This window comes from Podarcis cretensis (assembly GCF_951804945.1).
Source record: "Podarcis cretensis genome assembly, chromosome: 13".
Taxonomy (NCBI): domain Eukaryota; kingdom Metazoa; phylum Chordata; class Lepidosauria; order Squamata; family Lacertidae; genus Podarcis; species Podarcis cretensis.
Window position 1 is genome coordinate 22,464,909 of NC_137182.1, and position 201,981 is coordinate 22,666,889.

Sequence of the window (201,981 nt, forward strand, 5' to 3'; positions counted from 1 at the left end):
TAACGAGACCATTGATCCATAAAATAAAAGCAATACTATAAAATAAATAAGACAGCACTGTAGATGATAAAAATTAAAATTAATTGATTTTTCTTACCTGCACTGACGATAGTCATTGTTTGGATGGGGGGCTTTTATCCATTTCTGCAGTCACACAAGCAGTCAATCAGTAGCTGAACTGGGTTCCACACAGTCACAAAAACAAATGAACCGAAAAAGCCTCAAAAACAAAAACGCAAAATTAATAGCAAAAACAGAAGCGCCAAGAAGTCCGGTTGACTTCCGAAATGTTCGAAAACCAAGGCGCAGCTTCTGATTGGTGCAGGCGCCCCCGGAAACAATAGCCGACAACCACGACATTCGACTCCCGAAAAACGTTTGAAAACCGGAACACTTACTTCCTGGTTTTGGCATTTGGGAACCAAGGTGTTTGGGAGCCAAGGCACCACTGTAGTTCAACAATAATGTGGAGCCCAGACACCTCTCCTTTGAAAAACTAAGCACTCCAGTGAAAAGAAAGGCAGTCACCATTGATAGCCCTCAATCAATCATTCTTATTCTGGATAGGTGAGTGTATTATGCCCTCCGAAGATGCATTGTCAGCAGATTTCCTCTGTCTCTCTCTCTCTGCTCAATAATATACCTCTGCTCCTAGAAATGTTGCTTGCTCAGCAGTGTCTTGGAGGAAAGAAAGGCAATTTTGTGCCTTTTCCCCACATTTTTAATGGAAGATTAAAAAGAAGAAGTAATGACCTATTGCTCTGATTCTGCTTAGTTAGTACTTTAATGGGGTTCGATGCCACAGTCAGCGGGGAAAACAGCCAAGGAGAACGCCAGGCTGAACAAAAGGGGAAGGAAATGTGGTCAGAGGCTCAACGTCTTCCTTTGTGGGCTGTTTGGACAGGCAGGTCCGTGGCATTCTGTCCATGCTCAGAGTTCCTTTTCTGCTTGATCACTACAGGAAATTTTCCACTGCTGCTGAGCCCTGACTTTGAAAACCAAATCTGGGATTCAGGCCTGTCTTAAAGGAAGCCCCTTTCACCTGCAACACATCACCTGCGTCAGAGCGTTTTCTTTTGCCATGTGTTCGTGGACCGTACCCAAACTTGTGCCCTCCAGATGTTTCAGATGACAACTCCCATCATCCCTGACTATTGGCCGTGCTGGCTGGCTAGGGCTGGTGGGAGTTGGGCTCCCAAACATCTGTAGGGCACCAGGTTCTGGAAAGCTACCCTAAACATATTGCTAAGAATTCAAGTTGTATTAATATAACCTGATGGATACAAGAGACGCTGTTACTAAGTTATGGGAAACAGCGCCACCTACTGTTGGAACAACAGCATTACAGTTAAGATTCTGCATTGCATCACCTCCTTGGAAGTACAGTGGTACCTTGCATTACATACACTTCAGGTTACATACACTTCAGGTTACAGACTCCGCTAACCCAGAAATAGTACCTTGGGTTAAGAACTTTGCTTCAGGATGAGAACACAAATCGTGCTCTGGTGGCGCGGCGGCAGCAGGAGGCCCCATTAGCTAAAGTGGTGCTTCAGGTTAAGGACAGTTTCAGGTTAAGAACAGACCTCCGGAACGAATTAAGTTCTTAACGTGAGGTACCACTGTAATAGGGGGCCTCTGCGAAGCAAAGGGAAGGGAGGTCCCTTTCCCACATCAGTACTGGTGGCAACTTCAGAGATGGTAGGAGGCTGCCAGTAACTTTAATGATTGACAATGACATGGGTGTGTTTGGTTGCTCTCTTCTAATAGCAGAAAAGTACTACAATGGCTCCACGTCATTGGCTGCATCGGCCTGGGTTTGTAGGTTGCCCATCTATTAACCCTAGTTCAAGTCCACGCCGGTTGGCTGCAGACCCCTGGAGACCCCCACACATAGCTGTCAATGTATCCCTTTTTTTAAGGGAAATTCCCTTATTCCGAATAGGATTCCTTGCAAGAAAAGGGAAAAGTTGACAGCTATGCCCCCACAGGGCAGCCCCCACCATTTCCTCGCTAGGGGAGGGGAGAGACCAGCAGTCTTCCTATTCACCAAAAGGCTGCTGTAGAGGCAGCATTGGGCAGAGGCAACAGATCTTTCGTAGTTATCGGATCTGTTCTGTTCTTGTTTGTGTTCTCCTTTTGTATTGTTATGCTGCGAACCGACCTGTGATCTTCAGGTGAAGGGGGTCACGAAGAGTCGGACACAACTAAACGACTAAACAACAACATAATGATGATAGTTGGGTGTGGGTTTTTTCTGAAGAATGGAAGTCCTTTTCAGACTATTTAAGAAAATATTATATAGTTTGATGTGCTTGCGAGCAGGATTTGAATTATGATCAAGAAGAAGGAATTAGAGTATGGATGTGTTGGTATAAGAAAGGGAATGCAATGAGCAGCAGAGGGGAAGAAACTTCAAAAACAGTGGAAAATGGGGCGGGAAGTTGAGCAAGTACATAATTGGGTGATAAATGAAAAGATAAGTGTGATAAGTGAAAAGAAAAAAACGATATCGATATCGCCGGTGACGATAACGATATTTACGATAACGGTATCGATATCGATAACGTAATGCTGATGATAATATGAGAATAATATGAGAATGACACGTGTCCAGCAATGGGTGGGGTGGCGAAGAAGCTCCATATTTGGGAGCTTGTTTCCCCTCCCGCACTGGCACCGCTGCCTCCTGCCCTTGGTGCTTACAGGTGGGAACGAGAACCAAATACGGCGGACAACAACTCCCAGGATCCCCTTGCGCTGCCCCAAAGGCGAAAGAAGGAGGCGCTGGTGCCGCGGTGCCCTTCGGGATCTGTAGTTCTCACGCCTTCCAAGGGAAGGCCCCGACGTTAAGCGCCCTGCGAACGGCGCAGCGGGTGGGCTGGGGAACTACCGATCCCGTCAGGCTTCGCCGCCCTTTTAGGCGGGAGCCAATCGCGGGACGCTCCGCGGTCGCGCGGGTTTTACGTCATGCCTCGAGCGACAAGGACCAGGTGGCTCGGCTGGGCATTCACGCGGAGGTCAGCACTGCGCTGCGAGGTGAGAGTCGAGCGAGGGAGGCGAAGGGCCTTGGCTGCTGCGCCCTTCGCGCCCCGGAGCCCCGGGAGGGTTGGCAAACGGTGCTTTGCACGCCAGCGGCTGCAGAAAAGGAAGAGGAAGGGGAGGGGAAGATAGGGAAACGGAGCTGGGAGAGCGCGGAGGTTAATTAGTGACATAAAGTAACGAGGTAAAGTAGGAAAGGGAGAAAGGTGCTGAGAATATTATTATTATTATTATTATTATTATTATTATTTTATATCTATACTGCCCTTCACCCGAAGATCACAGGGCGGTTTACAATAGAAAACAAGAATATATATAGCATAATTTTAATAATAATAATAATAATAATAATAATAATAATAATAATAATAATTCACACACACCCTACCCAAACAAACACAGTTAAAAAGGCCCTTGGTTGTTCCTAGGCTTGGGAGAAGAGGAATGCTTTTGCCTAAAGTTAAGTGGAAGGCGGCGATTCCCCTGCCCTCCAGATTTTTGGGGTTTTGAGCAGGAAAAGGATGTGCAGTATCTGTCATAGAATTGTAGAGCTTCATTCATTCCAACCCCTGCTGTGCAGGAACCTTTTGCCCAACGCTGGTCTCGAACCCACAACCCTGAGATTAAGGAGTCTCATGCTGCAGCAGCCGAGCTCTCATGATTGGTAAAATTAAAAAGTAAGCAGCGGTAGAATATAGTGATGGTGAGAGAGGGTGGGGGTTGGGGGGAGAAGGAGGCAGATAATGCAAGGCTGGGAAAGGCAGTGGTCCCTGAGAAGGGGGAAATATGGGGTTGAGATGAGAGACGGGTGTAGAAAAAGCACAGGAAGCTTCTATTCAAACTGTGTTCCAGATGCCTTGGAGTGCATTGCAAGCTGGGGGGGCTGGGGGGCTTAGAATCCTAGGATTGGAGAGATGGAAGGTACCCTGGTGGTCAAGTCCAACGCCCTGCAATGGTATCTTTTAGGAAGTTGTTTCACTGACTGAGTTGTCTAATGCTGCTGCATCTTTCCTTTATGTTTAAGTAGGTGTGACTTTTTCCGGCAACACAGGAGGTGGATTTGAGCTGACACCGATGGCTACCAAGATCTTTGAGACAATCGGCAAACTTGGCCTGGGGCTGGCAGTTGCCGGCGGAGTCGTCAACTCTGCTCTTTATAACGGTGAGGAGGCCTTTCCTTCCATAACACTGAGCTGTTGCATGACTATTTTTGTTTACCTGGAATTCTTCAGCCCAAAACAAACCACACCCTCTCATGATTTTCCTGTGGAATAAGATGGGAGTCTACAGGATCCTATCCTTTCCCACAGGCTATGTAGCAGTGATTTTTATAGAAAATACGAGGGTCTGGATCCTCACCTCTATAGGTGCTGCAGGCGGAAAATAAAAACAAGGTACAGCAGTGAATATACAGATACGGTATTTCTCCTGAATATGGTCTACAGCTGTGGTAGCTAAAATGGTGCCCTCCAGTTATTGTTGGATTCTGGCTCCCGTCAGCCCCAACCAACAGAGGGAATGGCCAGGGCTGATGGAGTTGTAGTCCAGAAAGATCTAGAAAGGAACCACCACGTTGGCTACCCCTGGTCTACTGGTGCTATAGGAGACAGTCCCAAATGCTTTGGCTGCAACAAGCCTAATTCCCTATCTTTCTTATAGATCACTTGCACTTTGGTAGCCGTTGAGTTCATCCAACTTAGGGCAGTGCTGTTGGCTTCACCTGGTTCTGTAATTTTGTAGTGGGGAGAAGGAGGAATGTGCTTATTTAGTCCTATTTATGGGCAAACTCGTTCTCTGAGCACCAGCCCTTATATTGCCAAAGTGGCACGTTCCACACACAAGAAGGGTGGCTTGGACAAACGCCAAGGCCTGCAGAAGTACAAAAATATATTTGGGGACTGAGCGTGCTCAATGTGCATAGAACATTGATGGCTTGGTGAATGGAATGACATACCTTGGAAAGGGGCATGGCTGGTGGAACTCTAAATCAGGGTGGATAAAAATCAATGATTTTTTTTGAAAATTATTTTTTTTAAAAAATAGATCTGATTTTTTTTATTTATTTAAATCGGATTTTTAAAATATAATGCTTTTGGAGGAAAAATCTTTCTAAAGATAGTTTTCTATTTAAGTTACATTATAGTCCAAAGGGTATTCATCAGGAAATAAGGATCTGTTTTAAGTTTTTCATGTGTGCTAAAACTCAGTCTAAGGTTGTTGCATGGATACGTATGCTACATTGTTATTGTTTTAGTTAAATAAATTGTTTAAATTGTTATTAATGATTATTTTTCTCTTTCCAATAAAGTACAGCAGAAAATTTGTCCATATATAAACAGTTAACTTATTAAACCTCACAATAATTTCATAATTATCTGTCTATGTATTTCTAATAGTATAACCAAGTCAGTAATTTTTGACATAAATGTAAAGACTACTCTGAAAATTTATTATTCCAAAAATGAAACCTTAATCTGGTTGTAAATATTAAGATTATACCAGCAAGAATGAGTCTGTTAAAAAAAATGATTTAAATCAAGTCTTACAGACTAGTGATTTAAATCGTGATTTACATCAATTTTATTTAAATCAAATCCCTGCTCTAAATCAAGCACTCCACAAAACAACTTGTTGCAGGACCTGTTTGCCCATTTGTAATGTTTGTGTGTGTATTTTTATTAAATTTCTGAAATTGTACACATAAATTTTTAAAAAATCTTTAAAAAAGAAATTTCTTTTCTATTTTTGACTTCCCAACCCGTTTTCCATGATGTTTTCCTTTTCACCCCCTTTGCTGCACCCTATCTGCACTCTCTTTATCATATTCCTCCTAGCACAATAGCTTCTAATCCTTTCTTTTGCTCATAACTCAAAACCTGTTCGCGGATTCTTCATGTTGTAAAATTTCTTCAAATAATCCGAAAAGGGCTTCCATTCTTCAGGCCCATTTCTATTCTTTAATACAGTGTCCCTTTAAGAATGCAGCGGTGAGGTGGAAGAAAAAGAAAGGCCAGTCCATGAAGGGAGTAGGATAAATGGGGGATAGGGCGATGTATTGGTAAGTGTTCAGGGGTTTGAACATGTGCTGTTCAACTGATTTTTCTTAATGGTTTTTAAAAATGGTTTTTCAGGAGTGTGGATGGCGCAAATGTAAAATTTACGTTTCTTGATCTTTTGCCTCTGGCCCCACTCATCTTTGTCATGTGCCCCCCCCCCAAAAAAAAAAGTTGTCCAGAAGAACATGTAAATGATCCAGGTTTACCTAGAATCTGGGATCGTCACATAATTATTCAATATTTCTTCTTTGTGTTTTGAGTGCAATGTTGCTGAGCTGTTTCTCTCTTCTCTAGTTGACGCAGGCCACAGGGCTGTCATCTTTGACCGATTCCGAGGCGTCCAGGACATAGTGGTGGGAGAAGGGACCCATTTTCTCATTCCCTGGGTGCAGAAGCCGATCATCTTCGACTGCCGCTCACGCCCACGTAACGTTCCTGTAATCACTGGCAGCAAAGGTGAGCAGTGGGTGGATGCAGTTTTTTATCCTCTGGACTCGGGAGTCGGAAGTTGGGTCTGGGTAACGGGAAGCTAAACACAAAGGCAAGCCGCCCTAACTACATACCAGCTTCTGACCCCCAAATGCATCATTTTTTTAGCAGCAGCTATAAAGGCTGCTTTAAAATTGAGAAAGAAGCACATCCATTTGAATGTGTCCTTTTTCATAATGTTGCATGTAGTCATAGCAAGGGGTGTGTGGAAGAGGAGGGGTATTACCTCTGGTGGGAGCTTCTGCCAACCTAGCAGTTCAAAAGCACGTCAGAGTGCAAGTAAATAAATAGGTACCGCTCCGGCAGGAAGGTAAACGGCGTTTCCGTGCGCCGCTCTGGTTCGCCAGAAGCAGCTTAGTCATGCTGGCCACATGACCCGGAAGCTGTATGCCAGCTCCCTCGGCCAGTAAAGCGAGATGAGCGCCGCAACCCCCAAGTCGCCCACGACTAGACCTAATGGTCAGGAGTCCCTTTACCTTTTCCTCTGGTAGGGGACATGTCATATTCCTCCTGGGGTGGTTTGTCGACCTTTGGTCCCCTCCTTGCACCCAGCTCTCACCCAGGACTCCTAGAAGATCCCAACATGCAATAGCAGCCACACCCCGAGAATGGCTTTGACTGGCTAGCTGAACCAGGTGAGGGTGGTCGGTGGGTCTCAAACCCTTGGGGAGCTAGGCACTTCCCCTGCATGCGAAGACAAGCTCCGGCAGATTGAGTGAACAAAACCAATACAGTGGTACCTCAAGTACTTAATTCGTTCCGGAGGTCTGTTCTTAACCTGAAACTGTTCTTAACCTAAAGCACCACTTTAGCTAATGGGGCCTCCTGCTGCTGCCGTGCCGCCGGAGCACGATTTCTGTTCTCATCCTGAAGCAAAGTTCTTAACCTGAAGCACTATTTCTGGGTTAGCGGAGTCTGTAACCTGAAGCGTATGTAACCTGGGGTACCACTGTAGTGGATCCAACAATCAAGAAGGGAGTTTCTGCACATGCTGTAGAAGGAAGTGAGGGACAGATGGGGCATATCAACCTGGGTGGGCAGCCCATCTAGGAAAAGGAAAACTTTGATCTTAAACCACCGCTGCCTTTGAGGGACATCTTCAGGAGAAAAAAAAGCCTAAGGAGTAAACCCTATACAAATTTGGAGTCCCTAAGATGGTTGAAGGGACGCAGGTGGCGCTGTGGGTTAAAGCCTCAGCGCCTAGGGCTTGCCGATCGAAAGGTCGGCGGTTCGAATCCCTGCGGCGGGGTGCGCTCCCGCTGCTCGGTCCCAGCGCCTGCCAACCTAGCAGTTCGAAAGCACCTCCGGGTGCAAGTAGATAAATAGGGACCGCTTACCAGCGGGAAGGTAAACGGCGTTTCCGTGTGCGGCTCTGGCTCTGGCTCTGGCTCTGGCCAGAGCAGCGATGTCACGCTGGCCACGTGACCCGGAAGTGTCTCCGGACAGCGCTGGCCCCTGGCCTCTTAAGTGAGATGGGCGCACAACCCCAGAGTCTGTCAAGACTGGCCCGTACGGGCAGGGTTACCTTTACCTTTACCTTTAAGATGGTTGAATGGCACCTTGTAATGCTCCTTCCGGCAGAAACTGCAGCCAAGCTGGTGCCAAACATATTGTTCTGCTTTCCTTTGGACCACATCAGCGAGGCGTCTGGGCAGCCCAGGAACTCTGTACGCAATGCCCTGGCTTGTACACCAGGGAGCTCACTTTGGTGCTGCTGACACAGCTGTTCGACTTTACCCACCAGAGGCATGCTCCATTGTCTCTTAAGACGGACGGATGCCGACAACAACAGTCATAGCCATCTCAGTGCTGCTGCTTATGTATCGAAAGTGGGGGTGGCATTAGCAAGTTTGTGGGGAGCCCCAAGGTTTGCAGAAGTACATAAAACCTTTAGAATCCTCTCTTCCCAAGAGCTCACTGAGTAGTGAGTGTTCTGAGCAGGATATTGGACTCTGACCAGCTGTTGCTTTTGGGAGGGGGCAGGAACTGAGAACTGGGAGTGGGGGACGGAGTTTGGAATCCTCGATGCCAGCAACATTATGTTGCGGGTCCCACCTGCAAACCCCTAAAGTAGTAGTGGTGGAATTTGTGTCGCCACCGCCAATCTAACTTAACATTTTAACCTTTAGCACTTGCTGAGACTCGTTCCTGCTCTGACCCTCTCCCTGCTCCCTCCCCCGGTAGATCTACAGAATGTGAACATCACACTAAGGATCTTGTTTAGGCCGGTGACCATGCAGCTTCCCCGGATTTTCACCACAATTGGCGAGGATTACGATGAGCGGGTGCTGCCTTCCATCACAACTGAGATCCTCAAATCTGTGGTGGTAAGGGCCAAGGAACAGCTGGTGATATTCCTCTTTTCATTGGAAGCCATTAATACTGGAGCCCTAAATGGCAGGGGTGGGGAACCTTGGACTGCAGCTTCCATCATCCTTAACTGTTGATTATGCTGGCAGGGGCTTATGGGAGTTGGAGTCCCACAACAGCTGGAGGGCTTCAGCTGCCCCTCCCCTATCTTTGGGCCTTGCATTCCTCTTTTCTCATCCTCTGAAGGAAGGAAAAGGGGAGCAGTTGTAGTACAAAGCCAAAGGAGAGATCTTAAGGGGTACATGGAGACCAGCAGCACACCTTGGGTCACAGAGTTTTCTATTAGGATTGATCCTTTTGAATACTAACCAAGGGCCAAGCTAGATGTGAGAGGGTTAAACTGCCCAGCTATAGGCAGTATATAAATTCTAATAATAATAATTAAAATAATAAATGGTAGGTGTGGCTGGCCTGATCCAGACCCTGATGTGGGCAGAGGGGCTTTTACCCTGTGCCACTGCTACAGTTCTGATCTAGATCACCTCTTCCCACTGCTTTTCTTTTTAATAATTTTCAATAGCATAAACAGTGTCATGTCTAGCTCAGTGCTAACTAAAGTGGTAAAGGGATGCGGGTGGCGCTGCGGTCTAAACCGCTGAGTCTCTTGGGCTTGCCTATCAGAAGGTCAGTGGTTCAAATCCCTGTGGCAGAGTGAGCTCCCATTGCGCTGTCCCAGCTCCTGCCAACCTAGCAGTTCGAAAGCATGCCAGTGCAAGTAGATCAATAGGTACCACTGTGGCGGGAAAGTAAACGGTGTTTCCGTGCGCTCTGGCTTCCCTCAGGGTGTCACGTTGAGCCAGAAGCTGTTTAGTCATGCTGGCTACATGACCCGGAAAGCTGTCTGTGGATAAACGCCGGCCCCCTCGGCCTGAAAGCGAGATGAGCACTGCAACACCAGAGTCTGGACTTAACCACCCAGGGGTCCTTTACTTTTTTTTTACTTTTTTTTTTTTACCTTAACTAAAGTGGTATTGGATAATGTCTCAGAGTAATGGAGGGAAAGAGCAGGGAAGGTGTGTTCATGCATTTGCCTGGATCAGAGGATGCTGACTTGGCAATCCACATCCAGCAGCGTCCCTTGCAGGCTCCTTAGGGTTATGTTTTAACAAGGGCTCGCAGCTTTAACAAAAGCTCTTTGGTTTACGTCCGCATTTATCATTGCTTGTCTCCTTTTTAGGCTCGCTTTGATGCTGGCGAGTTGATCACGCAGAGAGAACTCGTTTCCAGGCAAGTGAGCGAAGACCTCACGGAAAGAGCAGCAACTTTTGGCCTCATTCTAGATGACGTTTCCTTGGTAAGAGCTACCTTCTAGTTTGGTTTACAGCAGGGAAAGGAAGCTTGTGGCCCTCTAGACCTCGCTGAATTCCAGCTCCTATCATCCCCAGCCAGCATGGCCAGTAGTCCCTGGTTGTACTCCAGCAAATTCTGGAGCAGGCATAGGCAAACTCGGCCCTCTAGATGTTTTGGGACTACAACTCCCATCATCCCTAGCTAACAGGACCAGTGGCCAGGGATGATGGGAGTTGTAGTCCCAAAACATCTGGAGGGCCGAGTTTGCCTATGCCTGTTCTGGAGGATCACAGGTTTCCCACTCTTTAGGGACTGGACCCTTCAAATTCCATTCTCTGCACCACAAAATCTGCAGTGATAAAACGTTCAGGGTAGAGCAAGCAGAAGATTTGGATCGGGGGAATATTTACTGCTGTAAAAAATATGTGTTTATTCAGAAGCTGTTAGGTTTGTGTCTTATTTTCTCCAGAGTTAAATAGGTTAGTGATTTTGTTTTTCACCTGCCGGACATGCAAACCTTAAGGCCATGGTTTGCCCTTCCAATACCGCAAACCAATAGTAAGGTCTTGATTGCGAATTTGGTCAGCTACTGCAGCCGGTTTGCATAATTCAGGCTGAGGTTGTGTTTTGATCCTTAAAGTGGGCCTATCAGCCTTCAGATGTTGTTGGACTGCAATTCCCATCATACCCAACCATTTGTAGTGTTGCTAGGGGCTGATGGGAGTAGGAGTCTTAACTATCTGACAGGTCACGGGTTCCCCATCAAAGGGATGCTCAAAGTACAATTGGGAGAAGTGAGGAAGCTTGGGGGCTGGATGCAGTGAGAGGTTTGGGAGGCTATCGAGGTTCCAACAAAAGCAACACAAAATTCTCAAACCCCTCGGTGGCGTCTCTGTCAGAACTCCAAAGCTGTTACCACCAAATGCTTAGGAACCTTGACAATTGAGAGCCAGGGTGTGTGTGTGTGTGTGTGTGTGTGTTTTCCATCTCTGCTTCCAGCAATGTGGAGGAAGGCCAACATTTCACCAGTAGTTCTTAGAAGTCTAGATTCTAGAACAGAGCTTTCAAAACTGTGTCGCAACACATTGGTGTGTCAGCTGCGGTGTGTAGGTGTGTCACGCGAATGCACCCTATGCTCCTCCTGGGGCTGGAAAGGTTTAACCTCTTGTTTGCTAGTAAAACTGAATTACTATGTCACGAAACGATGCATGTCTAAAAAGTGTGCCACCAACATGAAAAGTTTGGAAAGCTCTGTTCTAGAATATGGTATACTCTATTTCTCTGGCTTTGCAGTGCTGTTTGTCTGTAAGAATGCAAGAACTCAGCTAGCCACCAATAACAGAGATGCGGTAGTCCTATGATTCCAAGAAAAGGAGAAGAGGGAAAAGTTGTGAATAACGTACTGAAGAGCTTTTCAATAAATTTTTATTTTATTTGTATGCCACTTTCCCACTAAAATATAATGCTCAAAACCACTTACAACAAAGAAACAGGTGTGCTGTCTAACAAATGCAAAAAAAATCAGTTTTTTGCAAAGCAAAAAAAAGAAGTAACAAATTTCATAATAGCACAGCAAAACAAAAATATAACAACATACAAACCCCCACCCCCGTATTTCAATACTATAAATTTAACAAGATTGCTTAAACAACATGCAACATCCTATAGCAAGTAGAGCAGGGAGAAACACACACAGAATCCAACAGGAAAAAATGCTCGATTGAACTGAATTTTGAGTTTTGGCTTTGCATCGCAGTCATTGATAAGGCTGATGAAGTTGATGGGTCCAGCAACACCTAGATTGCCCATTCCTACTTTGGAACAGCCTCCTAATCCCAGTACCCTAATATAGCTAACTGAAAGTGCATAGAACTGAAATAATCACATATTCTTCCCCTAATTTACTTCCCTACCCCCCTTCATCACCCCACCTTCCTCTGTTGTTTTCCTTATGTTGTTTGCCTCTGTGTTTTTTTCATTCTTTTCTAGACTGTAAGTCCTTTGGGGCAGCAGAGACCTGTCAAACCTGTTTGTAAAGTACCAAGTCTGTAGATGTTGCTAACCTAATCAATTAAAAAAACCAGCAGCCAATGCAGTACACATGTTAAGCCAGTGGTGCTTAAATGAAACCTGCATATAAGCTGTGGACCTTACCTCCTTTTGGGACTGATCATGTTTCTCCAGATTTGGTGCCTACTTTACCATCTTTTCAGCACCGGGTTAAGGCATATTTTTATTTACCCAGTCATTTTTAATTTCTATAATCCCTTGGCCGTCTTTGTAATTACTTTGTGTTATATTATGTTTCAATTAAGCCTCTGTCCTCTTGTACATCTCCTGCCCTGGGAATCTGGAAGTAAGACAATAAAGAAATGTTTTTTTGAGCACGTGCGTTTATTCTTCCCTCTTAGACACATCTGACATTCGGAAAGGAGTTCACGGAGGCAGTAGAAATGAAGCAAGTCGCACAGCAAGAAGCAGAGCGAGCCAGATTCATCGTGGAAAAGGTGAGGACGTTGAGCTTGCCAGCTGGCCTCAACATCTGTCGTTGTTTCTTGCCAATGCAACAACCGAGGTGGGGTTTTTTCACCTCATTCAGTGTTCCACTTGCTTCATGTTCTGCAGAACCCATCCCTTCCAATGCACTGTTTCTTGTGCTGCAAATGCTTTAGAGCAGCTTTGAGGAATCTGTGGCCCTCCAGATGTTGTTGGACTACAAATGCCATCAAGCCTGGCCATTGTCTGGAGCTGATGAGAGTTGGGAGTGAAAAAAGGATTTGGAGGGCCACAGGTTCCCCACCCTGCATAAGAGACATCAGAATCCTCTGGGATCAGACCAGAGGCATCCTATTTTCTGCAGTACCAGCCAGATGTTCTCTGGGAAACCTACAAGCAGGAGAAGAAAGCAACAGCCAGGGAGAAAGGTTGTTTTCTGCTGCTCCAGAGAAGCGGACACGGAGCAATGGATCCAAACTACAAGAAAGAAGATTCCGGGGGGCCACTAGGTGGCGCATCGGAAGATGGCTGACAATAACATGTCTCCGACCCACACGAGGTAATTTGGAGGCTATGATGGGGGTAATTAGCCTCCTTAAACCCCCCCCCAGGATTATGGGGGGGGACGGCCCTTTCCTGCTGTGCCCTATACCACCCCCGAATTTGTGGGGGTGGGGGCACTAGGCACAAAGCCCTCCTGTGGGATTTTCGGCACTCCTCGACGCCATCCCCGATTCGCGCCGCTGGTTGCAATGATCTTTAAAAGAAATAATTTGGACATGATTAATTGCACATACATCAAGGAAAAAGGGGAGTAAATACTGCTGACAGAAGAGATCTCTGATAACAAGACAACAATAAAATACGAGAAGAACGTCAAGATACGGTAATGACTGAGGGGGGAGGGGGGGAAAAACCTGCCTCTACCTTTTTATGTGATTTAACAAGAATCCCCCTCCCCTAATGAGTCAGAAATTAAGGACTTAAGCTGTGGATTTAAGGCTGTGTGGAGATAAACTTTCGATCCAAAGCAATGTTTCAAGATGAAGCTGGAAAGCTAAGAGTTTTGGAGTGACGCAGTCAGGAAAAAATGCCGTTCGCCATTTTGTGAGGCATTGTGGGAGCTCTTGGGTCTGGGAGGAAAAAGAGAGAAATAGAGTTGTTTACATATCATGAATCAACTCCTCGGTGGGACTTAAGAGCGACAAATGCCAAAATTTACGATGGATAAAGTGATGTTATCTACGAAGAAGATATATGGAAACCATCTGGACTTAGTGGAGGAACGGGAAATCCACACAGGATTATTACACTTGCTATCGGCTTAAGGAGACTAACAGAAGAGATCGTAAAGGAAAAAGAGAAATTATACGAACAAGATATGATGTGGCAACACCAAGATAAAACTGGATAGAATTATGAACTTTGTTTGGACTGATTGGGACTGATCTGGACATTAACGCAGTAATAAGATGATCTGAATTCCCCTTTGGATCTTGAAGTATGGGTTCCCCCAACAAAATTTAAAAATTTGGCTTTGTAATTCGGAATTTATATGATGTGATTTAATTTGATGTGATTGGCCAGTTAATAAAAATTATTTAAAAAAAAAAATACAAGAAAGAAGATTCCACCTAAACATTAGGAAGAACTTCCTGACAGTAAGAGCTGTTCGACAGTGGAATTTGCTGCCAAGGAGTGTGGTGGAGTCTCCTCCTTTGGAGGTCTTTAAGCAGAGGCTTGACAACCATATGTCAGGAGTGCTCTGAAGGTGTTTCCTGCTTGGCAGGGGGTTGGACTCGATGGCCCTTGTGGTCTCTTCCAACTCTATGATTCTATGATCCTGTTTTTGCTCCTCAGCGAGTGGAACTGCCTCTTGAAATCTGGAGGTTGCTTGTACTTGGCATGACCCATAGCCACTGTAACAGACTTACAGTGCGATCCTAAGCATGTTTACTCAAAACTAAGTCCTACTGAACTCAGTTGGGCTCGGATTGAAGCCTTGGAAGACTCGATGAATTTGTCTTTTTTGAAGCCACCTAAACTGGCCCTTTTCATTTATCTCATTGACAGAGACGTGGGTGGCGCTGTGGGTTAAACCACAGAGCCTAGGACTTGCTGATCAGAAGGTTGGTGGTTCGAATCCCCGCAACGGGGTGAGCTCCCGTTGCTCTGTGCCAGCTCCTGCCAACCTAGCAGTTTGAAAGCACGTCAAAGTGCAAGTAGATAAATAGGTACTGCTCTGACGGGAAGATAAACAGTGTTTCCGTGCGCTGCTCTGGTTCGCCAGAAGCGGCTTAGTTATGCTGGCCACATGACCCGGAAGCTGTACGCCGGCTCCCTCGGCCAATAAAGCGAGATGAGCACCGCAACCCCAGAGTCAGCCATGACTGGACCTAATAGTCAGGGGTCCCCTTTACCTTTAAACTGGCCCTTTTCATTTATCTCATTGACTGTCCTGTAAAATAGGCTGGGCTGTGAAAGATGGTGACTTGCTTGACGCTGCCTAGCCTAGGTCAGCAATTGGAGCCTGGTCTCTCTTTCTGACGCTCCTATGTCTACTGAGCATGCTGAGCCATCACTGAGTGTATCTGCGCATGCAAGTCTGCAGATAACTGCTGCTACTCTCGTTTTCTCGGGTGCCTGTCTTTGGTTGCAGTTCTGTCGGCATGCACCACCTGAGTTCATTATTATTGGGGGCACATGACCTGTTTATCAGCACTACCTTTGACCAAAGTTCACTGTCTGTATCTTCTCTCTCTCTCCCCCCCCCACCCCCGTCCCCTTCACAGGCAGAGCAGCAGAAGAAAGCCGCTATAATCTCAGCTGAGGGGGATTCGAAGGCAGCTGAGCTCATCGCCACGTCACTGTCTTCAGTGGGCGACGGCCTCATTGAGCTGCGCAAACTTGAGGCAGCCGAAGACATCGCTTACCAACTCTCGCGCTCCCGCAACATCACCTACCTGCCCTCAGGACAGTCAGTGTTGCTCCAGCTACCACAATGAGTGTTCTGACTTTCCCCATCCCCATGTTTTTTTTTCTACTACTCCCTTGAAACTTAACAGATGAGTCAAAAGTATATAATCACTGAGATTTCCCCATTTGGGGGTTGACAGATAGCAGGAAATCAAATGGATTTAAAATCCCTCGATCTAATTAAGGCAATCTCCCTTTCCCACTCTAGAATATAATTTTTAGCAGATCAGTGCTTGGAATAAAAGTTGTAAAGGAGGGGGGTGTTTGTTTTTGTCCGCTGGGAAAGCCTTTTGTTTTGGTAAGACCTTGCCATAGCAACCTGTGGTCTGTGTAATCAGAACTAGGCCAACTTTGGTTTGCTGCTGTTTATGGAAAAGAGGTGTGTGTTTTTTCTTGCCCCACCTTTTTCCCCGCCAGATCTAGTGTCATACAGGTAGCATATCAGCTCCTCTTCTTGGTTATCTTCTAACGTATGTTCAATGTCTGGTTCTACAGTAATGCTTCAGACTGCAACAGCACAGATCTAAAACACCTGATATAGTTTCAGTTCTGTATAGATCTGAGATTATAATATTCCCATATGTGGAATTACATTTCCTGGGGACAGCTCTCTCTCTTCTCTGTAGCTTGTATCTGACCTTGTGCAGAAAAAGGCTGACTTTTCAGGCAGCAAGCATCTATTCCACATGTCTCAAGGCCCAGCTTTAAGAGGGGTACTTATTCCACTGATAGGCTGCATTCATGGGTGTGTTATTGGAGCTCTTTTAATTGAAAGATGTTCACTTTAACAGTGAAACTGCAAAATATGAAATTGTACTAACCAACCTTCAATAAATGAACAAATAAAATGACCCTTCTTAACTGCGTGGTTTGTATTTAGCAGGTTGACAGTGTTACCAAAATTTATGGTTGTGTTTGCTTTTCACAATTTGCATTTTCCATCAGAGGTGGGGAGGAAAATCTAGTGAAAAAATGTTGTGTGTGGATGGCAGATTGGGACTACAACTCCCATTAACCCTCAGCCAGGATGGTCAGTGATTGGGGATGGTGGCAGTTGTAGTCCAACAACATTTGGAAGGTGCCGTGTTGACTGTCTTGCACTCAAGTAGTCCCAGGAAAGCCTCTAAAATCTTACAGCTGGTTCTGCCAGTGTTTAAGGTGAGCAAAAAACCAGGATTGCTACCCCACCCACCCCCCGCTGCCCAGTTACTGAATTTAGTGTTCATTTGAATGTTAAAGGGCAGGACCTGCATTTGAACTGTGTGACTGACACATGCCTGGAACATAGCGAATCAGATTCTGGGAAAGATGCCTATCAAATTAATGCTTCGTTTCTAAATGTGTTTCGTTCATGGGCCTCATATTTCCACAGAAGCAGGTTTCTTTAAATTATATCCAACTACGTTCTCCTCAGAGTAAACCCCTTGAAATATTTGGGCCTACGTTAGTGCTCTTCATTTCAGTGAGTCTACTCTGAGGAGAACTAAAATTGGATGCATATGTTAAGACCACTGGAAGAAAAAGACGTCCTGCCCAATGTTTTTTGAGACATAGTTAGGCAATAAATTGAGAAGCTTGTATTAAGAACAAGGGCAGTAAGGTAATTGAAGCTAGGTGCTGTTCACTGGCAGAGTCAACAGATGATTCCTGCCACAGGCCAATGTTGCATTCTGGGCTGGCACTCAGAGCAGTACATAGCAGCTGGATCTAGCCACTCTTTAAATTCCCCACAATGCCCTGGGCCTAGCATTGTTCTGGGGCATTGTAGGAAATTAATGTGATGGCTAGAGTTAGCTGTCCAGCCCTGCTTTGGCACCACAGGCAGGGCTCACTGACGGAAGAGATGACTCACCAAAACACACTTTGCCCGATGCCCCCCTCAAATCTGCCTTGTAAGTGGAAACGTACGTTCAAAGTGTTGCATGGTCAATTTTGCAGTGCCTGTTTTCACAAGGCTGTTTTTGGCTGCCTACAGTGCCCCCACCTTTGATCTCCATTTTCACATGAAAGGACATGTCACCTGGGCAGAGAAAGAAAGGAAACTGCATAACAAACCCACACCTGTTCGCATACTGCAGCCATTTGCCAACACACAGAGCGACACGCCTGCTCAGCTGCAGATCTTAATCGGGACCGTGATTTCCCTGTTGGCACTGGAGGCTGAAGATGCCTAATCTGCTTTCCACATAGATGCTCCCTAGCCTTCGGAATATTTCTCATGGCATTTTTCTCCCCAGGCATCCTGGCTGCAATCCCAACAGATAATCTCCCTTCCATATCCTCCCTGCGGTTTCACTTGGCAGATGCTCCAAGCTTCAGTTCTTGCCGTACGTTGCCGCATATACTTGTCTTCCGAGAAGCAACGATCCCACTCTCATGCCAATGCGCAGGTGGTGTGAGAGTGTTTCTTCACCTGCAAATGTAGAAGCTGCAAGGCAGTTTGGAATGTGCTTTTGGATGCAGCGGGTGGAGAACGTCTGCGTACCAACCTCACCATGATCTGCTCTCTGGGGAACACAGCAGTCGTATACCAGGTCAGATATTCTTTTACCATCTAGTCTAGTGTTGTCCAGGCATAGCCAACTTGTTGCTCTCCAGGGGTATTGGTTTACAACTCCCACCAGTCCCATCCAGAATGGCCTATGGCAGGCATGTCCAGAGCCCGCTTCAGGGGCCTAATCCGGCCCGCTGGTCGGTTTAATCCAGCCCCTGTGGCAGTTTATTTCCTGGGGCAAAATCGTAAAAAACCCCAACAGCTTCAATCCTAAAAGAAGCTCAAAGAAGCTCAACAACTCTACCCCTAAAAAACCTTTAAAAAGTTCAACAACTTCAATCTTTAAAAAAGCCCAATAACTTTGGGGTAAAATCATAGAAAAAGCTCAACAACTTTCCAATCCTAAAAAAAGTCAACAACTTTGGTTGGTCCTTTGGTCAGCCCCCATGGCCCTTCACTTCATCAAATCTGGCCCTCTTTGAAAAAAGTTTGGACACCACTGGCCTATGGTCAGGGTAGATGGGAGTCATATTTCAACAAAATCCCGAGGGCTACCCCTGATCTACTCTATATGGCACTGGCTCTCCAGAGTTTGTGGCAGGTATCCCAAGTAAGAATAAAAAAAGATAGTACTTAATTATTGTTGACAGTATTCAATACCAATATGGGGGCCAGGAGAGAGCAAAGGGGATTATATGAGAGGTAAACATTTCCAAAATATTTTTGCTGTATTGTTTACATTCCACTTTTCCTCCAAGGAGCTCAAGGTGGTACATGTGGTTCTTCCCTCTCCACTTTATCTTCTTAACAACCAGTGCTATTTTTCTAGAAGAAAAAAAGGTGCCAGAACTCGCCATGAATGCCTCCCTTCCACCTGGAAGGTGCTGGAACTGAGTTCTGGCAAGTTCTGGCTGAAGAAAAGCCCTGTGAGATAATTCAGTCAATGTTGATTGGCTCAAAGTTACCCAAAGAGCTTCATGAATGAAAGGGGATTTGTACACCAATCTCTTAAATCCTAATCGTACACACTAACCACGACACCATACTGACTATGAATACATCCATCAATGCTGGGGAACGGACAGCACAACCCCGTTTCCCACAGCCTGCCCTGACCCATTTGTCTTTTTTATATTTATGTTATTAGTCACTGAAGTTTGTTCACTAAAAAGATGAAGCTGGCGATGATAATGATTATATAAAATCCTGCTTAAATATCAAACAAGTATATACAAATATCTTTGTTATGCCATATGTAGGTCAACACTAAGTCTACTCAGTCAAAAGGTTTCCACATATGGAATTCAGCCAGCAAGGGTTGTGCACATGCATAATCTGCCACTGAAGATACCTTAAATCAAAGTTGTAATGATGGTTCCTGATGTCATGGAACAGTTTTTGTTTATTGTTGGATGCCCCTGTACCTGTTGGTTCCTGAGGATGCTTTGGTCTACATTTGAGGACTCAGACTTTTTTAAAAAATGCACTGATTTGGGTAACACTTTGGCATGATGGTTCTTGAGTCACACCCAGTCACTGTTCATGGAAAGAATAATAAAAAGGGGGAGAGTAAAAGACAAACTAGAAAAACGCCAACCACCACCCAACTACCTTCAATAAAGCATCATTCATATGCTGCATACATTTCTACCTTCTATTTTTCAAAGCTGCTTTTCCCTTGGTTTCTAGGTCCACTAAGCCTATCAATCCTGGTATTTATGTTAGGATAGACTAAAACAGGCATAGGCACACTCGGCCCTCCAGATGTTTTGGGACTACAACTCCCACCATCCCTGACCACTGGTCTTGTTAGTAGGGATGATGGGAGTTGTAGTCCCCAAACATCTGGAGGGCCGATGTTTTGAATGACAAGAATACCCACTGGAAACAACGGCAGCTTGCTCTTATAGGAGCTTAGGATGCTGCCTTGCACTGAGTAGAAGATAGTGGTCTATCTAGCTAACAGTCATCTATGCTCACCCGCAGTGATTATTCAGAATTGCAGACAGGATTATTTCCCTAGTTACCCGGCAGTGCTGGAGACTGAACCTGGGGTTTTTTTCTGCACACAAACGAAGCGCTCTACTTCCGTGGAGCAGTCATATAAGAAAGGTCATTTGGAGAGCTCATTATTTCCTAAGGGCCTTCGGATAGCTCCCATTGTTTCCAGTGGCAATGGGCATTCTCGCCATTAATTTCCAAACTGTAAATTGGATTTGTTTTCCCCTCACGGGTAGCAACCACTGCTGCTTTTCTGGCTTCATTTTGATATAAGTAAAAAAACTGCTCCTTTTCCCTTATGGGGTACCCAAGAGCTCATATAGAGTCCTTTTGTAGCTTCTCTCTTGGTAGGAGAAAATAACAGACACCAACCAGAGAATATTGAGAACCAAAGCAGCTAGTAAGCCTGATCTTTATTGACTGTTGCAACAGGGTGCTCTCCCACATGTAGGAGAGAGGAAAACCACCTTGAACAATGGCATGCAAGGTCTTATATAGCCATTTTGAAATTCCCTGCCCTGGAGCGCAAGACCACCCCTCCATACATCATACATACGTCACAGAAAGGGTGTAGCCCAAGACCACCCCCCACAAACATAATACCTACATCACAGAAAAGGCAGTCTACAACAGAAATTTGAATGTTGTTTTTCCTGTTTGCCAGATTATCGGATAATGCCTTATTTGATTGCCTTTTCTGGTAGTCTGGCCATTCCTTTGGTAATTACTTAATTCCTGAGACAATGGGAAGGTTTTTTCACCTCCTGGCAGAGAAACACTTGTTCAGCTTGGGAGTCAAAATGGTTTCAGGACTGTCCCCCTGCGCTGCTCCAGACACATGGTTCACACACTCATTTACGTGCCTGCTTGGCACATTTATGAATATTTATTATATATCTAAGACCTTAAAGTTCTTATAACAACTGTGTATATTTCAAATAGCTGGACTTTATCTCTAATTCTGAAATGTAAGGGACTTTAATGGACAAGAGAGAGAGAGTACTTTAACTCATCTCAACGTTTAATTATTGTTGTTGTTTTGATTATTCCCCCCTCCTGCTTTTAGCTGTTTTTATGTTTATCTGTAAGCCGTCTTGAGTGCTGTCAGGGAAAACAGCGGGGAATAAATAAATAAATAAATTTTATTAACAAAATTCCTAAAACATTGACCCACCTTTGCAAAAATTAACTAAAGAGCGTGCATTCTCAGAGCAGACTCTGAAGTACCTCCGTGCCTTCCCACACTTTCCAACAACCACCAGCAGCTGTAGCATTTATTAAAACCTTCCACAGAAATACGGGTTTTTTAATTTTTTTAATAAAAAAATTAATAAAAATAAAAAACCCGGATCGGTCTGAATGCACACAAACAGAAAGACAGACACACACACACAGAGAGAGAGAGAGAGAGAGAGAGAGACGAAGGATAAACATGGAAATGGCGGGATATTATGTTTGCTATTAACATATATATTTCAGTGAAACTAGAAGGATTTGGTAGCAGCCGCTAGTCACGCATGCGCGGATGGCTCCCTCCTTCCCTCCCGCACCGTTTTGTTTTGTTGGCCCTCGGCCCCGCCCCTTCCTCCCGTCTCACCTGAGGCGGTGAGAGCAGCAGAGCGCGCGAGCGCGGAGACGTTGATTCCTACCACGCACGCGCCGCCGTCCAAGCCAGCCAGCCAGCCAGCCAGCCAGCGTTCGAGGGTGGAGGGAAAGGAACGGAACTGCCGCGCTTCAGAAAGCGGCGCTCGCGCCTATTGCGCGCGCAGGTTACGAGCTGGGCGAGGGGCGGGGCGGCGAACGGAGTAAAGGGGGAGGGGGGGAAGTGGGAAGCTGCCGCGCGTTCTCGCGCGAAGTCCTCCTCAGGCGACGACAACGACGACGCAAGCGCATTAGCTGTCTTCCTTTACGACGAGCCAGCCAGCCAGTCAAGCCAGCCAGCGACGCTGAAGGAAAAGCGAAGAGAGAGAGAGCGCGCGCGGGGCGGAGGAGGAGGGGGGGAGGGTGTTGCGAGTGGAGCGGGCGGTGCAGTCGCGAGGCTGAGTGTCTGACTGACTTTGGTTGGCTACGGCGGCGGCCACGTAGCGCTGCGGCGGCGGCGGCCGCCGAGGGGAGGGCGAGCGACAGGGAGAGCGCCAGTGGGAGCAGCCGCTGAAGCGGCGGGGCCTAGGCCTGGTCCTGAGGCGGCGGCGGCGGACGAGGAGGGGGCTCGAGCCCAGGGGGAGGGCAGGAAGGAAAGAGGGCCCTGGCCGCCCCTACCTTCCCCCCTCCCCTGCCTAGGCATGGACCGCGGCGGCGGCGGAGGAGGAGGCGGAGCGGCGACGGAGGAGCAGCGCCGGTGGCAGCCCCGGAGAGTCCCGGCCTGGGTGAGTCCGTGCAGGAAAAGAGGCCCTCCGGCTGGGGAAAGGGCAGGCCGAGCTCCTCCTGCTCAGCTCCACAGCCGCCTCCTTTTTTGCTTAGTTGTTCTTAACGTGCCTCCCGCTTCGAAGTGCCAACGAGGCCCGGCTGTGGAGCGTCAGGGAGGGGCGAGCGTGCACCTGAGCATGTGCAGAGTGCTCTTGCTTGCTTGGGATCTGGACAGTTGCGATAGTGTCTTGGGGTCGGGGGGTTTGGCTGCGGGAGCGTTTCTTCCTTGAAACTGGCAACCTTTTTGGACCACGGAGGAGAAAGGGGGAGAGATTTCGTGGGCCGAGTTTTTTTTGGGGGGGTGGGGAGCTCAGTTGGTCGAAGAGTCGAAAGTTGAAGGGTGTGTGTGGGTTTTGGAAAGTTGAGGTGGAAGGTGCTTCTTCAGCAGAGACGTTGGCATAGAGGTGGAACATTTAGTTTGGCATCACTTTAAAGGTTTGGCGTGGCTGGAGGAGGAAGTTGTGCCGCCTCCTGAGACAACTCTGATGCTGGGAATATCTCCGTTTAATGCGGATCTTGGGAATTGGGGGAAGGGAAGCAGTGTTAAGAGACTCCTTGCACCCTCGGGTGTTCTGTTACATTAGGTCCGCGAAATAGTAGAAAAGTTAAAAAAAAGAAAAAGTACTGAAGTAGAAATGTTATCACAGTGTTCCTTCTCTTCCAAACCACTGCTATTTGAAGTTTGATATTTGATATGATTAAAATCAGGGCTGTAAAAATCCCAGATTTCCGATGACCAAACTCCTCATCTGCAAATACGCTACAGGTGTCTAATGTTTGTAAATTGACTTAACTTCAACCTGTGCATGGTTGGAGCAGGCAGATCAATGTGTTATGTCACACTATTTTCATAAAAACTTACCTGGGAGTATATCTTTGGATGATGTATCTCCATGCAACCTGAATCTAACTCCTAGAAAGTCTGAAAATTAATTGGTTCAGTCCTATTTAAAATCTCATTTTGTAGAAAAAGAAAGTTACACATTTGTTTCAAACATCATTGTTTAAATACTCCCTACTCTTAAAATGCTCCTCTGGTGATAGATTGGAGAATTGTTAGGCTGCTATACAGCAGACTTTTGGAGAGTGTTACTATTGCTCTTTCTCACAAGGATACCAATGGGAGAACTCAGGTGATTTGTGGTGGAGAGCACCATGATGGTTCCTGGAGTAAAGCAGGAGAGACAAATGGGATAGTTTTGTTCAGGTGAAATAGGATTCATAAGAAAATAGATGCAAATCTACTGTCCTTCAAATTGTGCGTGATGTGAGAATTAGGTATGTTCATGTAAGCTAGTCTCTGGGTGTCAGTAGTGGTTGCTGAACTTGGGTGGTGGAGTTATTCTGTACTCCAGATAGAAGTTTGTGCAACTAGAAAAACAATTGGAGCTATTTGCATGACGGATGGGGTTTACAGCTTTTGGGATGATGAAGATGGAGAAAGGATCTACTCAAAACCTTCTCCAGTGATGCAGTTAAATGTATGCCCTGCAGAGATTGTTGCACCAACTGAAACTAGGAAGAGATGTGATCAAAATCTGAACCCCTTCTTCTTGTGCCCCCTCCACATGGCTTCCTGTTCGTGGAATGCTGTCACCGGGGAGGCTTGCCTGGCCTTTTTATTACATATCTTTAGGCGCCAGGCAAAAGTATTTCTTTATAATCAGGTTTTTGGCTGATTGAACATTCTATGTAGCCTTTTAAATTGGTTTGTGTTAGTTTTTGTTCAGTATTTTATGTTATCATTTTGTATTTGTATGTTGTGAACCACCCTGTGATCTTCAGATGAAGTGAAGTATACAAATAATAATAATAATAATAATAATAATAATAATAATTAATAATGGTGGTGGTGATGGTGATGTTGCTCCTAAACAAGTTGTGGGCCATATCATAGAACTGAATCATAGAATTGTAGTGTTGGAAGGGACCTAGTACAACTCCCTGCAGTGCAGGAATATGCAGCTGCCTCATGTGGGGATTGAACCTGTAACCTTGTCATTTTCAGCACCACACTATTCAGGCTAGATATATATTGGGAAGCCTTAGCATCAAGTTTGTTTTGCTAGATGTAACTGGCTAATGGTAGCAGCTGGCAACAAAGGTTAATGAGGGAAAGAGGAGGGTGGAGAGTTGTGCATGTGCATACAGGGTTGCATGACAACCCGACTCATGTGGGCACGCTCTTACTGCCCTTTACCCCCTACTCTTAATGCAGTATATGGATCACCTAGCAGATAGAATCTATTATGCTATCCCAGTTCAGATCCTTCAACTAAACATCCATTTTACAACACTTTAAATGTATGGAAAAAATCAGTACAACTTAACAGGAAGGTACAGGGATCACTGGATCTTGACTGTTTTCACACACGAATACCGCATCCTGTAGAATTCTATCAGTTATATTTTATCTGCACAATCAAATGAATTTCAGGAACAAAATGCTTTTTCTGTGCAGCTTGAGCAGAAGCAGTGCTATAGTTAATAGTTGCCGCTTGTATTCACTTACCCCCCTGCCCACTCCCGTGCTCACAGTTGTGATTAATATTCTTCTGTTATGAATGGTCTGTGTCACCATTAAGGAAAAAATGGTAGGAAGAGTCCAGCATATATGTAGACTGTCCCTGGATCAAGGGACTTTTCTTAAGTTCTCAAAGCTTGTAACCTTGCTCAAGGTTGTCATTTGAACTAGCTAGATGCTTAACTGAGAATCAATCACAGACTTTAGAGCTATCTTGCCCCGAAACGGCAAGTAGATATTCAGTTTAAGGAATGTCTCCTTAAACCTTGGTTTAAGGAATGTCTCCTTAAACTCTCATATATAAGCTAGGTTCCAAATGACTCCTTAAACTTTGGTTTAAGGAGTCATTTGAAACCAAGCTTATATATGAGAGTTTGTAACACTGGTAGGTAATATGCTGCCTTGGGAGAAAAGGAAGTACAGTGGTACCTCTGGTTACAAACACTTCAGGTTACAGACTCCACTAACCCGAAAGTAGTACCTTGGGTTAAGAAATTTACCTCAGGATGAGAACAGAAATCGCGCTGAGGCGGCAGCGAGAAGCCCCATTAGCTAAAGTGGTACCTCAGGTTAAGAACAGTTTCAGGTTAAGAACGGACCTCCAGAACGAATTAAGTTCTTAACCAGAGGTACCACTGTAAAATAAAAGTCTTTGGGGTAGCAGCTGTTTTCTGTGTCATGGATGTATGGGGGGGAGCAATGATAGGGGGATAATCAAGAATTAGCAGAAAATTATGCTAGCATCTGGATGTTGGCACTGGATATTTCAGCTGCTGCACCTGTGGTAAATGCTTATTTCCTAGCATACTGGCCCAGGGAATGATTGTACTGACTGCATTGTAGCTGCTTCAGTTTGAGCAATGAGAGGGGAAGAAAGGCTGCACTTGCTGTAATACCTTGTGATCTAAAATAATCGTTCCGAAAGTTTGAGTGTACATTGGTTCTTTGAGGGTGACTTGTATTTACTGAAATGCCTTCTGTAAAGGCGTGTGGGGTTTAAAAATAATAGCCTAATTTGCCTAGGAATTTTTTGCAAATTTGTGTCACAAATAGAATTTTCTATTTTAGCCTTTTTTTATTAAAAAAACAACAACACTTTGAGGAAACAAAGCTACATCTTTGAAACAGCCACGCTTGCCTAATATTGTATTTGCAGTTGGTATCCATTCACTGATACTAATCAACTTATGAAATGGAAACTTTTCCACCAAAAAATAAAGTGCTAGAAAGATTTCCTCTCCATATAACTGCTGCCTTAGCAGAAGCATTCATGAGCTGGGGTGAAATAGGATTGTACTTGGTAGATGTGGCTACTTCAATCAGGACAGGTAGGGATGGGATGAAAAACTGTTTTTTCTAGTGTTTCTTCTAGATCTGGAATACGATGGGATTTCTTGATGGTGCAAGTGCTGGGAGGCTGTGTATGTGCTTGTGTTATTAGGCATGCTGATAACACTCAGATACTCCTAGGGTAACAGATAGTACAGTGTGTATGCCCGGGGTTGTTTTCTCTTCTCTTCTCTTCTCTTCTCTTCTCTTCTCTTCTCTTCTCTCCTCCCTCCCTAGGGTGTCCTTAATTGTTCCAGGACTGGCTGTGGTGTATATGTGATTATTTCAAGAATTGAATAGCAGCTTGTGTTGATTTGTGACTGGCCTGTCAGTTGACGTGTCCTCTGCATTCACTCTGGCAATACTATTTACAGCCAACATTATGCTAGCGTTTGTTGGCTCCTGTGCAAAATTAATGTGCACTACATTATGATGAGTTCATCTTGATAGCATGCGACGGAATTGTAGAAGTCAATGTAGCTTATAAAAGCAATGGATACGCTGCAGCATGCAGTTATATGCATGCAGATTTTATTGACTTTAACCGTGCATTGTTTTGCATCTCATGTCTCTAACCTAGAAAAACATTGGATCAGCAGAAGGCACAGAATAGTTACTATTCTTATTTATTTATTAAGAATATCTATATCCCACCTTTCCAACTGAATATTGCTCAAGGTGCCTAACATTCAAAATAAAAATGATGATAGCTACAATTCTGTGATTCTGTGTTGCTGTTGAGTTAATGCGTCCCTTGTCTTCTTTTCTGCAGCAGACCCAAGGTTTACATGATTAGTAAAAGAGACAAGGATCTTGTGAACTGGCTCAAAATCATGCTAGCACCTTGAGGAATCTCATTCTCTATTCCATTAGTCCTTATTAGTCCTTCCTTTCATTATTTACTGGTGCCAGTTAAGACGGTCCTTTTTAACTTACAGGTAGGGACGCAGGTGGCGCTGTGGGTTAAAGCCTCAGCGCCTAGGGCTTGCCGATCGAAAGGTCGACGGTTCGAATCCCTGCGGCGGGGTGCGCTCCCGCTGCTCGGTCCCAGCGCCTGCCAACCTAGCAGTTCGAAAGCACCTCCGGGTGCAAGTAGATAAATAGGGACCGCTTACCAGCGGGAAGGTAAACGGCGTTTCCGTGTGCGGCTCGGGCTCGGGCTCGGGCTCTGGCCAGAGCAGCGATGTCACGCTGGCCACGTGACCCGGAAGTGTCTCCGGACAGCGCTGGCCCCTGGCCTCTTAAGTGAGATGGGCGCACAACCCCAGAGTCTGTCAAGACTGGCCCGTACGGGCAGGGGTACCTTTACCTTTACCTTTAGGGTGATAATGATACTTCACAAACTTTTTAAAACTCCAGTTGTCATAGGGCTGAAGCTTATCAATTATTTTACTGTGCAATCACTTCTAGATGTTTTATGGAAAGTGATTCATAAACAGAACCAAAATGTAGTTTATTTGCAGCTGACATAAATACTATAAATTATTGATAGTGTGTATTTTTTTAGTTTGGAGATTAAACAACTAGGGACTTCCCCTCTTTCTCCCTAGGGACAACTCGTACCTACGGGACCGCCTCTCCTGGTATGCCCCACAGAGGAACTTACGATCTTCAAATAAAAACACCTTGAGGGTCCCAGGCCTCAGAGAGGTTAGGCTGGCCTCAACTAGAGCCAGGGCTTTTTCGGCTGCGGCTCCAACCTGGTGGAACGCTCTGTCACAAGAGACAAGGGCCCTGCAGGACTTGACATCCTTCCGCAGGGCCTGCAAGACAGAGCTGTTCCACCTGGCATTTGGTCAGGGCGCAGCCTGACCCCCTCCTCTGGCAATCTTTACAAAGCTTTAGTTTATGGTTGCCATCAATTTTGATTTTAATTCATTTTTATAATGTTTATAATGTCACACTGTTTTAATGTTGTTAGCCGCCCTGAGCCCGGCTTCGGCTGGGGAGGGCGGGATATAAATAAAATTTATTATTATTATTATTATTATTATTATTATTATTAGTGTGCAGATTCTAGTGTGCTCAACAACTGCAATCCTTAAAAAAGCTCAACAACTTTGATCGGCCCTCACACACATTCTCTTCATCAAATCTGGCCCTCATTGAAAAAAATCTGGGCACTCCTGTCCTATGCGATCCACACATTCATAAGCTTATATCAGGATGGATTAAAAATAGATTTTTGTTAATAATAATAATAATAATATCAATGGTAGTTTTGTAACAATCAAATAGTGGCAAATTAAAGTGAAATCTCAACTGTTTACAAGCAAATGCTTAAGTCTATACAGTAGTTTATATTTTATTTATTTAATCATGACTGCTAACAGATTAAATGAAACCAGTTTTCTGTGCATAAAAAGAACTCTGAGGAAAGAGATCTCATTTCTGAGGTTGATCATTATATATAGCACCCTAAATAATACGTTACCTGTTATTGTTGTATTTGTGTTGGGTCCAAGTTATTGCTAAGCATTAGGCTCCATGAGGTGCCCATGGTATAAGCTACCTGGTTTGCCTTCAAAGCCCATATGGGCAGCCTGGTACTCCTGTAGTATTTCAGTGTTTGTAATCCTTGTATGACCACACTTAAAATACTGTGAATAGTTTGGGTGCCCAGTCTTCATGAGGATATTGTAGAGCTGAAAGGTTTCAAGAAAGGGAAATCGAAATTATCAATTGGCTGAAACATCGTCTCGATGAAGGAAGGATACATCTGCAGGGCATGAAAAGAGGTTTATAGAATTTTGTGTGATCTGAAGAAAAGTTTGTAACTGTCTCATTACCAGAACTTGAATGGTCATGATATTCAAGGAAATTAATTGATAAAGTTTGCTGCCACTAGATGTGTTAACAGCCACTAGCTTAAGTAACTTTTAGAGGAGATAATGGAGGATACGACTAATAGTCATGACGGCTTTAAGTTTAAAATACTTTACTACAGATCTTTACAAACTTTTCATGTTGGTGACACACTTTTTAGACATGCATCATTTTGCAACACAGTCATTCAGTTTTACTAGCAAACCAGAGGTTAAACTAACCACTTTCCAGTCCTGGGAGGAGCGCAGGGAGCATTCACACAACACACCTAAACACTGCAGCCGACACACTAACGTGTCATGACACACAGTTTGGAAAGCTCTGCTTTACTAGATGGTTTGTTCCTATGATCATGTAAAGGCTCTTACATACGATCAGAGCTCCTCATTGTGTAAGGTTCTGTTGAATTTTAGGCTGTCTTTTAGCTGGTATAGTAATCAGTTGTTGGTATCCATGCTTGTTTGGAAAATCTGTGCATTTGAAAATGAGAAACATGCTCTTGATGATTTAAACAACCCATCATTTGTTGTGCACTCAAGCACATTCACCTTTCATTTCAACTCCTATCAGCCTTTCAGTTTTGCCTGGCATCTCCACCCTGTTCTGACCATTAGGTCCAGTCGTGGCCGACTCTGGGGTTGCGGCGCTCCTCTCGCTTTATTGGCCGAGGGAGCTGGCGTACAGCTTCCGGGTCATGTGGCCAGCATGACTAAGCCGCTTCTGGCGAACCAGAGCAGCACATGGAAACGCCATTTACCTTCCCACCGGAGCGGTACCTATTTATCTACTTGCACTTTGACGTGCTTTCGAACTGCTAGGTTGGCAGGAGCAGAGACCGAGCAACGGGAGCTCACCCCGTCGCGGGGATTCGAACAGCCAACCTTCTGATTGGCAAGTCCTAGGGTTAAACCACAGAGCCACCCGCGTCCCTTTACATGTATGGTTATGACCCTATTATTTTCCAGGTATGCATTCTCTCACTGCATTTGTGTGCACGCAGCCATTCATGTTATACTTAGATGGGGCAGAAGAATCAATTCATTTCTCAGTTGGGGTGAAAACAAATAGTCATCCTAGCAGCTGTCAGTTAAGTGTTGAATTAATTGTTGAAGTGCTGACACTTATTTTTGAAACGCACACAACTTATTTTCAACACAAAAAAGTAACTTCCCCTCTTCCCAGTTTACAAATAGACTGTAAGTAGAAATTTATGGTTCCTTGGGAAAATCACCTGAAAAAATAATAACTTTGAAATTGCTTGATTTGTCTGGTATTGTGTTACAAATTTTTATCAAACTATGCATTTTTAGAAATGGGAGAAAAATCAATAGAATATTATATGACATTAGGAAAAAGCTGGACTCTGCAGCCTGTTCAAATTATACATACACAGCAATTATTATTTTCCATAATTTTCTTTCTGTTAGCCATGGAGAGGTAAAAAGGTGAAACCCCACATCCAGCCACTAGAAACCTCATTCAGCCATCCTTCTGGCTTCTACAATGTCAGCCATATTTCAAGCATATTTATGCAACCCCAAGGGCTCAGAACTTGTTTTTTCCATGAAAGATGAGAGTCTCAAGAAACTGAACTCTTATGCTTGGAGAGATGGTTCATGGAAACATGATAGCAGCTTAGTAAAATGTTCTGTGTGCTAACAATTCTTTTAAGGTTCAGACTGAAGCCTCTCAGGCTTTCCTGCTCAGTATGGGAAAGTTAGGCGTGGAGCAGGCAAGAATGGATTGGAGGGGAACTTGCCACTCCCCCTTACACATGTCATCCCTGTACATGTTCATTTCAATGCACGGATAGGATTTCAGGTTTCTGTGTTATTTTGGTCTATTTATTCATCACTGTAGATGGATTTTCATCTTTTTGAACTTTAGTTCAAAACTGACTTACTGAAATTCGTCATGTCTTCAATACATTCAGATTCATATACTACCTTTTTCATCTATTATTCCAGTGTGGCATTCCATGCTTTTATAGTGAGGAACACAGTGCTATTAGGGTAGAAGATTGAAAGCTTTCACTTTTGGTTTTGAATAAATCAGTTTCCTGATACACAAGATTTCATTTTTCTTCCTTCATGTGTGGAAAAGGGAGAGAGAGAGAGCACATGTGGCAGATCAACACAGCTCATTCTTATAACACTGAACGATTAATTAATGAACAGTGGCTGAGATTTGTTTCCTTTAATTTCCTTTAATGTATACTTGGGCTGTGTACACACCATACATTTGAAGCACACTCAGAGCACATTCCCACCCCCACCCTCCATGCTAAAAAAATATCCTAGAAGTTTGGTCTTCATGGAGCTACAGTTCCTCAGCACCTGCAAAACTACAGTTCCCATGGTTCTTTGAGTGAGTGTGCTCTAAAGGCATGGTGTATATGCAGCCTTGGTCAAGAATGTCAGTCTTTGTCTTAAGGTGTTTTGTTAATTAAAAAAAAGTCAGTAAGCATTGTTTCTTCGCAACCTGTTTTCTGTCCCTGTTCTACTCTAATCTTTTGTATAAAGCATTTGCTGAGGTCTGGTTTAAATGTTTTATCACCCGCCTGATAGATTTTTATTAGGATATTGTGGGTCCTTCATGGAACAGTATATTAGACTTGTTTTAAATATTCCTTTTCTATACAGTTGCTTTAATATGACTGTCATTGCACCCTCCATTTTAGCAGGAAAATCACAGGCCTGCTCTGCTTGGCACAGCTGTAGAACATTCAAATGCATTAGGGGGAATATATTAAAACTGGTTTTTTAAATGATTGTATCACTTTGAGCTATATGGGACGCAGGTGGCGCTGTGGGTTAAAGCCTCAGCGCCTAGGGCTTGCCGATCGAAAGGTCGGCGGTTCGAATCCCTGCGGCGGGGTGCGCTCCCGCTGCTCGGTCCCAGCGCCTGCCAACCTAGCAGTTCGAAAGCACCTCCGGGTGCAAGTAGATAAATAGGGACCGCTTACCAGCGGGAAGGTAAACGGCGTTTCCGTGTGCGGCTCGGGCTCGGGCTCGGGCCAGAGCAGCGATGTCACGCTGGCCACGTGACCCGGAAGTGTCTCCGGACAGCGCTGGCCCCTGGCCTCTTAAGTGAGATGGGCGCACAACCCCAGAGTCTGTCAAGACTGGCCCGTACGGGCAGGGGTACCTTTACCTTTATCACTTTGAGCTACAGTGGTGCCTCGCAAGACGAAATTAATTCGTTCCACGAGTTGCTTCGTCTTGCGATTTTTTCGTCTTGCGGAGCGCGGATTCCCCGAGTATTAATGGCTTTAAGAAAAACGAAGCAAACTCGCAAGACGTTTTTGTCTTGTGAAGCAAGCCCATAGGGAAATTCGTCTTGCGAAGCACCTCGAAAAACGGAAAACCCTTTCGTCTAGCGAGTTTTTCGTCTTGCGAGGCATTCGTCTTGTGGGGCACCACTGTATTTCATGTGTTAGATCTGTAATTCATTCTTTAAAAATATTTTGATGCGTGACTGGAAATGAATTTGTAAAATGGTGGAACTGGGTTTGGTTTGGTGTGACATGAGCTTAGCTTACATAGATTCTTCATCTTATATTTTTCATGAGGTATACACAACTTGACTGCAAAAAGAATGGAAAGGAGACCATACTGATGAGCAGTACCTGGGTGATGACTTGGTCCCATCTGCCCATCTCATCCAGTTTTGCCTCATCTTCTGTTTTCTTTGTTGCCTTCATCCTGCCTTTCACTGTTCCTTGTTCTCTGTTCTCTTATCTTAGGAGTCTGACTCTTTCTGCTTTTCTCTTCAGTTGACTTCTGCTATTACTTTCTTCAAGGAACAGGGGGAGTGGTATTCTTGTGACACTGGTTGCTATTGTACCAATTCTTACCATTGTTTGAGACCTCAGTGCCCCTTTATTTGCATACATTGTTTTTCTAGGCATGCAAGGAGTTGATAGTTGGGAACTGGTGCAATGGCTGACAATTGTTACAATCATTTTCCCTTTTCTTCGAAAGCAGAGTACTGTACTGTTTTATTCCTTTCTGCAGTTCTCAGAGTGAAGGGTACTTGGGGAGCTTCCAAATGAAAGGATGGTGGTTCCCCAAACACCTTTTATTACCTTCCCTGCCACTTAACTTCAACTTGGATTTGCTCCTGCCCATCAGATGGCAGGGAATGTGTATGGAAATGTGGCCAAATATGTGGAAGAAGCAGCTATTTTGGGGTAAGTGAGAGCCCCAATAACCTTCGCAGCTGACTTTCCTAGAGACTTATTTCTGGCTTCTAGCCCCTGCTTTTCCCCCCTCTCATCTGTCAGGCACCTCCTCTATACCTTTACATCAGGCCCTTGCCTCCTTTCTGTTTTACCCTATTCAGGTGTAACTGTTCCTTGTAGCTACATTAGCAATGCACCCTTGAAATGTGCATTGAAATACAGTGGTACCTTGGTTCTCAAATTTAATCTGTTCCGGGAGTCCATTCCAAAACCAAGGCGTGCTTTCCCATAGAAAGTAATGCAAAACGGATTAATCTGTTCCAGGCTGTTGAAAAACTACCCCTAAAACACTTCTCTCCCCCCCCCCAATCAGCGCAATCTTTTGATCTCGATCTCTCTCTCTCGTCAAAGCAGCTGGGCTGTAGAGCGCTGCCGGGAGACTTCTCCTCACCTCCCCAATCAGTGCAATCTCTCTAGAAACAGAAGCGCAACACTAAAAACAGAAGCTCAGGACACATTTGACTTCCAAAAAAATTTCGAGAACCAGAACACTCACTTCTGGTTTTCCTATGTTCGGGTTCTAACTTGTTCGTGAACTAGGCTGTTCGAGAACCAAAGTACCACTGTATAGCTGAGAGAGACTGCATCTGCGTGAGGAGAGACTGCATCTGCATGAGTGAATGTTGGTCTCAGCTTCCTTTCCCTTTGCTTCAACTTCTTTTAAGTCTCTGCTTCCTACAGGTTCATCACTTTTCCCCCCTGAAATATATCCTAGGTCAGGAGTGGGGAACCTCCAGTCTGAAGATCAAAAGTTGCCTTTCAGGTTTCTCTGTCTAGCCCTTGGGACTCCACTTAGGCCTAGCCATACTCTTCACCATCCATGAGTGCTTCTGGTCCTTTCCACCACTAGCATGTAGTCCCATAAGATTGCTCACAATGTGATATTGGCACTGAAAATAATCTGCACCCAGTCCTAGGCATTTCAAACACACACACACACACACACACACACACACACACACACACACACACACACCATGGTTCTAATTGCAACTTTTAGTTGTTGAACCTTCAGGGTTTTGGATAAGCAAACGAAGCATGTTCTGTTGACTAGTGGCATCACAACCTCCCTTCTTTTTGCCTTAAAAGATTGTTTCTTACTCGTATTCTGCAGGAAGTATTTGGAGTTCAGCAGACATTCACCCAAGCACAAACAGGTTCTCCAAATGCTGTGGCACTATTTAATGTGTCATCTGTTTTATGCTTATCTTCACAACAGTCATGTGAAATAAACCGTTGTTCAAGTTTTTCTTGTGAGAGACCGTGGACCAAAGTATGCACAGTGTTAAATTCATGTTCACAGTTAATGTATCTGTATTTTTTTGTTAAATAGTAGTGATGTGTGTATATTCAGGGTCAGCTGCTATTGCACATCAGAAACCTGGGAGAGGCCATTTTCATTGGGAACTTAATGTGAAGGGAAAGTTGTATCCAGCAGTCCTGATCTCTCCCTCCTTAGTCCTCTCCCTACAGCTCCTTGTGTGGCTGTTATTGAACCCTAAAGCAACCCAGATATGTTAAATGTGATCACAGGATGTTCTTGGTGGTCATATGCTAGTTGTGGAGTACTTTCCCCAGAGAGATTTGTCTGGCACCTATATTATTGTCCACTGGGCACCAGGCTAAGACTTTTGTTTATTTTCCCAAGCTTTTTAGATTCATTTTGAATCCTTTTAATCCTCCTTTACTGTTTTACGCTACTTTTATGATTTTGTGACTTTTTGCTGATTGTACTGTGTTAGAAACTGAGATATGAAAGTTAGGAGCTAAATGGCATCTTAAACCTAGGTTATGGGTGCCACAACGGAATGTTGAGGCACACTTTTTTAATAATAAGAATACAAAGTTGGAAATGAATGAACTGCCCCTAAAATGTTATGTTCATTTTTCACATGGTCTAGTCCTCATCTGAAGACTGCAAAAAATAAAGCCATGCTTTCCCTGCCCTCCCCTCAAAACACTGCCTTTCTGTGAGGCCAGCTTCGAGGCAGAACCTATCAGCTTGCCTGACGCTGCAGTGATTTCTTGAAAGTCAAGCAAGCAGGAATTTCTCCTCCCATGCCGTCAGCAGCGGCAGTTTTAATCTGAAATCTTAGTCACAGTACTGTGCCCAGAGCTCAGAAATTGCTCAAGCTAATGAAATTCCCAGTGGCAAAATGCACCTAGAACAATGGGAGTTTCGAACGCTGTTATTGTATGTTTGTGTTTCTCTTTTCAGTTGTTTTGTTCTTTTCTGTAAGCCATCCTGGAATATAATTGAAAGGTGGTATAAAAATGTTTTATTTTTATATAGTTGGAACAGGGTAAAGAGAATGTTGAAAATGTAACAGTTGACTTTAGGAATTTGTTTGCTGTTAGATCCATTCAGCAGTCCTCCTCTTTCCCCCTCCCCCTACCCCAGTCTAATGCTGCAGTTTTAGGGCAACAGGCAGTCGCTTGGTTGTCTTGCTAAACCAGTTTCTTTAGGGGGGAAACTCACAAATGGAAACTGCTGGTAGAACATAGTTTCTAGACCATGGGTAGGCAAACTAAGCCCTGCAGGCCAGATCCGACCCAATCGCCTTCTAAATCCGGCCCGTGGACAGTACTGGAATCAGCGTGTTTTTACATGAGTAGAATGTGTTCTTTTATTTAAAATGCATCTCTGGCTTATTTGTGGGGCATAGGAATTTGTTCAGTTTCCCCCCACAAAGTCTGAGGGACAGTGGACCGGCCCCCTGCTGAAAAAGTTTGCTGACCCCTGACATAATGTATGCCTATGCTATTTGCATAATTAATCTATGGGTTTTTATTTGGACACACAAAGTACATGCAACTATGAAGCTGTGTGGAAACTGACCTGGAAGGGAGCAATTGATCACAGTATCTTGTAGTACGGTTTGCTGTCAAAAGGCAAAAACCTAAACTGTTTGTACATTTACATGCTGTCAAGAAAGTTACTTGGTATGTAAGAGTCTTTTTAATGTTTCAGCTTTTGAAGGGAAGGCATGGCAGTAGCAAACTGGAGCTGTTTCTTTTGGTGCGCACTGGCCAGAACACCCCCCCCCCCCGGCAGGTGGACAGTTCTTTTTTATTGATTCTGCCATTTGAGTTCTTGCTTTGCTGTGCTTCCCTACAGCATGGAAAAAGTGACTGCACCTAAAAGACACTGTAGGAGGCATGTCCTTAGGGACTATATGTATTCTGAAAACTATGTAGCAAATGTGCATCTTCGACTTTGGAATAGTTATGTAACTGCTGAAAGCAGATCAGTCCAACATGTGCCTGGTATATATGCCTTATTCCACAGTTATAAATCCACTGTGATAGACACCTTGCTACATAAAAAAACTACTACTTTTCATCAAACCCAGGCAAGACACCCTAGTTCTAGAATACATGTGTGTGATCAGTGGTGGATTAAATGCAGATGTAAGAATTTAAACTAAATTCAGATAAGATAGCTGATGATAACTCAGTAGACTGGTTGAAGAAATACCTTTTTTGAATAGGGTCAACTTTGCTGTAAAAACCAAGTTTGTAACTTAGGTTTGTTGCTGGACTCAGTGTTGCTCCTTAATTCCTAGCTGATGGCTACGACCTGGAGTGCCTTTTATCGGCTTTGGCTGATATACTGACTAAGCCTGTTGCTGGAAAATAGAAACCTGACCATGGTTATCCATACATTGGTTGCCTCCAATATAGAGTATTGTGTTCTACATGTGGCTGCCTTTGACAATGACTTGAAAACTTCTAGTGCAGAATGCAGAAGCCTCTATGTGTGGTCTGATATTGACCCGTTTTGAAGTATCCTTTCATTCCAGGTTCAGTTCAGAAGAGCTTATTCTTGCTGTTAAAGCCCTAAACAGATTGGTCCTAACTATCTTAGGAAATGTGTTGCGCAGCAGGGTTTCTTCCATAGCAGCCTTGATGCTGTGCAGCTCACTCCCAAGAGATGGTTGTACAATTACCTCCCTGTTGGCTTTTCAAAGGCAGGCAAAACTGTTAGCCTTTGAAAACTGACGGCTCCTCCCCCCCCCCCCCCCCCCCCGTTTTCCTGCCCTTGGTTGTTTCTGGGTTTTTGATTGTTTGATTTTATAGTGTTTGGTTGATTTTTTTAAGAAAAACAAAACAGGAAAAAACCCTATAAGCAACATTGTTGATTTTTGTAAGTGGCAGTCTTAGTTGTTTTGGGGGAACTTTGGAAAGGTAGCAGAAAATCTTTTAAATAAGAAAATCCAAATATTGAAGCCTGAATAAATTGTGTAAATCAAGGAAGTGTGTGTACATTTATCTGACCTCCTAGCAGAATAGGAAAGGAGCTATATAGAGCATATGACAGCCCGGACACTGAGGTCCAGCTCCGAGAAGTGAAGCTACAGGCAACCATGCAGAGGGCCTTCTTGGTAGTGGCACCCACCCTGTGAAATGCCCTCCCATCAGATGTCAAGGAAATAAGCAACTATCTGACTTTTAGAAAACATCTGAAGGCAGCCCTGTTTAGGGAAGTTTTTAATGTTTGATGTTTTATCACTTTTTTATTATCATTAATATTCTGTTGGGAGCCGCACAGAGTGGTTGGGGAAACCCAGCTAGATGGGCGGGGTATAAATGATGATGATGAAATACCCCACCCCTGAAATTCCTATCCTCTCTGGCTTCTGAGTTAGACTGTACCTCAGTGGTTGAGCACATGTTCCGCGTGCAAAAGGCCCCAGGTTCATTTCCTGGCATCTCTAGTAAAGAGGATTGAGTGGAGAAGACCTGTGTCCAAGACTGCTTGGAGCTGCTGCTAGTCAGAGTAGACAGTATTGTGCTATAGACAGGTAACCAGTCCTGATGTGAACTAGGAACACGAGAAGCTTTTTCACTAGGCACTTCCCATGAGTTTTTAAGCTGCATGTCACAGCTGTAGGGTCTAGAACAGGGGTCGGCAAAGTTTTTGTGCCTTGGGCCAGTTCACAGTCCCGCAGACGCCACGGGCGGGCTGGAGTGTGCACGCACGCATGAGCAAACACTATTTCCGGCACAGAGGAGGCGTGTGCAGCTTCCCATTGGCTGCAGGAGCTTCCAGCAGCCAGTGGGAAGCTGTCCAGCTTTGCAGAAGGCGGTCCCTACTCCCCTCCATGCCGGTTTAGCATGGTGCACGGGAGCTGGCCGAGTGGGCGATGGAGGGCCATGGACCTTAGGTTGCTGACCCTTGGTCTAGAATCATCTAAAAAAATAAAAGCCAAGGACAGGGAATACCAAGTTCCATGCTACATTACAATCTTTGTCTTTTGAATGTGTACCTGTAGACACATAGGAACCATACACCTTAGTTGGATACCTGGGGGGCTCATAATTTGTTTCTGGCAAAACTGATGGGTGGGCGGACTAGTGTGTGCAAGAGTTTTCAATTGTGTGTGAATAAATGTGTAATTATTATTATTTTTAATTAAATCTGATAAGTATTTTACTGTACCAATTCAATGAAGTTTAATTGTGCAGCACATTAATTCTGTTGTAGTGTTGAACATAAGAATAGGGAAGAATGTTAATAATGATGTTAAATGGATGAATGCCAGTGCTGGTGACTGACCTTGGATAAACTATTTTTTGTTATGTGCCATCTTTCAATTAGATGAGGCCATTTATTTGGAACTGTGTTTCAGGACCTTCCTCTGCTCTGAGGATCAGATGAAAGCCGCATATTTTCCAGCAGTAGAATTAATTCCCTGCCCCAACCCCCAGCAATAAGATGAATAAGCCATTATTAATAAGAATGTTTAACAACTTGTGTGGCAAATCCTGTACTCTGTTTAGGTTAGGCAGCCAATGATTTCACAGGGATAAGTTCTTTTAGTTATGTTTAAGCCACTGACTTAATTTTCTCCTTCTTTTCTAGACAAGATGTTCAGCTGTTGAGCGGCAGCTTTCTTCCTGTGAACTGCTGCCGATTTCCTCGTGCTGTAAAGCCAGGGTTCCATGACCTGCACGGGGTGCTTTGGTGCTCTGTTTCCCCAAGGCAGTCATGTGTTAGTTCTCTCCGACAATTCATCTTGCTCCAGAGGAGTGACTTCCTTGGTATTCTGGAATACAAGGTGCTCAATGAATCGGGAGCCCCCATGAATGAAACAGCCAGCTCTTGCCAGCAGATGGCTAAAAACTGCAGCACACATGTAGCAGGGATGGCGCAAGAGGACAGAGCTCAAGTGCCACCCACTTTCTACCATGGTGCCAGCCAGGAACTTGATTTGTCCACCAAAGTCTACAAAAGGGAGTCTGGGAGTCCTTACTCCGTATTGGTGGACCCAAAAGCAAGTAAACCACATCTCCATGAAAGAGAGGAACAGCCATATTTCAAGGAGGACAGAACAGTAGGAGAGGTCCGAGCCGTGAAAGAAGACAGGGAGAACTCTGACGACTTGCAGGAGGACGAGGAGGAAGATGAAGTGACTTACAAAAGGGAGCAGATAATAGTAGAGGTAAACCTTAACAACCAAACATTAAATGTTTCAAAAGGGGAGAAGGGGGTCCCCTCCCAATCCAAAGAAACTGCTGTTCTTAAGACCAGCAGTGAGGAAGAGGAGGGTGACAGTGGGGAGGAAGAGGCCACTGAAGACAGTAATGATGAGGAGAATGAGAGGCAGAAGAAAAAAGAGCAAAGAGAGGAGAAAGATAGTGTTGCACAAAGGAGGACAAGGAGAGCTGCATCTGCTGCAGCCGCCACAACTTCCCCTACTTCCAGAACTACAAGGGGCCGTAGAAAGAGCGTTGAGCCCCCCAAGCGTAAGAAGAAAGCTGCAAAGGAGCCCAAGGCACCTGTGCAGAAATCAAAGTGTGAAGAAAAGGAGACTTTGACCTGTGAGAAGTGCCCCAGGGTGTTTAACACACGCTGGTATCTGGAGAAGCACATGAACGTCACTCACAGGCGCATGCAGATCTGCGACAAGTGTGGGAAGAAATTTGTTCTAGAAAGTGAGCTCTCCCTCCACCAGCAAACAGACTGTGAAAAAAACATCCAGGTAGGTTCTCTTGCCTGCTTGCAAGATTTCCCTGCCTTCTGCTGTCCCCTGGACACTTCGAAAGGGGGGAAATCCTTTGAGGAGAACAAGGTCCCAAGCCTTTCTGCTTCTGTCGGCATTTCCTGTTGCGCACCTAAGGAAACTAACCTGTATGAATGTGGGGTGGGAAAGGGAGGGAGTAAGAAGTGGCTTTTAGGGTTTTTCTACACAACATTACAGGTGAGGTGAAATATAAGGTGCTTGAAAATAGGGCTTAATGCACTCTGTGCTGGTTAGTATGAGCAGACGTTTATCTCCAACAATCATGAACATGAAGCTGAGTTTGCTGTGCTCTAGGCAATTCAGGTTCTAAGGACAGGCTGAATTTAAAACTTGTATTTATTTATTTTAGTAATTCTTCTTTTAGAATGTGTGGTGTCACATGCTTTGATAAGGAAGGAGGGAAAACTTGAATTGATGGGCATGCAAATACAAGGATGGATCCATATGCTGTTTCATGCAAGACTGTTTTCCTACCTCGATAGTATTTCCATGTAGGAAAACTGTAAACACTAATGTGCAACAAATGGACAGGAGTCTGAGTATACTATATGGCTTATTGCAACTTATTGCTCATGTCTGCTTGTGAAATAGATATTTGTACACACATTAAAGAACTATGTATGGAATGATCTTGTGTGAAACTGTTCTAGGTGCCACACGGGGGAGAGAGACTACTGCTACCACAAAGAGATGAAGTAGGGATTGTGAAGCTGTAGGTTTTATGAAGAGTCCTATAGAAACTGCATACAATCACCACAAATCCTGATCAGGGTTCTCTCCTCATCACAAACTTTATTTATTCAGAGTCCTTGCATTTTATTTTATTTAGAAAATCCTATGGACTGCTTAATAATAATTTTAAAAATCCTACACGGTGTACATAATAAAACAATTATCAACAAAACACAAATAAAAGCAACAAAACTTTTATAAAACATTACCTAATTAAATTATATGTCTGGGTAGACCTACTAAATTAAAAATAGTTCCCAGGCATCTAAAGTAATACAGCATTGGTGTCTGCTATATTTACTTCAATGGAAGTAAAACTGCATTGACATCCAGATTCTGTGTAGCGCAAGTACTTATGAAGAAACCCTCAAAGCACACCGTCTTAGGATGCTTGCTGACATTCTCAGCCTTGAATTTTCTCCATCTCCGAAAACCAGGGCCATCAAATTCTTAAAGGGCGGATACAGATAAATTGGTTGCTTTGCTAGGATGAGAACGAAAGCAGGGACAAACATGTGAATCGTTGGATCATGCTAGTGGGATGACTTGGTTACATTAGATAATGTTAAAGAGCATGTTAAAGGGGGTATTAAAAATACAAAAGCAACCCTGCTACATCAGACCAAATGATCCTGTTTGTATTGAATCACCTTCTAGTAAGTTTCATTGGATGCCCTTGAATTTTAGTACTATATGAGAGAGAGAGACTGACTGACTGACTTTTCTGTCTGTTTTTCTCTACACTGCATAATTTTATAAACTTTTCTGAAACTGCCCCTTATTCACCTTTTTTACTTAACAAATAAGTCTCACGTGTAGCTACGGCGGGACAAAGTCTCCTTTCTCACCTTACATAATTTGTGTCCATTGGTGAAGGTGGGGAAGAGAATATCAGGGACTTCCAAGTGAAGAGGGAAAGTGCTTTGCTTTCAGATAAAGACTTTCCTGCTTACATAAAATGGGGACAATTTTAGTGTTTCCTTGAGTACTTTTAAAAAACCAAGTTGCAGCTCAAAGCTTTGTTGATAAATAATCAGCGTTACAGCTTTGAAAAATGAACTGTATGGCAAAGAAGTGAGAAGGGAACCATAAAGCTGATCTCTCAGCCCAGACACAACAGCAGCATAACTTTTTAAGTATATAAAAGGAAAAACTACTCCAGGCATCTCATAGCCAGAAGCAGTGAATTTCTTCTCTCTTTCCCCCCCCCCCCAACAAAAAAATGTGTCACCCAAAATGTTTACCCTCCAAACTCGCTCATTCTCCTAAGGTGCCCCACAACCCTCCATAAACATGCCAAAAACATGGTTGTGAATTTGTTCCCATGGCCTGGTTTGCATTGTTAAACTATTATTTAAATTTGACAGTACATGTTGCTGAAATTGTGGTTGCAGTGTTCATCTCCTGCTTTTGGCTTAGCATTATGTCTTGTGTATGGTTGTCTGGAACTGCACCAGCCGTTTGACTTCACCCCCAAAGGCACACGCCTTCATTGTCTCCCAAGGCAGACAACGCCAACCATCAGGCCTGTTGATCAGTGATGCTATTATTATTATTATTATTATTATTATTATTATTATTATTTATTATTATTATTTATACCCTGCACATCTGGCTGGGTTTCCCCAGCCACTCTGGGTGGCTTCCAACAAAATATTAAAATACAATACAGCGGTACCTTGGGTTAAATACTTAATCCGTTCCGGAGGTCTGTTCTTAACCTGAAACTGTTCTTAACCTAAAGCACCACTTTTGCTAATGGGGCCTCCTGCTGCCACCATGCCATCGGAGCACGATTTCTGTTCTCACCCTGAAGCAAAGTTCTTAACCCAAGGTACTATTTCTGGGTTAGCAGAGTCTGTACCCTGAAGCGTATGTAACCGAGATACCACTGTAGTCTGTCAAACATTAAAAGCTTCCCTAAACAGGGCTGCCTTCAGATGTCTTCTAAAAGTTTGGTAGTTGTTTTTCTCTTTGACATCTGGTGGGAGGGTGTTCCACAGGGCAGGTGCCACTACCGAGAAGGCCCACTGCCTGGTTCCCTGTAACTTGGCTTCTCACAGCTAGGGAACCACCAGAAGGCCCTTGGTGCTGGACCTCAGTGTCCGGGCAGAACAATGGGGATGGAGACGCTCCTTCAGGTATACTGGGCCGAGGCTGTTAGGGCTTTAAACGTCAGCACCAACACTTTGAATTGTGCCCGGAAACGTACTTGGAGCCAATGTAGGTCTTTCAAGTCTGATGTTATGTGGTCTCGGCAGCCACTCCCAGTCACCAGTCTAGCTGCCGCTTTCTGGATTAGTTGTAGTTTCTGGGTCACCTTCAAAGGTAGCCCCACGTAGAGTGCATTTCAGTAGTCCAAGCAAGAGATAACTAGAGCATGCACCACTCTGGCGAGACAGTCCTCGGGCAGATAGGGTCTCAGCCTGCATTCCAGATGGAGCTGGTAAACGGCTGCCCTGGACACAGAATTGACCTGCACCTCCATGGACAGCTGCGAGTCCAAAATGACTCCCAGGCTGCATTGAACTCCTGGTGACCATCACCTGATGGCACTGTGATGTTGTGCAAACAGCCCTGCCCCCCCATCAACTTTGGCCCACAAGGATTTGACCCATGTTCCCCACCCCTGGTTTTGAAGTGACATGTGGATCAGGCCATTGACAGACAGAAGCTGCCTCATTCTGAGCCAGATCATTGATTTGTCTAACCCAGTATTGTGTTGGGAGTGGCTCTCCAATATTTCAGACAAGAATCTCCCATGCCTATTGGAGATACCAGATATTAAACGTGTGACCTTTTCAATGCAAAGCATGTGCCCTCATATTGCTGTTTAAATCTGAAGGTAAATTGTCACAAAGAAGACAGTCGAACAACTGTCATTGCCCATTTGACAAAAGTTTTCATTACCATTTATCCTTATTACATTGGCTTGCTAATGTGGAGCAATTAAACCAGCAATCCTGATGGTTAAGTCCTGTTGAATTTGGGCTTATGAGTAAATCTGAATCAAATAGGTCTGTAAATGTAGTCGTTAACTATTTGAAGTTACTCGTAAACTCATCAACATATTTGAGGCTTAGGCTTCTAGAATGGGGTTGCCAACCTTTTTGAACCAGTGGAAGTGTTTCAATTTTTGAGAGAGTGCTAAGGGCACCAATGGCAAAATGGCTGTCATGGGGACATGTTGCATAACACAAAATGGATGTCACTAGACTTGGCATAATACAAAATAGCTGTCATGGGGAATGACGTAACATAAAATTAGCCAGACAACCATACACATACATTCAAATGTTGCTGTTTTAAGAACAGTACCAGGAAAAATATACAAGATGGCCACATCACGCTCACTCGTTTCACAGAAATCACTTAGAAGATTCCTGCACATTTTGCCCCATAACCTCCTTTCTAGGGGGGGCTAGTGACTTGCTTTAAAAAGGGGGGGAGCTGAGAATCTGGGGTACTAGCCCAGGGTGAATCCTGTGCTGGATCTTGAAGTGATTGTATAAATCTAAAACCTTCTGGATAAAAGCATTCAGTATATTGATGCGTATTTTCTGTGGTTGCAGGGCCTGTAAATGGTGGGGTTGATGTCAGAGACTATTACCCTAAGTAGTCCAGGAATGAATATGAAAATGGGATCCTTGTGGGAGCAAATGTTTGATGAATGAGTTGGCAGAACTTTGTGCTAGCAACTGCTAGCTCTCTTCCTTAGGGTTCCTGTACTCAGAAGCCAGCTATTCTGATTGTGTTAACATTTATCATTTGTAGCAAAGGACTAAGGGAACTAATAGGCAAACCTTCCGAAGCTCCTACTATGGGCCGCCTTTTAAGCTATTGCCTGTTTGGGTGGTGACATACCTGCATCTGGTGGCTAAGAAGTGGAAAACTTGCAGAGCTGTCATTCCTCAGACACTGGAGCTAAGTACCATGGCTAAAGAACTGGATCTTGCTTTGGATCAGGGAAACCTCATGTGTTCAATAGATTTGTAATTGCTGTATTCCAAGTGCTTGATATTATTGCTCGGATCCGGTTGTTTTCATTCATCCCTCCAAGAAGTCCTCTGCTATTCCAGGTTCCAGTTTTTGTACCTGGGTATGATTTTGGTACACGGAAGCACAGAAGCTGCTGCTGCTTCACTTCACTAGTTCCAACTCCTCATTCTGCTACCACTGTCTCAGCTAGGACAATCCTCCTGCCATGTTCATTTGGAACTGGAATCCAGTTAACTTCTGTCTCCATATCTATCTCCCTGAATCCTACAAGTAAATTAGAGAAGAGTCACAACCTGAAGCCCCTAAGGGTGGACTGTGGAGTGGGCTAAGTAGTTCGAAGGATGCCAGGGGTTGAGTTCGAAACCTTCAAAGTTCTTTAAAGTGTTAGGAGAAAGTATTAAGTATTTCTCTTTAAAACGCTGTTTAACTTTTATCAACTGCCTTTGTTGATACATTTAGCATAATTTATACAGGGGGGGGGGCAAAATCCAGCTTTTCTTGGTATAGATTTTCAGTTTTTAAGCTCACAGTACACACAGCCATGTGCATAACTGGGTCATTGGGGGTTGTGTTAAGGTTTGTGCCGATATACATTCCTAGCTCATAATCATGTTGTCTAGTACTTGATGTAAATTGTGTTACAGGGTGTTTTATATGCTGTGTTGATCCAATTTTTACTTTTCTAAGCCATTTTGGAGTTGTGTTTGGAGAAAATGGAGACATTAGTTATTAAAACAACAAAAATTATTTTGACTACTAATTGATAAATTCAAATTTGTCTCACTTTGCAACCAAGGGTCATTACTTCCAACTTACATTAACTTGTTTAGATGTGATGAATTGGTCATAAATCCCTGGTAGAAGGAAAACATTTGGATGTTATGTTCTACTCCTTCCTTCCAGTCTCAGTTACTGTCCAAACTCTCGCAATTCCTAGACTCTGGATAAGAAAGGCAAATATGCTTCACTTTAGATTTACTCTGTTTGCGTAATATAGGGCTTTCTAGGCTTCACAAGTTCCAGTCACTGTGTACAAATGAAAACCTGCTATTTATCTGAGTTAGAATATCACAGTCTTTAAACCAGCTAAAATAAATGAAAAAATTGTCCAGTAGCGCCTTTGAGACCAACTAAGTTTGTTCTGGGTATAAGCTTTCATGTGCATGCATACTTCTAAACCAGCTAGTACAAGTTATATATTAGCCTCTGAATAGGGTTTGTAATAGTGTAATCCTAATCTTTCTTTCCCATCCACACCAATCTTGGATTGGTTTTACTCCCATCACAGCCACCAGGTTTTTAATCTAGATGTAGCTGCTGTTCTGAAGCAGCAGGTGGCGATGTAAGTCCAAGAACAACCCACTCATTCTTTAATCGGACATTTAGCTTTTGAGCTCTGTCGGCGCAGCAGAATTACAGTGAAGTGGGTGGCATTTCAGCAGTTGCCACAAAATAATGTATCTAGGGTTGTGGTTTCCTTCCCTGTTTCACTGCATTTCGGTTACAGCTGGCTTGTCCCATCTGAAATGAGCTCTGTGTGAATTGCACTTCTTTGTCCCGTCCATCCTCAGTGTGTTTCCTGTAATAAATCGTTCAAGAAGCTATGGTCCCTCCATGAGCATATCAAGATTGTCCATGGGTATGCAGAGAAAAAGTTCTCCTGTGAGATATGCGAGAAGAAGTTCTACACAATGGCTCACGTGCGAAAGCACATGGTTGGTGAGTTTTTGCTGCCCATATTGTGGTTCCTTATCTCTTTGCTGCTTGTTTCTGAGAACGTTCAAAGTACTTTCCTTATACTGTTGCCAGTGCCTCCTGGGTTATAAATAGACAAATGATCCGTCTATGTCTCCTCTCCAGTACTATAACCTTATTCATTCTCATCAGCCGTTGCCAACTCTTATTTGCAGCTGAGGCCAAAATGTGGAGGGAAATGCCCTTATCAACAGAATGTTCACATGGGGAAAAACATTGTAGAGTTCGAAGGAACCCTGAGGGTCATCTAGTCCAACCCCCTGCAACGCAGGAATATGCAGCTGTCCCTTAATGGGGATTGAACCAGCAAGCTTGGCATTGCTAGCACCATGCTGTAACCAGCTGAGCTATTGGTGAGATCAGTACTGTTACCTGCACCAGCAAAGCTACCTTTTCTCTGAAATTCAAATTCTGTTCTTCTATTTTGCAAAATTTATATACCATCCGATGGTGAAAACAACAGAGCTGTCAACAGAACAAAAACCAAACATTCAGATTCTCGATTAAAAGAAACAACAATTTCAAACATAATTACTAAAATCATAACAAAGAGATACAAATCAACTTCTACATGGTCTGCTTCGGTTTTGCCTAAACAAAAATGTTTTAAGAAGGGAGTTCTGAAGTGTGGGTCCTGTGGTTAAAGTTAACGCCTTGAACTTGGCCCGGTAGATCTCTGAGCTGAGGTGTTCCATGCAGACAGGGCCTGTCAGCAACCAGTTTGCAGCATTCTGCACTAACTGCAGCTTCTGCATGAAACACAAGGAAAGTCCCAGCGAAAGTGCATTGCAGTAATCCAGCCTTGAAGTCACCAGTGCCTGAACTACTGTGGCCAAGCTCTCGCGGTCCAGGCACAGCTGTCCCAGTTGCAAATCCAATCCATGCACAAGAATGCAAACACATCTGCACGTGGGCCTCACAACAACCCTATAAGGTAGGAGAGAGGGAGAGAGACTGGCTCTCTCGGTGAGCTTCATTCCCTCAAGGGGGAATCTGAACTCAAGTATTATCAGGTCTGAAGTCTGACACTATTTCTTTCCAACCAGGTTCTTACTTAGTAAACATTTTCTTTGACAAAGATGACTTATAGCAGAATTTGCCCAAGACACAAAGGTTACAACAGCATCCTTCTAAGAACTCTGGCTCAGTAATGAATAACTTGTTTAACCAACAAACCGAGAAGATCATACCAGATCTTATATTCCAACTTGACATTTCTAAAGCCAGACTACCTTATTATTCAGTTGTTTTGTTAAATCTGCCCAGTGCAGGAGCACCAAGTGCTGACTTTGATGTGTGTTATTTTACCCAATAATACACCTGGGCAGTTTAAGCTTACTGGTGTGATGTTGAGCAGGGTAGGCATGATAGTAAAAGGCTGCTTCCTTCCTTGATATTAAGTCTTATGTAGGTAGCTTTTTTTTTTACTATTATCCTCAGGGTCTTATAAAGATTTTCAGCAGAAGGAGGTTTTTCTCATAGTCTGATTATTAGCCTTCTTTTTCTCAATTAATAAGGCTCTATGGACATATCTGATGTGTTCTTTGGGTCCCACTCCTCTGGGGCTGTTGTGTGCAGCGATGGGCTTTTTATGGTTAAAGTGTCACCTGCCATTTTTAATTGCTGGTTCTTATTGTGATTAGAGATGGGAAGGCCTGGAAAAAAGCCAGAAAAAATGGGGGGGGCTGATTCCCCCCCCCCCAGGGGAAAAACGGATTTGGAAAATCTAATTGTGATATTGTATTATTTCGTTTATATTGTAATTATTTTCTTATAAACCATCCTGGGAAGCATTCTGGCTGAAGGGCACTATAAAAATAAAATAAACATCAGTTATGGATATTAGTACGTTGGTTTGAAGAGTCCTTTCTCAGTATATGAGATTGGACTCAGCGGCTTTTTGACCCTTTCCAACCTCTTTTTTTTTGCCCATCACAGCAGAGTGGAATTTTGGATAGAACTTAGCATTGTTTTCACCACTTACTGTTCTCCTCTCTAAATACTTGTTCCCTAATTTGTCTTTTCAGCACACACTAAGGACATGCCATTTACATGTGAAACCTGTGGAAAATCCTTCAAACGCAGTATGTCACTCAAAGTTCATTCCCTGCAGCATTCGGGAGAGAAGCCTTTCCGGTGTGAGGTATGCACTCTTGCTAATTCAGGGTGCAGTTAGAGTTGGGAATTACTTTGAATTTGAAAAACATGCACAATGGAGAACAAACATCTAGACCGGATATTGGCGACTGTTCGTTGCTTGTCTGCTGCCTGACTGTGAGATTAATTGTGCCATATCATCACAGTGTGAAGTAGCAGGGACACTGTAAAATACACTTCACTATATGGTAAGGCACTACAGCTGACTGGCTGACCATGTTCTTGCCATCATACAGCAAATTCTGACTATTTTATCTTAGCGTAGGCAGCAGAAGAATAAAACTGAGTATGAGTGTAGATTTAGAGATGCGGAAAATGGGATTGTCAAAGGTGAAAGCGAGAAAGAAATAGTCTTATAGAAAAGCAAATTGAAGCTTTTGCCTTCCCCCCAAAATGTTATCTGCAAAAATTGGGTAGGGGAAGAAGTTCCATTGTGCAGGCAGATGTTCTTGTGTGAATGGAATGACTTTGTTGGACCCAATCCAGTATGTTCATCAGTATTGCGACTTACTTTGATTCTTACATTTCGAAAGCTTGATTCTTGGGTGTTTCGACTTGGAAATGAAATAGAACAAAGTTCTCCCATTTCATTTCCTGCTCTCTACATATACCACTACAAATTTTCCACCTTGCCCTTAAGAAACAGTCCATAAATCTGAAAGAATATTTTTGTTTCGTTTCTCCCAACGCAATAAACTGATCAAGTCTTTACGGTGTAATTTTTGAAATAGTATAGAAACTATCCTGGGAACTTATTAGCACAACAGGATTTTATTGCAATTATTTTTATGATAGCCTTAGCAGCCTTGTAACTGTGCGTGGTAAGGCATAATGAAAGCTAAATCAGAATGAGAGCCTTTTGGGTCTCTTCACAATGGGATACATTGCTGCTGCATTATAGTTTATTTTACCCTGATTCTTGCAAATGAAAGACTTGTACCCTCTTGTTTATTGTAGAACTGTGATGAAAGGTTTCAGTACAAGTACCAGCTCCGTTCCCACATGAGCATCCACATTGGACACAAGCAGTTTATGTGTCAGTGGTGTGGTAAAGACTTCAACATGAAGCAGTACTTCGATGAGCACATGAAAACCCACACTGGTAAAGATGTACTTTTTTTATTATATAATGTGAAAGTACACTGGACAGGGTTTCCCAAACTTGGGTTTCCAGCTGTTTTAGGACTACACTTCCCACCATCCTGTGACGACTGGTCCTTCTAGCTAGGGATGATGGGAGTTGTAGTCCAAAAACAGCTGGAGACCCAAGTTTGGGAACCACTGCACTAGACCAAAAAAGGTCATATGCCGTCCACAAAAAAGAGATTCACTAGCATGTACCCCTCGGTTTTATTCATAACAATAATGCAGAACATGAAAAGAAAAAGACATGTTCTTGCCCAGTCTAAAAATTTTGAAGTACAGTGGAGGAAAGTCAAGGGTAAAAAACAACCAAACATAAGGAAACAGAATTGCACGTGGGGAAAATGCAAAGGGTTAATATCCAGGTTTCCCAGAAAATACGGGTTTAGAGGAGACTTTGTGTGCTCTGGGAGAAGTTATGGCCTTAAAGAGCAGCATCTAGTATAGAAGGTTATGGGAGCTGGAGAGCTTTAAGCATGTGTTTGTGCTGGAAACAGAAGGAGATGGGGAAAGAACGTAGGGATTTGGGACGAGGTGTTGCATCGTCTGAATGATAGAGGTGAATGAGTTGTTAGCTAAACAGGAAAGAACTGAGGATAGTAAATGGGAGGCCGAAGTGAAAGTTGCAGTGACACATGGACGCTTTCAGGGGGAAAGACAGGCTCTGGAACCTTGGAGGGCTGCTGCCAGCCAGAGTGTGCTGGACCAGATGGTCTGCCTACTTATAAAGCAGGTTACATTGAGTGCAGAAAGCAGGAGCCAGTTGTGGTAGGTTGAGAGAAGAGATGGATAAGACAGCAAGAATAGAGTCCGTATTCCGGGAATTTGGAGGAAAGATCTAAAAGAAAAAATGTGACCATAGATAAAAGGGTGGAATAGGTCAAAAGAGGACTTTTTGTCTTGCTGATTCATTTGAACACAATACAGAAGGAGCTGGAGAATAGGCTGATTATATTCTGCTGAAAAGGAAGAATAATTGGGGAGATGGCAAACTGAAATTGGAAGGGGTAGGATCTCTGGGCACATGGTTGTCTCTGCAAGCAAGACTGCGGAGGAGAAGGTTTAGGGCTGTGTTGAAGGATGAGGGGTGGAAAGAGTGTTTGGATAGCTCCCATTTTATATTGAGAGTCAAGGAACTGGAGAAGTGCAGCCTCGGGGCATGAAAAGTAGAGAAGCATCAAGGATGTAAACCAAGTTGGCATCATAAGCATTGCTTAGCTAAGATCATTTTTGTGTGATTTTAAGTCTTGAGTCCTTTAACATAGCACCTAATATATTCCTCAGCCTTTGAAAAGTTTTTGATTGTAGATCTGTTTTTTCCTACGGTTAATGAATATCTGATTGAGGTAGGTGGAGAATGAATTTCCACCTTCAATTTTCCAACAGGAGAGAAGCCTTTTATCTGTGAAATCTGTGGCAAAAGCTTCACCAGCCGCCCCAACATGAAGAGACACCGCAGAACTCACACAGGGGAGAAGCCATATCCATGCGACGTGTGCGGCCAGCGGTTCCGCTTTTCCAACATGCTCAAGGCACACAAGGAGAAGTGCTTCCGCGTTACCAGTCCTGTTAACGTGCCACCAGCTGCCCAGATCACACTAGCCACAAGCTCTCCTGCCACCACTGTACCTTCCATTGCGAACACACAGAACGTCCCTGCTCCTACTCCACCAATCAATATGAACCCAGTGAGCACGCTTCCACCCCGCCCCATAGCCCACCCATATTCTCACCTGCACCTCCACCCCCACCATCCACATCACCTCCCTGTCCCTGTGCCCCCCGTCCCTCATTTACCCCCACCTCCTGCTCTGTTTAAGAGTGAGCCTTTAAATCATAGGGGCCAAGGCGAAGACAGTTTTCTACGACACCTAGCGGAGAAAAACAGTTCAGTACAGCACCACTAACTGCTTTTGTCTTCTGCCTGCCGTTCAGTTGGTCTTGAGAACCTGGATGTGTGCTCCCTTCTCAAGAAATCTCACGGTGGCTTCTGCAGCCCCAAGGGAAAGAACTTCACATGCATCTTGACTGTTCTGCAAAGTGGTCATCAAGCCCAGGGGAACCAATAGGACAGAAGCCCAACTCGGCTTGCACGTTTTACTGTTGACTTTTTTAGATTTCAAAATGACTGAGACTTGTGAAATTTTTTATAATTTCATATCAGCTGATGAGGTATGCTTGCTTTTATATCCCGGACTTTCTCCTCAAAGAGGGGATGAGCCTGGTTTCCTTTGTACTAATCAGAGACTGTGAGACTAAATCCCAGAGCATTAATTATCACTGTGTATTTGTTAATTTCTTTTCAGCTTTTTTTTTTTTTTGGTGTGTGTGCGTGTGTGGTTGTGTGTGTGTGTGTGGTTGTGTGTATGTGTGTGCTGGTTATGGAGTGAGCCAGCCACATGATCGCAGAATATCAAGCATTATAGGAAAAAGACGGTAAACAAAACTTAATCCCATTTGAGTAGTTCTCCTAACACACTCTTTATTTTAATACGGAAAAATTATTTTAGAGTTTTTGTATAGACCTATTTAGTAGCCTGTTTCTAAAATGAAATGTATTTCAAATAAGCGGTGTAATTTTTTTCAGTGTAGCTGGACCTATGTTGTTACAATAGATAATTTTTTATAATCATTCAAATGTGATTCTTTAAGAAAAAAAAAGATGCAAATAGCTTATAATAGGGAAAAAATATTCTTACATCTGTACTACTCTTTAAAAGGTGCTTTGAAAGGGAGAGGAAGGAACCCAATAAGTCTCTGGTAAGGCTGCCTCAGAAGTGGAGATGATTTCAGAACTTTATATAACTTATTTGTAGGGTGTTGTTTTTTTTCTAAACGTGACGGTTACCTTCTTTTAATGTCACTCAAGGGTTGCTAGACAAGAACATTAAACTACTGTATTCCCACAAACATTTTTCACTTGCCTCTGCTGGACTGAAGTGTGGAACGTTTCAGAAAGGATAGACTCTCTCATTGGGGGGGAAATTGGGGGTATGAAGATGCAAGGAAGAACTCAACCAGAAGTGACACATTTGGAATTTGTATGCTGTTGTTTCTTTAGCATACATTAGGACCTAGTTCATTTTATAGATATGTGTTTAAGCTATGACTTAATCTGGGAATCATACTTGATGCTGCTTTTGCTTCCCCCCTCCTCGAAAGATTAAAGAGTTCATTAGGATACAAGTGGGAAACCACAAATAAGGTGCTGTTTGGTTTGGTTTGTAAAAACAACAACCTTGAATTAGCAGGAAAGCAGTTGTTATGTTGCCTGAAATGTTTACCCACAGAGTATGTGCACGCAGTGAAGCAGTGTCTGGTATAGAAAAGAGGTGCATATTATATAGGATAGCTTCTTTCAGATTTGACCAGGTTTCACAGGTATGTGGCAAAGAAATGTTTGAATGTTAAGCAAGTTGCTAGTTGTGTTTTCTCAAAGTCTCCAGTGGCACTAAATTGTGGCAAACTAGTTTGAATGCAGAGAGTCATGGTTCTTATTCAGATGTAGTTTACGGAATTTGAAATACAGCACCGTTTTAAGCAGCTGAAATAGCTGTTGGCTCATTGAGGAGAAGGCACAGTGATACACTCATGATTAAAAGAGGTGAAATTTCCTTAAGCTTCATTTCACGCCCCCCCCCCAAAGACCATCATGCTGATCCCTAGCATGCCATTCTCTCTTTAAAAATGGCTTTTAAATCTTAGGTGAGGGATTACATCTGATCAAAAAGAATGCCCTCTCTATTGCACCTCAAGGTTGCTAATTGTGTTTTTACCATCTCTATTAACTTTGATTTTTGCATAAAAAAATAGTGTTAGACCTTTTGCATACCTATTCATATTTGAATAAAAACCTCTAAATCTCCTCCTTTTTTCTGGAAAAATAAGTATTTTTTAAAAAAATGTGATAACATCTGTTCCTTCTCTTTTGTAGGTAGTAAAGCTAGCTATAAAAGTGAATAATTGATACATAACAGTTTGTCATCTTCAACTACCCTGAATGGTTTTATACATTCCATGTCATGTTTGCAAACCTACAGTTCTGTGTAGATACGCCACAGGTCAACAAACTGGCTTGTTAAATCTACTTTTATAGGAAGAAAGAAAGAAAAAAACCATTGTGGTTAAATCAGTTGTAATCCACTTTTGCAAAAAAAATGGCTTTCTCAATAAATTTACAGTATTTGGCTGCTATTTATGAATCCTACTACTTGAGACGGGTGTGTTATTTTCCCCCAAACAGCAGCTGAGCTGGCTGATTCTACACACTTCAGAGTTGTATTAATATATATATATATATATATATATATATATATATATATATATATATATATATGGGTAAACCTGGCAAGTGGCAAGATGGGGGCAGCTGCAGTTCTACTCACATTATCTATCTGCCTTCCTACCTATGGATGGATTTGCAGCCGCTGTGTTGCAGTAGCCAAGCCAAGTTCCTGATTGTATAGAGGTTCTAAGTGTGTTCGGAAGAACACATGAAGAGCCTCCATCAGCACAAAGAGGTCGGGGGGTGGAATTGAAAGGCATGAGGATATTGTGGAGAACTGACAAATGCAGCCCCTTGCCCATTTATTTCTCCATGTGTCCTTTGGAAGCCGGAATTAGAACTAAACCTGTTCCTGGATATACTAAGGTAAAGGTAAAGGGACCCCTGACCATTAGGTCCAGTCATGACTGACTCTGGGGTTGCGGCGCTCATCTTGCTTTATTGTCAGGGAAGCCAGCGTACAGCTTCCGGGTCATGTGGCCAGCATGACTAAGCCGCTTCTGGCGAACCAGAGCAGCACACGGAAACGCCATTTACCTTCCTGCCAGAGTGGTACCTATTTATCTACTTGCACTTTGACGTGCTTTCGAACTGCTAGATTGGCAGGAGCAGGTACCGAGCTACGGGAGCTTGCCCCGTCGCAGGGATTCGAACCGCCGACCTTTTGATCGGCAAGCCCTAGGCTCTGTGGTTTAACCCACAGCGCCACCCGCGTACTCATGGATATACTACTAATTTCAACATTTTTGTCCTAAAAGCGAATGGTTTCAGAACATGCAGCTCTGTGGGAGGGGGTCTAACTTGTTCTCAGTATTGGGGATATTGATGTGTACGTGCTAATCTCTTCCTGAACCTGGGAAAAGTGGGACAGGCATTGGTTACATGGATTTTGTGTGCGTCCCTCACGCCATAAGACTTTGCATATTGCACCTTCTCGTTTCCTAGTAGTGGCATTTACACTTGGATTTTAGTACTTTAGCTTGGGAAACCTTGGAGTCCATTTCCTTCAAAGATACCCGAGATGCTGCAGAAAGCATGATTGCCCTGACCCTTGCAAATCAGAATGTTGTAAGAATCCAGTTTGTTGCATCTCATTCCAAATATTTTCAGGTGGCAATGCAACCCAACTTTGCTTAAACGGAATATTTAATTTCTTCTTCGTGCTCCTAACTAGTGCAGTACTGGCTCTGATGTCAGAAAGGACAGTCTATCCCTTTGAGTTACGAGTAGCTTCAAACTTTAAAAGAGGCACTAACAATTTGCCACCACAGTATGTCTGCATAATTAAGACTGATCTTTGCATCAATGTATTGTTCCAAGCTGAACTTCTTACAGAATCAGTGATTCTGACATATTGAAAGTTAGGAAGCATCCATGGCTAAGGTGAGGGGACTGAAATGGCAGGTTGCCATTTTCAAAGGTCTGCCAGTTTTGCTGGCTGGTTTGAGAGCAAGGAGGGATTTTACCTTTGTCCTCTTTATTTATTTTTGCCCAGGCAATTCTCTGTTCTATTTTTTTAAAATCCACCCATTGAAACCTAGAGGGAAGGGAGGAATTAGCTCTGCCAGCTTCAAATTCACCCTAGAGCTTCTCGGAGGAATCAAAGACTTTGGATCCAGCAGATCCAGAACCACTTCCAACTCGCCCCTCGAATGCCCCATTTCAGAGCGTCTCACTGATGAAACCACCAGCAGCCTAGATCTATGACCATAGAGATTTTTGCAGATGTGGGAGGGGCCTCTGTAGCAGACTCCTGGCAGCAAATCACCTGTGCCCCATCATTATGTCCTCTCATCTGGGTTTTAGGATCACTGTTCCTTCTGAAATTCCCAGAACTGATTAAAACTCAATACAGTGGTACCTCGGGTTACGTACGCTTCAGGTTACAGACTCCGCTAACCCAGAAATATTACCTCAGGTTAAGAACTTTGCTTCAGGATGAGAACAGAAATTGTGCTCTGGTGAGGGGGCAGCAGCAGGAGGCCCCATTAGCTAAAGTGGTGCTTCAGGTTAAGAACAGTTTCAGGTTAAGAACGGACCTCCGGAACGAATTAAGTACTTAACCCGAGGTACCACTGTACATTTTCCCCCCAGCACAAGTGCTTGAGCAGTGGGTATGGCAAACTACTTGGGATTTGTTTTGCCAAGGTTGCTGAACAGCAGGGTGCAGTTCCTTGCCACCAAAATTACTCCATGTAGACTTAAGAACTAGCTTATCTTGGTTTTACTGAATTGAAAGTTGAGTTACTTTCCTCATTTAAAAATCACTGGGCTCCAATTCTCAAGAGTACTGGAGTGGAGCAAACAAGTTTTAAAAAGCCTACAGAAAGTGGGTGTTTTGAAAGACTAGTTGGATATTACTAATGCCATCACACACAGAAAAAGAGCGTCTATAATATTGATTTGGCATCTGTATCTCTTGTTTGAATTGCAAAGGCTTTTTGAATAAGCTTCTGAGTTTTAAGTCTATTCCTGCAGTTTGCTTTCAGGATTACAGCAGGTGGCACCATAGTAAGATTGGCTAATAGATGGAACGCGCAAGTTGACAATAGCATATTATACTTCTTTCAGCATGTTGCAGTAAAAATAAGATGCGTGTTGCAAACCAGAAATACGCCACCCTCAATTTATTTATTGCATTATGTGCAGACATGGATGCAGTTTGGAATAAATGCTGGAGCTATCGTGCATTAGCTGGCACATTAGCTGGCACTCAAAGCAAACTTGCAAAATTAGTAGCTTGTGGAAGTTGCTGCTTATAGAAGAGACTCCATGTTCCCTTTTCTAACAAGCAACCTCTTTGGCAGGTCCGCTGTGTACTGTGAATAAAAACACTGTCCATTCCTGTCGCCCATATTTATATACTTACATATTTTTTTAAAAAATTAATCTTAGACACTGAGAACAGAAAACCTTCCTTGTGGCATTGTTGCAAAATGACTTTTCTGTTGTGCTCTGTAGCATGTCTTATTAACAACCTTATCTCCCATCTGTACTCACCTTTCAACAGGGAAAGAAATTTTATATACAGAAACTGTTCTTGAGGAAAAGGGACACCCTCGAGGTAATGAGTAGTTGGGTATTGGCAGCTAGGGCAACATCTTAAAATCTCCATGATTAAATACTTCTACAGTCAACTCCCTAAAACATACTTTTAAATATAATTCAATGTTAATGGCATTTGTATTAAACTGTCAGAGCAGCAGGCTGTTGGCATTTCTTTGCTTAAGGTTTTGCTTTTCATTTTAATTGGTTTTCTGATGATTGGGGCATAATTTTGCTTTGCTATACTGGGGCTCAGTGCTGCTAAGTACCAGGCTACCAGTCTGCCAACCAACTGCATTAAAAAGAGAACTGCCTTCAGGTTGCTCTGAAGGGAACTGATGGTGTGGAGCGACCTGCTTTTGGGCTCAGGGCTGCAGTGCTTGAACACGGTTGCCCATTTTTGTTCTTGTGCTTGAGTTTATTCTCCTTAACCTAACAAAACGGTTAATTTGTGTTAAGCTTTGCTCTGGTCCTACCATTGGGCGTGTGGGACATGTGTGTTGGGTGCCCACCAATTCCCAGAGCGCTTGTGGAGGCAGTGCATGCCCTTCAGGCAACCCAATGGACTGTGTCCATGTGGAGTGGTCCTCTGCAACATGGCAGGTGCTGCTAAATCCTTAAGCAAAATGAGCAACATTCTGTCCCCCTTAAGTCAAGATTGCATCGCTTCTGCACAGCATCTGTTTCCACTAATTTCTATGCAAATTAAAATGCTAAATTGCATTGTTTATCAGTAGTAACTGAGGGTGCATAATTATAACACAACAGTAGAAGGAAAATGAGGAAACTCTGTGTATCCCCTCTGCGTATGTGAGCTTGAAACGAACATGGAATTTTGGATAATGCTGTCCTAGGACAAAGGGTGTGTCGCTTCTGTGTTGCATAATTCCTACTGACCGCCCACTTATTCCAAGGTTCCTCTTAACGTTTTCTCCCAGTCTGCCTCCTTCCCTGCCCTTCTAACGCCAGTGTTCTTGCAAAAATACAGTATTGCAAATGCTACAGAAGCCCATGCGTGGGGCTGGAAGTATTTATGCTAAATTACATGAATCATACCCATTTGTTATCATGTGAGGAACCGCTAGCACAATTCACAATTGGGATGTGGGTGTTCTTTAAGCAACAGCTAGGACACTTCTTACAGAACCTGTCCAGATAATTGCTGAGAATCTTGCTGCATAAAGAGGTTGCAGATATGTGCAGTTTTTAATCTGTCGGTCAGTTTGAAAACAGCTGCAAGCCTGTTTTCTCCAGCAGACTTGAAGGGATGGCCGTGGTGATGTCAGGACCTATCATTGTTGTGTCTGTGTCATAACTGAAGCAAAGTTCCTTTCCATTTAAAACAGTCCAAATTTCTTGATGGTTATTGAATTGCTGCTGACACAACTGTTGCAAGTTGATGTAACATTTCCTGTGCTATGCTTGGAGCAGCTGACTTTCTGTACAAAGGCTCTTTTTTGTTTTCTTGTGAAACTTTACAGGAGCAAGCTGGGCTGAAGCAAGCCAGTCTGCTATCTGCATATCCGACTGCAAGGAAATGCAAGGTTAGAGCTGTAGCAAGCACTTGAGAAAGAGATAAGCTGGCTATTTATTGTATTGTTCCTTTCAACCACTGTCCTTTCGCTAGTTTTATGCAAATTAAAACGCTAAATTGCATTACAGTCTGCCTTCTTCCCTTGTTGTCCAAAGTGCGGTCAGTTTTGATAGATAAAAATATGTAATTGCAGCTCTTAAATTCCTGTATTTATTTATTTTTAAGATAGCATTGCATGGCACTTCTTGGTATAGTTCCTTGGTACCGTAAATGTTTATCGGGGAGGAGTGCATCAGTAGGGATTGTTTTATGATTGGCTTTGTGTAATTGTGGACACAAATAACCTTGTTAGTTTATCTCTGTGGAATGAAATAGGATGAGTAGCTGAGGGATGGGGTACTCTAGCTTCTTTCTGCCTTTGCTCTCTCTGTAGCATATATCCCAAGCCACAGCTGGACACTCTTATCCAGGCAACCTAAGGCCCAGGGGCCGGATACGGCCCAATCGCCTTCTAAATCCAGCCCACTGACAGTCCGGGAATCAGCGTGTTTGTACATGAGTAGAATGTGTCCTTTTATTTAAAATGCATCTCTGGGTTATTTGTGGGGCATAGGAATTTGTTCATTTTTTTTTTTTTTTTTTCAAAATATAGTCCAGCCCACCACACGGTCTGAGGGACGGTAGACTGGCCCACTGCTGAAAAAGGGTTTCTGCCCCCTGCTCTTATCTTTAGGCATTTAACCTGCATTGTCTTGCGCTGATCAAATGCAGCTTGCAGGGCAGCTTGAGAAAAGGGATAAATCAATTGTGTCTGAAACTTCAGTGTATAGTATTCACCAGAATGACTGGTGAGGGAAGCTGCACTTATCAATGCACCCATACCGTCATGAATGGATACAAACCCATCACTGTACATAAGCCCTCAAAAGGTTATGAAGTGTTATAAGTGGCTAACACTATGCATTTCTGTGCTACCTGCAGAAGAAGGTAAGGCCCACCCCCTACTTACTGAGCAAGACTGAAATGCTGGTTGCTAGATGATGGACAGGCTAGTAAAAAATAGGGAGCGAAATTCTGGCAGAGAAGGGACAGAATGTCCCGTCTCTCCACCAGAGCTTGGCTTTCGTGCTGGTTGCAGAAGGAGGGACAGAGGACCAATCCCTCTCACACCAGCCTGCTTGCCTGAATGGAATGCTTGGTCCCAAGTTGTGAAACAAAAATTTATGTTTTAATAATGATGATGATGATATATTATAATCCACCTTGTGAGGAAATCCTTCACAAAGCGCTTACAGTATTTTAAATTACAGGTTCATTTAATAAAACCTTTTTAAAGCACATAGTGGGCAATAATAACACTAAAACTACCAACATAAAACAGTAACCTAGCCCACACCCCAGTTAACTGCCTTCATCCATGCACTCCATCAAAAACTTACGGAAGCATTTTAAAGCCACCTTTAAATGCAGGAGGTGGGACCTGCTTAATGTCTAACTTTTAATATGGAGTTGTGGAGCCACAACCAAGAAGGCCCAGTTATGCATTCTCATCTGTGTCTCCAAAATTTTTTACACAATTTTTACACATTTTTACACATTTACTTGGGAAGACAGGTGAACTAATTCCCCCACTGGAAAGACGTGTGGATCCAGAATTGGCCTCCACAGTCACTTACGGACTCAACTGTTAAGACTGTGTTTATGGAAGACAATCTTACTCGGCTACAAGTGATCGCCAAAGAAGAAGAATTATATCTGTAAACACTTGTGTGTTTCGCACTGGCCCCTTAATTTTGTGTTGCTTTTGTGACTCCCTTGTTCAAGGCAATTGCAGTTAACAGTTTGCAAACATGGCCAAAAGGTGGTGTTTCCTATTTTCCCCTCCCCCCAAAAAATCACCCTAGGTAATTCAAGTGAAAAAGAAAAAGAATTAAACAGAACTTGTGAGAACACGGGGATGAAAACTCATTGAGTTTGAAAAATGGTAGGGGGTCAGGTTTGTCACAGTTGCATGATCAGTTTAATAGTGAGTTGCATTTCCTACTGGCCTGCCCTGGTATGGGTAATTGGTGCCATTATGCCAGTGTGGAGACTTCTTAAATATAGGGAGACCTCAGGAATTCTTTGGTAGTTGGTAGAGACAACATCTGCAGCTTTCTGGTAGGCTAAAATAGTCCTTGCAAGGACCGCACCCTGTGCTTTAATGACTCGTTTCCCTTATCTCTCTCAAACATGTGGTATTGAATTAGAAGGTTCTGCAAAACCAAAGATGCTTTAGGTGAGCTGTCCACAGTATTTTAGGGTGGTGGTAGGGTTGTTTAACATGCCACCCATTGCTTAGAACCCTGTAATCTAATGTTCTCTGTGGCACAGTTTGAAATCTATAGTTAGCCAGGAGCAGGGTGAGGTTTTCCAGCCATGGCAACTTTATTTTTAAACATGTCTATTTTTGTTTCTTTTGCTGAGTAGTGAACTGGGGGCTGGCAATATGGTACAGGTGCTGAATCTGGCTTTTTAAAATCACATTTGTTTGAAGGGTGTGTGTGAGGACATTGGGGAACTCTCTAGTTCTTCTTTTGCCAGCCTCTTAATGGGAAATTGAATAATAGGACACATATGTTATGAACTAAACTCTTCCAGAATGAAAGGGTGAAAAACCTTAACACTTGTTGGTGATACACGTGCCCTTGGCTGCTTGGTTAATAATGATTTTATTTTTTATAATTTCAATAATTTTAGTTTTAATGTTTAAACATTCATAAGGGTAGGAGTTACTAGGGTCATGGAATATAGTTGTCTTCTCTTTAATATAAGGGAAATCATAGGGGCCCCCCATCTAGAGTGGTAGAAGTGGGCAGAGATATGTTGGAAAAATCAGAGAACTTGCTTAGAAAAGGGTGACTTTTAAACATGACCCAGTTAATTAATGCTCGTAATGATAAGTCCCCATGAGATCCCTTGTCAATTTAAGTGGTATGTTTCATTTGCATGACCAAATCGTTTTTCATAAACTGAAATCTGCAGGCTGGCCTGACTTCTGCCAAAACACTGATCTGCATCCAACTTCTGATCTGACTCAGATCAGGCCCATTGAGGTTGATGTAGTGAAGTCAGCTGTGCCCATTCATTTCAGTGGGTCTTCTCTTGAGTATGACGAGCATCGGACACAACCCTCTGTCTCTAGCAAACGCTGCCTTTGCCACTTTTGCAAGTCGCCTCTGGCTTTTATGAAACAGGTGACGCTGCAAATTTTATGGACTGAGAACGGGGGCAGGGATGATTTGGGGAGGGGAAGGATGCCAACTTGGGAGTGAACTTAGGAATGCAGTTCTCAGGGTTCTCTGGAAGGAGAAGGTGGTTTCTTAAACCAATGTCTGTCTTGTAGTTTTGATATGCCCTCTGATCATAGCAGGAGCATAGCAAATCCATATCAGATTTAGGCCAGTGACCTGAAGAAACCTAGAGAAGTTTTTTACCGTGTGGTTTTTGTACTGTGGTCTGAATAGCAGGAGTTGGGCTGCGGTGGGTGAGTTGGTCACATTGCAGCATAAGGCTTGACTTGATGTTCTTTCTCTGCCTTTTCAGCGTCATCTAGGGGTGCACAATTACGTAATTCTACTGCATGTACCGCAGTGGTAGAGAGTTTTCATTTTTTAATACTTTCTAGCTTTGCCTACTGGGCAATATTTTTTTCCATTTTTGAATACTTTCTAGCTTTGTCTAATGGGACAGGGGCTGTGCATGACACCAGAGCCTTGTTCTGCACCAGTGTGGCGCTTGAGCTTCCGATTCCGCAGGGCTTATGTCTTCACACGCTTTCAAGTGTGCTGTTGTGAGACTGAGTTCTAGAAACTTGTTTGGAAAGCCGGATGCTGTGGCTTTTTCCTTGTTCCGAGGCAGAATTCCAGCAGTTGTTCTGCGGGGAAAGGTTGTTTTGCATTTCACCTGACCAGATAGAGAGGCGGCGCCCTAATAATGCGGAAGGAGATAATTATCAGAAACATCTCCCTTCACCCTGGGGGTGATTTCTGCTGGGAATGCGTGGCGTCGCCTTGTGCAGCTACCGCTGAGAATATAGGGCTGGCTCAGGGCAGGTGACGATGACTCGATTAGAGCACTTTTTGCACTCTGGTCCTACCCATTGCATGTGGCTTTTACCCTCAGGATGGCACAGGTACAGGTAGGTGGTCTTCTGCTTCCCTCTTCCCCCTTTAAAACACGTTTGCTGGCACTTTCCTTTGGGAGGCATTAGGCTCCAAGCACCATCTTGGCCTCTTGAACCGGTTGTGGCGCTTAAGTTAAAAAGCGTAATTGCCAAAAAAAAAAAAAAAACGTGGGAGGGGCAGCTGCCCCACACTTAAATCAAGCAAATACATAAAAATACTTAGCTAAAAGTAGAGATTGTAGAACGGTTTTGACAGATTTTTCTGAGCACTTGGGGTCAAAAGAAATGAATTTTAAGCAACTGTTGTTGAGACATTTCATTCTGAATCTGCTAGACCAGTAGTTCCCAAAGTAGTTACTGCCTCCGGGGTGTGTGGATTACGTGGAGGCACTAGGCACCGGGGGGTGCCGCTGGGGGTCGTGTAAATGACTATCAGGCTTTGAAAAGCTGGCATCAGTGGATCAAGTTTTGTTGACTCAAAACAGTTTTTACTGGATTTTGAATGAATGCGCTATGAATCGTTGCCGTTTCGAGTTTTCTTGCGCTATCATTAGCTTCCTCGGTGGCTCGTGCAAACTGCCGTTTCGGATGCTTTCTGTGCGCCACAGGGGATGAGTTTATGGAACCAAGGGGGCAGTGGGCTGAGAAAAGTTTGGGGACCACTGGATAGAGGATGGTGACAGGTGGGTGTCCTGCCAGCCCTCATCTCCTCCCCTTGCCAACATAAATGCTGGCTGCACCCATGCAACGGGGACCAGGGCGCAAACTTTACGGGGATTATTCCCCCCGCCCCCCTGCTTGGCCGAAGTGTCTCCCCTCGGCGTGGAGGAGGGCGCGCGCGCGCTCCGGGATGCACTTTCTCCGTTGCGGCGTCTCCTCTTTTGATCTCTGCCCAGTAGCCGCTGCCATTGGCTGCCTCTCTTGTGACGTGCGGGGACTGCGGTTGTCCTATGTAGCAAGCGCCGGGCTTAGTTTCCGTCTCTTTCCAGAGCCCCGGGATTCTCTGCTGGGTTGGTGCGGGTGGGGAGGGAGAAGCAAAAGGAGGAACCCGGGGGCCGCTTTCTCCCCCCCAACCCCTCCACCCCAACCCTCCTTTAAAAAAAAAAAATAGGAGGGGAGGGGTGGAATGATCAGCTCTCCGCCGGCCCTCGGCGTTCAAAAGGAAGCTGGCCAGGGAGAGAGAAGGGGAAAGCTGTTTTTTTCCCCCATGGAGAGCGATGCAGGGAGCAAAGTTGGAAGTGTGAAGCGAAACTAGGGATCTGCCGCTTGACGGCTGGGATCCGGTCCAAGAGCGCACGTGAGTCTGCCGCACTTGGGGTGACGGGGAGAGGAAGAGAGAGCAGAGTTGAGCTGAGATCTGGCCAAGGGCAAAAGGGACACAAGAGAAAGTGGATGGGGCCCGGGACCCTGGGGGTGGCGGGCAGGAGGGTGCTGATGGGGAGGCGGAATCCGAGTAGCGTTGAGTGGCAGAGGAGATCTTGGAAGCAGTAGACTTGGGGCGAGGGGGGCAGCAGTTTTGCAGAAGTTTGGGGATAGGTAGGGATGGGGAGGCTTATAGATGATAAGTGTAGCTGTGAGATGTCATGTGGATAAGTAAGCGATGAAGAGTTAATTTGGGGGGGGGCGTTGATCCCAGCTCTTTGATGGGATCAGAGGAAGGAGAGGTTATATATAACCTTAGCCATTAAAGATCTGTGGTCCATTTATGTTGTTCTGCCTTTAAAACAGCAGCCCATTGCACTTAGGAAGAATTTCCCCCTCCAGATGCTGATTACTGGAGTGTTAGACGAAAGGAGGGTTGTGGGAAGAGAGGTGGCGATGATCCAGGGAGGTCATTTAAGGATGTAAAGGTGTGCATTGTGCCCAAGGCAAGGGCACAGGTATGCCTAGAAAAGTTGCCTTCCCTTCACACCGTCCTATTCCAAAAACCACCTGGCATCCAAGCACCCACCACTTGTTTTGGTGGGGAGGAAGTGACTTTTCCTTGTAGTAGGTTTTTGATTTACAGTGGTACCTCAGGTTATGTACTTAATTCGTTCCGGAGGTCTGTTCTTAACCTGAAACTGTTCTTAACCTGAAGCACCACTTTAGCTAATGGGGCCTCCTGCTGCTGCCGCACCGCCAGAGCACGATTTCTGTTCTCATCCTGAAGCACAGTTCTTAACCTGAGGTACTATTTCTGGGTTAGCAGAGTCTGTAACCTGAAGCATACGTAACCCGAGGTACCACTGTATTTATTTTTTAATGCTGTTCTTGTTTTGCATTCTGTGTGTACATGAAAGCTGCCGCCTCTTTGATTCCACTGTCCCATTTGGGGTGGGGCGAGCGCATTATGCAGGATCTCAGAGATGGGGAAGGACTAGCCAAGTTGTCTTACCTAATAGGGGCAGCTTAGGAGCGAACTCCTAAAATATTTGAGCGGGCTGCCACCGCCTCCACCACTGCCCCAAGTTGATGGGCATTGCCATTCAAATTGTGTCTGTGCACCACGTCATGTGATCGATGGCGGGGCTTACCCCCCCCCCCCAATATTTTATTCCAGGGCAGGAAGGGTCCCTGCGACTGCCAGCATTAGAATGGGAGGCCAGAAGTTGCTTATCGCCCCAGGACATCGTCTGGAGGCTCATGACACAGCAGCCTTGCCAAAGATCTGGCTTGTCTGTGTTTGGTTGGAAGGCTGCCTGGGGACCCAACCTGGGCATAGGCTGATTTTTTCCCCTATAGGAACAAAGACAGGATGTAACTGCAACAAATACACAGAAGATAGAGTGGAGTAATGATCTAGGCACTGAGATCTTTGCGGGCTCCAAAGATGCAAATAGGCTTTGGGGGTTTTACTCCAAGAGAGCCAGGGTAGAAAGTTGTTTGAGGGGGGGGGGCAAGGAGACAACATTGCTGCTAGTGCCAGTTTGAAGTGCCAGTCCGCGGGCTGTACTAGGGCAAGCAGATCCAGGAAGCTTCATACTTAATCCAAGGGACTTGGATGGGTCTGGGATTTGAAGGAGTCTTTGAGATACTGAGCTGGAGGTCTGGCTCTCGGAATGCTTTTAAGGAAGCAAAGCAATGCCTTTTGATGTGACAGGCAGCTGAGGGTACTTTGCACGGATTGTACTGAGTTCAGTGGTTGAACATCTGTAGGCCAAAGTTTCAGCTTCAATCTCCAGGTAGGAGTGACTCATGTCTGAAATACAGTGGTACTTAATTCATTCCGGAGGTCCATTCATAACCTGAAACTGTTCTTAACCTGAGGTACCACTTTAGCTAATGGGGCCTCCCGCTGCCACTGCGGCGCGATTTCTGTTCTCGTCCTGAAGCAAAGTTCTTACCCGAGGTACTATTTCTGGGTTAGCGGAGTCTGTAACCTGAAGCGTCTGTAACCCGAGGTACGACTGTACTGGAGAATCCCTCGCAGTCAGAGCAGGCAAGTCATGCATTAGATGGACACAATGATCTAACTTGGTACAAGGCAGTGTAAAATGCTCCTGCAAGGCAGATGGCTTGCATGCAGTTTACAATATAACCGTACCTTGGTTCTCGAACGGAATCCGTTCTGGAAGTCCATTCGACTTCCGAAAACCAAGGCGTGGCTTCCTGCACTCAACTGGAAGCCACGTTGGACGTTCGGCTTCCAAAAAAAGTTTGCAAACCGGAATACTTGCTTCTGGGTTTGCGGCGTTCAGGAGACAAAATGTTCGAGTCACAAGGCATTTGAGAACCAAGGTACGACTGTATGTTACAAGCCTTGCCTGTCTCAGAAATGTGCTACACGGGACTATTATTCCCATTCTACAGAGGCAGAACTGAGGCAAAGAGGAGTGGCTTGAACCCAACACCCTCCCAGGGCCTCTGCCAATTCTTTTAGGGCCAGCAGCACTGGAGAGCAATTTTGTCGTGCCCCTGAAATTGTAAATGCAAGGCCTAACCTTAGCAATTCCAGGGGGAAGGGGGACATCTTCAAGGTCATGTTTGTCTCGTGGTAACTGCAAGTAGAAGCAGATTTCCAGCTTGGTCCTTGTGCCATGAGCAGGATTGTGTGTGCTCTGCCTTCTTCCCTCAGTATATGGTGGGGGTCCTCTCATGCAAATTGTGTACTCTAGTTTCTTGGACGCGGTGGTGCTGTGGGTTAAACCACAGAGCCAAGGGCTTGCCGATCAGAAGGTCAGCGGTTCGAATCCCCGCAAGGGGGTGAGCTCCCGTTGCTTGGTCCCTGCTCCTGCCAACCTAGCAGTTTGAAAGCACGTCAAAGTGCAAGTAGATAAATAGGTACCGCTCCGGCGGGAAGGTAAACGGCATTTCCGTGCGCTGCTCTGGTTCGCCAGAAGTGACTTAGTGCTGGCCACATGACCCGGAAGCTGTACGCCGGCTCCCTCAGCCAATAAAGCAAGATGAGCGCTGCAACCCCAGAGTCGGCCATGACTGGACCTAATGGTCAGGGGTCCCTTTACCTTTACCTTTTACTCTGGTTTACATTAGTCTTTCTTGAGGCAGGATCTAAAGCCGATATAGGGAACCTGTGGCCCTCCAGGTAATGGCCAGGGATGATTAAAGCTGCAGTGCGGCAACATCTGGAGGGCCAGATGTTCCCCAGCCCTAAAATTATACAAGGCACTGAAACCTAGGCTATTGGAAACCCTGCTCAGCACCCCCTGCCCTCATTTAAAAATTCACCAATCATTGCCTCTGCATCTTCAGATCGTTCCCATTTTGAAAGCTTAGAAACTTGGGTTCTCAAAAATCAAAGTAACTGCAAGCAGAGTTAAGGAGGCGAGATTATAGGCTGTTGCATCAAAAGAGTTGTACCTCTTGGCAAAAGTCCCTGTCTTATCTTGAGCGCTCTTCCTCATTCCCGAATGCACATGGACACAGCTGCTTTGCTCAAACCCTTCGCTGAAACGTTTGTCCACATGTACACACCCACACCACCCTAAAATGCTGTGTGTTCCTCATACCTCTTGCCCCTGCATACCGATAAAAGATTGCACTCATCTTTCTGGTATCCCGGCTTTGACTTCCCCATTCGTCAGTTGCTCTTAAGCTTCTCGCCCAATTACCTTCCCCATTTTCCTGCCCTTCCCTTCTTCCTTCCCATGCAAAGTTCTCAACACCCACATTCTCTGAGCCTTCTGTTGCAAGGAGAGAGTAACTCCGAATGTAGGGCATGTTTGGAAATCGTGGTTTAGACGCCTTCAAATATAGCAATCCCGGAGATCCTCTCCAAACAAGCGTCCTGTTTTATTTGCTGGATGTAGAGCCTTCCAATACAAATAAGAGGTTTCTCCATACAGAGTTTTATTTCATTCCCTATTAATTTTCTTTTTTGTTTATCCTTCTTGGCCTTCTCTCTTCCATCCCCCCCCCCAACCTCCTGGTCAGATGTTTTTCCTTTCTGGGGGGACTCCTACAGACCAGCTGCCATTAGGCAAGCAATATGTTTATCCTGTCAGTGTGGAAAAGAAGGGATTTTACAACAGACCAGCTTCTTCAAAGAAAAGCAGAGAAGGCTAAATTTAGAATCTACCTAAATGCCTCTCCTCTAAATTAAAGGCATTCTGTTTAAAATAAAGCCTCTCCAAAGCTCAGTGCAGTTCTCCTTAACATGGAGGAATGCCTGAATTTTTTTGTTGTAACTGGATGGACGTGGCAACTCCGGTTGAGGATTGCGGGTGACACGGTGCAGAAGTGATTGCCTTTTTTGTCCTACCTCACAGGGTTATTGAGAACGATAAATTGGGCAACGATTGTAAGTTGCTTTATACGCAGAGAGGGGCTGTGCAGAAAGAAAAGACATTTAGCTATCGGGCCAGTTTTCGGTGTGTCATTACTCTGGTACGACAGGCAGTTTTCTGACCATTTCTGGCACGAATTGGATGGATACTCCGCCGTACGCAAGTATTCCCTCCACATAGGAAGCTAGCACGGCAGAGAGGAAGTCTGGGAGTCCTGAAATGCTCATTTTCTGCATGGAGGGAATGTTTTTATATTGGGGGACAGCCATTCATACAAACCCCCTTGTTCAGGGATGGTATGTCACCGAGTAACAGTTGCTGAGGATAAACATTGTGTCTCGTCTCCGTGCAGGTCATAGAGTTGGAAGGGACCCTGTTAGGTCCTATCTGACCTAACTTAGCCATCGTTGTTGTACATTATTATTATTATTATTATTATTATTATTATTATTATTATTATTATTTTATACCCCTCCCATCTGGCTGGGTTTCCCCAGCCACTCTGGGCAGCTTCCAACCAAATAATAAAAACAATAGAGCATCAGACATTAAAAACTTCCCTAAACAGGGCTGCCTTCAGTTGTCTTTTAAAAGTAAAATAGTTGTTTATTGCCTTGACTTCTGCTGGGAGGGCGTTCCACAGGGCAGGTGCCACTACCAAGAAGGCCCTCTGCCTGGTTCCCTGTAACCTCACTTCTCGCAGCGAGGAAACCGCCAAAAGCCAGAACGATGGGGGTGGAGATGCTTCTTCAGGTATACTGGGCTGAGGCCATTTAGGGCTTTAAAGGTCAGCACCAACACTTTGAATTGTGCTCGGAAACGTACTGGGAGCCAATGAAGATCTTTCAGGACTGGTGTTATATGGTCTTGGTGGCCACTCCCAATCACCAGTCCTTAACCTGAAGCACTATTTCTGGGTGAGCGGAGTCTGTAACCTGAAGCGTATGTAACCTGAAGCATATGTAACCTGAAGCATATGTAACCCAAGGTACCACTGTATAAGCTTTCGAAAGCTTATACCCAAAACAAATTTAGTTGGTCTCTAAGGTGCTACTGGACATTTATTTATTTTGACTGTTTCCCAAAGTTTACTTAATATATTGCATTTATATCTCACCTCTCCTCCAAGGTAGCATGCGCATTTCTCCTCCTCCCCATTTTGTCCTCACAACAACAACAACCCTGCAAGGTAGATTTAGGCAGAAAGTGAGTGACTGGCCCCAATATCAACCTAGTTGAGCTTAATCGCTGAGTGGGGATTTGAACCCTTCTCTTCCCCAGACCCTGATCCAACTCTCTATAACCACTAGACCGCACTGCTCACATCAGTCACCATAATAATAATAATAAAGTGAGAAGCAGGCCTCTGCCCTGAGATCTACAAACTTAAATAGATGAGCGATAAAGGGAAGAGGAGAAGTGGAGGCCAAAGGTGGAGGGAGATCAGTCTGACAATGTCAAGAGCAAAGGTGCGAGCTGTAAAACAGACGGTTGGCACCTGGTTGGAGCCAGGCTGCTCTTAAACTCCCTGGACGCTTTGCTTGGGTGGAAGCGACCCAGCAGCCTTGGCTCTTTCTAACCCAGGGGTGGGGAAGCATTGTTTTCTGACCACAGGCTGCATTCCCTGCTGGGCCGCTGGAAAAAATGGGCAGACCAATAAAAGTACATGTATGTCGCGGCTGGTTTCCACACCCTCGCCGTGCCTTCTTTATCCTCCACCCACGACAGAGGCATCATTATCCTCCTTCGAGGACGCGCACAAGGCAAACAAAAAAGGGCTTGGCTTTGGGAGCAGGGCTGGTGAGGGGTGAGACCTTGGGAGAGTTCTGAGGGCCACACAGAGGCCTGGGGTGAGCCCCACATTTGGCCTGGGGTTCCCCACCTCTGCTCTGATTGGCAAAGGCCAGCACCTGCTTCCCTCTACCGGCTCTGCGGTCCCTAAGGACAGGGATGGAGATGTTGTTGAGCTGCCAACCCTTGGCCATACTGGCTGGGGCTGATGGGAACTGGAGTCGGCAGACCCTCCAAGCGTCCCTGTTTTCCAGGGACAGTCCTGGATTTACAGGAGCCGTCCGGTTAATATTCTGAATATATATTCTGTAAGCCACCCAGAGTAGCTGGGGAAACCTAGCCAGATGGGCGGGGTATAAATAATAAAATTTTATTGTTGTTGTTAACTAGACCCCGGAATGTCCCACTTTTCCTTAGGACGTCCCTGTTTTCATTGGGGAATTGCTGGAGGGTATGGTAGAACGTTAAGTCCCTATTTTCATTGGAGGGTATGGAGTTAAGCGACACACGCATACACCCCCCCGAGCCAAGGTGATAAGTGACTATAGAACCTTTAGAAGACATCTGAAGGCAGCCCTGCATGGGGGAGTTTTTAAATGTTTTCTTGTGTTTGTATATATGTTGGAAGCCAACCAGAGTGGCTGGGGCAACCCAGTCAGATGGGTGGGCTAATAAATAAGGAATAAAAAGGTAAAGGACCCCTGACAGTTAAGTCCAGTCGCAATCGTTTCTGGGGTTGCTGCACTCATCTCGCTTTACAGGCCAAGGGAGCCAACGTTTGTCCGCAGACAGTTTTTCCGGGTCATGTGGCCAGCATGACTAAGCCGCTTCTGGCGAAACCAGAGCAGCACATGGAAACGCCGTTTACCTTCCTGCCAGAGTGGTACCTATTTATCTACTTGCACTTTGATGTGCTTTCGAACTGCTAGGTTGGCAGAAGCAGGGACCGAGCAACGGAAGCTCACCCCGTCGCAGGGATTTGAACCGCCAACCTTCTGATCAGCAAGCCCTAGGCTCAGTGGTTTAGACCACAGCGCCACCCGCGTCCCTAAATAGGAATAGGAATCGAAAGCACCTCCGGGTGCAAGTAGATAAATAGGGACCGCTTACCAGCGGGAAGGTAAACGGCGTTTCCGTGTGCGGCTCTGGCTCGCCAGAGCAGCGATGTCACGCTGGCCACGTGACCCGGAAGTGTCTCCGGACAGCGCTGGCCCCTGGCCTCTTAAGTGAGATGGGCGCACAACCCCAGAGTCTGTCAAGACTGGCCCGTACGGGCAGGGGTACCTTTACCTTTACCTTTATGAGTTGGGGGCAGGGGCAGAGGTTCCCCATCGCTGCCCCAGGCTAGCTGAGAATTGGAACAGAGTGTTTGTCCTGGCTCGTGTTTAGATATCCCCCCTTTCCTTTCCTTCCCATGCCCAGGGAATCGTTGATTCATTCTCTGGAAAACTCTGTTGTGATGTCTTATCTCCCTTCCCCCAGCCCCAGTGCTGCTGCTGCTGGATGTGCCAAATATTAGCATGACTCAGCTGTGCTCCAGAGAACAGTTCTCCGATGTTTAGGCTGTGCTTGGAGTTTCTCAGCAGGGAGGTTAAGCAGGGACACAAACATTGTATTCCTCTCCAGCCTTTCGCCAGTTACAGAGGTAGGGAAGTCGCAAATGCCTCTTTGGGGAGGAAGGTATTTTGAAATGTTCTGAGTGCTTTTGGCGGCATTGCCCAAGGAGAGGCATGCTTGTGTTATTTGCACACCGAATGGCCCTTTCCTTCTGCAAATCAATAAGACCTCGGTGCAGAGGCATGTGGAGGAATCCCAAGGAAGGAAGGCTGCTTTAGGGAAGAAGCTGTCCCTGAGCTGCCTTTGCCCTGGCTGGAAAGTTCAGATTCCACCCTTGCAAGTCCAAAAGAAGACGGAGCTATTGCAGCTTTGGATCAGGGTCATGGGAGACCTGTGTTCAAGGGCCGCCTCCACCGTAGCCTTTGCTCTAAGACCATGGGAGCATCGCACACCCTCTGCCCAAACTTCCTGCATCTACAGAGTTGGGAGGGTGTTTGATTTTACTTCCCTTTTGGGTGTGTTGGCAGGGAACATAGTGTGCCATACACTTGGCCTACTTTCATTGCAACCCTCACTACACCAGCTAGTGAACCTGTGGTCTTCTAGATCAGGGCTGTCCAACCTCTTAGACCAAGTGAGCCGCAAGAATGCTTTGACGCAGAACCCCGGGGCCACACAGCGTAATGACCCAGAATGCAACCTCTGTGCAAATGGGGAGTTGCCTGTATTTGGTTTTTAATGTGTTGTAAACCGCTGTGAGGTGTTTTTCTTCAAAATACAAAGCGGTACAGAAATGAAAATAAAGAAATAAATTAAATAAATAATAATAATCTGATCCCAAAAAAGGCACCTAGACATTCCGTTGCAGTGACTGTAACTTAGGCTTAAGATGCCACTTCACAATTAGCCAAATACAGTGGTACCTCAGGTTACGTACGCTTCAGGTTACGTACGCTTCAGGTTACAGACTCCGCTAACCCAGAAATAGTACCTCAGGTTAAGAACTTTGCTTCAGGATGAGAACAGAAATCGCGCAGCAGCAGCAGCGGGAGGCCCCATTAGCTAAAGTGGTACCTCAGGTTAAGAACAGTTTCAGGTTAAGAAAGGACCTCTGGAACAAATTAAGTTCTTAACCCGAGGTACCACTGTACTTTGGGTGTGACTAGAACCCAGAGATCCACCCACTTGCAAAAGGTGTACACTTTTAGAATGAAAGAATTGTGCTTCTGAGCATCTGCTGAACACAGGGATTTGTTTTGAGTGTGGCAACTGTGACCTGAGTTTACCCAAATCTGTTCCTAGAAACCGTCAGCTGCCTCCGCTCCCACACCCCCACTACAATCGTTTGATGGAGGGGGGAAGAGTAATGTTGTCATAGCTATGGCTGAACAACAAGGAGTCAGAAATCCCCATCAATCAACTGCAAACTGCTCAGAAATCTGCTAGTAGATCCTGGTTGTTCTGCTCATTCCTCCACAGAAGTGCCCCAGTGCAGTGCATGAGGGATGTTATAGAACAGGCTTCCTCAACCTCGACCCTCTAGATGTTTTTGGCCTACAACTCCCATGATCCCTAGCTACCCAGACCAGTGGTCAGGGATGATGGGAATTGTAGTCTCAGAACATCTGGAGGGCCGAGGTTGAGGAAGCCTATTATAGAATCATAGAATTGTAGAGACCTGAGGATCATCGAGTGCAACTCTGTGCAATGCAGGAATACGCAGCTGTCCCAGGTGGGAATCGGACCTGCAGCCTTGGTGTTACCAGCACCACACTTTAACCGACGGGGCTTTGGGTCAGGTTGGATAATCGTGCAATGTTATCCTCAAAGGCACCCCTTTAAAATTTTATTCCATATAAGCAAATGACTGCTATTCAGAAGCACTGCACTTGGGGGTGGGCGAGAGCAGTATTAACACTGGTCCACCTTCCCTTACTGCAGGGGTCTCCAAACTTTTTTCAAAGAGGGCCAGATTTGATGAAGTGAGGGCCGACCAAAGTTGTTGGCCTTTTTTTTAGGATTGAAGTTGTTGGGCTTTTTTACAATTTTACCCCAGGACATATACTGCCATCTAGCTCAGTAAAGGTACTCCTGACCGTTAGGTCCAGTCGCGGACGACTCTGGGGTTGTGCGCTCATCTCGCTCTATAGGCCGAGGGAGCCGGCGTTTGTCCGCAGACAGCTTCCGGGTCATGTGGCCAGCATGACTAAGCCGCTTCTGGCGAATCAGAGCAGCACACGGAAACGCCGTTTACCTTCCCTCTAGAGCGGTACCTATTTATCTACTTGCACTGGCGTGCTTTCAAACTGCTAGGTTGGCAGGAGCTGGGACCGAGCAACGGGAGCTCACCCCGTCACAGGGATTCAAACCGCTGACCTTCTGATCAGCAAGCCCAAGAGGCTCAGTGGTTTAGACCAGTGTTTCCCAATCTTGGGCCTCCAGCTGTTTTTGGACTACAACTCCCATCATCCCTAGCTAGCAAGACCAGTGGTCAGGGATGATGGGAATTGTAGTTCAAAAACAGCTGGAGGCCCAAGGTTGGGAAACACTGGTTTAGACCACAGCGCCACCCGCATCCCTTTTAGGATTGAAGTTTACCCCAAAGTTCTTGAGCTTTTTTAAGGATTGAAGTGGTTGAGCTTTTTAACAATTTTACCCCAGGACATATACTGCCACGGATTGTGTCCCCGAAATGTACTTTTGGACATACCTACCTTACTGGCATCCTATGGGGCTGTGCAATATGGGCACCCACACCCAAAGATGTCCCGCATCGGGCCATTTGCTAGTTCTCTGAATTCTGCCTTCTGTTGCAGCAAGGTATAAATGGATCTGCACACAGACGGCTGCCTGCCTGTGGCATAGCCCAGTCCCAAGAATCTGACCAGCTTAGGTTGTCCCCAAAAATAAATTTTAAAAACAAAACACCAATCATGAACCATCGCTTGAGAGGTGCCACGTCTCGCTGTGCTTAATTGGTAGCATGTGGCACTGCTGACTCGGCACATCCCACATGTTCCGCACCGCGCTTGCCAAGCCGGGGGCAGCCTAGGACAGGGAACATCCTGTGAAAAGGAAAGTGCTCTCCGGCCCAGAGCAGCGCTAGGACTTTGCCATCTGCTGGAGCAGAGATTCGCCGTCTGTGTGTCCCAGCAGTGGGATTTAAGCTAGCAATTTTTCAGAGGCTTCTGTGTGTTTGGGGTTTTGAACCGTAGCTTTGAGGGATGTGGCAGAAAAGCAGGGGACTGGGGACAAATGGATCACATTCATTCATTCATTCATTCATTCATTCATTCATTCATTCATAGAATTCAGCCCTCCTCACTCCAAACAGGCATTGCTTCTTAGACTGTGCCGGAGCATAAGTTTACATTGCAGTGACCAGCAAAGCCTTTAACCTCTCCGGACTACCTGTTGCAAGTCTTTACCTGAAGAAGCGTCAGCCAGGATGCTGAGCTCCAGCATCGTTCAGCCAGGATGCTGAGCTCCAGCTCCACCTCCAAGGTCCTCAGTGTCCCTCAGACACCGAGAATTGAGGTTACAGGGAACCAGGCAGAGGGCCTTCTCGGTAGTGGCACCCGCCCTGTGGAACCCCCTCCCATCAGATGTCAAGGAAATAAACAACTACCTGACTTTCAGAAGACCTCTGAAGGCAGCCCTGTTTAGAGAAGTTTTTAATGTTTGATGTTTTATCATGTTTTTCATATTCTTTTGTGAGCCGCCCAAAATATTATTTCTTTCATTCATTCATTCATTCATTCATTCATTCATTCATTCATTTATTTATTTATTTATTTATTTATTTATTTATTTATTTATTTATTTCAGATGAGAGCAGAGTCAGTTTCAGGTCTGCTCCAGACTACAAATTGGGCACAACATATCTGTTAATCTGCTTGATGAGTTAATAGCATATGAATTTGAGGATTAAAAAATTAATCATCCACTTCAGTTTTTCCTGCACAAATCTGGCGTCCTCAGTATGTTTATTTTGCTTATTAAATTAGCATTCTGCCCTTTCCAAGGAGCCCCCAAAGCATCTGTGATTAAAAAAAATACAATGAAGAGAAAACACGGCCTAATGGCATTTCCGTGTGCTGCTCTGGTTTGCCAGAAGCAGCTTAGTCATGCTGGCCACATGACCTGGAAGCTGTACGCCGGCTCCCTCGGCCAATAAAGCGAGATGAGCACCGCAACCCCAGAGTCGGTCATGACTGGACTTAATGGTCAGGGGTCCCTTTACCTACCTAGGGCTTTTTTAAAAAAACACAATGAAAACAGGCAGGCTGCTTTGCAGGGGACAGACTGACAACAACCAGCATTAAAACTGTTGTTCTGTACATCTGCCTCCCTGCTATTTTTATAAGTATGCTTGAGTGCTCTCAGTGGATTACGTTCCACGAGTTATCAAGCATTTTCTTAGAATTTCGCTCTTTTACCTTTTCTGGCCACATGATGGCAGCGGAGCGAAAGAAGATGACGCTTTTCTCTTCTGCCAATTGTGCCCATCTCTTAAGAAAGAGTTCATGGCTGAAACAAACCAGCAGCCCATGCAGGTTTATATAGAATCTTAGCTGCCCAATGTGATTGTGAGGCAATATATTATGTGAGGCTACAATGGGATGGGAGGCTGCTCTGGAGGGTAGGACTCGAACCCAATGCCTTCAATGTGCAAGAAAGGAGATTCCGATTTCCGACTGAACCTCGGGAAGAACTTCCTGACGGTAAGAGCTGCTCGGCAGCGGAGGTTTCTTAAGCAGAAGTTGGGTGGCCATCTGTCATGGATGCTTTAGCTGGGATTCCTGAGTTGCAGGGGGTTGGACTAGATGACCCTCGAGGGTCCCTTCTGACTCTACAATTCTGATTCCAGGCCTTATTCCATGTCCTCTCTGAGTGCCATTGCCTAGCCGGGATGTATCTTATGATGATACCGTGATTGACGGGTGTAGAGAGGTGTGAATGACTATTATTTTGAATATGAATATTATTGATTTGTGTAGCCAAAGCCAGTACAGTGGTACCTCGGGTTACAGACGCTTCAGGTTACAGACTCCACTAACCCAGAAATAGTACCTCGGGTTAAGAACCTTACCTCAGGATGAGAACAGAAATTGCATGGCAGCAGCGGGAGGCCCCATTAGCTAAAGTGGTACCTCAGGTTAAGAACAGTTTCAGGTTAAGAACGGACGTCCAGAACGAATTAAGTTCTTAACCTGAGGTACCACTGTAATAGGGTTGGGTGGGTGTAGAGACCCCTCTGGCTTCTGCATGTTTTAAATGTATCCTAATACAGAGAGCTGGCAACTTCATTGATTGCTTCACCCCGTATCCTAAAGGTAGCCCACCCGTGACGGAAGTGCGGTTCTGGGACTGCAAAATAAAAATAAAAAATGCCCTTGCAGTAGTCTCCGATGGCTACCAGGAATCAGTAGGGAGTGGGAAGTGTTTTGCAATGTGGGAGAAAGAGTTGAGGGCGGACCACTACTTCCTTACCTTGAAAGAAGTCACTTCCTCTCGTCCAAAATGGCTTTGCCAGGCGCAAGGGAGCCACTTTTCTAAAGAGATCCACAGAAGGCAGACTTTCTCCAGGATTTCTCAGTGATGGAGAAGCCAGACCTTCTCTGCATCCTGAGCTCCCATGCGCTTCAATTTGCACCAGATTTATGGCACATACATGCCGTAGATTGAAGGCACATGACTCCCCAACCAAGAATCCTGGGAACCGCAGTTTGTTAAAGGTGCTGTATCGGGGGGGGGGGGACTACAGTTCCCAGAATTATTCTGAGGAAGCCGTGTGCTTTCCATGTGTGATGTGCATGGAGCCTTATTTATTGATTGGACTGAAACAGAGATGTCGAAAGCAAGGCTGTCTTTTAAAGAAATAACTGGAGCTTATTCACAAGAAATAACAGGACAGGCATGGGCCCTCGCAAAAATGGCAGTGTGTGGTTTCTCTGGCAGCAAAGAGACCTTTCTGTGGAAAGAGAGAGAGGCAGAGAGAGAGATAACCCCGGTTGATGCAGCGTGTTGGCTACTAAGGAACTGAAGATGAGAAGGTGCTTCGAAAGTGTCGGGCTGCAATGCTTTCTTAAGGTGAGCACGAATCTCCAGAAATGCGCTGCTTCTGCTGCAGGGAACCAGGATCTCAAAAGCCTGGATGTCGCCATCGCACGGAGGGCCGCAAGCCAACCTGTGCCTCCGATGCTGGAAGGCAGGGCGAAGCGAGCTCCTTTCTCCAGGGTTGGCCCTGGTAGCAGCAGGGCCTCTGGAGGTGTGTGTGTGTTTGTGTGGAGGGGGGGTAGCTTGGACTTCAGCGGCAAAAACGCCTTGGTCCGACTCTGGTTGAAGATGCCTCTGTCTATTAGCTTAACCACTTTGCCTCTACTGCCCGCAACCTCTAGGCCACGCCTCCGTCTCTTCATTGGCTGGCATTCCTCATTTCTGATTGGCGGGCAGGATCTATATAAAGTAGTGCGATGGCAGAGCAAAGCGCACAGGTAAGTCGATGAGGTAGGAGAAGTGAGGCTGGAGAGATGGTGTGGGAGGGGGGCAATCAGTTAGGTGGGGCTCAGACACCAGGAAAGATTTGCTGACTCTGCTAGGGGTTTCAAAGCTCTGTGGGGACTAAAACCCTACCATCGTCATTTATTTGATTTTCACTGAGTTCTAAAAACTCAGTGAAAATCCAAATGGTGATAACTCCTACTGAATTCCAGGAAATCCAGTATCGAGCTGCCTCACCCCAACACAAAGATCCCCACACAGATTCAAGCCATCTTTCCACCCACCTCAAGTGTATTCATTCTCCAGTTTCCCAGCCTCACATCAGCTGTCCTTTTGTGGCACTGGCATGCAGGTTTCAAGGGCAAGTAATCGTCTTGCTCACTAAGGAGCGCGGCCTGGATTAAGATGGATGCAAACCTCTGATCCCCTTTACTTGCAGGCTAAGCCTCTTAACGGTCAGAGTTGAAGATAACATGAGGGAAAAGATTATGGCTGGGAAGATATGCTCAAAGAGGCAACCGGGCTGTAGCGATTTTGTCTAAGTAGCTGACTCGGCAGACCTGTTTTCTTCCCCGCTCAAATTTTTAGGCTTTTTCCATACCAGAGTTTCCACTGGGAAATGAAAGGCGGCTCGCTGGTAGTCGGAGACATTGAATGTACAAGGCAGGGGGAGATTTTAAAAACCCTGCCCATGGCTGGGGTTTGCCGCTGGGTACTTAAGACTCAGTGGAACCAGTGTTCGAAATTAGCTAGGCGCCAGGCACATTTTGCACCTGGCTTTTGAGCACTTGTGACCAAGTGAAGGCGCCCGGGCACCAGGATAGCATCTGACATCTCCACCCTCTGGGGATCATTGGTTCTAGACTGTTTTCACACACTTAATATCCCATCCCGTAGAATGCGATCAGTTATATCGCACAATCAGAATGAATTTCAGGAACCAAAATGCTTTTTCTGTGCAGCCTGAGCAAGAGCAGTCGCCATTAAGGAAAAGAGGTCGGAATAGGCCAATCTATGTTTTAGACTGTCCCTGTACTCCGGTGACTTTTGTTCTTGTAACTTCTCCAAGTTCTTAACCTAACTCAAGGTTGTCATCTGAACTAGCCAGGGGTTTAACTGATAATTAGTCACAGTCAGCCCTTCCTTTGAAAAATAAAGATTTTAGAGCCATATTGCCCCAAAATGGCAACCAGACTTTCTGTTTTGGCGACTGCAACCTTGGTTTAGGAGCCATTTGGCACCTAGATTACATATCTGAGTTTCTAACATTGAGTAGAACACCCCCCCTCAGGTGGGGGGATGCTCCTTTCTTGGAGGTGCTTTGAACGTACAACTGTGTCCGTTTGCAGTAACAAATGAAAGCCACACCCAAATAGGACTCCGCTTAATGGATCTCGCCTCTGTTCTTGCTGCAGGATAGGGCTATGGCCGTAACGCAGGGCCAGAAATACCTCCTCATCTTCGACTTCGACGAGACCATCGTGAACGAAAACAGCGACGAGTCCATCCTCCAGGCCGCTCCGGGGAAGCAGCTCCCGGAGTCGATCCGCAGCACGTACCGTGAGGGTTTCTACAACGAGTACATGCAGCGGGTCCTGCAGTACATGTGCGACCAGGGGGTCAAGATGGCCGACTTCAAAGCGGCCTACGAAAGGATCCCGCTCTCCCCCGGCATGGCCGACCTCTTCCAGCTCCTCTCCAAGCAGCAGGAGCACTTCGAGATCATCCTCATCTCCGACGCCAACATGTTTGGCATCGAGTGCGCCTTGAAGGCGGCCGGGGCCTACCCCCTCTTCCGTAAGATCTTCAGCAACCCCTCGAGCTTTGACAAGAGAGGCTACTTCACCTTGGGCCCTTACCACTCGCACAACTGCAAGCGTTGCCCAGCCAACATGTGTAAGCACAAGATCCTGACAGAATACCTGGCAGAGAGGGCACAGGAAGGGGCCAGATTCGACCGTGTCTTCTACGTAGGGGACGGAGCCAATGACTTCTGCCCTTCCACCGCGCTGAAGTCGAGTGACGTCGCCTTCCCTAGGAAAGGCTACCCCATGCACCAGCTCATCCAGGAGACTGTGAAAAGCCAGCCTGGGACTTACCAGGCCACTGTCGTCCCCTGGGACTCTGCCGTAGAGATTTCTTGTCACCTTCAAGAAGTTCTCAAGAAGAAATGTTGAGGGCGGGGGAGACCTTTGGCGGGAGGAAACAGCTGCTCTCGTTTGGAAAGATCTGAACGATTATAGCATCACAGCTCTCTCACGCTTGGCTTAAGGCTCTCTCTCTCTCCCTGGGCTTTCTTCACCTCAAAATCTCTTGTCTCTGGGTCTCCCCTTCCTTCAGCCTAGAGATAAGGGCTCACTATGCAGTTAGGAAATCTATTGAAGGAAGGGTGGGTGGATGACAGGACACTTTAAATATTTTTGATTGCCTTTTTGGAAAGCAAAAGCAAAATACTTTTGCATTTGCTAAACCCACGCATCTCGTTTCGCTCGGGCTGGTTCTCAGTAGCGCTCTTAGTGCATGGGGAAATTCTGTCGCTACCAAAGCATTTTGACTGCTCACGGGTGTTGAATATAGCTCTTCTCCCCTTCCCTTAACAAACACCCTTTTTTAAAAAATTACATTTCCAGATCCTACTCCATCTAACAGGATGTCAGAATTGTCTTTAATTGTTTATCTAAATTGGGGGGGCTGGGGCTGTGGTCCAACAACAACCGAAGGACTATAGCTCCATCCCCACTCCCTGACTTTGGCTGAGCACATCAGGAACAAAAAGGGAAAGCACTTTTGCTGCAGCAGCCTATGAATGGTGTTTTCTACTCTCCCCTTCCTTCCCTGGCAAGACAACCTCTTCAAGGAGTACAGTATTCCTGCTGCTCAGAAAAGGCTGGTGTCTATAATGAATGGGGAACGAACAGGATCGGAAGGCCTGTAGGTTGCAATGAATAGCAAAACAAGCAAAGAGTCTCCAGAACTGAATGGGTTGGAAGAAGAAGCCAGTCGGGGCAGTGTGCACTTGAGTTACAGAGTGGGCAAATGAGAACAAGCAAAGATATATTTGAGGCGCCATTTTTCTCTAAGGGTGCATCATCCTGGTAAAGCACCCAAGTTGTGCTCCCGTTGCACGTTTTGGCTCTTGCTGGCCTGGGTTTCACCTTTGGGCATTTTCCCATTCCTGCACAGCTCTTTTCCTTGCAGATTCAGGCTGGGTTTTTCTATTCCCCATATGCTGAATTTGTCAGTTTGCAGCAGTCACGTCCTCCCAAATGAATGGCGGATTGGGGGCAGGGTTGCGGAGTAGAAACGGATTGTTTGGCAAGGTGGGAAATCCACGTGAAGTTGGGTCTTGTGCTACAAATGCATCATTTTAAAGAAAAAGGTGGCCCTTTCTGCTACATCTATATGATGTTTTTTGTACCCACTTACCCCCTAATGCGTCGGCTCCCTCAGCCAATAAAGCGAGATGAGTGCCGCAACCCCAGAGTCAGCCACGACTGGACCTAATGGTCAGGGGTCCCTTTACTTTTTTACCCACTAATGACTTCCCACAAAGAACCCTGGGCATGGTAATTTGATAAGGGTGTTGAGCATTCTCTCTTCAATATCCATGGATGCCTTTGCAGAACTGCAGTCCCCTAGGAACATGAGCATTTATGGAGAGTGGGGGATGTTCCTCCCACAGATGAACCATAATCTCCCATTCTCTAGCCTTCATTTTTTTAAAAAAGAGCAAGTATTTAGCATTTGTAGAACCTGGGATATAGGACAAAAATGCACATCTACCATTCTTACTTTTTTGGTGAGAACTGAACCTGCTTCTTCCACCCCTGGAAAAATGGCTTGAGAACCCTATGCCTGGAAAGAAATCACGTCTATTCAATCAATAGCTACAAAGACTTTAGCAATGGGGGAAACAGGTACCCGACAAAGTTTGGGAAAAGGGACCGTGCAAAACATTTAATCTGAACAAAGCTTGTATCTTTCTAAGTGAGATACATGCTGCTGCCGCAGAAATCCCAAGGGTGTACTTAACGTAAACAATAAGTGATGGTCCATGAGATCATACATGGGTCATATGGCCCTATGTGGATTGTGTGTCCTGCCCTTGTGTGCAATGATCATCAACAGATTGCTTCGAGAGACGCTTCTGTGAGTGCAACCCAACACCTGCCAGATTCTCTATTATATTTCTATTGCAGCCTTAAATTTCCCTCTCCCATGCTGCTTTCTCTGAAACCAGCAAGATGTTCCTGTCCTTACACTTGCCGCCTGCTCATCCACCGCAGATTGCACAACCAACCCATTTGTCAGTCTGTCTTGCTTTGCCTTCGCCTGCTCCTTAATTCTGTTTCCTCTGCAAACCTGCTTTGTTGTCAACAACTCCCTCCCTTTCTCCACTGGTCTGTCAATGCTTGTTGGAACTTAAAAGCCATGGAAACTCTTTTTGTAAGCGTGCAAAAAAAGAAAGAAACAATTAGCAAACAAATTTCAATTTATTTTGTCTTGTGTACACTTCAACAATAGCTGCATGCTCTGTGACTACATTTCCAAGTGTCCAAAACGCCCTGTAGCCTGTTAATTTTGTTTTTTGTTTTGTCCTGCAATGTTGAATGTATGAATCTCTCTACTTGAGACCCTGGCAAGCATATTGAGGAGAAGGGGATATCCTTCCCTCCTGGGGAGTTGCCCTTTCTGTCCTAAACCAATCTCCCTATACAGTGGAACCTTGGTTCTCAAACGGCTTAGTTGATGAACAAATTGGCTCCTGAACGCCGAAACCCTTGGTAGTAAGTGTTCTGGTTTTTAAAATGTTTTTCAGAAGCCAAAAGTCCGACGCAGCTTCCGCTTGAGTGCAGGAAGCTCCTGCAGCCAACTGGAAGCCATGCCTTGGTTTTCAAACATTTCGGGTGTTGAACAGATTTCCAGAACGGATTAAGTTTGAGAACCAAGATACCACAGTATCCGTTGGCCTGTGGGGTGAAGCCACTTCTAGTTTGCGATGCATGGTTTTATAAGCCATCTTTTCGACTGTGTAAAAGGTAAAGGTAAAGGTACCCCTGCCCGTACGGGCCAGTCTTGACAGACTCTGGGGTTGTGCGCCCATCTCACTTAAGAGGCCAGGGGCCAGCGCTGTCCGGAGACACTTCCGGGTCACGTGGCCAGCGTGACATCGCTGCTCTGGCCAGAGCCAGAGCCAGAGCCAGAGCCGCACACGGAAACGCCGTTTACCTTCCCGCCGGTAAGCGGTCCCTATTTATCTACTTGCACCCGGAGGTGCTTTCGAACTGCTAGGTTGGCAGGCGCTGGGACCGAGCAGCGGGAGCACACCCCACCGCAGGGATTCGAACCGCCGACCTTTCGATCGGCAAGCCCTAGGCGCTGAGGCTTTAACCCACAGCGCCACCTGCGTCCCCTTTCGACTGTGTACCTCCCTCTTAATGTGCTTCCCTCCCTTCTCCAAGAAGAACTGAAGACCAGAGAAAATGGAACCATTCTCAGGCAGCCACCAACCATCCTTGCCAGGACTGCAACTCCCAACAGTCCTCATCACCTTGGCTGCGTTGCCTGAAGCTGATGGTACCTGGAGCCCAACATCACTTGTCTTAGCCCGGCACACATTACTGTTTACTCTGGCTCCAGTGTGTTCCCACTGCTAGTGTACACATGATGTTAGCCACACAGGTCACCTGTATGCTGTAGTTTCTTGAGAAATGCTGCTGTTTGGTGGCATTTCCCCTCAAACTGGTTCACATCCCATTTGAAAACATAAGCACTGTCCACTTCACCGTGAAGCTGAGGTGTGTACATTTGGGACTGCCCTTGCACATGCTCAGACGTCAAGATTCATGAATAGAGAGTTGTTTGGGGGTGGGGGTTGCATGGGGAAAACAAACAGGTAACGTGCAGCTAGTGAAGACCATCGACACCCCACCCCCCGGCTGCGTACACACAATGTGCAAATATAGCTTGAGATGGGGAGGAGGAGGAAGAAACAACCTCACTGTGTTTGAAGCCACTGATGCGCACATAACCTTAACCAGCATCTTAAGCCACTTCTATATTTCCAGCCCTTCAGTTCCTCTCTTCATTCTCAGGCCCACAGCTTCCTTTTAATGGCATTGGTGGTTAAGTCATACATATTTTTGTCTCGTCACGTCGACAGATATTCATCCCTGTCCACAACACCTTTTTAACCACAGCGCATGCAAAAAGCACATTTGCTAGGCCCTTCACAGCCCAGACCCTTAGAACCAGCTTCCCCTCCTCCTGTGTAGGCCTAGGACTACACAACATGGTACCCTTCAGAAGTTGCTCAACTGCATCTCCCAGCATCCTTGCCCCAGAACCTGGCCCACCCACGAGGCAAGCTGAAGCAGCTGCCTCAGGCAGCGGAAGCCTCAAAGGCAATACCCGCATTGCCTCCACCACACAACCCAGGGAAGGGAGGCTGAGGTGGGGGAGGACAGCACTTCTCATTTTGGCAAAAGGGGGCAAACTGCTTCTGCCTTGCTCCCGCTGACTCTGGGGCTGATGGGAGTTGGAGTTCCAACATCTGCAGTGCCCTTAGTTCTCTGTCTCTGCATTAATGGGTGTCACGAGTGATGGGCAAACCGCTCTGATGATCCATGAGGTGCAGTCAACATGGACTCTGTCAGGGAGCTGACAGGCAGAGCAGGTCATTTGCAGGTCTCAGAGAGAGAGAGAGAGAGAGACGCTTGGTGAATGTGCAGTTAGTTTCTTCATTGAGGAAAGGAAAGCAAAGAAAGCAGAGATTTCTAAAGGTTGTTCCTGTCTTAATGAAGCAGTTGTTCAGATGGGCTTGTAGCCCCATCTTCACTCCCTAGCCCGCTGTCAGGCCCCTCTCGCTGTGATCTTTGGCTACGGTGAGCTCCAATGGACTCCCTCTGTGTCTGCCTGGCTCGCCGCTTGCTTGGCAACTTGCAATAAACCAGGTATAGACAAACTCAGCCCTCCAGATGTTTTGGGACTTACAACTCCCATGATCCCTAGCTAACAGGACCAGTGGTCAGGAATGATGGGAATTGTAGTCCCAAAACATCTGGAGAGCCAAATTTTACTATGCCTGCAATAAACATCTTGTTCTAGGGTGGGGGCGGGGTTGAAAACTTTCAGCAAAGAAGCTGTCCGAGTGGCCCCAAGAGAGAACTGCAAGGTCCGCCTCCCCTCTGTCATAGCTGTTGGTGCCTACATCCAAACTGGAAAACTCCTCGCCCTTTCCGGTCTCTTCGCTGTCCCTCAAGCACCCTGTTTCTAGCACTTCCCAGCTCGTCCCCTCCTCAGAGGTGTGTCCCGTGTCCCACCACCAGGCCCAGGTTCAAAACCCTCTTCCTCTGCGCCTTCCCTGGGGAGCTCTTGGTTGGGCAGATTCCGCCATTCTTCCTCATCCAGCCAGTCCCTGACAGATATTTGCGTGCACAAAAGCCACCCAACACCTCAAAGGGGAATGACAGAAATCCCATGTACACTAATGGAAGTGAACAGTTCTTTTGCGAGTGCCTAGTCAAGTAGCTTCCACTTTCCCCCTAGAGCAGCCTTTCTCAACCTGTGGGTCCCCAGATGTTGTTGGACTACAACTCCCATCATCCCTGAGCTCTGGCCTTGCTAGCTAGGGGTGACGGGAGTTGTAGTTCAACAACATCTGGGGACCCACAGGTTGAAAAAGGCTGCTCTAGAGTCTAGACCAGGGGTCAGCAACCTAAGGTCCAAGCAGCCCATGGGGGTCATTTAACCGGCCCACAAGCCGCCCCTGAACCGAGCCGTCCACTCAGCAAGTCCCTGCGCACTGTGCTAAACTGGCACAGCACAGCACAGCACAGCACAGGGACTTGCTTTTGCGGCGCCGGAAATCACATCTGCGCAGACACAGACACCGGAAATCACGCAATCTGGCCCACAGAGCGCTGGAGTGAACCGGCCCAGGCAAGGTAAACCTTGCTGACTCCTGGTCTAGACCATGAAATCCAAAGAGCGCCACCAGCTGGCAGGAGCAAGGCAGCGCAACATACCTAGCCTCCTCCAAAGCACTTTGCAGATGCTTTTCTCAATGTAGGGAGCTAAGCTTTCATTTATTTATGCTGTATTCCGCCCCCCCCCCCGGCCCAACCTTTCCGTTGCACATATATTACAGAACTGGCTTTAAAATCAATTAACAGCAGTATAACAATGACGCTATGGAAATATAAGAGTATCCACACAAGGGATACTCAGGGCAGGCAGAGCAGATGCATCACTGTGTTGCACTAAAACTGAGACGGTGTAAAGTGATGGTGTTGATGACGATGAGGCAATCGTTGCTTCGGAAACAGCTGCTGCGGGTTGCAATCCTGTACGTGCCAAATCGGAACTCGGCCCCTTGGCGTTCAGCGGGACAATCTCCCACTTAAGTGTGTATAGGATTGCACACACTTAGACATTCACAGCTGTTGCACAGACTTTGTAGAGGAGGAGGAGAGAGGGGAACCACAGCAGATATTTAACCCTACATCTCTGCATTCCAATCAATTGAGGTGATGGGGATGCTCTGATATTCTTAAATGCCTCCCTCCAAGCTATTGTTTCAGCCTGGCTAGCACAAAGTGGGGTGGGAGGGAAATATGGCTGTTGATATGCCAACACACCAACTTCCACCCAAGTTTCCTTCTACGAGGCCAAGAACAGAGTAGTCAGTCTTCTGTACACAGTTCACCAGATCTCACATTTTAAGTATCTGCATTTTTTTAAAAAAAGTAAAAATCTCCAGCATCCATTCTGCTTCCTTCATGGCAAAGGCTCCGCATAGTTCCCTGGGAACAATCCCTTTGCTTCACTTGTCACCCCCTCACACCAGCCATCTGAGTATCTTCGTGTCACGTAAATAACAGTCCCCTCTGCGAACGAGAGTTCTTGTTCCTGCTGCTGAGTATAAGGGTAGAGGGTCACCACTGAAGGCAAAGGGGAAGAGAAGGGGGAAAGGAGGTCAGCAATGAAAAGTAAAAACAAAAACAAAAAAACCCACCAGTCCCGAAACGTATTTACGGAAGGAAGGGAACCTGGGAATGGCAATTTGGGGATCATCCGGTCAATAGGATACATGTCATCCATGGCATTCACTGAGTGGCATAAACAGCAGAGGCTTGGTGCTGTTGAGGATGGTGGGTGGAAAGTAGAAGGCCAGTCCACTGGGATGTTCTGCCATGGCCTTGTGCAAATTAACAGGAGCTCCACGATAAAACTAATCAGATAGATGGATAGGTATTTCTCCATGGGGCTCAGGCATAAGAGCTTCCCAGCAGACTGGTTAGTACAGTCGTACCTTGGAAGTCAAACGGAATCCATTCCAGAAGTCTGTTCAACTTCCGAAACGTTCAGAAACCAAAGCCATCAGATGTTCAGCTTCCAAAAGAACGTTTGAAAACCGGAACACTCACTTCCAGTTTACGATCGTTTGGGAGCCGGAATGTTAGACTCCCAAGGTATTCAGGAGCTGAGGTAGAACTATATATACAAGTTGGATTTTAAACCTCGGGGACTCAAATGTCTTTGTACAGCCCCAGTATAAAGTTAAAGGTAAAGGACCCCTGACAGTTAGGTCCAGTTGCAAACGGCTCTGGGGTTGCAGCACTCATCTCGCTTTATTGTCCATTTACCTTCCCGCCGGAGTGGTACCTATTTATCTACTTGCACTTTGATGTGCTTTTGAACTGCTAGGTTGGCAGGAGCAGGGACCAAACAACGGGAGCTCACCCTGTCACAGGGATTCGAACCGCCAACCTTCCGATCGGCAAGTCCTAGGCTCAGTGGCTTAGACTACAGCACCACCTGCGTCCCCTATTTAGAAAGCCCCAATATAAGGCTTTCTAAACAGAAATGCAGATTGAAAAGGAACAGAGGAGAAATCCACTGCAGTGGTAAGCAAAGAAGCACAACATTTGTGCAGAGCAGAGAAAATGCAGGCAAATAAAGAATCCTGCAGAATTGCATAGTCCTCATTGCAAAACAGGGCTGGGCGATATATCAACACATGGTCCAAAACCAGTTTGAAGTCCATATTATGATATCAGTTTCATAGTTTTAGACCTGGCAATATATTGCAAATCATGATCTGTGTGGTATGCAACAAATCACAATGCGGGGGAAACCATGATGCCAGCCAATGCCTCTACACAGTTCCATCCTTATTTCAGATATTGTGATATATCAGTATATCACAATGTTTAGCTGGTGATAATGAGGAAAACCAGATATTGCCCAGCCCTACTGCTGAATAGGTCAAAGGTCAGTCAAACACCTGGGATTACAGGTAAGTGTGTGCACAGCAGATGGTTTCAGGTGGTTTAGAGCCCCAAGCATATCACTGCTCATTGTCAGAATGCAAACCAAATGCCCTGGTATCCGACTCCAGGAGTTTTCTTATCTTTAGCAAGGTACCTTTTTCCAGATAGGTGTCAGGGGCCCATGGCAATTTCTCTGGGGGTGGTGGAGGGGGAAGGAGCGGAGGCACCAGCTGCTCCAAATTAGAGGCATCCAGCGGTGGAGGGGTCATTGGGAAATCAAGGTCTGCAATCAAACACACACACACATGCTACTGACTCTTTCACAAACAAAGAAAATCAAAAATGCGTTCCTGTGCGCTTGGCCTTCCATGCCTGCTTGCCATAATGGGGAGAGAAGTGCATTGAAACAGCATCACGCTCACTCAGAGGAATATGCTTAGTGAAGTGTAGGTGGGTTCCCACGAGGCAAGAAAGCGATAACGGCAAGAACCTTTTATTGAACTACATAACTGGGAAACAGGGGCAAAGCAACTGCTTATATACATTCCTCAAAGCCTGGGCCACTCCCACTCCCAATGCGATTGGCTATCTAAACTTCCAAGCTGCAAATCACGACTCAAGAGTTCAAGGGCCAATGGCAGAGGCCCAAATCCTGAAATGTTCTTTGATTGGACATCATGTATCGAATCAGAACACAGGAGCTCAGAATCCTTAGTCCAGACTCAAGCTCAGGCAAACACAGATCACTGAATACATAACATTTAGCATTTCAGGTCACACCGTGACCAACCAAAGGACTCTGGGAAGCAGAACAGGGATGCAATCGGACTCCCCTATACATTCCCCCTGGCAACTACTGCCTCTGCCTGAACTCAGGATGTCCTGGAAAGTGTACTCAGCTATGTAGGTTCTGAAGCCAATTCCACAGTCCTGCACTTGTGGGGTATATAAAGCCAGGCATGCAATTACCCCAGCTAATTTTGAGTTCCGTTTTGTTCTGGCTTTGAAAAAGAAGGAGGAGGTAGCCTTACCTAGGGTGACATCGCTGACTGCAAAAGGTGGTGGCGGTGGCAATAGATCTTCTGGAAGAGGAGGAGGAGGAACATCACTTGCCTCTGCTGGTGGAGGAAAAGGCGAGAGCGTAGGCGGTGGAGGTGGTTCAGTAGATGCGATCATACCAGTCTTCTCCATAGCTTCTGTGGGGCTGCAGTGACATTCAAAGGAGGAAGGTTTAGGTGAATGCAAGGGACACTGCCCCTGGGCAGGGATGGGGAACCTGCTGGCCTTGTGGATGTTGTTGGACTACAGTTCCCATCATCATTGATCATTTCCCATGCTGGTTGGAGCTGATGGGAGTTGTAGTCCAACAACATCTAGAAGCCCCAGGTCCTTTCCTAGTGGAGGGTCGGCACAGAAGAAGCCTGAGCTGATGATACAAGAAGGAAAGACCATTTATTGACACTAGAGTGGGGAGGCTGAGCTAGATGCTTTCACTCTGCTGGGCTCAGGTGGATTTTTTACTTTTCGTTGCTGCACTGTAGATGTTGCAAAGGGGAATGTTTCAAAATGGCACCCCCATCCCAGCAGTCTCAGATGGTTCAGCTGCAGGCTTCCATTGCCTTATGTTGTGGAGCAGGATTAAGAGCATCATTTTGTGGAACCCAAACAAAGCTAAGAAGGTCTGTGTCAGAGCTGCCTCCAGGTCCCAGCTCACAGAGGACCAACGCTAGGCTGTAATTATGTACAAAAGTCTTTATTGAGATTCAGTTTCCATTTTAAAGCCGCAGCGTGCAGCTCTACGTCTCGACCTTAGACCGGCGAAGTCCCGTCTGAGTCTCCTCCCCTTCCACACCAGTTTAACACTCTCGCTTTGCTCCACCTCTTCCTAAGTTCCTTTCTCCTCTGGGCCCTCCTGCCCGCTAGGGTTTCATCCTTCCTGGACTCCTCTGACGCTGACCCTGATGATTCTTGCCCCTCCTTCCGGCGGGCTTTAGGACCTGGTTCCCTATCCGGGCTACCTTCTGTGCCGCTCGCCTGTACCTTTGAACTTGGCGCGCGCGCCCAGCCTGCAACTTTCCTCTTGACCGTTAACTCGCTCTCCGATGGAGGCGTGGCCAACCCTGACTCATCTTCTCTCGCTGGTGGTGCATATGTGGGCTCTGATACCTGGGACTCCTCCCCCCCACTACGCTCTGGTGGGGAAGCTGGTCCTGATTTCCAACTGCTGCTCTGGGAGTCCCCGCTGGCCCCTTGCTTCTGGGGTGTCCCCCTTGGGTCCCCCCTTGCCCTGCCCATCGGCGCCCCCTTCTGTGAATCTTCCGATTCGCTGGAGAGGCTCATGGAATCTATCGGGCTGCTGTCCTCTTCTCCTACGCTGCCCTCGGATTGCTCCCCCTCGCTCTCCATCTCCTCTCCTCCCTGCGCTCCCGCTGAGTCCCTGACAGTCTGAGATGCAAGTCATTTCACCATCTGTTGTCTGGAGCTGTGGCTGAGTGGTAGAGCATCGTGCTTTGCACACCAAAGGTCCCTGGTTCAATCCCCAGGCAGGACTCCCAGTTTAAAAACCTAGAAAGCTGCAACCAGGCAGTGTAGACAAATACTAAGCTCGGTGGGCCAGTGGTGCAGCTAGGTATAAGACAGCTTGCTTGCCTTGCAAGGAAACGAATTTGAGAAGCCCAAATCTGCAGCTGCCCTCCCCTGAGCAGAGAGGAGCAGGTTGGAATAGGAGCTAGGTTCCAAGTTCCCAGCTCTGAACTTCATAGAACCTGTAGAGATGGAAGGGACAGCGAGGGCCATCTAGTCCAACCCCCTAAAATGCAGGAATCCTGCCCACACCCGTTCCTGTGTGGGGTCAAACCACAACCTTCTAGGTCACAGCCACACACTGGCCAGGGTTAGGGTGCTCACTTGGGCATCACCCCAAAATAGAGAGAGCATAACATTTGCTAATTTATATGCTTTTAGAGAAACAGTTTGTTTAAAATACAGTGGTACCTCGGGTTAAGTACTTAATTCGTTCCGGAGGTCCGTTCTTAACTTGAAACTGTTCTTAACCTGAAGCACCACTTTAGCTAATGGGGCCTCCTGCTGCTGCTGCGCCGCCGGAGCCCGATTTCTGTTCTCATCCTGAAGCAAAGTTCTTAACCTGAAGCACTATTTCTGGGTTAGCAGAGTGTGTAACCTGAAGCATCTGTAACCCGAAGTGTATGTAACCCCGAGGTACCACTGTAGAAAGGCAACAGATCTCGCCGAAGACCCCTTGGAACAGAAACTTATCTTTATTTTCCATAGAAAAGTAGCCACCAGTTTTCTCCCTGGTTTTGGCTTTGCCACCCACACCCTGTCTCCTTTTGTGCCATGCTGGGAAATCCCACAAATGGTACCTCAGTGATGACAAAGATGAAGCAGATGAGGAGGGTTTGCCATCTGGGACAACTGGTGGCCGTATTGGCTCTGGAATCCGTTGACTTCTCCTAAAAAAACCCAAAAAAAGTTTGAGTTGAATGTTTATCTTGATCTTCCTCCCTTATCTACTTTGCTTTTGCTTATGAAACATGTTGTCCAATCAGTGGACCACCTCCTCTGCCAGTAGACAGGTTAGGATTGCAGACAAAACCAGCCTTTCCTAGCCTGGCACACTTTAGATCAGGCTTCCTCACCCTCGGCCCTCCAGATGTTTTGAGACTACAGTTCCCATGATCCCTGACCACTGGTCCTGCTAGCTAGGGGTCATGGGAGTTGTAGGCCAAAAACATCCAGAGGGCTGAGGTCGAGGAAGCCTGCTTTAGATGTTTTGGACTACAAGTCCCATCAGCCCCAGCCGACTGATTGGGGTTGATGGGAGTTGCAGTCCAAAACAGCTGGACTGCAAAACACCTAATGGAAAGAGTTTCGGTTCCAGTTGTGTTGGGAAGAGGAGGAAGGCAATAGCGAAGGTGTTATGTACTAAGCTTGGATCCTAGAACAATAGGCAAGTAGGATCCTAGAATGCTACAACTGATTGGCCTGCAGGAAAAGACCAATCAGGCTCCAGGAGGAAATTAATCAGCCTATTAGGCTGGTAAAAGGTACCCCTGCCCGTACAGGCCAGTCGTGTCCGACTCTAGGGTTGTGCGCCCATCTCACTTAAGAGGCCAGGGGCCAGTGCTGTCCAGAGACACTTCCGGGTCACGTGGCCAGCGTGACGAAGCTGCTCTGGCGAGCCAGCACCAGCGCAGCACACGTAAACGCCGTTTACCTTCCCACTATAAAGCAGTACCTATTTATCTACTTGCACTTAAGGGTGCTTTTGAACTGCTAGGTGGGCAGGAGCTGGGACCGAAAGACGGGAGCTCACCCCGCCGCGGGGATTCGAACCGCCGACCATGCGATCGGCAAGCCCTAGGCGCTGAGGTTTTACCCACAGCGCAACCCGTGTCCCTATTAGGCTGGTAGGATCGTAGAATGCAACAACTGATTGGCCTGCAGGAAAAGACCAATCAGGCTCCAGGAGGGAAGCAGAATCAGCCAATCAGACGGGACTCATTGTGTAAATAATGTATATAAAAGCCTGAGGTTTGGGGGAGCAATTCAATCACTGTTTTACAAGCTGCAATAAAGAGCATGAAATCCCTACAGGACTCTGAGTATATTTCAGAAGGGCAATCTTTGAGAAGAAATCTTGGCTGCGCTAGAAGGCAAACTAGGACTTCATGCCTCTACTTGATGCAATCTCACCTAAGGCTCCCAGATGACTGCCCTGATGATGTCGCATTTCCTCGCCGGCAGAGGGTCCCTGTTTTGGCCAACTGTGTGCCATGATCCTAAGAGAGAGAGAGATCAGAAGGGAAAGAGGTGTGTGAAAGAGAGAAAACCCATACTAGTATTCTTCAAGGCAGTGCTGCTTTTTCAGCAGAGGATTAACCTGTTGTCAGTCACCTTCTCCTCTAGCCACTGACTTCGGCAGTAGCTGCAGCTTCTGAACCACTTTACAAGGACAGTCCCACATAAAGCATGTTAACAGTAGTCAAGGCCGCTTTAGGTTACCAACACATGCAAAGGCATAACAATTTGGCAGCTGATGCTCGAGCGCTGCTGCAACGTTCTAATCAATAGAGCTAAAGATTTACGTCCGTTCTAAAAGCGTCTCTCCACTGAATTCGAAAAATGCTCTCGCTGTAGCAAAAGTTCCTCAGGTGTGGAAGCAGCCTCAGTTCACTGCCTGTGTGTGAATTTGCTCTGTTGATGTACATAGGAAGTTGAATTATACTTAGTCAAACCATTGATCCATCTAGCTCAGTAAAGGACCCCTGGACAGTTAAGTCCAGTCAAAGGCGACTATGAGGTTGCAGCACTCATCTCGCTTTCAGGCCGAGGGAGCCAGCGTTTGTCCACAGACAGCTTTCCGGGTCATGTGGCCAGCATGACAAAACTGCTTCTGGCGCAACGGAACACCATGATGGAAACCAGAGTGCACGGAAACGCCGTTTACCTTCCCGCCACAGTGGTACCTATTTATCTACTTGCGCTGGTTATAAATCTAGTGCTGGTTATAAATCATGGCTAGAAACTATCCCAAGCTGTTGTCTTGCTTCACATCTTGCTGCCTGCCATAAAGGTAAAGGAAAACGACACGTGGACAGTTAGGTCCAGTCAAAGGCGACTATGGGGTTGAGGTGGTCATCTCGCTTTCAGGCCGAGGGAGCCGGTGTTTGTCCACAGACAGCTTTCCGGGTCATGTGGCCAGCATGGCTAAACCACTTCTGGCGCAAGGGACACAGTGATGGAAACGAGAGTGCACGGAAACACCATTTACCTTCCCGCTGCAGCAGTATCTATTTATCTACTTGCACTAGTGTGCTTTCGAACTGCTAGGTTGGCAGGAGCTAGGACTGAGCAACAGGAGCTCACTCTGTTGTGGGGATTCGAACCGCTAACCTTCTGATCGGCCAGCCCAAAAGGCTCAGTGGCTTAGACCACAGCACCACCTGCTCCTCAGTATTGTGCACCGACTGACAGCAGTCGCTCTCCAGGTTGTCGGACAGGGATGCTCCCACCCATAACTGGGGATGCTGGCGATTGAACCCAAGACCTTCTGCCTGGGAAGCAGAGGCTCTCCCCCTGAGCTACAGCCCTCGCTTGCCCCATCCTCTAACCGAAGCTCATGCTCCAGACCTACTTAGGCCTCTCGCTGTCATCTGACATGTGAAATAAAAATGTTAAAGTCTTATATTTTAATAAATGTTCATAAAATGTACCAACCAAGCATGTTCATAGATATGTGGACCACATGTCTGGAGCAGCACAGGAAGACCGCCCTGAAACCATTTTGACTCCCAAACTGAACAAATGTTTTCTCTGCAAGGAGGGAGGGGGTGAGGGAACCTTCCCATTGTCTCAGGAATTAGGTAGTCACCATCTCAAAGAAATGGCCAGACTACCAGGAAAGGCAATCAGATACGGCATTATCAGACAACCTGGCAAACAGGAAAAACAACAGCATTCAAATTTCTGTTGTAGACCACCTTTTCTGTGATGTATGTATGATGTATGGAGGGGTGGTCTGGAGCTCCAGTGCAGGGAATTTAAAATGTCTATATAAGGGCAGGCACACCTGGGTTCTGGGTCCTCCGCCTTTTCTGCATGTGAGGCGAGCACCCTGTTGCAACAGTTCAATAAAGATCAGGCTTACTAGCTGTTTTGCTTCTCAAAATTCTCTGGTTGGCCTCTGTTATTTTCTCCTACCGATGGAGAACCTACAACGGACTCTATAAGGGCTCTTGTGTCCCCCATAAGGGAATAAGGGCAGATTTTGTTTATGACACATGTTTCTGCTGGGCTTCTGCACCTGTTTTTAGAGAGAGGGAGGGCTTTTCCTTTCCAGTCTTCCAGACTTAGCATCAAAAGGCCAAGCCTGAAAGCCTCCCTTCCACAGGAGCGCACCTTTTCGTGAAACTGGGTCATGCGTCTTGGGGGGCCCCTCAGTCACTGAGCCAAATCTGCGTGCCAACAAAGGGCAGCAGCCAAAGTGGCACAAGGCCCCTGCTGTGGCAGCAGCCCCAGCTGCGGAGAGAACGCCGCTGGGGAAGCAGACGCCAGTGTGGGAACCGAGAGCCCGGCAAATCTTTGCCTCATCAGTTTTAGGCCCTTGTGGTTGAGATCGGTCTCGATGGCTGGCCGCAGCTGACAGCACAATTCTCCTTTTTCTCTTCACGAGAGAGCGCCCAGCGGGGAAGGAAAAGAGAAGCGCTTAAATGTAACTCGCAGGCGTCCTTATGTAGCTGCAACTTCTCCGTTTGCTGCAGGCTGAATTCAGAATGGTATTATTGCTCCAGGGTGGTGTGGAGAGAAGTGTATGAGACACGTGAAAGTGTCGTCCCCTTTCTTAAATTAAAGAAAGGTCCTTTATTTGGCAATACGGCATCTGGGTCATATCCCCACAGCATACGGTTAAAGCAGTACCATACCACTTGAAACCGTCATGGCTTCCCCCAAAGGATTCTGGGAAAGACAGTTCATTAAGGGTGCTGGGGGGGTTTAGGAGACCCTCCACAATTCCCAGCATTCTGTTTAGGGAAACTTTTAACGTTTGATGCACTATTGTATTTTAATATTTTGTTGGAAGCCACCCAGAGTGGGTGGGGAAACCCAGCCAGATAGGCAGGGTATTATTATTATTATTATTATTATTATTAGGGAGAAGCCATAGCTCTTCAAGTAGGATAAGAGTACTTTGAATGTGTGCTGTGGATGTAACCTGTAATCCTTTTTTTTTAAAAAAGGGATCCCTTCCTTAAAATAAATAGCAGATGATAAGTGCAGGTGGAAACTCCATTCTAAGACTCAGTTTCTCCTCCTTCAGAAGTTGCCATCTGCATATATATTTTTTCTTTTTAAAACTTTAAAATTTTTATTTTGAGCTTAAAAGTCACATTTTGTCACTCAGCAGTTATATCCAATTCTACCACGTTTTTCAATATTTTCTTTTCTTTTTTTTAAAAAAAAAAAATTGTGTAGGGGAAAGCGCGAACGCAGTCCCCCACTACCACAAATTATGCAGTCGAATTTCCCGCATTTGGGGAAATCGCAGGGGTCAGCACACCCGAAGTGCAATGGATGAGCCTCACCCTGGGAAAACCACCTTTGTGATCATGGTATCTCCCCTGCCAGGTAAGTATCGTTTTTCAATATTTTCTCAGCCATCATGAGGGTTAGAAACTTGTGTTCAGGAAGTCGACGTCATGCAGAACTCACATGAGCCGTGAGTACAGTTACATTAATTAAGTCTCACTGAAAGTGATACTAGTTACTTGAGACTATTCTATCTGCCATTAATTTCGATATAACCTTTTGTGATTAAATTTCTTTGGATTTGGGACGTTGCTTTGTTTTGTTTTGTTTTTTTACTAAAGATATTGCTGTCTGAGTGCTCTCTAATCTTTTTTTTTTTAAAAAAAAGGAAGAAAGCAATTGCTCGGTGGTTCATCAAAAGACGTACATTTTCCACAGAGGAAGTGCTTGGAGACTCACTGTCTGTTGCTGAGTTTCGGTCTCTAGATAAGTCATCAAATCTTCTGGGTTAAGCCACATCACCTCTCGTTTTGAGTCCGAAGCAAACCGCACACTGTGCAGCAAGTATTACCACAGCCAGACTTATGAATAAAACTAATGATATACTTATTTGCTTGTTTGCTTCCTTCTGCAGTTGAGGCTGCTCAGTAATTCTAGTGGCGATGTGATCTCCCAGGATGCCCATCTCTGATGCTCAGGAATTCTCTGGCTCTGTGATAAGTCCAGAGAACGACAGCATTCCCCATCCACCTTTACTTTTAGAGGTTTTTGCATTATGTTAACAGGAGTGATGGCACATATATTTTCTCCACATTTTGCCTCAGGATATACCAACTGACTTATATGCCTGGTATGCGGACGCAAGTGGCACTGTGGTCTAAACCACTGAGACTCTCTTGAGCTTGCCAATCAGAAGGCTGGAGGTTCAAATCCCCACAATGGAGTGAGCTCCCGTTGCTCTGTCCCAGCTCCTGCCAACCTAGCAGTTCGAAAGCACACCAGTGCAAGTAGATAAATAGGTACCGCTACGGCGGGAAGGTAGACGGCGTTTCCGTGCGCTCTGGTTTCCGTCACAGTGTTTTGTTGTGCCAGAAGCGGCTTAGTCATGCTGGCCACATGACCCGGAAAGCTGTCTGTGGACAAGCGCGGCTCCCTCGGCCTGAAAGCGAGATGAGCACCACAACCCCATAGTCACCTTTGACTGGACTTAACCGTCCAGGGGTCCTTTACCGTTACCTTTATAGCAGGCAGCAAGACATTGGCTTGGGATAGTTTCTATCCACAATTTAGAACCAGTGCTAGATTTTGGTAGTTTGCTATTTTAATTCTCAAGGTATTTATATTCTCTGGTGTTTAGTTATTCTAAATGCGCGCACACACACACACACACACACACGGTGTTAAAGCCAGTGTGGTGTGGTAGCTTGTGTGTTGGTCTGGGACCTGGGAAACCCAGGGTCCAATCCTCACTGACTGGGAGAGCCAGTCAGGCTAGCCCACTTCACAGGATTGTTGTGAGAATAAAATGATGAGCGGGTGGAACCACATACACCACCTTGAGCTCCCTGGAATAAAAGCAGGATAGAAGTGTAATAACAATAGAGCAACAACTGTCTTTATCAGATGTATGATCGGAAGTATGCAAAAGGATTTGGTTGTTTGTTGAATTTATATCATGCCCTTTATCTCAAAGGAGCCATTTATATTCCCTCTGTCAAGATAGGATCTAGCCTGGAAGTGCTCCTGTGATCACAGGCAGAAATTCAATAGGTGTGGCTCTCCCCCCCCCCCCCACATTCCATAGCAGTACAAAATCCAGCACCATTTCCGCATAAGATTCAACAGCATGTGCTCCTTTTCTTCTCTGGGTGGCGCTGTGGGTTAAACCACAGAGCCTAGGGCTTCCTGATCAGAAGGTCGGCGGTTCGAATCCCCATGACGGGGTGAGCTCCCATTGCTCGGTCCCTGCTCCTTGCCCACCTAGCAGTTTGAAAGCACGTCAAAGTGCAAGTAGATAAATAGGTACCGCTCCGGCGGGAAGGTAAACGGTGTTTCTGTGCGCTGCTCTGGTTCGCCAGAAGCAGCTTAGTCATCCTGGCCACATGACCTGGAAGCTGTCTGCAGACAAACGCCGGCTCCCTCGGCCTATAGTGCGAGATGAGCACCGCAACCCCAGAATCGGCCACGACTGGACCTAATGGTCAGGGGTCCCTTTACCTTATGGCTTGTCAGCATGGAAGATGACTACAGCTAGGGGAGCAAAGGAGGCCATGCTCAGCTCTTACCTTTATCCCGTGCCCAATATCGTCCAAACTGTTGAAGTTCAGCGGTTTCCTGTAATACGCCTCCAGGGGCTCCACGTGGCTTGGGGGGATGATTTTCTGTTGGTGCGGAAATCTCTTGCAAACAGAAAGGGCCCCGATCTCTCGGCGGGACACTTTCTCCATGTGCATCTCCACCACCTGAGGCAGAAAGACACGGTGAGGGAAGGAGGGCATAGCTGGGTCAGGAACCATTTGCAGGAGCTGGTTTAATTGTATTTCTAGTCAACACACAAACTGGCAGCACCCTACCTTTTTGCGGGGGACAGGTAGCAAAGCCCACTCCCCAGGGAAGCCATTTTTGGCTCCTCCTCTCTCACAATTGACTCCTCATTGGCCCTCTCTGCTGGTCATGGTATCCTGCATATTCGTGGTGTACACAGTTCTGTCTGATCCCTGCCCTTCAGTATCTGTCGCCTGAGGCAGCCACCTCACTCTGTCAAATAGTCCAGCTGGCTTCAGTCATCTGGGTTTTCTACCCTCAAGCACCTAAATATGGGCTTGGAGTGTGGGGTTTGCAGGTATATTCCCCAACATGGCACTGAGGCAGAAGTAATGCATTGTGGTGGATTTATAATAATAATAATAAATAATAATAAATTTTATTTTTACCCCGCCCTCCCCAGCCAAGACCGGGCTCAGGGCGGCTAACAACCAATAATAAAAACAAGTTGATTAAAATACAATTTAAAAAACAAGATTAAAATACAACATTAAAACATTAAGATGCAGCCTCTTCACAGGAGGAGAAAGGAAAAAGAAAGAGGGGATCATATGACTCTAAGCCATTTATAATGACCATCCACACTTCATTCTGCTTTATTAGCTGTTCTACGAAGGTTCGCCAACGTTATTGCATTATGGCCATCTGGAGGGACACTCTCGGGCTACGATGCGACAAAAAAACCCCACAACCCTGAATATTTGTGATATAAAAAAATTGCAGGATTACTGCAGGAAGCCAGAGGGCATGCACCAAATGGTTACAAAGCAGTATATCTCCCCCCCCCCCCCAAAAAAAACCCCTTTGCAGGTGCAGGCCATATTGAAAGCAGGATTGCATAGGACCACCCCAATGGCTTCAGGAGCCCAAATGTTCACAGATGCATAAGAAAAAGGACATTTGAGGACTGTTTGCTGGTAAGGCCGCACTGGAAGAATGGCACTGAATTCTGTGCATGATGGCCCCAAGAAGATATGGGGAAAGATTCAGAAGAGGAAGCCAAAGCCATAATGAGGAGAACACTGAAAGAGAGACTTGTCCTGGCCAGAGCTTTGTAAATACTGCAGTTGCATGACTGCACAGCTGTGTACATGGCCATATACTTAAAGCGAGGGAGGAGACTGAGAGGGGGATGTGACAGCCATCTTCAAATATCTCAAGGGCTCTCACATGGAAGATGGAGCAACCTTGTTTTCTCCTGCTCCAGAGGGTAGGATTCGAACCAATGGATTCAAGTTTGCAAGAAATTATTGTTCAGTTATTATTATTTGTTAATTTAGTTTGAATACCGCCATATACCCGAAGGTCTCAGGGCGGTTCACAGATTCTGACTAAACATCAGCCTTCCATGGAGGTTTATAAGCTGGGGGGAACTTAAGGTGAGGCTTCAAACTAGGTCAGGGGCTTTTGCTGAGATTCCTGCACTGCAGGGGGTCGGGTTATATGACCCTTCAAATTCTACAGTTCTATTATTCTACTCTCCCCCCCCAAAGAATCCTGGGAATCCTGTAGTTTACACAGTTACCAAGATTCTTAGGGGGTAGTCACAGCACTGTGAGTTAAACCACAGAGCCTACGGCTTGCCGATCAGAAGGTCAGTGGTTCGAATCCGTGCGACGGGGTGAGCTCCCCTTGCTCAGTCCCTGCTCCTGCCAAACTAGCAGTTCGAAAACACAAAGTGCAAGTAGATAAATAGGTAACACTCCAGTGTTCACGACTGGACCTAATGGTCAGGGGTCCCTTTGCCTTTACCTTATTTCCCACCCCAAAGAATCCTGGGAACTGTAGTTTACACCAAACTACAGTTCCCAAGATTCTTAGGGGTTAGTCATGCACTTTAAATGTATGGGGTGTATATCTGCAGCATACCACCAGGGCAGCTGGTAGTAAGGAAGTACCCCCACCTCAATGGCACATTTATTCATTCATAAAGAGCGGCAAATAAATTCAGTTTGCATCTCCCAGTCCTTGGTCAGGTTCAGTTGGAAGTTTATTCCCACTGAGTTTGATTAGAGTTGTTAGCTTGCGACTACGGGTGCGAGCTGTAAACAAGGGCGCTTCCACTTCAAACCGGACATAAACTCATAAACTCTCTTGCTGTCTTGGCCTCCGCTCTTCCCCAAACAGCGTATGGCACTTGTCAACGAGAAGACAGACAGCGTGCCTTGCTGTGAAGAAATGCATCAGGCAAGGCAAGCAGATGGAGATGTTGTTTAACAGGCAATTCCCAAGGTGTTTGCATCAAAATATACTGCGCAAGGGGAAGCCGCAATGAAACTGCACAGCAGTTATAAGTGGGCACAGCATTGCATTCCTTCCTAAAAGCCCCTTTTGCAGAACGGCTGTGTCTCCTTGCTTAATTTCCAGCGACATTTCAGGGAACTTAAGGTGAGGCTTCAAACTAGTTCAGGGGCTGAGCCTTGGTTCAGATTAACCTTTTGCCCTAGTGAAGCAGGACATCCGATCTAAAGCAAGGGTGGCTGTTGCCCGTTAATCTCTTCTTGGCATAAAGCGATGAGGAAAGACTCAGTAACCTCTTAGAACAACATCCAGAGAGCTAGTCATGAGTCTGTTGCAGAAGACAACAGCAGACAGGTCTCTGGCAGAAGACCTGTTTATCGAGCACCTGTCCTTATTTGCAGGGAAATCTGACGACATTGGCTATCTGATGAGCCTTCATTCCTATTTGTTTGCGGGAAGTTTGGATGATCATGAAGTCAAAGTAAGGGTTGTGCCAAACTTTCCACTGCATTTCACCATCCCTATCCTTATTGCCGGGATGCAGGTGGCACTGTGGGTTAAACCACAGAGCCTAGGACTTGCTGATCAGAAGGTCGGCGGTTCGAATCCCCGCGATGGGGTGAGCTCCTGTTGCTCAGTCCCTGCTCCTGCCAACCTAGCAGTTCAAAAGCACATCAAAGTGCAAGTAGATAAACAGGTACCGCTCTGGCGGGAAGGTAAAAGACGTTTCCGTGCGCTGCTCTGGTTCTCCAGAAGCGGCTTAGTCATGCTGGCCACATGACCCGGAAGCTGTACGCCGGCTCCCTCGGCCAGTAAAGCGAGATGAGCGCCGCAACCCCAGAGTCGGCCACAACTGGACCTAATGTCAGGGGTCCCTTTACCTTTACCTTTCCTTATTGCCAGAAGTCAGATATTTGGGGGAAGCAGGTTTGTTGCGGTCAATTGCACAACATGCAATTTGTTGGGATGTGATTGAGTCCCATCTGAGAACAGCAACAGCCTGAAAGCACCCAGAAGCCTTTAAGGCAGGTGAGGGGCAGAATGCAGATTAGAATCTACTGGTAGATCTCTGGATTATCTTCGGTAGATCAGCAAGGGTTTCTGATTCCAGTTATTCAACAAGAAGGTTACTTTCCCCACCTTAATGAAATGAAGAAATGAGAAATGAAGAAAGCTAACCAGGGGTAGACTTTTATGTGAAAGGCTTGTGAGCCCAGTTGAGTTTGGGTGCTAAAAACAGTCTCCTAACTTCACACAGTTCCAAGAGACCTGGTTCTTTAATTGTAAACATTGGAAACTGCCATTGAACCAGACCATTGGCCCATCAGTCTCAGACACGGTTTTCTCCCAACCCTGCCAGGAATTGAACCCAAGACCTTCCTCATACCAAGCAGATGATCTACCACTGAGCTACAGCCCTTCCCTCATTATATCTGCTATCAGGGCCGGCCCACTCATGTGGCAAGGTGAGGCAAGTGCCTCAGGTGACAGGATCCACAGGGAACAATTCCACTGAAGAAGATAACCATGGTCACCCAGACCTAGTTGCTGATAGCAAAGGACCCCGCCACCCCATAATGGTTCAAGCTTCAAGAACCCAAAAACATAGGTCCACCACTGGTCTAAGTCATCTCCTTATGTTCCTCTGTCAACGATGAGATTTGAAGCAGGGTTAACCAGCTCACAGCTCACTCTCTTATTCTCTGTGCTATGCCAGCGCACTCTGCCTCTCAAAAAGCCCTCCCTCCCTTTCCTTGCATTGTTACACGGTATTTGGGGAGCCTATGCACCTCTTGTTCATCAGCACATAATGGTGCATATGCTCAGAAGAAGCTCCCCCTCTGGACAAGAGAGACCTGCAGGTGCAGAGGTGGTAAATGCACGATTTTGGCAAAGTGTGTTCTAGGATCCAACAGCAGGAAGTGCCGATTATTAAGCAGAAGGCAAACAGTTATTCCTTACCATTCCCCTCCACACCTCCCTCTTGCGCTGAGCTAAAAGTGGATTTCATAAAAGTGTTTGGAGATACCAAACTGGTGACATGACAGAGGTGATTAATCCATTCCACGGATGTTTCCTGATCCATTATGTTTTTATTCCCTGGGAAACAGGAAAGCCGTCAAGCAACAGGAAGAGGAATCCGATGTCCAAGAACATTGTGTATGCCTCCCTATATTCCAGTATGAAGGGAAGGCACGGGGGGGGGCATCTCTTTCGGCTGGTTTGTAGTCAGGGCTCAGGGGACAAGGCGGGCCAGTCTGCTTTGGGGCTTTTAAACAGTGACACTGTAAGGAACACACCCAAAAGGCTGGGAAGCACAGAGCAACTCTGCATGGTCAAGGGGCCGGAGCAACTCCCCTGTGAAGACAGGTTACAAAAGATGCCCACATTGCAGAGGGTTGGACTGGATGACCCTCGTGGTCCCTTCCAGTTCTTCAATTCTATGGTGGAAAGAATTTAGTGGAGCAGCATGTGTAAAGGTAAAGGTAAAGGTACCCCTGCCCGTACGGGCCAGTCTTGACAGACTCTGGGGTTGTGCGCCCATCTCACTTAAGAGGCCAAGGGCCAGCGCTGTCCGGAGACACTTCCGGGTCACGTGGCCAGCGTGACATCGCTGCTCTGGCGAGCCAGAGTCGCACACGGAAACGCCGTTTACCTTCCCGCTGGTAAGCGGTCCCTATTTATCTACTTGCACCCGGAGGTGCTTTCGAACTGCTAGGTTGGCAGGCGCTGGGACCGAGCAGCGGGAGCGCACCCGCCGCAGGGATTCGAACCGCCGACCTTTCGATCGGCAAGTCCTAGGCGCTGAGGTATGGTCCCCCAAATAAAACTGATTTAAACAAAAAATGCATCTCATCCCCCAGGAAGCAGTTTAAGCAAAAACAAAGGCAAAACAAAGCAGCCAGGGTCCCGATTCCAATCACAGAGGGCTACCAACTAGAAAAACAGGTTCTGGGGCAAATAAAGACCTCCCGCTGCACCTCTTCATGTTGTCTTCTCACCTGCGCAATGGAGCAGACTTTGGCTTCCACCTTCTGGACTTCAGCCAGCTGCAAGTCCATCGTTTTGAGGATGTCGCTCGCCAGGTTGCTGATTTGGTAAGCCACGCTGGCTAATGACTGGGTTGCAAAAGCCATGGTTTCCTCGAGGGCTTTCCGCTTGTCCTTTGCCTAAGAGGTTTATGAAAATGGAGGGGGAAGAAGTGAGAACTCTGCCATAAATCAGGACAACTGAATCGGTTTTTTAAAATATTTTATGTTCTGTGTATACTGCAATGTTCTTTTGTTGCTATGGCCGTTGGCTGACACAAATAAATTTTCGTTCATTCAACATTCAACTGTACAGTATCGTGGCATAAGTGGCTACGATAGCTCTACCTGCTACACCCAGTATCGCATCCTGCACGGTCACAGCCACACTACCCATGTGCATAAAGTGTGTTTAAAGCTCTTCCAAAGAATCCTGAGAATGGTTGTTTGTTAAGGGCGCTGGGAACTGTAGCTCTGGGAGGAGTAAACTGCAGTTCCCAGCAGCGTGGAAGTGCTGTTGTATATCTACGAACACAAGACAGAGACTCCTGGTCCATCGAGCTCATAGCTCAGTTGGTTAGAGCATGGTGCTGATGATGCCAAGGTTGTAGGTTTGATGCCCGTATGGGACAGTGGCATATTCCTGCATTGCAGGGGGCTGGACTAGATGATCCTCAGGGTCCCTTCTAAGTCTATGATCCTATTACTATAATATGGACTTCATATACTGAACTGACAGCAGCTCTCCAGGGTTTCAGCCAAGGTTCTTTCCCACCCCTACCCTACCAGATGCCAGGAATTGAAGCTGGGAAGAAAGAAGAGGAATTCAGGGATGGTTATAAGTTGTGTGTCCTTGCTTCTCAATTTGATCCTTTTATGCATTGCGACTTGCTGTTATTTTTTATTATTATTATAGTTTATTACATGGGTAGGCAAACTAAGGCCTGGGGGTCAGATCCGGCCCAATCAACTCCTAAATCCGGCCCACGGATTGTTCAGGAATCAGCATGTTTTTGCATGAGTAGAATGTGTCCTTTTATTTAAAATGCATTCTGGGTTATTTGTGGGGCATAGGAATTCGTCATTTCCTCCTCCCCCCCAAAAAATATAGTCTGGCCCTCCACAAGGTCTGAGGGACAGTGGACCGGCCCCCTGCTGAAATGGTTTGCTGACCCCTGGTTTAGTAATTCTTTATTGCAATTGAAATGTGTAAACTGTTTAAATTATTATTTGCTGATATTTAATTTTACTGTTTACTATTTATATTCTAAGGGATTATTGAATGTTGCTTTATTTGATATAAGTTGTTTATTTTAAAGTTATTGTGTTTTTTCAGCTTGCAAACTGCCTTGTGCAAGGTTGCTGTTTTCTGAAAAGCAAAAAAGAAGACACTTTTCAAAGCAAATACCGTATTGGCCCGAATATAAGCCGCACCCGTATATAAGCTGCACTTTAAAAATTCATGGGGGGGAGGGAGACAATACATGAATATAAGGCGCTCCCTTAAAATTCCACAGGCACTCACACCCGTTCTGTTTTATCGTATGTCTGTTTCAGCAGCGATATCACAAAAGCCAATTTTTGTAAGGTCGCGAATTTAAGCCACACTTTAACTTTTCACAGTCAGAATTGGGGGGGGGGAGTGAAGCTTTGTATTCAGGCCAATACGGTAAATGCAATTTGTCCCCAATTTCACCCCCGTGTCCTGGAAAAAGAGGACACATGACAACCCCTTGTGTTTAGCAATATAGAAAGGCAATATGCAAATCAAAAGTGAACTGAAAGTGAAAATGAGTTGCAAGGAACCCCCACCCTAGTAATAAGAATAATATGGACCTATTTTCAATGCCATCACATTACTGCTTTCTGTACAGACAGTGGTCTGAATGTCATGGGGGAACGAATCCAAGTGAGTAGGCCTTGCTGTTTAAGAAGCTGCCTGGATATACAGTACCTAATAATCTTCTGGCCAGAGCCGGATTTAGGTTTGATGAGGCCCCTAAACTACTGAAGGTGATGGAGCCCTTTATATGTCCAGCTGTCCTTTGTCAACAACAAATTGTCGCTGTTTTTTGTGTTGAACATATGCTATATGGTAATTTACGGACCTAATAGGTATCTAAAGCCATTTGCGCATAACAAAATATGTATTTTATCAAAGTAATTGTTGAACTGAAATACAAATAAGAAGACGTATATTAATAGTGAAATACAATGTTTTAGGGGTTGTTTTTAAAAGTCTGGAACAGATTAATCCGTTGTGCATTACTTTCTATAGGAAAGTGCGCCTTGGTTTTAGAACGCTTTGGTTTTGGAACGGACTTCCGGAGTGGATTAAGTTTGAGAACCAAGGTACCACTGTATATAGAAATGAGCAAACCAGTGATATTTTAGGGAGCAGGCTAGCAGGCGGGGCCCATTACTTACATCACAGGAGCCTACACAACACAAAAAAATTGTTGCTGTATGTAGGTTTTATTTGTTTTTTATCTTAGATTTTGGAAATGTACATCCAGGTTTGTTTTTTCCTTTAAATTTTTTTGGGGGGCCCAAGAGTGTAGGGCCCTAAGCTAAAGCTTGTGTAGCTTATATGTAAATCCGGCATTGCTTCTGGCTAACTCCAGCGAGGCTAGGTCAACATTCATTGCCTCCAAAGGCAGAGCAGGATGGTGGCATCTCTGCGTAAACTCAAGAGTTCTCCGAGCTGAATGGTCTCTCTCAGGGATAAGGTGCGCCTACCTCGCAGGAGGTAGACAGCATTTAAGATGTCTCTTAAAATGTAGAGACATCACCTTGCCAACAAAGGTCCATATAGTAAAAGCTATGGTTTTCCCAGTAGTGATGTATGGAAGTGAAAGCTGGACCATAAAGAAGGCTGATCGCCGAAGAATTGATGCTTTTGAATTATGGTGCTGGAGGAGACTCTTGAGAGTCCCATGGACTGCAAGAAGATCAAACCTATCCATTCTGAAGGAAATCAGCCCTGAGTGCTCACTGGAAGGACAGATCCTGAAGCTGAGGCTCCAATACTTTGGCCACCTCATGAGAAGAGAAGACTCCCTGGGAAAGACCCTGATGTTGGGGAAGATTGGGGGCACAAGGAGAAGAGGACGACAGAGGACGAGATGGTTGGACAGTGTTCTCGAAGCTACCAGCATGAGTTTGACCAAACTGCGGGAAGCAGTGGAAGACAGGAGTGCCTGGCGTGCTCTGGTCCATGGGGTCACGAAGAGTCGGACATGACTAAACGACTAAACAACAACAACAACCTCGTAGGATCTTCACAGAAACTTCTGGGAGGGCAGGGCCGTGTGAGAGAACCACAATTCTTCCAGCAGCCAGCTCCCCTAAAGGGTGTTCCTCAACATCCATCCTCTGCAACATTGGCAGGAACTCCAGTGACCATGCTGTGCGTTGCTCTTAACACTGCAGTGCCAGCATGCCAAGCAACTCCTGAAACTTTGCTGCCATGGGCAGCTTGCTAATAATAATAATAATAATAATAATAATAATAATAATAATAATAATTTATTTATACCCCGCCCTTCCTGGTTCAAAAACCGGGCTCAGGGCGGCTAACAACAAATGTAAAACACTTAATTATAAAAGCAGCATAAAATACAGTATAAAAACACAAACAACAATAAAATTCAAAAATCAATTTAGGGGAAATAAGCATTAGATAATGCCCAGGCCTAGCTGGCTGAATTGGGCTGGCGAGGAGGCCAGGGGAGAATTAGCTGTGGGGTCTCAGAGCGGGTGATCTTCATAAAAGGGGAGGGGAAGGGAAGGGAAATAAAAGATCAGGCTGAATTCAAATTAAAGGCCAGGCAGAATAGTCTTACAGGCCTGACGGAAGGAGGTTAAATCCTGAAGGGCCCTAGTCTCATGGGACGGAGCATTCAACCAGGTCGGAGCCATCACTGAAAAGGCCCTGGCGGAGGATAGTCTGACTTCCTTAGGGTCCGGGGCCTCTAAACTATGGTTGTTCATGGACCTTAAGGTCCTCTGCGGGGCATACCAGGAGAGGCAGTCCCGTAGATATGAGGTCCCTAAGTCACAAAGGGCTTTAAAGGTCAAAACCAGCACCTTGAACCTGACCCAGTACTCCACCAGGAGACACTCACCTCCTCATAGTTGCTCTCGCAGTAATCTGCCACTTTGAGAAGGTTGCTGTAGTTGTCCTTCAGGGTTCCCCTGGCGCTGGGGATGGTGTTCTGCATCAGCTGCTGCAACTCAGACATATCGCGGCTCCCCACTTCCTTCTCTGAGCGCACGGTCTCAGCAGCAGACAGGTTTTGAACCTCGCAGCTGGGCTGGTGGACTCTTTTTGTACTTGAGTTGCCTCCTGTGGGCAGAGCTGATCCCTCCCCCTCAGCCTTCTGGCCCAGATGTCGTCTTGCTGACACCCTGAAATTTATTGCTGTCCTCGCCCAGAAAGCGTGTGTGCGGATTCCTGTACGACACCCTCTGTGGCCTCCGCCTCTGTAAGCGCAGACACCTCCATTCCGCACGGGAGTCTTGAAAAACCGCTCGCATGCCCAGAACAAGGGTCATGAGAATTAACAGAGGAAATTAGCAGAGGCGGAGGACCTGTGAAGAGAGGAAACCATTATTTTTAGAACCATTTTGCTTGGCTGATTGCAGAGATCTTGGGAGCAGAGGGTTGGCTTTTATTACTAATCAAGCTGTGGTGAAATGTCCTGGAATCTACTGAGGGTGGAATATAATAATAATAATAATAACAACAACAACAACAGTGGTACCTTGGTTCTCAAACTTAATCCACTCTGGAAGACCATTCCAAAACCAAAGCATTCCAAAACCAAGGCGCGCTTTCCCATAGAAAGTAATGCAAAACGGATTAATCGGTTCCACGCTTTCAAAAACAACCCCTAAAACAGCAATTTAACATTAATTTTACTATCTAATGAGACCATTGATCCATAAAATGAAAGCAATACTATAAAATAAATAAGACAGTATTGTAGATGATTTTTTAAAAATGTAAAAAATTCTTACCTGCACTGATGATAGTCATTGTTTGGGTGGGGGGCTTTTATCCATTTCCGCAGTCACACAATCAATCAGTAGCTGAACTGGGTTCCCAAACAGTCACAAAAACAAATTAACTGGAAAAGCCTCAAAAACAAAAACACAAAATAAATAGCCCAAGTTAATCCGTTAATCCGTTCCGGAAGTCCGTTTGACTTCAGAAATGTTCGAAAACCAAGGAGCAACTTTTGATTGGTGCAGGTGCCCCAGAAACAATCGCCGACAGCTGCATCAGGTGTTCAGCTTCTGAAAACTGTTTGAAAACTGGAATACTTACTTCCGGGTTTTCGGCGTTTGAGAACCAAGGCATTTGAGGTACCAAGGCATTTGAGAACCAAGGTACTACTGTAGTAGTAGTAGTCGTAGTAGTAGTAGTAAGGCTTTTTTCCAGCTAGAACTCGCTGGAACTGTTTTGGCACCTCTCAGGTGGGTGCCATTACCATTCTAAGAGAACAAAGGAGGTGTTCATGATGGGTTCAGGCATCTCTTTTTCTAGAAAAATAGCACTAATAATAATAATAATCTCTAGGTTAGCTTTGGCAGGGACTGAGCTTCTGTTTTTGTTAAGTTGTGGGTGAACATATCAGAGGACACAGCGATTCTTCAGACAGCTCTTGTTTATTCACAGGCCAGAACAGAACTGAACTGAAGGGTTCAGCCAGGCTGCTTATATAGAGCTCCAGTACAATGCAATTGTAACCACTTTCTGTAACTATCCAATCACTGAACGTCACTTTCAATCCCTTATTTCCCCATGTGGACCTGAGTGAAAACTGTCTACAGTATCCCCCTGCTCGCCCAGGGTGAGAACTTCAGTACATAACAGTTTTCATGGCACCTGAGATATTGCCTCTTCCCAAGTCACTTAAGAGCACATATTTCTACAGTGGAACCTCGGGTTACATATGCTTCAGGTTACATACGCTTCAGGTTACAGACTCCACTAACCCAGAAATAGTGCTTCAGGTTAAGAACTTTGCTTCAGGTTAAGAACAGAAATCGGGCTCCGGCAGCAGCTAAAGTGGTGCTTCAGGTTAAGAACAGTTTCATTAGCTAAAGTGGTGCTTCAGGTTAAGAACAGTTTCAGGTTAAGAACGGACCTCGGGAACGAATTAAGTACTTAACCCGAGGTACCACTGTAATCCTTATGAACATATATCAAGCCCAGTGCTAGTAAAGGGAGTCAGAGGGCTTGGGTGAAGGAAAGAGGGAATGGGGTAAATGATTAGTCCTGGGTTGAGGATTAGGACTCTGGGTTGAGAAGACCTCTGTATTCACACATTTGATTCAGTACTACAATGAATCAGATCCACATCTGAGGTCCACTTCTCTTTCAGCAACCACCAGGGCCTTTTTCGTAGTGGTGCCAAAATTATGAAACATCCACCCAGGGTAGATCTGCTAGGTTCTTGTTTGATTTTCACTGGGAACTTCTAAGCAACCCCTAGTGCAGCCTTCCCTGGCATGGTACCCTTCAGATGTTTCTGGATTCCAAGTCCCATCATTCCTGATCATTGACTATGCTGGCTGGGGCGGATGGGAGTTGGAGTCCAAACCATTTGGAGAGCCCCAGGTTGTGGGTTGGCTGTCTTGGCGCCTCCCTTTCCCATGTACGGTGGTCTGGATGAAAATAAGCAGAGCTGGCCCCTGGTAAATAATAATGATAATGATAATAATCCTGTCTGTTTACTGACCACACAATGAAAGCAACAGGTAGTTGGACCCTGAGGTCCAGACAGAAACTATTGCCCAGAGATTTGTACACTTACAGTTTCCACTGAAGAAGAAATCAGTGCTCAAGTAGGAATTTACGGTATGTTCCGAGAGGGAGGGGAGCTGAGATATTCCGGATGTTAAATCCCTAATCAGTAGACTGAATGAAACAGAAGATTGCTGCAGTTGGGCCAGGGCAGAGAGAGAGAGAGAGAGAGAGAGAGAGAGAGAGCGCACACTGCCCTCTTGACATCTATCCAGCTCTGCTTGCGTTAAGCCTCTAAGTAACTCTGGGGGATAACTCATACAGGGATGCTGTGCCCACAAAAACAACTTGAATTTGACCTTGGGTGTTCATGAGCCAGCTTCTGAAGTTAATTTCTCCCCACCCAAAAGAGAAAGAGAGAGGTCTGGGGCTGACCCCTACCTGAAAGCTATTCTTCTGCACCTGAAGGCGCTACAGACAGAAGCACTGTTTTGGGGGGACAGGGGACAGGCAGGTGTGGGGGACTCCCTGGTCCCGAATAGGATAACTGTGCCCTTGAAGGACCAGGTGCGCAGCCTGGAAGTCATTTTGGACTCATAGCTGTCCATGTCCTCTGTGTCCATGGCAGCTGTCTACCAGGTCCATCTGGTACGCAGGCTGAGACCCTACCTGCCCGCGGACTGTCTTGCCAGAGTGGTGCATGCTCTAGTTTTCTCCCGCTTGGACAACTGCAATTCGCTCTACGTGGGGCTACCTTTGAAGGTGACCCGGAAACTACAACTAATCCAGAATGTAGCAGCTAAACCGGTGACTGGGAGTGGCCGCCGAGACCCCATAACACTGGTCCTGAAAGACCTACATTGGTTCCCAGTATAATTCAAAGTGTTGGTGCTGACCTTTCAAGCCCTAAACGGCCTCGGCCCAGTGTACCTGAAGGCGTGTCTCCACCCCCATCATTCAGCCCAAACACTGAGGTCCAGCTCTGAGGGCCTTCTGGTGGTTCCCTCCCTGTGAGAAGTGAGGTTACAGGGAACCAGACAGAGGGCCTTCTTGGTAGTGGCGCCCACCCTCCCACCAGATGTCAAGGAAATAAACAACTATCTGACTTTTAGAAGACATCTGAAGGAAGCCCTATTTAGGTAAAGGTAAAGGGACCCCTGAACGTTAGGTACAGTTGTGGATGACTATGAGGTTGTGGCGCTCATCTCACTTTCCTGGCTGAGGGAGCTGGCGTTTGTCTGCACACAGCTTCCAGGTCATGTGGCCAGCATGACTAAGCTGCTTCTGGCGAACCAGAGCAGCACACAGAAACGCTGTTTACCTTCCCACCGGAGCAGTACCTATTTATCTACTTGCACTTTGACGTGCTTTTGAACTGCTAGGTTGGCAGAAGCAGTGACCAAGCAACGGGAGCTCACCCCAGCGTGGGGATTCGAACCGCCGACCTTCTGATCGGCAAACCCAGGAGGCTTTGTGGTTTAGATTTACGGAAACTGTTAATGTCTGAAGTTTTATTGTGTTTTTAATATTTTGTTGGAAGCCGGCCAGAGTGGTTGGGAAACCCAGCCAGATGGGCGGGGTATACATCATTATTATTATTATTATTATTATTATTATTATTATTATTATTATTTATTACTACTACTACTACCTCCTGATCCCAGCTGCATGGCGATGTGCCGTAGTTATTTATTGGCGATGGGCAGGTATGGGCAAACTCAGCCCTCCAGATGTTTTGGGGACTACAACTCCCATCATCCCTAGCTAACAGGCCCAGTGGTCAGGGATGATGGGAACTGTAGTCCTAAAACATCTGGAGGACCAAGCTTGCCTATGCCTGGTGATGGGCATGCAGTCTCGTTTTGCTCCAAGGCCACCTGTCCTACATCATTATGTAATGCAGGCTTGGTCCTTCAGATGTTTTGGACAACTCTCCTCCCATCTAGCCAGCACAGTTGTGCTGGCTGGGGCTGATGAGTGTTCGTGTTCAAAACATCTGGAAGACACAAGGTTGGTAAAGGCTGGCTTAGTCTCTTCCAGGTGGAATCGGTCCTGGCAATGGAAACAGGTTTGGGGATTGAGTCAACAATGTTGTTGCACCTCTGACTCTCTAGAGCAGAGTTTCCCAAACTTGGGTCTCCAGCTGCTTTTTGACTACAGCTCCCATCATCCCTAGCTGGCAGGACCAATGTTCAGGGATGATGGGAATTGTAGTCCAAAAAACAGCTGGAATCCAGGTTTGGGAAACTCTGCTCTACAGTAAATGGGTGGCAGGCAAAACATAGTGGTCCATGAATGGCTATAGAGACCATGGGGATTCAGAGCTAGGGATTCCCAAGGTCTGATTTTGCAATATTTTAATGTTTGTCTGCAGATAGATCTATTGATCTGCTTCCCCCCCCCCCCCATGTGCCATCTGTTGTCTCCTCTCCCCCCCTCTTCCCCCTTACCCTGAGTTTGAGGTTAAGTCAAAACACCTGACCAGTTTTAACTTGCTGAGTCTATTATCAGATTAAGGACAGGAGACAATCAGTTCCAAAGCAAGTCACCACCTAATACCGAAGACGTCTTCAAGCCGACAAGTGGACACAGCAAAGGACATCATCTCACCAGCGCAGGCAAATGTATCTCTAAAACACAGTGGAGCTTTGGAGGGGAAAACACATCAAAAGAGGTAGGTGTTCTCTCCTAGAACAGACCAGGATTGTTTTGTGATGGGAAAACAAAACTGCTGTAGGTCACCTTACCCAGTGCTTTTTTCCCTGGGGGAACGCAGGGGGGGACACATACCCCTAAACATTTTGTGAATCTTTGTCCATTTACTGTATTTATTTTTCCTGATTTGAACTATAAAATAGTGATTTTCTTGAGTCAAAACGAGACTACCCCTAAACATTTTTTTTTAAAGAAAAAAGCACTGACCGTACCTATGCACATTTTACTGGGGCGGAGGCAGGAGTTTGAAGGAGTTTGCATTAAGGGTATTTGGGGTAGCAGTTTTATACGTCAAATCCACCTGCTGCAACCTGCATGCAGATACAGGTTCCTACAGTCTGATTTTGGATGTGGAGAAAGACAATGGCTTGATGGTTTTAAAGAGAAATGGAAGTGGTGTGACAGAAAGATTAGCGCCACTGCTATGCATGCCCACAGACACACATGCACATTGATGGGAGGAGTGCCTATTAAAAGCCACAATGCCCCGATGATGATGATGATGATGATGATGATTTTATTATTTATATGCTGCCCATCTGACTTTTTGTTTGTAAAGTAAAAAGCCTTCCCAACATGGCACAGAACATACAACAATATGCATTGCATTCAGTAATGTACATCAGTGCTGTAGATGGGGTTGAAACCGAGTTATTTGCATTTTATTTATTTATGTACTTATTGCCCTGTAATATAGATAATAAATAACAGCTTGATTTCTTAAAAAGAAAAAGAAAAAACCCCTGTAAAATATTTAACAGTGATAACAAGGCACACCAGAAACCAAGGCAAGACAAAATACCAGTAATAAACGACGCCAAATTCAACCACTTAAGTCATACTTCAGAGAAGATTCGTAAACTGTTTGAAAAGTTAGAAAACAAGCAGCCGCTAAAATGGCAGGGGCAAGACTAAAAAATGATGGTAGATGATACTTAGAAAGGGTAGCTTTTTAAAAGTTATTTTAAAACTAAGCAAAAAACCACACAAATCTTTGTCATGTAGAAAAGACATTAATGTGGTGACAGGCAAGCCTATGAAATCTCGTGTTCCACATCCTTGCCATAGCTAGGCATATGAAGGCCTTGTGGGGTGGTGGTGGGAAAATTGGAGGTTTTTCCCTGTTTTCCCCACGTCCAGTGGCGTAGCGTGGGGGGTGCAGGGGGGGCCGGCCGCACCGGGCGCAACATCTGGGGGTTAGGGTTAGGGGGCGCAAATCCACAGGTTAGGGGGTGCAAATTACTTGCCTTGCCCCGGGTGCTGACAACCCACGCTACGCCACTGCCCACGTCTTATTTGTTACCAAAAAAAAATTTGGTCAGGGACCTGTGTTTCTCCTCCCTAAATTTCTGAAGTTTTTCCAGGCCTTCACTTCTCTATCCATAGGTATGCTTTCGGATTAGGGGTGGCTGAGTGAGGCAGAGAGCCAACTGACAGAAATGTTTTCACAAGCCTCTGTAAATTCATGGAAGTATAAAACGTGCCTGGGATTAGAAGTTCAGCCCTTGCCCTCATCCCCACCATGCTGCAAAATGCAGGGCTGGTGTGATCCTAGCCATCCTCCCATCTTAATATTCTCAGAGGCATTTTATATGTTTATGCACATTCCTGTGGTGGGATTGTGCCCTGAGATCTTTAAGGACCCAACAAGGTCCTGATGAAGAGTCGGACAGGACTAAACAACAACGTGTGTGTGTGTGTGTGTGTGTGTGTGTGTGTGTATAAACACTTTCCTTCAGGAACTTCTTTTTTGGGCAAATCTACACCATACATTTAAAGCAGTACTTCAGCAGTCATGGCTTCCTGCATCGGATTCTGGGAACTGTCGCTTATTAAGGGTGCTGAAAGTTCTTAGGAGACCCTGCTTACAGGGTGACAATTCCCAATGTCCTCAGCCAACTACAGCTTCCAGGATTCTCTGGGTGAAGCCATGACTTCTAATGCTTTAAATTTCTTGTGTGGATGTCACTCCCAGGGTAAGGCTAAAAACGCTCTACACTAGGCAGCATAAGAAGTTCTCCTGTCACTAGGTCCAACTGCATACCCTCCAACATTTCTCCAATGAAAGTAGGGGTGTCCTATTCAGCAGCAACAACAATTTTATTATTTATACCTCACCTAATTGATTGGGTTGCCTCAGCCACTCTGGGCGGCTTCCAATATATATAAAAACATCATAAAACATTCTAAAGACTTCCCTATACAGGGCTATCTTTAGATGTCTTCTAAAGGTTGTCTAGTCACTTATCTCCCTGGCTCAGGGCGGGTTGCATAACTCCTACCCTCCAACATTTCTCCGATGAAAATGGGGAAAACAGGACATTCTGGGCTCAAATCAGAAACCGGGAGAGTGTCTGTAAATCTGCAACTGTCCCTGGAAAATAGGGACACTTGGAGGGTCTGGCTGTGCAATTTTAGACTCTGGACTTGGCGGTCTTGCTGGGGCCTCTCTTTAGATAGCAAGTGTCTTGCTTCATTTACAGCAAAATTTTGGTCCTTCCTGCACATTCTGCTGACTGAGGCCTTGTATTATAGCTCTGTAGTTCTGTCCTGATGCTTTCAGTGGCTGGGTTCACGACAAAACTCTGGTTGAGCGAAGGGGAAAGAGAAAATGAGGAATTGTTTTGACCTCGAAATGCTTTTAGGGTGGGGCGCTGTTTCACTTACGGTCAAAAAACGCCATACAACTTAGGAAATCATGTTCTGCAAACTGGTTTTGAACAGCTTTGGAAAGACACACATTGGACCGACATGTCAAGTACAATTAATACGATCTTTCCAAATCAGTTCCATCTAATGCATTAGATGGGAACTGTGTTGGCATTGGCACAAACAGTGCTGGTTTCTCTGAACAGAGCTGTGCAGATTGGATTAAGTATTTTGGCCCAATGGCAAAACAGTACAAGAGTAGAGGAAAGGAGGCATGGTGCCCATGACAAATTGTAGGGAAAGGGGAAAGCCTATGGAGCAGGAGAGTTGGAATTGGTTCTCACAATGTCTACAGAAGAAGACAACTAAAAAGATTCCTTTCTGCACCTTTTAACCAATGGATGGACATTCCTGCACCCATTCATCCCTGTTGGTTGTCTTAAAATATACCGTATTTTTCGCCCTATAGGACACACTGTCCCATAAGGCGCACCTAGTTTTTTGGGGGGGAAATAAAGGGGGGGAATTATTTTTTCCCCAGGTGCGGGGCTGGGGCGGGGGAAGCCCGAGCTTCCCCTGACCCCAGCCCCCAGAACAGGCAACTCTCCGCAAGCCATGGGAGCCCGGCGCCGGGCTCCCGCGCTTTGCGGAGAGCTGCGTGAAGTCTGGGCGCGCTGAGCTCAGCGTGCCCAGGCTTCAGCATGCAGGCAACTCTCCGCAAGCCGTGGGAGCCCAGCGCGGGCTCCCACGGCTTGCGGAGAGCTGCGCGAAGCCTGCATTCGCCCCATAGGACGCACACACATTTCCCCTTCATTTTTGGAGGGGAAAAAGTCCATCCTATATGGTGAAAAATACGGTAATATCGTGTCAACTATGAAAATGAATGTATTACCAAAACTGTTATTTTTGTTTCAAACAATTCCGGTGATCAGCAAGATAGATTGTTTCAATGTATGACAAAAAGATATTTCTAAATATATCTGGCAAGGAAAAAAACACCAAGAATAAAATATAAAATACTGATAGATGCAAAAGAGAGAGGAGGTTTCTCCCTGCCGGATATGAGATTATTTTATGAAGCATCTTGTCTTTGTTGGTTGAAGGAATGGATGACATTGGAGAATCCACATATCTTAGATCTAGAAGGTCATGATAATATTTTTGTTTGGCACACTTATTTGTGGTATGAAAAGGTGAAAGCACATAAAGGATTTACAAATCATATAATTAGGAAAAATTTGTATAGAGTATGGGATAAATGCAAAAAATTATTGGAGACAAAAACACCACTTTGGCTCTCACCATTGGAAGCAATAGCGGTAAAGAAAAAGAACATGATAGAAGGTTGGCCAACTTATTAAAACAAGAGGGAGGAGAGTATAAATTAAAAGAATTTAAGGATTTATCAGGAAAGCTAACAACAGGGATACAATATCACCACTTGAATTAAGTATTTAAGAAAGATAGGATATGAGGGTTTGGGGAACAAATTTCACAATTGGAGAGAGATCTGTTGGAATGTAAAGTGCTGTCTAAAATGTATAAGATATTATTGGAATGGGAGACAAAGGAGGAGCAAGTAAAATCTTCAATAATACATTGAACAATAGATATTGGTTATAATATAGCTATGGAAGCATGGGAACGACTGGATATAAAATTTACGGCATGATATGGTTTAAAAGAAAACTACATGAAAATGTTATATAGATGGTATCTAATACCGAGTAAATTGGCAAAAATGTATAAATCAAAATCAAATGTGTTGGAAATGCAAAGAGAAAATTTATTTTTTATCATATGTGGTGGTTTTGTAGTAAGATTACAGCTTACTGGGATATGATATATAATGAATTGAAAAAGATGTTTAAAATAACATTTGTTTTAAAAAAACAACCCAGAAGCTTTCCTTTGGGGAATTATAGGGGTAGAACTATCTAAGCAGTATAGAAATTTATACATGTTTGTGACTACAGCGGTAAAAATGTTATTTGCCTAAAAATGGAAAGAAGAAGGTCCCGACTGTATCCAAACGAACAGATACAAAAACTTGTGGAATATGCAGAAATGGCAAATCTTACCAGAAAAATAAGAAATCAAGATAAAAAACTTTTAATAAAAGAATGGAAATGGTTTATTGAATATTTACAAACAAACTGTAATCAGATAAGGTCATTGACAGAATTATTGTAATAACCTGCAGTTTCATAAGAGCATATATTTAAAGTAGATGAATAAAAGAATAAGTTAATTTAGAATATGCAGGAAATGTAAAAAAATAATAATATAAGGAACCACAGAAAGAGGAGGAAGGAAGTCGGGCCATGAAATGTTAGAATGATTCTAAAACTATTGAAATGTATATAACTGAAAATCATAAATAATTTTTTTTAAAAAAAAATAGAGTATAATTCAAATGCTGAGGAAGTAGAATTTGTCAGCCATTACTGATCTTCAAATCAGAAAGCCATATGAGACAGTGGTTAGAAGGGCAAGTTCAAAGATCGGTGGGGAGCCCTGTTAAACTTCTGAGAAACTCAAGAGTTTGCTGTAACACAGCTTGAAAGTCAGTGTTCTGAGCTTGTGTTCTAATGTAAATGCTCTAGTGTAAATTTTAGCAACTTAACTAAGATCCCATCTGCATTGCACAATTAAAGCAGTATCATGCCACTTTAAAGAGCTTTCCCCCATAGAATCCTGGGAACTGTAGTTTGTTAAGGATGCTGAGAGTTGCTAGGAGTCCCCTATTCCTCTCACAGAGGTACAATTTCCTGAGTCCTCTGGGAAGAGGGATCGGTTGTTAAACCACTTTGAAAAATCGCCTTGTTCTTTCCTCTGAGATTGTATCTCAAGCATTTGGTTCATTCACCAATACAATGGTTTGCCTTAAAGAGGAGACAAACTCATTTCAACAATCTTCCTTCACATCCTCGCTGAACACACCTCTGTATGAAATCTGATGGGTTTTTTGGCAAAACCATCTAATGCTATTGAAAGGGCAATAAAATTTAAAGGTAAAGGGACCCCTGACCATTAGGTCCAGTTGTGACTGACTCTGGGGTTGCAGCGCTCACCTTGCTTTATTGGCCGAGGGAGCCAGCGTACAGCTTCCGGGTCATGTGGCCAGCATGACTAAGCCGCTTCTGGCGAACCAGAGCAGCGCACGGAAACGCCGTTTACCTTCCTGCCAGAGCAGTACCTATTTATCTACTTGCACTTTGACATGCTTTCGAACTGCTAGGTTGGCAGGAGCAGGGACCGAGCAATGGGAGCTCACCCCATCACGGGGATTCAAACCGCCAACCTTCTGATCGGCAAGTCCTAGGCTCTGTGGTATAACCCACAGCGCCACCCGCGTCCAGTAAAATTTACTGAATCCCTAATTCAGTCATGAAATCTACAACCAGCGTATGCAGTAATTCAGGATTCATTCGATAATTCAGGCGGGAACACGCGTTTACTAGAAGCAGGCCCCACTGATTGCTGTGGGACTGATCTCTGAGTAAACGGGAAAAGGACAGTGCTGAAATTCATTTAAAACATTTATATCATCATCATTTTATTGGTATGCCTTCTTTCCATAACTATGCTCAAAGCAGCTTACAACATAAAAAGATTTACACAATTACAAACATAACAAAAGTAGTCCTAAATAATAAATAAAACACATCAAAAAGTACACAACCAAAGATACACAAAATAATATCGACAGCAGCAACAAAATTCTCTAAGCAATACCCCAACCAAAGAGTCTGGAAGTTCGAGAGGACTGACAGAAAAAGAAACATGAACACAATTAGAAATATTTTAAATGTGAAATGCAATAGAAACAGTAAAATCATCATTAGTTAAGATGGAAAAAAGCAGCAACAGTAAAACCAACCAAAGAGAACAGAAAAATGAAGGCCTTCCTTTAAAAAATAGTATGATCTTTACAGTGCAGCAGAAGACAACCAAGGATGGGGTGAGGTAGACCCATTTGGGTAGGGAATTGTCGATGATCTTAGTACTAGGGCAAATTCATATGGGAGCAGATGGACCATCACATATCTTGGTTCCAAACTGTACAGAAGAAGAAGAAGAAGAAGAAGAAGAAGAAGAAGAAGAAGAAGAAGAAGAAGAAGAGTAGTGGTAGTAGTTTGGATTTGATATCCCGCTTTATCCCTACCCAAAGGAGTCTCAAAGCGGCTAACATTCTCCTTTCCCTTCCTCCCCCACAACAAACACTCTGTGAGGTGAGTAGGGCTGAGAGACGTCAGAGAAGTGTGACTAGCCCAAGGTCACCCAACAGCTGCATGTGGAACCCGGTTCACCAGATTACGAGTCTACTGCTCTTAACCACTACACCACACTGGCTTTAAACTCCATAACCAGCACCATGAGTTGGGCCCAGAAAGAAAACTGAGAGCCAGTGCTGTCTGGCAGTAGCAAAACATGCCCCCAACATCTAGGACGACTTAAGGTGACATCCAACAACATCTGGAGGGCACCAAATTGGAGAAGGCTATATCATGTGGATCAGGTGCCGATCTTAAGAGTATCGCCGCATAGTGTCATGAGCTAGGAGCTCCTCTATCTCTACCGCCTAAATTATCCTCATTGTGTTGATCGAGTACACTTGTGCCAGTCTGGTGAACAGAAGAGGCCCGAGATTCAAAAGTCAGTGAATCACAGGCGCATCAGAGAGTGCACAATGAGTGAAGCACCATGTGCATAAACATAAAAAACATGGGGCTGTCCTATCAACCTTTGCATGTGTACCTCATAACCAATTGTTCTGCAGCTCCCCTCCTTCTGCTGCAGAACACTTAGTACGGGAGGCCCTTCTCCAGAAATCTGCTTCTGAGTGCAGAATGAAGGTGACAGTGGACTGGATTCTGGCAAGACAGAGGTGCCTGGATCAGTAGAACAGCCAATCTGGGAACTGAGATTCAAGTTGTTCTGAATGGAGTAGTATATTCTTCTGGAAATCACAGACATGTGTTTTGGGAGTGCTTCTGAACCTGGCCTTGACCATTCCATTTCTAGGGAGGCCTCCCCAAACCATAGTTTTGGTTGCAGCACAGAGAGCAAGCCCCGTCTCTGCGTCTTCACAGCTCCATATGAGACTATCCTAGATTCCCCGTGATCTATTCTCCCACACCTAGCATGAAGTAGTGTCCAGCCAGGTGAGTGGGGAAAGGCCTAACTCTTCCACTGGCAACACATCTCTATTTGATCAACTCTTTAGACAAGTAAAAAGGATCCTAAATAGGCTCGGCCAGGACCATTAACAGAACAAAGAGACTGTTTAGACCTCTACAATAGGTTCTCATCTTGCAAATACAAAACCACAGGTTTGAAGGTTATGTAAATATATCATCCAAACTGACACACCCCTTCAACAAAAATCCTATAACAATATATTGACACACACACACACACACACCCCCAACAAAAATCCTATAACAATATATTCATGGCACTGATTTCAGCCTTGTTCCAACTTTAGCCGTTCCACAAAATCTGAATCCAGCATTATGTATTATTTTTTTATCCATCACTTATTCGCACTTGCAGCCCAGAAGGGGCCAAAGCGGACTAGAACTATCATCAAAGGCTGGTGTTTTTCTGCAGCTGGTATGATGGGAGAAATTTGGGGGCAAACAGGTCCCAAAACTTTAACCTGTTTTTGTTTCATGACCTTGGAGAAGCCACAATAACAATCCGCTTGCCAGGCTATGGGTCTCTAAAATACAGATCAGGCTTGTCTTCCTCGCTGTGGGTTGGAGAGGCTTATTTCATTAGCGATAATAAAGCGCTTTGGGGCTTATGGGTGGAAAAAAGAAAACTCTAGCAAAGGGCAACTTCTTAACTTTTGCATGGAAATAGCAGCAAGGTCAGCAAAATGTTGTTTTGCTCCATTTAGAAGAACCGGGTCAGTCATTTCAACTCTGAAAGTTAGGATACCGGACTGGCAATTATTTCACTACCTAACCCCAACCCCTAACATTACCAACTCCTTAAACAATAACAACAACTTTGCAGTGCCTCTTTAATTCAGGACAGGGTGATTCAAACTGTTAAAACAGCCCTTAGCAGAGAAATGGGGTTCTTACCCTGCTTGGGTCTGTCTGTCCTAATGGAAGCCACAGCAATATAGTTTTTTTGGTTCTGGCTGAAATTTTTCTGGAGAGTTGAGAAAGGAATTGACCTCTTGTGCTCAGAAGCTTGAAGCTGGTTGGACACTGCACTGATTCCTTAAAGACGAATACTTGCCTCTGCCTGATACTGAAGCCTTTACTGGCCTACCTTAATTTGGAATTTCAAACAGGCATCTACAATAGTTTTTGCTACTTACTGCTCCCTTACTATGTTAACAACAGCGTGGGGAATTTTCACCAATATAAATTATTTTCATCGTCATTATACTGCTTAATGCCAAAACAAGCTTCTGAGCTGTCTACAAAATATTTAAAAAAACCAATCGCACAACAGTAATATAATATACAATAATTAAAAATACACTCTAATTCAAATACAATAAAACAATCCCTTGGAGGTTTTTAAGCTAAGGCTGGATAACCATCTGTGATGTATGTATACATAATTTCCCGAGATTCCCGAATGACAGGGGGTTGGACTAGATGACCCTCAGATGACCTTCCAACTCTACAATTCTATGATCCTATTAAAAATGGGATTTTGCCAATGCAGTGTAGCAGTTACAGCGACTAGGGAGATCACAGAACTCAACTGCTCACTCAGCTCAACCTGTACAAGCAATGGATCAGCCAAACTGTTCCTGGCTTGTACCATCCTGGCCTGTACCATCCAGACTACAGAGGGAGAGTCACACATTTCAGAGATGGGGAACTAGCAGCCCTCCTGTTTGTGTTGGACTGCCAACTTCCATCATCAGTCTACTGTTGCAGAGGCGCTAAGTATTGACAGGCATCTCCTCTTTTGTGGAGTTCACTTTTCGTCCCAGACCTGGACCAAGCAGATTCTTCAAAACAGAAGATTCTCCTCTTGAGAACATCCCAACAAAGGGATGTTCTGAGCATCTTGACACAGCCAAGACGACGCGTGGAGCGTTTCAGTGGGGTTGTCCATAATTTCTCTGTATTTCTTTCTCCTTCACAGATGCATACCTTCTTAGCCCCTTGTCTAAGTCACCCAACTTTTGCAACAAACAAAGTGAAGGGCATATGGTGGCTGGTTGAATAAGCTGCTTAACTAATTGATTAAGGTTCTTTGCAAATCTTCACTGCCATGACTTCATGTAGGGAGCAAGCAATATCTATGGCATAAGCAGACACACCAAACATAGTGGTCAATCCTACAATCTGTTGATGGGCACAGTTTTTAAAGTTTTAAATAGATACCACAGGGGGAGGGAAACTAAGCTGGGGCCGCTGTGCAGGAGGAGGAGTTTAACCATAGCTGTGAAGTGTCCCTTATTTGAAGGGACAGTCCCTTATTCCAGCGCAATGTCCCGCTGCTGTCCCTTATTGATGGATGTCCCTTAAATGATGTCCCTTAAATTTCAAAGGAAGCAGCTCCTCTCCCTCCCTCCCTGCCGGCCAGGGAGGAGGGAGGCTCCAACTGTGTTGCTTGGCTGTGTTGCTCACCCAATAAGAAGTCTAAGAACGACTGGAGGGTGGAGCTTGCATGCCTTGTGTGTGGCTAGTTAATGCAAGCTGAGGAGGTTTTTGAATGCTGGACGCCATTTTGTTGCACATGCTGCTGCAAACTTTGCAGTGCAAAGCCAGGCCGGGGAGCCATCTTAGGTTGAGGCTGCATAGGCCTTGTGGTGCATGTGGTTCAGATTCTATTCAGTTGAACTTCTGGTTACAAAGTTGGTTGGACAGTGTTCTCAAAGCTACCAGCATGAGTTTGACCAGCCTGCAGGAGGACAGGAAGACTAGAGTGCCTGGAACAGGTGAGGCTGCAGGTCCCTTATTTTGGCTGCTGGTCCCTTATTTTCAAATCTGTAAGTTGACAGCTATGAGTTTAACCCTCCCCGCTGCTAAGGACCCAGCAAAAATCACCCCCCACCACAAGTTGTCAGTTGCCCCAGAATGGAGCTTTTGCTGTTGTCACTACCTGAAAATAGTCCTTATTGTCTCCACCAGAGGGGCTGCGTGAGATTGGCTAATATGGATTTGTCTTTGGATTTCAGGGCAAGATGGCCCAGGATATGACTGAGAAAGAGCTCCTAAAGATGGAAATAGACCAGCTGAAAAAGGAAGTGAAGCTTGAAAGACAAATGGTAATGATTCCCAAAAGCTCCAAGACAAAATATTTATGCTGGCTGGCCAATTGGTGCCAGGCTGCACAGACAACATGCATTTAAATACAAAGAATTGTGGGAAATGCAGTTTAAAGGGGCTGGGAATTGTAACTCCTTGGCAGGGGGGTGGAACTACCATTCCCAGGGTTCTTTGGAGGATGTCGTGTGTTTTAAAGGTATAGTGTATATACAGCCCTAACATGCGCAAGTTCTTTTAAGTTACACAGCACAAATTGTCAGGTGGAAGGAGGAGGTTGTTCAGTTCTGGCTGTGATCAAATGAAGTAAGCATAAGCCACTGAGAAGTTCTCCTGCACAAGGCCCACTGAAATAAATGGGAGCTATGCGAGGATACCAGGTGGCGCTGTGGGTTAAACCACAGAGCCTAGGACTTGCTGATCAGAAGGTCGGCGGTTCGAATCCCCACGACGGGGTGAGCTCCCGTTGCTCGGTCCCTGCTCCTGCCCACCTAGCAGTTCGAAAGCACGTCAGTGTGCAAGTAGATAAATAGGTACCACTCTGGCGGGAAGGTAAACTGTGTTTCTGTGCGCTGCTCTGGTTCGCCAGAAGCGGCTTAGTCATGCTGGCCACATGACCCGGAAGCTGTATGCCGGCTCCCTCGGCCAATAAAGCGAGATGAGCGCCGCAACCCCAGAGTCGGCCACGACTGGACCTAATGGTCAGGGGTCCCTTTACCTTTACTTTATGAGAGGATACAACAGTATTGCATAGCTCCCAAACACGGAATGTGTCTTGTGCAGGAGAAGTTCCTGTTGAACGGAGCCCTGTATTATGTAATAGTGCAAAGACTATGGGTTGTTTCAACCAGACAGCTACTTGAGTATTTCAAACATTCAAGTAGCAAGACACATGGGGTGGTATTCACTTAATTAACTCATGTTCAGAATAGGCCTATTGAAACTAACAAACCTAAGTTGGTTGTGTCCATTAACTTGAATGGGTCTCCTCTGAGTAGGCCTTGCATTGAATACCACCCATGAAGACAACATCAGTGAGGATTTTGCTTCCAGCCAGGGGGATTTGCTGAATATTTGTGTACACACACACACACACACACACCAGAGTTTAGTACTTGGCTATACAAAAATCCCTGCAAGAGTTTGAAATTGAGATTTCCGACTTTCTCCAGTGGGATGAATCTGTTAGTTATTACTTTATTGTGTTGGCCCAGGACATTTTGCTGCCAAAATTAGGAGGAGCAGAAAGAGGCTTCACCCCCTTTCCTAAAGTCAAGGTACAGACCACCAAACTGTGGTCACATTATTTTTGGTATCCCGGGCAGAAAATCCCACAAGTGCCCCTCTTCCCTCTCCAGCAGTTAAAAAAAGCAAAGTGGTAAAGTAAATAACTAACCATTCACCACCTCACTCTGTCCAATGGTAGAGCCGGCCCCCACCAATTTGCCCGCTTTCACACGGCAGCTTTATTCAGAAATTGGTCCCATTGAGGGGTGGTAGTCAACAAAGTGGATCCACTGGTGCAAAGACTTTTGGCTGCACAGTAGCACTTGCCCTCTCTCTCCCCCCATGTCCCCCTAAATCCGTTATGGGTAGTGTTACATTTGTCCAGGTTTTCCCACACATGTCTAGGAATCGCTCCAGGAGGGATCAGGTACCAAAAAGTTTTGGGCTGGTCCACAGAACCACAATGATAATGCAAATTTTTTCCCCTCCTCACACAGGTCTCGAAGACAGCAAAAGAACTCAAGGATTATATAGAATCCATGGCTGGAGAAGACCCTCTCTTAAAAGGTGTTCCAGAAGACAAAAACCCATTCAAGGAGAAGGGAGGCTGTATAATAAGCTGACCCCGGCCCCGCCGAAAGAAGATCATTGTTGTGTCCTTGTACAAGAAATACCAGGACTGTAAGAATCTGTCTAGCGTAACTGAGTGTAAATGATCTTCTGCCGGGGGGGGGGGCGGGGGTAGGACTCCTTTGCTGGAGTTTCACATAGAACAAAAGAATTGGAAAGTGGTCTCCTCCAAAAGAAAAAAGGAAGACGACAATATCTCTTTTAGGACCTCACATTCAATTCCTTGGGTTGCTTTGAGAGGAAGGATGGGATATAAATTGAATAAATAAAATAAATTCCCATTTTGTAAATACATCACCAGTTTCCCAAAGAAGCCTGGTTTTAATTGCTGGTTTAGTTTTTTGAGTTCGATTGGCATATTATTTTGTATGTGTTTGGTTGTTGTTTTTTACTAGCTTTCCAAGAGAAAAATGGTAAGCAAAGGAAAGTATTCTTTGTGTAGGATGCTTCTTCTTAAGAAGCGAGTGTCTTTTACAGCTGGGATGGGGGATCTGAAGCCCTTGGCCTAACTTCATGTAACTTGCAGAGATGGGATAGCAGAGAGAGACAGAGAGAGCGATGAAATCATGTAGTGCTTCAAACTCCGCCCACTTCTGGCCATGACTCCACCCACTGTTGGCTGCACCCTCCCACTGACTTTTTTCTGTGGGTCAATTGCCCTTTCTAGGGGGTGGAAGTGTTCTCCACACATTTACAGATTTTATAACCCACATTTGTGACGTAAGGGGCTCTGTGCACACTGTACATTTAAGGCACTTTTAAAGCCCAAAGAAGAGTTTCAGCAGTTGTGTGCTTAATCCTTCCCCTCCGAACATTTTTCTGTGTCAAGTCATACACACAACTCCTTTTTTCTCTTCATGAGTGTCTTGAGTTTCACAGTCTTTATGACATCTGCACAGTACGAGGAGGGGGCAATTTGGAAAAGAAAAATGCTCCAAGGTGTTTTTGCCTAATCCTTTCCCCTCCGGCCATTTCTTTCTTCCAAACCACCCCACAGAAGCTTTTCCCGTTCACGAGTTTTCAGAGCCTCCTGGCTATAGAGCTTTTATAACAGCTGTAGGAGTCTAACGCTGAACAGTTTGCCAGCTTTTATTCTTACTTTCATACCCTTGCTTCAGGTGGGATGTCATATATATATATATACATGGAGACAAGTGAATATTAACACTGAGCACATTAACAAAGAAATGAAATAACACAGCCCCCGCCTATTGTCCATAATTATCGTCAAAGATTAATAATTGCCATCGCTTTTTCTAAAAGTAATGAGGCTTATTCTTTACACAGCATCACCACATATAATTGTCTTGTAAAATAACGATAGCGTTAAAGTCAGATTTTGAATTGTCAGTTGTATTGTGGAGTGCAAAATACAATAACCTAATTGTTTGTAATTAAAAACGCAGATCTTTGTGTGCAGCATTGGATGTGGCCTGCTTTGAATTTCTTGATTCGTTTATTTATTTGGAAGCTCAAATCAAGTATTTATTGGAGAAATATATCTAAGGCATGAGAGGTGGAGGGCGGTGAGGAGAAATTCCAAGGGGACAAATGTGGGTTCCGTGGGGGGAAACTGTCACTGTCAAATACACTTATTTCACCTCAGAAATGTGCATACACATTGTACATTTAAAGCATATTTCCCCCTCAAAGAAACTTGGGAACTGTTAAGGGTGCTGGGAATTGTACACACAATTCTGTAAGGGGAAAACTACAATTCCCAGAATTCTTTGCTGGGGGAATGTGGCTTAAATGTTCTTTTAAATGTACGGGGTGTGGGGGGATGTAAGAAAAAGGCTCTCACCATTTAATCATCTACGCCCTGATCCACTGAATGCAATTTAGGCCTGTTCCCATTGCTGCTGGTGCCCCAACATGAATACCTCAGGAGTACCTCAGGCAATGCTTCCAGGTTGTTCTATTTTGGGGTCCAATTCAAGCACATCTCAACAAATTCAGGTTGCGTTGGTTCAAGGAAAAAACGATACAGAAAGGAAGAATTCCTAGATCCCATGTTTGGGGCAAGTAATATTTGGTGAGAGAACTCCCGCAGAGATTTAAAGTCACAAAATATGCAGTGTGGTAAAGCAAAGCATGGAAATATAGGCTGTTATACCTTTAAAATATGCCCTTCGAAGTTCCTCCCAAAGTTCTCCTCTTCTCCTAGCACAGAAAATGACTGCAATGCATGTTTGGCAAGTTAAACATGGTTTACTTACAAATCCTCCAAAGGTCAGATTCATGTGCTTTTCCATACAGCATTCAGAAAAAGGCGCATAGGGTGTAAAACTTGGCTTGGTTACAACTGTGAAAATTCCTAATTTATTGGTACCGGAATGCAATAAAGGCTTGTTAAAGCCATGCGGTCTAAACTTAGAGCAACAAGCTCAGACCTGTTTACACCTTGAGCTTCTCTGGTAGGCTGGGAGAGAATAGGCCTGATTACCCTGTTCAGGCTTCCTCAACCTTGGCCCTCCAGATGTTTTGAGACTACAATTCCCATCATACCTGACTACTGGTCCTGCTAGCTAGGGATCATGGGAGTTGTAGGCCAAAAACATCTGGAATGCGAAGTTTGAGGAAGCTTGACCTCGTTCCTCCCATGATAAGCCTGGCAGGACAGCTTACTCTATGAGAGGCTTCCTCAACCTCGGCCCTCCAGATGTTTTTGGCCTACAACTCCCATGACCCCTAGCTAGCAGGACCAGTGGTCAGGGATCATGGGAACTGTAGTCTCAAAACTTCTGGAGGGCCGAGGTTGAGGAAGCCTGCTCTATTATCTTAACCCCTTCATGCATTAAGAAAGACTTACACATGTTAGCTATGAGGCTGGTTATCCCAAAGGTTGCACAATTACACTTGATTGGGAGGTGTTGTACAACCAACCCGCTTCTCCCAAAGATCAGACTTCTTCTGATAAGGAAAGTGACAGGGAAATGAAGCAGAAAGTGCAGGGCAACCCTTGTTTTTGACTTAATGGTCATCTAACCTCCTCACAAACAAATCAGTATGAATGCCCATTAAATAGCCAACACTGTCTAATCTCCCTGAAAACTAAATCAGGACGACCGCTCAATAAACAGGCCACCTGGAAGCACCCTCTGTCTCCACAGGCAGTGCAATATGTCAGCAATCTGTTTTGCCTGAGTCTCTAGATCAGTGATATGGTTTCCCATAAAATCTGAGTGTGTCCATCCATGGAGGAACGTTAATAAAAAATATATTTGAAGGGTCAGATACACGTTGCGAGGTCGAGGGCTCTTCTCCTTCTGTAAAACAGGTGACCTACTTAAACCAAGCTATGTACTTTATAGCCTATTTCAGAATGACATAATCTCTTTTAAAGGGATTTGGGCTTCTAGCCCTTTCCTGTTTGCCTTTGGATTCTTCCCCGAAGATTTCCTGTAATGCAGGAAGCACCGAGGTCACAGCCAGAAGTCTGGGGTCTTCACGATTTGATTCCTTCTCCAGAACTTTGCGGGGGCTCCTGGCTGTCCTGGTGCGACCAAACTAGCAGGGAGGCCAACAGACACCCCTTTCTTTGGCTTCCTAACCACAGACCTTCAGGTCAACCCAAGGGTCAAAAGAATCCATGATGCAGCGAGAACTAATTTGCTCTCACAAAATGCTCTCTTGCAAATGTTGATGTCCCATGTTTTTGAGATAATTTCCTGAATCCTCAAATATTTTTGCTGAATTGCCTTGTTGTTGTTTAGTCGTTTAGTCATGCCCGACTCTTCATGACCCCATGGACTGCCATGCCAGGCACTCCTGTCTTCCATTGCCTCCCACAGTTTGGTCAAACTCATGTTGGGAGCTTCGGGAACACTTTCCAACCATCTCGTCCTCTGTCGCCCCCTTCTCCTTGTGCCCTCCATCTTTCCCAACATCAGGGTCTTTTCCAGGGAGTCTTCTTTTCTCATGAGGTAGCCAAAGTATTGGAGCCTCAGCTTCAGGATCTGTCCTTCCAGTGAGCACTCAGGGCTGATTTCCTTCAGAATGGAGAGGTTTGACCTGCTTGCAGTCCATGGGACTCTCAAGAGTCTCCTCCAGCACCATAATTCAAAAGCATCAATTCTTCGGCGATCAGCCTTCTTTATGGTCCAGCTTTCACTTCCATACATCACTACTGGGAAAACCATAGCTTTAACTATACGGACCTTTGTTGGCAAGGTGATGTCTCTGCTTTTTAAGATGCTGTCTAGGTTTGTCATTGCTTTTCTCCCAAGAAGCAGGCGTCTTTTAAATTCATGACTGCTGTCACGATCTGTAGTGATCATGGAGCCCAAGAAAGTAAAATCTCTCACTGCTTCCATTTCTTCCCCTTCTATTTGCCAGGAGGTGATGGGACATCTAATACCTGATACTGTTATGAGTTTGGGGGAGGATGGAGGACTGGCCAGGCAAGTTTCTTTTAGGACAAAGGCCAGCTGGCTACTTCGAGTGCCCTGAGGAGCATTTCCAAGGAGTGAGATGGGTTGTAACAACTGCATCTATGTGAGAAACAACAAAAACAGCCAGCTGAGATGGAGATTTGCTGTGTGAGTGAGCTGGAAACTGGAAAGGTCCTGCAAAAAAGGGGTGTAAACTTTACCTTGCAGCTGTGGGTACCTGGGGCCTGGGTGCCATGCAGCATGTACAGCCTTGGCACTGAAATTTGTGGGTGCCTAGCCCCTTCATGGGACACGGGTGGTGCTGTGGTCTAAACCACAGAGCCTAGGACCTGCCGATCAGAAAGTCGGCGGTTCAAATCCCAGCGATGGGGTGAGCTCCCGTTGCTCGGTCCCTGCTCCTGCCAACCTAGCAGTTCGAAAGCACGTCAAAGTGCAAGTAGATAAACAGGTACCGCTCCAGCGGGAAGGTAAACGGCGTTTCCGTGCGCTGCTCTGGTTTGCCAGAAGCAGCTTAGTCATGCTGGCCACATGACCCGGAAGCTGTACGCCGGCTCCCTCAGCCAATAAATCGAGATGAGCGCCACAACCCCAGAGTTGGTCACGACTGGACCTAATAGTCAGGGGTCCCTTTACCTAGCCCCTTCATGGGGAATGTTGTGGGTGCTCAGGCACCCAGCGAGCTGGCATCTATGCTGCAAGGGCTGGGGGGGGAGACAAACAAAATTGGGGGGGCTTAATATGTGAGCACCTCCATCTTCTGCTCAGGTCTTATTTTGTAATAACTCTTTGTCTAGTAATGAGATTTCATTTGTAAAGCCTCTTTTCTTATCTGCCTTGAACACTTCATTTAGTTGGCGATACTGAATCCACCCTGTTAAGTGATGCCTTATTTCCTTGTAGTCTTTTAATATCAGCTTACTGTATTTTGCTTACTATCTTTTTTTTTAGTAGCCCAGTTTATTTCCATATTTTTCTTTTTTACCGTTATGTCACTCTACAGTGGTGGCCAAACTTGGCCCTTCAGCTGTTTAGGGACTACAATTCCCATCATCCCTGACCACTGGTCCTGTTAGCTAGGGATGATTGAAGTTGTAGTCCAAAAACAGCTGGAGGGCCAAGTCTGGCCACCTCTGTAAGTCTATCTTATTCTCCTTTGGTGAACCTTTTAGCACAGAGAGGTGTGCCCCCATGTGGCCAGAGTCCATAATTAAAGGCCCTTCATTTGCAACCACCCACGAAGTGTTCGCACACTCACAAACAGCTGTTTTTGAGCAACTTGCTCTTTATTTAAGGAGTAAAACCTATCATCCTGCAACATAGAAAAACAACCCATTTTCAACACTATTTTGCCACACGTCACCTTCCTTAATGAATTACATAAAAGGTAAAGGTAAAGGGACCCCTGACCATTAGGTCCAGTCGTGACCGACTCTGGGGTTGCGCGCTCATCTCACTCTATAGGCCGAGGGAGCCAGCATTTGTCCACAGACAGCTTCCAGGTCATGTGGTCAGCATGACTAAGCCGCTTCTGGCGAACCAGAGCAGCGCACGGAAACGCTGTTTACCTTCCCGCTGGAGCGGTACCTATTTATCTACTTGCACTTTGACGTGCTTTTGAACTGCTAGGTTGGCAGGAGCAGGGACTGAGCAACGGGAGCTCACCCTGTTGCGGGGATTCAAACTGCCAACCTTCTGATCAGCAAGTCCCAGGCTCTGTGGTTTAACCCACAGCGCCACCCGCGTCCCTAATGAATTACATAGTTTAATATAAAACAAGACAAAAGAAGAACAGTGCTGGATCAGGCCAGTGGCTCGTCTGGTCAAGCATCCTGTTCTCACAGTGGCAAACAGAACGCCTTGGGAAAACATCAAGCAGGATCTGAACCTGTGGTCTCATGGTATTCAGAAGCACGCAAGCTGTGGCAAACTCTCCACACAGCTACAATTCCCAGCACCCTTTAACAAAGTACAGATCCCAAGATTCGCTTCAAATGTGTGCTGGATGTGTTTTTAAGTGTCTGGTATGGATTCGCCCTTCCCTTCTGTTAACTTCATGGCACCGTGATGGACACATGTAAGCTCCTCCTCGGGATGGCTTTGCTTGCCGATCGAAAGGTCGGCGGTTCGAATCCCTGCGGCGGGGTGCGCTCCCGCTGCTCGGTCCCAGCGCCTGCCAACCTAGCAGTTCGAAAGCACCTCCAGGTGCAAGTAGATAAATAGGGACCGCTTACCAGCGGGAAGGTAAACGGCGTTTCCGTGTGCGGCTCTGGCTCGCCAGAGCAGCGATGTCACGCTGGCCACGTGACCCGGAAGTGTCTTCGGACAGCGCTGGCCCCTGGCCTCTTAAGTGAGATGGGCGCACAACCCCAGAGTCTGTCAAGACTGGCCCGTACGGGCAGGGGTACCTTTACCTTTACCTTTTATGGATTCGCCCTTCCCTTCTGTTAACTTCATGGCACCGTGATGGACACATGTAAGCTCCTCCTCGGGATGGCTTTGCTTACTCAGGAGTAATAAACCTTAGCTTAGAGAGAGAGAGAGAGAATCCTTAGTTGCATCAGCCACCAGCCATAGCAGTAAAATAAAATGTACTGAATATCAAGGTAAAAATTTAACCATAGAAAATACATTTTGGGGGTTAACCTGAAACTGTTCTTAACCTGAGGTACCACTTTAGCTAATGGGGCCTCCTGCCACTGCGCAATTTCTGTTCTCATTCTGAAAGCAAAGTTCTTAACCCAAGGCACTATTTCTGGGTTAGTGGAGTCTGTAACCTGAAGCGTCTGTAACCTGAGGTACCACTGTAGTCAAATAATAGATCTTATTCCAATTGCCCCAGCCAGCTAAACACCTTGCAGTTTTTGCTTTCACCTTGATCTGCTAAAAGAGAAAACACAGTAGCAATGGTTGAGTGACCTGGCATGCACAATAATAGAGGGGTAATAACCTCACTTCTCAAATCTTTGTAAATAAGAGTGCAAGCCCAGAAGCACATGAGCCACTGACTTAATACTGCCTCGGTCCAGTATATCTGAAGGAGCGTCTCCACCCCCATCTTTCAGCCCAGACACTGAGGTCCAGCTCCGAGGGCCTTCTGGCGGTTCCCTCACTGCGAGAAGCAAAGTTACAGGGAACCAGACAGAGGGCCTTCTAGGTAGTGGCACCCACCCTGTGGAACGCCCTCCCACCAGATGTCAAAGAGAAAAATAACTACCAAACTTTTAGAAGACATCTAAAGGCAGCCCTGTTTAGGGAAGCTTTTAATGTTTAATAGGTTATTGTACAGTATTTTAGTGTTTTGTTGGAAGCCAGCCAGATGGGCGGGGTATAAATAAATTATTGTTATTGTTGTTATTGTTATTGTTGTTATTGTTATTGTTATATATTGTTATTATTATTTCCACAGGGACATAACCGTTTTTTCCAGTGGAATTTTTTGAAATCGACCCTCGAGTACAGTATATTCAGTCTTTCGAAAGTGAAAGCACGTCTGTATTTTGGAATTGTTATATTTTGCAAACAGGGCGACAAAGTGTCAAAATGACTAGATGGAAGATAATCATACCATGGACGAAATGAATAACCCTTATGTTTCTCCATTCTTTCCACCAGCAAGTCTAATCAGACTAGTTCTGCACTTCTGATGCTACAAAGACCGAACTCCCAACAATTCGTACCCTCTCCCCGCCCGCAACGCTACTGGCATTCGGACCTCCCTCGTGGCCAGTAGCCATTGGCAGAGCCTTATATGCACTGATTCTGCCTTGCCCCCAAGCTATTGAAATCTCCCTTTTGCAACACCATGAACGCACGCTAAATTATGGAATGATGCTCCCGGGCAGTTACATAATAAAGAGGGCGGGCGGGGGTGCAGGTCTCTATCCAGTGATCGAATTGCAAAAGCATTGCCCGCCTGCAAAAAGGCAGCGCAAAAACATTGTTGTTGTTTAGTCGTTTAGTCATGTCCGACTCTTCGTGACCCCATGGACCAGAGAACGCCAGGCACTCCTGTCCTCCACTGCCTCCCGCAGCTTGGTCAGACTCATGCTGGTAACCTCGAAAACACTATCCAACCATCTCGTCCTCTGTCGCCCCCTTCTCCTTGTGCCCTCCATCTTTCCCAACATCAGGGTCTTCTCCAGGGAGTCTTCTCTTCTCATGAGGTGGCCAAAGTACTGGAGCCTCAGCTTCACAATCTGTCCTTCCAGTGAGCACTCAGGGCTGATTTCCTTCAGAATGGAGAGGTTTGATCTTCTTGCAGTCCATGGGACTCTCAAGAGTCTCCTCCAGCACCATAATTCAAAAGCATCAATTCTTCGGCGATCAGCCTTCTTTATGGTCCAGCTCTCACTTCCATACATCACTACTGGGAAAACCATAGCTTTAACTATACGGACCTTTGTTGGCAAGGTGATGTCTCTACTTCTCAAGATGCTGTCTAGGCCTGTCATTGCCCTTCTCCCAAGAAGCAGGCGTCTTTTAATTTCGTGGCTGCTGTCACCATCTGCAGTGATCATGGAGCCCAAGAAAGTAAAATCTCTCACTGCCTCCATTTCTTCCCCTTCTATTTGCCAGGAGGTGATGGGACCAGTAGCCATGATCTTCGTTTTTTTGATGTTGAGCTTCAGACCATATTTTGCACTCTCCTCTTTCACCCTCAATAAAAGGTTCTTTAATTCCTCCTCACTTTCTGCCATCAAGGTTGTGTCATCTGCATATCTGAGGTTGTTGATATTTCTTCCGGCAATCTTAACTCCGGCTAGGGATTCATCCAGCCCAGCCTTTCGCATGATGAATTCTGCATATGCAAAAACATTAGCAGGCTGCTAAGGGACCCTGGGAGCCGGGCGCTCCATTAAAGCGCCTCCAATGAAGGGCAGCGCCGGATCCGATTCGCCTCCTCTCCTTCCAGCCTCCACTTTCTCCCGAGAGCCGCGCGCATGCGCACTGCTAACCAATGCCTGTTGCAAGCACAAAATACAGCCCCCTTTCTCTCCCCCCCCCCTTTCTCTCCTGGTTTGACGGAGCAACTCCTGGTCGCCCTAAGTAAGAGGTCCCCAAATTTCACTTAGGGCAAAAATGTCCCCCACGAGGTCCCACCGAGATTTGAACTCGGATCGCTGGATTCAAAGTCCAGAGTGCTAACCATTACACCATGGGACCTGCTGGCTCCTTAGTGGAGCAGGAGGCTTCCTCAGTTACAGCTGCCGCCGGCGCTGCTGTTACTCCGCCCCCCCTGCTGCCTTGCAAATGGTACGAGCGGATTAGGCTGGCTGGAGGGGGGAAGAGGAGGGAAACAAAGCATAAAAAGACATCCGGCGAGGTGGGTGGGAAAGCAAGCATGAGCATGAGCTCAGCAGAAAATGGCATATTTCTTTATTTTTCCCTTATGCAACATTAGACTGTAGAGCTTCGTTTGCACGGCCTGGCTCTTTGCACCGCGGCGCTAGTCCCGGCTGCAGCGTTGCACGCCCAGGGCGGGTGCAAAAGAGGACGTCTGGAGTCTTTGGTGCAGCGACAGCCAGCCGGGCCTGATGGTGACGCCGGAGAAGCACCTTGCCTAAAATACTTGAGTGCTTGGTGGAGTGGGGGGAGGGGGGGGGACGACACGCCAAGTGTGTCACGCCTGCTGCTGCTTCATTCCGTATGCTGTGCTGAGGGCAAGCGGGATGCGGATCGTGCCCTGAAAGGGACGGGAAACGGCCACCCAGAGCGAAAATCTCCGTGCGTAACTCTTTAGGAACGAGCATCGCTTTTAGGCGCAGGGATCAGCTGCGGCTGCTGCGTAAAAACGCACGAGATCAGGCTGTGGTTTGCAAGGAGGAAGCAGCGCCGGTGCGCTTTGGAAGACTGACTTTCTCTCTCTGTCTGTCTCTCTCACCTGGCAGGTAGTGAGAAGAGCAATAGCCAGTATCATACTTGATTACTGCTAGAATCCAAGGCATCGGGAATGAGAAAAGCAAGACCTCCTAGGGTCTTGATGCTGTGAGCCCCTCCATCGTAGGCACGAGTTGGATGTATGTTTAAAATCACCATCATTCCAAGGAGATCAAACCCTGGGCAAACGCCCGGAACCCTTGGAAAAGCACGCTGCTTAGAGATTGCGGGTGGTGTGCAACAGTATTTAAAATTTATACTAAGGACCCAGATTTGGGGATCGTTATGATCGTTGTGTGGCTAATTCAGCATGGGATCCTCCATTAGATATTAACCCATGCCGGTTCCAGGAATTAGAAGCGACTCATACAGCCTAACACACACCAAACTCCCAACAACACATTGCATTAAAACACAGCCTGGATAGCTCAGCTGGTTAGAGTGGGGTGCTGATAATGCCAAGGTTGCAGGTTTGATCCCAGCTACATATTCCGACTAGATCATCCATCGGTCCTTTCCAAATCTATGATTCTGTGATGCACTTCTTTGATTCTACGATGTACATTAAACTTACAACGTTAGCAGACAATTGGAGCTTAGCTCAGCAACACTCAGTTCTGATCTTGAGTCTTTAATCTGCAGCATCCCTTTTCTTTCACACCTCAGCCACTGGGTACAGGTTAACACCATCCCCAAAAACCATGGCTAAGGTAATAATGAGGCAACCCTTCTTAAATAGTGCTGGGAAAATAAATAAGAAAATATAGTTATGAAAGGGAATACCAGTGAAATTTACAAAATATTAGTAGAATCTCAGGATCAAGAAGATCAACTAAAAGAATTGTGGGGAAAGGAGTTAACAGTTGCAATAAATAGTCAAAGCTGGGGGAAGATATTGGAGAAACACACTGTGAAAACTATGTCTATAAAGATAAAAGAAAACGACTAAGACTAAATCAAATAGACAAAAAAAATTCGGTGTTATGTTGGAGGGGACGTCAGAAAACCGGGACTTACGCTCATATGTGGTGGGGGTTGTAAAACTTTTGGCAAAGGGTGTTTAATAAGAGAAATAACAGGGTTAATGCTGAATGAAAGTCCAGAAATAGCATTGATACCATTGTATGATAAGCTTAAATGTATGCAAGCTGTGAAGGACTTAATCACAAATAGAAAAGTGGTATAAAGAAGTGTGGGATATAGCGATTAATGATATATTAATGTGTGCTATCAAAGCAAGACAGGGAATATGGAAGGGAAATTACTGAGAAAATATGGAAGATATTTGTGAAATTTGTATTGTAAAAACAGAAAGGGGTCAAACCATCTCCCTATATACATTAAGCATAACAGAAACATCACCACCCGACCCCACCCCCACCCATCTTCCTTCCCTCCACCCCTTCTTTTTTTTTTTCCTCCCCCTAATGTTGAAGGGCTTCTGAGGCGCTTTTCTCCATTTTCTCAATGGAATTTGCCAGCCACCCATTGCACCTCGGTTGTCGAACGTTTCGGAAGTTGAATGGTCTTCCGGAACGGATTACGTTCGACAACCGAGGTTCCACTGTAACAAAATCCAGGCAGATTTGAGCAACACTGATTCACCCCGTACACTGTTTTTCATAGGAACACAATTCAATATACAAAAATTAAAATTCGTGCCTCCCCTATTGCAGGCTAAAAAAGTATGGCTGTATATTGTTGGAACACACTCAGAAGAAACAGAAATAAATGATTCAGGACCATAAAGTGTGTTTTATATAATCGACTTTTTATTTCTGTTTTTTGTATATCGCATTTCTGTTTTGTTGCTATGGTCGATGGCTGACGCAAATAAAGATTCGTTCATTCATTCAATAGAAATAAATGTGTGTGAGAAAGAGTGTTGTGGCCCACAACAGGGTCAAGAGGCCTCTGCAAGTAGAGTGTTGATTTTATAAGTAAACCCAAGATATGTACTTTTAGTCCTTAAGTGGTACGATGAATACCTCTTACGACAGTTCGTTTTCTTGGCATATTATAATGCTGTGTTGAAACTTTTAACACCACCACAGAAAGCCACGAATCTTACATTTTAATACTGGAGTATTGTTCTCTGGTGGGTGGTGGCAGATCTATGGGCAGCTAATTGCAACATTGCAAGAAAATTACTTCACCAGATCTTCCCCCCAGTGTTAGGGAAGAGTTCAGCTGAGGGTGATGCAAAGTTTGCTTCTCAAAATAATAAATAATATCTTATTTTGACACACCTATGTATTAGTATGGGACGCAGGTGGCGCTGTGGGTAAAAGCCTCAGTGCCTAGGGCTTGCCGATCGAAAGGTCGGCGGTTCGAATCCCTGCGGCGGGGTGCGCTCCCGTCGTTCGGTCCCAGCGCCTGCCAACCTAGCAGTTCGAAAGCACCCCCGGGTGCAAGTAGATAAATAGGGACCGCTTACCAGCAGGAAGGTAAACGGCGTTTCCGTGTGCGGCTCTGGCTCGCCAGAGCAGCGATGTCACGCTGGCCACGTGACCCGGAAGTGTCTCCGGACAGCGCTGGCCCCCGGCCTCTTGAGTGAGATGGGCGCACCAACCCCAGAGTCTGGCAAGACTGGCCCGTACAGGCAGGGGTACCTTTACCTTTACCTTTATGTATTAGTAATGACATGACCCTGTTTCTGCCATTCATCAAACCCTCTACAGTGGTACCTCAGGTTACTACACTTCAGGTTATATACACTTCAGGTTACAGACTCCGCTAACCCAGAAATAGAACTTTGCTTCAGGATGAGAACAGAAATCGTGCAGCGGCAGCGGGAGGCCCCATTAGCTAAAGTGGTGCTTCAGGTTAAGAACAGTTTCAGGTTAAGAACGGACCTCCAGAACGAATTAAGTACTTAACCCGAGGTACCACTGTATTAACAAAATGTCCTGCTGTTAACTTCCCAAAATATACTTTAATGTGAATAAAGCTATTAAAAATGTTCATCATTCATTATATCTAGCACTGCTTCTGTCACCACATCTTTTCTGAATATTTATATATATAGCACTTAGTTATAAATCTATAATATTATAGGCTTGCCATACGTCAGGAGAATTCCTAACACGTCCTTGTTTTGGGGTGTAAAAACGGCGTCAGGGGAAAAATTTGCCAAATCGGCAAAATGTCAGGGGAAACCCAAATGTGTGTCAACACGATGGAAAAATCAGCAGAAACAGCTCAAAAAGCTTAGGTTAGGTTTCCCCTCCCAAAAAGCTCCAGGTGCTGTCATAAGAGAATCAGGGTCAGAGAGGGGAATAAAGGAAAAAGGATCCTAATGATATCATCCTACCCCAAAGTCCCACAACAATAATAAACTGTGCCTTAAAGAATGCATTGTTGGGAATATGCCATCTTACTGTGTCTTTTCGCGTATCATTGAATGTAATATAATATGTGCCTTTTTAATGCATCCTCTTAATGTAACGTGCCTGTTGCCATTCCTGTGTACCTCTTTCTCCATGAAGCTATCCTTTTAAAAATGTATTCGTGGATGTATCTTTAATGAAATGCTGTACTATGCTGTACTTTTCAGAATGTATCCAAAATGTAGTTTTTTTCAAAATGTATATACTTGACTCAATATTGTATCCAAAAGGCTGCCAAAACTCAATCCACCACACTGCCTCCTACTGGGTCTGCAAACCATACCATGAATACACACAGATATGAGCTCAAAATAAAGCAGTCCTATTTTCCAAAAAGTATGCAAACATCAGGCTATCACACCCGAATTGATAGCAATGCAGAATAGGATTTCACATTAACATTTAAGTCATTTCCTGAACATCTTCTCAAACATCCAGCCTCACATCTGAATGCTGATTATCAGCAGTTGCGGAGGTTTTCCTGTAGATAAAGGAAAAGCCATTTCAAGCAGATCCAAAATTAAATAACAGGAAGAACGACACATACCACCTGAGCCCTTCAGCAAATTGACACCTCCAGAGAGTCTTTCAACCTTATGTTAATCCACTCTTCACACCCCTCATATCGCTTCCCCCCACCTCCTTGCTATTGATCTGAATGAAAATCAAAAGGTATAAGAATCAAGGCAGTCCTTTTGTTCAGGGTCTCTGACTCCATGTCATTGCGTGAGCGGGGACCCTGTTGCAACAGTTTTTTGTGTTGTTGGGTTTTTTCTGTTCTTTCAATAAAGATCAGGCTTTGCTTTTTCCAAAATCCTGGTGTGGTCTCTGCCTTCATTTGCGCTCCTTCCAAGGTCCTGGTCCTCCTTCTGAGGCAGGGGCCCCTTGGGGAGGCAATTAAATATTTATTTCAGTGCCAGGAATTTTATTTTTTGTATGCCAACCCTATATAACTATGGCTCGTTGAATGTATTCGAAACAAGGTTTCACAGCATTTTCAGTAGCCCTGAGGCTGCACTGAACAAAAGAAGAAAAACAAGTTGTAGGTCCACTCCCTCTGCTGCATTCCCCAACAACATCTGATGGAAGAGCAGGAAACTAAGACAATGTGCAACTCTTGAAAGCAGGCCTGAGGCAAAAGATCTAAGCCTCTTCCGACTCCTTTGGAGCAGCCCCACGGCCGCCTCCTGCCCACTGGCTTCTGGAACCCTCCTGCAAGGAAAAGTACTGTATATTGAGCACACTCTGCTGCTTTGGAAAGAAGGTTTTACAACATATTGTCTTCCCTGGGCTTAGGAATAATGTAAGTTTTGCAGGGTCAGTTTGTATGACACCTGAGTCCCTTCTAATTCCTGAGGTCCTGGATGCAGCAATGGTTAAAACCTAATGGAAGAGTTGCCATTGTTGAACAAGCCAGACCAGCGGCCATTTTAAAGAGTCATGTGACTTCCCTCTCCCAAAGAATCCTGGGAACTGTAGTTTGTTCAGAGTTGTGAGAAGATGCCTCAATATTCCACCTACAAGTTCTGGAGTTCTGTGAGCGGAATAGTGGGGGATCTCCTCACAACTCCCATTATATTTAAACTACAGGTTCCCAGGATCCTATGGGGGGAAGCCATGACTGTTTAAAGTGGTGCGATGCTGCTTTAAATGCATAGTGCAGAAAGGGACCTAGGCCTTTTCTGGTTTACGGTGACATGTGAACCAGTCCTCAGTTTCTAAGGCATTGTGGTCTCAAGGTGGTCCTGGCAGGGGGCTGGATGGCTTCAGCCATTGTGGCCTCTCTCTTTCTCTCTCTCTCTTTGTTCTGCAGAAATGAATTCTCCTGGGATGCTAGCTACACAGCATTTCTCTGATGAAAATAGAGACAATTTTTTCCATTATTTATACCCCACCCATCAGGCTGGGTTACCCAAGCCACTCTGGGCAGCTCCCAACATATATAAAAACATAATAAAACATTCAACATTCTTCTTTTTTTTAAGCTCTTACAAAGTGTATTTCCCTCAACCCTTTCAAGTTACATTTTTAGCCCTCCAAAAGTTTAAAAACCACAGAAACATGTAAGTTTGCTTCGTTAGAAAGATGCAACAGCTTGGAAATGCCTCCCACGTTGTTTCTGCTGCGTTAGCAGCACTGAAGTGAGCTTCCTGGGGCGCAAGCCTGGGCAGTGTGTATAGACATCCTGGGCTGCCCAGATGACAAGGCCCACCTCTCGGCTTCCTCGCTGATTTGGTCCAAAGAAAAGCAGAGCAATGCATTTGGCACTAGCTTGGCTGCAGGAGTTGCCGGAAGGAGGCCTACAAGGCGCCACCCAACCATCTTAGGGACTCCACTCTGGATTTGTGTAGGGTTTACTCCTCAGCCTTTTCTTCTTCCGAAGATACCCCACAAGGCAGAGGAGGCTTAGGATCAGAGTTTTCCTTCTCCTAGATGGACTGCATTCCCAGATTGACAAGTGTGTCGCCATCATTCTGAGGGCCTGGGCAGAGTTGATATCATCTCGCTTTATTGGGTGAGGGAGCCAGGGTACAGCTTCTGGGTCATGTGGCCAGCATGACTAAGCCACTTCTGGCGAACCAGAGCAGCGCACGGAAACGCCGTTTACCTTCCTGCTGGAGCGATACCTATTTATCTACTTGCACTTTGACATGCTTTCGAACTGCTAGGTTGGCAGGAGCAGGGCCTGAGCAATGGGAGCTCACACTGTCGCGGGGATTTGAACCACTGACCTTCTGATTGGCAAGTCCTAGGCTCTGTGGTTTAACCCACAGCGCCACCCACGTCCCTTCACTACTTATGTGCTTTTCTGCTGCCCTCCTGAGCTGGGTGTACACTGGATACTTGGGCTATTTACTAGTGGTGTAGCAGGTACGTAATGTAAATACAGGGTTGCTCTCTTAGTTAACTGGAATCGAGGCCACTGATTATTATGGTGAATCCCAACCTTTGGACTCAAATCCCATTTAAAGGAGGTAGATGTTGCTTTGCAGATTAGACCAGGATCTTGTGGGAATGTTTAGGGAGGCAGGAGCGGATATATTGATTAATAATACCCTTCCTAACTTGTGTTTGCAAGTTCCTTTACTTAGCAGAGTTTTACATTCCCCTTTTAAACACACAGTGGATAGCTGGTTGCATTCTTGCTTAAGCTTCTTAATATTAGATTCCTGGTAATTCCCTTATATCCCTCTTAAAAAGAATAGACAAGACACAATCTTATGTAAAGTATATAAAAGAAGTTTACTCACTCATTCAGTTCACAGATGGATCCCTGAAGGCAGACTTAGTTACAGAGTATATACATGTGGAACTACCCCATATAGGGGTTAGTCCCAGTGACTGCAGACTAGCAGTCACTGCAGCTCACATGACGAAAGCAAGATGGAGAAGAGAGAGGGTGCTGCCTGTCTTGCCTTTTTGTTACCTGGGCAGGTAAGGTCACGCCCACTTCTAGTCACATGCTAAAGGAAGTTTGTCCCAGCCCAGGAGGAAACAGGAAGTTCCGACTGGCTGGACCAAACATCCCCTTGCATGTCCACTCTAGGAATGTTGTAGTTGCCTGCTATCTGTGTATCACATCCCTCAGATCTTTCTGCAATTTACCCAACACTTTATTTAACTTCATTATCCACTTCTTCAGTGTTCTCTTATTTCCTAATCCAAGGTTGCTTTTTTTTTTATATTAATTTTTATTGATTTTTCAAACAAGTAATAAAAACTCAACAGAACAGACAAAAGAAAAACAAAAAACAGATAAGGCACATAACAATTAAACCCATGTAACTTTAAATTCCTCATTTCATACCCTTCTTTCTTTTGACTTCCCCATGCCTCCCCTTCCTTGCATCCTTGTTTAATGATTCTTTAGCAACCCTTAGGTCCATTGTCTTAATTCCCTTTCATAAAATTTCCTTTAATTTTTTTTTTTTTTAGTTACTGCTGCAATTCTTTACCTCTTACCCCCTGACATCTTAACATTCCTCAATTTTACAATTGTTTTTAAGATATATTTTAAATTTCTTCCAGTCCTCCTCCACTGTCTCTTTCCCCTGGTCACGGATTCTGCCCGTCATCTCGGCCAGTCCCATAAAGTCGATCACCTTTGTTTGCCATTCTTCCAGAGTAGGTAGTTCTTGCATCTTCCAATACTTTGCCAGTAGAATTCTTGCTGCTGTAGTGGCATACATAAAGAAAATCCTGTCCTTCTTTAGCACCAATTGGCCAACCATGCCCAAGAGAAAAGCCTCTGGTTTCTTAGGAAAAGTCCACTTAAGGACCTTCTTAATTTCATTGTAGATCATTTCCCAGAAAGCTTTAACCTTTGGGCAGGTCCACCAAAGGTGGTAAAAAGTGCCTTCAGTCTCATTGCATTTCCAACACTTATTGTTAGGCAAATGGTAAATTTTTGCAAGCTTGACTGGGGTCATGTACCACCGATAGATCATTTTCATAATATTTTCTTTTAGAGCATTACATGCAGTAAATTTAATACCGGTGGTCCATAACTGTTCCCAGTCAGCAAACATAATATCATGACCAATATCTTGTGCCCATTTAATCATTGCTGATTTCATCGTTTCATCCTGTGTATTCCATTTCAACAGCAAGTTGTACATTTTCGATAAATTCTTAGTATTGGATTCCAACAATTCTGTTTCTAATTTTGACCTCTCTTTCTGGAATCCTATTTTCCTGTCTTGTTTAAATGTCTCATTTATCTGATGATAGTGCAACCAATCTCGAACCTTGGGCTTTAGTTTCTCATAACTCTGAAGTTTAACCCTTTCACCATCATATTCTAGGATTTCATAATATTTTGGCCATTTAGAGTCCATATTAAGCTTTTTTACTTCCCTAGCTTCCATTGGTGACACCCACCTGGGGGTTTTACTTTCCAACAAATCTTTATATCTAATCCAAACATTATACAATGCTTTCCTTACAATATGGTTTTTAAAGCTTTTGTACACCTTTGCCTTGTCGTACCATAAGTATGCATGCCAACCAAAACTATTGTCATACCCTTCCAAATCCAAAATGTCGGTGTTCTCGAGAAGTAGCCAGTGTTTCAACCAGCAGAAAGCTGCCGATTCATAATAAAGTCTTAAGTCCGGCAGGGCAAACCCCCCTCTATCCTTTGCATCAGTTAAAATCTTAAATTTAATTCTGGGCTTTTTGCCCTGCCAGACAAATTTTGATATGTCTTTCTGCCACTTCTTGAAACAGTCCATCTTGTCCAAAATCTGCAACGTCTGGAATAAAAACAGCATTCTAGGCAATACATTCATCTTAATAGTAGCAATTCGGCCTAACAAGGAAAGTTTCAACCTTGACCATATTTCCAGATCCTTCTTTACTTCTGACCAACTTTTTTCATAATTATCCTTAAATAAGTTCACATTCTTAGATGTTAAGTTTATCCCCAGGTATTTTACCCTTTTTGTTATTTCCAAGCCTGTTTCATTCTGAAAACTCTCTCTTTCTTCCATTGTTAAATTTTTTTCCAACACTTTCGTTTTTTGTTTGTTCAATTTAAAACCTGCTACTCGACCAAATATTTCAATTAATTCTAATACTCTTTTAGTACTAGTGTCTGGCTGTTGCAAAGTCAATACTAGGTCGTCTGCAAATGCTCTTAGTTTGTAATGTCTAACTCCGACCTGAACTCCTTTAACCAACTGGTCCTTTCTAATCATATTTAACAAAACCTCCAGGACTGATATAAAAAGCAAAGGGGATATTGGGCATCCCTGCCGTGTACCTTTTTCTATGGATATTTCTTCTGTTACCACATTGTTTACAATTAACTTAGCTTTTTGTTTAGAATATATTGCACCTATACCGTTTTCAAAACCTTGGCCTACCCCCATCCCTTGGAGATTCTTTTTCATAAAAGTCCAACAGATATTGTCAAAGGCTTTCTCCGCGTCCACAAAAATCAAGACTGCCTTCCTATTAATGTCAAAGTCTAACAACTCCAAAATGTCTATAATGTTCCTCACGTTATCTGACATATGTCTCCCTGGGAGAAAGCCTGTTTGGTCCTTATGAATCTCCTCTATCAGCACTCTTTTCAATCTTTTTGCCAAAATGTCTGCAAAAATTTTGTAATCCACATTGAGTAAAGATATAGGGCGGTAGTTTCTGACCTGGTTCTTCTCAGTCTCTGTTTTCGGTATAAGTGAGATGAAAGCCTCTTTCCACGATTCAGGTGCCTTTTTCCCCATCAGAATTTCATTGCAAACTTCCTTCAATGGTTGTATCAACCCTTCTTTCAGCATTTTGTAGTATTTAGCCGTCAGGCCATCTGGTCCTGGTGATTTTCCCAATTTCATATTTTGGATGGCACCCTCTATTTCTTGTTCTGTTATTTCCTCATTTAAGATCCTTTTACTTTGTTCTGGAATTTTTGGTAAACCGTATTTTCTGATGAATTCTTCTATTTCTTGTTCATTAATTGGCCCTTGTGCATACAATTTCTTGAAAAAACTTTGAAAACAATTATTTATCTCATTAGGTTTGTGGATAATTTTCCCGTCCATTTCTAGACTTGTCACGGTGTTCATTTTCTGCCTTTTTTTCAATTGCCATGACAGAAGTTTCCCACATTTATCCGCTGATTCGAAAGTTCTTTGTCTCATTTGCTTTATCTTCCATTCTATCTGTTGGTTCATGAGCTCCATATACTGCATCTGATAGAACTTTATTTCTCTCAAAATCTCATGGGACTTTGGTTTGGACCTCAATTTCTTCTCCCCTTCTTTTATTTTTTCTAAGATTTTTTCTTTCCTAATCCAAGGTTGCTTTAACCAGATAACCCATTTATTGAGCATTTGTCCTTACTTGTTTGCAACAAAATTTGTAGGGATGTTAGATGAGGTCAGCTATTTATTGCACCTTCATTCTCATTTGTCTGCACAGAGGTCATACAATGTTGCGTCATACAAGTGTTATCCCACACTTTCCAGTGCGTTGCCCTTATCTCAAAACCACCATTTTGTTTTCCTAAGAGGGAAACACATTCGCTGCATGAGATCTACTTCATTTAGGTATAAAAATATTTACATAATGGTATATTATTAAAAAATCAAAGTGGCTTACAACCGCAATGTTCATATAGGTAAAAAAGCCATATCAAAGTTTAAAATCAATGACCATCGACTAACTATTAAGGCATTTTCTTAATTGCCCGCATAAGCTTAGCAGCATAGGAAAGTTTTCAGCAGGTGTTTAAATGTGAAAATGGACGGCATCTGCTGAATCTTCTTCTTTTCTTTTTTTAATAACATAATAACAACAAAAAATAACAACAACAGCAACAGCAACAACAAAAGGATAAGAAGAAAAATGAAAGAGAAAAGTTAAGGTAAGAAAGAAGTACATAAAATAGGTGGATGATAATACATCTTTGTGACTTCACTCCACCAGTGCTCATCATTTTTTCATTCAAGTTATTTACTGTACATTGCAAATCATATATCACTACATTATTTCTTGATATTATATTATCAAGACAACTTCACAAGCTTAATCTAATCACATCAGCATGTTATCTTTAGAGCAGTGTTTACTCATGTACTCTTCGAACCATAACCATTGTGACCTTAATTTCTGATGTGTTCGATATCTTATTGCCGCAGTTAATTTTGCCAATTCTATAAATTCTGTTAATTTATATAGCCAATCCTCTTTTGTGGGTATATAATTTCCTTTCCAGTTCTTTGCAAGGAGTAACCTGGCTGCTGCAGTTGCATAAAAGAATAATTTTTTCCTTTCTTGTGGTATCTCATCTCCTACTATACTCAGTAACTGCTGAATCATATGTGACTCAATCCCACCTGGAAACACCCTAAAAATACGTTTCTAGCTAGTGCAAGTAGAAAGGGAGGTCCTATAGGGGGTTTCTTGCAGGCATCAGGTCGGCCAGCGTGAGAACAGGATGCAAGGCTAGAAGGGGGATTGGCCCGATCCGGCAGGCTCTTACAATGTTCTTACAGTGACCCAGAGGTGTTCAAGGCATTGGGTCACAACAAAAGGTACAACTTCTGTGAGATTAGCTTGCAATGTGCATTGTCTCAATAATGTTATTTGCCACACCTGTGACTGAGTGGGATTGGAGGCTCACAGGTGCTTGGAGGCTACACCCCTGGGGCTGGAGGTGGAGCATGTTATTCTTCAGTAGGAGATGCAAGGATATCATTCTGACTGACCTGTCTTAGTGGAGTTGAGAGGTCTATGCTTGGCTCTTCTCCAGTGGGGAGTTTTCTCAGAATGGAAGCGGGATGTTTTCAGATCCTCCAGAAGTTATGGAGGTGAGTGGCTTTTGAAAAAATTATGTGGTGCTTGGGGTTCTTTATGCAAAAAATAAAAGAGGAGGAAATAAAATGAAGGGCTCCAGTTTCTTTCCAATACAAGTGGATTTTTTACCTATGAGGAAATGCGACTTTTACACTTACCGTATTTTTCGCTCTATAACACGCATCTGACCATAACACGCACGTAGTTTTTAGAGGAGGAAAACAAGAAAAAAATATTCTGAGCGAAACAGTGGGTGCATGATTTTTATGGTTCATGCTGTGGCCACAGACATGTGATCTGATGGTGAGTTTGGGGTAGCCCAATGCAAAAATCCTGAGGATCCATGTGGATCCGTGCTTTGTAACCACGTTTTAAGTGGGGAGGGAAGGAAAAGCACTCAAGGGACAAGGTGCACGCGTGGAGAAGGAGCTTTTCCGCGAGCTGAGCGGGGAGGAGGGAGGGAAAGAGCACTGTTGCTTTAAAGGTATACTTAAGGTACTTGCCCTGTGCCTGGGTTTTTTTTCCATTTAACAGTTTGCAGCCTTTTCCTTCCGCTCCTTGTTTTGAGGCAGAATAGATTTGAACAAGTGAGGAGGACTTGGATTGCAGGGGATTCACCATTAGCTGTGTAAAAGCGCTCCTCCTTGTAACCTGAGTGATAAGCAGCCACCAGCAGCAATAGAATGGAGCACAAAAAAGTGGTAGGGGCACTAGGACCCAGACAATGCTCCAATCTATCCTGCCTGAAAACAAGCTGCTCCCTCCCAGCGGATCAGCTGAGACACGGGGATTTGCAAAGTTTTCCCTTCTCCCTCATCCCCAGCCTTTTTTTTTTAACTTCCTGGTTTTCACTGCGTGGCTCAGAGCTCGAGGTTGGTTTTATTTTGCTGCTGGTTGCTTAAATTTTATCTTTCCTGCCGTCCCTCTGCAGCCTCATTGCTCTGTTTAGAGAGCGCACGGACCTTTGCTAGCGTCTGTCCCTCCTCCCGTGTAAGGCTGCTGCCCGCTTTGCTGCCATGGCTCCTTCCCTCCCTCCTCCCCGGCTCCAGGTCGCTTTAAAGCAAGCAAAGCGAGAGCCTCCTAGAGTGTGTAAGCGGCTCCCGCTTTGCTTGACTGATGGCAGCCATGGCTCCGATCCGTGCATTCGCTCCTTAACACGCACAGGCATTTCCCCTTACTTTCTAGGAGCAAAAAAGTGCGTGTTTTGGAGCGAAAACTACGGTACCTTGGAAGGCATGTTGCGACAAGCTCGAGTGGTTCTTTGTGATGTGATACTAGCCAAAAAAATCCCTTACTTTGGGACATTTACGCTATCTGATTGTAAATTAAGATACAATTCAGTAGTGATGTAAAAGTGTTGTACTCATATTATTAGCCTACCGTGTTGCTTTTGGGTTGTCATTTGTGTTGGATAGCCGAATGAGGAGGGGGTTGCTGTGGTGGGGCTATTTCTTTTTTTTTTTTTTTTAAATATTTATTAGCAGTTTAAAGATTACAAAAGAAAAAGAATTAAACAATACAATACAATACAAAAACAAAAACAAAAACACCACACAACGCAAACCCTAAAACACTGAATCAACCAAACAAAACAAAAACAATTAAAAACACATCCAATAATTTCAATATCTTATCTTTCGTTCACTTGTTTCAGCGACCTCCTCACACCTCCCTTTTTGTATTCCCCTTCAATTAACTGTTTCAGCAATTCCTTTCCATCTTCCTCTGTTTTCTGTCCTGTAATCTATCTTAACATATTCTAACCTTGTTTTTTCCCTTTAATGCATTAACAATCTATATGTACCTATAGCTTTTACTATACGGACCTTTGTTGGCAAGGTGATATCTGTTTTTTAAGATGCTGTCTAGGTTTGTCATTGCTTTTCTCCCAAGAATACAATACCTGGAATTAATGCTAGGGAAAATCCTGCCATCTGTACTTCCGCCTGCCCTTTCAGCGGGTGGAACGGGATTCGGGTGACGCAGTGGTGCCACGTTGTAATATGTTGGCTCTCTTGACTTGCTGTTGTCGGAATTGGTGACTCAGCTCTCAGCCAATGAATAGTTTTAAATCATAAAAGTGTACACAGCCTAGATAAATAGGGGATTGTTGAAAGACAATGGACTTTCATAACCGGGAGTGAAGTGAAAGTGAAGTGACCTCTCCAGGGTACAAGCCTGGGCAGCTCCCAACATATATAAAAACATAATAAAACATTCAACATTCTTCTTTTTTTTAAGCTCTTACAAAGTGTATTTCCCTCAACCCTTTCAAGTTACATTTTTAGCCCTCCAAAAGTTTAAAAACCACAGAAACATGTAAGTTTGCTTCGTTAGAAAGATGCAACAGCTTGGAAATGCCTCCCACGTTGTTTCTGCTGCGTTAGCAGCACTGAAGTGAGCTTCCTGGGGCGCAAGCCTGGGCAGTGTGTATAGACATCCTGGGCTGCCCAGATGACAAGGCCCACCTCTCGGCTTCCTCGCTGATTTGGTCCAAAGAAAAGCAGAGCAATGCATTTGGCACTAGCTTGGCTGCAGGAGTTGCCGGAAGGAGGCCTACAAGGCGCCACCCAACCATCTTAGGGCCTCCACTCTGGATTTGTGTAGGGTTTACTCCTCAGCCTTTTCTTCTTCCGAAGATACCCCACAAGGCAGAGGAGGCTTAGGATCAGAGTTTTCCTTCTCCTAGATGGACTGCATTCCCAGATTGACAAGTGTGTCGCCATCATTCTGAGGGCCTGGGCAGAGTTGATATCATCTCGCTTTATTGGGTGAGGGAGCCAGGGTACAGCTTCTGGGTCATGTGGCCAGCATGACTAAGCCACTTCTGGCGAACCAGAGCAGCGCACGGAAACGCCGTTTACCTTCCTGCTGGAGCGATACCTATTTATCTACTTGCACTTTGACATGCTTTCGAACTGCTAGGTTGGCAGGAGCAGGGCCTGAGCAATGGGAGCTCACACTGTCGCGGGGATTTGAACCACTGACCTTCTGATTGGCAAGTCCTAGGCTCTGTGGTTTAACCCACAGCGCCACCCACGTCCCTTCACTACTTATGTGCTTTTCTGCTGCCCTCCTGAGCTGGGTGTACATTGGATACTTGGGCTATTTAGTAGTGGTGTAGCAGGTACGTAATGTAAATACAGGGTTGCTCTCTTAGTTAACTGGAATCGAGGCCACTGATTATTATGGTGAATCCCAACCTTTGGACTCAAATCCCATTTAAAGGAGGTAGATGTTGCTTTGCAGATTAGACCAGGATCTTGTGGGAATGTTTAGGGAGGCAGGAGCGGATATATTGATTAATAATACCCTTCCTAACTTGTGTTTGCAAGTTCCTTTACTTAGCAGAGTTTTACATTCCCCTTTTAAACACACAGTGGATAGCTGGTTGCATTCTTGCTTAAGCTTCTTAATATTAGATTCCTGGTAATTCCCTTATATCCATCCCTCTTAAAAAGAATAGACAAGACACAATCTTATGTAAACTATATAAAAGAAGTTTACTCACTCATTCAGTTCACAGATGGATCCCTGAAGGCAGACTTAGTTACAGAGTATATACATGTGGAACTACCCCATATAGGGGTTAGTCCCAGTGACTGCAGACTAGCAGTCACTGCAGCTCACATGACGAAAGCAAGATGGAGAAGAGAGAGGGTGCTGCCTGTCTTGCCTTTTTGTTACCTGGGCAGGTAAGGTCACGCCCACTTCTAGTCACATGCTAAAGGAAGTTTGTCCCAGCCCAGGAGGAAACAGGAAGTTCCGACTGGCTGGACCAAACATCCCCTTGCATGTCCACTCTAGGAATGTTGTAGTTGCCTGCTATCTGTGTATCACATCCCTCAGATCTTTCTGCAATTTACCCAACACTTTATTTAACTTCATTATCCACTTCTTCAGTGTTCTCTTATTTCCTAATCCAAGGTTGCTTTAACCAGATAACCCATTTATTGAGCATTTGTCCTTACTTGTTTGCAACAAAATTTGTAGGGATGTTAGATGAGGTCAGCTATTTATTGCACCTTCATTCTCATTTGTCTGCACAGAGGTCATACAATGTTGCGTCATACAAGTGTTATCCCACACTTTCCAGTGCGTTGCCCTTATCTCAAAACCACCATTTTGTTTTCCTGAGAGGGAAACACATTCGCTGCATGAGATCTACTTCATTTAGGTATAAAAATATTTACATAATGGTATATTATTAAAAAATCAAAGTGGCTTACAACCGCAATGTTCATATAGGTAAAAAAGCCATATCAAAGTTTAAAATCAATGACCATCAACTAACTATTAAGGCATTTTCTTAATTGCCCGCATAAGCTTAGCAGCATAGGAAAGTTTTCAGCAGGTGTTTAAATGTGAAAATGGACGGCATCTGCTGAATCTTCTTCTTTTCTTTTTTTAATAACATAATAACAACAAAAAATAACAACAACAGCAACAGCAACAACAAAAGGATAAGAAGAAAAATGAAAGAGAAAAGTTAAGGTAAGAAAGAAGTACATAAAATAGGTGAATGATAATACATCTTTGTGACTTCACTCCACCAGTGCTCATCATTTTTTCATTCAAGTTATTTACTGTACATTCCAAATCATGTATCACTACATTATTTCTTGATATTATATTATCAAGACAACTTCACAAGTTTAGTCTAAACACATCAGCATGTTATCTTTAGAGCAGTGTTTACTCATGTACTCTTCGAACCATAACCATTGTGACCTTAATTTCTGATGTGTTCGATATCTTATTGCCGCAGTTAATTCTGCCAATTCTATAAATTCTGTTAATTTATATAGCCAATCCTCTTTTGTGGGTATATAATTTCCTTTCCAGTTCTTTGCAAGGAGTAACCTGGCTGCTGCAGTTGCATAAAAGAATAATTTTTTCCTTTCTTGTGGTATCTCATCTCCTACTATACTCAGTAACTGCTGAATCTTCATTGCACAACCCGAATTTACCAATATGTGACTCAACCCCACCTGGAAACACCCTAAAAATACGTTTCTAGCTAGTGCAAGTAGAAAGGGAGGTCCTATAGGGGGTTTCTTGCAGGCATCAGGTCGGCCAGTGTGAGAACAGGATGCAAGGCTAGAAGGGGGATTGGCCCGATCCGGCAGGCTCTTACAATGTTCTTACAGTGACCCAGAGGTGTTCAAGGCATTGGGTCACAACAAAAGGTACAACTTCTGTGAGATTAGCTTGCAATGTGCATTGTCTCAATAATGTTATTTGCCACACCTGTGGCTGAGTGGGATTGGAGGCTCACAGGTGCTTGGAGGCTACACCTCTGGGGCTGGAGGTGGAGCATGTTATTCTTCAGTAGGAGATGCAAGGATATCATTCTGACTGACCTGTCTTAGTGGAGTTGAGAGGTCTATGCTTGGCTCTTCTCCAGTGGGGAGTTTTCTCAGAATGGAAGCGGGATGTTTTCAGATCCTCCAGAAGTTATGGAGGTGAGCGGCTTTTGAAAAAATTATGTGGTGCTTGGGGTTCTTTATGCAAAAAATAGAAGAGGAGGAAATAAGATGAAGGGCTCCAGTTTCTTTCCAATACAAGTGGATTTTTACCTATGAGGAAATGCGACTTTTACACTTACCTTGGAAGGCATGTTGCGACAAGCTCGAGTGGTTCTTTGTGATGTACTACTAGCCAAAAAAATCCCTTACTTTGGGACATTTTCTTAACTCGCATTAGTTGGTGTCACCATGTATATATTGTACGCTATCTGATTGTAAATTAAGATACAATTCAGTAGTGATGTAAAAGTGTTGTACTCATATTATTAGCCTACCGTGTTGCTTTTGAGTTGTCATTTGTGTTGGATAGCCAAATGAGGAGGGGGTTGCTGTGGTGGGGCTATTTCTTAAGAGCTGCAACTCTTGCAAATTGAAGGTTGGCTGAAAACACAAAGTCCTGCGAAGAATAATGATGCCCATTTGCCTGGAGACTTTTCTGCACACCGTCCCATTTTCTTGGCATTTGAGACTTCAGCTGGGATTTGGAATTGCAGAGAATTTCAGGCGCTTGTTTTATGTGTTTAACTTTAAAACTGTTGGTTTTCCCGTGCGGGAGGTTTTATCAAACTCGGTGATACAAAATCATTTTCTGATATGCATAGAAGTTTCTTTTGAGTGTTATCTTTGTTTCCCTCTGCATGTTAAACAAAGGTGAATGGCAAATATCTTTGACTTTGGTTGCATGTGGTGGGAGAGGTATGTGCCTGAAATATACTCAGAGTCGCAAAGTGATTTCATGCTCTTTATTCAGCTCATAGTGATGAGGAGGAATGAATGAATGTCCCCTCAAAGTATCTGCTTTATATACATTATTTACACAATGGGCTGCACATGATTGGCTAATTCTGGAATTCTACTGTAAGCCAATCAGGTTGTGGATTCACTTATATCTGGAGCATGATTGGGTGGTTCCTGCCAACCAATCATACTGCTGCATTGTTCTAGGACCAATCAGACTGCTGCATTCTGAATCCTGTTGTTCTAGGACCAATCAGACCGCTGCAATTTGGATCCTATTGTTCTAGGACCAATCAGACTGCTGCAGTTTGGATCCTATTCAACTCAGTACATAACAGTGCCGCTTGTATAATGCATACACATAACGATCAGAAATTACGCGCGTAAATAGGATCCGAAATGCAGTTTTTGCCACATGCAAGTTACCATTTTCTGGGTGTTAGTAAAAGAAAATGTTATTGTAACCGCTTGTAAAATTTAAAATGATCCCTTTTCCTGCTTTTATGAAGGTCACCCCAAGACATTTTGGAGCTGGAGGTGGGAAATCAAATGCCAACTTCTCCTGCTAATTTAATATGGGGTTGTGCACAATAACTAAGAGGCACCCAGGGACATGGAATCAATGTAATACTCCTATTTGTATTTTCAAAGCATAGGGAATTTTCAGTTTTCGAAAGGAGAAATTGTAGGACAGCAGAACTTTAAGAAAGCCCTATGAACAAGGAAGAATTAATGCAGGCACGAGGGCTCACAACCCATAATAAGTGGGATGGTATGGATGAACCATAAGTAAAATTCCAAATGTGAAGATTGCAAATATTCTGAAATGCCAAGAGTAGTATTCTGAAATGTAAGACTCGCCCTCCCCCCAAAAAAGGTTTTGGAATTGGTATGATTATTCACATACTGGCTTATAAGAACATACAAAGGATAAGTACCATATTTTTCCCTCCATAAGACGCACCTAGTTTTTAGAGGAGGAAAACAAGAAAAAAAAAACATTCTGAACGAAACAGTGGATGTATTATTTTTGTGGTTCATGCTGTGGCCACAGACATGTGATTTGACGGTGAGTTTGGGGTGACCCAATGCAAAAATTCTGAGGATGCTTGTGGATCCGTGCTTTGTAACCAGGTTTTTGCACCATTGTGGCCCCCTCCCAGGAGCCTCCTTTATCTCTAGGGTCCCTTATCTCTCTCCCTGATCAGCAAGCGATCCGCAGCTTTATTTCAACACCCATTTCCCTCTTTCAAAAAAAAAAAAAAAGCATGATCTGCTTTTTGCCCCTGGGCAATTCATCTCCAGGGACCATGCATTCACTCCATAAGATGCACAGTGCATCTTATGGAGTGAAAAATACAGTATGTTGCAAGCTGCATTTTCTTCCCAGCTGTGACTGCTTACCTTTTAATCTGCAAAAAGGTAATTCACTGAATTTAAGGGAGTGAATTCTCGGGAGCCAGATTTATTACATTGTATGCACTGCGACGACAAACAATATTGGTACCTTATAAGAACATTTAGCTGAACAGTAAACACTGGGCTGGCTTGGAAACTGATCCTGTCCTCTGCTTTCTTACAGACTCAAGTGCATCTTTTTGATAATCTTCAGTTTATGTGCTGTATTCTATGCCTTCATGATGAAAGGACAGCTAACCGAAATCAAACTGGGGTGGGATGAAACTCCACTGTCCTTGAAGCTTTTGCCAGAAGAAAAATACAAGTCCATGTTCTTGTTTGATGGAATTTGGTAAGCTCTGCAAACGCAATTTCTTATTTTTAAAGTTTTTTCTTTCTTTTTTAAGGCATGAGACCAGGGAAATCCAACTCTCCCTCACTTCGGAATCCCAAATCTTTCAGTTTAAATGTTACTTTTCACTGTGTGATTAAGCCAATGTTGATGCTATGCTATTCTCCACCCTAGTCAAGGCTAACTACTTGTGACCCCTGCTCAGTTCCCCCGCCCCTGCTAACTTCAGTTTTCAAAACAGTTGTCTTGTTAAAAAAAAGAAAAGAAAAAATAAAGAGAAAAGCACAAAACTTAAAACTGCTAAATTTATTTTGAATTGCAAGAATAAGTAATGCAACAATCTTTCATTATATTTCTCAAATGCAAAAGGAAATGTTTTAGCACAGAGATAATTTTGAATAATCTTATGAATTGTGATGGTTTCTCTCTCTTTTTATCGGCTGCAGCTCACTAGAAAAATGAATACATTTAAAAAAATAAGATTAAGATGTGACGAAGATTTAAAATTAGGTGCATTTTCACTTTTTACGTATACATTGCATAACCAACAATCAACTCTACGGTCTATTTCATATATGCAGAAAAAGACGATTCTAATTATTACCGGTAATCACTTCAAAAATTATATTTTACTTTTTATATTTGGGAGAATTTCATTAGAAATTTATAAAATATGACAAAAACTACATACATAAAAAGAATTCTAATTGTGGATTACTTTTAACTTGATGATATTCTTCAAAATATAAAGTAATAGTAAAATATTATCAGAAATGTATGAAATATAACAAAAACTAATCAGTATAAAACTGTACCCTGCAAAGGTCAGTACTGCAACCCTCTGAGTTCTACCAACTGTGGATGAAGCTGTTATATTTGCTAGGTTAAAAAGGTAAAGGACCCCTGGTTGGGTCCTGCCGTGCCGGCGACGCGGGGACCCTCAAAAACCATGGGCGGAGATGCCCATGGACTTGGTGACTCGGCGGGCACCGTTTTCGCCCCCCCGACCCGCGAAGGAGCCTTTTTAAAGGCTGCGGAGCGGGTGACGGGGGGGGGGGTGTGGTGCTGTGAGTCCAGTGCTTCCCCTGCCCAGCGAAGCCGCATGCCATTCGGCGGAGAGCAACGACTTCTTCTTTGAAAATTTCGGATTTGGACTAAAAGGAACAACCCGTGAGTAAATTGATTGGACTTAAAAGGGAAATTTGATCTTTGAATTTGGAGCGAGCGGGGGGAGTGCAAAAAGGAAGTCCGCCCCCCCCCCCGTTGTAGATGGCTCAACGCAAGGATTTGACAACTAAGATCGAGAGATGAACTTGTTTACCTGAAAAAAAAATTTAACTTCACGAAGGGAAATTACAATAATTGTGCTGGAGGAGAAGACTGATTTGTGGGAACTAAAATGCAACCCCCCCGGGAACTGGGAACGATCCGCTATGAGAGACTGGTGAAGAGACACAGAAACTTTGACAGCTGTCAAAGTAGCTGTCAAAGCAGGAAAATAAAAGAGAACTTTGTTACGATGGCTTTGCTGGTTAGATTTGTTGCAATTTGGACATAAATTATTGGAAATAAAGGCAACAAGTTATTTGACTTTTGGGTCTGATTTTGAAAGAAATTAAGTTACCATATTCCCTCTAGAGGGAGGCTGGGACATTGCAATAGTAGCAGCAAGTGGAAAAATACTATGAATTTGAGCAGGATCTGTTATCTCTTGGGAAAGCTGCAAAAACGAAGCATTATTTTGTCTACAGAGGTTTCTATACTAAAGGAGACAATGGATTTATCTATTGAAGAAAGGAAGGGACTTGACGCAAGTTATGTTCCTGAATAACAAAAGCCTCTGTGGAGAACAAGAAGTTTCTGAATTAGAAGGTTTCTGCAGCGGAACAGGAAAAAGCAACCTGAGGAATAAGAGCTGGACCAAATTTGAAGCCGGAGTATTTGGAACATCCAGACTTTAAAAGGACCAAGAAATAGAATTTAAGTTAGACTCTTAAACATAGAGGTCTGGATGGAAGAACAATGACTTTCTCTGAGAGTTTTTTCGAGATTGGACTTTCTGAAATTAAAAGCTATCAAAAGACGGCAAAGTGGAGTTGAGATATAGACGTGGATACACCAGGCTGGCAGTAGACAATGGATGAACTTTGGGGATTGGAACCGGGGAATGGGGGGGGGGGGAGAGATTTGGAATCCAAAGGCTGTAAAATTATATATTACTTCTTTCTTTTCTTTTTTCATGTTTGTTGTTTGAAAATAGGGGAATTCGTGGAAGGGAAATGGGGTCGATCTTAGGGAATTATATAAAATATAAGGAGAAATGGTTCATTAAGATAAATAAGATAAATTAATTTGGAATAAATGGGTTATTTAAAATTACAAATAAGGTTTTAAAATTTGGGGTAAGAATCTGTGGAATCAATTTAAGGGAAATGGAATACAAGAGGGGGAGGGGGGGAAGTCCGGGAAAAATGCCACTGAAACCAAGTGTAAATCATATTTGTTTTTTCTTTCTTTCTTGCTATCTTTCCTTTTTATTCTGGAAAATTTTTAATAAATATTATTTAAAAAAAAAAAAAGGTAAAGGACCCCTGGATGGTTAAGTCCAGTCAAAGGTGACTATGGGGTTGCGATGCTTGTCTCGCTTTCAGGCCAAGGGAGCTGGCATTTGTCCGCAGACAGCTTTCCGGGTTGTGTGGCCAGCAGGACTAAACCGTTTCTGGTGCTGCATTTGCTACTCAGAATGGTGGTCTTTGGGCAGGGACATCAGCTGCTGGTCCCTGGCAATTTTACCACAACCCAGGTTAAATGGGATGCTTAAGGGTACCAGACCCTGGCAGTTGGAAGGAGGCTGGGTTTGCTGGTCCACCACATCAGAAAGCTTGAGAAACACTGATTTACTGGAAAGGAGGAGCACTTACTTCAAACTTGCTTCAAAGGAATAAACTGTTACACTTCTACAGTACAGTTAACACCAGAGTGGTGCATGCTCTAGTTATCTCCCGCTTGGACTACTGCAATGTGCTCTGTGTGGGGCTGCCTTTGAAGGTGACCCGGAAACTTCAATTAATCCAGAATGCAGCAGCTAGACTGGTGACTGGGAACGGCCGGCGAGACCATATAACACCGGTCTTGAAAGACCTACACTGACTCCCAGTATGTTTCCGAGCACAATTCAAAGTGTTGGTGCTGACCTTTAAAGCCCTAAACGGCCTCAGTCCAGTATATCTGAAGGAGCGTCTCCACCCATATCGTTCAGCCCGGACACTGAGATCCAGCGCCGAGGGCCATCTGGCAGTTCCCTCACTGCGAGTAGTGAGGTTACAGGGAACCAGGCAGAGGGCCTTCTTGGTAGTGGCGCCCGCCCTGTGGAACGCCCTCCCACCAGATGTGAAGGAAATAAGCAGCTATCTTATTTTTAAAAGACATCTGAAGGCAGTTCTGTTTAGGGGAGTTTTTAATATTTAATGCTGTATTATTTTTAACACTCGATTGGGAGCCACCTAGAGTGGCTGGGGAAACTCAGCCAGATGGGCAGGGTATAAATAAATTATTATTATCATTATTATTATTATTATTATTATTATTATTATTATTATTATTATTCCGTTAAAGCAAGTTTTCAGCCCATCATAAGTGCTTCAGGCCTTCCTCTTGGTGAACAGTGATAGTCAGCTTGTTCGTTTAATACAGTGGACCCTCAGGTTACGTACCACTCTGGATATGTAATCTTCGGGTTGCAAAAGCGGCAAACCTAGAAGTGTATTCTTCTGTGTTTCAACGCTCGCACATGCACAGAAGCGGCACCTCTGGTTATGGATTTTTTGGGGTGCGCATGGGCCCCCAAAACAAATTAAATTTGTAACCAGAGGGTCCACTGAATAGTATACCTGAAGGAGCGTCTCCACCCCCATCGTTCAGCCCAGACACTGAGGTCCAGCTCTGAGGGCCGGCTTAGTAGTGGCGCCGGCCCTGTGGAACACCCTCCCATCAGATGTCAAGGAAATAAACAACTATCCGACTATTAGAAGACATCTGAAGGCAGCCCTGTTTAGGGAAGTTTTTAATGTTTGAAGTTTTATCATGTTTTAATATTCTGTTGGGAGCCCCCCAGAGTGGCTGGGGAAACCCAGCCAAATGGGCGGGATATAAATAATAACTTATTATTATTATTATTATTATTATTATTACTACTACTTGCTTCAGACTTGCTTCAAAGGAATAAGCTGTTACACTTCAGTTAACAACTTATTCCTTTAAAGCAAGTTTTCAGCCTATCACAAGCACTGCAGGCCTTCCTCTTCCTTCTTGGTGTACAATGACTGTCAACTTGTTTGTTTTATTATTTTCAAACTTTATTAAGTCAAAACACAGCTCTGACTCTCAGCTTCTGCCTCCCAACTCCTAGCTTGCTCTCGGCTCACATGGCCGCTGGCTTTTGTCCTTCTCACTTCCCGTCAGGTGAATGAGGGACCCTTCACAAGCTTCTGAAGGAACTTGCTTGACTAGTTCAGCAATGGAATTCTCCATTCGATTTTAACCATTGCAATATCCAGGACCCCAGGAATTGGAAGGGACGTTGGCATCATGCAGACCAAACACAGCCCTGTCCCCAAAATTGCAGCAGTGTCATAAAATTGTCAAGGACTTCCTTGTGAGGCAATTGTTTCTGGGTGATGAATATGCATCTGATAAGCTCACTTTGCTGGTTGCTCCCTGGCACGTTAGGATTTTTATATCGGCTATCATAGAAGCATTTGGATCTTCTAAGTGACTCCTATGCTCTTGTTTTGGTATTGATATTTTATTGAAATAATGTCAATTATGAAGATATAAAGTGATACCGGGGGTGGGGGGCAGAGGGAGAAAAATAAGGAAAGAAAAAAGAACAAAAATATGTGGAAAGGAACAATATACAAAAATGCAATGTAACGTACACCCATACATTCTTATATAAATATATATGATGTTATTATCCTAGTACTTATGTAGATAATAATAGTCTACTACATTCTGTATAAACTCATTCCAAATGTTGTCGTATTTATCCAAAGCCTACGTCTGTAAGCATAAGTCCGTTCATAAGTTGCAAGTGTTGTCATATAGACAGTATATTCCGTATCCTTCTAACTGAGTTCGTCGTTTCCAAAGTCGCCTGGGATTTCAAATATTTTGATCCTAGTATTGTCCAACCAACTAAAGGTATATTCTAGTGTTGTCCAAGTCAAAAAATTAAGACCAGCAATGGGTTTCCAATATTTAATACTTGGTATAGTGGTGTAGTTCCAAATTCTTGAATTTGTAACTGCATTCTCTGCAGGGATATTCTTGGTGTTGTTGAGCCCCAAAGACATTTCCTAAAAAAGGCACTTTATCTTTTGGAAATATGATCCAGATATAAAAACTGGAAGTCATTTCAGAATATAAATAAATCTGGGAATAATACTCATGCATTCACCCTTGCCCAAAGGGTAAAGTTCAATGACTCCCACCTATCAATATCTGAAGAAACCTCTTTTATTAATTTATATTACCTGTGACTGTGTTATATCTCTTGGTATTAACATACCTAGATATTTAATAGATTTGGAACAAATCCAGAATTTATGCCAAAATCTGATTACACATTCATTCAAGGAATAGCGACTCCTGTGCTGTTCTTGTTGTGATTGGGAATTCGTAAATATTGTTCGTGTATTTTTGTATACACTCAAAGCTGGTTTGGAAACCAGAGTTTTCAGTTCTATTCTGAGTTTGCTTTATTTATTTGTACTTCATTCAGTTTATTACAATTAAATACATCATACCAGATGGGGAATGGGGATGTCTGGTGCCCAGGATCAGAAACAAAAGGGTTGGAAAGGAAAAGGCAAGATCTGAACAAGACAGTGCTTTTTTTTAAAAGTGTCTCCAGCTACAATTAAGCAAAAGTAGTTCCAAAAATCAAACTGAGACTGAAACTGAAATGACAGTTTTGCATACTGCCTCAGAAGTTGAACAGTTTTCAGAACGTAACTTGGCCCTAGAATACAAACCAAATTAAGTTCTTCAGGGTCAAGAATTGAAACTCAACACATCTGAAAATGCTATAATGCCAGGGTGTGTCAAAGGTTGCCTGAGCTCTTATATCCCAGCTTGATCACGGAAATCATCTGCAGAAATGTCATCGGTGAGGCTCATTTGACAACAGCAAGAAAATGAGCCTTTAGTGCAGGGGTAGGCAACCTAAGGCCCCAGGGGCTGGGTGCGGCCCAATTGCCTTCTCGATCCGGCCCACGGACGGCCCAGGATTCAGCATGTTTTTACATGAGTAGAATGTGTCCTTTTATTTAAAACACATCTCTGGGTTATTTGTGGGGCCTGCCTGGTGTTTTTACATGAGTAGAATGTGTGCTTCTATTTAAAATGCATCTCTGGGTTATTTGTGGGGCATAGGAATTCGTTCACCCCCCAAAAAAAAAAAAAATTTGGTCTGGCCCACCACATGGTCTGAGGGATGGTGGACCGGCCCCCTACTGAAAAAGGTTGCTGACCTCTGCTTTAGTGTATTCAGCCCAATCCTGTACAATTCTCTGCCAATAAATTCAGGAAGAACTTTCTGTGCCAACTTTTAATTGCCTGCTGAAAGCTTCTGTTCCTCCAGGTGATAAAGACTGCACCTTCCGCAATGGCTACTTGAAGTCTGTTTTCACCCTTTAATGGTTTTTATTGCACAGTTTTGTGTTTTTATTGCTGCAATGCTCACCAGATGATGGACGTGGTTTGTGGCCCAGCGCACGGCCCCACTGTCTTCCCAAAGCCCCGCCGCTCTGCTGGCCATTGCTCTGCCCCCCCTTGGCCATCGCGGTCCCTTCTGGGTTTCCGCCAAAACCCAATTTCAAATTGACCAATCCACAGTGGCTGGGGGGGGCAGAGGAGCAGACCATGACTGAGCAGGCTGCTCCATAGTCCGCTCCAAAGATTTAAAAGGGGGCCGGAACTGACTCCGGCAGCACAGTCAACCCTGGAGCATCATCACCTACTTGGCTCTCCCTGTCCTTTCCTGACAGGCTAACATTTCTCCCTTGGGTGTTGCTACATTCGGTCGATGGTTACTGTTTTTTCAAAACGGGGAAGGAATTTTTCCTGCTCTGCAGGTTTTGCCTTCCCCTTACCAATTGTCACAACTTTGGCGGTTTTAGGCCTTGGGCGGAAACCTTTAGTCCAGCAATCGAAGGGGTGGTGTGGTGACTTTCTCCTTTTGCAGAGGTGATATCGGGGTTCCCCGTTAAAGGGGTCTTGAGGGGAGTCTCTGACCACAAACGCACAGCACTGGGCCATAGAATTTACCTCAGCAAGGACGCAGGTGGCGCTGTGGGTTAAAGCCTCAGCGCCTAGGGCTTGCCGATCGAAAGGTCGGCGGTTCGAATCCCTGCGGCGGGGTGCGCTCCCGCTGCTCGGTCCCAGCGCCTGCCAACCTAGCAGTTCGAAAGCACCTCCGGGTGCAAGTAGATAAATAGGGACCGCTTACCAGCGGGAAGGTAAACGGCGTTTCCGTGTGCGGCTCTGGCTCGCCAGAGCAGCGATGTCACGCTGGCCACGTGACCCGGAAGTGTCTCCGGACAGCGCTGGCCCCTGGCCTCTTGAGTGAGATGGGCGCACAACCCTAGAGTCTGTCAAGACTGGCCCGTACGGGCAGGGGTACCTTTACCTTTACCTTTACCTGATTCTACCTTTCCTGACAGGCTAACATTTCTCCCTTGGGTGTTGCTACATTCGGTCGATGGTTGCTGTTTTTTCAAAACGGGGAAGGAATTTTTCCTACTCTGCAGGTTTTGCCTTCCCCTTAGCAATTGTCACAACTTTGGCGGTTTTAGGCCTTGGGCGGAAACCTTTAGTCCAGCAATCGAAGGGGTGGTGTGGTGACTTTCTCCTTTTGCAGAGGTGATATCGGGGTTCCCCGTTAAAGGGGTCTTGAGGGGAGTCTCTGAACTCAAACGCACAGCACTGGGCCATAGAATTTGCCTCAGCAACGCGGAAGGGGGGCCAGCTGTGTAAACGCACATTTTGCAGTGTCCCCATGTTCCCAACTGACCCTGTCTTGCCTCAGACCCCCAACAGAGAGAACACAGCGAGGGGCTGAGAGGAATGCACACCCAATGCCTAAGCCAAGGTTTCCTACATCTGAAATTTTAATAAAGTTGTGGCCATTTTAATCCCAAATATATTGTCATGTGATTTCCTTGATCTGAGGTTTGGCTCCCAGAGGGTGGGTGGGACTGCGCCCTGGCACGCAAACCGCTTCAACATATTTTTGCGTATATTTTTTATAAAAGAACTTGTAATTTGAACTACAGCGATCCTGCCACTTGGCCTAATTTTCTGAACAAATGTGATGGCTATGTGCAACAAATTTTGGTGGGATTTTGGTGGACTTCCACAAGATAATCATAAAAGAAAATTCTCCATCTATCTTTCTACACGGAGAGTTGCTATTGGAGAAATTATTAACGACCAATAGTTTCAGTGTTCCCTGTCAAAGAACTGTGTGTTCTTTTTGTTGTTGTTGCAAACTGTGTTTTTGTAGCATTTCTGGAACATACAAATACGTATTTAATATAAGAAAAGTTTTCTTAAATTCTCTCTAAGTTTTATACTTTGTGGACAATTCCTTTTATTTTATACAATTTCAAGCATGGTTGGGTCTCCAATGTAAGATGTTGTGCAGCTACTCACAAAAGGTAACTTTATTTTATATTAATGGTCCTTAACTATTATTCTTTTTTCCTCTGTTCTCTCCTGCTTGCCCCTCTCCACCCTGTCCAAAACAGGCTAGGACCCAAAAACCGCTGCGAGTGTGTCGGAGCCAAAAAGCTGACAGTCTATCAGTTGGGGAACTATATTGATAAGGATAAGCTTGCTGCTGTCACAGAAAGGCGCGAGAAGGAATTTGTGGATTATCAGCGAAGGTAATGTTAACTTACCCACGTGAACCAGAACTGCATTTTCAAGAACTTTACAACATAACTGCAAGGGTTGTGGTGGGTCATAAGGGTTATCTTCATGGATTTGACCAGGGATGGGGAACCTGTGTTCACCCGCCTCCCTAGTGAAATTGTACTCTAGCTCCCATCAGCCGCAGCCAGAATGGTTGATGTTCTGGGATAGGGGCAATCACATCTGGAGTGTCACAGGTTCCCTATATCTGGATTAGGCAAAAAAAAAAAGTTGTTGTCTCCACATCAGATTATTAGCGGACTGTCAGGGAACTGCCATTGGAGCCAGAGGCGGAGGGAAGGCTCCAGAGGGATGCCGGAGAGGGTCCCAGTAGGGAGAGAGGCAGCCCATCCGCTGGGGAAGGAAATCAGCGTAGCACCAGTGGAGAAGGGGGGCAGATGGGGGAATCAGAGAGAAGGCTCCCGGACTCCTTGCCAGAGACCAGCGGGGAGAGCATGGGTCCTCCGCTGCCCACACCCTCCCTGCTCAGAAGACTTCCGCGCAGGGAGAGTAGGAGGAGACTGGGCGTCAAAGAACTTCTTTGCTGGAAGAAGTTCAAGAAACGCCCACTGACGGATTCTGCCAGCGATTGAGACAGCCACGGATGGGTGGCTGTCCGGACAGAAATGTTTCACCCAGGTAACCCAGCCAGGTGTGGCGCCAACTTATGCACGAGCAACCCCCTAGAACCATTACACGGACCATGCAGTACTTTCCCAAAAGCTTCAGTTCCTTGCAGGTATCATTAACTTGGTCTCCCATATAAATGGGACGCGGGTGGCGCTGTGGTCTAAACCACAGAGCCTAGGGCTTGCTGATCAGAAGGTCAGCGTTTGAATCCCCGCGACAGGGTGAGCTCCTGTTGCTTGGTCCCAGCTCCTGCCCACCTAGCAGTTCGAAAGCACGCCAAAGTGCAAGTAGATAAATAGGTACTGCTTTGGTGGGAAGGTAAACGGCATTTCCGTGCGCTGCTCTGGTTCACCAGAAGTGGCTTAGTCATGCTGGCCACATGACCCGGAAGCTGTCTGTGGACAAACGCCGGCTCCCTCGACCTATAGAGCGAGATGAGCGCTGCAACCCCAGAGTCGTCCACGACTGGACCTAACTGTCAGTGGTACCTTTACCTTTACCCTTACCCATATAAATGCCACTTTCTCCAGCAGCAACAGCATCTCAAAATAAAACCTGGACCAACCGTTAAAAGCCTCTTGAAACCAATGTAATTCTATGAGGTTCATTTGCGCTCTTCCTTGAAACGAATGCTTCTTTACAAATGGGTGTCCCCAAATCAAAATCCAGCGGCTATCATCGCATCTGATGACATTCAGTTCTAAAAGTTAGTCGTACTAAAAGTTAGTTTGTCATGCTTTTGGATGCAAACTCCCATCATCCCCAACCAACCAATGTTGAGCAGGGATGATGGGAGTTGTCGTTCAGAAACATTTCAGAGCGCCACAGGTTTCTAGAGATGGGAAGGCCTGGAAAAAAAACCAGAAAAATTGGGGGAAATGGGTTTTCAAATTTCCAGAAAATTTGAAAAAAAAAATGGTTTGATAAAGTTTGAATATTCCACACACTATTATTATTATTATATTTTTCATTTTTCCTGAAAAAAATGCTTTGAGGAAAAACAGAAAAAAACCTGTGTGTCCTCCCCAATTTTTCCGTCTTTTCCCCAGGTCTTCCAGCACCCACACTTTGGAGCTCCCTGCCGACTGACACCAGGCCAGGTGCTCACACTGTACTCTTTCCGGCAACTGCTCAAAACATTTTCGTTAGGGCCAGCCCATCTGAACACGTAGAAGCTGCATGCAATTTACTTCCTTTTAACCACTGCCGACTTTAATCATCTTTTGAATACTCTTACATACCTGCTTTTAACTATCTTTTATCAATCATTTTCATGTCCTGTTGTATATTTTTGTAAAATGTTTAGAAAGCTCTCTTACCATCATGCGGTTTATAATATATAATAACAAATTCAATTTAAAAAACACGCACACATCATTTTCCTTTCAAGCAGAGTTTGAGCCTTTGTGCAACATACTATTCAGTAACTGGATGTTGGTTACCTCTGAGCCTGGCATGCAAAAAAATTTGCCTAATGCTTTGCCCTGGCTGTCCTCAAGTAAATATGGGAAGGCCTGGGGGGGGGGGGAGACCGAAATAACAGGGGGGGACAGGTTCCCCCCTGTGTTTTTTTCCAAGGCCATTTTTTAGAAGTCCATGAGGAAAATGACAAAGAGGAAGAGGAAGAAGAAATCGAAAATGATAGCAGTAGTTCAGAAAATGAGATAGAATAAACTGCATGTATATCTTTGTGTCTTGTTTTGTTTCTTTTTTAAAAAGTGCTACTCAAAGGGTAGGGACGCGGGTGGCGCTGTGGGTAAAACCTCAGCGCCTAGGACTGATCGTCAGGTCGGCGGTTCGAATCCCCACGGCGGGGTGCACTCCCGTTGCTCGGTCCCAGCGCCTGCCAACCTAGCAGTTCGAAAGCACCCCCGGGTGCAAGTAGATAAATAGGGACCGCTTACTAGTGGGAAGGTAAACGGCGTTTCCGTGTGCTGCTCTGGCTCGCCAAATGCAGCTTGTCACGCTGGCCACGTGACCCGGAAGTGTCTGCGGACAGCGCTGGCCCCCGGCCTCTTAAGTGAGATGGGCGCACAACCCTAGAGTCGGACACGACTGGCCCGTATGGGCAGGGGTACCTTTACCTTTTTACCTTTACTCAAAGGGTAGACCTTCTATGGAGCTTAAATACTGAGGTGGACCTTAACTTCATTTGCTGTTGGTGCTGAAGGGCAAATCTGATTATTTTTTATGTTGATGGTTTCTTGCTTTTTTGTTGGTTTTTGAGGGAAATGGGGGTGGTTACCTGTTTTATTGCAAGCATAATACTTTTATATACACATCGTTTCATGCAATTTGTAAAACTACTCCACAGTGAACTTTTTTTTCAATTTTTCCAAAATTTTCATTTTCTCCGGGGGGGGGGGGGGACAAGGCAGACAGACATTTTTTCCTCATGGCTTCAAAATTTCCAGAAATTTTACATCTCTAGGTTTCCAATCCCTGGTTATATGGAAAATTGCCAGTTGGCACTAGCAGGGGCAGGAAAGGAAACAGAATGGAAGGAGACATGCTTGAGGGAACTGAGATAATGGAGAAGATTTGGCTTAGTTCTCCTTATTTGCGCACTCCTTTTCATTTTTTTAATTAATTAACTTTTTTTTGCATATTTATAAAGAAAGAGAAAGCAGGAGAAGGGGGAAACAGGGAGAGGAAAAACCCACTGTTTTGCAATAACATATACAATTAGCATCTCTTTGTCCATCTTAAGTTACACATGTTGTTGTTGTTTAGTCGTTTAGTCATGGCCGACTCTTCGTGACCCCATGGACCAGAGCACACCAGGCACCCCTGTCTTCCACTGCCTCCCGCAGTTTGGTCAAACTCATGCTGGTAGCTTCGAGAACACTGTCCAACCATCTCGTCCTCTGTCGTCCCCTTCTCCTTGTGCCCTCCATCTTTCCCAACACCAGGGTCTTTTCCAGGGAGTCTTCTCTTCTCATGAGGTGGCCAAAGTCTTGGAGCCTCAGCTTCAGGACCTGTCCTTCCAGTGAGCACTCAGGACTGATTTCCTTAAGAATGGATACGTTTGATCTTCTTGCAGTCCATGGGACTCTCAAGAGTCTCCTCCAGCACCATAATTCAAAAGTATCAATTCTTCGGCGATCAGCCTTCTTGATGGTCCAGCTCTCACTTCCGTACATTCCGGATGTATGGAAGTTACACATACAAACTGATATACGCCATCCAAATGTCTTTGTAGGTAGCTGTGATGGGATAATGAGCTGCTTGTGCGTAAAAACTGAATCCCTCAGAGCTTGGCATAGGTCTCAAAGCTCTGCCTTTACGGGAGCCCTCAAAGCATGACTCCCTCAATCGCTGGCAGAATCTGTCAGTGGGCGTTTCCGGAATTTGCGCCAACATAAGAGTTCCTTAACGGAAACTCTCCTTCGGGATTCTCGGCGTGACAGCTTCCTGCGAGGGGTAGGTGTACCCAGAGGAGGTCCTGAGACCTCCCCGCTGTTCTCACTGGAAGTCTCCTGGAGCCATCCCTCCGACTGAGTTTCTCCATGAACTCTCTCTCTCCCCCTGCTGGTTCCTTCCTCTGCATCCGAGGGTCTCCTAGCCTCCGTGAGCCCCTCCACCACCTGACTCTCCGATGGCAGTTCCCTGACATCCACCTCCCCTCCAGGGCCCCCCTCACACCCCCTCTCCCCCTCTTCTACGAGTGGTGAGGATGGAAAACCCCTGAAAGAATCCTCCTCATCTTCGGATGACTCGAAAACCGCCCTCCACCTACTACTGTCCCTTCTCCCCGAGTACTCTTCCTCATCGGATTCTTCTCCCTCTCCCGGTTCTGACTCTGGGAACCCTTCGAACTCCTCTTCCTCGTCGGTGGTGCCGAAGTGTTCTTTCCAGAACCGTGTCATGGGCTGAGGTTTCCTTGGGAACCTGCGATGAAACGTTTCTACTAAAACCTCATCATTGACTGCTTCTGCCGGTACCCATGTGTTCTCTGCCTCCGGTTCCCCTTCCCATGCCACTAAATACTCCACCTGTTTACCCTTCCACCTGGAATCGACTATTTCTGCCACGTGACTGCTGCGTTCCCTCTCTTCTACTGACGGTACCGGGGGAACCTCACCCTCACGTCCCACAAACTCCCGACCCTCTCGGTATGGTGACAGTAATGATCTATGGAATACTGGGTGCAGTTTCATGTTGTTTGGCAACTTGAGTTTGAAGGCCACCGGATTTACCTGTTGTATGACCTCAAAGGGTCCCAGTCGTTTGGGCCTCAATTTCTTACACCCGCCCTTGAATGGCAACCCTTGTGTCGACAACCACACCCGGTCCCCCACCCTTATGGTCTCTCCTTCCCTTCTGCTCCTGTCTGCCTGTTTCTTGTATTCTTCCTTGGCCCTCTCCAAATTCATTTGGAGCTGATGATGTATTGCTTCCATTTCTTCTACAAAGTGTTCCGCTGCCGGTACGCTCCATCTTTCCCCTCCTTCCCCTGGAAATGCCCTAGGGTGGCACCCATAATTAGCCAAAAAGGGACTCATTCCCTTGGACACATTCTCCGCGTTATTGTAGGCAAACTCGGCCAGAGCCAATTTCTCTACCCAATCATTCTCTCTGTCATTCACATAACACCTCAGGTATTGTTGTAGAATACTGTTTGCCCTTTCCGCCTGCCCACTGGTTTCTGGATGTCTGGCGGTCGAGAAATTGACCTCTACGTGCAGTAAGCTCATGAGCTTCCTCCAGAACCTGGAAGTAAATTGTTTCCCTCGGTCTGAGACCACCCTCAAGGGGGTGCCATGCAACCTAAAAATGTGTTTTACAAACAACCTTGCGGTTTCTTCTGCCGTGACCGCATGTGAGCAGGCTATAAAGTGGCACATCTTGGTTAATAGGTCTACCACTACCATGACTGCTGTTTTCCCTTTGGATTTTGGCAGATCCGTCATAAAATCTATGGATACTGCCTCCCATGGCCGTTCTGGTGTGGGTAATGGTTCCAGTAACCCCGTCGGTGCCAGCCTCTCCCCTTTTGCCCGCTGGCAGCGGTCGCACCCCCTTACATACTCCCGTACATCTTCCCTCACCTTTGGCCACCAGAACTGCCTGGTAACCAACCACATGGTTTTGTGTTGCCCAAAGTGCCCCGCGGTGGGGCTGTTGTGCAATTGTTTGAGCACTCTACCCCTCAGTTCCCCTTCTGGTATGTACAGTGCCCCCTTGTAATACAACGCCCCGTTCCTTTCCTCAAACCCCCCTGTGTTCTCTCCAGCTCCCCTGAGCCCTCTGAGCTTATCTTGGGCGTATTCATCGTTCTCGGTTCCCTCTACCAGTTCTCTTTGCCCCACCAATGCTGCCCCACACACCCAGTGGTCCTCGGGGATGATATGCCTTTCCTCGGGCGCTCCCTCCCCCTCTAAATACTCTGGTTTTCGAGAGAGAGCGTCCGCCCTGACGTTCTCCGGGCCCGGTACGTAACAAATTTCAAAATGGAATTTGGAGAACTCTTGTGCCCATCTCACTTGTCTCTGGTTCAGTACTCGGGCCGTTCTCCAATATTCTAGATTTTTGTGGTCCGTGCACACTTGGACCTTGTGTTGTGCTCCAATCAGCAGGTGTCGCCACTGCCGAAAAGCTTCATGAATGGCAGGTCGGAGTTAGACATTACAAGTTAAGAGCATTTGCAGATGACCTAGTATTGACTTTGCAACAGCCAGACACTAGTACTAAAAGAGTATTAGAACTAATTGAAATATTTGGTCGAGTAGCAGGTTTTAAATTGAACAAACAAAAAACGAAAGTGTTGGAAAAAAACTTAACGATGGAAGAAAGAGAGAGTTTTCAGAATGAAACAGGCCTGGAAATAACAAAAAGGGTAAAATACCTGGGGTTAAACTTAACATCCAAGAATGTGAATTTATTTAAGGATAATTATGAAAAAACTTGGGCAGAGGTAAAGAAAGATCTGGAAATATGGTCAAGGTTGAAACTTTCCTTGTTAGGCCGAATTGCTACTATTAAGATGAATGTATTGCCTAGAATGTTATTTTTATTTCAGACGTTGCAGATTTTGGACAGGATGGATTGTTTCAAGAAGTGGCAGAAAGACATATCAAAATTTGTCTGGCAGGGCAAAAAGCCCAGAATTAAATTTAAGATTTTAACTGATGCAAAGGATAGAGGGGGGTTTGCCCTGCCGGACTTAAGACTTTACTATGAATCGGCAGCTTTCTGCTGGTTGAAACACTGGCTACTTCTTGAGAACACTGACATTTTGGACCTGGAAGGGTACGACAATAGCTTTGGTTGGCATGCATATTTATGGTATGACAAGGTAAAGGTGTACAAAAGTTTTAAAAACCATATTGTGAGGAAAGCATTGTATAATGTTTGGATTAGATATAAAGATCTGCTGGAAAGTAAAACCCCTAGGTGGGTGTCACCAATGGAAGCTAGGGAAGTAAAGAAGCTTAATATGGACTCTAAATGGCCAAAATATCATGAAATTTTAGAATATGATGGTGAAAGGGTGAAGCTTCAGAGTTATGAGAAACTAAAGCCTAAGGTTCGAGATTGGTTGCATTATCATCAGATTAATGAGACATTTAAACAGGACAGAAAAAATAGGATTTCAGAAAGAGAAGTCAAAACTAGAAACAGAACTGTTGGAACCCAATACTAAGAACTTATCAAAAATGTATAACTTGCTGTTGAAATGGAATACACAGGATGAAATGGTGAAATCAGCTATGATTAAATGGGCACAAGATATCGGTCATGATATTATGTTTGCTGACTGGGAACAGTTATGGACCACCGGTATCAAATTTACTGCATGTAATGCTTTAAAAGAAAATATTATGAAAATGATCTATCGGTGGTACATGACCCCAGTCAAGCTTGCAAAAATTTACCATTTGCCTAATAATAAATGTTGGAAATGTAATGAGACTGAAGGCACCTTCTACCATCTTTGGTGGACCTGCCCAAGGGTTAAAGCTTTCTGGGAAATGATCTATAATGAAATTAAGAAGGTCCTTAAGTGGACTTTTCCTAAGAAACCAGAGGCTTTCCTTTTGGGCATGGTTGGCCAAGTGGTGTTAAAGAAGGATAGGATTTTTTTTATGTACGCCACTACAGCAGCAAGAATTCTACTGGCAAAGTATTGGAAGACGCAAGAACTACCTACTCTGGAAGAATGGCAAACAAAGGTGATTGACTTTATGGGACTGGCCGAGATGACGGGCAGAATCCGTGACCAGGGGAAAGAGACAGTGGAAGAGGACTGGAAGAAATTTAAAATATATCTTAAGAACAATTGTAAAATTGATGAATGTTAAGATGTCAGGGGGTAAGAGGTAAAGAAATTGCAGCAGTAATCAAAAAAAACTAAATGAACTTTTATGAAAGGGAATTAAGATAATGGACCTAAGGGTTGCTAAAGAATCAATAAACAAGGATGCAGGGATGGGGAGGTATGGGGAAGTCAAAAGAAAGAAGGGTATGAAACGATCAGTTGGAAATTCTGTTGATTTGTGTTGCTTTTGTTATCTGCTTGAAAAAAGAATAAAAATTATTATATATATATAAAAAAAAGCTTCATGAATGGCGAGCAGTTCCCGGTCGTACACGGTGTAGTTCCTCTCGGATTGGTTCAATTTCCGCGAGAAGAAGGCACACGGTCTCCAGTCCGACGCATCTTTTCCCGGCTGGAGAAGCACCGCCCCTACCGCTCGATCTGATGCGTCCGTTTCTACCCTCATCGGCTTCTGAAGATCCACGTGCAAAAGCTGTTCTTCCGACGCGAACGCTTTCTTTAGCCTTTCAAACGCTTGCTGCGCCTCTTCCGTCCAGGCGAATTTCTTCTTACTACTGAGACAATCAGTGATGGGAGCCGTTAAGTGGGCAAAGTTTTTGATGAACTTCCGGTAGAAGTTTCCAAACCCCAGGAACCTCTGCACGTCTTTCCTGGTTCTGGGTGTCTTCCATTCCAGTACCGCTTGTACCTTGCTGGGATCCATGGCCAATCCCTTGTCTGACAAACGGTACCCCAGGAATTCCACCTCTCTGGTATGAAACTGACACTTCTCCAGTTTTACCCACAGCTGGTTTGCTTGCAGCCTGCTTAGTACCTCCCTGACATCTCGCACATGCTGCTCCTCATTCTCTGAGTACACCAATACGTCATCTAAGAATGCCACACAGTTCTTGTAAAGCAAAGGTCCCAGGATGTGATTCATGAAGGATTGGAAGCAGGCTGAGCCCCCCTGTAGACCGAAAGGCATAACGAGATACTCAAAGGCCCCCAAGGGGGTGAACATGGTAGTTTTCCATTCATCTCCTTTTCTCATCCGTATCAGGTTATACGCCCCCCTCAGGTCCAGCTTGGTAAAAATCTTTCCCTTCCTCACCCAGGTCAAAATGTCATCAATTCTGGGCATGGGGAAAGCCACTGGTTCTGACACGGCATTTACGGCCCTGAAATCCACTACAAGCTTGGGTTTATCCGTGTCTTTTTTGTCCACAAAGAAAACTGGGCTACCCCCCACCGCTCGTGACTCCCTGATGAAACCTCGTTTCAGGTTCTTGTCAATGAACTCCCTTAACTCCTGCATCTCCCTGTCAGACATGGCGTACAGTTTGCCCACTGGCAGCTGGGCTCCTGGGAGTAGGTTAATTTGACAGTCAAAGGGTCTGTGCGGGGGCAGTCTATCAGCTTCTCTCTCGCTGAAGACGTTACCCAGGTCGGCGTATTGTTGTGGTATTTTTCCCTTTTTTTCCACCTCCATCCCTGCCAGAGTGGCCATGGCTCCCCCCTGAGTTTCCCTTCCCTTGCAGTGTTCTAGGCAATGACCTGACCCAAAAGAGACTATCCGCTGGTGCCATCCCACTAGCGGGTCATGCAGTGCCAGCCAGCTCATTCCCAATATGATGGGCGCTCCTCCCAGTGTGGCCACATGAAACGCAATCACTTCCGTGTGCCTTGCCACCTTCATTATCATGGGAACAGTCTGTTGGTTCACTTCTCCTCCCAGCAGTTCCCTCCCATCAATCGTTGTCACCTGCAAAGGGTTACTTAAGGGGAGCGTCTGTATCTGGTGTTCAGCTGCAAACTCCTTACTCATGAAATTACAGGAGCTGCCTGAGTCTAATAGAGCTTTTATCGTTAGCGGATGTCCATTGGGTAGCTCTAGCAACACCTCTATGACTAGAGCTGCTCTTGGGGGTTCAGGCTTGGGCACGTTCACTGATCCTTGGCCTGGCTGCTGTGCCCTGATGCTGGCAGCCAGGCGTTGGCTTTTACCTGCTCCTTACCCCCCTCCTCCTGACTCCCAACAGCTCCCGCCATCCCTTGCCATCCCTTCCTTTGAGGGCAGACTCTGGCAAAATGTCCTGGCTGTTGGCAGAGGAAACATTTTTTGGCGCCTTTTCCCTCCTTCTTCCGCCCTTCGTTGGTGTTTGAAATTCCGCGCGCGTGCACTGCCCCAATCTCCATCGGTTCTACAGGCGGGGAAGGTTGCTCTGGCATCTCAGGAATGCGGAAATCGCTCCAACGCTCTCCTCTCCCTTCCCGCTTCTCCAGAGCCCTTGCTTCTTGGCGTGCTCCAATCGCGAGCGCGGATTTGGTCAGATGATCCATAGACTCCGGACGGGGTGCGCGGGAAAGTTCGTCTTTTACCGCTGGGGATAGCCCTTCTTCAAACAGCATTTGTATTGGCTCCGCAGACAGGTCCCACCCCAATTTATGTATCAGCATGGTAAACTGTGTCCAATACTCTCGGACAGACTGATTCCCCTGTTTACACGCCATCAACTGTCTGTGCACCACCCCCTGTTCAATCTCGCTGGAAAACATCAAGTCCATCGCGAGGAAAAACTTTCTCAAGTCCTTTAAGGCATCATTATTCGCTGCCATCAGGGGCCTCACCCAGTCTCTAGCCCCCCCCTTCGAGATGCCCAATCACAAAAGCCACTCTCGATTCCTCATCGGCAAAGTCATCAAACTGCAGATTGAGGGCATACTGCATCTCTGTCTTAAAGGCTTGGTAATTTCTTGGGTCACCCCCAAACATTTGCACCAACCCTGGTACCTTCCTTGCGATGGGGGTGGTTTTCCCCTTTTCATCCTGAGCCCGCCTCTCCTCAAGCCGCGCCGTTTGCAGTGCTAGCTGGTGTTCCAACGCTCTGTATCTTTCCTCCAGACTTGGACCCGCTCCAGCTCCACCTGCCCCTCCGGCTTCGGTTGGGTTACTCATGATGCCTCTCCTTTGCAGAAGCGGCTTTCAGGGACTGACAGATTGCTGTGATGGGATAATGAGCTGCTTGTGCGTAAAAACTGAATCCCTCAGAGCTTTGCAAAGGTTTCAAAGCTCTGCCTTTACGGGAGCCCTCAAAGCATGACTCCCTCAATCGCTGGCAGAATCTGTCAGTGGGCGTTTCCGGAATTTGCGCCAACATAAGAGTTCCTTAACGGAAACTCTCCTTTGGGATTCTCGGCGTGACAGCTTCCTGCGAGGGGTAGGTGTACCCAGAGGAGGTCCTGAGACCTCCCCGCTGTTCTCACTGGAAGTCTCCTGGAGCCATCCCTCCGACTGAGTTTCTCCATGAACTCTCTCTCTCCCCCTGCTGGTTCCTTCCTCTGCATCCGAGGGTCTCCTAGCCTCCGTGAGCCCCTCCACCACCTGACTCTCCGATGGCAGTTCCCTGACAGTAGCCAAGTGAAATTGAGGTGGCTTGTGACAATGCTTTTTATAAACACCAATTTCCACAGCAGTGCGGCATTCCAAGGGTCTGGGCTCTCACTCAGGGTTCGTGTTTCCTTTGGAAATGAGGCACAGCGGAGACCAGGGTGTCTTTAGTATATATGGTTCATTTACACACATATACAACCTGAGCCTATAATGGAGGAGCTTACAGCGTTATACCCCAGGAGGGTTCCGTTTCTCCCATTCCTGCAGCCTTGAATTCCAACTGCTGGCCCCCCCTCTTCAGCTTGCTGCGTTTACCAAAATGCACCATTTCACATTACAGTGAAACTGTAATCTTAAACCTCTACCACGACTGCTACTCACCTTTGTCTCTGCTAAATAACACAGAGTTCAGGGAGGAGGGGCTGCACCCCTTTGCCATCTTAGCTCATGGCTCTGCTGCCTGTCTTTGTTCCCTTCTAGCGGCCCATTTTCTCCCAAGCAATTTCCTGGTAGGGGGCAGGAAACCTGGCCTGTGTTTTGACACTGTTAAATTCAGCACATGGCAGCCCGTCTTAATATTCCAAGCATTGGTTAACACCCACTAGATCCAGCACCATTAGAGTGATGAATTTAGCCGTTGGGTGAGTCAAGGCACACGCAAACCCATAATAATATGTTCACATGTAGCAAGGGCATTTAGTTCTTCAGTCCATTGTGTAATAGGTGGTGAAGGTTTATCCTTCCAGGCCTGAAGTATTGAGTCTCTCTTGTGGAAAAAGTGGCTGACAACTCCTGAGGCAAAGGTGTGTTAGTCATGAGGGACTGTGGGTGATCTTGTGCTGGTTATAGGATTCCCAGAGAGACGTTGTGAGAATGGCATGTTGTATTAGCTGGAACATGGGCCACATTCACAATATATATTTCAAGCACTAATCATACCCTGCAATGAAAACAGGGACGTCCTTTTACTATTACTATTTTACTATTATTATTCCCCACCCATCTGACTGGGTTGCTCCAGCCGCTCTGGGCAGCTTCCAACATATATAAAAACACAATAAGACATTAAACAAATTTGAACATACCCTATGCAGGGCTCCGTTCAGATGTCTTCTAAAGGTTAGAATAGAAGAGAATCATAGAATCATAGAGTTGGAAGAGACCACAAGGGCCATCGAGTCCAACCCCCTGCCAAGCAGGAAACACCATCAGAGCACTCCTGACATATGGTTGTCAAGCCTCTGCTTAAAGACCTCCAAAGAAGACAACTACTGTAGGTTGTCTAGTTACTTATCTCATTGACTCGAGGGTTGCATAACTCCATACCTTCCAACATTTTTTGGATGAAAATAGGAAAAACAGTGGGACATGGGTGGTGCTGTGGGTTAAACCACAGAGCCTAGGACTTGCCAATCAGAAGGTCGGCGGTTCGAATCCCCACAACGGGGTGAGCTCCTGTTGCTCGGTCCCTGCTCCTGCCAACCTAGCAGTTTGAAAGCACCTCAAAGTCCCTTGCCGATTATACCACATTAACAGTTATGGCTCTCCCTCCCCCCACCCCCCAATTCTGAGAGCTGTAGTTCATTAAGGCTGCTGAGAGTAGTCAGGAGACCCCAGTTCCCCTCACAGAGCTACAGTTCCCAGAGGGATTTTTTGTCAAACCACTATGCCTGAGGAGAATTCTGTGGGGGGGGAAATAACTCTTTGCGGCTGTTTACACATTTGCATATATTCTGTATCTCACACACTCCCACCTCTGATTTGGAAAGTGGTGCATGCATGTCACTAAGCACAATAAATATGTAACCTGCCTTGCCTTGTGAAATACTGTGTTCTGTCGCATTTTCCCACAAATGGCCTTCAATCCTACTTGAGAAAAAGAATGGTCTGGCTGTGTTTTAAGTTGTCAGTTTCTACGCAGCCTTTGTTATGATCTATAGTTGGACCTAGTTGCTGTATTGTGATGTTGTTCAAGCCTGCAAGTTAATTTATCCCAGAGAAAACGGGGCCAGTTGCTCTGCTCAAAGTGTGTGGGCTATTTTTTATTTTACTTTTTAAACAGTTTCCTTGCCTGTGATTCCCACACTCGCAACATGGCTTCTGAAGACTCAAGTCCTGTCTCTTTGCTTTGACCTAGGTATCCCTTCGAGACAAAAGATGTCCTTATTGCTCAGCCAAACACTCCTTTAAGCTATCCGATTCAAGGAGCTGAGGTGATGCCTTTGCACACCATGGTAATTCCAGGTATGTTAACAGACGTACTGAATGACATTTGGAAACATTAAACAGTTAATAAAGGTTATTGACCTAAGGCAGGGGTCAGCAAACTTTTTTTTTTGAGGGGAAAAATGGCACTTCCGGGGGAAAAATAACGATAAAAAAATTAACAAACAAACAGAATTGCCAATCCACGGAACGTCCGTGGGCCAGATCCGGAGGGCAATTGGCCCGGATCTGGCCTGCGGACCGTAGTTAGCCAACCCCTGACCTAAGGCTTTAGCTGGTTCTGTACTGCAGAAATTCTAAGTTGACTAGTTGACATTTCACTTGGTATCAAGGAGACCACAGACAGGGCACCCATACAATGTGTGTCTGTGTTCCTTAATACAGAACAGTTCCTTAATACTGAACAAACAAACATGTCACACAAAGCCCTCTGTTTGGTGTTCGGTTTTAGGTCCTCTTGGCATCTAAGGAGCCTGTGATTGGCAAACTGAGGCAAGAGAGTGAAAAATTAGACAAAGGTCACAGAAATGCTGGTGTTCACAAACTGAAACTATTTTATTTCCTTTCAAACTTTTGGACACAGTGGCCACTTTCCTTAAGAGTGCTTATAGCTTTTTGTCTTCTTAGCATGCTGGTTTGGGCTCAATTGTTTCTTTCTCGGGAGAGTATTGCAGCCAACTCCTTAAATCAAGCTTTGCTGGACCTGGTGGGGTGTGGGGAATGGAAAATTGGAAGAGTATTAATGGCAGACCTGTTGTTGCTTTTGTTCTTAAAGGGCTTGGATTCCATGGAGCAAGTACAGAAAACCTCCAGGTAACTTTGTGTTCTCATTAATTATGTTTCATTGTATGCTCCCACTTTCTGAATTATCAAACAACGCAGCTGAAAGGGTCAATGCATAACAATGGAATGTGTCAGGGAACTGCCATTGGAGCCAGAGGGAGAGAGAGGGCTCCAGAGGGATTCCGGAGAGCGTCCCGGGATGAGGAGAAGCAGCCCATCTTCTGGGGAAGGAAATCAGCGTAGCACCAGTGGAGAAGGGGGGCAGATGGGGGAATTGGCGAGGCGGTCCCATGACTCCTTGCCGGGGATCAGCGGGGAGAGCACAGGTCCTCCGCTGCCCACACCCTCCTTGCGCAGAAGGCTTCCGCGCAGGGAGAGTAGGCGGAGACTAGGTGTCAAAGAGCTTCTTTGCTGGAAGAAGTTCAAGAAACGCCCACTGACGGATTCTGCCAGCGATTGAGACAGCCACGGGCCAGTGGCTGTCCGGACAGAAAAGGTTCACTCAGGCAACCCAGCCAGGTGTGGCGCCAGTTTACGCACGAGCAACCCCTAGAACCATCACAGAATGGATAGCATGGTTGAGATTGTATCTGGTGACAAGCATGGGACATACAAAACTAGCAGTCCAGATTCCCAGGCTCTGAAAGCTGGTTGGGTCTTGAATGTTGTTTCCCTGAGAGAAGCAGGCATCCATGACCCATCTAAAACATTTTGTTGCCAGAGGAAGAAAACATTATTTATTCCACTGCTTCTTTTTTTTTTAAGGCATATTTCTCAAGTACCAGTAGCTCCTTTTCACATTTTAGAAATGGGGCTTTCTTAGTACAAAACAGGTGACACAAAATAAAAATGCCTCCACATGGAAACACACCACCGCTGGTAAACACTCAGCTCACAAAGCTTACTCACAGAGCTCTCATAGATCATGAAGTTGGAAGGGATCCGAAGGATCATCTAATCCAACCCCCCCCCCCAATTTAGGAATCTTAAAAAAAAAAAAAAATTAGTATTCAATTACAAGCATCCAAAATAAGCCTCATTATATCCATATCAAATCGCAATACCAAATCAAATATCAAACATCAAGTAATCAACTTTCCAATTGTATAATTTTGGTGCCCTCCCCCCCCCCCGCATGCTAGAATTACAGGTTTGGTAAATTATTTTAATTCTGCTTCTAAAGTCTAATTTAATCCAGTTACATTCCAATCAAAATAATAATCCATGTTCTGCAAGTCAGGAATCTCAACTAGATCATCCATGACATGTTGTTGTTGTTTAGTTGTTTAGTTGTGTCTGACTCTTCAGGACACCATGGACCAGAGCACGCCAGGCACTCCTGTCTTCCACTGCCTCCCGCAGTTTGGTCAAACTCATGTTAGTAGCTTCGAGAACACTGTCCAACCATCTCGCCTCTGTCGTCCCCTTCTCCTTGTGCCCTCCATCTTTCCCAACATCAGGGTCTTTTCCAGGGAGTCTTCTCTTCTCATGAGGATCCAAACTCTGCTTACAAACCTCCAAGGAATAAGAGTCCACAACTTCCCAAGGGAGTCTGTCCCACTGTCAAACAGCTTGCTGTCAGAAATGTCTTCTGAAGTTGTGTCTGAATTTCCTTCCTTGTAACTTGAAGCCATGGGAGTCCTGCCCTCCAGAGCAGGCCTTGCTCCATCCTCCATGTGACAGCCCTTAAGATCTTAGAAGATGGCTATCGTATCTCCTCCCAGTCTCCTCTTTTCCAGGCTAAACCTACCCAGCTCCTTCAACTGTTCCTCATAAGGCTTGGTTTCCGGTCCCTTGATCTTCCCAATCGCCCTCCTCTGTGTACGTTCCAGCTTGTCAGCATCCTTCTTAAATTGTGGTACCCAGAACTGGACATCCCCTGATTTCTGACCTTCTGTTTACCCCCCATTTCCTGCTGATGTCCGTTTGTGTATCACCTGATTTAGATGAAAATGGAGGGATTTTATTTGCTCCTAAGACTTTTTTTGGGGACCCAAAATCTCCAGGTGATCCTACAAGCTTCATTTGGTGCTCTCAACACCCTGGCTGATGTATCCCAAGACGTGGTAGGTGGGCGAGGGGAAAAGAAGCTGACCATCTCTACTCCCCATGTGAAGCTACTGAATTACATCCTGGAACACATCACGTACACAAGCACAGAGTATCTACTCGATGTTGTGGATCTGGGTGAGTTGGATTGCTATTGCGGGACAAGCATTGATTGCCCTTTGACTTCACCAGCCTGAAATCTGTGTTATAATTATTGCAAGACGCTTTTGGGCAGCTTTCCGGCCATTCTCCCTTTTGAACGAATGCCACAAGGAGGCAGTGAATTATTATCTTTTCGGATCTTGCTTTATTTCTTGATAAAATGCTTTGCGATGTTGAAAATGGCTTGTCCTCGTTTTGAAGACCTGGGGGTGGGGGATTGGAAATGTTTTGTGAAAGAATATTGCTGCCCAGTCAGAACTAACATTTGAGATGGTTGATTAAAATAGGCACCCTCTAAATAGCACTGAAAGCAGAGAAAATGATAGGTTCCTGCATTGCAGGGGGTTGATGACCTTGCGGTCCCTTCCAGCTCTACAAATCTTTGATTGACTGGGTGTGGACCATAATTCAGTGATAGGGAACATGCTTTGGGTGTGTATGGTCCAAGGTTCAAAGTCCTGGCATTTTTTAAAAGGCTTAGATTTGCAAATGTAAGGAAAAAGGTAAGGTGAAAGACCCCTGGACGGTTAAGCCCAGTCAAAGGCGACTATGGGGTTGCAGTGCTCATCTCGCTTTCAGCCCAAGGGAACTGGCGTTTCTCCACAGACAGCTTTCCGGGTTGTGTGGCCAGCATGACTAAACCGCTTCTGGTGCAACAGAATACCCTGATGGAAGCCAGAGCACACGGAAAAGCCGTTTACCTTCCCGCCACAGCAGTACCTATTTATCCACTTGCACTGGTGTGCTTTTGAACTGCTAGCTTGGCAGGAGCTAGGACAGAGCAATGGGAGCTCACCCCGTCACAGGGATTTGAACTGCCAACCTTCCAGTCAGCAAGCCCAAGAGGCTGTGGTTTAAACCACAGTGCCACCCGCGTCCCTTATAAGTATAAGGAAGCTTCCAATAATATTGCGAGGTTAATGATTGCCTTGTAACCTTGGTAGCATATGGTTGCCAAAGGATAAAGTACCACTTGATTAGGACAACATAATGATAAGACTTATAAAGCATGAATAGGAAACCTGTGACCTTCTTGGGTGCTGCTGGGTTGCAGTTCCCACAAGATGTAACCGGCCGTGCATTCACATAAGCAATACTCTTCTATATATTCTTATCACAATATCAAATGTTTATCTCGCACATAAACAACACATAAAGTGCAATAATAGTGCAATAAAGTCCCAATAAATCAGCTTATTCATAAAGACCAAATATCTGCTAGTTGCTGTTCCACATATGCTCATAAAGTCCAAATTGGAGTCTAATTAAAATTATATAAACAATTGTGCTATAGAAGTACATACCATATATGAAGTATCAAGATAATAGAATTTATAACACAGTGGTTTCTGCAGTGAACAACAACTTTTACAATGTCCATATAGTCTATATAATCTATATAATCTTAATCTTATTTAATTTTAATTTGTTAAAATATGTTGAATTATATTCAGTTATATTACTTAGAATATGTACCACTGATGAAGCCCATGAGAGCAAAACAAGGCATTATTCCGGAAATCCTTGTCAACACTGTGGAACTGTAGTAGGCTCCAATTTGGACTTTATGAACATATGTGGAACAGAAACTAGCAGATATTTGGTCTTTATGAATGAACTGATTTATTGCGACTTCCGTCTATATTATTGCACTTTATGTGCAAGATGGACACGGGTAGCGCTGTGGGTTAAACCACAGAGCCTAGGACTTGCCGATCAGAAGGTTAGCGGTTTGAATCCCCGCGACGGGGTGAGCTCCTGTTGCTCAGTCCCTGCTCCTACCAACCTAGCAGTTTGAAAGCACCACAAAGTGCAAGTAGATAAATAGGTACCGCTCTGGCAGGAAGGTAAATGGCGTTTCCGTGCGCTGCTCTGGTTCGCCAGAAGCGGCTTAGTCATGCTAGCCACATGACCCGGAATCTGTACACCAGCTCCCTCGGCCAATAAAGCGAGATGAGCCCAGAGTCGGTCACGACTGGACCTAATGGTCAGGGGTCCCTTTACCTGTACCTTTTATGTGCAAGATAAACATTTGATATTGTGATAAGACTATAGAGAAGAGTATTGTTTCTGTGAATGCACAGCCGGTTATGTCTTGTGTGTTTGTCGAATGTATTTCACGTAACGCAAGATTTGATGTTGTTTTGCGGGTTGCATTTCCCATCACCCCCAGAGTATTGGCCAAGCTGGCTAAACCTGATGGGAATTGGGAGTCCCAAATCACCTGGAGGGCTGCAGGTTCACCACCCCTGCCCTAAAGGAATTACTCCATTGTTTTTGGCCCAATTAGACACTTCTACTCCCCAATATAACTGCTCACTTACCCCATCATCAAGGGTCAAAATAAACAGCCAGTGTTTCTTTTTCAGAAGGCAGCCTTGTCCGGCATTCACTACTCACATGCTGGTTTTGTACCTTAGAATCACAGAATTATAGAACTGTAAAGTTGGAAGGAACCCTGATCATCTAGTCCAACCTCCTGCAATGCTGGAGTATGCAGCTCTCCCATACGAGGCTCGAACCTGCAACCTTGGCATTATCAGCACCATGCTTTAGCCAACTGAGCTATCCAGACTTACCTTTTAAAAGACATGGGCATTGTCTGCTAAGAGACACTTCAAGCAGAAGGGTGGATTCCACCACTTTTGGAGTATGGCTTGCATATGGTTTATGGTCCCAAGTGCCATCTGAACTATGGGAGCCAAGAAATGGACAACTGCTGACCGACCTATCCATTACTTTCCAGTGACATTTACCATGGGGACTCATCAGGTGAGGTTTCCTGTGACCATCCGACAGCCGGGCCTTCCTAAGCTGTTTGACCCAGGACCAGGTGAGCTTCTGATGCCCATTCAAATAGCAAAACCATGATGATGTAACACCTTTATTGGCTCTCTTAAGCAGAGATGGACAGAAGGTAGATCTCTGGATGACTTTAAGCCAAACAGCAAAGGTTTCCGACAGCTAATCCTGAAGAACAGCAACAACAAAATAATATTTCCACCTGCCGCCTCAAATCATAATGCTGAAATGACGGGAAGCAGGGGTGGTTGCGACCTGTAATGGATTTCTCTGTGGAACGACTGTGAGCTCAGTTCTGGTACTCAAAACAAATTCCCGGGCTCAGAATTCCTTAATGCTAAATATATGTCCTTTGTAGGTGGATCTTGGGGTTCTAGCAGAAAAACAAAATAGATGTGCAGCATAAAGATATGCTGCAGCTAGACTGGTGACTGGGAGTGGCCACCAAGACCATATAACAGTGGTCCTGAAAGACCTATATTGGCTCCCAGTACGTTTCCGAGCACAATTCTGAGCACAGTGGGCTTCCACTGAAATGAGGCTGCATTTTAAGTTGTATTGTAACCCTGTTTTTAAGTTGTATTTTAATCAATTGTTTTCATACTTGATGTTAGCCGCCCTGAGCCTGGTCTTGGACAGGGAGGGCGGGGTATAAATAAAATATAATAAAATAATAAAATTCAAAATAATTCAAAGTGTTGGTGCTGACCTTTAAAGCCCTAAATCAGGCATCCCCAACCTGCGGCCCTCCAGATATTTTTGCCTACAATTCCCATGATCCCTTGCTAACAGGACCAGTGGTCAGGGATGATGGCAATTGTAGTCCAAAACATCTGGAGGGGCGAAGGTTGGGGATGCCTTCCCTAAATGGTGTTGGCCCCACTATACCTGAAGGAGCGTCTCCACCCCATTGTTCAGCCCAGACACTGAGGTCCAGCTCTGAGGGCCTTCTGGCTGTTCCCTCACTGCGAGAAGTGAGGTTACAGGAAACCAGGCAGAGGGCCTTCTCGGTAGTGGCGCCTGCCCTGTGGAATGCCCTCCCGTCAGATGTCAAGGAAATAAAAAACTATCCGACTTTTAGAAGACATCTGAAGGCAGACCTGTTTAGGGAAGTTTTTAATGTTTGAAGTTTTATCATGTTTTTAATATTCTGTTGGGAGCCCCCCAGAGTGGCTGGGGGCCAAATGGGCAGGATATAAATAATATATTATTATTATTATTATTATTATTATTATTATTATTACTACTACTACTACTACTTCTTCTACTTGCTTCAGACTTGCTTCAAAGGAATAAGCTGTTACACTTCTACAGCACAAGTAAAGGTAAAGGTACCCCTGCCCGTACGGGCCAGTCTTGACAGACTCTGGGGTTGTGCGCCCATCTCACTCAAGAGGCCGGGGGCCAGCGCTGTCCGGAGACACTTCCGGGTCACGTGGCCAGCGTGACATCGCTGCTCTGGCCAGAGCCAGAGCCGCACACGGAAACGCCGTTTACCTTCCCGCTGGTAAGCGGTCCCTATTTATCTACTTGCACCCGGAGGTGCTTTCAAACTGCTAGGTTGGCAGGCGCTGGGACCGAGCAGCGGGAGCGCACCCCGCCGCAGGGATTCGAACCGCCGACCTTTCGATCGGCAAGTCCTAGGCGCTGAGGCTTTAACCCACAGCGCCACCTGCGTCCCACAGTTAACAACTTATTCTTTTAGAGCAAGTTTTCAGCCCATCACAAGCACTGCCGGCCTTCCTCTTCTTCCTTGGTGTACAATGACTGTCAACTTGTTTGTTTTACTATTTTCGAACTTTATTAAGTCAAAAACACAGCTCTGACTCTCAGCTTCTGCCTCCCAGCAGATTACGAGTCCGCTGCTCTTCACCACTACACCACCCTGGCTCTCATTTTATGGTGGGGCAGGAGTAGTCAGTGTGGTGCCTTGCAAATGTTGGGACTATAGCTCTCATCATCCCTGACCATTAACTTCACTAGTTGGAGCTGACATGCCCTCCAACGTTTCTCCGATGACAATAGGGATGACCTATTCCATAAGAGTAATTATTATTATGAGTGGCTCCCAACATACATAAAAACTTGATAAAACATTAAACATTTAAAAACTTCTCTATACAGGGCTGCCTTCAGATGTCTTCTAAATGTTGTGTTGTTACTCATCTCCTTCGCTTGGGGGTTGCATAACTCCATGCCCTCCAACGTTTCTGTGGTGAAAACAGGGGCGTCCAAAGGGAAAGCAGGGCATTCCGGGATCAGATCGAATCAGAAACCAGGACAGCTTCCTGTAAATCGAGACTGGCCCTGGAAAATAGGGACACGTGGGGGGTCTGGGCTGATGGAGGGCACCACATGGGCTACATCTGTGGTAGGGAAGAGAAGTTACTTCAGCTCTGCAGAAGGTGACCTAAGCAGGTACCCAGAGTGAAAACAGTGGCTCAGGAACAGAACCTTCAAGGAAGAGGCCTACTCTGGGTTGTGGTAGGAAATGTTTCTACTTGAATGAGAGGCTGAATACAAGACTCCTAGAGTACAGCCGTGGGAAACCAACCCACGTGGGTTGTTGAGTGTGTTGGCTCACTCTTCCTTCCCTCTCTTTGTGCCTCAGATTACAACATCAGTAATATGGTGACCATCACAACCAAGACTTTCTTGCGCTACCACAAGCTGAGGGTCCTCCTTGAGAGCATACGGCAGTATTATCCGAATATGAAGGTCATTGTGGCAGACGACAGTGAACACCCTGAGATGATTCAACAAGCCAACGTTGAGCAGTACATTATGCCCTTTGGAAAGGTACCTACCGACACGTGCAGATGTGGCTTCTTCCACTGCTGAGAGGGATTTCCCAGCTCCTGGTCAAGTGAGCCAATCCTGGGCCCTTCTGACAGCAGTGTGACAGGGTGACATGGAGAAGTTCGATGGGCCATGATGTATGCTAGGGATGGGGAACCTGGTGGCCCTATAGATGTTGCTACAACTACAAATCCCATCATTCCTGACCATTGGCAATGCTGGCTGGGGCTGATGGGAGCTGCAGTCCCAACAACCAAGCCAGATAGCTCAGGCACTAGAGCAGGCATAGGCAAACTCGGACCTCCAGATGTTTTGGGACTACAACTCCCATCATCTCTAGCCAACAGGACCAGTGGTCAGGGATGATTGGAATTGTAGTCTCAAAACATCTGGAGGTCCGAGTTTGCCTATGTCTGCACTAGAGCACGAGGCTCATAATTTCAGGGTTGTGGGTTTGAGTCCGCATTGGGCGAAAGAGTCCTCCATCGCAGGGGGTTGGGCTCAATGACCTTGGGGCTCTCTTATAGCTCTACAATTCTGTGATTCTAATAAGCACTATAACATTGGGGTTTCCTGCCCCAGGTGTATGCTGAACTTCCAGACTTTGTGCCTAGTTCCTAGCTATTAAGAGAGACGATTCCCTCTTAATTTGATAGTTTGTGCTCTAAATTTAAAGCAGTATCGTATCATTTTTACAGTTACAGCTTTCCCCGAAGAATCTAGGAGGTGAAGTTTGTGATGGGTGCTGAGCGTTGTCAGGTGCCAGAGACCAGACTGAGGATTACAGCACTGATGAGGAATGGTGGGAACCTCCCCCTCTTCCTGCTCCTGACCAGGATCCTGAAGCTGCTCAGGAACAGTGGAGCAGTATAGATCTAGAGAATCGGTTTGCAGAGGGGCATAGTTCGGAAAGCAACAGCTGGGCAGAGCTGAGTGGGGAACAGCTAGAAGCAGCAGAGCAGGGGGAGAGAGAGAGATAACCAACTCCTCTTTGTTTGAGAGTGTCCAGCCTATCCCTCCACAGGCAAGGCGAGCTGATAAAGTTGCTACACAGAAGGCTCAGTGGTTGCAAGATCAGGCTGCCAGAAGGGGAAGTGATGATGACTTGGGGGGGGGGGAGGACAACTTAATTGGAAGCACCTTCACTCAGAGAATGGCTGCTGTGTCCTTTTGCTGTGATCATTAAATGCTCTTAAACTGACAGGTAAAGGTAAAGGTACTCCTGCCCGTACGGGCCAGTCGTGTCCGACTCTAGGGTTGTGCGCCCATCTCACTTAAGAGGCCGGGGGCCAGCGCTGTCCGGAGACACTTCCGGGTCACGTGGCCAGCGTGACAAAGCTGCATCTGGCGAGCCAGCGCAGCACACAGAAACGCCGTTTACCTTCCCGCCAGTAAGCGGTCCCTATTTATCTACTTGCACCCGGAGGTGCTTTCGAACTGCTAGGTTGGCAGGCGCTGGGACCGAGCAACGGGAGCGCACCCCGCCGCGGGGATTCGAACCGCCAACCTTTCGATCGGCAAGTCCTAGGCACTGAGGCTTTTACCCACAGCGCCACCCGCGTCCCTTAAACTGATAAGGGACTCTAATTGCTTTGTTCTGCTGACAAAGGTGGACCAAAGGTGGCGGGGGCGGGGAGTCGTTTCTCCAAAGCCTGACATCAGGAGACTCCTAATACCCTTACAGAGCTATACTGGTTGGTCAATCCATCCTCCTTCACAGGGAATTCTGGGAGTTGGAGCTCTGTGAGGGGGACTAGGGGGTTTCCTAATAACTCTCAGCAACTTTAACAAACTACAGCTTCCAGGATATTTTGGGGACGCCACGACATTTAAAGCACTCTTATACCACTTTCAAGTGTAATGTTGATGTCTTTAAGGGCTTGTGAAACTCTCCACATCCTTGCCCTCGACTCCTGCCTTCTCTTTTTCTCAGTGCCCCCTTTTATAATAATAATAATAATAATAATAATAATAATAATAATAATAATAATAATTTATTATTTATACCCCGCCCATCTGGCTGAGTTTCCCCAGCCACTCTGGGCGGCTCCCAATCAGTGTTAAAAACAGTACAGCATTACATATTAAAAACTTCCCTGAACAGGGCTGCCTTAAGATGTCTTCTGAATGTCAGGTAATTCTTTATCTCTTTGACATCTGATGGGAGGGCGTTCCACAGGGCGGGCGCCACTACCGAGAAGGCCCTCTGTCTGGTTCCCTGTAGCCTCACTTCTCGCTATGAGGGAACCGCCAGAAGGCCCTCGGCACTGGATCTCAGTGTCCGGGCTGAACGATGGGGGTGGAGATGCTCCTTCAGGTATACAGGACTGAGGCCGTTTAGGGCTTTAAAGGTCAGCACCAACACTTTGAATCGTGCTCGGAAACGTACTGGGAGCCAGTGCAGATCTCTCAGAACCGGTGTTATGTGGTCCCGGCGGCCACTCCCAGTCACCAGTCTAGCTGCCGCATTCTGGATTAATTGCAGTTTCCGGGTCACCTTCAAAGGTAGCCCCACGTAGAGCGCGTTGCAGTAGTCCAAGCATGAGATAACCAGAGCATGCACCACTCTGGCGAGACAGTCCGCGGGGAGGTAGGGTCTTAGCCTGCGTACCAGGTGGAGCTGGTAGACAGCTGCCCTGGACACAGAGTTAACCTGCGCCTCCATGGACAGCTGTGAGTCCAAAATGACTCCCAGGCTGTGCACCTGGTCCTTCAGGGACACAGTTACCCCATTCAGGACCAGGGAATCCTCCACACCTGCCCGCCTCCTGTCCCCCAAAAACAGTACTTCTGTCTTGTCAGGATTCAACCTCAATCTGTTAGCCGCCATCCAACCTCCAACCACCTCCAGGCACTCACACAGGACCTTCACCGCCTTCACTGGTTCTGATTTAAAGGAGAGGTAGAGCTGGGTGTCATCTGCATACTGATGAACACCCAGTCCAACCCCCCTGATGATCTCTCCCAGCGGCTTCATATAGATGTTAAAAAGCATGGGGGAGATGACGGAACCCTTCATCTTCCTTCACCCAGAGTCCAGGGCTTCTCATTATCTGAACAGTGTTTTGGTGTCCTCTGTGTCTCAACTAAAATAGTTGAGAGCACTTATGAGAGGCAATATGGAAAGAGGATCTAGCAGGGCTGGGAGAGAATGCCTTTCTTTGCTTCCCTCACCAGACAGGGCCATTTGCCACTAACTGCCCTTTGAGATGGAGTAGGAGAAGAGTGTATGTGTTGAGTAAAAAAGAGAGAGACCCTGAGCTTATTCGAGCTGAACTGTCCACACTTTTCCCACCCACCTATCTCTAGGGCCATCTGCCACCAAGTATTGGCCTGTGAGTAGAATTGTGAAAACTTACGTTTTTATATTGCTCTTTTAAAAAAATACCTTTTATTGAAATATTTGGATGTTAATTGTAAGCTGCTTTGGAAGGGTTTTTTGGACTACAATTCCCATCATTATTATTTACTATTTATTTCATTTCTATACCGCTTTATATTTTTAAGAAAAATATCAGAATATTAAAACATCAATAAACCCATCTGAAGAAAGTCAAATATATAGAGTATACAGTCAAAGCAACATAATTAACAGAAAACTAAAATATTATCTTAAAGATTTCAAAATAAAACATTACAAAGGAGAGGTCAACTACAGAAAACGTATTTAACATAAACAAACGTTAACCAAATAAAACCTTAAAACATTTTTTTTTAAAAAAACACCATTGCTAAGTGAAGTCAAATATAAAAAGCACATTTAAAACAGCATAATTAGCAAGAGGATAAAACATTATCATAAGCAGGACACGGCTGTTTGGCAGGCACAAAAAGATGGGGCAAAAGAATCCAATAGTTAGGGTTTGTTGTCAGGCATAGCGATGTCCCTCCATTTTCACCAGGTGCCTCTTTAGTAGAGCTGGTGAGTCTGGGCCCCGCCTGCTAGGCCAGGTGGAAAGGGCCTTGCAGGGAGCAGCCTTCACGACTCACAGCTGGGTGATGTCCCTCTGGTCTCTAGCTAGAAGGACCCAGTGGTCAGAGATGGTGGGAACTGTAGTCTAGAACAGCTGGAGTTTCGGAAACCCTGCTCTGAAGCCTTCCAACATCGGTGGCATAGTGCAATGTGAATGTGTTCATTCTAGGATCTAGGGGGGATATGTCTAGTTCTAAGCTTAGTATTTCAGACATACTTGGGGGGGGGTGGATGACCTTCCTGTGATCCCCATGAAAATGGCTCACGCTGCTTATTGTCTTTGTTTCTGTGCCTCACTCCAAGCAAGCAGAACTGTTTTCCTCTGACAGATACCTGGGTTTGTGTGTGCTGTGTGTGTGTAAGGAGGGATGCATTCAAATTTATCACCTGCCTTTCTCCCTGGATTTTGGCATTCCCAATTCCCCAGTCTGTCTCATTCCCTTTTAAAAATAAACATAAAAATATTTTTTATTAAATTTTACATAACAAATTTCAATTTAAATGTATCATTTACCTTTACATTTAGGATTCTCAGAATCCCTTGACTCCTCCCTGCCCTTTTCTGGTTTCCATTGTCCATCCCTTTTTATTCAACTTATCCCTTTTCTTCCAATTTATTGTATCTATTATTAACTTTTCCGTTATATTCGGGAAGGCCACCAAAAAAGGCTGTCCTAAAGCCTTACATGGAAACATCAGGTGTAGCACCCAACCGACAGGCTGAATTTTATGCAGGGGGTGGAAGCAGATATTCTGCTGTGGAAAGAGCTCCCTAACAAAAACACACCACTGACATAGCCTGATACTCCTTCCTGATTAACTTCCTCAGGGCTGGTTTGCAGGAAGGAACCTGGCCATCTCTCAGGTCACAACCAAATACTACCTCTGGGTGGATGATGATTTCGTGTTCACCGCAAACACCAAGATCGAGAAACTAGTGGAAGTGTTGGAGAACAGCAACTTGGATGTGGTATGTATTTTTTTGCCATGCTGTCCACTAGCCTCCCAACCCAACTCTGGCCAGTGTAGATATTTTTCCTGCATTCCTAGAACAAGCCACACAACTGGAATGGGTCTGAGAGGTGGAATTGGACTCGATGGCCCTTGTGGTCTCTTCCAACTCTATGATTCTAGGTTAACAAACGGTTGCTCCTAACAACTTTTGGGTCCCTTTCTGAATCCATTTAACACAGTGTTTCCCAAACTTGGGTCTCAAGCTGTTTTTGGACTACAACTCCCATCATCCCTAGCTAGCAAGACCAGTGGTCGGGGATGATGGGAATTGTAGTGCGAAAAACAGCTCGAGACCCACGTTTGGGAAACACTGCGTCTAACAGATTCAGTTGCACCTAAGGAGGCTGTGCTTTTTAGGTTGCAGCTGTAGCCTAGTTGAAGAAATCTTACACCACAATCCTGTGCATGTTTACTCAGAAGCAAGTTCCACTGTGCTCAGTAGGTCTGGTAAGAATGTGTAAGATTGCAGGCCGATTATCTGCATGCATTTAACTGCTCAGCGAAATCTGTATAAATTTGCACGTGGTTAAGAAAATGGCCGTTCGGAAGCATTTTTCGTTTCCAGAGGTTGCATCCACGTGTCACATGCAAGCATCATCTTTGAAGACTCCATGTGAGAATATCCTTCCATCTGTAGTCTGTCCAGATTCTTCTTCTAGAAATAATTGCCAGTTTTAATATGTAACCAGCTGTCCAATTGGTGCATCCTTTAGTCCAGGGATGGGATATTGCTAGACTCCACCTCCAGCCAGCATGGCCAGTGGTCAGGGATAGGGGAGTTGGAGTCCAACGAAATCTACAGCTTCCCCAACCCTGCTGTTGGGGATTCAGCGTTTCAATGGCAGCAGTACCACGGTGAAGTCTGTTAAGTGCTGATAGGAGCCTGTGTGGTTTATAGGTCGGAGGCAGCGTTGGTGGCAATGAATACAAGTTTAAGGTCATCTATGAGGAAGGAGAGGACAGCAGTTGCCTGCACATCCGATATGGCTCTTACCACCGCTTGAAAGGCTTTCCCAATTGTGTGGTCACCAGTGGCGTAGTCAACTTCTTCCTCGCTCGTACTGAGGAGAGCAGGCGTGTTGGGTTTGACCCTAAGCTGCAAAGGGTGGCTCACTCAGGTAAGGCCACATGCCCCACCCACTCCACAAACCTCCAGATTATATATAGTGCTAACATTGTCCCTGGTGGCACTGTGGTCTAAAGCACCAAGCCCCTTGGGCTTGCCAATCAGAAGGTCGCCGGTTCGAATCCCCGCCTGCGACGGGGTGAGCTCCCATTGCTCTGTCCGAGTTCCTGCCAACTTAGCAGTTTGAAAGCACACCAGTTCAAGTAGATAAATGGGTACCACTGCAGCGGGAAGGTAAACGGCGTTTCCATGCGCTCTGGTTTCCGTCACAGTGTCCCATTGCTCCAGAAGCGGTTTAGTCATGCTGGCCACACGACCCAGAAAGCTGTCTGTGGACAAACGCCGGCTCCTTCAGCCTGAAGTGAGATGAGCGCCACAACCCCATAGTCCCTTTTGACTGGACTTAATGGTCCAGGGGTTCTTTACCTTTTACCAGTGGAAAGTAAGTAGGTCTCTACCTGACGTCACCTTATAGTGGCATAGTTTGGGGGGGGCAGAGGTGCAGTTGCCCTGGGCACAAAATTTCAACCCGGTGCTGCCTCAATACAGCTGCTTGCTTCTATTGCTGGACTCTGTTTAAAAGTAGCTTCTCCATACGAACCAAGAAGTGACCTCTCCAGATAAAGGATCGACTCTTCTTTTCTCATCTCTGTGGCTGCAATCTCCTGGGTGACGTGGGCGCCATTAGGCAGTTGGATGTGCATGGGTACTCCATCCGTTTCCCTACCTCCCACCCCACCCCACCCCGGGCACTGGCAACCCATGCTATGTCACTGGTCCCCCGTGGCGTAGGGGCAGGTGGGTGTGGTTTGGAGAGGAAAGGCCCCATGGGTCAAAAATGAGACTTGCGCCCAGGCTAGAAGCCCCACACCTGTTTGAAACCCTGTCTTTTTCAGAAGCTAATTTTCCGGGTGAGGTCAGAATGAGCATTGCAAATTGAGTTTCCTGTCTTCCTTTTCATAGAATCATATAGTTGGAGGGGGGTGGTGTAGGCCATCAAGCCCAGAATGAAAACATCCCCAAGAGATTACTGTTGAGCCTCTACTTTGAAAGCCTTTGAGAAGGCTGGCTTGCTAAGTTATCTTATCCCAGTGGTCACCCACACTCCCTAAAACACAGGCATCTGAAAGGGGGTAGCCTGCACAATGCCCTCTGCTCTTGGCATGGCCATCATAAGAACTTAAGAAAAGCCTACTGGATTAGGCCAAAGGCCCATCTAATGATAATCCAGAATCAAGTTCACACAGGAGCAAACCAGATGTCTGTGGGAAGGGTAGTAGCCATGTGGCCAAGACCTCTGTGTGATCAGGGGAGCAGATTGCATGGAGGTGAGGGCAGCTGCTCAGCTGTAGAGTTCATGTTTGAGACATATATGTTTAATGTGTAGGTTGGCCAGGAGTTGTGGCCCTGCTCCATGTGCTTCCTACATGCAGAGAACAAGTATGAACGGAGGTCTCTTATTCAAAAGTATGTCATCTAAGTGATTTACTTACTGCAGGGATGGGGAGCCTGTGACTGCCCCCCCCCCCAGTGTTGCTGGACTCCAACTCATGTCAGCCGAAGCCAGCATGGCCAATGGTCAGGGATGATGGGAGTTGTAGTCCAGCAAGAGCTGGAGGTTTCCTAACCCTAGTCCACTGACTTCTCTCGCCCCAATCTTCCCTTCAGAATATTTTATGGATGGACTGGGGATTTTGCGAGTCGGCTCCTGCAATCATGTTGTCATCGGTCACCAGCCACACGGCAGTGCGAAAAACACACGAGAGGCTGACGTCGAGAAGACTTACGGCAGATTCCGGGCCAATACTCAGGTCCGGTTCAAACTGGCTTTACATTACTTTAAGAACAGGATGAAATGCTACACAAAAGCTTGACTGCCGTATTTCAACTCTACTGCTCCTGAATCCCCTAGAGGGCATCTTTCAAGTGGCAATGGGCTCACCTGAAGGGACTCTCAATTATCTTGGAACAAGCAACTGACTGGAGCCACAAAAGTGGCCAAAAGCCACTGACTGAAAACCAGAGCTCTTGCTTAATATCATCTTTTGTGGAACTTCCCTGTTGGGGGGTTTCTCGCAACAGGACCCTACTGTGAAATGCGTATTTAAAGTGCCATGGATTGCCACAAACACACTCTTCTTCCACTGAGACGCCTGTGTGGTGAGACGGCGGCCATTTTTGTTATCTGCTCTGTGTTAAAGGCAGTATATGGAAGTTGTATGCTGTGCTAAAGTGGAATTTAATTTCTCTACGGACTTTCATAGAATCATAGAGTTGGAAGAGACCACAAGAGCCATCGAGTCCAATCCCCTGCCAAGCAGGAAACACCATCAGAGCACTCCTGACATGTGGTTGTCAAGCCTCTGCTTAAAGACCTCCAAAGAAGGAGACTCCACCACACTCCTTGGCAGCAAATTCCACTGTCGAACGGCTCTTACTGTCAGGAAGTTATTCCTAATGTTTAGGTGGAATCTTCTTTCTTGTAGTTTGGAACCATTGCTCCGTGTCCGCTTCTCTGGAGCAGCAGAAAACAACCTTTCTCCCTCCTCTATGTGACATCCTTTTATATATTTGAACATGGCTATCATATCACCCCTTAACCTCCTCTTCTCCAGGCTAAACATGCCCAACTCCCTTAGCCGTTCCTCATAAGGCATCGTTTCCAGGCCTTTGACCATTTCAGTTGCCCTCCTCTGGACACGTTCCAGTTTGTCAGTGTCCTTCTTGAACTGTGGTGCCCAGAACTGGACACAGTATTCCAGGTGAGGTCTGACCAGAGCAGAATACAGTGGCACTATTACTTCCCTTGATCTAGATGCTATACTCCTATTGATGCAGCCCAGAATTGCATTGGCTTTTTTAGCTGCCGCATCACACTGTTGGCTCATGTCAAGTTTGTGGTCAACCAAGACTCCTAGATCCTTTTCACATGTACTGCTCTCAAGCCAGGTGTCACCCATCTTGTATTTGTGCCTCTCATTTTTTTTGCCCAAGTGCAATACTTTACATTTCTCCCTGTTAAAGATTGATGGATTTTTGCTGGGGGCCGAAACCGGGGAGGGGATCTGGTGGAAGAAAGTTGGGAATTTAAAGTGTATATAATATAATTTGTTTCTTGTTTTTTTAATGAGAGATGGGAAAATCGTGGAATGGAATCTTTTTTGACCTTAGGAGAAACGTCTTAAGAATAAGTACAGATATATAGGTTTGGATGAGAGTTAAGTTGGATAAAGTAAAAGTGGATGGTTATTTGGTGAAAGAAAGAATGGAAAATTATAGTATAATAAGATAAGATATAAGGATAAAAATAAGATGAAGGATTTGTTGAAATATTTATATGAATTAGAATATAAAGAGGGGAATTATAGTATGTTAAGATAAATTATTGGGATTAAAATCAAGTTGGAAGGATTTGCTGGAATATCTAATTGAATTAGAATACAAAAATGGGAGGCGTGAGGAAGTCAAGGAAATAAGTGAATGTAAGTAAGTGAGTTAAAGGTTTGACTTGGTTTTTTTTTTTCTCTTATCTTTTTTCGTTTTTTTTGATGATGTCTTTTTTGTATGTGTATTGTTTCTTCTTTTTTCATTTTTGATTGTTCTCTTTTTATTCCTTATTTTTCTTTTTTTTTCTGTAACCTTTAAAATCTTAATAAAAAATTATTTTTTAAAAAAACATTTCTCCCTGTTAAAATTCATCTTGTTTGTTTTGGCCCAGTTCTCTAATCTGTCAAGGTCGTTTTGAAGTGTGATCCTGTCCTCTGGGGTGTTAGCCACCCCTCCCAGTTTGGTGTCATCTGCAAATTTGATCAGGATGCCCTTGTGTCCATCATCCAAGTCGTTGATAAAGATGTTGAATAAGACCGGGCCCAAGACAGAACCCTGTGGCACCCCACTAGTCACTCTTCTCCAGGATGAAGAGGAACCATTGATGAGCACCCTTTGGGTTCGGTCAGTCAACCAGTTACAAATCCACTGAGTGGTAGCATAGTCAAGTCCGCATTTTACCAGCTTCTTTACAAGAATATCATGGGGCACCTTGTCAAATGCCTTGCTGAAATCAAGGTAGGCTACATCCACTGCGTTCCCTTCATCTACCAGGGTTGTAATTCTGTCAAAAAACGAGATCAGGTTAGTCTGACATGACTTATTTTTCAGAAATCCATGCTGACTATTGGTGATCACAGCATTCCTTTCTAGGTGCTCACAGACTGTTTGCTTAATGATCTGCTCCAGAATCTTCCCTGGTATTGATGTCAGACTGACTAGGCGGTAATTATTTGGGTCCTCTCTTTTCCCCTTTTTGAAAATAGGGACAACATTTGCCCTCCTCCAGTCTGCCGGACTTCGCCTGTTCTCCAGGAATTCTCAAAGATGACTGCCAGTGGTTCTGAGATCACATCTGCCAGTTCTTTTAATACTCTTGGATGCAGTTCATCTGGCCCTGGAGACTTGAATACATCTAAACTAGCCAAGTATTCTTGTACTATCTCCTTAGTTATTCTGGGCTGTGTTTCCTCTGCTGAATCATTTGCTCCAAATTCTTCAGGTCGGGCATTGTTTTCTTTATCGGAGAAGACTGAGGCAAAGAAGGCATTCAGGAGTTCAGCCCTTTCTGTGTCCCCTGTTTGCATTTCACCATCTTCTCCTCTGAGTGACCCCACTGTTTCTTTGTTCTTCCTTTTGCTACGAACATACCCATAAAAGCCTTTTTTGTTGCTTTTAACCTCTCTAGCAAGCCTGAGTTCATTCTGTGTTTTAGCTTTTCTGACTTTGTGTCTACACGTGCTGGCTATTTGTTTGAATTCCTCTTTGGTGGTTTCCCCCCTTTTCCATTTTTTGTACACATCCTTTTTAAATCTTAACTCAGTTAAAAGTTCTTTAGATAGCCACCCTGGCACCTTCCATGTTTCCATCTCATTGGTATTGCCTGAAGTTGTGCTTTTACTATCTCCCTCTTAACAAACTCCCAGCCATCATGAACTCCCTTTCCTTTTAGTATTACTGTCCATGGGATCTCACCCAGCACTTCCCTAAGTTTTATGAAGTCGGCTTTCTTAAAGTCAAGAAATTGAGTCCTAGTATGCTTGGCTGCTCCTTTCCGCTGTATAGTAAACTTCAGAAGAGCATGATCACTCGCGCCTAATGATCCTTCCACTTCTACCCCACTAACCAGGTCATCAACATTGGTTAGGACCAGATCTAAAATGGCTGTTCCCCTTGTTGCTTCTCCCACTTTCTGGACAACGAAGTTGTCTGCAAGGCCAGTGAGGAATCTGTTTGACCTTATGCTCTTGGCTGAGTTTGACATCCAGCAAATATCCGGGTAATTGAAGTCCCCCATTACTACTATCTCCCTTCCTTTTGCCTGGCTGTTTTTAAACCCTGGCTGTTTTTAAAGCCAGCTAAAACCATGAAGCAAACCTGTGAATGCTGACCCATCTTTCCTTTCCACTCTGGTTTTTATTTCAGGTTGCTTTTTCTGATCTTTTTTATGCAACAGGAGGAGGCTGTGTTGAAGGGAGTGAGTGCAAGCTCCTGATCCTCGGAGCATAATTATCAGGTTGAAAGAGATTAAAAAAGGGAGTCAGCTGTGGGCCGACTCCAGTGGGGACAACCCCAAAGGGGAGACACCAAAGGGAACCACTCCTTTGGGGAGACAAGGGGCAGGAACAAGAACCCGTGGTACATTTTTGTGGTAGACAGCCTTAATGATAGGTGGAGTGGAGTTTGGGGCTGGTGCAAGTGGGAAGGTTATTGGCTAAGGAGGGGTAAGGAGCTAGTTTGGAGTGAACTTTGAGGTGGTTAGACCCTTTTGCACTTTTAACGGGGCAGTTGTTCACTTGCACTTGGGGCACAGAGTAGGATACTATTATTTTGTCCTTCCCGTAACTCCTAACTGGGGAGGGTGGGAAGAGCTTCAGTTCTCCTTTGGTGGAGTTGAGCAGGTGCATTGGAGTGGAGAAAACCAAACACAGCAAACAAAAGACAAAAGTCTGGGTCAGAGGGAACAGGTAGGGAAGATCCAGTGGTCTTGGGGAAGAGAGCTATGGAAAGGGCAGTAGGCGATATCGTCACAGAATGGGAAGCCAGACTCTTGATGTTGCTTGTCCCTGTTCAGCTGTTCAGTAGACTTTAGTACCTATGCTGACCTGGTGACACTATTGGCTAACACCAGGTGAGTCCATAAAAGAACAACTCTCAGCCATGCTCTGATCATGGCTGAGAATGGTCTACCTGGTGCATGTTACAGAGAACCAGGAGGGCAAGCAGTTAGCGGCGGCTGACCCTACCCAGCTTTGTCCACCTGGGTATTTTGTGCAGTATCAGTCAAGGTCAGAGGGACAAGGCGGCACACAGCTGTCATCCAGAAGTCCTGTCATTCCCAACACGAGGCCAGTCTCTCAGGGAACTCAATGTGAACGTTTGTACAGTGGTGCCCCGCAAGACGAATGCCTCGCAAGACGAATGCTTCGCAAGACGAAAAACCCACTAGACGAAAGGGTTTTCCGTTTTTCGAGGCGCTTCGCAAGACGAATTTCCCTATGGGCTTGCTTTGCAAGACGAAAACGTGAGTCTTGCGATTTTTTTCGCTCCCCCCCCCTTTTTCTAAGCCGCTAAGCCTTTAATAGCCGCTAAGCTGCTAATAGCGCTAATCCGCTTATAGGGTTGCTTCGCAAGACGAAAAAACCGCAAGATGAAGAGACTCGCGGAACAAATTATTTTCGTCTTGCGAGGCACCACTGTATTTGGTGTCTGGCACAACAGGGATCTTATCTGCACGATCCTGCTGACCAACCACCTCGCTCTCGAGGCCAATCTCTGGTTTGGTGTTGGTTCTGGACTTCATGGCTTTCCATGGCGACCATGGAGCTGTTTCAGTACAACATGCACCTGACATATGTCATAGGTTATATACCCTGAGTCTGTTTTTGCCACATAGGGGACTGGCAAGGATCTGGTGAGTGGGCAGCCATCACCCTATTTTCACATGGGCAGATTGCTTTCTGTTGTGGATTGGCCTGGCTGTGATTGCCCCCACCCCCAGGTCTGGAGGACCAGTTAAGTTGGAGACAGATATAGTCTGAGGTATTCCTGAATGCTTTGGGGGAATTTTCCAGGCAGTATGACTGGTGCTCCTGTCAAAGCACTCGTTTCACAGTGGAATACTGAGATGGAGAGAAGGCCATTGGCACAATCACGCCGAAGCTCTCTGTCTGACCACAAGTAATTCAGGAATTTGTGGTTTTCTGAGGCCCTCTGGGCAATGAAGCAAGCTAGACAACAACTGGAGCACAGGTGGTACAAGTCGTGGCTTGAATCCGACCACATAGAGGTGCAAGTACACAGCCTCACCTTTCATGTGCCTGTGGCAAAGAGCATCTATGTATCTCAGCTATTGCTTCCTGAGTGAATCGCTCAACAGAGCTGTCTAGAGTCTGTTAAATTGGTTGGTACCTCTTCATTTGCAATAGACCACTC

General features: G+C 45.3%; 6 protein-coding genes across 13 annotated transcripts; 5 read left to right on the forward strand and 1 right to left on the reverse strand.

Annotated features, from left to right (window-relative positions):
* Nucleotides 1–2,932: 2,932 nt before the first annotated feature.
* Nucleotides 2,933–16,567, forward strand: PHB1 (prohibitin 1). Its single transcript, XM_079950038.1, has 7 exons — nucleotides 2,933–3,039; nucleotides 4,070–4,204; nucleotides 6,393–6,554; nucleotides 8,772–8,914; nucleotides 10,135–10,251; nucleotides 12,659–12,754; nucleotides 15,536–16,567. Exons 2-7 carry the CDS (start codon nucleotides 4,117–4,119, stop codon nucleotides 15,746–15,748), a joined length of 819 nt encoding a protein of 272 aa, XP_079806164.1. The 5' UTR covers nucleotides 2,933–3,039; nucleotides 4,070–4,116; the 3' UTR covers nucleotides 15,749–16,567.
* Nucleotides 16,568–18,117: 1,550 nt separating this feature from the next.
* ZNF652 (zinc finger protein 652) lies at nucleotides 18,118–54,563 on the forward strand. 2 transcript variants are annotated; one of them, XM_079949597.1, is made up of 6 exons: nucleotides 18,118–18,253; nucleotides 39,409–40,528; nucleotides 46,873–47,020; nucleotides 49,084–49,199; nucleotides 50,171–50,315; nucleotides 51,743–54,563. In XM_079949597.1, exons 2-6 carry the CDS (start codon nucleotides 39,629–39,631, stop codon nucleotides 52,261–52,263), a joined length of 1,830 nt encoding a protein of 609 aa, XP_079805723.1. In that variant the 5' UTR covers nucleotides 18,118–18,253; nucleotides 39,409–39,628; the 3' UTR covers nucleotides 52,264–54,563. The 2 variants fall into 2 exon arrangements, with proteins under 2 accessions (XP_079805723.1, XP_079805722.1); XM_079949596.1 differs by lacking the exon at nucleotides 18,118–18,253 and adding an exon at nucleotides 22,424–22,580.
* An 8,691-nt stretch (nucleotides 54,564–63,254) lies between these two features.
* On the forward strand, nucleotides 63,255–81,222 carry PHOSPHO1 (phosphoethanolamine/phosphocholine phosphatase 1). Of its 5 annotated transcripts, none has more exons than XM_079950042.1 (3): nucleotides 63,255–63,400; nucleotides 78,421–78,552; nucleotides 80,379–81,222. In XM_079950042.1, the coding sequence occupies exons 2-3, from the start codon at nucleotides 78,508–78,510 to the stop codon at nucleotides 81,138–81,140; spliced, it is 807 nt and encodes a 268-aa protein (XP_079806168.1). In that variant the 5' UTR covers nucleotides 63,255–63,400; nucleotides 78,421–78,507; the 3' UTR covers nucleotides 81,141–81,222. The 5 variants fall into 5 exon arrangements, with proteins under 5 accessions (XP_079806168.1, XP_079806171.1, XP_079806167.1 ...); XM_079950041.1 differs by lacking the exon at nucleotides 63,255–63,400 and adding an exon at nucleotides 64,371–64,682; XM_079950043.1 differs by lacking the exon at nucleotides 63,255–63,400 and adding an exon at nucleotides 72,526–72,547.
* Nucleotides 81,223–87,665: 6,443 nt separating this feature from the next.
* On the reverse strand, nucleotides 87,666–109,466 carry ABI3 (ABI family member 3). 2 transcript variants are annotated; one of them, XM_079949909.1, is made up of 8 exons: nucleotides 109,228–109,465; nucleotides 105,074–105,241; nucleotides 99,572–99,748; nucleotides 93,954–94,039; nucleotides 92,621–92,710; nucleotides 90,269–90,441; nucleotides 89,392–89,520; nucleotides 87,666–87,905 (listed from the first exon to the last, which is right to left on the reverse strand). In XM_079949909.1, exons 1-8 carry the CDS (start codon nucleotides 109,342–109,344, stop codon nucleotides 87,742–87,744), a joined length of 1,104 nt encoding a protein of 367 aa, XP_079806035.1. In that variant the 5' UTR covers nucleotides 109,345–109,465; the 3' UTR covers nucleotides 87,666–87,741. The 2 variants fall into 2 exon arrangements, with proteins under 2 accessions (XP_079806035.1, XP_079806036.1); XM_079949910.1 differs by lacking the exon at nucleotides 99,572–99,748 and having other exon boundaries at nucleotides 109,228–109,466.
* GNGT2 (G protein subunit gamma transducin 2) lies at nucleotides 106,985–127,624 on the forward strand. Its single transcript, XM_079950168.1, has 4 exons — nucleotides 106,985–107,009; nucleotides 114,366–114,528; nucleotides 125,383–125,472; nucleotides 127,195–127,624. The coding sequence occupies exons 1-4, from the start codon at nucleotides 106,987–106,989 to the stop codon at nucleotides 127,318–127,320; spliced, it is 402 nt and encodes a 133-aa protein (XP_079806294.1). The 5' UTR covers nucleotides 106,985–106,986; the 3' UTR covers nucleotides 127,321–127,624.
* A 26,713-nt stretch (nucleotides 127,625–154,337) lies between these two features.
* On the forward strand, nucleotides 154,338–196,717 carry B4GALNT2 (beta-1,4-N-acetyl-galactosaminyltransferase 2 (SID blood group)). 2 transcript variants are annotated; one of them, XM_079949722.1, is made up of 11 exons: nucleotides 154,338–154,477; nucleotides 157,137–157,304; nucleotides 166,115–166,252; nucleotides 179,703–179,809; nucleotides 180,567–180,604; nucleotides 182,581–182,761; nucleotides 185,532–185,618; nucleotides 188,199–188,386; nucleotides 193,189–193,329; nucleotides 194,272–194,491; nucleotides 196,168–196,717. In XM_079949722.1, exons 2-11 carry the CDS (start codon nucleotides 157,192–157,194, stop codon nucleotides 196,371–196,373), a joined length of 1,419 nt encoding a protein of 472 aa, XP_079805848.1. In that variant the 5' UTR covers nucleotides 154,338–154,477; nucleotides 157,137–157,191; the 3' UTR covers nucleotides 196,374–196,717. The 2 variants fall into 2 exon arrangements, with proteins under 2 accessions (XP_079805848.1, XP_079805847.1); XM_079949721.1 differs by lacking the exon at nucleotides 154,338–154,477 and adding an exon at nucleotides 154,607–154,753.
* Nucleotides 196,718–201,981: the final 5,264 nt, after the last annotated feature.

Excerpts from the sequence above, each read along its gene's own strand:
- PHB1 (XM_079950038.1), top strand. The coding sequence starts at position 4,117 with ATGGCTACCAAGATCTTTGAGACAATCGGCAAACTTGGCCTGGGGCTG. Across the intron at positions 4,205-6,392 it reads CAACTCTGCTCTTTATAACG|TTGACGCAGGCCACAGGGCT; the intron begins GTGAGGAGGCCT and ends TCTCTTCTCTAG. Across the intron at positions 12,755-15,535 it reads CCAGATTCATCGTGGAAAAG|GCAGAGCAGCAGAAGAAAGC; the intron begins GTGAGGACGTTG and ends TCCCCTTCACAG.
- ZNF652 (XM_079949597.1), top strand. The coding sequence starts at position 39,629 with ATGAATGAAACAGCCAGCTCTTGCCAGCAGATGGCTAAAAACTGCAGC. Across the intron at positions 40,529-46,872 it reads ACTGTGAAAAAAACATCCAG|TGTGTTTCCTGTAATAAATC; the intron begins GTAGGTTCTCTT and ends GTCCATCCTCAG. Across the intron at positions 47,021-49,083 it reads CGTGCGAAAGCACATGGTTG|CACACACTAAGGACATGCCA; the intron begins GTGAGTTTTTGC and ends TTGTCTTTTCAG.
- PHOSPHO1 (XM_079950042.1), top strand. The coding sequence starts at position 78,508 with ATGAGAAGGTGCTTCGAAAGTGTCGGGCTGCAATGCTTTCTTAAG. Across the intron at positions 78,553-80,378 it reads GGCTGCAATGCTTTCTTAAG|GATAGGGCTATGGCCGTAAC; the intron begins GTGAGCACGAAT and ends TTCTTGCTGCAG.
- GNGT2 (XM_079950168.1), top strand. The coding sequence starts at position 106,987 with ATGTCATGGGGGAACGAATCCAA. Across the intron at positions 107,010-114,365 it reads TCATGGGGGAACGAATCCAA|ATTAAGGACAGGAGACAATC; the intron begins GTGAGTAGGCCT and ends GTCTATTATCAG. Across the intron at positions 114,529-125,382 it reads GGGAAAACACATCAAAAGAG|GGCAAGATGGCCCAGGATAT; the intron begins GTAGGTGTTCTC and ends TTTGGATTTCAG.
- ABI3 (XM_079949909.1), bottom strand. The coding sequence starts at position 109,344 with ATGTCTGAGTTGCAGCAGCTGATGCAGAACACCATCCCCAGCGCCAGG. Across the intron at positions 92,711-93,953 it reads CAGTCATCTGGGAGCCTTAG|GAGAAGTCAACGGATTCCAG; the intron begins GTGAGATTGCAT and ends GGGTTTTTTTAG. Across the intron at positions 89,521-90,268 it reads AGTCAGCGATGTCACCCTAG|ACCTTGATTTCCCAATGACC; the intron begins GTAAGGCTACCT and ends GTTTGATTGCAG.
- B4GALNT2 (XM_079949721.1), top strand. The coding sequence starts at position 154,677 with ATGCTTGGCTCTTCTCCAGTGGGGAGTTTTCTCAGAATGGAAGCGGGA. Across the intron at positions 166,253-179,702 it reads TTTGTGGATTATCAGCGAAG|GTATCCCTTCGAGACAAAAG; the intron begins GTAATGTTAACT and ends GCTTTGACCTAG. Across the intron at positions 185,619-188,198 it reads GCTGTTTGACCCAGGACCAG|ATTACAACATCAGTAATATG; the intron begins GTGAGCTTCTGA and ends TTTGTGCCTCAG.